The 288,358-nt window shown below is 43.0% G+C and overlaps 2 protein-coding genes and 3 long non-coding RNA genes across 8 annotated transcripts; 2 read left to right on the top strand and 3 right to left on the bottom strand.

The window, feature by feature from the left end:
* Positions 1-45,863: 45,863 nt before the first annotated feature.
* Positions 45,864-198,905, top strand: FGD5 (FYVE, RhoGEF and PH domain containing 5). Of its 2 annotated transcripts, none has more exons than XM_045022692.1 (21): positions 45,864-46,058; positions 61,203-64,215; positions 111,142-111,271; positions 128,789-128,847; positions 128,962-128,992; positions 143,507-143,658; positions 145,721-145,877; positions 153,190-153,274; positions 156,255-156,305; positions 158,537-158,595; positions 166,445-166,516; positions 168,108-168,176; positions 176,637-176,720; positions 177,825-177,904; positions 186,402-186,501; positions 187,916-188,053; positions 190,031-190,133; positions 191,367-191,497; positions 193,429-193,557; positions 195,679-195,827; positions 196,686-198,905. In XM_045022692.1, exons 1-21 carry the CDS (start codon positions 46,046-46,048, stop codon positions 196,720-196,722), a joined length of 4,842 nt encoding a protein of 1,613 aa, XP_044878627.1. In that variant the 5' UTR covers positions 45,864-46,045; the 3' UTR covers positions 196,723-198,905. The 2 variants fall into 2 exon arrangements, with proteins under 2 accessions (XP_044878627.1, XP_044878626.1); XM_045022691.1 differs by having other exon boundaries at positions 45,865-46,058; positions 153,187-153,274.
* On the bottom strand, positions 109,449-113,808 carry LOC123373658. The gene is made up of 3 exons (XR_006580805.1): positions 113,681-113,808; positions 112,818-112,970; positions 109,449-109,561 (listed from the first exon to the last, which is right to left on the bottom strand). It is a non-coding gene; the product is annotated as an uncharacterized LOC123373658 (long non-coding RNA).
* On the bottom strand, positions 116,375-128,865 carry LOC123373659. The gene is made up of 3 exons (XR_006580806.1): positions 128,813-128,865; positions 127,698-127,734; positions 116,375-116,509 (listed from the first exon to the last, which is right to left on the bottom strand). It is a non-coding gene; the product is annotated as an uncharacterized LOC123373659 (long non-coding RNA).
* On the bottom strand, positions 184,546-215,888 carry LOC123373656. The gene is made up of 4 exons (XR_006580804.1): positions 215,751-215,888; positions 214,499-214,619; positions 196,116-196,231; positions 184,546-186,409 (listed from the first exon to the last, which is right to left on the bottom strand). It is a non-coding gene; the product is annotated as an uncharacterized LOC123373656 (long non-coding RNA).
* NR2C2 (nuclear receptor subfamily 2 group C member 2) lies at positions 215,030-285,268 on the top strand. Of its 3 annotated transcripts, XM_045022693.1 has the most exons (17): positions 215,030-215,212; positions 225,486-225,569; positions 241,064-241,174; positions 245,524-245,724; positions 256,987-257,089; positions 258,576-258,755; positions 261,395-261,542; positions 263,304-263,397; positions 264,473-264,606; positions 266,178-266,355; positions 267,460-267,581; positions 268,071-268,210; positions 269,584-269,672; positions 271,582-271,600; positions 272,556-272,693; positions 274,896-275,001; positions 276,588-285,268. In XM_045022693.1, exons 2-17 carry the CDS (start codon positions 225,510-225,512, stop codon positions 276,760-276,762), a joined length of 1,998 nt encoding a protein of 665 aa, XP_044878628.1. In that variant the 5' UTR covers positions 215,030-215,212; positions 225,486-225,509; the 3' UTR covers positions 276,763-285,268. The 3 variants fall into 3 exon arrangements, 2 of the variants coding, with proteins under 2 accessions (XP_044878628.1, XP_044878629.1); XM_045022694.1 differs by lacking the exons at positions 269,584-269,672; positions 271,582-271,600; XR_006580803.1 differs by lacking the exons at positions 271,582-271,600; positions 276,588-285,268 and having other exon boundaries at positions 274,896-275,000.
* Positions 285,269-288,358: the final 3,090 nt, after the last annotated feature.

Below are 288,358 nucleotides of genomic sequence, written 5' to 3'. Positions count from 1 at the left end.
AGAGCTCCACTTCCACTATGCCAAGGCTCCAGCAGTGGGGCTCAGGCAGCGAATTAAAGGGCCCAGGGCTCTGGCCGCTGCTACTGCCCTGGGCCCTTTAAATTGCTGCCAGAGCCCCACTGCTGGAGCTGGTTGAGATTTAAAGGGCCCGGGGCAGTAGCAGCGGCCAGAGCCCTTTAAATCGCCACCCAAGCCCCACTGCCAGAGCCCTGGGGTAGCGGCGGCGGGGCTCCAGTGGTGATTTAAAGGGCCAGCTGCCACTACTGCAGCGGAACCCTGGGCCCTTTAAATCGCCACCAAACCCCCAGGTGTCCCGGGCATCTCCGCTGCCCAGGGACTCCAGCAGCGGGGTTCTGGTGGCAATTTAAAGGGCCCGGGGCTCCAGCTGCTTAAGCACATGGGACGGCATGGTGTAGCGGCTCTTGCCAGTACACAGTACCGGCTTACTTTCACCTCTGCTAACTAGAGAAAACATTGCTGGTATCCCCAACATTATTATAGTAGATAGCAATCCCAGCTGACTCCCCATCCTGATGTGTGTATGTATTATGGATGTGAGTCTACTGTAGCTGCACAGGACGTTTCTTCTGATATCCAGTAAATATCAACATCTAGAATACCTTTTAGGACACACAAATTTCTGCTATCAGTGGGTTTAGAGTGACACAGCTTAATTTGGCTGTGGACTTCCAGAAATAGAATTGCCACTGCTCAAAAAGACTGGATGGGAGCTGGAAATGCACATCGTTGCTGCTGAGACACACATGCATTCATCTTCCCTCGCTGACGCTTATAGCTTACTAATATACCCATGGCCTTGGCAGTCATGATAATGATGTGCAAGCCTGTAATTTGTGAGCATAACATACCATTGCACCCACTGGTTTATATACTGCATGGCCCTGACAGTCAAAAAAATGGGAGCACAGTTGCATGCTCAAAAGTGCACTCAAATTATGTGCAAGCAGCTGAGCCGTTGGCCATTGGCACGTGCAGTGACCATGCTTCGGCTTTTCTGCACATGCAATTTTGAAAATCTGGGCCTGTTCTTTTTTTAATGGTTGAGAACTATACGTGGCATAGTGAGTTAACACAATACTTTGCCCTTCTATAGCATTGCTATCCAAGACTTCCAAGGCACTTTGCAAACCTTCTTAAGCCTTACAGTCCCTTTGTGAGACTGGTGGTGTTATTCCCATTTTACAGATGAGTAAACTGAGGCAGAGAGCCGGTTTCATAGTCAGACAGGAAATCAGTGGCAAAGCTAGAATAGAACCTACCTCTTCTGATTTCTAACCCGGTGTTTTAACCAGTAATCCCTGCGCATCTCGAGAGCTGTGCTCCTGGTGTAGATCTCAAATGACAATAATTGGTCTACATTTGTCACATCACAAAACCACCATATTTTCTGAGACAGTCTGAAGTCTCTGTTCAGGAGAAGCCCTAGTGCTGTAGGTCAGAATGGAGTTACACTCACAAAGCTGGGTGTGGGGTTGATTTGGGCGGGAAGGCTGCGGTGCAGGTCAGAGTTGAGGTGCCTTGGCAGAATGAAGGGCAGGGTATTTTCACAGCTCAGCTCCGTTCCATGCTATTAATCCCTCATTTTTGTTAATATGAAAATGACAGATTCAGGGACAAACCCCAAAGTCCTTGTTCAGGCAAAACTCACACAAGCCCAAACTCTGATTGGTGCCGAGCACCATCAAGTCGCTGAGAATTACAAATCTCTTGCGTTGGCCCATTGGCTTGAAGGGGAGTTTTGCCTGGGTGAGGCCCTCAGCATGTGGCCTTTAGAAAGTGTTCTCAGGAGTAAGTGCTGGGGTGAGGGACATAACTGCCGGCATGTCCGCGGGTATGTTGTGCTGAGAGGATTGGGAACAGATGCAGGGAAGATTAAAGGCAATAAGGTCCAAAAGAGGGGGTGTTGGGGTATTTAATACAAGCAATAAGGATTTCCTTGCTGGTAACGGACAGTGCAGGGTTGCCTGTAAATTAAACAACGGCGGCTGGAGTGTGCTCATGTGGGTTCAGATGGGAGATACGATAATAGGTGTGGCAGCTTGCCAATGCCAGGGATTTACAGCAGAGTGCTGTTGAATAAACTATGCTTTACTGGGAGATTATTACACTGCCCCAGCACTTGATGGCTGTGTGGTATTTCAACCTGGCAATAGACCCCAGTGTCTGGAGCCTTATTTGATTGAACAACTTACTCTGTGCCTTTGTAATCACCTTAGTGCCTGGGCTAGCCTAAAACAATGGTACTCTGGAGTGTAGTTCACTTCCGCAGCTGCCTGTTCAATCACCTGTGCAGGGACCATTCTTAGCAAAGGTATCTGGGCATTTGGACCTTCGTTAATGGTGTTGCTGCTCTGTAATTATTGTGATAGGCTACTCCATGTGGTGAGACCCCAGCACAGGGCATCTGGGAGATAGATTCACTAGCGCGCTGTGTTCGTGGCCCGGCGTCCCATAGATGGCGGCCCCCCAAAGTACGTTAAATCTGTTTATTAAGCAAACAATCCATATGGTAACTGAATTTCAATTTGTTGGCCTTGCTAATGCAGGACGGCTTACTGATAGGGCCCAAATGTGGCTGGTTTATATACTTGATCTAATCAGGCTCCCCCTTTCTGTTCCTCCTTGTCATTTTAAGCTTTCAGGTGCCCTGTAGAAAATTGGCCTAGTGCCGGAAAAGCACCTGTACTCTCTCTCCCGCCTCTCTCTGGCCGACTTTGCCTTTCTGTAACAGACTAGGACCGCTGGTCGTGAAAGGGAATTCACCAATCACAGGTAACTGTGCTCAGCAGTCTTTGGTCACTGCCCTGAGCACTTCTTATGATGGAGGTGCCTGAACCAAATCCCTAAATCTTAATGACCACAGACTTCTTCAGCTTTGGCTCTGAACTTTGTAGCTCGTTTCTATACTGGGCTAAAACATGGCCTCCTCAGCCCTCCGCTAGGTATTAGCCTGATGCACACAGGCCAATGAGCTGCTGTTTGATAGCTATCCTAGTAACCTGCTATCGGTACTGTCTGTAAAGAAAAACTCATGAAGTGTCTGCTTATCAGGCAATCTATATCTCTGACAGCTTAGGCCAGGGTGGTATATGACTTGTCATGAAGGAGGCAATGACAGACACACAGAAATCTATCTCCCCAAAGATAACCACCGGCAAAGCTAGCAACTAGAGAGGCACGTAGGAGCAAGAGTCACACTTTTTGCCTGTGTGGGAGCAACAGCATCTGAGTACCTGGCGTTGTGTCAAGGTGACATTTAAGTTGCCATTCAGAGATAAACCCACTGGTTGTCACCTGGGGAACCCTTTCTCCTTAGACAAAGAGCAGAGGCCTCCCCTTTCATTCCTTGAAAAAGGGCAGAAAGCATTTTGTTGCTTGCATGGTTAAAAGGAATTTGATGTCATATCTGGGGGAGGGGAAGCAATGGCTGTATTTTTAATTCGCAGGTCCTTGGATGTCAATAATATCCACAATGGGAAACTAGAAGACAGAGCATTTGCCTTTCAGGGCCTTTAAATCATCACATTTAATTTTACCATGGTATTTGCAGCATTCCCGGTGCTTAGAATGGGGATGCCAGAAGAAATGTCAAGACTGCCACTAGTAATTGTCAAGCTCTTAATAGTGCTCGGTGTAGCTATGCTGCGTTGATGATATAAATAAGAAAAGGCTAAGATACAACTGTGTTACCAGTGGAGCTCCCTATTTTAGCAACAGGGATAAATTCAGCCCTGGTGTAAGCAGATGGAACTAATACGAATTCTTTCACTTTGGCGCCCAGTGGAAATGCAGATGGCTTGTTCTACCCCACTGCCTTCACAATGCAATAATTGATCCTTTGTGGTTGCTAATATGCTTTAATAATAACCTTTCTTATCCCTCTTTTTGTGAAGGAAACTTCCCTGAGGATCACTAGCACAGTTTATTTGAGCATAGAGAACTAATGGGGTAAAAGCTAGTGATGTGGAAGCTTAATGGTTTCCAAAGGATTCAAATGTGTCCTGTTAAGTGTCCATAGAATGACTTTGTTTTGCAAAAAGAACAAAAAGTACTTGTGGCACCTTAGCGACTAACACATTTATTTGGGCATAAGCTTTCGTGGGCCAAAACCCACTTCAGCGGATGCATGAAATGGAAAATACAGTAGGAAGATATATATACACAGAGAACATGAAAAAAATGGGTGTTGGCACACCAACTATAATCAATTAAGGAGAAAAAAAACTTTTGTAGTGACAATCAGGATGGCCCATTTCAAACAGTTGACAAGAAGGTGTGAGTAACAATAGGGGAACAATTAGCATGGGGAAATAGTTTTTACTTTGTGTAATGACCCATCCACTCCCAGTCTCTATTCAAGGCTAATTTAATTTAAACTCACTTCTTCAGATGAGAGCTGCTAACAGCACAAGAAATGCATCTACCAAACGTGGCACTGTAATAAAATCCCTAAACTATTGTTAAGGCCAGGTGATAGTTTGCGTACTCTTTTCATTTCGACTTCTTGGAGTCTTCACTAGAGCTGGGCAAACAATTGTTTTTTTAGTTCGCTGGCAGTTATGAAAAAAAATCAGTTTGGCTTAAATGAAACATTTGCTTTTGAGCAGAGCTAGCTTCACAAGCTACAACAAGAGGAGATGCCCACACACACACCCCTTTAAACCCTGTGGCCAGGGCACGCATTTGCAATATGGGAGACCTGAGTTCAAATCCCCTCTCTGGTGCAGGGGTCTCTGCCCTACCCACCAGGGTATAGAGTGTTCTGGGGTGAGGCACTCTCATTCTATCCACTTTGCTGACCTGCTAGTGGAGCTAAAGGATCATTTAACCTAATCTGAACCAGAGATTCTGAGTTGCATAGAAAGTTTAGGGTGGAGAGAGCCACCTATCTACCAAAATGCATCCTCGTGCTCTTAGCAGATAATCCTACCTATATCAGTACAGTATACTCTGATATACTGTGGGAAGTCTAGCAAATCGCCATTTTCTTAAGCACCTTTGCACTAACTGCTTCTGCTACTCCTTGGACAGATTGTTCCAGACTCCTGTAACCCTCTGAAAGTAAAAGGTCTTCCTGACTTCTAGCCTAAACCTTCTCCTCCTTAAGTTTCCAGTCATGACCGCGTGTGATGCTCTCTCTCTGAAAGCTGACAAAGTCTTTTCCTAAATCCTTATATAACCTCTGATGGTATTTACTGCTGTATGGCTTTATTATATCTCTCCTCCCTGTCTTCAAAAACTGTGTTACATTGGAGTCAATACCCACAGTCAATACCGGCCGGCTAAGCAGCAGTTCTGCAGAAAAGAACCTAGGGATTATGGTGGATGAGAAACTGGATATGAGTCAGCAGTGTGCCTTTGTTGCCAAGAAGACTAACGGCATATTGGGCTGTATTAGTAGGAACATTGCCAGCAGATTGAGGGAAGTGATTATTCCCCTCTATTCGGCGCTGGTGAGGCCACACCTAGAGTATTGCATCCAGTTTTGGTCCCTCCACTACAGAAGGAATGTGGACAAATTGGAGAAAGTCCAGCAGAGGGCAACAAAAATGATTAGGGGGCTGGAGCACATGACTTACGAGGAGAGGCTGAGGGAACTGGGGTTATTTAGTCTGCAGAAGAGAAGAGTGAGGCGGGATTTGATAGCTATCTTCAACTACCTGAAGGGGGGTTCCAAAGAGCATTGAGCTAGGCTGTTCTCAGTAGTGGCAGATGACAGAACAAGAAGCAATGGTCTCAAGTTGCAGTGAGGGAGATCTAGGTTGGATATTAGGAAACACTATTTCACTAGGAGATGGTGAAGCACTTAAATGGGTTACCGAGGGAGGTGGTGGAATCTCCATCCTTAGAAGTTTTTAAGGCCCGGCTTGACAAAGTCCTGGCTGGGATGATTTAAGTTGGGGTTGGTCCTGCTTTGAGCAGGGGGTTGGACTAGATGACCTACTGAGGTCTTTTCCAACCCTAATATTCTATGAAGCTTGGGAGAACCCACATTCACTGCTCTTTTCCTTCCACCTCATTGCTTCCGGGAGAGAGGGGCATGTAGTAGGACCATGGGGCCTCCCGTAGGGAGCCACAGAGGCAAGGTACACCCCTTCCCTCAGCTACTGAGGGTTAAGACAGTTAGGCCATATCTACACTACTGCAGCTGTGCCATTGCAGGACTGTAATACAGATGCTTCCTACATGAATGGAAGAGGTTTTTCCTCAATGTAGTTAATCCATCTTTCCAAGAGCCAATAGCTAGGTCAACAAAAATTCTTCCATCAGCTTAGCTGCATCTACAGTGGGGGTTAGGTTGACTTAACTACATCACACAGGGACCAAATTTTTTACAGCCTAGAGCACTGTTGTTAGGTCAATCTAATTTGTAGGTGTAGACCAACAATAACATGCCTGACTTGCTCATCAATGAAGATGCAATCACTAATGAAAAGGAGGTTCAACAATCATCTTTACCATCTTCACTTAAACACCTTCTCCCTCAGTAACATTCCTCAATATAAGGTCCCAGTGGAAGAGGGCAGCAATCCATTTTGTGTACAGCAAGGCAGGAGGCATCATTGAGCCAAGGTGCTAGCTGCTTCTATTGTTAATATGACAATGATGAGCATGTCATATTAGCAGCAAAGAAGAATACAAGCTCCCTACCCTAAGGAGTTTACAGTCTAAATTAAACCTCTAACTTAACAAGTAATAATATCCAACATAGGCAGAGAAGGAGCAAAGAGTAAAAAGGAAGATGGAATACTGCCCCAAGGAGAGATCAAGGACATTAGATCATCTGAGTTGCTTTGTTTAATATATTATGTGTTCATCACTTCAAGAAAAACCCAGGAGTGCAGGATTGGAGATCAACCCAGGAGTAGAATACTGCCCAGAAGATATACCTTTGGAGGATGGACTGCGGACAATTTAGTATATAGTCCTCGGTGGGCTGTGATCTAACCCAATGTGGATATATCATCAGTTCTAAAACTTTGGGAATCCACTAGACACCAAATGATCCCCATTCCCCAGAAGTATCTTTAAATGTCCAGAGTGAAATTCAACTCAAACTCAAATGGATGGCTTGTTTTCGGTCACTTAAGACAGTATTGGTTTTCTTCTTTTTAAGACAGAGGTATTATCATAGAGTGTAGGGCCTGAATTTTCACTTCTCTTAGAATAGTCTGTTATGATCTGATAGAGTGTCCTCCAGGTCGGAGAGAGAGAGAGAGAGAGAGAGAGAGAGTGTGCCATATAAAATCAGCTATTTCAGATCGTGTGTGTGTACACCATATAAAATCAGCTATATCAGCGACACCACAAGAACATTGTCTATTTTCTTAAACTTCTGAGTGTAAGCATTTTTGCTTTAGAACCTCTGGGCTGTATGGCCAACTGCTGAGGTTTTGGTTGGTTGGTTTTTATGTAGGGATGTAAGACTGAAAACCTGCTCCCAATGCCCCAATCTCTGACCTTCTGATGAAATAGATCAGTTCAGATATTTTACAATCTATCCTTTTATCCAAGTAAAGCATTCACTTTGCACTCATTACCATAGTGTCTAAGTCCCTTAAATGCATTGTATAAAATCCTTTATATACGCTAATATAGTTTCCTCCTTAATCTCCCATTCGTAAGCACCTGGAAACTAATGCAAAGGATTCTGAGAGACAGCATGCATTCGAATTTGAGGCTGTGAAATGAAAAAAGAAGAGGAAACTTATTTAGATTCAGGGCTGTGATGTCAATTTCATCCTCTTCCTTACTCTGTTTGAATAAAATACAGTGTGTATTATATTCGTTTTTAAAAGTCATTGGCTCTCTCCGTAAAACTCTTTTTGCTCTGTAATTGTAATGATGCGCTTCCACTGTTGGCTTGCTAAGGTCCGTAAAGATAACCAGTAAAACAGCTGCTTTGCCCAGGACTTGATTTACTTAGCTCCAAGAAGCCAGTTTGTGAGGCTGAAAATTTAGCAGAATTCCATTCAGGTGCTAGTCTGAATAAATTGCTCCAATCACCGAAGACAGGGATGCCAAGGAATTCCCAACAGCACAATGACACATACACACTCTTCTGGCACCTGAAAGCAAAAGCTTGCTCCTGGATAGACGCTAGTTGCATTGGCAGGGCAACAACATGCCTCCATCTCAATTTCACAAGACACTGCTGATTACAAACACAGATTTTCTCATTCCAGACAGTCGCCTGCTAATTTTAGTGTCCCCAAAATTGTGGCCATCATGAAGGCAACGTTGGGAGACCCCTGTTGCCTCACCACAAAAATGTACTCCACGTTTCCTCAGAGTTCTCTTACTCCAAGGGGGCTGTAATAGCTCGTAAAGCTTCCAGCTGCAGTTATTAGCTCCTGCTAACATTATATTGGGCATGAGTAATCCACAATTAAATCTGAGGCGCAAAATCCACTGATCATTCACCTCCAGGAGGTTGCACGATATTTGACTGGCAACAGCTCAGTGTGGAAAGCAATTTCAATTTAATGGGAACTAATTATATGGGAGAAAAATCAATTTCCACAAAGTCTTGTGTGTGTGTGTGTGTGTGTGTGGATGTATTTCAAATCTTTGCAGCTCCTCCCATCTTCTAGTCTTCTCAGTAGGAAACACTTTTGTAATGAGCTGCTCCTTTTCCAGCTGCACACTCTGATAATACACAGGGGGAAGTGGCAAGGATAAGATACCAGTATCTAGAGGAAGCGCAGTCAAGTGGCAAGGTAGGGGAAGTGGTGGAGGCAGAAGGGTAACTGGACCACGGAGAAAGGCCTTGAGCAGAAAGAGAGAGGCCTTGAAGGACAGAAGGGGACTTACAGGAGAGGCATTGAGTAGCGAGAGAAGCCAAACTGCATTAGAGACGGGAAAGAGGCTCAGAGCCAGAGGGTAGCAGGAAAAGAGGGACGTTACCACCTGCAGAGATGGAGAGAAAGGTCCAGCTGGAACGTATCAGACCCATTTTTGCTAAGATAGGGTCTATGGGCCCGATCTGCAGCTGGAGTAAATCAGCATCTTTCCATTGATGTTAATGCCACCGCCAGTTGAGGATCTGATCCTATATATTTGCTTTGAGATTTTTTTGCTTTTCATTCCATATCATGTTGATTATTCTCCTATATTTAATAAGAAAGAAATACTTGGTGCTGCACTGGGGAATTTCCAGTTGCAGTCAGAGTTTTGGGGACTACTTAAAGTAATTCAGACTGAAGAAATAATGTCTCCTCCCTCCCCTCTACACACACACACACACACACACACACACAGCTGTAGGTTAATGCAGTCCACACTTTATGACACTGGATGTCCAACATTTGAAACTCACCAGATTCCCAACGGCAGCACTTGACTTGAGTTGTGTCTGAGTGTTCCTGTAGATTGGAGATCCATCTGAGGTGCAAAATCTGGATCTGGATTTTGAATACCTCCCAGTTCAGGAGTGTTTGGATCCAGGTTTTTGGTTCAGCCCATTATAGAGAGAAGAGCCTCCTGCACAATTCAAATCCAGATCTCAGATCAGATTCCAAAACTCCCTTCTTTCAGGTGCATTCAGGCCCAGGGTCTAGGTTTGGGGCCATCTCTCTGGAAGATTAGATAGAGATTATAAATACAATCCTCCTATTTACTTTCATATTGGCTAAGGATTTCTACTGGGGAGCAGAGAGGAGGAAAGGAAACTTTTCAAAAGTTTTCTCAGAATGTTTTCCCCCTTTTCTGACCAGATCTGATTTGCCCAGACTTATATTCTCTTCAATAGATGGCTAGGAATTGCTACTTTTGCAGCAAGAAACTCCTGCATTTCATCTGCTGTGTTGTCACCTTGCACATACAGGAAGATGACAGCTCTTTAGAACATGGTGCCCATCCTTTTGGTCTTAGATTATTCACACACAGAATGTGTGGCATTCAGTGGCAAATGATTTCCCATTTCTCTTCCCTAGTTTCTGGAAAGCATCTCTTCTTCATCAAAAATTAGACCTGTGTTGCCAGACAGCAGCTTTCTTCTCATGGTACAGCATGCCTTCAATTCCAGCAAATCCCCGCTCACTAGGCTGATGATGGTCTCCTGGAGTCACCCCTGGCAATGGTATCAGGCCATTGTGCTGTTGTATTGCTAATTGATACATAATACATGTACCATGTCTCACATGGGGGCACTTTCACGCAATGTTTTTTTTCACCGTGTTGTTTCCATTTATTGTAGCTCTGGAGAAGAGCTAAGCCATAAAAATTGGAAACAGGCCCAAGCTACAAACCTCAAATCCAAAGTGTGAAGATGTTTGGATTCAGGTGTCGGTTTGTGCCCATCTCTAATAGAAACACGATGTCTTTCGAACAGTAGCAGTGTGCATACTTCAATAGCTGTGCATACAAATGAAATCCTAAGTGACTGTCCACCTGATTAGCATATATGCTAAGTGATCTGCAAGTTCAGAGAATGGATCACAACCATATCTGTGGCCTTACACCCATACACACCCACAAAGCCCTATGGAAAAACCTGCACCCTAATAATAAACACTTTGCATTTCTACAACTTCTTTATATCTGAGAAGCTCTAAGCATTTTATTAATGTTTATTAAGCAAGCCTCAACACCTCTCTTATATACATATTATCTCTGTTGTAAAAATGGCTCCGCAGCCCAGAGAGATTAAGTTACTTGCTTGAAGTCACACAAGTCAGTGGCAGAACTGGGATTGGACCCAGTCCCAACCTCCAGCCACGAGGCCACATTTCCTCCTAGAAGGTTAGGAATTAACCATTTTCAGAAGTCCTCTGAACTGCAGTGGCTGCTGCCGGTACTAACCTGCTAGCCAGGTCTTAACTCTGCAGCATTAGTAGCACCTGCTCCTAGTCAGTGAGAGAGAAAGGACTCGGCTTCCAGAAATAGCAGGCCACCCTGACAGCACCAGAGCAATTCAAGCAAGAGAAGTTAAGCCCCCAATGTCCAATGGAACAGACAGCACAGGAGGAAGGGATAGAGGAAGGCAGGAGGAAGGAGTGAGAATGCCACCCACCTGCCTCAACATGTGGAAAACTTGAGGGAACCAGTGGTGATTGCAATAGCCTAGTAGGAAGTGGGAGGTGAGCATTCAGTTAGTTGAAGCCCCAATTTTCCACCGAAAAACAGTTTAAATGGGAAATTTTCAACTGACCCTACTAGACATAGATGGACTAGTGGTCTGGTAACTGCTATAATCCTCTGTTTCTCTGTGGAACATCAAACCCACAAAGTGGCAAAATTCACTCTCTCTTGCACCCACCCTCAAGACAATTCCATGAAAAGCCAGCAGCAAAAAGTGGCTGAATAACTACTCTCTAGATCTGCCTCTGAGAGCCAGGCACCTGCTCTCCGTGTGTTGGAGGAGAAAGATACATACCCACCAGCCTCCTGCGGAAAAGAGGAAACTGCAAAAAAAGGTTACCAGACAAGAAGAATGATACCCATACCCATCCTGTATGATACTGTGCATCCTACTGACTTTTAGTGGGGAGTGAAAGTACTCTGGACCTTGCCGACCTAGAAGACCGAAAGACCCCAGCAACTAATGGGTTTTTACAAATTGACGACGTCTCTTATCTCGTAGTCTGGCTTTGTGACATGATTATAAAAAGAAAAATCTGGCTTACACCCTCATTTTCCCCTGCCCTAAATGCTTCCATTGTTTGCAGAAACCTCTAAAGAGGAGTGTATTTGAAGAGTGAATTCCCTCTCCTCACTAAACTGTGTGAAGCACAAGCCTTCCTACAATGGATCATCCTTGCTACAAGTCCTACAAGTACCACAACAGCAAGCTCTCGACTTAGCCAAGAAACACGAAATGCTTTTAACAGAACAGTCAGGAAGCTGGTGAGCGACCCAAACACCGTTGCTGGGAAAAATACATTCCAGACCTTCACACATCTGGATTTTGCAGCTGACAAGGTCACCTTGTATGCAGGGATGCTGGCAAGATGCTTCGGAAGTGCACTGCTATCTTTAAAAGGTCAAGCTGCACGCAGCGTGGTCAAATCAAAATAGAAAATGCAAATGGAGAGAACTGTAGCAAACGGGAACATTTAATTGTTTCTGCTTCTGCACAGCTCCTATATTTAGACCTTCTTGCCAAGGTGTTGAGTGGAAAAGACGGTTTTTGAATCTTAGTTGTAAACATTCATCTCACTTATGAGCTTTTTTTATTCTGTTTTAAAAACTGTTCCACAAAAACACGACTGACTTCTTACACAGTGCATGCAAACGAGTGTACGCACGCGCGCACACACACACACAATCAAAACACAGCCATTTTTATTCTAGTTGAAATTCATTTTCTTTTTCTTTTTCAAGCTATTTTTGTAGCGTTTTTTGCCCCTACAAACATTGTTCTGCTAAACAGAAGATTATTACTCTATGTATTTCTCAGAAGTAATCGCAGTAGCATTTGGGTGTCACTTGCAAGTCCCATTAACTCAGCATCCTTCAAGACCAGACCCTTAACTCGCAAACGGAACTCAATGAGAGCTTGCATGGGTTGGCAGATGGTATCACCTTGGTGTTAGCAGAGCAACTGACTCTAATACAATAACCAACGTATTAGACAATCCATTGACCAATACAGTTTAATTCAATGAACTGAGGTCGACTATGTGACACTCAAAATTATTCAATGATAGAAGCACTGAGCTGAAAGGGGATGCAAGAGCAGACCCGGGGACCAATTAATTCCTGGTGTAACTTCACTGAAGCCACTGGAGTTACACCAGGGATGAATGTGTCCTATTAGATCAGATGAGCCAACTATTGCTTTGGCTGAGGGTCACCTGGTGAGTCAGTCAGACCCTCAGGGTAGCAAAATGAATTTATCTTTACAATCATTCTATTGTGTTTCAGTAATGAGATGGGAGGTTTATGGGGGACTTCTGCAAAGAGCAGGGTTGATATTATTACCCGATGCAGCAATGTCAATTACTCTTGAATCCACAGACCTTAAGGCAGGTGCCATGGCCCTTCTTTTATCACAGGAACACTGGTAGCGTTACATGGTACTGGGAATGGTGCAGCAAATCTCTCCTTGTCTCTCGAGCTTAATGCAGAAGGTGATCAGAGTCAGAGCCATTTGTGTAAATGTCCCCACTCCCTGCCTGTTTTTCTGCACTGCCCCTTAGTCACAGAATCCATTCCGCATTATGATCCACCTACAACCACCGTCTCCATACTCCTCCTTCTGCAATGCCCACAAGAATGAGGCAATACCAGTGACGACCTTAATAAAACATCCAAGTCAATGCTGCCTCTGAGCTTCCCCTCGCCTCCTGTCTGCTCTGTGTCTGTCTTGTGTAGACTGTAAACTCTGTGGGGCAGGCGCTGTCTGTTTTTCATGTGCGCTGTAGTGCTGAGCACATTGAGGGTGCTTAACAAATACTAGTAGAAACTCCAGCTAAGAGCTCCTTAATGCACAGACCATGTCTACTAGTGTGTTTGTAAAATGTCCAGGTGGGATCCTGATTAGGGCTTTTGAGTGCTAAAGGTCACTGAGTATTTTGGCAGGAGGCACCTTTATAGTACTGATTAGTGTTAGTATGGATTGCGCTGTCCTGGGTTTCTTGTACACATAACAATACTGCTTTTTAAACTGTTTGTAACAGAGTAGATTATTTGTTCTATTAATCTAGATTATGCATAGGAGATTAGGGATTTAGGTATCATGAGGATGAGACAGACAGACATTTTCCTTGACAGATGATAATCCTTGAAAATGAAATCTCCATTCTGTGTTTAGCTGATTAAAGAAAATTAAGAAAAGGGCTAATTATTATCAATAGATTAAGTAAATTCCCGCTGATCCTATCTGCCCATCAAGCCATCACCGACTGGCTGATTTCTTACAGGCCTGTGGCAGAGGTGGGTCTTGTGGAAGGCTATAAAGGAGAAGGAAGTGTGGATCGGTTCAGGGATGGCATTCCATGTAAGGAGGAGGAGGAGGAGATGTGGAGCTATTTGCAGGGGAAGCTGAAGGGCAGATGAGGCTTGCAGGCAGGTGGAGTCAAAGAAGCAGAGGAGCCTATGTGGTAACAGACAAGCAGAGCTGTGAAGGATCATGAAAGTGAGGACCCGAAGGTTGAATTGGGTGCGATGAAATGGGGAAATATGGAGGAATTCAAAGGGCGCGGGGTCGTTTGGCCCCAATGGCAAGCAAGGAAGATGATTATCAACTGTGTTTTGTATGGAATGGAGAAGGGGTGATGCGTGTGTCAGGGAATCTGGAAAGGAAGATGTTACAGAAATCAAGAAAGAAGGTGTTGAGGGTCTGGAGAAGAATTTTGGAAAGGAGAGGACAGATCTTAGAAAAGTCACAGAGGCAGAAGTTATTCTGTATAGTCAAATTATCAGTTCCCCTGTAGCATTTACAGATTTCCCAGGATCTTGTTTACACTTTTAATTTCTATTTGATGGCGTTATTGTCAAAGCGCTTTCGAAAGCCGTGTAAATTTAGTAGCAGGAAAAAAGTTTGTTGAGTGTAGAATCCACCCCTGTTGCTCCAAAACAATCAGAGACAGGAAAAAGTAATCAAAGGGGAGTTTAATGAGTTATAGAGCCATTGTTTACTGGGGAGGGCTGAAAGACTGAAGCCCAAGCCTGCAGGACCTCCATGACCCTGCACTGCCTCTTGGTGGCAAAATATTTGCTTGAAATTACGTCAAAACAACACAATGTGTATGTCTGAAGGCCAAGAGGAAAAAAATGTTGAGAAAAATAGTGGAAATTCCCTAAGTCTCTGAATGTACTGGAGGCTGCTCTTGAAAAACAAGGAGGTAAACAGCAGCTGTATTTACATGTTAAGCTTACAGTAGGCAGTTTCTTTCTCAACAAATGTGAAGGTGCAGGCTTTATCTGACTAGCACCTCTAAAAATATTTCTAAACCTTTGTTCCACTCACCTATTAGCAAACCTAACCCACTTTGGGTGTCAACAGAGGGAGAGAGAGAGAGAGAGAGAGAGAGAGTGTGTGTCTGTGTGTGTGTTCTGAATCAGGAAGTAAAGAAAAACACTGGTAGTAATCCAGACTCTGTCATGTATGCAATAGTTCCAGCTGGGAGCTTGCCCACAACCTCCTTTGATCTGGAAAGCCTTGGTTCCCTCTACAGTAGCTCAAGCAGGACATTTTGGGGTTCGGCTGCTTTGTTAGTGACACAAGCCACCCCGAGACAAGACACATACTCAAAGTGGAAGCGTCAGTCGGTCTAGATGAAGTTCTTGTGGAGAGGTTCTGAGAATAGGAAATTCATTTTCTTAGGAAATAAATGTATAAAGGGTTTTTTTTTTGGCTCTTTTGTTCAATACCACAGCAATTCCCTCTGAGGCATACAAGCAGTTACCGTTAAATGGTAATATTTACCCAAAGGAGAAACGGGAAAATTGCCATGATGGAATAGCGCAAAGGTTCATTTGATCAAGAATCATGTGTCTTTCAATGGAGACTGCCAGATGCTTTTGGGTAAGATATATCAACGCCAACAGCACCCCATGATGCATTTCATTTTGGATGTAAGGATTTCTTCCTGAACCCCCATGTCATGATAAGTCTATGTCCAGAAGAATGAAGATTCAGTTATCTTTGCCAGAAGCACTGCAGATGCTATGTCTAGTCCTTAAACTTACTAACATATTTGCCTCAATAATTCCCTGCAGCAGTGAGTTCCACACATTAATAATACATTCCCTATTAATTCCATGTTCTCCTATGGGAAATCCAGTGAGAGGCACATGGTCTGAGGAGTAATAACATTGGTTGTTTTGTTGTCACTAATACAAACTTAATTACATGCTAGAGTTAGTTAGAAATAAGCTTGAGACAGGAGGTTGAGAACTCTCTGTGAGCTCTCTCTCAAAGCCATTCCACCCTGCATTTGAAGGCAAAGACTAAATATTATATTTGTGCTGTGTGTGTTAAAGGGCCTGATCCTGGATCTTCATAAAGAACTATCATAGAAGTAAGTGGGAGTTCTTCACACTGAGGGCTAGACAGACTGAGCTTCTTGCCTTTATTGCAGACCGCAGGACCTACCATACAAATGCAGACCATTGTTCTATCCTGTCCCGTATCCCGCCTACAGAGTGGCCAGTGCCTGATGAAAGCTGAATCTACTACCCACAGTTGCACAATTGTGCAAAGCTTTATCAAGGGGGGAGGGGAGAAGCAATTCTTTGCACATTTGATCACTTATGCCCTGAAGCATGTGGGCTGTTATCCTTCGTGTTCCAAGCTGTATCTAGCTTCCTTTCCTTAGTTCTATGTAGCCAGATGTCTCTATCATGCTTCCTTATATCTGGTCCTTCTGGAAATCCTTTTTGACAAATGGTGCAACTAGCAACTCAACAGGAGAGCTGCTTTTAATATTCTGCTGAACTGCTCAAACTGCATGAGAGCCTCCCTCTACAGTGAGCACGGTTGCATTTTTAATACAATATATTGATTTTATAAAAAAAAATTGAGCTGGGATTCTGCTGGCGGTGCATCTCAGTGGCTGGAATTCTCGTTTGCAACAAATGATTCTAGAAATCCTTTTGGATCAAAATTCAGACAGGGAAAGGAAAAAAGAACAATGGATTTATTGGGACACAACAAATAAATAGACCTGCTGCCTCTGCTGCCATCCCAGCGTGATCGTGGTTTGCTTCGTGGGTTCGCTAAGAAGGCATGTTATAAGGACCCATTGCATTTGCCCAACATCATAACCAATAGGCAGGTTTACAGGGGTTGCTCTCTGCAGAATTAGACCAGTGTATGGTGCAAAGCTGATGCAATGATCAGTTAATGGCGTAGCAAATGAGAATCAATGAAAAGAAAGGTGCCAGAGTGAGAGAAAAGTCAATGGGGACAAAGATAACAAAGATGTTAAAATGTTCACGGAGGAAATGCCCTGTTTAAACCACAGTAGACCTGCTAATAAAGAAGCTAGCTCAGAGAACTATTAAAGACTCAGTGAGCTGAGCGGGCTAGTGATTGCACTAGCAGCATGAGAGCAGATGGATTATGGCATAAAATCATAGAATTACAGGGTTCGAAGGTACCACAAGCGTCAGCTAGTCTAACCCCCTGCCAGGATAGGCAGGATTTGTTGTGTCTAAACCATCCAAGACAGATGGAAAACCTTCTGAAAACCTTTAAAAAGTTCAAAAAGTGGAAGTCAAATCCTAGTGAGGTAAATGGAAAGGCGCATAAACACTGCCAAATTAAGTGTAAAAATGTAATAAGAAAAGCCAAAGAGGAGTTTGAAGAACAGCTAGCCAAAAACTCAAAAGGTAATAACAAAATGTTTTTTAAGTACATCAGAAGCAGGAAGCCTGCTAAAGAACCAGTGGGGCCCCTGGACGATCGAGATACAAAAGGAACACTTAAAGACGATAAAATCATTGCGAAGAAACTAAATGGATTCTTTGCTTCAGTCTTCACGGCTGAGGATGTTAGGTAGATTCCCAAACCTGAGCCGTCCTTTGTAGGTGAGAAATCTAAGGAATTGTCACAGATTGAAGTGTCACTAGAGGAGGTTTTGGAATTAATTGATAAACTTAACAGTAACAAGTCACCGGGACCAGATGGCATTCACCCAAGAGTTCTGAAAGAACTTAAATGTGAAATTGCAGAACTATTAACCTATGGTTTGTAACCTGTCCTTTAAATTGGCTTCTCTACCCAATGACTGGAAGATAGCTAATGTAACGCCAATATTTAAAAAGGCTCTAGAGATGATCCCAGCAATTACAGACCGGTAAGTCTAACGTCGGTACCGGGTAAATTAGTTGAAACAATAGTAAAGAATAAAATTGTCAGACACATAGAAGAACATAACTTGTTGGGCAAAAGTCAACATGGTTTCTGTAAACAGAAATCATGTCTTACTAATCTATTAGAGTTCTTTGAAGGGGTCAACAAAAATGTGGACAAGGGGGATCCAGTGGACATAGTGTACTTAGATTTCCAGAAAGCCTTTGACAAGGTCCCTCACCAAAGGCTCTTATGTAAATTAAGTTGTCATGGGATAAGAGGGAAGATCCTTTCATGGACTGAGAACTGGTTAAAAGACAGGGAACAAAGAGTAAGGGTAGGAATAAATGGTAAATTCTCAGAATGGAGAGGGGTAACTAGTGGTATTCCCCAAGGGTCAGTCCTAGGACCAATCCTATTCAACTTATTCATAAATGATCTGGAGAAAGGGGTAAAAAGTGAGGTGGCAAAGTTTGCAGATGATACTAAACTGATCAAGACAATTAAGACCAAAGCAGATTGTGAAGAATTTCAAAAAGATCTCACAAAACTAAGTGATTGGGCAACAAAATGGCAAATGAAATTCAATGTGTATAAATGTAAAGTAATGCACACTGGAAAAAATAACCCCAACTATACATACAATATGATGGGGGCTAATTTAGCTACAACTAATCAGGAAAGAGATCTTGGAGTCATCGTGGATAGTTTTCTGAAGACGTCCATGCAGTGTGCAACGGCAGTCAAAAAAGCAAACAGGATGTTAGGAATCATTAAAAAAGGGATAGAGAATAAGATGGAGAATATCTTATTGCCCTTGTATAAATCCATGGTACACCCACATCTTGAATACTGCATACAGATGTGGTCTCCTCATCTCAAAAAAGATATACTGGCACTAGAAAAAGTTCAGTAAAGGGCAATTAAAATGATTAGGGGTTTGGAACGGGTCCCATATGAGGAGAGATTAAAGAGGCTAGGACTTTTCAGCTTGGAAAAGAGGAGACTAAGGGGGGATATGATAGAGGTATATAAAATCATGAGTGGTGTGGAGAAAGTGAATAAGGAAAAGTTATTTACTTGTTCCCATAATATAAGAACTAGGGGCCACCAAATGAAATTAATGGGCAGCAGGTTTAAAACAAATGAAAGGAAGTTCTTCACACAGCGCATAGTCAATCTGTGGAACTCCTTGCCTGAGGAGGTTGTGAAGGCTAGGACTATAATAGGGTTTAAAAGAGAACTAGATAAATTCATGGTGGTTAAGTCCATAAATGGCTATTAGCCAGGATGGGTAAGAATGGTGTCCCTAGCCTCTGTTTGTCAGAGGGTGGAGATGGACGGCAGGAGAGAGATCACTTGATCATTGCCTGTTAGGTTCCAGGGCCACCAGGAGGGTGGGGGGTGGGGGGGGGTGGTGGCAAGTGGGTCAGTTTGCCCCAGGCCCTGCAGGGGCCCCCACGAGAATACAGTATTCTATAGTATTGCAACTTTTTTTAATGGAAGGGGCCTCCGAAATTGCTTTGCCCCAGGCCCCCTGAATCCTCTGGGCGGCCCTGTTAAGTTCACTCCCTCTGGGGTACCTGGCATTGGCCACTGTCGGTAGACAGGATACTGGGCTGGATGGACCTTTGGTCTGACCCAGTATGGCTGTTCTTATGTTCTTTTGAAAACCTCCAGTGAAGGAGCTTCCACAACCTCCCTAAGCCATCTGTTCCATTGTCCTACTGTTCTTACCATTAGAATTTTTTTTCTGAGACCTAATCTAAATCTGCTATGCTATAGTTTGAACCCACTGCCTCTTGCCCTGCCCTGTGTGGCAAGAGAGAACAACTTTTCTCCATCTTTTTTATGGCAGCCTTTCAAGTATTTGAAGACCGCTATCAAGTTCCCCCTTAATCTCCTCTTTTCCAAACTAAACATACCCAGTTCCTTCAGCCTTTGCCCATGTGGCTTGCATTCCATCCCCATGATCAGCTTCAGCTTGTGCATTCTTACCGTAAGTATAGCAGTGAAAAAAATAATATTTTGCTTGCCCCTCAAATTAATTTTCTCACCCCAAATCCTACTCATGTTCAATATGGCATGGCTTGACTTCCATGGAGCTATGCTAATTTATCCTATCTGAGCATATCATCCCACATCTATATTGATGGTTCCAATTATTCCATTTTCAATGGTGATACCTGTGCATGGATTTATGATGTCAACACCTGGACTGAGACCACCAAACTGTTAGCAAAGATTAAACTTTTGCTCACTGCTGACACAAGTAGTGGCCTAGAAGTGAAGTGCTTCCTACCTCCTGATCCCTCCAGTTTCCTTGCAAATGTAAATTCTTCCAGTAACCATCAAGGAAGAAATCCTTCCTTTGGCATATAAAACTCCAGCTGGCTTTATTTTACTAACAACCTCTAAACACTGTAGTTATTGCAATAAATAAAGAGTCAGCTGAAAGAGATATATCTTCATAGTGTCCATTAACGGCAATAGGGATGAAAGCCAGCAGCTCAAGTGGAGAAGGGAGGAGATGCATGCTTGTTGTTATAGACTATGTGAATTATGGGACCTGGGAATTGCATTTGCCACAACATTTGCAATGTTAACTCTAACTTATCAGCTCTAAATGTTATTATCCCCATTGATCTTTTACACCTTTCAGGACTCCAAACTGGCCCAGATCTTTTTATTTAGCCATATTAGTAGCTATATTACTCATAAACTAGCTTTCATGGATCACTACAATGGTACATTATTCCTGGTTTGCCTGTATGAAACCTATATTTTGCTATATAATATAATAGGACCATTTGCTGGAGTACCTCATCATAAATGGGCATGGCATTTCCAGGCAAATGTATGGTCATGTCACACTCACACCCTGTAATCCCATCAGCAAGGGTATTTGCATGAGAACAAGGGTGCAGACGTAGGGTCCAAGTTTAACAGACTATTTAGTGATGGAACACACCTGCAAGATCAGGAACATACATTTTCAAAAGCCTCCTTTTCTGGAAGCCCATTTTGAGACATTTGGACCTGCTGAACTTTCACAGCCTCTCTGACCTTAGCTAGAATATCACACGCTCAGCCCCGCCGAAAATTGAGCACGAGGGGTCTCAAGCTGGACTCCACGAAATGAAAGCACCCATAATCAGTGATTGTATTTGAAACTTCACATAGGCGATCTATAATACATACACATATGGCCCTGAGTCTCTATTACCTTACACCAGTGCAAAGTGCATGTAAAATACTACCATTCTGAGCTGAGAACTCTATAACACTAGTGTAAATAACTACAACAGGTACAGGACAATGGAGAATCAGCCCCATATAGCTGTATACATATATAAGTAACCCACACATCTATTACCTACAAATATGTACCTATATACTGTAATGTTTTTGATTACTACTTAAGCTATTAAAAGTTTACCTAAATATATACAGCATGTGCAGTGTAAACCAGCTGATGTTACTATGAAACTCTTAACTCTTGTATTGCTGATGTTTTGGGTCTGTCTAGTTCTGCTCGCAATTCTGCCAATTAAAATCCAGGCTAATTCCAACGAAGCCTGTGGATTTACTCCAGATATACACTGGTGCGAATGAAAGCAGAAGCTGGGAATTTTTGTTTAAATATGTAAAGTTAAGTCTCATGAACACGGGGCTTTTTTTGCATTTACAAGTCATCACAAGCACTCATATGGTTGTCAGTACGGAAAGTGCCGGCATATTGCAAAATATTGACAAATGAGATGCAGGTCATAAAGGTAATTTCTAGGTTAGAAGGGGAGAGGGGGTGTTTGTTTTTTGTTGGTTTTTTTTTTAAGCTCTCAGAAAAAATAGCTGTAATTTCCTTTCTTAGTGAAGGAAAACATGTTTTGCCTTGTCTTATGTCTGTAAGCAAAATTGGATTGGGGAATCCAAGGTAACAGGCACGATTACCCCCTACACTTTCATAGTTGCTCTTTTAGAATTCGGGTGTAAAAATGAGGAAGTAAAAGGCTCAGACCGACTGCAAAACTGTTTTCCTGTTTTCCTTTGCGAGTCCGTCTGTAGAAATATTTATAAGTTGTTGGGAAAACACCAAAAAAACGAAAAAGTCAAAAACAAAAGTGCCCCCTTTCTCTGAAAAACAGAGGATGTTTGAAATATTTGCGATGAAAACATGTTTTTCAGTTGCTGGTTTTTCTGTTTCTTGCCCATTAGAAGTGGCTGAACTCACCTCGCCTGCCTCTCGACTGTTTTCCCCAGGCTGAAATATTATTAACCCCACAATAGATTAGTTTGTTCTGACCAGACACGATCTTCACCCTGGAGGTATGTCTACAGCGCAGTTCAGCTCGGGTAGACGTAGCTGAGCTAGCATTGCTAAAGACATCAGTGTAGATGTGGTGGTGTGGGCTTCAGTGGAAGCTGCACAGGCATGCTGGGAATCCTGAGTACATACTCATGTTGCTAGCCCTGGCGGAAGTGAAGCCTGTGTGGCCGCATATACACTGCTATTTGTAGCCATACTATAGCAGGTAAAGATAACACAGGCATGAGAGAGATGGTGCCTGGGAGCAGCCGCAGCCATGGACCAGGTAAGTATTGTACAAACACAGAGCAGTCATACCATAGATGTTAAGAATCCCTTTGATGCCTGTAGCAGGGTGGACCCCTGCTCCTGCCCTGAGGGGTTTAAAAACGGCCTGGCAGGGCTTGAGAGCTGCTGCTCTCAAGCTGGGCTGATTGGGGAAGTGGCTGCAGTTGGACCACACCCCCATCAGGCCACAGCTGGCCCCTATAAAAGGCCAGGGAAGCCAGAAGCTCAGAGAGTCTCTCTCTGCCTTCAGAGAGAGAAGGGCCTGGCTGCAGGGAACTAGACCGGGTACCTGAGTGGAGCAGGGCTGGGGAAAGGCTGAGGAGCTGGAGAGCTCCAGCCTGGAAAGCCCCAGGCTGTGGCCTAGCATTGGGCTAGCAGGTACTTGGGGTTGCAGAGGGCAGCCCAGGGGTAGGCCAAGGCAGCAGGTCCAAACCCTCCTTGCCGGTGATGAGTAGGCTGATACTGCAGTCTGCCCCAGAGTGTGGGGCTAGACAATGACTGGCAGTAGCCATACACTGAGGCAAGGTGGGGATAGAGGGTGGGGGTTCCCTGGGGAGGGGAGACCCTGAGAGAAAGGGGTTACTGCCAGGGGGCAACACCCCATGTAAGAGGGCACCAGGTCCAGGGAGGGACACGGGGCCCAGAGGACAGGCGGATCACCGGCCTGCAGAGGGTGCTCCAGGGCTGGAACGAGCTAATTCCCGGAGTCACCAGCAGGAGGCGCTGCAGGGGTGAGTCCGACCCGTTTACAATGCCCCTGGATGGCCCACCCAGATCTTGGGTCTAGGTGTGCAACAGTACACGTGCATGCCCCATAAAGCCAGTGGACAAGCAGTGCAAGGGGGCCAGCTGAAGCCTCCAAAGCCTCCCTCTGCATGAGCTGGCCAGCACAGCTGAGAAGGCAGATGGAGTGCTATAATTCCCTGTTGCCCGAGGCCAGCAGCAAATTATTAGACGCACACTCCCAGAGCAAGGGGAAAGCAAGACATGAATGGTTCCTCAGAGGTGTCTTTCTCGGCCACGCTGCCTTATAAGGAGGGGTGCAGTTTACTCATCACCCCTTGACCAGGGTTGTGCCAGGCATGATCTAGCCCATGGTAAAAAGCCATCCAAGAGATTTTATTAATTTATGCATTCACTTATTACATGCCCATCCCATTATGCGGGGACAAACATAGCAGCTGATAAAACAAAACACTACACAAAATGGACACTAAATGAAACTGTTCCCCACCAACTGATATTAACACACACACACAGGTGGCCATCATTGAATGGCTGTATCTTGCACCACGCTCTAAAAGTTGCTGAACTGAAGACTTCATAGTCTGCCAGAGGGAATGAACGCCAGAGCTAATAGCCATGTTTCTGTTATGAGAGCATCCTGCTGTCCAGTCCCAAAAGTCCTGTCCCTGAAACAGATCACAGCTTCTATGCTGGGGCAAAGAGAGATGAGCCAGGAGAGAATTATAACGGCTTGCTTTTAAGGAAGTGGAAAAGAAGGCTAAGGGCCAGATTCATTTAGGATACTTCAGATCTATTCGGATGTGATTAAGTTAGGAGTCTCGGTCTAAATAATAAACAGTAGGTAACATGACTACTTCGTCCGGGGCTGGACTTATGGAAAACCTGGGTCAAAGTCAGAGGTGATGTGTATGTGGGGATAAATGAGTCCAAAGGATATTTATCATTTATATGCCGGGAGGGGAGGGTAATCAGAAAAAAACAATTAGCAAAGGGGTGTGAGATGGCATAAGGTACAATAAACCCCACACATACACACTGCAACGTATACCTATTTCCAGCTCCTCACCATGTAAATTACATATACTCAGACTCCCTTAAAACTACTTGCACTCACACGCCAATCCGCCCCCATGTGGGGACCATTAGGCACTCTGGACGGTGCTAGCCAATCTGTGAGTGGAGCCAGCAAGAACTGCGGAGATCTCAGTATCTTTCAGGTTTTACTTTTATATAAATAAAACTAATTATGATGTCCGGCTTTGAACATTCTGTTGCGGCATGAGCAAAGCAACCTGACAGTCCATGAGAATCAGAGAGCAAAACTGGCTAAGAACTGACTGAACGAAACCAACTACTTTATTTTCAGCAACGAAGCATAGAGCAAAAAAAAAAAAAAGAACACTCAGCACTAATGCAGAAAATATATTTTAGAACATTTTCCCATTTATAATAATCTCAGGGGTTATGACGTAAAGGGAAAACATATCTGGATTTAACCTGAGCTGGCCAAATTCTGTGTTCAAAGACATATGTAGACACTTCCAGTGATTTTATTAATGTCAATGAAAGCTTGATTTGCATATCCAAGGAAAGAATCTGAACCAATGTGTTTTAACAAAGGACTGAGAGTTTATAGGGCTATATAATTTCTGCCACAGTGGGGCTCGAACTTGACTGGGGCTTCTGAAGGGACCCGGATTATGAATATTAAATAATAATGATGATGATACAATAATTAATGAACAAAACAGATTTGTCTAAAATAAGAACCATCCCAAATCAAATTTTCTCTTGAGGTTTAATATGGCTGCATCTCAATGGTAGTTAAGCCATTCATTCATACTATTACAGCAAACTGAGGTCCACTTAGTTAGTCACAGCATTGTATACCATGTGCTGTATACCATGGGCATTCAGAGCTGTTGGATTAATAAAATTTAAAAAAAGGGTGAATATCAGCTCTTCCTTCTTCAAGAGCATAGCTCCTTAGTGACTGCCCTCACGGGGCTATGACACAGTAGCTTAGTTAAGACTCTCCTGAAAAGGGTGGTGTGTGCATACACACTAGACCGTTCATTACACTGTCCTGTCTACACAGATTCTAAAGTGCTTTTGGAATCCTTTAGACTAAGAAATACGGTGTACAGATGCAAAGTATAATTATTACCAGTGCTACATATGGATGAAATGCAACTTGATCCTACTCCAGAATAGCAATTTATAGGTGATTTCTTCAGAAACTCAACACCTGACCATCCTTTTTCAGGAGGCTGTTGTTTCTGACTTTGAAACCCTGGGTGTTCTGAGTATTTTCCTGTTAGTTTAAGAGGGCGGGGATTATCTTAAATTCCATCTCCTTTGTTTTCCTTCATAACCTGATGATCATTGAGACTATTCCCTGCTTCACTGCACGCTGTTGATCAGCAGCTTGGCTAATGGCAGCTTTCAGCATCTGGTGTGGTTTTTGTCTTGGAAAAGAGCGACACAAAGTAGGAGCCACTTTCCTATCATACCCCGCTGCCCAAGTAAGAGTCTTAAAAAAATGTGCTTTCTCCTCTGTCTCTCTTGGTTCACCTTATGCTGGGAAAGTTGTTTCTGACCCCAAAGAAAACAAACATTTTGAATGTTCCCTAAAGAGAGCTCAGTGTTACCCTCCAAACTGGACTTAAATTCTCCTTCCTGGTGCCCTGAAAAAGGAATTTGGAACAATGTTCTTTTCTTCTTTTCCCACTCCATTTCCTAAGTGTCCATTATGCTGAAATTGCAGCAGTTCTCAAGACTGTGTAGAGCACTTCACTATGGAACAGAGAAGGCCTCTTAGAAAATGTGGAGCACTTTCAGGGCTTAAATCTCCCAGGACTGCCATGCCCAGAATCCCAATGACTTCAGTAAAAAGATGTGTAGAGCACTGCAAGAGATAAAAAGAAACCAATGTATCTGCTTGCTGGAATTATCTGGAGATAATAGGCCAAATCCACTCCTTGTTTAGGCTGGCTCCTTCCTGCTATCTCCCTTTTGCTGAGCCACCAGTAAAACTTGGCAGAGGTGTTCAGGGAGGGGCATGGCTAATAAGGCCGGGACATGCACTGATTCAGTGCATCCCTTCAGCGCTCTCCTGCAGAGGAAACTGAAGCTATCCTGTGCTGGCATAACCCCAAGGGATGGCAGTGAAAACATTGCCTGCCTCAGGCTGAGCGAATTCCCCCTGGAAGTGAAAATCCTGATTTTTCTGAGGTGCGGACATTAACCAAAGCCCCCTGACTTCCAGGGGAGTTGGCAGGTACTCGGCAGTTCTGAAAATCAGCCCATAAAGGGTGAAGGTCAGAACACTCAAACACGCTGCTGCCACCAGGTAGCTCATACTGAGGGAGGAGACACCATCCCCATTATTAGACTCAATTAATTATATTAATGGGTATCTGAAAAGAGGAATAAAGAGAGCCCCAGAGCTGCACAAGCACATCAATAACAAGTTGGGTTGTCATATCCCCGCTTGTAAATTGAAACACTTCAGCAAATTAAATGGCCTCTAATAATGTTCCTTGATTTAATGGCATCCCCTTTTTTCCAGTTACATTTGGTGTGGAAACTCTGGCTCAAGATTAGAACAACAATAAATAATGGAACCCCAGCATGAATGGTGATAGTTTCTCTCCGAGTTTCTTCCACCACCACCCCGTATTCAAATCCCATAGGCTTGTTTCCCCACATTCGTCCACTGACTCACCTCTTCTTCTCCGGGATGGAAGGAGCAAGCCTGGGATGGAAAGAGTATGTGTGAGGAGCATGGTGGGTGGGTGGTTTCTCAAGCTGATCCTGAACTAATCATTGGCATTAGGGATGGGGAAAGGAACATGTGAGTTCATCTAGTTGCCCTCCCCACCAGCTGGCATTGGTACCACTGGCCTTTGCCTATTAGATCACTTGTACAGGAGAGTACTTATGCCACCAATCTACTTGACCATATTCTTTCACCTTGGCCTGAACCTGAGCAGCCTCAAGCAATTCCCTCATTGGGGCACCACACACATAAATGACACAACACATCACATCACCCTTAGCAGACAGACCACCCAACAACTAATGAGCTGACCTGGATTAAGCCATCTGAGCCCAGGAAGATAAATAACAACGCACATCACTGCGGCTGGCCTTTCAAGCCAATCAGAACATATTGGATCATTTTAATAACAGTTCGGCTTTGAAAGGCTGCAGCATTTTGGAAAAGCTTCTTGTGAAATGCTCAGAGAGGCACAATCATTCCGTATGGAACAAGCCCATCACGCTCTGCTCATGCTCCAGAGGAGGAGCTTATCAGAGGTGCAGAAAGCAAGGTTGGTTCTGTGCAGTAGGTTTCATGTCCTCTGTGTTGTTTACCCTGCAAACCCAGATCAATGCTCAGATGCTTTAATTAATGATCAATGCCCTAGAGCAATCTGAAAAAACTATCACAGAGTGCAGTGATGAGTGAGTCAACATTCTTGGAATGCCTCACGCCCTTCCTCAGAAGCGCACCCACTTGAAGTGCATTGGGCTGCATTGCAACACAGCAATATATTAACCCACATGCAACCAAGAAAGCACAGGGTTGGGTCTAAACACACTGGAATAAAAAACAAATGGTCTTGCTGATAAGGACAGGAGAACCATATAAGATTAAATAAGCAGATATGAATCATCAGCCAGAGCTCACAATAAAGCCAAAATTAATATTTTGGGGGTTCAGAATTGTGGAGCTAACTTTTCTTTTTTGTTTCATACTTCTGGGCCCTGGCAGGACTGGAAGCAGAGGATGGAAATACCATATGAAAGGCAGTTCTTGCAGTATTTCCAGCTCACTCTGAAATATGGGGTATAGATCTGTAATTGTTATGGCTCTCTTTTCCGAATACTGCTCTTTAAATTTCTAAGGAATAAGGCTGCCTGCGTGCTATGAGGCCCTCTATTTTAGACAAGTTTCATTTTCAAGATGGCTACTCTTATGGAATAAGTCACACTTACTGTGATAGAACAAATGTAATGTCTCTAGTTTTTCTTGTCTCATTGCTTTCCTTAATTTAAATTCAAAGTCATTCATACTAAAAGGAGATATTTCCTTCTGTGTATATGGAAGACATAACAGAAAGTACAGAAAATGTCATGAACACTGACCAGTTTGCATAAGTATCTGAGTTTTGGAGATAGGTTGGGAAAGATTTGTGGTTTTTCACTTGATAGTGAAGGTGAACAAAGAAGCAAACTTTAATTATGAATAAAGATTTAACACAACTGTTGTTTTACTTGTTGTCATACTTTGTCTGCCCGTGTTCCAGATTTATCTGATCTGTATGTCTTTAACGGAAATGGGTTTCACAGCTAAGTGCGTAAAATTTTCTATTCAAATTTGACTGTTTATATTAATCTGAAATTACCAAATTTAATCCATATCCAAATTTTGACCAAACTCTAATGGATATGATAGATGTAGATATAGTCTCAGACCCTGATCCTTCAAAGTCACATATGCTTATCTTTATGCGTGTGTATAAATTTTTGCAGGATTGGGGGCCTACAATTTTCAAAAGTTGCTAGTGATTTTTTTGACTGCCCAACTTAAGAGTTCTTAAAAGGGCCTGATTTTCTTAGGGCGGGTGCTCAAAGTCTGAAGTATCAGATATATTGAATTATATTGACAATATATAAATGTATAGTATACGGCCTAGACTGCGCAATAAATATTATGCCAACATCTTCACAGATTGTGACCATATTGCTATTTAACATCATATCTTGCCCATGAGGGTTGATGTACCGTATTATATAATTATGTTCCAGATATAGTCAGCACTTAGACACTAAGGTGAAAGGTGTCTTTAAAATGCTTCACATAGTTAACTAGGACAGTCATCCTCTAATTAGCCTCCAGCAAATTTAATGATGCAGCAAATTATATAGAAAAGGACATTGAGCTGTGATGATGAGGTAGAGACTACACTGTAAAGGCTCATTCCACCCTTCAGGGCAGGATTCTGGTTTAAATTATTACCTCCTACAGTATCCGTTATGGCACCCCAGTGGTTAATAGAAGTCCTCTTTGTCCAGCAGTTGCTAGGGAAACAGTTCCTGTACTTCAGGAAGCAGGGAGAGCAGTTTCCTGTTTTGAAGAAGGTTTAAGGACTGTTTTCCTCCAATCAGACAGCGGCTGCCTGAACAGGAAATGGAGAACACAGCTGCCAACTCCAGTTTGGGTTTTTTAACTGTTGTAATAGGCAAAGTTTACAACACCTACACCAAGCCTCATAAGATAAGCGGGTTACTGAGTTAAGGGAAGGATTTGCTGTGGAAGGAGGCCTGGTCTGAGAATGACACTGGATAAAGACCAAAACAAATCCAAATACTCCGAGGAAGTGGGCATTTAGTTTCCTCCATATACGTATCTCACACACGGTACATCACACCTAATGTATAGCCACAATAAATGTGCTACAGGGGCTAGCCGGAGTTTAAATAACTGCATCTGACTCAAAACAAGTGTAATTACCGACAGTGTAGTCACTTTCTCTCTAGTAAACGATTCATCGCTGAGAAGGACTTGTGTATGGTGAGGACTTGTGTGTGTCCATATGTGTCAAATGCAGGAAGCAAATCAATTACTCTAGACGCATTCCTTTCTCTGTAAGATCAAGTTAAGTGCACATTTGTTTACCTCAAAAATTAAAGTTCAGCTCCAGGCCCCACTGAAGTTCAAGATCCTGTTGATTTCAGTTGTAGCAAGATTCAGCTCTTACAACTCAGGGCCTGTTTTGCTTTCACTTATATCAGTTTTAGGAGTGATATACCTGAGTATTTGAATCCTGATATTCAAATTGTACTATTAAATGTATTAACCCTAATTTGGGATATTGCAGATTATGTACTATATGCATATTAAGACTTTTTAAACCGAACTTGCCCCTTTTGGATAATGTAAGCATTATGCCCAGATGTGCTCACCCATAGCTGAGTTTTGGAGTAAAGAACCCAATCTTACCCAATTACTGTGTTTGCAACTCATCAGTTACTTTAGTAAGTGCAGGTACAGTCAAGGACATGTCTGGTGACTCAGTTGTCAGCCCTTTTGTGCATGGTGAGTACTTTTTGCCAGTGTGGAAGTTTGCTAAGAAATTCAAAAGGGAAAAACCAGTTTTCTGAGAACTAATGCTTGCATCATTCTAGGCTTCCCTGAAGCACTAATTGTCTTTATATTTCAAACTTCCTTCGAAATCTATTGGCCTCCTAGGGTATGTCCATACAGCAATTAAACAACTGTGGTTGACGCACATCAGCTGATTTGGGCTCGCAGGGCTCAGGCAAAGAGGCTGTTTAATTGCAGCAGAGACATTCGGGCTCAGGGATCCACATGGGGGGAAGATACCAGCACTCAGGCTCCAGTCCAAACCCAAACATTTACACCACAATTTTACAGCCCTGCAACCCAAAGTTGGCTGACATGGGCTAGCCTCAGTTGTTTAATTGCTGTGCAGGTATACCCACACTGTTCACAACAATTATGATGACCAGTTACTCGTGAATAACAATGAAAACATGCTATTATGTGCAAACTCCCTTTTGCACATAATAGCATGTTTTCATTGTTATTCACGAGTAACTGGTCATCATAATTCTATTTACAAAAGAATTTTAAAAGCCTACAACAGATCAAAATAACTAACTGCCAAGTTGTGTGTGTGGAATCATCAAAGAAAATTCATCATCTTGTCATTGTAACCCTCATCTTCCTCTCTCCCTACCCACTTCCTTTCTGTACGTCTTCACTTGACTTTTCTTGTCTTTGTGTAGAATGATAATTCTTCAAGGCTGAGAATGTGACTTATTTGTCTGGTTGAGCTCCTAGCTCTCGTCTTGGGTAGAAGGAGAAGAGTATAAAACAGAGCAAAGACATTGAGTAAGCTGTCTATAATGAAAAGCATGTTGACTCACAGGGGAAAAGAGATGAATTTTGCATTCAAGAATGTATTGAGCATTTCACTGAGCTGAGGAACTAACCCTGTTACCTTAAGCAAAAGCAAGCCCAGAATATCTGATAAAACACAGCGGTAACTCAGGACTGTCTTTCTAAATAGTCTGTGGCATTCTGCACTGCAGAAAGTCAACGATCTCAGCTCACCACCCGAGTGACTTAGAATGGTTCTTTAGCAGGTATTTGCATTAATGTATTCCTTTCAGTAAAGTAAGGGATCAATCACCCTGATTTCAGTCAGGCCAAGTGTAACTAAGTGTCCGGCGAGCCTTAACTCTACCTACATACAAACAAAGTTCTGCTAATGAACCTCAGTCCTGAACTGCAACGTCCCACCTGGTATTTCAATCCTAGGTCACATGTGCATTCCTCCCAACACTCCTCAAATCTTAATACTGAGCATCCCTTGCTAATGGTCTCCTGGGTCCCCATGAAACTCTGCCAATGCTGCTCAGTCCTGATTTACAGCACTCCCTTCTATTCTGGTTTTGACCCTCTCATGAAAAGAAAGACTTTTGTGGAGTAGGGAAGAGGGCTGGAGAGGTTTACATCCTTTCCTCCCCCAGCCCCAATTCATATGATAACAAAAAAGAACAGTAGCAACTGCAGTGAAATAAGAAAAAATACAAAGGTAATGTCAGTATCAAGCCATATTAATCACTCCACACAAAACTGTTTTCCATTTGTCCACTGCTTTATGTTGGGAGAAAATTTAGGGAAAAAGAACCAAAGCCAAGAAGAAGAAGAAACAAGGGATAGGAAATGAGGGAAAGATGACACATCAAACATTGCAGGGCATACAAAATACCAGGAACACACGGAAGTTGTCATCATGCAGCAATGACATCAGCTTACAACTGTCTCTAGCATTGTCATAAAAACAAAGATATGTCCTGAAACACAAAGTCACCAGCTGTTGTGGCCTCAGGGAAATTACTATATGCAGCTGGTCAAAGTCACCCAAACTTTTAACATATGTTTTATTTCCAGTCATTCAGAATGCAAGTTATCGTTCATTTGTCTTATAGTAGTGCCTAGGGACTCCAGCTGAGATCAGGGCCCCATACAGACATAGAATATGAAGCAGACCTTTCCTCGAAGAATTTACCATTAAGTAGACAAGACAGACAAAGGGTTGGGTGCAGGGGAAGGGTTCTCACAGCAACTGATCAAAAGGTTTTTCTTTTTGCAGATCGTGTAACAGGATGTCTGCATAGGGAGGCCATGCCAGCTATTCCCAAATAGCCTTCTTCAAGCTCCATGGATGTAGATTTACTCCATAAGCTGATGAACTACACTAATATCATGAGCTGACATATCCAATATTTAGTCTTCTGGGTGATCTGTATGGTGGATGGGAAAATGAGAAAGTGTGTCAAGTTTTACATTCAGTAGGTGCCTATAGGACCCTGTGATTCGTGTATTATAAGCCATTTAGGAATGTGCAAGATGGAGAACACACCTGAATATTTTCTAACAGCCTCTTTTTAAGAGATGACATACTGACTTGTACAGTGAATAGCAACAGGCTTTCGGATTATCACTCTTTTGAGGAAAGAGTTCTTTAAACTGTTTCTGAACCCTGCATTATTCTTCTGTTTCAAAAAATCAGCTGTGAGTGAATTAACATGCTAGAATCAGATTCATCACAAAGGTTGATACAGGTTTAAACTCTCGTTTATTACAGTTTGAATACTACAGCAGCACCTCTAGGAGGTGCCATTAACATCCATGTCTCCCACTGGCACTTTATATGATATATTCTACCAATAAAATCAAATCTGAGTAATGTGGTTCCATAAAAAGTATGATCGCATTCGCCCAGGATGTATGAATGCCATTCAGAGCTGGCCAGAAAACAACAATTCTGTTTTGGAGCAGTTTTCAAGGTTTTAATTTTGCATTGGAATGAAAACAAAACCTTTCAAAAGATTTCCCAAATTGGAATTGCATTGAAATGTATGTTTTTGGATTGCAGAGATCAGGGTTTTGATTTGGGTCTCTCTCTTTTTCTCTGGAAATGACCAAAGAATCCACCGTGGACTTCAGAAACTGTCCCACTGAAATGGATACACATCTGCAAAATGTTTTGGCTTTGGCGAAAAAAGTTTCATCAAAAAATGTTCCAACCAGCTCCAGTGACATTTATTCAGCTTATTTTGAATTTATGAAATGCATCCATCAGTTATCCCTGAATAATTAAAATATCAAAGTGCAATATTAAATAAATTGATTGATACCAGACTAATGGATTCACCTCACAAATTAACCCATTTATATAACCCAATTACCCCTTTAAGGAAAAAACCTGAAAGATTAAATGCACCTTACAATGTACCCTAAAGATCAACAGACTCAGGCTTGTCAGGACACTGATGGAAGTAAATTTCAAAGTCAAGAGTTCCTCCCACTGATTACACCCAATGCCTAGATTTTCCAGTTGACGGATTGTTAATAAGAGTGCCCCCAGATGATCTCAAATAGTATGATGCATGACTGCACTTAAGACAAAGTTTCGCAGGCAGCCAAGACCTGATCCATGCAGAGATTTATAGAACAATGTTAGTTTCTTAAATTGCACCCAGAAGGAAGTAGGACATTCAGTGGTGTCTTTGGAGAACTTATTGTATTCTTAGTGCAGCTGCCACTGAGTTTATTTTGGCCTTTTCTGTGGCTGTTTACACCCTAACAGTGGAAGGGATGTTATTGGATGTAAGCCCCATCTCAAAAAAGATATATTGGAATTGGAAAAGGTTCAGAAAAGGGCAACAAAAATGATTAGGGGTATGGAACGACTTCCGTATGAGGAGCGATTAATAAGACTGGGACTTTTCAGCTTGGAAAAGAGATGGATAAGGGGAGATATGATTGAGGTCTATAAAATCATGACTGGTGTAGAGAAAGTAGATAAGGAAGAGCTGTTTACTACTTGAATTAACACAAAAACTAGGGGTCACCAAATGAAATTAATAAGCAGCAGGTTTAAAACAAATAAAAGGAAGTATTTCTTCACACAACACACAGTCAACCTGTGGAGCTCCTTGCCAGAGGATGTTGTGAAGGCCAAGACCATAACAGGGTTCAAAAAAGAACTAGATAGGTTCATGTAGGATAGGTCCATCAATGGCTATTAGCCAAGATGGACAGGGATGGTGTCCCTAGCTTCTGTTTGCCAGAAGCTGGGAATGGGCAACAGAGGATGAATCACTTGATGATTATCTGTTCTGTTCATTCCCGCTGGGGCACCTGGCACAGGCCACTGCCAGAAGACAGGATACTGGTCTGACCCAGTAGGGTCATTCTTATGTTCTTTAATGAAGTGCAAGCATCAGGGTGAAAGACTATGAAAAATGCCCAGAGGAGGCTGCTTATAATGAAGTAGACCTCGTCCTAAGTAACCCCATCTGTAATAGTACAGAGAAGCTTTAAAAATAGCAATTAGGATGCATAGTTAGTGTAGTATGATGGATGAAGGTCTTGGAACTTCATTAAGATGGCAAGAACAGTGGTAGTCTATGATAATGTGACAATGGTAGGAAATAAAAGAACTCCACACTGCTATAGAGTCCTGATCCAGCAGAGTACTTGAGCATGTGAGTAACCTTGCTGAAGTAAATAGGACTGCTCACATGTTTAAAATTAAGTATGTGCTCAACTGTTTGGCTGGTTTGAGCAATTTAAAGCTAGTCAGACTTACCAAAAGGACACTTAGATTACAGATTTTAGAGTAGCAGCCCTGTTAGTCTGTATCCGCAAAAAGAACAGGAGTACTTGTGGCACCTTAGAGACTAACATATTTATTTGAGCATAAGCTTTCGTGGATGAAGTGGGCTGTAGCCCAGGAAAGCTTATGCTCAAATAAATTTGTTAGTCTCTAAGGTGCCACAAGTATTCCTGTTTAGATTACAGAGTAGTTTAATAGAATTTTAGATTATTAAACTGAAAGTAATTATAAAAATCTCACTTAGTTTTCATTGTTACTTCATTTGTTTACCTTTTGCATTTCTTTGGCTTGGGCAATGAAAATGGATTAGTCAGTTTCACTTTTGTTTCTAGTCAATTTCACTCAGGTACTCATCCACTACCACAAGGCCAGAATGGTTGGATTGCAAATCTTGCAGGGGAATGTTTACTACTATTTTTCAAACACACACACACACACACACTCTCTCTCTCTCTCTCTCTTTTCGTTGTACTTTAAGGGGGGGAGTAAAGAAAAGGTTTTTGGTGGTTTTAAAAGCTTGTTTTGACCCACCATTGTTCCTTGAACGTGTTCACATTTTTTTCATAGATTCTAGGACTGGAAGGGACCTCGAGAGGTCATCGAGTCCACTCTCCTGCCCTTATGGCAGGACCATTTCAGTCCTTTTATTTTTAACAATAAAGGCTAATCCAGTTAATTCTATTCTGCATTTGCTTGTTGGTGTGGGGCCAAAAAAATAAACAAACACACAGACAAATGTAAGCAGTTTTATGGTTCTTATTTGCATTTAGCTATAAAGCTCTTAAATCTTTTCATTGTCTTTGGCATAGGTAATTATACCCTAGATTATCTTTTAAACTGACAATAAAAAGACTGTGGGTCTTTTGCTTGCTGCAACAGTTTCAGATCTTTTAAGGTGGAAACCCCTACATGGAGTATTTTTTCCCTTCCTGAATTGTAGCCTAACTTCCCATTGAATTGAGTTCTCTGATTCAAGAATTAGATTGAACTGATCAAAAATAAATTATTTGGTAAATTAGTAAATACAGAATTATCTATTAATGACAATTTTAACCCAGTATGAACCAACAGGGATCCAAGTTCAATAACAATTGGATTGATTGCTACCCAAGAGCCCAGTCTACGAGGTTCTGAGTGCTTTTTGTGAGATGCCCAGGGTTGTAGAGCTCTCACTGTAGTGCAGGGGTAAGCAACCTATGGCATGTGTGCCGAAGGTGGCACGTGAGCTGATTTTCAGTGGCATTCACACTGCCTGGGTCCTGGCCACCGGTCTGGGAGGCTCTGCATTTTAATTTAATTTTCAGTGAAGCTTCTTAAACATTTTTAAAACCTTATTTACTTTACATACAGCAATAGTTTAGTTATATATTATAGACATAGAAAGAGACCTTCTAAAAATGTTAAAATGTATTACTGGCACGCGAAACCTTAAATTAGAGTGAATAAATGAAGACTCGGCACACCACTTCTAAAAGGTTGCCGATCCCTGCTGTAGTGCATGGAAGTTGAGGACATTCAGCACCTTGTTTGAAGCGCTCAACATCTCCAAGGAGCAGCTCTCAAAGGCACTGTTAAATAAGGCCTATGTTCAGCAAAGCTCTAAGGCACGTGCCAGTTTAAGCATGGGAAGAGTCAAAGTTAAGCATATACTTAAGTGCTTTGCTGGATTGGAGTCAAAGTGCTGAGCACCTTCTGGAACTGAATCCCATAGGATTAAATGCAATTTAAACACATGGTTGACTGCAGAGAGATTTAAGGACTTGCTTAAGTGTTCCTCTGAATCAGTCCTAGAGCACTGAGCCTGATTTTCCTTTGCTTTGCATCTTTCGTAGTCATTTACATCGGTGCAACGCAAGGGTAAACCACTACCATTCTGATCTGGTAGCATTTTACACCCACTTTTCACTGGTGTAAAAAAACAACCATGGGGTGAGGGCATCAAAGTACCAGTCCTATTGCTTTTAAAGACTGTTTTCTGCCGAAAGCAAGAAAGTGGGAGAGAGGAGTTCCTTGTTCAGCATTAGAAGAAAGCAGCTCTTTCCGTTTTGCTTCATAATCGTCACACAGCATCTTCCCTCTTAACGTAAGTTAAATGAAAATATATGAGAGAAACTGACATATTAGTGAGATGGAACCTGGCTTTATATTATAAGTCTCATATTCTGCGCTCTACTCCTGCAAAAACAGGCAAACACACCTATTGTTTGAAGCGATCTGGACTATATGTTCATCTTTTCTTATATTAAAGAACAACATATATTTTTGTAACTTTTAAAATTATTTCTTCTCTCACAGTTATTTAGAATTAGCCCCCAAGAAGCTTGAAATTAATGTATTGATTCTTACTGGTTTCCAGGGGGTGCTGTACAGAATAGCAGAACAGATGTCTTAAGCTCCTGAGACATCTGCTAATATCCATTTTCATCCAGAGTCCAGGGCCCTGACCAATCCTCCTTGCAATAAAGGAATAGGTACCCCTAAAATCTCAGCAGGCAAAGGTTTGTCTAGTAGGAGCTCTACAAGTTGCCAAAAAACAAGGAGAACAGAGACCATCCACCCCCTGAGCAAGATGGCTGGCTGCTGAGGGCACTGTGTCTATGATGACCATGCTGTAAAAAGTTGCTGCAGACACAGTAGATATCAAGGCCACAAGACAACTGACGGTTACCTTGATTAACTCCTCTCTACAAGCACTGACAGATGGGTGAATGAAGCGGAAGGAAGAATATAATGGGAGGGAAGATCAGGTACAAGGGCTCTCAGTCTAGGTGCAGAGAAGCCTCACAAACTTAGCTTCTCTTAAATCTAAAGTAGCAGACCTTGAGGGAAGGTCTCGCCACAATAATTTGAGAATTATAGGAGCATGTGAAAGAACAAAGAAAGGCAACCCCCTACAATTAGTTCCTTTCAGAAGTGCTCAGTCTGCCAAATGATTTTAAATTTGATTTAGAAATAGCTCCTAGATCCCTGGCTCCTAACCCAGCCTCAAATGCCAAACCTTGTGCACAGATTGTCAATTTTTTAAGATTTACCGTAAAAGAAATAATAATGCTATAATGTTTATAATGCCACAAAATAAGATAATGATTTTTCAAGACTTTGCAAAAGATGTGGTTAAACAGAGATCAGCCTTTAAATGATCAAGGAAACTTGCCAAGCAGCAAGGGCTCAAATATTGTATAAAGTTTCCAGGTGAGGAAGTGCATCTGGTCCAAAAGCCTCAAGATGCAGAATGTTTTTTAAATAGCCTGTTCTTTAAATAGCTTGAGTACCTGTTCTGTTTCATCCCAAGTTTACTTCCCAGTTGTTATGTTTTCCCCACCTGCAATGATGAAGTTATCCAGTTACTGTTACTAACTTACTTACAGATTTAGGTTATCTCTGGTGCGCCAAGCTTATACTGTATAACTTTGGGGACATGCATTTATCAGTGAAATATGATGACCCTGAACCATAAGCCATATTAGCCTTAGAGACAGAAAAGGCGCTTGATAGAGTGGGCTGGAGGTATATGTTTCATACCCTACAAGAATTTGGATTTTGACTCATATTTAGCTCCTGATCCAACTGCTATATTCTCACTTATCCTTTTGCATTACAATCAACAATGTGACCTGGGATACCTCCATCCTCTTCTGGGCACCAGGCAAGGATACCTGTTGTCTCCATCACTTTTTGATTTGGCTCTAGAGCCCTGGCAATAGCTATACAGACTCATCCAGATATCTGAGGCATTCAACTTGGCTCCATGGCGTATGACCTGATGTTGTGTGCAGACACCCTTTTGTGCATGCACAAACCAGAAGCCACTATTCCAACTCTCCTATCACTAATTCAAAAATTCAGAGCAATACCTGGTTACAAAATACACTGGAAAAAAATTGGAACCATTGGCAATCTCCCTGTTGTCATGTAGTGGGGCTTTTTCTTAATGGAATTTCCATAGGACAAACTGACGCAAATAAGTTCCTAGGTATAAAAGTACCAAGAAACCTTAATAAACTAGTGAAGATAAACTCAGATCCTGTACTCTCTCAAATAACTAGCGATACAAATAGGTGGTATATATATACAAATACACACATATAATATCCTGCTGTCTTAATTTAAAAAATGTAACATTATCAGAGCCCTTCTGTGGGGCTCTGGTCAATGTCCACAACTATCACTTAAAAAACACCAGCTCCCTATAGTCAAGGGACTTCCAAAATTACTAATATGTTTTTATCATGCCACAAATGTCAAATTGGTCCCAGCATGCTAACACCCTTATTCCCACATGGGTGGAAATTGAATGGGTATTAATACATCCAGTTCTCCCTGTGGGTCTGCTTGGTTCCTATTTTTCTCCATCAGACTAAAAGAAGGTGCCTGCAGCAGTGATGGCTGCACAAAGTATCTGGGCTATCCTAGCGAAGAGGTACCAGTTTCATTCTCACCATCATGAAAAAGCACCTAACTGGAGTAACCCAGACTTGCAAATTGGGAAACAGCCTGATTTGGAAGAACTGACTGAGCAACAGCATCATGTGGCTTTCCCAATTAGTCAGCGATAAGGGCTTTGGGTCTTTTCTAACACTAAAGCCGTGGTTCTCAACCTATTTACCATTGCGGGCCGCATATGCAGCTCTCTGTGTGTTATGTGGGCTGCATCCACACAATAGACACAATACCTGTATGGCCCTGAGGGTGTCATATGGGCTGCAACTGTGTGCTGATGGGGCCACCGAACGTGGCCCGCAGGTTGAGAACCACTGCTCTAAAGCAATGATATGACCTTCCACCCTCAGTGGAGGGGCAGTACTTACAGCTCAAACACTTGCTAACGTTATCAGTTTGGTCCGGATGCCCTAGGATTGCCAGAGAGAAATTTGGAAATGCTTCATAACTTCACCAGGCCCGTGTCCACTGAGAAAGAGGAACTCCATTACTCTGGAGTTCTTTGTGAAAATGTGGGAAGGGGAGTTATCACAGCCCTTAAAAGAACTCCAGGGGCAGAGCATATTATGGAATGTTAAAAACACTTCTGCAGATCTCAGGCTACACCTAATACAGCAAAAGATTCTATTCAAAATGTAGTGGACACTACAGAGGTTGTGCGAGACAGGGGCCTCGGGCTCTGATGGTTGTTGGCACTGCAGGAAAGAAAAAGGAACCCTGATGCATATGCTGTGCGGGGCTGTCCAACAGTCAGACAGCTGTGGAAAGAGGTGGACACAGGGCTGAAAGTAGTGCTTGGCCTCAGACATAGGCAATGCGTGGGGGCAGGGGGGGTAATGTGGGGTCAAGTGCCCCCCCCCCCAGGTTGCTGCTCGGCCTGCCAGTGCGGTTGGAGGGAGAGGGGCTCTGTCATTCTCCTGTTGCACCTGCTCCCTGGCACCCTTGGCCCATCCCTGCCAGCAGGGCTTGCGCGGGGAGTAGAAGGAGTGGAACTAGTCACATCTTCCGCTGGCTGCTGTGGGTGGATGCTCTGTGCAGCAGGGAGACTGCCTGAGAGAACCAGGCTGCAGAGGTGGCAGTGGCGGCCGCCCCCTGCCTGGGCTCAGCTGCTGAGGACAGGGACCGTGCAAGCCGGAGTCCACTCTCCCCCCTGGCACATTTCTAGCTCACTCATCCCCTGTCCCCAGCAGCCAGGACCTGGCATGGAGCGGGCAACCCCTACCATCTCCCCAGCCAGGCTGTCTCAGGCAGATGCTGCGCTGCACAGAGCAGCGACCTGGAGCAGCGACCTTCAGCTGCATGAAAAGTGGCTCCGTTCCACTCCTTGCCCAGGCCCGGCTACCAGGGAGAGCAGCCGAGCATGCCGGGGCTGAGGCACAGGGGGAGAAGGACAGAGCCCTCCCTCCCCACAGCTGGTAACATTGGGTGGGGAGAGTGCAGCAGCCCCGGGCTGGGCACAGGGCAGGAGGTTGCTGGGCAAAGGAAACATGTGGGGCAGTCATGTGTCCTCCCCTTTAGATTGTGCCCCCTGAATATAGGGAGGCACGAGTCATCTATGGTCAGCAATCAAACCTCAGCTGAAAATTATATCCTAGGTTATGTACCTACCACACCAGGTTTACCCCACCACAAAGACTTTGGTGCTTGAAGGCCCCAATGATGCCCTGGTGCATGATGTTACAAAAATAGAGGGGTATGCGTATGCCCAGAAAAGAGCAGCAGTATTCAGACCTGTCTGCATTCTCAGCGGAAGAAAGAACAGCTTAGCAATGTAGAGAGCAATTACGTCATTCAAAGAGCTTTGGACCCTGTTTCTTGATACATTTGAATAAAGAATGCTGGGGTAGTTCAAATAAAGCCAAACTTCCACTCCACCTGACCTCTCTGCTTTTCCCTCCTCCCACCTTTCTAGTCCCCTGCTTCCTTTTGGTGCCTATTTGTGTATGGCTTTTATTGTTGTTGTTGTTGTTATCCTCACCCTAACATGCTGTGGCTGTGCAAAATGGCCTGATTTTGTATTATCCGGTCTTAGAGCTTTGACAAGTTGTAAAGTTGTGTAATTGCATAACTTCTTGGATATCCTGAGAAATGTGTGATATCTCGTAACATAGACAAGCTGTAAGTCATTTACCTTTTGGTATGTCATTATTTGTTTATGAAAAGTAATAAATTCATCACTTCCTCCCCCACCCCCAAAAAAACCAACAACAACTGTAGTCACTTTTAACCTGGACAGGATCTTTTCAAATTCTAAAAAACAGGGCTCTGTGGCTGGAGGACATATTTGCTGGCCCTCTTGAACCAACTGCAGAGTTAAAACCAATTGAAGAGACTCAGATGTATGTGAGAAATATCCACTCTGGTTCCACAAACAGAGAAGAAGGGGACAGTTCAATCACACAGTCCATGAACAGGCTGTGGAGATTTGGGACATAGATCTGTGAATTTTCCCGGCTTCTCTTTACCCTGTAGAAAACTGCAAATCATTATGGGTGAAGAGAACTTTGGACAAGCTGTGTTGGAGAAGCTTCTATGAGACCTGTCTAATATTTGTGACACCGATCGTTCTATTAACTTTCCAATATTGTTCAAATAAAACATCTGTCAAATATTTTTTCCATTATCTGTCTAGCTCAAGTTAGGACCTTTGCTGCTCAGAATTAGTTATGCACAGTATAACCACACCCAAGCTTGCTTCAGTGGACATCTCCTATAAAAACAGGATAAGAAAATCTCCATTTGTGTGTTACAATATGTAGAAACTGCCTGTTTCCCTTTGAACAAGTTCCCATTGCATGAATATTGGAAAAATAATAATGAGCACAGCTCTTAAATTTACTAAAAATATGCCAAATGAAATCTGATAACCAAGCTAATGACATGAATTCATCTGATTCAGAGTAAATCTGCTGCAAATCAGTTGGTTGACATTGCTCAATAGTAAGAAACTTTTTTTTAAAAGAGCTGATCAGGAAACAATTATTTTTCCCATGAAACATTTTGAGAAGAACACTTTCTTTCTTGTTTTCAGCAAAAAATGTCAGTCACTGAAAACCCAAAGAAATTTGGTGCTCGTTTTCCATTTTTTCCAACCAAAAACCACTTTTTCACAAAAGTTGATTTTTTTCATGAATATTGCTATTGAATCAAAAGGCCATTTTCCTTCAAAAATGTGTTTCAATTGACATTTTTCAAATCATTTCTGCTTTGAATACCTGATAACTACAGTCTCTGGGCCCTGGTCTACACTACAGAGTTAGGTCAAATTTAGCCGTGTTATGTCGATTTTAATATGAATTAATCCACACAACCAACCCCATTCCATCGACTTAAAGGGCTCTTAAAATCGACTTCTGTACTCCTCCCCAGTGAGGGGAGTAGTGCTAAAATCGACCTTTCTGGGTCGAATTTGGGGTAATGTGGACACAAATCGACGGTATTGGCCTCTGGGAGCTATCCCAGAGTGCTCCATTGTTACTGCTCTGGACAGCACTTTGAAATCCAATGCACTAACCAGGTACACAGGAAAAGTTCCGGGAACTTTTGAATTTCATTTCCTGTTTGGTCAGCGTGACAAACTCAGCAGCACTTTGCAGCACAGGTGACCATGCAGTCCCCCCAAAATCGTAGTGCGTAGAATGTTTCTACGCTCCCCCTATCATCTCCATCCCTGAGGTTATCGCAGATTAGAAGGTGAGAAAAACACACTCTTGATGACATGTTTTCCAGGCTCATGCAGTCCACCCGCACTGATAGGGCACAGCTTAATGCATGGAGGCATTCAGTGGAAGAGGCCAGGAAAGAATTAAGTGAGTGTGAAGAGCGGAGGCAGGACATGATGCTGAGGCTAATGGGGGAGCAAACAGACATGATGAAGCATCTGTTGGAGCTGCAGGAACAAGAGTACAGACCCCTGCTGCATCCACTGTATAGCCGCCTACCCTTCTCCCCATGTTCCATAGCCTCCTCACCCAGACGCCCAAGAACACATGGAGGGGAGGCTCTAGGCACCCAGCCACTCCACTCCAGAGGGTGGCCAAAGCAACTGAAGACTGTCATTCAAACAGTTTGATTTTTAGTGTGGCTACAATAAGCAACGTGGCCTTGTCCTTCCCTCCTCCCCCACCCCACCCGGGCTACCTTGTCCGTTATCTCATTTTTTTAAATTAATAAAGAAAGAATGCATGGTTTCAAAACAATAGTTACTTTATTTTGAAGGGGGAGGGTGGTTAGCTTACAGGGAATTAAAATCAACAAAGGGGATGGGTTTGCATCAAAGAGAAACACACACAACTGTCACACTGAAGCCTGGCCAGTCATGAAACTGGTTTTCAAAGCCTCACTGATCTGCAGCGCGCCTTGCTGTGCTCTTAATTTCTACTCCCAGTTTTCTCTTATGTAGGTTTATATTTAGCATTTTTCTGACATTTTTAGTTTCTTGCAAAAATGCCAGACATTCTGCTCTGTAACCCACCTGAGTGCTACTTGGAAAGCAAGTATTAAGTTTGCTCATTTTCAGGATCCATATTTTGCCCTAGATGATCAGACACTTTGGATTCACACAAACTGGTGGTTCTGGAAACATTTCTTAGATTGATTTGATTTGACTAAGTGGATTAGGGCCTGACCTGGCCAGATACCATAGTGATGAACGCAGTGCAGGACCAGATTATCCACAGTGGACAAGGAGCACTCAGCACAAGTCTAGTCCTAACTGTTTTGCTCCTGTTACCTGTACCGATTTGGAGTGAAATCTGTTTAATATCAGTCCCAAGGAAACAACAGTGAAGAATGCTTTGGAATGTCTTTGGTCTCTCTCTTTTCAGCTGTGTATTATAAACTGGCAGATAATAATGATGTTTGTTATTAGATGCTTTATAATAAAATAAACATGAAACAATGCTACATGAAAGAAAGCTGCTGTACACCATCAACTCACTGATAAACCACCTTTAGTGATACTACTTGTCTTCCGACATAAACCACCAAACACAAATAATCCTTTTGGTGCATAAAATATTTATGTCACTTGTAAGATATCCTGGGGCCAAGTATTCTGACCTTCTCACTTTCCAATCTTACACCGGAACAGTCTGCTGCTCAGTCAAATCAGGTTAGACCCAGCCATCTTTGGGACCAGACAGATTGCTCTGTGATGCACCAGTGCAGAGACCTGTAGGTGTGAATGGGGCACCTACCTGCACTCCGAACCCCTTGGCTCGTGGAGTTGCAGCCTATGATGATCCTACCGTGACAAGGGGGTCAAGAGCCCAGCGTTTCCTCTCTTAGCCCCATAAGTTCATAATAGTGAGTTTACCAAATTGGGGGCTGGGGGGGAATCTCTCACCTTTGTGGAATGGACATTTTCTAGCCTCACGGATTTATTTTTGAAATTCCTGAGGACAGTGGGGGACCACGCCAAGCTTTGAAGCTTTGGACTGAAGCTAGTAGCACATAAGAACCCCGGACCCAGCACTCGCTCGCACGAGTAATCCTTACTCTCCTGAGTAAAGACTGCAGGGTCGGGGCTCTATTTAGCAAAGTCTACTGCAAACCCCACAACTATTGAGCGCGGGGGGAGGAGGGGGGCAGACGGATTCGCGGCGTGTTCAGAGCCAGGTCACAGACACACGTTTGGTGGCAAGGAAGGAAGGAAGAAGAGGGAGAATCGCTGTCTCCCCCGTTATCCCTGCGCAGAAAAGGCTGATCACAGAGGCGAAGGCAGGGCTGGCTAAAAAGAGGGGGAGACCACGCAAACCTTTCCTTTAAAATGCCCTGGCGTCGGGGCAGGGGCTGCTCTAGCTTTTTGTGCGGGCAACTCCTCTCTGGTTTTCGCGCCCTGTCACTTGCCCCTTATCCACACACTCGCCCCGTGGCTACCGATCGTTTCACACAGACACTCCAGTGCCTTTGGTTCCGCTTGCGGGGACGTGCCGTGCGGGAACCGGGCTGAGGGCGCGACCCTCAGCCCGGCTGGGCAGAAATGCTCTGTTCTGGGCTCCAGGGGAGGTGGGTGAGCCGCCCTCTGCCCGCGGGGGTGGGGGGGAATTGCACATCCCGGGCTCGGCTTGGAAACAACCGGTGCTTTGCAAAGGCTCGTTCAATCCTGCGCACCCTGCGGCTGCAGGACCTGGGGAGGAAACGGCCCAGAGTGCCGGCTTCCCAGGCCTTTTAGCTCCATGCACAAACGTCCACATGCCTGATTTCTTTTCCAAACTCAGCCAGGGAGGAGAAGCTTCTCTCCCCCCCCCCCCCCGGCTTGTGCAAGCCCCATTCACACTCCCGGAGCGTATGCAAGATCCTGAACTCCGTGTGTGTGACATACAGGGGGTGGGAGACAGAACAGCTGCTGTCCCTTTAAATCTGTTTGTTTGGCATCCGTGCTTCCCCCCCCCCCCCCGCCTTGTTTCGCTGCAGCTTTCAATCCCTGAGCGAGCCAAAGGGCTTCCTCTGCAGGAAAGGAAGGGAAATGCCTGTGAGGAGGAGGCGGTGGCGAGCCCTGGCCAGTGCGCTGCGATCAGAGCGGGACCCGACCAGCTGCCTGCAGCCAGTCTGCCTTGCCAGGCTAAGCATGGGGCAGGGCGAAGGCTGCCAGCGGCAGTGATCCCCCCCCCCCGCACCCCAGCCAAAGAGGGCTCCGGCCACTGCTGACTGGTTATCCCCTCCCGTCTCAGCCCCACACCGGCCCCCGCCCCAGCTTCGGGGGTGAAGGAAGCGCGCCCGACCCAGGCGTGCCGGACCATGATCTGAGGGCGGGAGAGCTGAAAGTTGGGGGAGATGAGCAACGCAGGTGAGTGCCGGCTCCTGGGGGCCTGATGGGGCTTGGGAAGGGGGGGTCTGGGGCGGCAAAGGGCTCGCTCCTGGGGGGGGGGGAGGACCTGACCCACGCTGAGCGGGCGCGGTGTCTCCTCTCGCCAGCACAAGTTGCTCCGATGGGAGGTTATTGCCTCGCTAAAGTTGAGCGCAGCTCTTGTGTAACAGGGCTGCGCTCAGCGTGGCCGCAGGACAACCCAGGGGGAGCGCGCTGCGCCTCCCCCCTCCCCTCTCTCTTCTTTAGCCCTTCACCCCCATTTCCTTCGGGGGGGTGTTCGGCCCCTGGCGAAGCAGCAGCAGGGGCAAGGGGCTTGTGGCGGGGGGAGGCTGGGCACGCACTGGCTTCCACTCCGAAATAATGGCCCGGCCCTGGTCTGCTCAAGAGGCGGGTTATAAAGGGTGCCTTGGTCCAGTGAAACCAGTGCTGGGGGCAGCCGGGGGCGGTGGAGCGGTCCCTGCAGTGGGGCGCTGAGAGCCATTGAGCCGAACTGTAACCTGGATAGCGTGGAAAGCGCCTCCAGCCCGGGGGTGGGGCCGCTCCCCTAGGTGCGCTAGCAAAGTAGGTGGTTGGAAGGTGGCTTGGATTCATCACTCGCCGGGAGCTGCCTGGCACACACAGAGCGCTACACGCGCTGGCCGTTCGGGAAGGGTGGCGGGGTGATGTGAGAAACTCTTTGGCAGGCTGGAAAGTTGACACCTGGATGCTGGCGCCCTAAGGGCTGGTTTCGCTCCTGGCTGATTTGGTGGCAACTTGGAGATGCCCAATTTTTCTCCCCCGCCTTGCCCCGTTTGCTCCTCGGCGCGTAGCCGGGCTGGGAGAAGGGAGGAGCGGTGCTTTCGTGCGGTGTCTGTTGCCCAGGTCCTGTCTGACTGCGGTTTGTTTTGCGGTTGACTTTGTGACCAGATTTGCGGTTTGGAGTAACTGGGGGTGGGGGGTTCCTTTCTCTTCTCCCTCGGCGGCGAAGTGCTGGCTGTCGGGGGCCGGGGGGGCTGAGCGCATGTGACATAAACGAGACATTTTGAACCTGTAAGATCACAGCATCGTTTGCCACAAGCAGGGATTGCGCACCTAGAACGCACCTGATGCAAGCAAAGGACGCTCCTAACTGCGCGCCTCAGAGCAGGCAGATTTTAATCCCACCCGTCACGTATTGCAACACACGAGTTTCCGCCGGCTGTCTCTGGCCGTGTCTCCCCTCCGTTCTCCTGCCCTGAGTTCCCAAAAGCCAGGTCCTAAAGCGACCCTGCCCGGCAGCGGGCACAAGCATTGTCACAGGGGCCTCACTCTTTGCCCAGAGTTAGGGGACAGATTTCAGAATTGCTCGGCTCCCATGGAGAATGAAGAGGGCGGATTTTGAGACGTGCTCAGGACCTAGGAGCTCCCACTCAGAGCTGGGTGCCGGGTGCTGAGTAGAGCTGGCGAAAAGGGAAGTGTTTATGGTGAATATTTTGGAAAGACAACTTTTAAAAAAGTCAGAATTCCCCACATTTTTTGACAACACATATTTTTGTTATTGCGTTTTTCCCTCTATTGGTCTTTTTTTTTTCCCCTACTGGGAGAGGGGGCGGAGGAAAAATACTAACCCCCTAATTTTTAAAAATAAAAAATGTTTGGCTTTTCATTGAACGATAGGAATGTTTGGGGGGAGGGGAGTCAATGAAAACTTGCAATCAGCTCTAGTGCTGAGCTCTTTTGAAAATACAGTGCCACAGCCAGGGGGTTGGAGGAGACAGACAGGTCCCCTGCCCCAACCCCCAACTCTTCCATTTTGTTTCATTCCCTCAGATGATGAAGGCTATTCAGTGCCCTGCTTGAGATGAAGCATCATGGAGCCCAGAGGTTTTCCTGCCATAGTCACACTCACTTTCAGACCCACATGTGTTGGGAACTGTGACTCGGTGTTTACCAAACTAAAGGCTCCTTCGAGAGGTGGTGGGGTGTGTGTGTGGTGGTGTGTGTGTGGGAGGGGGAGGTTGCATTCTCTTTGCCCACTCAAAAAGTAACATTTTAATTCTTTTTTCCTAACCCTCCCTGGCCAGCTTGGACTCCTTTCTGCTTTGTGCCAGAGAAACTCATTCCAAGTTTAGCCATCTGGTGAAGAGTGGCTTCCTGGCATTGGTTTAAAAACTTCATCTTGACACAATTTAATACACAGGGACTCCAGCCTGATCCCAGTCTCAGAGCAATGTGCACTGTCAGCACTATCAGGCTTATTACTTTATCAGACCGTAAGTTTTATTAGCAATAATTGTTATTTGATCCACACCAACATGAAGAATGTATCCATCAGTGTGAAGCACAACTCTCCATTGAGTTCAGGGGAGAGTTTTGCTTATTAATTGATGCAAGTCCATGTGTTCCAATATATTATTTATATTACAGTAGCAATTAGTGGATTTAACCAAGATCAGAGTGCCATGGTGCTAGGCACTGTACTAGCATATTAGGACATACTCTATGCCTCCAAAGAATTGACAATCTTCATAGACAAGGGAGAAAGGAAATATGATTATCCCCATAGATGGGGAGCTGGGGCAGATCAAGATTAAGTGACTTGGTCACTTAAAAGAGAACTAGATAAATTCATGGAGGTTAAGTACATTAATGGCTATTAGCCAGGATGGGTCAGGAATGGTGTCCCTAGCCCCTGTTTGTCAGAGGGTGGAGATGGATGGAGAGAGATCACTTGATCATTACCTGTTAGGTTCACTCCCTCTGGGACACCTGGCATTGGTCACTGTGAGTAGACAGGATACTGGGCTGGATGGACCTTTGGTCTGACCCAGTATGGCCATTCTTATGTTCCTTTTCTTATGACTTGTTCAAGGTCACAGAGGAAGTCCATGGAAGTTCCAAAAATTGGAATCAGCTCGCCTCAGATCCAATCCAATCCTTAACCACAAGACCATCCTTCCTCTAATTATTCAGTGGCTTTGTGGGGGCTGAAATCATGCCACACAAAAGGAAAATTACAATTAACAAAATCAAAACACTTCCAGTTGTTAAAAAATGTAAACCACGTGGTATCATTTTAAAAATTCTTATCAAATATACTAAATGTGAAACCACTTTAAGAAAGCTGCAGGAAGCTACCAGCATACCTGCTCTTTAAACTGAAGCCATATCCTACTGCCATAGACTTTCATGAAACACTCCTATTGATTTCAATGGAACCTCAGCATGTGAAATGACAGGAGGGTATAAGCTCTCTATTTTTGCAGGCAGGGCTTCCTGTTGGGAAGTAGCTGTAAAATTGTAACTTTCGTTGAGACACCAGAGCCGTTTAGTTATTGGGATATTAAACTAATGGCATATATTAAGTTTTGATCATTTGGATGTTGTACGTATTTTTTTCCCCTAGATATCCAGTCTAAGCCCCCAGTCCTGCAAATATCTGCAGGTGTATAACTTTTCAACCCATTGAAGCAATGATACCACTCACGTGACTAAACTTCAATACATGATTAAGGACCAGAGCTTTTGGTATTTGAATGAATCATTTCCATTTAAAAGGAGGCTTTCCACTCAGTTTGGTACATGTGGACTTTAGGTTGTAGCTTTCCCCAGTAATGCTCCTCTGTAGGATGGTATATGACTGTATTATGTTTATGAATTGCGGCAATAAAGTTCTATAGTAAGAGAAAGTTGGAACCTATTGATTTGATATTCCAAAGTCATAAACCATTGATCCTATCTCAGAACAACGGAGTCCAATAACTGTGTTCGAATGCATTTTATCTTTGCAGAGTGGTACCTGCTCTGAAATCCTGGCTGCTAACATTCCAATTAAAAGACAAAACGACATGAGAGAATTATGGCATTTTTTTTGAAAATTCAGATCTGTCACTTAAATGGGTATTCAGGGGACCTTATTTTGAAAACAGTCAGGTAGGGCCTGATCTAAGCCCACTGATGTCTGCTGAATTCTGACAGGCCCTTAACGCACAGACTCTAATAAGTGAGAGTAAAAATTTTGAATGACTTAGGATCCTCAGTCCCACTGAAAATTTTACCTCTAGGCTCCTAAATCATTTAGGTTCTTTTGAAAATCCCATCCTATGTCACTTTCACTTATTTCAAATGGTTTGAAACACACAGTGAGGGACCCATATGTCATAAATATAGAACAACAAAAGATCTGCCGTCAGTGGTGTGAAATTAATGACATCTTGGAGTTATTTACCGTACATCCTAGAGTCCTGGTGATGCAGGGCCGCCCAGAGGAGGGGGCAAAGGGGGCAATTTGCCCCGGGCCCCGGGCTCCGCAGGGGCCCCCAAGAGAAGAGCGGAGGCTCCCGCCTCCGCCCCTCTCCTGGAGCCTCAGCGCATCAAGCGCCGAGTCTCCGCCGGGGCCCCTGAGCCCCGCCCCGAGCCGCATGGTCAGGGGGCGGGGCTGGGAGCTCCAACAGGGCCTGAGCCCCGCCCCGCTCAGAGCGGCGTGGGAGGGGGCGGAGCAGCTGCCTCCGCTCGGTGTGGAGCTCACAGCCCTGCCCCCTCACCACGCGGCTCTGAGCGGGACAGAGCTCAGGCCCCGCCGGAGACGCGCTCGGGTAAGAGGCTGGGGCTGGGGGTGGGGGGGGGAAGCGGGACCCGCCGCCGCAGCGCAGCCCGGTCTTCGGCGGCGGGGGGGCCCCTTCTGTTCCGGGATCCGCCGCCGAAGTGCCCCAAAGGCCCGTGGCGGGAGCCCCCCCCCTGCCACCGAATTACCGCCGAAGACCAGGCTGCGCTTCGGCGGCGGGTCCCGCTTCGGCAGCAATTCGGCGGCGGGGGGCTCCTGCCGCGGGTCTTCGGGGCACTTCGGCGGCGGGTCCCGGAACGGAAGGGCCCCCCGCCGCCGAAGACCCCGGGCCCCCGGAATCCTCTGGGCGGCCCTGTGGTGATGACAACTCCAGTGGTTTATAACACAAGTGGAGTCCCCTCAATGGAATTACACTTTCCTTGTAAATCACTCTAGCTCATCTAATTTCATCTCTGTAATGTATCAGAGCAGGTTCCACAGCATATGCTACATATTTATCTAAATTCTGAATGATGGTAAAATGGCTTATCTAGGAAGGCCTATTAAACACTGGTTTATTGGCGGGTTTGGGTAGCCTGCAAAATGATAATTGCCATTTTGGACCCAGCGCTTCAGTGTGAACATGAAATAAATGAAGTTTAGGACTCCACTCTCTGATTACTTTATACACCACATAGCACACAGCATTATTGGGTGGCGGGGGGGAGGGGGGTGGGGTTGACAACAGGCTGACCAGCTGAGAAGCTAACTCTGATTTTAGAACTTTAATCGTTTGCTGCCCTCTCCCCCCCCTCCGCCCTCGCCCCCGCCCCGTGCACAAATTCAGGATGACACTTTCTATGGAAACGTTATTCTGAATGAGAGCATCATTTTACCATACGCACATGGGACCAAATTCATTCCTGGTTTTGCTCCATTAAAGGCAAATGGAGGTAAGCCAGGGATGTTGTTAGCCCCTTAACACAGTCCATTATTGCCAGATACCTTTTCTTCAGTTGTGATCACAGCTGCATAACTGAGGAGCTTGGTCAATCCACAAGTAAATACAGGTCTGAGGAGCAAATTACAGTGGTTCAGTTGAGCATTTTGGCTGGGTTTGGTAACTCCAGAGGGAAGGAGAAGAACAGAGAAAGAATGTGTCCAGTGATTAGGAGACCCCCTGGTAGTTCTATGGCCAGCTGGAGAGTAGGAAAAGACACGTCCATTCTGCCTTTCATGCTAATAGATAGTACTCTGAGCTTTCCAAGCTAGAGGTTGGGACCCATCTATATTCCTATGTTTCATTCAGGTCCAGAATGTTATGATGTGAGAGATTCAAAGCATGGCCCAGTTTTCCATTGCTCCATCATAGTGTGTTCGGGGAGTGATTGACATAGCATTCCATTGCTCCATCCCCTGTGTTCGGGGAGTGATTGACATAGCATTCCATTGCTCCATCCCCTGTGTTCGGGGAGTGATTGACTATGCTCAGAATTCCACAGTGGGAATCCAGCAAAGAATGCTTTGACACTGTCAGCCCTCTCTTTGCATCCTTCTACTGGCTCAGCCTTCTCCAACACATCAAACAGGAGTTATTTGTTTTCATTTTCAAGACCCTCCATTGCCTATCCCACCCTACCTATCATCTCTCATTTACTGTTAAGATGTCAGCTCCCTCCTCTGATAGGCCGCTGATGCCTGGCTCCATCACTCACTTGTTAAATTTTCAAACAAGCACCTTTGTGCTTTTTCCCATGCTGGCCCTCACACTTGGGAGAAGCTCCCTGCAAACATCGTCAAAACTACCTCACTATCCTCCTACAGATCCCCCCTTCAAACTCTCCTTTTCCATGATGCCTACACAAACCGTGACAACAGTTAGACCACTAGTGAACTCATACCATCGCCTATCAAACTGAATATTGTACCACTGTTTCCTTGTACTCCCACATCTGTCTGCGTCTCTTGTCTCTTGTCTTAGATTTAGATTGTAAGCACTTTGGGGCACAGACTGCCTTTTTGGTCTGTGTTTGTGCAGCACCTGGGACAAATGGGATCCTGCTCCACACTCGGGGTCCTACATACTATGGTCATACAAATACATAAATACTAATAATAGTGCTGAGAGATAAGAGAGACTATTTCAGCAACATGAACATGCAGAGATTCTAAATTGCCTAGAAGGCTGGTCCTCGCACTGTTTCTTCATATCCTTCCCTGAATCCTCTGTATTCCTTACAGCAATTACAGTGTTTGGCTACATGAGATGAAAATGAGTTTGCTTTGGGTGATTCTGGCCCTTTCATTCATTTTATATTTGTGCTACTTATTCCCCGTCCCTCTGGGAAGGGATTTGTAAATGTGGAAGCTGCCCAGGTCACAAGCCTGATTTAATTCTTCGAAGAGATTACAGGTTTGGTTTATAAAGGTTACTGAAAAAAGAACAGGAGTTCTTGTGGCACCTTAGAGACTAACAAATTTATTTCAGCATGAGCTTTCGTGAGCTACAGCTCACTTCTTCGGAGGCACAGAATGGAACACACAGACAGGAGATATTTATACATACAGAGAACATGAAAAGGTGGAAGTATGCATACCAACAGGAAGAGTCTAATCAATTGAGATGAGCTATCATCAGCAGGAGAAAAAAAACTTAGACTTTTGTAAGGCATTTGACTCAGTACCACCTGACATTCTGATTAAAAAATTAGCACTATACAATATCACTAAAGCACACATGGAATGGATTAGGAACTGGCTCACTGACAGATCTCAAAGTAGTCATCAATGGGAAATCATCATTGAATGGCGATGTGTCTAGTGGGGTTCTGCAGGGATCAGTACGGCGCCTGATGCTATTCAACATTTTCATCCAGCAGAAAATATAAAATCATTGCTGATCAAATTTATGGATGACACAAAGTTTGGCAGAGTGGTAAATAACGATGAGGACAGGGACAGGGCTGTCAGACAGAGAGCTCTGAACCACTTGCTAAGCCAGGCCCATTCAAACAAAATGAGTTTTAATACAGCCAAGTGCAAAGCTCTACATCTAGGAACGATGAGCGCTGGCTGTACCTACATAATTGGGGACTGTGTCTTGGAAAGCAATGACTCTAAAAAGGATTTAAGTTTCACAGTGGACAAGCAACTCACCGTGAGCTCCCAAGTTCACTGCTGCGGGGAAGAGGGCTACTGAAATCCTTGGTTGTATAAATAGGGGAGTAATGAATAGGAGCATGGAGGTGATTTTGCCTCTGTGTGTGGCATTTGTGAGGCTGATCCTGGAATACTGTTCTGGTGTCCTCATTTCTGAAAAGCTGTTGAAAAATTAGAGAGCGCAGAAAAGATCCACAAAAATGATTCAACGATTGGAGAAAATGCCTTATAATGACATCTAGCAAAAAGGGGTTGAGGGGCGACCTGATTACAGTGTATAAGTATCTTCCTGGGGAGAAGCTACTCAGTACTAAAGAGCTATTTAATCTAATGGAAAAAGGCATAAAAAGAACCAATAGCCGGAAGGTGAAGCCAGACAAATTTAAGTTGGAAATCAGGCACCCATTTTTAATAGTGAGAGTGATTAACCACTGGAACAGAACACAAAGGGACATGGTGGAGACTTCATCGCTTGATGTCTTCATATCAAGACTGGATGCCTCTCTGGAAAGCATGCGTTAGTCAAACATACATTATTGGGCTTAATACGGAATAAGTGGGTAAAATTTAGCGGCCTGTGATATACAGGAGGTCAGACTAGATGTTCTAATGGTCCCTTCAGGCCTTAAACTTTGTGAATCAATGAACTATGCAGCTTGGTCTGTCTTCCTCTGTGCTAGCTGCCTCCCCAGTTTTGGGTTGTCTGAATATTTGCTCGTGATTGAATTTAGAATAATAGAATATCAGGGTTGGAAGGGACCTCAGGAGGTCATCTAGTCCAACCTCCTGCTCAAAGCAGGACCAATTCCCAACTAAATCATCCCAGCCAGGGCTTTGCCAAGCCTGACCTTAAAAACTTCTAAGGAAGGAGATTTCACCACCTCCCTAGGTAACCCATTCCAGTGCTTCACCACCCTCCTAGTGAAAAAGTTTTTCCTAATATCCAACCTAAACCTCCCGCACTGCAACTTGAGACCATTGCTCCTTGTTCTGTCAAGTTTATGCCAAAGAAACATCCAACATAAAAGGTGGAGCCGCTAAATGGGCTACACAGAGGTGCTTGAATTTCTGTGGTACACAAAAAGCCTTTTGGAATTCTAAAAAACTCCTGAACTGAATCCTAGCTACCAACAACCTGGACTGTTGCTAACAGCATCTTGAAGACTCATGGGTGCTTCACCCTTGTAGCCAAAACAGCACTGCAGACTACAGCTCAAGAACCATTGGCCTAGAACATATTTACAAACGTGCCTGCTTTGCTTGAAATATCAGCATTCAACTAGATGTTCAAACCAAGTCCACCAAGTCCCTGATGGCTTTACTTAAACCTTCAGTAAATATGAAACCATGTTCATTTTGACGAATGACCAGGTTTGGAGAATATTAGTAAATGGACATTTTGCAATGTTTCAGGTGATAACAGCTGCACCCTGAAGAGCACTTTCCTTCTCTTTTCTTGCCTTCAAGCTCCAGCACAAAAGATATCTAAAGGGACTCATGAGCAAATCTATGTATCATTAAAAGGACCTTTGAGATGATGGCAGTGTGGTTTGGATGCCATTACAGGATGGGTAATGAGCTGCCGTTCACTCCCTGATGACTCAGCTGGTGGTCAGGGATTGCCATTTAATTTGCATTGTGAAAGGGATGCAGCCCTGTTGGAATTCATGCTCACCAAGAGGAAGGTAGTCAAGGAGAGGAAGAAACAGTGGCTAACTAGGAAGCTTCAAACAATAAGGGGAGGAGAAGACTAAAAGAGCATCTGGTTCCAAATAGCTTCCCTTAGGCACAGGGTGTCTCTCTCTCCCAAACACAAAGATTCACAACTTGAAATAAACATGCATATGTATTACTTATAAACAAGCACATTTCTAACGGTGTGATGTTATTTTTGCCCTTTAATAAGTTATGTTAGAATCGTCTTAAGCGGCTCAGAGTCCAACGGAAGCAGAAACAAACATACCCAAAGTGGAATTGCCCTGATCATCAAAGGCTCATAGGGATCCATTGTGCTGGGACAGATTTGCTTTTATTTCATGATTTTTTAAAAAGAAAAGAAAAATAAACATTTGTACATAAAAAAAAGTAAACAAACAATTGCACAAACTCTGTGAAGGGCAAGAGCAACATGGTGAGCAGTTATAACAGAGAGAGGAAGCATCCTGAAGTGAACAAAGGCTGGCACAGTGGGAAAATTAGGCCACTGATCGCTAATTCATACCAGCAAATTACTGTGAACAAGGCTACAGACTGTACCAGTCATGCCACTGAAGGGCTCTTCTGGTAATCACTAAATCCACACCATTTTTTAAACAATTGAAGTTTGTGTATATGAAAATTATTTGAGAATAACTAAATACTCCTTAAATACTTTACATAAAATGATGCACATAGAGCTGGCAAAAATTTGGGAGTTTTGTATGTAATTCTAGAAATGCATCTCTTAAACATGCATGAGATGGATAGATAGAAAAATCCTGGTTCCCTGGCCAGATTCAGATACATTCTATGTCCCTTCATTTTCAGTTGGGTACAGTATTCTTTACTTCCTGTGCCGAAATGATACATGGAGTGGTTGCTTTGGTGGTGGTAAAATTATTTCATTCCAAAAAGTTTGTAAAGTGCTTTGGAGTGAACAGTGGTCTATAACATTTAAGACATTATTAGTCATACAACCTGATTAGTAGCAGCAGAAGATGGTGTGGAGAGGAAGAAAACAACGGTATTGGATGGAGACTGTGAGATTATATAACTTTCTCTTCTTACTGCACACCTGCTTTAAGCCTCTCTTATTTCCCCCCATACATTGGTATTTCTCTTCAAATCCACTGAGGCAAGATATCTCCTTCAATATGGGTGCTTTGTGCTTGGCCTGGAATGTCTAGCTCCTTCAAAACAACTGGCTACACAGTTGACTACCTTTGAGTCGCAGATATCTCAAATGAAAACTAAGGAGGTAGAGGACTGGAAGAAAGGTCTCAGGATCAGTTGAGAGGCAGAGAAGTTGTCTCTCTTGTTTTTTGAGCTGTTATCTCTCACTCTGCACCCAAGTCTCCAGCCCAGCTAATGATGGGGGAGCGATCAAGGTGAAGAGCGATTCCTCTGTCTTCTGATGGACCCTCAACATGCTGAGATTCTCCAGAGACCATCTGATTTGTGGAAAGAAAAAGTTCTTTTTTATTAATGGAATCACTGGTGTAGCAGATTCCTAAAGTGAATAAAATGATCATTGTTTAGCTGAAATAATCCAATCAGTAGATTTTTATATTTACAGACTCATTTAAAGATGCCAGTTGCAGAATGTGTTGATTGAATTCATTTCTGGAGCTTGAGGAGGTAAGCACCTGCAGAATGCTATACTCTGACTACTAAGCAGAGGAACATCTCTGATGCAGATACTGAAGACAAAGATGGAAATAACAGAAGCCCAACTCCCTTTGTCTTCAGAACAACTGTCTGATTTGGTATTAAGGAATCTTCATAGAGATTGGACACTGGAAGCTACAAATACTACACTAAATGTTTGATAAGGATGTGCTCATATTGTCATTTTACCTTTGAATATATGTAGCTCAGTTTTTTTGCTATGTGTGATATTTCTAGAGCTAGCATATATGTTATCTGGCCATTGTTATACATTTAGTTGCATTTTGTGGCATGTTAAAAGTACATCAAAATGCCAAAAATTGACAAGTGAAATTAGACTTTTTTTTCTTTCCTTCTTAGCATCCAGTAACTGTAATCTTCTTCCCTTATCGAGCTTGGTTTTAGTGGTCAGTGCCTTTGCAACTGGCTCAGCTGAAGCAAGGATAAGTCTGTTGAATGACCTCCTATAGTTGCCCATGCAGAATGCTGGGATTTCCTCATCTTCCTTTTACCGAACCATCAGAGACTTTGCCCCTTACATTTGCGTTTTCCCAATTAAAAGCCAATGTAAAGAGCTGCCAGAAGCCATTTGCATTGTATAACAAGTTTTATTAGTTCTACAAGATTCCGGATCTATGCTACATATTCCTGAGTGCCATCTACTGGCATTTTATCTATTAACTATTTACCTATATATCATTATAGAGCACTCCTGTAACATCCATCCAGTTCATCTTAAAGTAGCCAGAACTACTGGCAGTCTGGACCCTGCTGCTATACATGTGACTTCTAGATAGGATTTCTCCTCTATCTTCCTGATCAGGAGACATGTATCTGATGACTTCAGCAGCAGCAGTTTTGAATAATGTTTGAATAGGGTTTCCTCCTTGGGAAATGGGAAACTAGATAGGACAAATCATTAGAGAATGTACTGTAATAATTTTTCATTGGTTTCTGTGAGATTGGGATGGATGACCCAATGAACAAATTTATTCTAATTCTAATTTCTATGGGGCAAATTCTGAGATCCTTTGCTCAGTTTTAACTCAGTTCTTAAATCCCATTGGCTTCAAGATGTGGCTTTATGGTTCTGTGAAGATTGTTTTCTGAATATAACAAAGAATGCAAATCAACAGCATCAACCCGTATATTAGAAGCAATTGCAGCAAGGATAGGAATTTCAGAAAAACACCCCAGTCATGTCTCTGAAAATCCAATAAGCCAAGTATACCCTTTATCTAATAACAATGTTTACTTATGCATGTGTTTTAAGAAACAGAAACTTGGTTGCAGAAATTTGGGAGCAGTGCCATATAAAAATCTTACTTGTGAGCAAAACATTATTTTGTTGAATGGAGTTATCAGTGCATTCTGAGATAGTAATTCAAATGACTTTTGATTAAAAATGGAGCACCATGGAGGCTATGGGATAAGGAGCCTTTCCATTCTAGGCTGTTGGGTCAAATCCAGTCCAGGATGGTTGTGAGGTAAAGTTGTCACCATCTGTTGACTATTCAGTGGCACAGGTTGGGGTCTCAAGTCCAGTAGCAGTGGGCAGATATGTCTACATCACAGGCACGATGACCACCACCACATCTCGCACATATTGACCACCTGATTGGCAGTCAGAGGGGAGCAGTGTGAATGGGCACAGCACAGATGCTCTCCTCCCCTCTCCCTCATTGAGGTGGCTCCTCCATTACAGAAATGAGACATCTTGCCTGGGCTATATAGCAACTTCCACTAATGCTCTCCATGCTGAACCTGTTCCAGGGATGAGCAGGGCACCTGTAAATCTCTGGCTTGTGTTCCTGACATGTCCACATACAGGCATGAATGATGTATCTGCTGTTCATTAACAGACTAGATCCCCCATCCTTGAGTCACTTTATTCTGGTGCTTACCTAGATGACCAGCATAGTTAAACTCAAACCTAGAGTGCAAGAAACTGACATTTCAGAAGCCTGCAGTGTGTGTGATACCATGTAGAAAACTTCCCAAATCACATAGGTCTCTTTGATACAATTTGTGGCAAACTAACACTTTGTAGTCCACATAGGCCATTAACACTAATATAGAAAAAGTCTTGGTGAATCCAAAAAGTTGCAGGATAATATTTGACAATTTTAATATTGCAGTCCTGCAGTTTCGCTTCTTAATATCTTTGGGTTTGGTGGGAATCCCAATAGAAAGATTATTTTAATCAGGATAGTTTTCTTGGCTCTGATTAAGGTGTTTCAAAACAATGCTTTTAGCATTCTAAAAATCATCACCCAAAAATTGCATTTGGTAAAACGTCTTTTGTCACAAAATGTTGCACGTGTCCATGAAATGCTTGAGGTGCAGGGTATTACAAAACTGCAGTTCATTGCTAACTTGCTGGGCAGTTCCACAAGGGAAGGCAGCTTTAAGCTCTGGTGCTAGGAAAAGGAATCAGTGCAACTGCTAGTCACACTGGCCATGAACCCTGGCATGGTCAATGGCACCCATCTGGGGGCTCTGATACCCAAATTCAGAGCTCTCCCCCAAAAAAGACTGGGAGGTTGCAGATACCCTGAACTGCTCCAACCCCTCTTTGAATAAACTTTCTGTCACCAGGGAAACATGGGCATATGCTGAGATGAATACAGCCTAATAATGGGCTTTTAAAGTACCAATAGGACCTTAGTACTGTACACATTTCCCCCCCAGATAAGGAACTAGTAAATTAAAATGTTTGAGAAAGGTGATTGGATAGCTCATATGAATAGTGATGAGATATTGAGCCTTTCATCTCAACCTCACTGCTTCATGCCTTGCCCAGGTCATCTGATGGCTATTCTGTGGCCTGTGTGACGTGAACTGAGGGTCTCAGTCTAGTTTGTAGTGAATGAGTCTCTACATCACAAAACTCACCACAAATTGGCTCTCTTTTTGGCAGTATACCACCAGAGGGCTGAATGTACCTATAGGTGGATGGCCAGGCAAGCCCAGGTTGACATACTGGCGTCTATATTGGTGGGCTGGAAAAAGCTTGCAGTGTCCTATGGTCTTCTTCAGCTAAAACATGGTCTTCAGTTTCCAGGGCCATCCATGTTCAACTTTTATGAGCACCAAAATGTACTTTAAATAAAAGAGAATTGCTTACCAAGTGGGATCGTCATTTACATTGTTGTTGTGTCTTCTGAACAGTGAAGCAACTGAAGAAGTTATACATTTTGAAAACTGAACTTAAGTTGACACCAATTACCTCTCCTCATTTTAGGGTACAGGGATTCCATTCAGTGTGTTGTAGCTCAGCTACATAATTAATGTAAAGACTTAACCAAGCCTTCAGAAATTCTTTCACCCTGGGTGAATAAATTAGTTGACCAGCAAGTAACATATCATTCAGCTTTTCATTATCAGTCACCATAGTAAAGGTGGGAGAATAGATTTTGTGCTGGTAAACATTCATGTCAGTTTTACAAGTCTGAATTAACCATTTAAATTGCTGGCAGAACAAACTGAGCATTGGATTTTTTTTTTTGATTTTTTTTTTGCAGTCTACAATACAGATAAAAGCATTGCTACAAATTGCTTGCACTGCATTTTTATGGATTAAAACTAGAACTGGTCAAATTTTTTCTGTTGAAAGACTGTTTTATGATGGAACTGGGTGTTCCAATAAAGATTTGTAAGTGTCTTCTTTCCACTGACACTTTTGATTTTTAATTGAAAATCTGAACATCAAAAAACTGAAAACATTTGGTCAAAATCCCAACATTTCATTTTGGAAATATTGAAACATTTTTTCTACATTTCTGATTGAAATGAAAAATTTTGACATTCCTGTCTTGATAAGTTTCTGTTTGGCTCAGCCTAATATTAAACTGTGTCCTCCTGAGTGGCCGCAGTGCTTAATGGGAGTTGTAGTTCAGTGCTTCCTGCCACCATTTTCCTCTATGAACCAGCTACACTACAATTCTAGTCAAAATTACTATAAACAAATAAAGTTAATTGGGGTGGATTCTCTGGTGGCTTCACTGCCACTATGTTTCTATTAAACCAGCGAATAGATATTTGTTGAAACCAGGATGGCAAACTGCTAATATGGCTTTTCTTTGTTTCTTTTCCAGACTTCACAAAACCACCACTAGCACCAAAACCAAAGATTATCAGTCATCTTTCTTCCGTGGCTGTCTCCAAATTTCCTCCTTCATTGTCAAGGCCTGATATTATTCATAATCCAAACTCTATGTCTAGGGGTCCAAAACCACCCATTGCTCCCAAGCCAAAACTCTCAGCTGACACCGAGGGGAGATCCAGTGTTTATACCAACAATAACTTAAATAAAGTCACAAATGGAAAACTGATATGTCCCGATGGAGAGCTGTATGAAGGAAATCAGTGCAACATTGAGTGCTCGGAATCTGAGGCTGGTGATGAATACATCGTAGTTCCTGAAGCTCAGCTGACTGATAAAGACTGTGATGACTTTGAACATGCGCACGACCAGTGTTTAGAGTCATCTGCAGAGAATGAGGTCTTAGAAACTGCAGACGCATCAGGGGAGGAAGAGGATCATAGCATAGCTAATGACGAGGAGATCTGTAATCCAGAAATAACTGAAACCGAGGACAATGATTCTTCAGATGCTGTGGAACCAGACTCAGCTGGAGCAACAGAAATGAGAGACTGTGACAGGTCTGAAGCACTTAGTCAAGTGTCTTCAGGAGCCCTTGAAGTAGAAGATGTTGCTCCTAAGAATATGGATGAAGACGTGGACTGTGTAGATGACCCCAAAAACTATTTCAAAGGTGAGGCTGAGGAAACATTTAATAACCTCGATCTGGTAAAGGACAATAATGAGTATAACCTGGAAAACTGTAAGATTTTGAATGGAGATGAGGATTTGAAGGGCAATATCTGTGAAGACATTATTCTAACACATTTACCTGTAGATGATGAGCCAACACCAGAAGAGAATGATGAACTGCCACAAACTTTAGAAGATGAGTTATCAAACAATGACACAGAAGTGAGTCCACCAAACAATGGTGACCTGGATGATAATGCAGAGTTTGTATTAAGTACAGAAACGGAATTAGTAAATTATGGTTGTGCAAATCCTGATATAATTCCTGATGATGTTGATGAAGAAGAAACAGACATTGGGTTAGGACTGAAAGAAAATGAACCTGATGCAGAAGAGGATTTGGGAGGTTCTTTCAGTGAAGCTGCTGCTGAAGAAGAAAAAGTAAGTCCAGATAGTGACAAAGAAACAAATGTGGAAAGGGAAGACTATATAGATGATGGGTACCAAACCATTGAGATGAAGAGTGAGGAGGAAACATCAGAGACAACATGTGAGGCTAGAGAAGACTCTGAAAAAGAGGAAGAAGTGGTGAAAGCAGAGAATATAGATGATAGTTGTCAAATTGTTCCTTTTGAGAGTGAATACAATGAAGATGTCACTGAATCACCCCAAGAAAACTTAGATGAGAATTTGCAACTGGAAAGGACTTTTTTGAGTAAAGATAGCCAGCTCTCCAGCCCTCAAACTGTTAGTGAGCCAGAGCTGGAAGTGGAATCTAAACCAAATGTGTTTGTTGAAGATTGTGGTGACAATGAATGTGTCTTGGAAGAATCTGAATCAGATGAGCAAGTTCTTGAAGGCAATAAGGTCAGTCATAGTAGTTTTGAAGAAAGTTCCCCAAATCCACCTGAACAAGCATCGGTTGAGGATAAATACCATACAGCAGAAGATTTAGCTAGATGTAATCAAAGCAAATATAAAGCAGACTGTGCTAGCGAACATGAGTCTAGTGAGTATTTAGCAGTCCCTGAAGTGGTTGTTGTACCTGAGGAAGGAGAAACAACCAGTGATTCTCTAGATGATCCTTATGTGATGCCCTCAGAGAATGCAACCCCTCATGTTAGAGAAGTGGTGCCGACTGAATTAGAAGATATTCCATGTGATTACAGCATAAGAGAAGAACTAATTGTAGACACTGAAAACAACCTGCTATCCATTGATCGAAAAAGTATAGTCACTAGAACAAGGTCACTCTCTGGGAAAGTGCCTGGCTATGTGCCAGAAACTGTTCCAGAAGAAACTGGACCAGAAACGGAAGTACAGTCCTCAAATGATGACTCTCTGACTGAATATTTAACCAATAACGTACCGCTATTGGAAGGAAAACCAATGGAAGTCAATAGGGCCTTACCAGCCACGTCAAGACGCTTTATTTTATACCCACGGTCTTACTCGGTAGAAGGGAGAGATATACCAGTCTCTGTTTACAGAGAAACCGATGGCTCTACATTGGATGACAATAGAATAAAGAGAACAGAAGACAACCTCTTTTTGCCCTGTGTAATTGGTTCTTCAGGTAGCTTTTCACAGAGGAATCACCTTTCATCAAGTGGTGTGTCCACCCCATCCTCAGTTGTTGATATACCACCTCCTTTTGAACTAGCCTGTATCACCAAAAAGCCAATCACTAAAAGTTCCCCCTCACTTTTAATAGAGAACGAATCTCCTGATAAGTACACTAAGAAAAAGAAATCATCTTTTAAGAGGTTTCTCACCCTAAAATTCAAGAAGAAGACAGAAAATAAGGTCCATGTAGATGTTAATGTTTCCTCTTCAAGGTCCTCTTCAGAGTCTAGCTATCATGGGACTTCTAGGATTATGGAACTGGATAGAAGGAGCTTGAGTAGTTCACCTCAGCTAAAGTCCCATACTGGGAAGCTGCGAGCTTCTGAGTCTCCCTCTACTGTTCTTTTCTACAAGGATGGTAAAAGAAAAGGAATACCCAAAACCTTTAGTAGGAGTGTGTCGAGAGTGGAGTCCTTTGAGGATCGATCCAGACCTCCTTTCATGCCACTCCCCTTAACTAAACCTAGGTCTATTTCATTCCCTAATGCTGATACTTCTGACTATGAGAACATTCCAGCTGTGAGCTCTGATTATGAAAATATACAAATTCCTCCTCGAAGACCAACCAGAGCAGGAACTTTTACAGAATTTTTTGAAGATCCCAGTAGGGCATTATCTGCTGCTAATGAGAATGACGGCTATGTGGATATGAGCAGCTTCACAGCCTTTGAGAACAAGCAGCAAACCACAGACCAGGAAACAGAAAGGTACTGTAGTAAATTATTATGTAAGACCTGCTAGCCTTGACCAATCAAGACTTCCTCTGTTAGGTGTCATAGGCAGATCCTCCGTTTTGCTTGGCTTATTCTCCTTGTTCAGGCAATGCTTTCAAGAAAGAGTTTGGAAGAATACAAGATAAACCATTATCAGTGAAAAGAGACTAAATTAAGATGTATTGAAACTCTTTTTGTAAACACATATTAACAAACCCAGTGGAATTGGATGATCCAATTCTGGGTAGAGGACATAAGTCAAACAAAGTTCGTTTAAAAATAATCATTTTACTCTGGTGGATCTATTTTTTTATGAGCAATATTTCTGAGTTCTTGTTTGAATGGAATTTATTACAGATACAAACTATCTTAGTGGGTCCTGGAATCTCTGCTTTCATTTCATCATTCTTGCCAATTTCCATATGCAACATTGTGTACTTAATTTATCCTTCAAAGTACAGCAATTAAATATGGACCAAAAAATGCCAAGCAAACCAGGACCTAATCTGAACAGTTTATACATTTATTAAATTGCTTAAAAGTCTTTCATTATGGAGTTTTGGCAGCATCTGACTTCTGAATGAATTACATAAATGGTTTGTCTGAAACTGCATGTGTTGCATTTTGTGAATTTTGAGCTTTGCTGTAACTATTTGTTCTAGTGTGACTCTATTTGGGACCATCTGTCTTCTCCTTGATATTCCACCATAACCTCCCTATTAGCATTTTATAATCAAGCCAATGGGGTGAGACTAGCGTAAAGGAGAAGGGAATTTAATCCACTGGCTCCATTTAGAACAGGTAACAGGGAAAACAAAGGAAAAGCAACTGAATGACAAATCTGGGGTGAATGAAATGAGTCTTCCAACCGTGTTTTAAATGTACCTTTTGTTCTTTCCCCCCTGAGCTGTTTCACACTCATGTTTCACTTTTTCATGAAATGTGTATTTTCAAATCTCCTCCTCCCAAACATTTTGCATGGGGCAGGAATTCAAAATATTAACTGCTTGGGGAAGCTCACATTAGTCAGATCTCACTAATGAGCCGCTAGTCATTTTCCTTTCAGCAGCTCCATTTCCATTGACAAAACTGACATTTGCTTTGCAACTGGGCCATTTGTTTGTATCAGAGACATACCACCCATTTTGGGTTATTCTTTAAGGTAAAAATATCGAACTACGTAAATTGCTATGACTTAGACATATTTGTTTCCAGGGGAAAAGCCAATCAGAACTGGCTCAAGGAAGTCTCAAGGTCAAGGCTTGAACATGATATTTCATGTTGTTTTTTGTGTATGCTGTTTCTGCTGCTAGGGGAGAAATGAAAATTGGGCATTCCTAAATAGCCCCTTTCTCAGTAGAAGGCTGTTTGGGAAGCAGAGATGTGCATGTTGCTAACAAGTTTTTATTGAGCTTCATTCATGTATTCAGTGCTGTACAAAATGGAAAAAGACCATGCCCAAAATGGATTATCAAAATGGATAAACAATATAGTTCAGTTACACAATGCCCTGGGTTAGAACAGAATAGTCTAATCTCAAAACAGGGTAATTATACATATTGTGTGTGTGTGTGTGTGTATGTGTGTGTGTGTGTGTGTATGTGTGTGTGTATGTATATATAGTTAAAATGTTGCTTCTTAAAATGGACTTCAAGGGACCTAAACCTTAGAATATGGAATCATACGAGAAGTAACCCTGCCACAGAAAACCTCATGATGCTATTAACATAAAATTCCTGGCCTACTTTTATTATGATGCTTATTTCACTCATCTGAGACCCTGACTTCTTTGATACAGCACATATGTAACACATGTGGCACTTCCTGTCCTCACTATATTCACCTACATGGTGTTGGTAGCTAGCATCGGTCAGTATATTGGTGAAGGGCTACATATTTGATGAATGAACCAGTGCAAATCTCATTAAAGTTTCAATTAACAGAATTTGAAGAGTTTATAGAATTATAATGATCCGGAAACCACCACGTTCTGAATGTTTGTGATTGGGTGGGGGGCATTGAAACTGACGGATGAGAAGATTCACTTTTTAATTTTAATACGTAAAAGAAAAACCTTATGGAATAGATTTAAACCAATAATTTTTAATTAAATGCAATCAAATTTCTAGAAAGAGCTCAATAATGCAAGTCTGCTAGAAATACATCATATCTTACAATTACCATTGCGAGGCTAGTGCTTGCAATATTGTCCCCTGATGGGCAGTTACTGTAGATCCCCCAAATTTAGCTATGTGGTATTAATAATTCAAATCCGATTCAGAAATGCAACAATACAGATGGTCATTAGCACGCTGCGCTGTGGGGAAAAGAGTGAGTTAGCCGTATGTGGAATCAGCCTTTAGGCCCCTCAAACCCCCTTACCCATGAACCCTTCCTGATTTGGGCAGCCAAGAAATGTAAATTTCAGCTTTCACTTAGTTTTTAGAAAGGAAGAGTCCAGTCCTTTCCTTTTGTAGAGATGGCCTTGAAAATGTAAACGGATGTAAAACAACAGCTAGCATGGAAAGGAACATTCAGCTGGGCTCCGCATCTGCAGTAGGAAGCTGCTCTGGCCTAAGCATCCCCTTGCCACCTACACACACATTTTGGGCTAGATCACTGATGCTAATGGAGCTATGCCTATTTACAACTAGCTAAAGATATGGCCTGTTAAGGAAAACAAATTAATTACGTTTGGGGTGTATCCCAAAGAACCATTTCATTTGCCTTGCCCAGAGGGCACCATGTGGTGTGATAATGGTCGAAAAGAAACTGCTATTTTGGGGGAGGGAAACAGGCACAGCAAACACTTGTTTCATAGGCTGTCTCCAGTCACAAAACTTCAGGAGAAACAGAAGGGTGCCTTTGCCACAGTTTTTAGAGTGATGGCAGGAAAATGGGGCAGTTAAGCATCTGCCAGAACTGCATTTCCATCATAACCTTCCTGTTACCGGGGTTTATCACTTGACTCCAAGAAATTTGCTAGGCCCAAATAGTCCCTTCTGCTTCTCTGCTCAAACAGTTAGAGGGAAGCAAAAGGAAGATATCAGCAGCCCCATATAGTGTGCTTTCACCTGGGAGTTCAGACTTCCTGGGAGGAGATGAGCTGGGAAGACGCTGCTGTCCCTCCTGGGCATTGACCACCCAAAAGTCCACAGGGTTCCCATCCACAATGGTGATCCATTCTGCACACAGTGAGCCATAGTTAGAGGACTGGGGGTAGCCAGCAGCAGGGACTATATGGGACAGGAGTCCTGAGGTTGTGGTGCTAAGTGGTCCAAGGAATGGTGTGGAGACCCAGTGCCTCTGTGCAGATGGCCCAAGGCCCATGGCATTTCCCAGTAGGTCTCACGATATATATGAGGGTTTAGAAGGCGAAGCACCAATCCTCTGATGGGACAGTTTGGAACAAAGTCCAGGTTCCTTTCCACAGATGTCTTTATGGAAGGGGACAATCTGGTCATCCATTTGCTCAGCTAGTGGCACATTCCTCTCTCAGTGAACATATGTATCCCTCTCACATACATGGTGTGGGGAGCCCACAGAGTTTGAGCCTGGGAGTAAATCTATCTACAGGTCTTTAGGAGAAAGTTGGGGCCACAGGAAGGCTTACATGAATAAGGCAAGTGGGATTTGGCCTTTGATTTGACCGATCCAGACTGGGCATTTGTTCAGTGATCAGCGAGCAACGTGGCTGAGCTAAAACCTAAAACATTTAAACTGGATACAATATTTAACATTGCAAAGCACCAACAGCTCACGTGCAGTCACTGCCCAGTAAAGAAATTTCACATGGATTTTCCCCACAAATACTGACTGCACATACATGCTGTACTTGTGCCACAATAAGTACACACACAAGGGCTCTGTCAGCTCAAGTAGATCCAAAAATCTAAAATTTATAAAGTGCCAGATTCCAAAGTTCCATGCTAGGTAGGGCTGTTATGGTCTACCCGGCACTTAAATTACATTTAAAATAAACCAGATCTAACATTACATTTGAACAATTGGTTTTAACAGCTAAAAAGAACACACAGTTTTTAATTTCTTCCATACTTGTTCATTTCCATAGGAGATTCCCCTGACACACACACACTTTTTTTTTTATCTATACAGTGGATTTAGTGGTGGTGACAGGTACAGGACTGATAGCCCTGCAGAGTGAAGTCCTCTAGCAAGAGACATGAGGCACAATGGGCAGTAGAAATGCACACTTGCCCCACTCCACCTAGATAGGAATAGGGATCAACAATGGGGTGAGAAGGCACTTTAATCTCCAGAATATATTTATTCCTCTGCCTCCAGGATGAATCTACCGACAGAGGGTCTAACCAATTAGTGCCACTGGTGATGGTGGCTTTGTGGTACAGACACTTGCTGCTAGGAAGTGGACTGAAACCATCATCTCCATTTCATGTAGGTCACCAAGCAGCTATCAAATGGTACAAATGGTTAGTCACTTGCTGTCTGGGGGCAGATTCAAATCCGCAAGCTAGGGGTGATAGGCTCCAGATCTCATTGGTGAGGCCCCAAACCATCTAATCACTTTTTTCCCCTTTCCTTTTTGTAAGGAATACTAAAAAGGCTCAAAGAAAAGTCACACAAAAATATACTTAGAAGGTGAAATTCACTCCATTGAAGAGGGCCTGGTTAACAGCCTGTGCACCTTAAAATGCACTTAAAAGAGGGGAGATTAATCTAAGCCACGGAGGTGAATTTCACCCAACTAGCATTCAGAACCTAGTTTTGACCAATAATCGGGAAGCTGTATCCTCAGCACTCCGTGTTGTTCCTTGAAATTGCCAGCACATATGTCATATAAGAGAAAATCACTCTCACTTCGGAGACTGAGTGCGGTGTCCACATGCAGTATGCTAAGGCTAAAGTGCAGGTAGAGAGATAATACATGCAATGGATGGTCCAGTGTAAGTGATGTACATTTTGAAACAGCCAAACCAAGGAAAGGATGATCAGTGTTTGTGTATTGAAGTGGAGCAAGAAACCTACTGGAATTCTATAGATCATTTGCCTAATAATAAATACAGTGAATCACTATTGTTGATATAGCAGAGAGGTGCACAATATGTTAGTGTATGTAACACACTAGCTAGCTTGTAAACAGAATGTTCTTAGAAAACATTTCAAAGGGACACCGTTGAGACGGTCAGGTCAGAACTGTGCCATGCCAGATACTAGAGAGATGAGGGATAGATGTGCAGACTATGGGAGGCAGCCATGAAAGTAACTGGAATGGGCATCTCAATGCTTTTATTCACACTTTTACCATCAGCTCTTTATCTGATACATAGCCAGACCTCCAATTCAGCTCTTCTCTGCAATTATTGTTAATCAAATTTATTACGGCAGTGCCTCAGGGCCAGCCAAGAATGAGGCTCCACTGAGCTAGGCATTGTACATAAGAACAGCCATACTGGATCAGACCAAAGGTCCACCTAGCCCAGTATCCTGTATACCGATAGTGGCCAATGCCAGGTGCACCAGAGGGAATGAACGGAACAGGTAATCATCAAGTGATCCATCCCCTGTTGCCCGTACCCAGCTTCTGGCAAACAGAGACTAGGAACACCATCCCTGTCCATCCTGACTAATAGCCATTGATGAGCCTATCCTACATGAACTTATCTAGTTCTTTTTAAAACCCTGTTATAGTCTTGGCCTTCACAACAGCCATTGGCAAGATTGACTGTGTGTTGTGTGAACAAATACTTCCTTTTGTTTGTTTTAAACCTGCAATCTATTAATTTCATTTGGTGACCCCTAGTTCTTGTGTTATGTACAACCACAGTAGACAGTCCCTGCCCCCAAGAGCTTGTAACATAAATAAATAGACAAGACAGACACAGGCAGGGGGAAAAGGTAGAACTCACAAGCAGTGTGAACAATGTGGTAGCAGCAAATGTCATGTTAGTTACACAGGGTTGTGGGGATTGGATGGGTTACTTACAAAGATTTCAGCTAAAAGAGAAGGGAAGGGAGGTGAGAGGAGGGAAGCAGGGCAGAAGAGAATAAGTGGGGCAGATGTGGAGTGAACTCTCAACTCAGACTAGCCATATACTAAAAGTTAGACAAGTACATTGCCTAACTGGAGCCTCAATAAAGTCCACGTGCGGATGAGAATTTTGCCTGGTGATCAGAGGAGGAGGGTCCCGCAAGAGGAAACGTTCAATGTATGCCAGTACACACGTCCCTGTGAATGTGCAGCACCGGGCTACTGTAGGGTTGTTGAAATCCAGCAAAGAGCAGGCCACTTGCGTAAAGTGAGTAAAGTGGAGCCTAGACCCAGGGTCATTCTCTGGATTTTTTTTTTTAATTAATCAAATAAACCAGATTTACAGCTGTAATTTTGTTACTTTCTTCTCTTTCTTTTTTCATTAGCAACACATTTGAAACAAATTCATTTAATTTTTAAAATAGATCAAAGCCCCTTAACACAGATTTAATCCCCAAGCCTGATAGACTGATGCTTTTGAACACGTGCACTACGTCTATAATATGCATGCTCTTTCTTCATTACTGGCATCTGAAATTTTGTCTATTTGGCAGCCTAATGTTTGCACATTCAGGCTGTCGGTCAAGTAAATGTAGCTCCAACAGTGGCCCATAAACAGCTTGCTTCCCTAGAAAAAGGGATGAAAGCTGTTTACAGGAGTGAGGTCTGTTTTACTGCTTTTGTGAACAGACACAGTACAGTTGAACTTCTTCCAAGAATATAACACAACTGGAAAAGGTTTCCATGGAGTGTATTTTGGATATGTTGGAAATCTCCTCTTTATGATTTGTAGGTTAAAGATCCCTCAGATTTAAACATTGTGGGAAAAAATCTGATCTTAGCATTGATCAAACAGCATTGATTTCAATGGAGTTTACATCAGCATCACAGAGATCAGAATCTGTCCCTGTTTCTTCAGAAAAAGGCTCTCTCTTCTGATTATAAACCAGAGCACGTTTTTTACTTGAAAAATATAGTTGCATTTTATTCTTTAAAAAGTTTTGTCTTTCAATAACATTTTAAGAACATAGGACTTCCCTCCACTCCTGTGCTTTCTGGCCAACCCGCTTATACTTGGGCCACCTCCTCCTCTGCTGCATTTGTTTTAACTGATTGGATCTGCAGTAGCAGGTGGATGGGTCTGTAGAAGCTGGCAGAAGCGAGTGGGGCGGGAAGCAGAGTGGTTACACACTGCAAAGCCGCAGATATTCCATCTGTTGTGGGTTTAGCTGTGCTGCTCCCCAAACTTACTGGCTGCCCAGTGTAGCCCTAGAAGTCACTGACTTCAGAGGCGATGGCTCTAAGCAAGTTGTTGTTATTAAAGGTGAATGTGGCGAGGAAGTCAAAAGCTCTCTACTACAGAGGCAATTGTTAATAATTGAGGCAGGTTGTTTCTCACGGGGGACAGAGAAGGGGGAATGGCTTGCAACCACAGATTTGTTGTCTTAAAAGCTTAATTATGCTGCTCCTTCCTTGAGCATACAGGGTAAAGATGTTAATCAAATAGGGTTAGGGGGGATTTTTGCCCATGGTTCAGTTCCAGGAGCAGAGGTTACCTGTTAGCGTTAAGTGAGCGTATCTTGGGTTCTCCTTACTGTTGCCCTGCGCATGAATATCCCACATCCACACGGTCTTTCTTTTCTTATTACAAGATGCAAACACAGAGTCCCTGCCCAGAAGCATTGACAGCATAAACAGACAATATAGACAAAGGAGAGGAGGAGGAGAAAGAGAGGAGCAGTGATCTGACCAAGGCTACACACAGCTGGTCCAGGGCCCAGCTGGGACTTGAACCCCAGCCTCTGTATTTTAAAATGGAATTAGTGCTGGTGACAGGTGCAGGATTGGTAGCCCTGGAGAATGAAGCCCTGAGCTGTAGAACAAGGGCATGTGAACTATCTACTAGACCACACTGCCTCCTCTCAGGTATGCATTTGCCGGATACTGCTATTGTCTTGGATGTAATGCACAAATTCATTTTAAGGACAAACTCCTGGATCCCAACACCAAGCCACGTGTCTGGGCTATTTCATAGAGGATCTCCGCAGGGGTGGGAAAGAAAAAAGCATTTCCCTTCTATGACAGCAGCACAGCTGATGTCCAGCCACCACTACTGCCAGATGATCCCACACCAAGGGAAGAATAGCTAGTGGATCTATACAGCTGTGCATTCAGTGGCACCAGCCACCCTTACCCCCACTGCAACCCTGTGTGGTGTGGTGCAGTGCAAGAATTCTCCAGAGAACAGTGCTCTGTGGTACACAAAGAGTGTGGACTACTCAAGGCTAGCCTGGCTCCTGTCACCAGTTTTCTGCAACAGTTTCACCGAGCAAGGGCTCTCTGTGGCTGAGGAGGAGGGGCAGGATCTGACCAAACAGAAATGATCACTAGTTGCTAATGTATTTGCTGCCCACAGAGGATCAAGCCAGCGTAGGCTCCTCAGTAAATTAGTAGCAGATGGACTAAGCAGGTAATGCAATTGTCTACCATTTGAAGGAGGCTTGTATGTGATTAGCAGAAGGAGAAAGTCCCATCAGCCACAGGTGGCTCAAAGGATCAATTCTGACTGAACAAAAAGGGTGTGGCTGGGCAACATGCTGCTGTTTCCTGCCTCATACTTAGATTATTTGTTCTGTAGTTGTACAGCACCTAGCACAGTGTGGTCCTGGGTCTATGACTAGGGTTCCTAGGTGCTAGAGCAATACAAATAACTACTACTACTACATGGGAGAACTGAGCTGGAGCATCACTTGGGGCTTCTATTTCCTGGACTAACAGAGAACAAGCAATCAGTTTGGTTGAAACATGATCTCTGTCTCTGAAGGTGAAAACTGCCCCAGCATGGACTGGGCAGATAATGGAAGGACAGAAACTCTGATCTTAAAGGGAACCGCCTGCCTTTTTTGTGACTGTGGTTCACAACTCTGGTGAGAGCAAAAAGGGCAGTAGTGGCAAATGAGAGGAGTAATATCAGAGCTACATAGGGAGAAGTCAAAGTTCCAGCTCAAAGGGCTGGGCCTGCTACACACTCAGGAGCCCAGGGCCAATCTTCCAGCAAAGAGAGAGAACTAGAGCTTGGGATTTGTGTTTGTGAGTCACTTCCCCAGGAAGAGTCAGCTCAGATAGAGCAGCTGGTTTCCAGGGTGGTCTCAGGTTTTCCAGCTGCGCAGGCTGAAGCACAAGGGAGCCAAGAGACTTGCTAAAGTTACATGAGGAAGCAGTGAGCCCAGCTAGAGTTTAAAGAAGGTTTGGTTGGGTTTTGCCTTCCTTATTTTCCTCTGGGCATTCTCTTCTGATTGGGGGGGGGGGGGGGGGGGGGGGGACACTTGATGCACCCTCAGCTCATGCTCACCCCATCTCCTCTCTTCACCACCATTTAAAATGTGAACAGAGAAATTAAGCAGCCATTTTTGGAGAAAAGTCTCCCATATTGTCCTCCCTTCTTTCTCAAGAGCAGCATTACTAGTAGGAAATTCTACCTATAAATAAATAAGTATAAGCTAAGCCTATTTCTCTGCCTCTAGTCATCTGCTGTACCATCAAGCTAGCTACTTTGTGTCCATGAAGTGCTGAGAGAGAGCTTCCCAAGATGGAGGATGGTTTTTTATAGGGGAAGCCCTGCCCATGGGTAGGGACTATGTTAATTAGGGAGTGGATTGCTTCTGAGAGGAATGGAGCTGGGATGCCCTAAGGAAGTTCCAGCCCTTAAAGCAAAGTAGCTCCTCAGGCTCTGCAGAAGGTTAGGCAAGGGAGAAACAAGGCATATTAGGTTGCTCTAAGCTGTTTTTAAAAATATATATGGAGCTTTTCCTGCATTCTTGCTTTCTGTGATTTTTATAGCATGCTGCACCTGTAGCACTGTGCTGTGGATATTCCAGTACCACACAGCCCAATGGGCTATTTTACGTTTGTCCAGCAGAGAAACCACCACCTCCAACAGGCTACAGGAAGACATTTTTAGTAGCTACTTTGTGAGGTGGCTGTGCAGCTCCTCAGTGGGTCAGCCAGGCTGTCCTTGTGCTGATCTTGGGATGATGGTTGTGCTCAAATCTCCCCCTTTCTGTGCTTCATTGAGACTTCTCCAGGGACAGTGCTCACATTACCTTCTGGGATGCTTTGGAGCAGGATGCTCCATACTGACAAGAGCCCAAGGGCTGCTCATGTATAATGCAGGGCATGCAAGGATCAATTTGGTGAAAGGAAGGCTAGTTAGAAGGGCAGGGTGCTACTCTAGGAGTTAGGAGACTTCTGGTTAATCCCTACCATATTACTGGCTCCCTCTGTGACCTTAGGCAAGTTTCTTAGTCTGTCTGTGCTGCACTTCCCAGTTGTAAAATGGTGAGAATGTTTCCGTAGCTCTCAGGGGTGCTGTCAGGCTAAATAAATTACAGTTTGGGAGGTGCCCAGATGCTAGGGTGATAGAAGACCAGTATCCTAGACAGGCTTATTTCAGGTGCGATGTGGATAGTCTTATAGTTGGGACTCCAGGGGTCTGTGTTCAATTTCTGCCTCTACTCCAAACTTCCTATGTGACCCTAGACAAGTCATGAGATCTCTCTGTGCCTCAATTTCCCTTCTGTAAAACCTCCATTAAGATGGTGGGGATGGGACAAGTTCATTAGTGTTTGTGAGGTGCTCAGATACTAAGCTGATAGGGGTGCTATATATACCTAGATAGATGCAAGGGTGATTCCTACTGAAGACACTTTTGTGCCATTCATATGGGACCCTTGCTATTTTGGAGGCCCAAATAATACAAAATATGGACAGGAAAACCAACCTGGACCTTGCAAACCTGTTAGGACCTCAAGATGCAAATATCACCAAAGTTGGGCCTGTTGGGGGTCTGGGAATGGAAGAAAGCTCTGTAAACAGAGACTATAGCTTAGTGTACTTCAAGGAAGGGAAGCAGGGTTTGGTGTTAGGTCCAGAGTGGGGTGGAGAAAGAGGCAGATTTCAATTTGGAGTCAGTGGAGGGAGAGGACGCAAAACAATGCAAGAAGGAAACCTCAGAAGATTTAGATCAGCTGTTGAACTTTTGGGGATTCATCCGAACCAAACTTTTTGAGGTTCACCCATTGCAATCCAGGTTCCCAGTGCTTTACGCTGACCATCAGACCACACACAGCCTCCTATTTAAACCCCTGACAATAGATATGGTCAGCTCAGAAATGAGTCACATTTTTCCTTCAATTTACTTTAAAGTTGTTTGAAATGCCACTGGGAGTTAGAAGGTGATGGCATTAACACAGGATTTCCAGCTGCTCAGCGTGAAGAGCAGTCTGCATGGAGAGAGAATCCTTCCATACTCCGAGATGGGCAAAAATTGTGCCTCTGCCTTGTATTGGATGTAAAAAAATAGAGGGAACATTGCTATGTAGTGTAGATACTTTGCAAATACAAACTATGTATGGTCCTGGAGGTGAAATTTGTACCTACCCAATGTGATGAAGTGTCTTTGATTATATCATCAAAAAGAACCCCTTTCGGGGTGTTACTTCTCAAAACATGATGCCCTTTAAGATGTTATAAATTATTCTTTGCATAGGCCAGGAGACCACAAGTGGGAAATGCAAAACCCAGAGCCAGGTGAATTTGAGGCAACTATTTGGATGCAATAGCAGGTGAGCTTTGCAGATGAAATGCAACACTGGCATATTGCATTGTAATGCTTTAAAGGTGTAAAATCCAGCACAAGTCCCACATACCACTTAAGTCTTCATTTGAGCCCTTAAGTGCTCATTAGCCCTTCAGAGAGCACCTTGAGCTTATCTATAAATGTACAATTTAATAGAAGGCACATTGGATTTATGTAAGCTGATTTCTTAGTGAGTGAAGCTTTGTTGTCTGGTACTTCTACTTGTGGGTAACCCTGGTTCCTCATCCCTCACAGTACATGCTCCCAGCAATCTGATAAATTGTAACACATTCTAATTCGATATCATTTTTCTTATAAATTGGACATGTTTCAGAGAGTGACTTTGTAATCAAAATCAGAGTGCTGAAGGGTGTCCACCACATACTTGGGCCCTTCATTTGGGGGTTTTATTTTAATTTTTCACTGGAATTTATCAGGGTTTATTACTCCAATAACAAAAACAGGTGAAAATTAGTGGAAAAAACTATTAATATGTTTTCTGGGTAAATATTGAGGTTTATTTTTTTGGATGACAGGACAAGGGGGAAAACTACTCAGTAGATTCATGCTTTGATGAATGGAATTCAGTGTGGTTTGTTGCAGAATTAAAACAGAACTCAAAGCACAATGTCACCTCAGAGTTTAAGAAAACAATAAAATCTCTAATCCCCAAACAAAACTTTTCATTTGAAAAACAGTTTATTGTTGTTGACTTAGAACTATTAGCCTGTAAATATTTATATTTAATAATTGGGCCATACCATTTGCAGAGCATACTCTCAACTTCATCCTTTTCTTCTGTTTTGGACTTTTTAGAAAACTTTTGAATACTTCCTTGTGTTCTGAAACGTATTCTGCTACAGATTTTCGTTTTCTTCCTGTAATGGGGTTCGCTCACCACTGTGGTGCCTCCTTCTGGCTGTCTTGAGAATTAGCTGTGCATGTGAGTGCGCCCTCTTTCGGTGGTGCCTCATCACCATCACTCCTGCTCTAGGACCCACGTGTCTCCAAGGACTGCAGCATCCTCTTCAGCGACACAGTCCTCCAGCCATACCACACACTGTGCTCCTCCCTTCCGGGGGACCTGCTGTCTGCTGTTCAACCACTTCCCTTAGTGGCAACTGCAGCAAATTGTCCAGCCACTTCCTCATGGCCCCTGCATCCTCTTTGCCCTCACCTCAGGGCCTCAGCCTGCAAACCCCAGCAGCCAGCCAGGAGCTGTCTCTCACTCCCCTGGTCCCTGCTAGCAGCACTGCTCTGTCCAGCGTGCTGGCAGTTCTCTCAGCCCTCCAGAGACACAGCCCTTCCTCCCTGGGCTCCCAGCAGAGAACTACCCTCCTCTGCCCTGCAGCTCCCTTTTTATATGGGCCTACTTGGCCCTGACTGGCTGCTCCCTTCAGCCCTTCTCTGATTGGCTGCCTCCTGCACAGCCTCCCTAGGGCTCTATTAATCCCTTAGAGCCCAGTGTGAGGCAGGCACCCCATCACACTTCCCATTTTAGTGTGTCAGATCTTTAAACTGTTATCTGCTAAGAGCTTGAAATGTGTACATGGTGGGGGTGAGATTCCTCAGTACATTCAGATGCGCACGCATTTCTGAGTTTGCATGCACGCCTGTTTGTTTGTTGTGTGTATCTTCTAGACTAATACATAGCCTTACTTCAACAGGCAGCTTTGCATCTACACACAGACTAATGTATTATCGTAATACATATATCTCATGCAATGTATTATATTTTCCTAATAAAACAAGTTATCTTTTATATATTTGAATGATACAAAAGTAGGGTGAAAATCAGAAAAAAAATGAATAATTCTTTTTGTAAAACCTAGGTCTTGTTTGATAAAAGTTGGTTTAAACTGAAAACAAAGGGGCTTGCACATGCTGTATCACCCGGAGCATGGATATAAGAACCCATATGCCATTTATTCCACAAGGTACAATTCTTAATGTCTTGGACGTAATGTTTCTGATTACGGTGACCAGCACATTACTCCTTTATTTGGCACATGCCAGATTTCCTTGAACTAATCTGTTCGCGATCATATGGGACAAACGTCAACCCTCCATCAATTTCAAGGAGTTAAACCAGGGTTGAACTGGGCCTCTTGTCCATAACAACAGATTTACCTTGGATGGTGATTATAGGACATAGGATGAAGTCAGTGAGGCGTAATGGTACTCAACACCGTGTGGAAGGAGCTCAGCTTCAAATAGAGGCAGGGAGATGAGGTGTAAGAGACTGGCCAGTGCATGTACAGATTTCAAATTACCAGGTCCATCCTTGTGGCAGAGTATCCAGGCATGTGTTATCTCCCACACACACCCTGGTTGAGTTTTATATTTATATTTGAGATTTATAGAGTGAGAGATTGGTATCACAATTCTGAGGCCGTTCCAGAATCCTCTTTCCTTCGCTGCTAAATAATACAGTGTATATATACCATAGTATTAAAAATGCAATTGCTTTTTTGTTGTTGTTACAAATCTAATCCAATAGTTTATGGCTTGTTGTTCACTCCGACAAAGTTATTTATAGCTGATAGTACACTTTTAATTATCCTGCAAGAACTCTGCTTTCATGGGACCCATGGGGGTTTAATGTAAAGCGGCCTTAATATTGGCTTTTCAGTGGCACACAACAATTAATTTTATCTTAATGGACTAATTAGAGTTAATGGATGGGAGAAGGTATTTAAGAGGCACTGTCTTTTTTGCCAGGACCCCCTTTTAAAGAGCTAATAAAAGGACCCTTTCACTTGAGTAATTGGTTGGCTTAATTAGATGGTATCTCTTCAAAGGCCTAAAGTAAGCAGACTGAGACCTATCAGCAGTGAACACCTTTCTGTGCCGTCACGCATATGCTAAACCTACTTCACCTTTGGTTTATGGGTAGCACACGGGGGTTCTTCTGGCTTATCCTTTGCCTCAAAGGGAGCATAATAGGCTACCAGTACCTGCCAGGCTGTTAATTTTTAGATCTTTATTTCTCTGGCAGTCTTCATCCATCTGCTCAACCATTCCTTCTTACCCCTCTGATAATAAAGGCTTCTTCATTTATTCTTCATCTTGCTGAGGGATTTGAACCCATCCATTGAACACAGTTAGCCAGTTTGGGACAGCAAATCATGTCTTAGCCCACTGCATCTCCCTGCCAAATTCACCTTGACTGACTGACTGACCTTCTGACCTCCCCACCCAGACTATCACTCCAGCTTCTGGAATGGAACTTGAATTCCATGAAATTAAAGCAAAGCTCTGAGTCAGAAGAGGACAGAAATTTCTTCCGCCTCAGCTAATTTTACTTTAGAAGCAATGGGTTGTAAATAGTATGACACCTCCTAAGGGCCAGATCTTGTAGACCTTACATGGGTAAAACTCCAATTGAAACCAACAGGAATGATGCCTGAGTAAGTACTATAGGATTGGCCACTATAAAATCTTTCCGATAAACTTGAACCCCAAATGCTTCACAGACTTAAATAATACAAGACAGTGTATGGCAGTGATGTAAAGAAATTACAGGGTGAATTAACTCAGGCCAATGATTGAAAATGAGATAGACACATAATGAGACAAGGGAAGAAAAAGACATTTTAAGCTGACAGCTAAAAAGGGGGCTGGAGGACTGATGAGGTGAAGTGTTAGCAACGCTAGCCTGGGATTTCTGTGAATATTACGTAAGGTTGGGAGACTTAGGAAATGCATATAGTGCCTTCAGAACTAACTGTGCAACCACTTCACTGTCCAGATTTCTTGCTTTCAGACATTACAGCAGATAATTGGAGGCCCAATTTCCTACACCACACATGTTAGCAAATCTGACTTCCAGAGACTGGAGGTCTAAGGGAAAGATGAGGGGATAGGAGGAAGTGTTCAGAGTCACACAGCTTCTTGTAGAGTCCCAGATGTTAAGCATTCACTTTGCTTCTCTGCTTTGGAGAATTTTTCAGCTCCTCCACTATTACAGAGAAGGTTACTGCAATACAGGGAAATTAATGTTACTACGTGTTGCCCCCTAGTCTTCGGGAGATATAAGCCAGAGAGTAAGACCCCAATTATCTGCATTCATGTACTTGCAGAAGAGACCACTGAGCAGCTTCAACATTCCAGAAGCTCAATTTATTTTCATGGTAGCTGAGTCATTAAGTCTTAAATCTGCCATGTGCTTTCATATCCAAAGGGAATCCCTGCCAGAAGGACATCCATGAAGATAACAGCTTTCTGACTAGGGCCAGCAGTTTACTCCATTCCAATGTCCTCCCCTCCCTCTGACGCTTGATAGGAAAGGCTGCCACACCTTCCCCTTCTTCTGATATGGACACACTCACATCACATGCAGGTAAAGTGGCCTAATAACACTGAAGCATAGGACCCATGTCATGTTTTCAGTTTTTGGAGGAGCTAGTTGCAGACAGGTGCAAGGGAAATGGATGGCAATCTCATGAAAATCTCTACATTTTCTTGAGCTCATTTTCCCACCATGATGGAGTTTAGAAACCGCTATTATATATGGATATCAGAATAAGACAGTTAATAAACAATGAAAGCATTCTCCTGCCTCATGCCCAAATATCAGGGCAACAGCATGATGGGCTGAGAACGACCTGGGGACTCACATTTGCTTGTGCTGCCCTGCAATCTAAACCTTCTAAGGTGCTCTCTTGGTAACAAAAGGACATTGCCATTCATAGCATGGAGTTTTCAAAAGCACTCAGCATTGGCCTAACTTTGCTCCCATTGAATGCAATGGTAAAACTCCCCATTGATTTCAATGGGAGCAGAGTTAGGCCTTGCTGAATGCTTACAAAAGCACCACTCACAAAGCGCAATAGACTTTCAGTCAAGAACAAGCAAGATTGTGTAACCTGTACAGATCTTTTTTCATTGACAATGCAAACAGCTGGAAGGTCCATGCTGTGGGCTATGGTAGACGCACTGCTTAATCTCTCACTCCAGTCGCAAACAGTTTTGGGGGGTTTTTTAACCAGGGAAATACTTCTGTGATCTTTACAGGTTTCTATGTGAGCCCACCACGGTACATTTTCCTCTCCCTGTTCCACCTGTTCCCAAGCTGGCTGCACTCAGTTAATAAAGTAGCTGATCCTGTTAAGTCCATACTGCTCCGGGGAATGACAGTTCCTCTTCCATCTTAGAGTCCTCCAGAGCAGAATGGAGCTGATTATGTTGAACTTGTGGTGAGTGTTTTTCATGGAAAGTATGGAATAGAAAACTGGCAATAAAACCAAAATAAAATGTAAAGAGTCTTGTTCCAAGTTTTAGTTACTAAGTTATGGTGCCAAAAGTAAACAAAGGAAGATTAATCGTTTGGCTAAAAAAGGAAAGAAAGGGAGGAAAAGAATAATCAGGGCCATGCTCACAGTCCCAGATCTACAATATGTGCCATGTTATCAGTGAATTACTTTGTGTGATATGTTCTGTCTTCTTCCTAGTGAATCTAGAGCACAGAGTCAGAAAAACAGGGAGAAGCCTTTGTTATAGTCAGAAAAGGGACCACACAAATGAATCCAGATGAAAAAAGAATGAGCTAGATGCTTATTCCAAGTAAAGTAAAATTGGTGTTGCATTATTGACTTAAATAGCACTACGCCATTTTATACCACCTGAAGATCTGACCTGATATTTCTAATTGTCAGCCGCGCTAATTCAGCGTAGAACCTGCAAACTGAAGCTGGTCTGAACAGTTCTGACTATATGAAATTTTGACAATGGTAAATGTTGCTCAGAGTTGGATTGGTTTCGATATGTGATTCTCAGATGCTATAGCCTGGTGGTTGGTGTACTAGCCTGGTTCAAGTACCTGCTCTACTATGTCAGAGGATGAAAAACTCTGTTCTAAATCAGACAGACCAGGGCCTGGGTCTCCCATATCCCAGGGCAGTGCCCTACCCGCCAAGCTATACACACCCCTCTCCTCAAATCAAGAAGCTTAGGTTTCAGTCCAAACATAGCCATTTTGACACAATCCCGTTTTCATGAAAACATTAAGGTTTTGGACAAAACCAAATTTTGAAACCTAGAAAGTTCCGGCAAAATGGAATTGCCATCCTCTGGCCAGCTCTACTGAACCACATTGGGTTCTTTCTGCCACTTATATTATCACTAGTAACAAAGATTCTGCAATCAGAATTTACCATTCTGCTGGTTATGCAAGAAGCAGAATAGAATGCAGCTTCCTCTCCCATCGCAGCATTGATTCTGCAGTGCTTACGGAAGTTAAATCTTACGCTGTCAACAAAGGAGGTATGTAACTGCGTACACATGGGGTTGCAGATCTGTTGAGTGAGAAAGTACATTTCTTAGACACTAACTTGAATGACCGGGGCCTTGGAGTTTTTTATCGTTGGCGGCATTCAGGAGCTAAGACAGAGCTTGAAATGATTGTGTTAAAACAATTATCTTTCTCTTTTTTTTTCTGTTAACCTCTTCATGTGAATTTAAGGTGATATGGGGACTTCTTTTTACCCAGAGAAATGTATGGGCACCAGGTGTATAAGTATCCCCAATTCAGCCCCAACAATAAGCCTCAACTCAAACATAAGAGGACCACAGCTAGGTGATAGAGGGTAGTTCCATCTCCGTGGCCTTTTGGCCTCTCTACTGAGGCCTGGTTTACCCCTAAAATTTAGGTTGGGCTAGCTGTGTCACTCAGGGGTGTGGAAAATTCACACCATGTGAGACAGAGTAAAATGGACCAAAACCCTGGTGTAGACACTGCTAGTCGGCAGAAGAATTCTTCCATTGACCTAGCTACTGCTTCTTGAAGGAGTGGATTTACCGCAGAGAAGAAATAAAAACCTTCCATTGCTGTAGCAAAAGTCTGCACTACAGTGGTATAGCTGTAGTGCTTGTAGTATAGACATACCCTGAGACTGCCAAGAAGGGGACCAATTAGACCCAACTGTGCTGATGAGTTTTGTGGTATAAACACTGAATCCCTAGGAACTATGCCGAGGAGCCACCAATTCCTTTAAAATAGGTCAACAAGCACCCATCAAATGATAGTAACTCGCAGTCAGTTTTCCTTTTTGTAGGGTTTCCTTCCTCTCTTCCAAGATTTTACAGGATCCACGCCATCATTGTCAGGTGACATTTTGTCAGTGCAACAGGCCACAAGCTGCAGCAGTACCTCTCAAGGCATGACACTTAATTGTGGGATACCTCATTGCCCCATTGTAACATGTTACAGAGAGTCCCTGAGAGTCCTGAGTATCTCAGGAGAGATTCTCAGAGAAGTAAGAGAATATCCAGGCTTTGCATGAGATGAAATGTCTCTGATGAAAAGTCAAGAGAATGGGATGATAACCCTCCCCCCAGTGTGCTACAGGACTAAAGAGAAACAACAGGATGTTTGAGGGAGAGTCTGGAATGCATATTCCACAGATGACGGTGGTATTACCTGAGCCATGGCTAAGACGTGTGGGTGGATTCTTTTGGAGGAGGGACTGAAGGAAAGTAGAAAAGAAAGTCTTTGGAATATGGGAGGAAGCTTGTTAGGTAAGGAGTGATTTACTGGGAATTCGTTGAGTGGTCTCGGATGAAAGATGCCTCTATTTGTGGTGTGTTTCATTTCAACAAATGATTAAACAGATTGTTTCTGATCTCCCACGATTTTGCTTCCCAGCTTCACCCCATGTGATCTGGTACGGAGCTGGGACAAGCTCTTTCTCTTGCTAGCTGGAGCTACGCCTTTGTCTGTTTGTAGCCTTTCTGCCAGTGTCTTCAGCATTGCGGTTTGTGCCTGACTACATATACACAAAGATATTCTTGAATTGGGCAGCATTTTTCTTTTTTCAGGCATCTACTTTATGTGTAGGACTAATTGGTATCTGTGAAGAGCAGAGATGGCTGGACTACTGATTATACTGGTATGCTTCCATCCCCGGAGAAAGAGAAAACAAATAATTCACTACAATGCTCCCATAGGGTTTAGGGATAACTGTTATCAATCAGTGTAGAGTATTGCTGTAGAGAATCACAAAACAGAATTATAGCAGGGTATACTTGGACACTTTCCGAACCTGTGATGAGATTAGACAGCTTCAGTGCTTTTATCCAGGCTCTCACAGATTGCATCTTCCAGGGCAAAATTCACCTTTCTGATTCACCCTGTGGATCTGAGCTGAGGATTCCACACTTGTCAGTTTGCAGAGCTCTCAGTAAAGTCAGTGGACGTACCACTCACAAAATGATGGCAGAATACATTGCAGAGGCAGGTATGGTCACTCAAAGATGAGAATTTTGCCCCCTGGCAGGTCAAACAATAAATACTGAGTTAAACCAAAATTAATCGGCATCCAGAGCATTTGGTTACATAAGCAGAATCAAGTTTAAGAAATAGAAGAACTATTGCTAGCTCTTGTCTTTTGTTTTCCTGCCTAAAGTGGTTATAACTGGGCCATGGCTTCTGGCCATGTAACTACACAGGCTCCATGAACTGACACTTCTGATGTTGCTTGTATTGCTGGATCAGTTGTTTGTGGGTTGGAAAGGAGTGATATGTGGTGTGGTAGAGCACTGCTGATCTCTTTCTTGGAGTTACTGTATTTACAATTCTCCTTAGATTTGTTTTTCTGTCCCAATAGCACTTCTTATTGCAGCAGGTTCTGTTTTATACCTCTGCTTATTTCCCCTCTGATCTTGTTCCTTTATAATGCAAGTATTTTTGTCTTTGAAACCTGTTGCTGTAAGCCCTTGGAAGGCTGCCACAAATTATCTATCTGTCTATCTATCTAGACATTTATACTAGCTCATCACTATAACATATACATTTGATGAGAGCTTTGGTCTCCATCTTAAGAAATGACCAGGCAGATTCCTGGTATTTCATCCTAACATAAATATGTCCATTAAGTTTTGTCTGTGTCTCCCATTCTTCCCTCCTTCAACACTTTGTGTCAACATTCCAGTTCTGGACCTGGGCAATAAAGATACAAGATTCAATGATTGTGTGTATGAGCAGCATCACATGTATTAGAACTGTCCATCATCTGCGTGTCATGAAAAGTTCTCAGTTCCATATCCCTACAGCAGCTGATGATATCAAACAATCACCTAAAATTAAGCAGTTAGTATTTTCCAGAAGTGCCCACTCTGCTGTAAATGTTTTTAAGTGTCCTTATTTGTTGCATGGGAACCACAGAATCCTAGCCTCAGGACTTAGTAGTTAAGTGGAGGGGACACTGAATTTAAATATTCCATCTTCAAATGTCACATGTAGATCTGGGCCTGAACCAAAACCCATGATACAGGAGTTGAAATCAGCATCTGAATGTTGCAGCTTATGTCTATCTCTAATAGCTACAGCATTTTAAAACGGGCATTTGGGGTCTGCTAATAATTTGGGACCTTAAACCCTTTGTTTAGTTAGGTTCTCTGAAGCCCATGGAAGCCCATGTGAGTTTTACTGTTGGTTTCAATGGAAGCAGAAGGGGGTACCCTTCACACTCACACAAAGCCTGGGTGGTAGCTGCCTATTACTAGATTTCCTTCCTGCAGCATTCTTGTTGCTTTTGCCTTTTAGGTCCAATTTGACTCTTCATCAGAGTCACATTCCTCTTGAACACCTCACCCAAATTTCACTTCTTCCTCATGGTTCTGAAGGTGATTGTTTACCACTCTCCAAAACATACCGGAAGTCATTGATTTCTGCCTGGTTACTAAAAGGTTAACCCTTTGATGACTGGAATTGGATCTTCCAGGTGTAATACAACAATACGAAATGCACTGTGGGAGATCCCCACCAGCTAACTCCGAAGCTTAATAATTTTGAGAGGCACTCCCCATCTTCTCTCCCTTAGGGATAGCCCTTGAACCTTAGACATTGATGTTGTTACTGCACTGAAGAAAATACCCTTAACCAGCCTAACAGAGAGGTTGTCTCCACTCTAGAAGTGGTAAAAACAGACTATGGGTTTCTCCATATATGTGGCACTGTATTGCTTTTGAAATTCCAAGTTCTGTTCTCCATTGTCTTTCCCTCTCTGCACATATCCAGCTGTTGGCCTATTTTGTGCATGGATGAAAGTGAACTGAAATCAATAATGCTGTAAATGTTTAGAGGTCATGCTCTGATTTGGGCTTACTTACATGCAGGTTGCTTGTAATGCCAGTTCTAAGCAGGTTGATTCTTTTGAGGAATCTTCATATTCACTTGCACTTGCTGACTCAGCCTTTGTGAAAATTCTGGCAGTGCATCGTTTTCCCTTGATATACCCGGCAACCTTTCCTGATTTGAAAAAGATCATTCCTAGGTTACAGAACTCTTGAAAAAAGATGAAATATGGAAATTCATCATCTGCTATGGAAAGATCTCTGACTCTATTATCATAAACACTTGAGGAGCACTAAATTTTATCCTCTCTCCTGGCATTATTCCCAACAGTTGTAGAAATTCAAGAACTCATCTCACTGTAAAATTCTGCCCTCCTTCTTCAGCCAACTCTGTTGCCATCTCAGGCCTGTTGAGTTAGATGCCAAACATTTAGGGCTGTCTATTAATAAAGAGATTATTAAAAATGTTGACTACAGCAAGCGGTTCTTGAACCTGGTACAGTGTGTTGTTTGCATCCCATTGAGTCTGTTTCTAAGATGGCATCTTTCTTTTTTAGATTTCACTCTTCTTAACTCTAGGGGAATTGTGCCAAATTGTGTTTTCTGTGAGGACTATAATGTGTTGCCTTGCTCCATTCCCCTGTTTAATGATCAGATTTACCTAATCTGTTAAACTGGGTTCCTCATATCAAACTCCAGAGTAGATGAATCAATGCAGGGCATATCAAGGCCTACAGTTTTAGAACTGCATGTGCAAAGATACATGTGCAATTGCCATATTGTTTACACCGAAAGCCACCCAGAGAACAGAGCTTTGGAAAGTAACACTTGATCCATGTATCTCCCACAAGGCTAAATTCTCTTTCCAACCCACAGGGCATTGGTGCATTGTACATTCTTTGAGAATCAATTGCATGCATGGAGCAAGACAGCAGAATATCTGACTCAAGATCTATTGTGTGAATTTACTCTCCAAGCACTGAGCAGTTCAAGCAAACTCCACTGCATGCCATTATTATGTCTCCACTCTGTCTAGCCTCATAGCCTTGTGAAACTTCCTCAGGATGACATGATTTTAATGTGCTCTAAGATGCTTTACTGCATTTTTCTTTAACTTGCGATTCTATGGGCAACAGCAGTAGATAAATTTTCCATTGTTTGACGCTCTTGTCCTCCATGCGTATTTGTACAGAAAGCATCATGCCAACTGTCTGCTCGAAAGGAACTCAGAGCGCCCATAACTCAAGACAACCGCCCAGCAAGAAATGACGAGATTAGCAAACACACATGCTAAATACTTCCAGATACATTTCTGCATCCCTGATTGACTACAGGAATGTTATCGTTAATCCACAAAACATTTAAATAAACATGGCTTTGCCACATCAGGATAGGGCCATGGGGGATGAATCCTACTTACCTTGGAATAAATGGCAGTTTTGTTACTGGCTTCACTGGAACAGGACTGTGCCCCCAAGTTAAACAGCCAGTACAGTTTTATGTTAGATACTGTAGTATCTGAGCACTTCACAATACCCCTGTGAAGCAGGGCATTGCTATTATCCCCACAGGGAATTGAGGCAAAGAGGGGCTAAGTATCTTGCCCAAGGTCACACAGGATTTTGGTGGTGGAACAGGGACTTGAACTCAAGTCCTTGGCTAGTACCCTAACCATTGGGCCATCCTTCCTCTCAAACATAAATATCCACTGAATGACAGGATGATGGCCAGATCTCCCAAAGGTGTAAATAACCCTCTTCTTTTTTCATATAATATTATGCACTACTTTCTTTGCTGCGTAGCACTGTCAGGGTTTCTGGGAGAAATGATTGACAGAAGGATATGACCAGAGACAGAGGGGGACCATATTCTGTGCTCAATTCACTAGTGTAAAGACCATAGAGTTACTCCAGATTTACATCAGTGTATCAGAGACCAGAGTATGACCCAGGGTGGTCATCTGACAGAGAAGAAAGGGAAGAAAATGCCATATGATTTCATTGTCGGTGGCAGTTGTACTTGAGTTGAAGGTACAGGATCAATTCAGGCATGTCCTTCTGAATAGTGGGCATTTTCCCTATTTTCCTCTAGTTCTCTCTAGATGAGATAAGAGGAATATTCAGACATGATACAGATAAATGGCCCATACTGTCTGAAGAAGGCAGAGGGGTTTCACATTAACAAAATGGAGATTCCTATTGTTACTAGCTTGTAAGATCTTCATTTTACTTAACGCTACCTAAGACTTCCGAGTGGTACCAGTGGGTTTGTGCCTCAGCATTGTTCATGGTTAACTACTGGAGCTGTTCAAGTGTGAGACCCATCCACAAAGAAGGGGAGGAGAGAAAAGAGAGAATTGACAAAGTATAAATAGTTGTGCTGATCCTTTAGAAGAGGCTTTGCCAACTGTGTCCCTTGCTATTTTCTTTTGATAGAAAAAGCTCTTTATATGGAAAGCTAACAATTTAATGAAAGCAAAAGCTCTGCAATTGCTAACACTCAATGTAAATAATGCAAGCTGAGGAGTCTATAAAGGGCACAGCAGATTTTAATAACCTATTATGTATTATCAGCCTCCCATTGTACCTTCTGGCACAGCAGGGCTTTGGGTGTGGTGCATCCTAACGTCAGCCATTGCTAGTTCATTGCCAGGTCATCTCTAGGGAGGAAGTGTTCCCTGTTTACAGGAAATGCAGGACAAGGGCCTGTGAGCCAGGCTGAGCTGCAGGCAGAGGTCTGAGGCGGCTGAAAACCTTGTCAAAGTGCGTGGTGGAACCGTGGGTGTGTGCAGCTTGTCAGCGTCCCAAGGACGCTGTGTTTGTTTTCCAAAATTCCCTAAATTTTACTGGTACTTTTGTTTTTCTCAGAAGCTTTAGGTTTCCCCTCCTTAACTCGGGGAGTTGGGGTGTGTGTGTCTCTTTTTAAATCAAGATCCAGATCCTGATCATGTGCCAAGCCCAATAAATAGGTTTAGTACAGGGGTTCCTGCTGAGAACAGGCTTCTCCTCACAGGCCTCTGCAGCCATTGGAGCCTCAGGGCTACAGTAACTTTAGCAGCTGATGTGCACCCCCTTTCTGTTACTTGTGGGGCTCTGGGTGGTGAATTCACACAGTCAGAGATCCAACAACTATGCCCTTATCTCTCCTCTACTCCCATATCCCCTACAGGCTGGAGTAGAAGCAACACACAAATATGGAATGCAGACCTCCCCTGAGTGCTCCTTGCATCCTGCCCTACCTCAGAGAGTGGGAAACTGCCCAGCTGGCAGCATGTACACCTGGGATCGGTATGGGGGTAGGGGAGGAGAAGGGGAAAAATTTACCTCAAAGTAGGTCACATGGGAGCCTAGGCTTTGCCATATCTGATCAGACAATTCATCTATCAAATCTTGTATTGCTCCACATCAGGACTAAAAAAAACCCAAACAAAAATGAAATGTACCTAATGCACAATTTTGTGCTCTGGGAGAAACAATTCCTTCCTGACCCCTGCAGGCACAGACTTAATGCCCTGAAGCATGAACTTTGATTATCCTCTCATTACCTTGGCTTTCACAGCTGCAGATATTATTAGCAATCATAAAATTATTTTGGCATCCTTCAGAACCCAGCTGCAATATTTGTCCTGATGATCTGCCTTAGCAGTGGGTTGGCTGGTGGAATTCATGCTACATTAATAATTATTTCCTTTGGTTGGCCTTTAATGTCCTCAGATAATGAATCATTGGGGTTTTTTTCCCAGAAAATGTTCCAAACTAATTTAAAAATTGGGTCAAAAAGAGAAAAGAAATATGCAGTTTTTCTAAAACAAGGAAATTCCATGGCTATTAATTTCTGTCAATTATCACTGGTACATTAAGTTGGTATCTATTTAAGATATTACAAAAGGGGAAGTCACTGTCTGAAAAAGATGGAATCTGATATATTAATTGCTGGTCACAGGCCTTTAAAAATAAGGCAGTGGATCTGCATTTACAACAAGAGCTGAATTTAGTCCTTGTTCTCTTTGAATTTGTTGATAAAGAGCTAACTGAAAATTTCCCACCGGCTTTAATGAGATCTGGGCTCACAACGTTTTATTTGTGTTGGCCCTTATAGGTATAGGTGAGGGAGCTGGAGTTTATTCTGATGCATTGTCAGCTACATTCTGACGGGAGAATCTTGTGATGGAGGATGTAAAAAGGGCACAGCTGGGTTCTCCAACCCCAAGGAGAGTTTGTAGCAATGGCAGCTAGAACAACTTCCTTTTGACTAGTGAATCAAACACATTTGATTTAAAACCGATGCCTCAAAGCCATTCTTGGTACAACTCTATTGACTTCAGTGAAGCTGCATATATAGACAAAACATATATTAGATGAAGAAACATTATATTCCCTGATGACAGCAGAGAATATACAGTGGTAGCCATTAAAAATCAACATTTAGCAAAAGATACCTCACACAGAGCACAGTTACTTCCTATTCTAAGTACAGTGGAAATGTGAGTATCATATATATATTGATAATTGGTGGCCAATAGCGACTTTTTAAAGGCAATTGTACTGTAGAAATGGCTCAATGGATGTGCTTGCTTGCGTTCCTTGTTTCTTACATAACCAGATTCTGCCCTGATTTACACTTTTCCAAGCCCCTGTGAAGCCAGTTGTAATGCAAAGGAAATAAATCAGTGGATTATTTGGCCCTTTAAGTATTTTGATGATGGTGGGAATAATTAAATTGCATCATCCACTCTGCAGTTTGCTGTGAATACAAAAAGAGGGGGAGGGGGAATGGGGAATGGGAGAGAGAGACTCTCTTGAAAATGTTGTTTGTGGTCTTTTGGGGGTGGAGGTTGTTGTTATTTATTTATTTATATATATATTTTAGGCATTCCTGTTAATAAACAAATGAAGACATTTCTCTCTTTTTTTTCTGTCCTGGAAATGCCAACTGACTTTGGGGTTTGTTTTGTTTTTTTGTAATTAATTGAATACTGCCACAATATTAAAAACCAGGCATACGTTTTAGATCATGTTTCTGGGAAAAGTTACAGGCGGTATCCTTTGGCTGACCTCTGAACGTTGTTAGCTAGCGGTGTCCTTTTCACTGTATATAAGTCATAACAACAAGTTATGAGTTTGGTCCAAGTGTGAATGAAACAGAGATTCCTTAAGTGCTACACCTTTTTGTACCCGTAAGAAGGCATCCTAATCCACCTTCCAAAAGAACTGATTCAGTTACAGGAAGCCACCTTAACTTAGCTGATGTTGGTGTGTAACGTTCCTACATGTTCTTTGATTAGGAATACGGCATCAACAATCCATATCTGTTTCTCCAGACACAGCATTCTATAACACTTGTAAGGCAACTTCCAAGGGTCCAAATTTTAGAAACAGAAAACCGGGGCCCATCTGTCTCTGTGAGGTAGGTGCAAGAATGAGGGAGGGGTTTGGCAGCTGGAATGTGAGCAGTTCAGCTGTCTTTTTGGACTTCATCCTCTGGCCAGGCCATGCCCCTCTGGTCCTGCAGACTGGAGGCATGGGACCAGAATGTGTAGACTCTATGGATCTCGTACAGCCACAGAATTGTCCCATTGTTTTGTTCCCCTGTGCAGAGTTCATGCAGGAAGGGTCCCCAAGGCCAAAATGACAAAATATATAGATCCTGCGGAAACGATCACTAGATCCACCTTACGCAGCTTCCTGGAGGTGCCAGATCACCTCTATTCACCTCGGGAAGATACTGAATCAGTCCTTACCTCCCGCCTGGCCAGACAATTTCTTTCACAGTTAGGCTATCAGTGCACATTCCGCCGCAAGAGATAAATGCCTTGTAAATGTCTTCTGGTGTTTTGAGGTCATGCGCCTATGCACAGCCTGTAGATATTATTTCTTATGAAACTGTGGTGTTGGAGTTTGCAGTACATTGACTGCGCTGAGCATCCTTTAACAGCCAACATTTAGATAACATAGGCTAATAGGTCTTTTCCATCTTGGTAGCCAGCTGCCTTCCAGGCTTCTAAGGAGCCATCTGATGGAGAGGTGCATGCTTCAAATGTATCATAAAGCATAACTGAGAGCCCAAGGGGGACATTAATGCAGACACCTTATCAGACAGGCATGTTACCCCAGGAGCATCTGAGGAGCAAGAACCATGAAGCGGAAGGCAAACAAGATGAACTCTCTTTCCTATCTGATCAGACATGTCATTGCTGTAAAAACTCATTTAAAGCAAATCACAGTGTGCCAATCCTGAGAGGTGCTGAGCACCCTCAAATCCCCCTGACACCAATGGGAGCTGCACCCCTCAGGTTTTGGCCTATGTTTCCTTTTCCATTTTATCTTTGAGACAGCTGGTGATTCCAGAGCAAGACATTTGGGAAGCTGCTTTCCATCCCCAGTATCATGCATGTACGTGGCTAGACAGGTGTGCAGTTAGCCATGTGTGTGTGCAGTTGTGGATTTGCATGCACACTTCCAGTGCGTGAACACAAATGTGTGGCCTCCTTGGGCACTGAAATGTGGGCCCCTCATTACTGAAGTCCTCTTTGATTCCCTTCTTCCCTCTCAAAGCCCCCAGTCAAATTCATATTTCTCTCTAGTGTTGGGTGAATTAAAAAAATAAGTTTAAAAAAATCATTTGCTCATCGATGGGGCGAAAGTCTGCAAGCAAGTTATTTGATGAACCATATTTGGCCATCCATAGAAATGCTTGAACAACAAAAATATTTCTTTGGGAATCGTTTATTTGGGGATCATTTGTTTTGTCTATTTGTGACCACCATTCAACCAGCTCTTCCCTCTGCTGCGTATACCAGTGCTCACTGCATTTTCCTGTCCACTTAGTGCATGTGTTCAGATACCTCTGCCAACCTGGTGTACAGACACTGAGCACACACTATGCAGAGTCCACACTTGGCCCCTTCTGGGGTTTCACTTTAGTAACACAATAATCAATAATATAATGATCAGCTCAGGCCTTCTCCTGCTCCTATGGTTCCCCTCTTGCTTGGGATTGCTGAGGCCACATATTAGATCCTTTCTCCCTTGAGAGTTACTCCTCTCTCCCTTATATCTAATGAGCAAGTTACTTTAACCCTTGCCCAGCAGCATCAATAGCTGCTAATGGCGTAAGGTATTTCAGGCAAACACTGCCAGCCTGTTACGCTGCAGGTGTACAAGTTCTTTTATCCTGGATGTATCAACTCTTCAGCTACTTATGATGTAAGTGCTGCTGAACAAAATGACTTTTGTTGCAAAGCCTCCTTTTGTACTGATTCAGTCAGTTTAAGGTTAGCCTGTCCCAGTAGGCCCATTGCTTCCTCTGTTGTACTGGCTAACTCTTGGAATGATTACAGGCAATTGCTGGAGGAGCCGCAGATAATGTGTCTGCAATCTGCTCTCATTCAGCCATATCATTGCTACAAGCAAGAGAATTAGTTGGGGATTACAGTCTCTGTTGAGATATTGTCAGCCAAGGAACTTTTGTCCACCCACTTTTATTAGCATCTTTTGCTGCATTCAAGTTGATTGCTTACATTAAGTTTTACTTTGCAGTAATTTTAATGATCTAAAGAAGAGTATCATTTAGCTGACTTAAGAAATGCACATCGCCTTTTACAGAGGCTTTGAACATTTATGACTCTATAATGGTTAATTTTATAGAAAATCTTAGCCTCATTTCAGGGATAGTTTACGATAATAACTTCGGGGAGGGCACATTTTACATGCTGAAAGCATGTGCTTTTTAAGTTGACCTAAGTACCAGAGTCCATTTGAACACAATGTGAGAAAGGTAACACAACTAGAGTAGCAGATGAACATTAGTATCTTAATAGATAGCAGTCTCATCATGCAAATTCCTGATGGCTTTAGAGGTGCTGGGTTTTGAGCTGAAATAACAGGGAAAGTGAAGATACATTTCCTATTGTAGCATATTTTCCCCTCCAATCCCACTAAAGGGACATTTATTTTGCAGGAGGCTGGCAAACAAACACGAACCCCATTGCTGTTCTTTTTGTCTGCACTGCAGCACAACCAAAGAGCTGGTTGCTTTCTAGAAAGAGATCCAAGTTCGCCCAGCTGTGTATGCCCCAATTGGAGTAATCTGACGCTGATCATCTGCAAGGGTCAGGAAGGATTTTTTCCCCATCACATATAATATTGGCCAGGTGCATTATGCGGGATTTTTGCCTCCCTCTGAAATACTGGGCCTTTTTTAGAGATAAGATTCTGGATGTGATGGACTTAAGGGCTGATCTAGTGTGGCAAGCCCTATATCCCTATGCTGTGGGGTGTTAGGGAAGGAAGCATCAAGATCTTTTCTTAACGAGGTCCAAAGGAACACCAGATGGCAGCTGAGATGAGAAATACCCTAGCAAAGATAGTTCAAACTACAGCATTTAGTTGGGGCAGCTGCTACTAGATCTGAATAGGCTGCTTGGCAAAAGATTGTAGCTAATAACAAGTTGCTAATCAGCTCTTAGGCAGAGGTACTGTCCATCTTGATCGAGATTCAAGGCAAAAGACAAAAGAAATAGGAAGCTGCTGGGGATAATGTGTAACTATTGTGGTGCCCCACTTTACTGAGCGCTTCTTAATTCAAAGCACTGAGACTGGACAGTGAGGTGCATAACTATGAGCTTTATTGATCATGGCTGCATCACTTGGGTATTCATGCTGCACTTGACTCACCAAACTCCTGTCTAAGCATGTCCTGGGCTCACTGTGAAACCTGGCATGGATTCCCTGGCAGTGTGGGGGGAAGGAGACGCCGGGGCGGGGGTCTCATCTTCAATGGTTCCAAAGACCCAGTCAGGGTCTATTATCTACTATTATCTTTTCAAAATAATTTCTAAACAGATTTGGTATTGAAATATCAAGAGTAGCACCAGTTCCCTTATCAGCAGAGATTCAAACCCCCTTGCAATAGAAAATAAAGGCCAGGTTGCTTTTAAAATCTTCAGAGTGCCTATTGAATACTCAGCCTTACCCAGTCTTCCTAATGACACTGACCTTTGCAGAAGATGTTTGGCCAAGAAGAGATTAAAAGGGAGCTATCTCATGGGACCCACTCAAGGGGTTCAGTGAGAGAATCTCACAGTAAACTCAGCATTGATGCTTTTCAAGCAGAGTTGCAGCCTTCACTGGTCACTGTTCCAAGGGTGGAAGCAAGTGGAAATACATAAGCATGCATGAGCCGAAATACCTTTGGAGCTCTGGGCCAGAGCACTTTATTAAAAAAAATTGGATGCACAATTCCACATGAAAAATGCACTTGTGATTTCATGCCCAGGCCATGAGTGCAATTGCCAAGACTGTGTGTGAAAAGTAGGTGCATGTTAATCATGACTGTTTGGCTACTCAGTTACCCCATTCGCACACATAATATAAAGTTAGTTGCATGCACAAATAGAGCATGTAATTGCTCCAACATTTTATATATACTGTTGCATGCCTCATTGCTTTAATAAACTATTCAGGCCCATTGAATAAAATTGGGGTGGATGATCTGAGATGCTGAGAACATTTGAAGTGTGTGGTTTTATGGGCTACACTCCCTGACAGAGGAAAAGTCTGCTCACTAGATGGGTTCTCCTGAGGTCCCACAGTTCAAATGGAGCACATGGTACCAGAGAAACTCCCGCTGAAGTAAAAGGAATGATCATTTCTCAGATTCAGCATCTCAAGGAATTCTTTCTTAAGCTGCTTTTTAAAAAATCTCACATAGCATGGAGGAATCCCATTTCTCTTGGCCAGATGTGCAGAAGAGATTGTCTGCAGGGATATAGAACACAAGCTACTAGAGTGAGCGCATTCCAACCCAGGTCCATTTCTTAATAGTTTGAAGCAGGCCTATTGCAGATCCCAGCTTCCCAGATTGGTGGATATCAGAGAGTGAAGCCCTATATTGTGGTGCAGAGAAACCAGCATGCAGGGGCGGCCCTAGACTAGCTGCCAGCAAGTGGCGCCCTAGGTGAACCATGCAATCGGCGCCCCCAAACCCCAAGGACAGATCTAGGCTCAGGTTTTTGGTAAACTGGGAAACATTTTGCCCCTTTTTTCCTTTTAATGTTTTTAAGCTTTTTTTTTTTTAAACAGAGGCTTAATTATTCAGTTTGTCCATCCATCTGTCCAACCAATGTTTGTTTGTTTTTTACAATTTGATTTTTTTCCTCAAATTTAGCACCCCATTTAACTTGGCACCTTAGGCGACCGCCTAGTTCGCCTATATGGATGGGCAACCCCTGCCAGCATGAGAACCAAAACAAAAGGACCAAAGTGCGCAGCAGCCTGCAGTATGTTCTCAGAGATGATAGAATAAACATGTGCTCTTTCCATGCAGTTATTTAGAGCCAACATGTGAGTGGACTGGAAAGAAAATTATCACTGGAGAGTAAATGTTAATCAGCTTTGATTCTGGACTGCAACCTTTCCAATGTTGCCAGACGACAGTAACAAAACATGTATTTAAGAAAAGTGGAGAGCCATTTGGATCCCAAAAAAAGGAGTTTACTCCATGCCCAGGGTCAGCTGAGTAGTTGGATGGATTTAACTTGAGCAGCTGCAACAGCCAGCTAGTTCTGTGTGAGTCCCAGGGCTTCCAGAGGCAAAGAGAAAAGTTCAAGGATGAGTTTTTCAGTGTCATCTGAGGGAGTTGAAATTCAATGGGAGTTGGGTGCCCCAGGCACCTTTGAAAATCCCAGCCACAAATTGGACGTTACCCATGAAACTGAAGTTAATGCAAATGTGTGCTGAAGATGCAGCATTGCAATCTACTGCTCATGGCTCTTTTTCCTATTTACCTGTAATTAAAATAACACTTTCTTGTAATTGAACAAACCATGAGACTTCCAAAGCATAGTATGGGAGCGGGGGCTGATGTGAAAGTAAAAAGGCAGGCCCAAGTCAGTCAATGATGAGGTCATTAGTAGGACAGAACAGTGTAGATCACAAACCCTGGCCTCTCCTCAACATGATTATTCTCCTATTTGGCAATCAAGATGGTCTGTGCTCCTCATTACATAATAATTCCTTACACTTGTACAGCACACGTCATCCTAGATCTCAAAGTTCCTTCTAACGGTGGGCAAGTATTATTATCCTCTGAATACCTAAGAGAGGTTAATTGACTTGCCCAAGATCACACAGTGAGTCAGTGTCAGGGATGGGATTAGAATTTAGCTGTCAAATTCCCTGCTGGCGTAACTGCACTGAACTCAGTGGAGTTATGCCATAATAGAATTCAGCCCTAGCTCTCTTGATTTCCTTGCTCAATTCACTAGCCCATCGCTCCCCTTCATTCATTTCTTTCCTGGGTAATAATAGTGTCTTACCTGTAATTCTGGAGGATCTTAACATACTTTAGAAACTCATATGCAAGAAACACACACACCTCTCTGAAATGTAGCCACTTCTTGAATATGACAATTTTTTTTATCTCCAGTTTTCTTCACCCCTTTAGCAAGACCCAGTAGCCATCAGAATTTTTTTGAGTTTTTGGTGTGTGTGTGTGCGTGTGTGTGTGTGTGAATGTAATGATGATGGAAGGTGCTGAATTGACAGTCCTGGACAATTAAGTCCTTCATTTAGCTATAGAGCAGGTATAGCCTGGTCAGCTGCTAAACTTCCCACACACACTTGACAGCACCATATATGAGTGAGAAGTGATTTCATTCTCCATGGTCCATTCCATCCTTGGCCTCTCTCCAGAGACTATCAGCAAGGGGCCAATTAGCGCCAGTTGTTATATGTACACCTGCCCTTTAGGAAATGGACTGAGATCCACTAACCCATTTCACACAGCTGAGTGTTTTTGTCCTGGGCTGGATTTGAATGGCACTTTAGAGGTGAAAGGCTCAAGGAACCTTAATTTGTTAGGCTGCAGAGCTTTACCATAGCTTACTGTTGGGGTCCCTGGAACAAATTCTGGTCATAGTTTGTCCATGAATGACTACTGTCACCAATATTCTACACCAAAATCCTTGACAAACACCTGGAAATGAAAATGTCAACAGGCCCAAACCAAGATCCCCACTGCAATAGAACTGCAATGAAGTTGGCTGTGATTGTTTTCCAAAGCCCTAGAGTTAGAGATGAGATTGTGTGTCATGATCACTGGAAAAAATCTCATGAATACAGACTGACTCACTTGTCTTGATTGAGCATGCTTATTTTTCCATGCTCAAATATCCAGATTGAGAAGATTCCCATAGCAGCAGAAATTTAACAAAATTCAAGGCAACTTACATAGCAGCTTATCACGTGCCAAATCATGGCCAGGTGATTGTCAAAAGATATACATGAGATAAATGACTGACTGACTGTTCACATCTGAAAGGTCTAAGCACTGAGGGGAACGTTCTGCCCTGCAATAAAGCTACTCTGCACACTCCTTGACACAAAAACTGCCTTACACCTGGTGGATCTGGCCCTAAAAAGGCTCTTTCTTTCACAGGGGGATCTTCACATGGTGGAGCTGCCACACTGGATCTTAAATCACCCCTGCAGCTGGCACAGGCAGCATGACCATGGGAAAGGGTGTGTGGGTTGGGCATCCCTGCACCCTGGTGATTATCCACCAGCGGAACAGCCCCATGGGCTCTTAGACAATCAGCACAATTTGTAGCACCCCACAGGCTGCTCTAAGCAGCCCCAGGCAAATGGACCCAGTGCAGAGACACCAAGAATGAGGGAGTGGAAGGATGACAAAGACACATTTGCACAACACATCCCTTGCCTAGTGTTCTCTCAGCTGCAGCTCAGGATCCACGCGCCAGGAGGGAGAAATGTTTAGCATAGCATAAGAACATGGGAGCATAACTAGGGATAACGGTATGTAGTTAAGCAAAGGAAAATGGATGCTGAATGTCAGGAAAAACATTCTGACACTGAGATCTATTAGACTATGGAATAGTTTCCCTAAATTGATGGAAGATGCCCCAGGACCTCAGTCATATTGGTCAGGAGAAGGTGCTGGAGAATATATTGTAAGGAACAATCCTGCATTGGTTCTGGAGCTAGACAAGAGGACCTACTAATTTCATAACAGTGCAATCCACTATCATCCCTTTAAAAATAAACCAGTGCTGCTGGAATGAAGTGCTCCTGTAAATGAGGTCCCGTGCCACAGGAAGGCAATATTGCAAGGTTTGCTAGTGTACTAGCCTTTAATAGCCTCATTCATAATGATTACCACAGTAATATACTCCGGCATTCTTACCAAATTATAATGTGCTCTTACATGAGCATAATGTAGTCATTTATCTTTGGGAGAGAGCGGGAAACTTAATTCTGCGTCTGCTGGGACAAACAATTACAAATTGCAGAAAGGCAGTTTCAGAGAGGCGGGAGAGAGAAACAGGCTAAGCTGTCCATAAGCCTCCCAATCTATTCCTCTATCTGCTTCGCTGGTGCTTTGGCTTGTGCTGAGCTAGCAGCTCAGATCCATGGCAGGCCACACTGCAGCCTCTTTGCCACTTCACAGCTCATCTCTTTTGTGAGTTTTTAATAAAGAAAGATACAGGGCCACGTAAATATCATCTGCAAGTTAACAAGACAATCTCCCATAGGTTGCTCTCTGGCTTCACAGCTGTCATCATGCTATTAGGTACCCTTCTTTGGGAGCAGGTAGAACTGTCTCCCTATACAGCCAAGCATTCTTGTAAGCTGTATTCTGTTTCAATCATTCACCTATGAGAGAAGGGGACCATGACCCTGGAATTTCACTGTTGGGATGTAGGAGAGCTGGTCTAAAAAATGCCAATTGTTTTTCACTGGAAATATCAAAATGTTTTCATTTTTTAAAAATGTTCCTGCAAATTGTTTGGTTTTTGCTGAAAAACCATAACCAAGAATGTTTAGGTTTTCAAAACCTGTTGTTAGCTAAAAAAAAAGTTTTACTGAAAATTTAAAATTTTCATTTTATTTTGGGGTTTTCATTAAAACCCCAGAATATGTCAGCCATAAGGGACATTTTCCATAGACATTTTTATTTTGATGGAAAAGCCATTTCTCATCAGAAATGTTTCAAACAATCAGCTCTCCGTTGAAGAAAGGAGGCACACCCATCTCTTTACAAGTGAAGCTGGGTGAAATAATAGAATCAAATATGCTCCAAATCTGCTGGTGAACTTTGGGAACTAATGAAATACCGTAGATGGGGTACATTTTTCTTCTCTGATCTGAACTTCTGATCTCTATACCTTTGATGGAACTTCTGCCTTCTGTATGGACTAGAAAAGAGAATTTTGCCCCACCCATTTCAGAGGTAGACTTTCACCACCCCTTGGGTAGCCCCAGGAAGCAGTCTGCCTCACATATACCCACTGAGTCACTATTCCTCCCCCCCTTCCTTTGCTCCAGGTAGTGCTAATTTTCCTCTGGGCTATATCAGCAGAGAATGACAACATTCAAACAAGGGAGGTGAGGCTAAGGTTCTACCCTTTCCCCACACTCTCCGGATCCACCTATTCCAGGATAGGAGTAAGTGGGTGTGGGGCAACTGGTTACTCCAACATGGATGCAGCTGATAGCCTGCATGGGGACATAAAGGGGTTTTACTCTCCGTTACTCCCTGCATGGACATGTGGGGCAAGTCTAAGTATCTATCCCTTAAATCACCGAACAGAACATTTCAGAACAATCCACCAGTCCGCAATGTATTTTAAATGCATTTCTAATGAGCATGGAAACCTCATTGCAGGCAGTCCTCTAATGGGAGTTTTTGCCTAAAGAAAGTTTCCAGGATCAGGCCCCCATATCTAGGGAGAGGGGCACAGAATGAAAAGGAAATTCTGTCGGCTTTAGCAGTTGAGATTGGCATTTTTGTTACTGAAACTGCATTTCAGCTGTGCCTTCCCTCCAAGGCTTCACAAATTGCTCTCCTTTCCCAATGGCTGCACTGTTCTCCTCCGTTGAATTCTTCTGACTTCTGCTCTGTGTTCCAGCGTTTCCTCTGGATGCTCATTCTCCCCGCGCTGCAGTGTTGAGTCCTCATGCTTAGCCCAGAGTTTGGGGGATGGGGGAGAAGCCAACAAAGCAATAAGTGGAATGGTCTTGAGTTTGCAGCACTGCTTGCCTCCCAGGATGGCTATAAAAGCAATCGTTCTGGAGTTACTCTCTGAATGAAGCAGTTGCACAACCAGAGTAGCTGGCAGAGTCCTTGGGCAAGTTTGCAGTTGACATAGTTCTGTCTCCTTTAGCATAAAGAGAGCTCTGCAGAGTTAACCAGGCTTTGCACATTGAGTCTGAGAATCAAAAGATCCCACTGATACTCAAACATCTTCTGTCCTAGTTAGGTAAAGCTAAAGTAATGAGCTACTTACAAGTGATAATAAATGGTCTGTTTGGGATGAAAAAATGAGATGGAATCAGAGTTCAAGGTTGAGCATGTTCCTTTCTAATTTGGACAGAGATTGAGACGTGATCTGCTCAGCTCCTGCTTGTCAGGGAACACCCTATATCAGCATCCCGTGGTTCTCTGCACATGGGACAAGAGCAGTGGGATGAGTTGTAGAGAACCACGTCCATCCTTCTTTGGTTGGAGCAAGGGTCATTATTATGCAGGACCTGTGGAGCGGGAAGGCGTAGATGGCAAGGGTGTGCAGTCAATGAGACCAGGTTTGGGGTTTGCATATTTGGGTTCCAAGTTATCTGAACCACCTACATTCAGGGGGAAGGAGGGGAGTTGTCAGGTGAAGGGTCCAGTTACGCCCAATCTCAGTAATGGTTTGGGGTTTCAAAAGCAGAATGAAAATGAGGCGTGATTCCAACCTGGGCTTCTTTTTATCTGGATCATTGAAGTTCAAGGGGCTGGAGCAAAAAGTTCTAGTTTTACTCCCTCTAGTAAATGGGAGAAGAAAATGGAGGGACTCCAGAATGGCTCGCGTCCCCCCGCACTATACAGTGGAAAGGAGAAAGTTTGAGTTCTAAGACTCTTGTAGTGAATGTGAGGAAACGAGGGCAATAATACACATTCAATAAAAAGTGACAGGTACAGCTCCCGGCAGGTACAACTCCAGGGCTTGGATTGCAAACTCGAAACCATGAGCAGTAAATAGGATTAAAACATGATTAGCTTTCCCGTCCACATGGTCAATGGATGGATTTCCTAACAGGCTAAGCAAAATATCATCCATCATTATTTTAGGTCTAAATCCACAGATGTTTTGTCTGAATGAAGGAACAGTTAGTTTCTTTACCTTCTTTCCCGCACGGGCACATAATTCTATCAGTGGTAATAGACAGCAGTTAAGGATATGAAGCAGAATAAAAACATTTGCTACTAGAACTGTGTGAAAAGTTTATGGAAAAACTAGACATAATCCAAACTTGTCTAAAGATCAAGAGGGTTCAGATTTTTGGGGTTGGGGTGGGGGAGCAGTTTGGATTGGTTTGTTATATAAACATAGGACCAGCTGCTAAATTAATATCTAATCTGATTTTCCCCCAATTTTGTGGGGTTCTGAGATGCGGGGTTGATTGAATACCTTAAACTAGAGGAAATATAGAGGGCAGTTGTTGCCAGTCCAAAGCTCACTCTAAATTTACCCAGATCTAGGAACCTTTCGGCAAACTTGGAGCGGAGTTTCAAGCAAATTTGGAGTCAAATTTCAGGTGAATCCTAAGGATTTGAGGTTTTGGTGGTAAATGGCACGGAAGCTGATTTTTGCCTGGTACAAACTTAAATTCAGACAAACCCCTTTTGTCTGAGTTTATCTTTGGATCTTGCAGTCAAATGCATATGCAGCAAAACTGGGGAGACAATGTACACAAAATCTCTGTGAACCAAACCCATCTGAATTTCACACACTCTGGTCACCTCTGTCCCCAAACATACAGGACATCTGTGATTTTCCTAGGACCTATATCTTGCCAGCCTAGCACTCCGACAGCAGTCAGATAATCTGGAATACTACAGTTTAACATTGCAATGCAGCTCCTAAATGCGATGATATTGCACCTTCACAGTGTGACTTCATCAGTACATGACACCTTTGTACATCATCATGAAGCGACGGCGGGGGAGGGAAGGGCACCCTGGTGTATTTCATCTTGTTGATATAAACTTCATAAGAACTGCCACACTGGATTAGACCAATGGTCCATCTAATCCACTATCCTGTTTCCACCAGCGGCCAATACCGACTTACTCTAGAGTTAGGAAGATGAAAGAAACCCTGCAATTATAGGTTAGCAGTAGGCAGTTGTTGGGCTATCATGGCACAACAGCATCCTGAGCAATTTTTCCCTTGAGCATATATGAATATAAGACAATCCTTTGTGTGTGTGAAATGTATTTTAATTTCTAGACTCAGTGATCCAAGACATTACTATCATAACAAGTCATTGCTCTTTATTTTCCCATCAAGACTCTGGCGTGGCAGGTGAAGCAAGGTGGCTTTGCAACTTTGTTTATTTCTTTTATGGTTGCCCCCCGAGCAGTACCCAAGATCTACTAGGTAAACAGATAAGCTTGTCAGAAAGAGAGAATTCCTGATATCTCAAACCCATATACTTTCTGATCTCTGACATGGGACTAAGGGGGATTTTAGGAGCACTTATTTCTCTATTACTGGCCTATCGCCCCCTAGTTCATATCTGTAACAGGGTCGGACTCACCCCTGGGCTGCCCTCCCGTTGGTTGCTCTGGGGAATTAGCTCTGTTCCAGCGTTTGGAGCGCCCTCTGCAGGCTGGTGATCCACCTGTCTTCAGGCCCCCCGTGTCCCTCCCTGGACCCGGTGCCCTCTTACATGGGGTGCTGCCCCCTAGCAGTAACCCCTTTCTCTCTGGGTTTCCCCTGCCCAGGGAACCCTCACCCTCTATCCTCACCTTGCCTCAGTATTTGGCTACTGCCAGTCATTGTCTAGCCCCACACTCTGGGGCAGACTGCAGTATCAGCCTACTCATCACAGGCAAAGTTGGGTTTGGACCTGCTGCCCTGGCCTAGCCCTAGGTTGCCCCCTGCAACCCCCAGTACCTATTGGCCTACTGCTAGGCCACAGCCTGGGGCTTTCTAGGCTGGAGCTTCCCAGCTCCTCAGCCTTCCCCAGCCCTGCTTCACTCAGGTACCTGGTCTCTGTTTCCCAGCAGCTAGGCCCATCTCTCTCTATAGCCAGAGAGAAACTGTCTGGCCTCTGGCTTCCCTGCCTTCTTATAAGGCCCGGTTGCTCTGTTTGGGGCGTGGCCCCCAGCTGCAGCCACTTCCCCAATCAGCCCAGGCTAAAGGCTGTCTTCTCCTGCCAGAGCCCTATCCCAGGGCTGTTTTTAACCCCTTCAGGGCAGGAGCAGGGTCCACCCTGCTACAATATCCCTGAGCAGGCAAGAAAACTTAGCCCAGCTCCTCTGTCTTCTTCCACTGCCCTTTCTGAGAGTCTTTCTGCTTAAAATTCGTACACTGTAGAGAATAATAGCTTCTGAGGAGGAGAACATATTGCCCGCCATAAATAATCAGGGTCCAATATGAATGGTGGCAGAAGGGATACATTTGTAAGTGTGCAGTTTGTGTGCCCTGAATATCTATGGCAACAAAACCCATCTCTCATTCATATTTCTTTCCAGCCCCATTCAGAAGATAATGCCACTAAATCACTTGTCGTTTTAAAAATGCATGATGGAATTAATGAGATATTATTAAATTATTAATTGTTATTATAATCCTTTGGGAAGAAGCTTTAGGTTACCAGGTCTTTCCTCATCCCCAAGATCTTGGATAACATGTTATGGTAGATCCTAAATTAAATAATCTTTAATCTTTTAAACAGGCAAATTTCAAACCAAAACTGGCAGAAGGAGATAGAACAAAAAGGCTCTTGAATTCCTTCTGTTTAACTCATGGACGTTTATAATGAGAGAGGAGTGAACCAGTTCAGATAAAATATGACTCTTCAGCCAAACTCAAATGGCACATTTTTGGGTAGGGAAGGGAGGTAGCGGAAGAGAGAGGAGTTCTCTTAACTTTTCTTTTTATCACAATTCACCTTTGCCTGGCCTCAGAACTTTCTGCCCTCCTCCCCCCAGCCCAGGATCAGAAGTTGAAGTGCCAAAATATCAATCATCATCATGCATTGTCAGGACAACCATCCTCATAGTACATTGATACAACTTGCACAGCTTAGATTCTCATCAAAAATATTTCCCAAGTATATGGAACTAGTATCCCCATGACCTTATCTTGCCCTCAGTACTGTAATTATAAAGGGAGGAGGAAAATTTGTCCATAGAGTAAGTGTTGTCAGGAGAAAGATCTGGCAGTTAGTGAAAAGCTTGGAGAAAGATGTGGATATTTCAATACTTTCTGTATCATCAGCTTCAGGTAATTGACGCTGCACTGTAGTGAGTGCAAACTTTTGACTAGCACTCTAGCATAATTATCATCCTAGTTTATCGATGGTGCATTACGCAGAAAAGTAAATCTTAGACAGGTCAGGAAGTGAAGGATTCAGAACCTACAAAGATCCTGAAAGGAACCCTGCCTTACAGCATATTACATTCCAGTACCCAGTATTTTCCTTGATTCATGGCATCAGGAGTCCTGAAAGGCTGGAGGATCTAGCCAGAACAATACTGCATTTTCCAGGCATCTTCCTTATACATCATCATAGGACAAAGTTCATTATCTTTGTCCTTTCCATAGCTAATGAGGCAAAATAACTTAAGAGGCTCTAGTGGCCAAACTTCCTTCTCCTCTCACTTACAATCGTTTTCCATTGATTGCAGCAGGGTTACTCCCTCTGTACGCTGGTGTGAGTGAGATCAGACTTAAGCAGGCTTTGGCTTGAGCCATTTCTGTAGGTGATTGTGGCATGTTTTTATTTCTTATACTTAGTCTTCTGTCACTGTTCACCTGAAGACTGGCCAGCGGTGATGGCCAAGGATCAGAATGTGCGGCTCTATCAGAGGGCAGAGTCACCCAGCGGGCTAGAGAAGTGGGGGAATCCTTGTCTATTCACAAGGGTGGGAAGAGGAATTGAAAAATAAAAGCCTCACTCTTTTCACTAGTGACTCATGTGCCAACAATTAACAGAGGTTTTCAGCTACCTTGTGCTGTGATATCACACAAAAAGCCCACGCAGTCATTAGAGCAGTTATCACTTAGCACAAGTCATTCACCAACCAATGTGCTCTCTGCTTTTGGTAGTGTGTCCTGAGAATAAACAGATGTCATTACGCATCAAAGATGTGGATACTCTATTCCAAAACTGTATGTTATTTCAGGCTCTTTAATCAGCATGGCCAATTTTTAATTCCCAATAGTCAGTTCCTTGCCTAGGTACCCAGCTCAGTAGGGTATATCTCTCCACTGCAAAGAAGGCTTCCGTACATGGTGGCTCCATGGTCCCCTTTCCCTGTCCTTTCCCTATTGCAGGCAGAATTGCCAGGTGTCCAGTTTTCAACCAGAATGCCCGGTTGAAAAGGGACCCTGGAAGCTCTGGTCAGCACCGCCGACCAGGCCATTAAAAGTCCAGTCAGCGGTGTTGCAGGTCTAATCTATTGGGTTTCTGGGAAACGGGGCGGGCAAAGCCCGCCCCAAGCTAACGGAACCCCCCCCCAGCCTAAGGGGAGGTACCACAGGGCCTCAGAAACCCACTAATTGCGGGGGACACCTAATAAAAGAACAGGGACAGGAGTGCGGTCAAAGGGTCATAAGAAGGGAGCCTGACGGGGACACCGAGCAGAGAACCCCGGACAGCGCCCACTGCTCCTCGAAGGTGTCAAGGGAGCCAGCGGACGCCGCCCAGAGGAACTCCGCCCGGAGACGTGAATGGACTAAGGATCAGAATCAGGCCCCACAGTCGCAGGAGTCTCCATTGGCCAACCGCATCTCCCTGGTCACATAGATGGCCATTTTAGGCAGGCTGGTCCCTATGTGTCCTGGCATTGCACTACACCCCGGAAGCAGCCAGCAGCTCTGGCTCCTAGGTGGGGCAGGGGCACAGGGCTCCATGTGCTGTCCGCGCCCCGAGCACCGGCTCCGCACTCCCATTGGCTGGGAACTGTGGCCAATGGGAGCTGGGGGGTGGTGCCTGCAGGCAAGAGCAGCGTGTGGAGCCTCCTGTCCCTCCCATCCCCCCCCCCCCTCCCACACACACACCTAGGAACTGTACCACCTTCCAGGATGCAGCATGGAGCCAGGACAGGCAGGGAGCTGCCTTAGTCCCGCTGCATCGCTGACCGGGAGCCACCCGAGGTAAGCCCATGCCCCAACCCCCTGTCCCAGCCCTATCCCCCAGAATCCCAGAGCCCCCTCCTGCACCCCAAACCCTTCATCCCCGGGCCCACCCCAGAGCCCGCACCCCCAGTCAGAGCCATCACCCCCCACACCCCAACCCCCTGCCCCAGCCCAGAGCCCCCTCCTACACCCTGAACTCCTCATCCCCGGCCCCACCCCAGAGCCCGCACCCTCAGCCCAGTGCCCATACCGCCTCTCACATCCCAACCCCCTGCCTCAACCCACAGCCCCCCACCCCACATTCTGAATCCCTCGCCCCCCCCACAGCGTGGAGCCCCCTCCTGCACCCCAAACCCCTCATCTCCAGCTCCATCCCAGAGCCTGCACCCCCAGCTGGAGCCTTCACCCCCCCCACACACTCCAACTCCCTGCCCCAACCCGGAGCCCCCTCCTGCATCCTGAACCCCCCATTATTGGCCCCACCCCAGAGTCTGCACCCCCAGTTACAGCCCTCACCCCATCCTGCACCCCAACCCCCTGCTCCATCCCAGTGAAAGTGAGTGACAGAGGGGGAGAGCAAGCCCCCGAGGGAGGGGGAATGTAGTGAGCTGGGGCAGGGCTTTGGGGAAGGGGGCGGGGCCTTGGGGAAGGGGTGGGGCTAGGGTGTTCAGTTTTGTGAGATTAGAAAATTGGAAACTCTAATTGCAGACCTTCAGACTCCTCGTGTTGGTCAGTTGTCATGCCTGCATTCTCCACCAAACAGAGTCCACTCACCACTGGGCCTCCCCCTTGTGGCTGCATCTGGGGATTAGCTCTGCCTGGGCTGAGGCTTCATTCTGTTACTCGCTAGTGCTGCAGCCCCTCTTGCTGTCTAGGAGTCGCAGTGCTTCCTCTCCGAGGCCTGGCTTTCTGGCCAGGACACTATACAGTTTTCCCCTCCTGGAGTAACAAAGTCTCATCAGACCCGCTGTCTGGTACTACTCCACACAGTCTTCCCAGTCAAGACTGTGCCACTTCCACAATAGCTGGTAGGGAAACCTGGGCCTGCCCACCACTGTGTTCCAACCCAGGGACCTTACAATCAGCAGCCAAGGTCTGTACCATCTCAACCCATGCTGCCATTTCCATAGGCTTCTTCCTACTCTGCCCTCTGCTGGCTTTCTTCTCCAACACCCTTCTGGGTAACTCCTTCCCTCAATGTGTGGATCCCCAGGCATCTGCTCTGCCCCTGGGTTTCCTTCTTCACTCCTCCCTAGACCCAGAGAGTGACTGCAGACCTCCACTCTGTCCTCCTTCTGCTCTGACTTCCTGGCTTTATCAAGCCTCCAGCTACTCCTGCTCAGATGGGCTACATCTTCAAGTAGCGCTTGCCATCAAGCCTTAATCTCCCCCAAGGTGCAGCCTACCCAGCTAATTAGCCCTTCTGAGCCACCTTAACCCCTCCATTGTAGTGTGGGGTGAGCACCCCCTCATAGAGGACTTATGGCCATTAAGAACAGCTGGGCTTTCATAAGGATTTTGAAGGAAAAGAGAGAGGGCATGAGGTTTATATTGGGTTGGGAGGCTGAGGCATATGTAGGCGAGGGAGAAAGGAGTGGACAGAAAAGTCAAAGAGAGCAATGAGGAGAGAAGATCGGGGGGGGGGGTAGGGAGTAGGACAGGGTGTAGGATGAAATGAGGCAGAGCTGGTGGAGCAGAGTTAATACGTGAAAAGGAGAGACTTGTATTTAGGGCCTGATCCAAAGCCCGCTGAAGTCAATGGAAAGCCTGCCATTGATTTTAATGAGTTTTGGATCTGGGTATTAGGATGGGAGAAGAGTTTAAGACAATCAGAGATTCAAGAAGAGAGTTACGCCTCGAAGCCTGACTCAGCTTGAGGACAGACCATAGGTAACAGAACCAGAGGAGGATGGGACAGCAGTAGAAATACTAATAGAGTTTGTCTAGACACCCCTTTAAAATGATATGCTTTGGGAGCATCTGCCCCTAGCGTTCTGCTGCCAATGCCACCCACATACATCACTTTTAAAATAGCAACCTGTGACTCCACATTGTCAGACTCCCTGATGGATGAGAGGGTTAGTGAAGATAAGCTGGCCTTCGAGTTGTATATATTTCAGGCACTGGGAGTGAGGAAAGTAAAGTAATAACGCAATTACCATCAATAAAAGCTTGGAAGTGAGGGGTGGAGCTGATCCACAGAGGCTCCTTTGTTGTTGCAGCTAGGCAGGGTTTAGGAAGTGCAGTGATGCCGCCCACACTGAAAAACCACAGACACTAATAATAAACAAGGGAAGACAATGCTTAGGAGCAGAAGAGGCTCAATCTCTACCTACCACCATCCTCTTGCGGCAGAGTATGCAGAGCAGCTCCCTGAAGCCTCTCTCCCCTCTGAGCCATTGGAGCGATCTCCGCTGCAGTCCGGCAATGAGGATCTTGGAGGAGCTGTGGCAGGGCGGTCTAACTGTTTATAAATAAATGTAAAAATCAAACAGTTTCTCCTCAGCAGGGAGCTGCATTCCTGAATGAAAAATCAGGCCTGAATGAAAAAAGCCCATTGAGTCTCCTCAGTCATTCTCTTCAGCAGGTTTGGATTGGGCCCTCAGAGAATAAGGACTAAGGGCTAGATTCATACTCTACCTTTGGCAAAAAAACTTTTTCTGTGTCAGTGGGTGTCCAGTCACTGTAGTGCTGATTCATATTGAGGAGGGGCAGGTGATGTTTCCACCAGCCTTGGGGGATTATTCCTTGGGGGATTATACCTTGGTAGGACAGCTTTAGTTTCCGCTGGGAAATGCATAAAGCCCCCACCGTAGATACTCCGCAGGAGATCAGTGATTTCTCTGGCCATGGCTTCTCCCTAGCCTGTGCTCACCACATTTGGGGTTGTGGAGTTGGGGTTGTGCCCCATTTACCTTTACCCCAGTCCCAGTGAAATTGCAGCCTATATGTACTGTTGTAAACTCCCTTCGTAGTGGACTTTCTAGGTGAAATCCAGGGCAAATCCAGCACTTAGTCACACTAACTCACCCATGGCCACCTTCATAGTGCTCTGTGACTGGCATTCAGGCTCAAGATTCATCCACATTGGCAAAATTATTTGAGATCCTCAGGTGGAAGGTGCTATGAAATACAGAGATGAGCCAGAGCTGCGGGATCTGGATCTGGGTTCAGATTCCACTGAAACAATTCATAAATATTTAGATCTGAGGATTTGGTTTGAGCCCATTCCTAGCACTTTATCTATGGTTATTGGTGTTACTATTGTGCTGTTTTATTGATCTGAAGCAGGGGTCGGCAACCTTTCAGAAGTGGTGTGCCGAGTCTTCATTTATTCACTCTAATTTAAGGTTTCACGTGCCAGTCATACATGTTAACGTTTTTAGAAGGTCTCTTTCTATAAGTCTATAATATATAACTAAACTATTGTTGTATGTAAAGTAAATAAGGTTTTTAAAATGTTTAAGAAGCTCCATTTAAAATTAAATTAAAATGCAGAGCCCCTAGGACCGGTGGCCAGGACCCGGGCAGTGTGAGTGCCACTGAAAATCAGCTCACGTGCCGCCTTCGGCACTCGTACCAGAGGTTGCTTCCCCTGATCTGAAGTATCCCTAGAGAACCCAGCAGCACAGTATCTCAGCTCTATAATTAATTATCATTGTTAGTCATTATTATTTTATTATATTCATTTTGGGTAGTTAGATCTAGCAAAGGGTAAACCAGTTCGAATTGTGGCCCTAAAATATGAACCCGGTCAAACTTCTGTCCCAAGCTTGGACTGAACCAAAACACCAAACTTTTTGGGAGGTTTAAAGAGTTTTGTTAACTTTCCTCCTATTATGTTTCACATTCATGGCAGCCTATGAACTTACTATCAAAAAGCAGGAAGCTCCAGGAATCCTGCTTCCCAAGTTTAACAGACCTACAGGGTTTACCTGCCACTAGCTGTGTCTGGGCTGCCTATGGAATACTTATGTCTGAGTAACAGTGACGAGGAGTGCATGGTGAGAATGTGATGGGCTGATCTGTTCCTTTTGCTTACAGTGCCTATACCGAGCCTTACAAGGTGTGCCCTGTCTCTGTGGTACCCGTGGAGGACGTCACATCAGATGAGGAACAGAAGAGTTCAGAAGATGAGGAGAGTAGCCAGGGGGATCCCAGCCTCGTCCATAAAGTAAGAGATCTGGAACAATCTGGGGAATATAGGAAACACTCAAGGGGGAAGGGAAGAAAAACAAGGATGAAAACATCCTTGACTCTTGGATATGTTTACACAGCCCATGGCAGCGAGCCTCCCAGCCCAGGTCAAAAGACACGTGGTTGCGAGGCTCACGGTAGCACTCTAGAAATAGCTGTGTAGACAGTGCTTTGAAATTGCTGCTCAGGCTGGAGGTCAGGCTCTGACATCCACCTCCTCTCTAGGCTTCAGAGCCTGAGCTCTAGCCCATGCTGCAATGTCTCCACAGCTATTTTTAGCATGGTAGTGCAAGCCCCACAAGTCTGTCCACCTGGGCTGGGAGACACACTGGCGTGGGCTGTGTAGGTGTACCCTCAAGTAGCCATCTCTCCCCGCTCCGTGCTTACAGCTAGCCCAGGAATATCAGAGCTATGATCATTGCATTTCTTCAGAACTATGGTAAGGAGTTACTTCTGTTGAATATGGCAGAGCCCACAGACCTAAGAAGGGAAGCTGAGGCAACCAGCCAGCAGGCTCAGGTAGGTCCTTATCCAATGCCCACTAATGTCAATGGGAGACTTTCTATTGACATGAGTGGATATGGCACCAGATCCACAGATCTGGAGTCTCTTGGAGGTTGAGGGATGACACGTGTGATCCTTGCAATGAGATCTGATCTGAAAAGTTGTGAGCCTCTTTCTTAGTCCTGCACTCTGGGGATTGGAGGTGGGGAGAAATTGCTGACAGATGGCCAGAGAAGAGCCCATGCCATAGAACTTAATCTGCAGAAGGAAGAGAGGGGTCACAGCACTGAGCCCTCCACTTATGATGGAGAATTCCACCCTCCAGAATTTCAGGATTATGGAATTCTGCCTGTGGCCCTGCATACCCAGCTTTCCAGACTCCTCCCCAAAAACCTTGGGCCATTATTGGCTCATTGTGATTGATGGTGAATAGAATAAATTTCAACCCTCTGTTGTCCTTCCCTCAGAAAGTGATGGTATAGTTAAAGAATACTGACAGTGGATTGTATTTCCTACCCCCACCACTCCCGCCTCCTTTTGTTGTCTTCTCAAACAAATCTTCTGGGTGCCAAGGGAGCATTAGCTGCCCTGTCAAAACACAGCCTTGCAATGATGAAGTGCAGAAAAATTGTCCAACTACCCAATGAAGTGATGTCTTCTCCCTCTTGTAGCAAAATCTTCAGACAACACAGAGCAGTTGTAAAACATGAAAGAGTTCAGAAGCACAGTCGCTTGGGGAGTTGGCAGAGGTACACATGTCTGGATGCCAAAAATAGTACCATGGATTTGGAAATGAGCTAATCTTGCTAAAACAACTGTTTTGGGCTGGCCTAGCAGAGCTGAATTTGGATTTAAAAAAAAAAACTCCAACAACTGGAGTTGGTTGTTTTGGTTTATGGTTTCCCCCTCCCGAGGGAAAATTAGCCTGAATAAAGGCATGAAATCACCTAGCTGATAAGATCTTCTTGCTGTGTCCAGAACATGTGATTCTGACTGGTGTCTAGCTGGGATATACTTACTTCACTCTGATGAAATGTGGATTGTCAATCCCCAAGTATTATGATTTGCTTTGCACGCTTGATTTTTGCCTGTTCGTTGGAGATTTCCAAGGCTTCCAGTTTGGGGTGGGGGAGGTGTTGTTTTCTGTTGTTTCTTTTTTTAAGGCTCATTTTCTGAAGAAGAAGAAAAAAAAAGTCAGATTTGTACACAGGTTTCCTGGAATTGTTTGAACAGCTGGCCCCCTTTGAATCCCTGCTCTCCTGGGGATGAGCTCTGTGTGAGTACGAAGGAACCTTTAGGACTTGCCGGCACCTCCATTCTGCAAACAATTTAAATGATGGACAAAATGATACGTTTGGAGTGTTTTGGTGTATCCGTTTTATAAAAAAACCAAGGGCTTTGATTTCCACTGGGTTGCATAATTTTTACAGCAGTCTAACTCCATTGGACCGTGCTGGAATTGGACTGGCATAAAAATGATGTAAAGAAGTAGAAAAGCAAGCCTGTCTTCTCCAAGTTTTGTTTTGGTCAGGGTTCTATAAGTGCACCCTCAATCCAGAAACCCTTGGTAACATCACTTGGTGCTTTTGATTATTCAAGTTAAAGCTGATTTTGAGAATGTGCTCTTTTTGGTTAATTATGCACTTGAATCCCCTTCTTTAAATCTCTGGCAGATGGTATCAGGTTAGAAAACTCCCAGATGAGGATGCTGTAGTTTTTTTAACCTCTGTGATTCTACTTGGTTAAAACCACAAAAAGGGGTGCACGTCTCTTACATAACTGAGGGAGATTCTCTCTTTTTCCGCCCCCTACTTAGCTAATTTACAGGAGCTCTGGAATCATCCCCAATGTGCGTGCCTGCTACATATGCTTATTTACTTACATCCACCCAACTGGTAGGAAGGTGACACTTGACTTTTCTGTTGCAGACTCTGAAGGATAAACAATGGATTTTGGAGTCTTCTTTGCCTGCATAGAGGAGAGTATCAGAATTAGGGATGGCAATTGGCAAATCTGGGTTCCAGTTAGGTATAGGCATATACAGATTCAAGTGAAATAAGGGATCTTTTCATTTCCAAACCTTCACTCAGTACTAGAAAAACTTCCAAACCAAATCCATCCCACCCTTTGAACTTGATCCAGACCTAAAATTGGTGCTGGTTCTTTGTGCTACAATGAGATGAACTAACCGCATAGCTGTGAACTTTAGCGGTGCTCAGATCTGGATATGAACTTGCAGTTCAGACCCCACTAGCCCACAAACTCAAACTGCCCTCTCACTTTCTCTGAAATTCCTACAGGAACAGAAATAGAAACAAGAAGATGCCCTCAGAAGGGCTGCTTTTGTGAGATAACCAGTCCAGTGTTGTTCTCTAGAGATTCAGAGAAGGTTTGGAGAAGCACAAGCCTTTGGGCTTCTCCCATGCTAGCTGTGCTTTGAATGCCTCAGAGCATCCCAGAAAGCTTGAGGAGGATCCTGCACTTAGAAGGTCTGAACCACAGCCCAGGTTTAAATGTAACTACTCTTCCAGAGATAAGGCCTCAGACTTTAGTGTCAGGACTCTGGGAGTCCAAGCGGGAGTATTCAGCCAGATCACCCCTCCTAGCTGCCTCTTAAGACAAGCTGCCCTCCCTGACATGACCCCTGTCATAAACAGTTAGTTAAGGGTTAAGGTTTTTGTCTACCTGTAAAGGGTTAACAAGCAGTACCTGTGGACACCTGACCAGAGGACCAATGAGGGACAAGATTATTTTCAAATCTCTGTGGAGGGAAGCCTTTGTCTGTGAACAGCCCTGTGTGCTGGGACAAGGGAAATGAGATCCCAAGCTGTGTGCCTGGTGAAGGAGAATGTGTCTCTGGCTCTTCTGTGTCTGTGGAGCAGACAAAGGCTTCCCTCCACAGAGATTTGAAAATAATCTTGTCCCTCATTGGTCCTCTGGTCAGGTGTCCACAGGTACTGCTTGTTAACCCTTTACAGGTAGACAAAAACCTTAACCCTTAACTAACTGTTTATGACAACCCCATTCCCAGCTACACCTTTATCTCCTCAGCAATCTTCACCCGGAAACTGAAGTGACTCCAAGGACAATTCCTTTGCTAGGCCTGACACTTTGCCCATGAAGACAAGAGACTCTGTGTGACAGGGAGTCACTTCCACACTGGATCATGAAAAGAGCAAGTGAGAGGATGCTGTAGACTAGGGGTCACATTTTAAGCTTTAATAGCTGGTGGCGAATTGGAAGGGGTCGTGGGGTTCATTTGGAGAACTTCAAATCCTATGGAGTTTGCTGGATGGTTTCAGTTCCCTGGCCCCTGAAACACCTCCATCCTTCTTCTGCATTGTAGTGCCAGCATGTTGAGAGCTCTGTCAAGGACAAACAAAAGCCCAGTAAAAAAGAAGCACTTTTCAGAGGGTTCAATGGGGATGCACGCATCAATGCGTGCACCTCCAACACACCCACAACAATGCATGCACTCTCACTGCATCCACAAAACTCCAATATCAAGCAATATAAGGCTGTGAAGCAAAGATTGCGGGGTGTGAGCTTGTGGAGGATGTAGTGGAGATGCAGCCCCTGAACTGGGAGTTAACTTCTCCAGCCTCCTTTGTTGGGAAGCCAGGCCAAGGGAAATGTGACAGCTGCAAGGCATGAGGATGCCTCAGGCTGTTTTGTGATGTCTGGCTGCCTGACCCAGCCTGGGTGTTGCACATATCGAAAAAGGTGTTGGTCACAAGAAAAGGCAATGAGTTTAAAATAGCCCTAGTAGTCAATGGAAGGCATTTAGACTCAGACTGACAAGTTGCACCATTGCTGATAAGGAGCCAACCTTCCTATACAATGGCGGCTTTGGAAGGGTATAGTAGTAACAGGGTAAATATCAGCTCGCTAGGGAATATTGTATCAGCATCAGCTATTTCAGTGTTCCTGTTATACTCAAGGGTGGTATACAGTGAGTCCGACATTAAACCAGCACTCAGGGAAGAAGGGTCTGTTAATAAACGTGGCTGGGTGTTTGACATGAAGAATTGAAGGGATTCCCAGGAAAGATTCAATTAGCCTAGTTTGATACTGCAAAAATATGATTGTTTATAAAGCATCAGGATACAAATACCGAAGTGCTTTTATTGTAATACAAATAATAAGGCCATATTTTAAATGCAGAGAGAGCCACTTGCATCCACAACATGGATCTATCTGCCAATTAACCTCAATATAGGGAAAATAAAATAGTAAAGTTGATCACATTTAACTACTGCTTAGTGTTTCAGAATAAAAACGTAAAGTGATGCATGGAACTATGCACAGAGCAGTGCACAAATAGTCTGATCCTCCCCTCACACTGGGGGAAATCAAGAGGCACCCACTAGCCCTACAGCTGTGTACAAATGGTGTAAACGAGAATAGAATCAGGCTGTGCCTTATGGCCCTAGATGTCCCAAATCATTTTAGCGGCTCACCTAGGACAGGGTGCTGTTATATGTGGATCCAATGCTGGTCATGCTGGAGAAGTGGTCACAGGTAACTTACCTTTGTGTAATGCTAGTGGATACCTTGGCGTAGCAGAGGCTTAATAGAGGAGATTGGTAAATTATTTGATCCTGAGGGCAGCGTTGGAGATAAACTACCATAATCCTCTCTGAGGTGCCAGGAATGTACGGCAGCAGTGGGACAGGGAAGGCCATGAACCATCACAGTACACAGAGGCGACCTGTGTTGTGTGTAATGAAGGAAATATCAGGCTAGAATACAAAGGTTTTGCAAAGAGCAAGGCAGCAACCATCTCACTATTAACTGCATGGCAAATTGCCTTTGCTGTTCCTTATCTTTCCACTGGGTGGGGTCGGTTTCCAGGCTCCATCAATCACTCTGTTTTGCAAACCTTTAACTTTCATACACTGAGGGTACGTCTACACTACGGGACTATTCCGAATTTGCATAAACCGGTTTTGTAAAACAGATTTTATAAAATCGAGTGTGCGCGGCCACACTAAACACATTAAATCGGTGGTGTGCGTCCATGGTCCGAGGCTAGCGTCGATTTCTGGAGCGTTGCACTGTGGGTAGCTATCCCGTAGCTATCCCATAGTTCCCGCAGCCTCCCCCGCCCCTTGGCATTTCCGGGTTGAGATCCCAGTGCCTGATGGGGCAAAAATCATTTTCGCGGGTGGTTCTGGGTACAGCCTCACCCCTCCCTCCCTCCCTGACAGCGGCAGACAACCGTTTCGCGCCTTTTTTGCTTGGTGAACCGTGCAGACGCCATAGCACAGCAAGCATGGACCCTGCTCAGCTCCATACCGCAATCGTGGATGTTTTAAACACCTCGCGCACTCTCGTGCAGTATATGCTGAACCAGGACCTTCGAACCGAGGCGAGTAAGAGGCGGATACGGCAGCGCGGCGATGACAGTGATGAGGACGTGGACACAGAATTATCTCAAACCGCGGGCCCCGGCGCTTTGGAGATCCTGATGGTAATGGGGCAGATTCTATCCATTGAACGCCGATTTTGGGCCCGGGAAACAAGCACTGACTGGTGGGACCGCATTGTGTTGCAGGTGTGGGACGATTCCCAGTGGCTGCGAAACTTTCGCATGCGTAAGGGCACTTTCATGGAACTTTGTGACTTGCTTGCCCCTGCCCTGAAACGCCATAATACCAAGATGAGAGCAGCCCTCACAGTAGAGAAGCGAGTGGCGATAGCCCTGTGGAAGCTTGCAACGCCAGACAGCTACCGGTCAGTCGGGAATCAATTTGGAGTTGGAAAATCTACTGTGGGGGCTGCTGTGATGCAAGTAGCCAAAGCAATCACTAAGCTGCTGCTACGAAAGGTTGTGACTCTGGGAAACGTGCAGGCCATAGTGGATGGCTTTGCTGCAATGGGATTCCCTAACTGTGGGGGGGCGATAGATGGAACCCATATCCCTATCTTGGCACCGCAGCACCAGGGCACCCAGTACGTAAACCGGAAGGGGTACTTTTCAATGGTGCTGCAAGCACTGGTGGATCACAAGGGACGTTTCACAAACATCCACGCGGGATGGCCAGGGAGGGTTCATGACGCTCGCGTATTCAGAAGCACTACTCTGTTTAAACGGCTGCAACAAGGGACTTACTTCCCAGACCAGAAAATAACAGTTGGGGATGTTGAAATGCCTGTCGTTATCCTGGGGGACCCAGCCTACCCCTTGATGCCATGGCTCATGAAGCCATACACAGGCAGCCTGGACAGTGGTCAGGATCTGTTCAATTACAGGCTGAGCAAGTGCAGAATGGTGGTGGAATGTGCATTTGGCCGTTTAAAGGCGCGCTGGCGCACATTACTGACTCGCTCAGACCTCAGCCAAACCAATGTCCCCTATGTTATTGCTGCTTGCTGTATTCTCCACAATCTCTGTGAGAGTAAGGGGGAGACCTTTATGGCGGGGTGGGAGGCTGAGGCAAATCACCTGGCCGCTGATTACGCGCAGCCAGACACCAGGGAGATTAGAAGAGCACACCAGGAAGCGGTGCGCATCAGAGAAGCTTTGAAAACGAGCTTCATCAATGGCCAGGGTACAGTGTGACTGCTGTGTTTGTTGATGAACACCCAACCCCCTTGATTGACTCAGTCCCTGTAAGCAACTCCCCCTCCCCCTTCGAGTACAGCTTACTTATGCAAATAAAGTCACTCATTTAAAAAGCATGAATTCTTTATTGATTCATTATAAAAAGAGGGAGAGAAGTAAGGGTGTGCTTTGGGAGGAGGAAAGGAGGGATGGAGAAGGCCATTAAAAAAATAAAATTCAGAGTAACGACATCCTTCTGGTTGGGCTGTCCACGGGGGTGGAGTGGGCGGGTGCACGGAGCCTCCCCCCACGCGTTCTTACACGTCTGGGTGAGGAGGCTAAGGAACATGGTGAGGGGGGAGGGTGGTTATACAGGGGCTGCAGCGGCACTCTGTGATCCTGCTGCCGTTCCTGAAGCTCCACAAGACGCCGGAGCATGTCAGTTTGATCACGCAGCAGCCCCAGAGTTGCATCCCGCCACCGCTGATCTTCCTGCCGCCACCGCTGATTTTCCTGCCGGTCTTCCTGCCGCCACCTCTCATCTCGGTTGTCCCTCCTGTCCTCACGTTCATCCCTCCTGTCCTCACGTTCACTGGCCTCTTTCCTGTAATTTGAAACCACGTCCTTCCACTCATTCAGATGAGCTCTTTCATTGCGTGTAACTTCCATAATATCCGAGAACATCTCATCTCGCGTCTTCTTTTTCCTCCGCCTTATCTGTGCTAGCCTTTGGGATGGAGGAGGGACGCTTGAAATATTTGCAGCTGCATGAGGGAGATAAATATTTAGAAAGATACATTTTACAGAACAATGGTTATACTCTTTCACAGTGAAAAGCACTATTCACCTTACATAGCACATGTGATTTCCCTACAAGGTCGCATTTTTCATCTTAATAGTGCCTGCTTGCAACTCTTGGGTTACAGATCTCAGACACAGGTCCAGGCATCAGGATTCAGCTTGCATGCGGCCATGGTAAGCCACTGTCTCAGTGATTTACCCCTCCCCCCCCAACGCATGGCTAATACCACGCTAGCTCCCTGCTAATCAACAACCTTCCCCCTCCCCCCCACCCACTGCTTGTCCGGTAGCTTGGGGAAGATCGCCTCGCCGGTGACCAAACAGAAAAGATCATCGGCATTTCACTCCTCCCCTCCCCCCGCTTCGCTACGTGCAGGAAAGTGTTTTTTTTAAGCTGCTGCATTCCACGAACCCAGTAGAAAAATGGCCACCCCCCCTTACTTAAATTCCTGATTTCTAACCAGGTTATCCTGAACGATATCACTTTGCTGAGGATAACAGAACAAGATAAAGAGCGCATGCTTCTTGAATGCCAGCAGTCACCGGGACCATACGCCGCTATGCTTTGCCACGCAATGATACCTGATTACTTGCTACATGCATGGCATGGTAAAGTGTCCTACCATGGTGGGCGGAACAAGGATGCTTTGCCCAGAAACCTTCTGCAAAGGCTTCTGGAGTACCTACAGGAGCGCTTCATCGAGATGTCCCTGGAGGATTTCCTCTCAATCCCCGGACATGTTAACAAACTTTTCTAAGTAACTATACTGTCTGCGAATGCGTCCCAAGTCCTCAGGGCAAATCAATCATTAAAAAAGGCTTGCTTAAAAAACACTGTTTGCTATTTGCAAAGGTACACTCACCAGAGCTCCCTTCCATGGCGTCATTCTCTGGAATAGTTGCTTGTGAGGGCTGGGAGCAGGGTAATTCCGTCAGGGTGATAAAAAGCTCCTGGCTGCTGGGGGTCACGGAGTGCTGTGTGCTCTCTGCGAGGTCTTCCTCCTCTTCTTCATCTTCATCTTCCCCGTCTGACATGGCAGAGATTACAACCCCCACCTCGGAATCCACGGTCAGGGGTGGGGTACTTGTGGCGCAGCCCCCTAAAATTGCATGCAGCTCAGCATAGAAGCGGCATGTTTTTCGACCTGCCCCGGACCTTCCGTTTGCTTCTTTGGTTTTCTGGTAGGCTTGTCTGAGCTCCTTAACTTTCACTCTGCACTGCACGGAGTCCCTGCTGTGGCCTTTATCCGTCATAGACTTAGAAATTCTTTCAAATACTTTTTCATTTCGTCTTTTGGAACGCAGTTCTGTTAGCACTGAATCCTCTCCCCATATAGCGATCAGATCCATTACCTCCCGAGCGGTCCATGCTGGGGCTCTTTTTCGATTCTCAGGAGACTGCATTGTTAACTGTGCTGATGAGCTGTGCGTGGTCACCTGTGATGATGAGCTCTCCACGCTGGGGAAGCAGGAAATGAATTTCAAAAGTTCGCGGGGCTTTTCCTGTCTACCTGGCCAGTGCATCCGAGTTGAGAATGCTGTCCAGAGCGGTCAGTGGTGCACTGTGGGATAGCTCCCGGAGGCCAATACCGTCGATTGCGGCCACACTAACCCTATTCCGATATGTTAATACCGATATTAGCGCTACTCCTCTCGTCGGGCAGGAGTACAGAAACCGATTTAAAGAGCCATTAAAATCGATATAAGGTGCCTCCTAGTGTGGACGGTTGTGGCGTTAAATCGGTTTTAGGCTCCTAAAACCGATTTAAACGCCTAGTGTAGACCAGGCCTGAAACACACACACCCCACACAAAACCCAAACATAAGCTGTACTTGGGAGCAATGGATTTATGCCCCGTAAGGAAGCGACAAATTTAGACAGCTCTTAATGGGCCATTTTTGGCCTTTTGTAATTGAACAGATTCTCCAGGACAGGTTGCACTTGAGCCCTGAGAGCAAGCCATTGGAAGACGACTCTCCTGGGTTCCATCTCCAACTGTGTCACTATTTCATTATGCAGCCTCAAACAAGGCCCCGCTATTTCGGTGCCTCCGTTTATCTATCTATAAAATTATTAATAAGAATAAACCTCCATTACAGCAGTGTTGTGAGGGTTATTTAATATTTATAAATTACTTTAAAGTCCTCTGATCATTATGACAGCAGCATTGTGCTAGGTGCTGTACAGACACACAGTCCCTGCAGCAAAGAGTTTATAATCTAAAGCAGTTAGACAGACAAATGGTAGGAGGGGAAGCAGAGGGACAAAGCGACTTGGCTAGAGATACACAGCCGGCCGGTGGCACAGTTAAGAATGAAACCTAGCTTTCCTGACTCCCAGTCCAGTGCCTTATGCACTACGCCATGCTGCCTCTGACAAAGCATTCTTATTACTCCTCTGTTTCTTGGAGCACTGAGAACTGGTGAACAAAGTGCTAATACTTCAAGCTACTTGGATCTCTCTATTCTTGTGTCATGTATGAAATGTGTGATCAGATGTCCACCTCCATGCTATGCAGTGGCACTTGGGCAAGTGACATGTTAAGCATGCAGACGAGTGGTAGGCAATGGTATTGACAGGTCCAATAGCTGTCCTAGGCTTGGTATTGCCCAGCACAGGTGCAGAGTACATAAATACAGTCAAATATGATGCCTCAGTGAGTTTACGGCTTTGTCTCTTCCATGCCACTGCTGTCTAACTGGAGCAGTGAAGCCTAACAGGATGCTTAAGTGCTGTATTAGCATGCTGAGAATGGTACCTTCGCCTCCCTTTCTCCTCAGACATGCTCATACTCTGCTCATCCCGGTCTCACCATCACTCTTTTTTTAGCCTGAACCCTTGATATTAAGGAAGTAGATGCAGAAGGGACATGAGACCCAAGACTGCTCAATGCAGAGCACTAAGCCTAGCATTGAACCTCAGCTAGGCTCACACAATGACCTCTGCTCACCCCTGCGCACGAGTGCCACAGTCTTGTGCTCCCTGCTTGTGCACTCCATGTAGATCTAGACCTTAGTCTGCAAAAGTGAAAGAACTGGTTGGCCACCATTGAGCTGATCTCTAGACCTTTTCCACAACACTGGTAACCTTTGGTTTGGCCCATTCCTAGTTTGTCTGTTTTGTAAGCAGGCAGCTGAGACTCTCCTAACAATAACTGTCTCCTCAGAAACAGGACTTTAATCGTCAAGTCTAGTTTACGACTACCTGGAAAGAGGTTATCCTGCAGGAAAACAGGGAGCATGGGCACTGGAAAGCAAAGACCCTACCACCCCCATCAAGAGTAACACAATGGGATGGGAGGATGTGATCAATGTGCCTTGTGCATATTAACACCCGGTGAAAGTGCAGCTCTGTTGTGAAGCATTCATGGGCTCCTGATGTGTATGGGCTTTTGATAGCCTGCAATGCTGAGCACCAGCCACTGGCCTTCGTTTCCTCATTATTCATCATGTTATTCAGCTCCCTGGCAGACAATGAAATAATATCAATAATACATGTCTATTCAATCAAAGGCAGAAAATTGCTGGTTTTAGCCAGGCTGTCTGTGACTTTTCCTGTCTTTATCTGTGTGATGCCACCTGAGCACACATTGTCTCAAACAAATTGCACTCTGAGAGCAACGAAAGGGAAAATAACAATGTGGAGAATGTCAGGAGAGGACACAGTTAGGGTTGCCAATTTTGGCTGGACGTATTCCTGGAGCTTTCATCACATGGACTCCCAGACAATCCTGGAGGGTTGGCAACCCTCGTTGGAGTCTCCAGTCTCAGCAGGCAAGGTCTGCCTCTCCAGCACTCTTGCCACCCTCCTCTTACTGGTCTACTGAAGGCCATTAGAGCTTTGATGTGGAGTCCTACACAAATTGTGAATCATGCTGTTTGCTAGAGTTTGCTTAGAGACAGAAACTGACCTTGGGCAAGTCACATAGCATCTCTGACCTTAGTTGTCCCATCTGTTGGGGGGATTGTAAGGCATAGTTCATTAATCTTTGTAAAAGCAGTTTGAGATCCTTGATGAAAGCAGCTATGTATGGTATGTGTTGTTATTTTTATTTGAGGTAATAAATATAGTAATTGTGTTAGAGTATTAACATTAAAAGCATTAACACTTGACAGTCAATTCCTGAGGAAAAAAGTTGATTTTAGTTTTCTTAATATTGTAATGAATCAGGGTTTGTGTGTGTGTTTGTGTGGCCATGCGTGTGCACACATCACTGCCCTCTTCAGGATGGAATCAGAATTGCTGAATTGTGTGTCATAAAACCTATACTGCTAACAGCTGAGAGGCGAGTTCTCATTGGTTCAAGGCCTATGCTTTTGGAGCGGGATGGAATCTGAATTCTGTATATTTTGTCGCTGTGAAGTTCTGGGTGGCCACGATATATAGCCTAGTTACAAATGTGTTGTTCTAGGTGGCCATGGTTTTGTTATAGTACAATATCTATTTTTCTTTTCTTTCTCTTTGTTTTTCATTTAATCCTTTTTATTATTTCATTTTATCTTGTTCCCATTTCATATTGTGAGACCTTGATTCTCAGTCAGGAGGACATTCCTCTGGAGCTGCTTTGTGACCCAGATCAGGGCACTGGGGTGCCATGAATTGAAAAGGGGTCATGTGGAGAATATCCAGGTCATCAGCATTCCCCTGTGACCAGACCATGCTGCTGTAATCCTTGAGAGCTTGGAGACTGAGATGAGAAATGCAAGGAGGTGGAGGAGTTCTTAGAACAAGGCACTGAAGCACTAATAGAGCAGGGAGATCGGATAGAGATACACCAGAGCTAGCTGCTTTCTGGGTCGAGTAGTCCTTTTCCTGTCCAGCAAGACCTTCAATCTTTAAGAAATAATCCACTGATGTGGCTTCAGACTTTTCTAAATGAAGGACAGTGACTAGGCTGAGCAAACTCAACATTCCCAAGTCTGGTACAGTGAGCTGTCAGTTACACAAAGCTCTGTGTCTTACGGAAGTCAATGGGAGTTCTGTATGCAAAAGGCTTGCAAAATCAGGGCCATTCGAGTTTTAGGTTCCCATCCTGCTTCCATTGACTGCTCTGGCAGAAGACTGGGCCCTAAGTTTCAGGTTGCTATCCCACCATGCACAGTGTGTAACCAATTAATCTGCTGATTCTTTATCCTAATACAGAGTCTGTGTGTGTTAATTAGATGCTTCTGGTAATTTGAGGCACCACATCTGCCCCTTCTGTCTATTTCGCCATCTATGAACAGGACTATGTTATGTCAAGTGACTTGCGATCAGCTGTTAGTATCCATATATGATAGTTAAAGCGCAGTGTTTGATATGCAAACTAGAGACTGCCATTGAATGAGGAATATTGTGGCCAACTATTTGGGTACAGTTTTGGAAGAGTCACAAAAGTATATTCTTTGGGTAGGTGTTGGATATCAGTTTTGTCTAGGACAGGGGTAGGCAACCTATGGCACGGGTGCCGAAGGCGGCACGCAAGCTGATTTTCAGTGGCACTCACACTGCCTGGGTCCTGGCCACTGGTCTGGGGGGGCTCTGCATTTTAATTTAATTTTAAATGAAGCTTCTTAAACATCTTTAAAACCTTATTTACTTTACATACAACAATAGTTTAGTTATATATGATAGACATAGAAAGAGACCTTCTAAAAATGTTAAAATGTATTACTGGCACGTGAAACCTTAAATCAGAGTGAATAAATGAAGACTCGGCACACCACTTCTGAAAGGTTGCCGACCCCTGGTCTAGGAAAATGTGCAAGACAGCTTGATGATTAGATTTCCTGCTTTGCACTCTCTTTCAAGAGATAGTTCAAATCCAGAGAGTCTGGTTTTATTCCCGTAGGCCAATGGGAGTTGGAAGCCACATGGAAATCACATGCTTAACAAACAGGGCACTACATGGCCCTCCCCAGACCAATAAGGGTTCATAGTATTTAAAGATGGAAAAGGCCTTTAGAGTAGTTTGTCTAGTCAGTGCTCCCCAGCGTATTCTCCAGTGCTCTGTTCAGTCCAGTTTTAAATAACCTACCAATGAGGCTTCCACCATACCCCTCAAGAGACCATTACCCAAAGTCAGAGATCTCACTGTCAGGAAGTTATACCTGATATCCTGATAGAGGAGCAGCTTCATTATCAAATGAAAACTCCATTGACTGTTGAGGACAGGCAATCTGAGGAACCATTTTGCTTGTATATAGCATATATTTTAGATTGTGGGGCAGATGAGGCTAATAAGGACAACAAGACTCAGATCTCTTCCATCTGCTGAGTACACACAAACAGCAGAGATTGGAGTACACAGCTACTGAAGCAGCAGCCTGGGGAGGAAGCGTACAGAAGTGCTTACTGCTGGGCTGAAGAGTACACACTAAAGATCACTACAAATGGGGTAGCTCAGTCATGTTTTAATAATCACTTAGGCTTTGTTTTAGAAAGTTGATAGTTGAGGGACCCGCACCCCCTACCTCCCGCTATTCCCAGAAGTCCGTCTCCGGACACTGTCGTCAGTCTCAGAGTTCATTTCCTGGTTAAGCAAACAGTAATTAAATAACACAAGACGGGCAACGCCTAGAGACACTGTCTCCAAACTCGCCCTAGACTGGTCATGTGACACCAGGGGTCCCAGTGTTTTGTCTCTCGAGTAGGACATATTAATCACAAGTAGAATTACAGACTGCGACAATCTGTATACATAAAAGGCGAGGGGGCCCACACCAATGGTGAAATATACTTCACTTCTTGGTCAAGCCTATCAACAGAGGACGTGCAAACTGGCCAGTATTAGGTTTGGTAATCCAGAAATAAAATTCCCATTCAATTGATTTATATCTGCAAGTTAAAAGGGCAAGGAAGAAAAAGAGCCCAGAATATCCTGATGCTGACCAGCGACATGTGGTAGCTCCTGGGTGCCAACACTAGTGGGTGCCATGTATTGTCACTGGTGACAAAAAGAGAGAGAAACAGGGTAACCCTTTAGGAATGATTGTAAAGTGTAAACACAAATATATAGTGTAGTACAAGGAGCTTACTACAAATAGTGGAATGAAATTAACAAAGGGAAAAGATGACTTTCAGGAAAAAAAAGCTTATACTAGATCTGTTCAACTGTAGTAGAACAGTCTCCCAAAGAAAAATGGGGGAAACACCACTCTTTGGACCATTTAAACAAGAATCAACAAAGCACTAGGTAACATACCGTAGGCAACAATCTTGTATTGGCAGAGAGATGGATTAGATGACTGAATCTAACAAATGATTAGATCACTAATTTCTTTGAGTCTCTAAATCTTCCACTTGGCTCCCCGTCAAATTACAGTGAAACAGATTAAAGATGGAAAAGACAGGTTATTTCCTTCTCTTCTGAAGTCTCATTCACCTCACACAGTGGTTCATATCCTTTTCTATGTAGCAACCCTCCCAGACCTGGTCATAATCTTCCCCACTCTGGGATCACCACCCCCAGGTTGAGAACCCATGACCTAACAGAATGGGGTTCCTGATTACTTTCCTGGTGGAAAGTCATTCCTTCCCTTCACTCATTTGTACAGTAAAAAGAGATTTATTTGCAGCGTGTTTTGAATAACCCTCTGTTGCTCTGTTATAGACAGTTTTAGGACTCATTTGTTGCTGCTGAACATTTTTATATTAAAGGGGCACTGACAATATAAAATGCACTACTTTAAAAAAAAAATCCTTACTTGTGTAGGGAACAGCACCTTAAAACTGAAAGAATTTTAAAAATGTAACTTTGCTTTTCATTACTTATTCCAATTATTTTCTTTTTGTGACTTATTAATGATGGGCATGGAAACAAGATTGGTTGGTTTCATTTCAGTCAATTTTGCATCTGGGTTTTCATGGTCCAGCTATCATGCTGCTGGATTTCAGTTTCCAGCACTTCCAGGGAATGCTTAAATCTTCCCTAAGCTGTTTTCAACCTTTCTTATTTCCAGTCTGAGTGGAAGCAGGAAGGAGCAGAAACACTGGGTAAAAAAAACCTGATGTCACAAGATTACTTGTCCAGAGATGCAAAAGGCTTGGGGAATTTGGGGAATTACTGTTCAGATTTCTGTTACTAATGTTTAAACACTGGAGATGAACTGCCAAGCTTGAATGTGCCCTAAACTTTAGCAAAGGTTGATGGAGTTTGAATCTGGGATTTTGGTCCGGGGCCCTACAAATTCTCTTCATTGAGGGGCTGAATTAAATGATTTCACCATGATCCCTACAACCCAAGCAATTCTCATCCAGAATCGGTGGTGATGAAGGACACCATTTCAGGCTGCCACCTGAATTACAATAACCAGCTTAGTGCACGACAGCTCAGCATCTCCCACCTTCTAAAGGAGGCTCTTTAAGCAATGGATTAATGACACACCTGGTCTCTTTAAACAATACACTTGATGCTGGCTCCTTCTTGTTAAGAATAAACGGCATGTTGTATGGCCTCTTGTTCATTGAAAGTTGCTTCTTTGCTTTATTATCCCTGCTGTATAAGTCAAACTTACTTTAGTATAAGATTTCTTTCTCAATAAAGGTTTCAACGCTTTGTCCATTTCTTACCTTGGTAAAGAGGCTCACTCTGTAATATGATAACAACCTGTTAAAAAGAGGGACCTGCTGATTAGATCACTATATAATGTTTCTCTAAACAAAAACTCATTCTTGTAATGATTAGCATTTTGTCTCTGATATTTATATGGCAATGATTTGTAAACCTGTTAAAATGTCCTAAATAAATAAATAGACTAAATAAGTAAATAGATTAAAAACAAATGATTCATGAAACCAGAGCAAAGCAGCATAATTAGCCTCTTGAGCCTTGAAGAACCACTGCCATTGCTTCTTTGGCAGGTTTCTGTGTCCTCTGAGATCTCTGCTGATTTAAATGCATACCACTGTGATCTCAAAATGACGTTATTTGCTTTAATACTGCACTGTTTGCTTTCAGGATATAGGTACCACAGTTTAATTTCATCAAATCTGCTTAGCACACAATAAAGCCCTTTGAACTTGTTTGCTTCTGTAGGTTGCACTGCAGTGGGAACAGTTTGGAATATAACTATTTAAAAAACAAAAAACTTTTCCTTGCACATGATTGGCCTGAAGAAACTGGATGAGCTTTGCCTCCTACAGTCATGAAATTACCCTTCTGTCTTTCTTTCTGATGAATTTTTGCCCATTGAAATCAATGGGAAATTTCTCTCTGACTTCAGTAAGGTCAGGAGTCAGTCCATAGCCACCAAAACAACTTCTTGAATCTTGAGAGCATGACCCCATTTCAGGCTGTATATTTTTTATTTATTTATTTGTATTAGGGTAGCAGAGCTGCAGTTGTGGATCAGGACCCCATTCTGCTAGGCAGTGTACAAACTCAGACTGGAAAGCCTCAAGGATTGAAGTCTGTTTAAGCATTGGCCTGCTAAACCCAGCGTTGTGAGTTCAATCCTTGAGGGGGCTATTTAGGGATCTGGGGCAAAAATCTGTCTGGGGATTAGCCCTGCTTTGAGCAGGGGGTTAGACTAGATGACCTCCTGAGGTCCCTTCCAACCCTGTAATTCCGATTCAAGGATCATGTAGATTGAGGGCATTCTCTGGCCCTTTCTGTTTTGGGATGGGAGATTTCTTAACACCTGTGGTTTCCTTTTCAACAGAAAGAAGGACAGTCCAGAGCTTACCTCATCGCCCAGGAGCTGGTGTCTTCGGAGAAAGTGTGAGTTCACTGTTAAAATCTGGCTGTTATCTTGCAAATGAAGCTGCACATTCCACCCCGATTCATTCAGCGCTAGCTTGATGGCAATTAATATAATTCTGTCTCTTTCTGCAGATATGTGGAGATGCTCCGGCTGTTACATGTGGTAAGTAAATCATTTTAATTGTTGAAATCTAATTGCCCTCTTACTTAGCTGTAATTTAGGAGACAGAAAAAGCATTGAAGAGACTGAGGTGAATTCTATTAGGAGTGGCTTACAGTGGGGAGGTGCTCGCTGAGGCATTGCAAAGAAATCTGTCTTCTGATAAACTACTCTTTCTGTGCGTGCCAAATGTCTGGAGTTTCTCATCCATAAGAAAGAACTATGGGCAACAAACCTCACCAGGCTTTTATTTGTGGAGAGTATTTTTCTTTAGAGAATAACATTTCATAGGTAGAAGAGAGAAGGAGAGTGAGTCAGAGAAGGAGATTGTGATTGAGATAGAGAGATAAGAATTCTATCTTAGAGGAAAGAAATGTAGGTGAAGACGACTTTCAGAGGGTCCATGCGAACTAGCTTTTGGTTCTTGTTTGAGTGGATTCATTTTGCTCCCATTAAAGTTGTGTTTTTTGTTTGGGGTACAGACAATCATGCCATGGCCAGGGCTAGGCCCCCACCAAGCCGGAGACAGCTAATGGAGAGCAGGCAGGGTAGGCAGTGCTTGAGGTTTGCTCACAGAATCATAGAAATTAGGGATAGAAAAGACCTAATAAATCATCCTGTTCATCTCCTGGCCAAAGCAGGCCTGTTTCCTAGGTCCTCTGATGTTTCGACAATACTGGTTCTAAGTGTCCCAATCCACATTGCTTCCCTAGAGACTGTGCCACAGCTTACTAGATCTCATTCCAAAGTCTTGCATGGCTGTGTTTGGGAGGCAGGAGGAGAGAGCAAATGAACAGAGTTTACCCGCCACTGCTGAGGAATAAACTCTGTGACAATGCAAAAGATAGCACTGGGGTGTCCTTGGAAAATTTCCCAATCTTTAACAGTGGGGAGCGTCTTTCACAAAGAACAAAATAAGGAAAATAGGAAGTCAACAGAGCATTTCTGCTTCCTCCTTGTGCCTCTCTCGGGCCAGTTGCCAAGGCTGAAAAGCCTGCCCAAGCTTGGGCAGCAGTCTCCAGTATGATGAACACCTTGCAGACAATTGCTTTTTAGAAAACAAACTGGAGATTGCTGAGCCTGCAAACTGGTAGCCAGTCATTACAAGAGACTTCACCAGTTAGTGGAGTCTCTCATCCATTGGACAAGTTGGTAAAAACAGCATCTGCTGCCAATTTTGTCTACACGGGCACTCGCAGCAGTACTAACCCCAGTTCAGCCAAACTGGTGCTAGCACATTTTTTTACAGAATTCCCTACCTAGGCATGGCTAGTGGGTGTGTAGCCTCCATGTTACTGCAGCTGAGACTTGCATGAGGAGCTTCATGAGCTGGAGGGAACAATTCTGTGAGGTAAGCCAAAGGGGAGCTTCCCACTGGCTAAACTGGCTGGAGGCATGCTAAAGTTCATCTCAACAAAAGCTAAATAGCACCAAATCTTACAGGGTGTTTGATTCTAGGGTGATGTGCAAGTTATAAGAGCATTTACTGCCTGGGAAAACCATTTGGAAAAAACAGGAAATGTCTTTTTTGCTCTCACTTCCAAGCTGACAGCTATATCCAGGGGACGGGGCTTTTGTTTTATGCCTGTGCTTAGAAGGTTTTAGCTTAGAAACATTTGTGTGAAAGAGTGCACGCCGCTCCATTCCAGCTGGAAAGAATCCTAAACTGTTGGTAATCCATAATAGAAAGAACTCCCATAAAAATTACAGCTCGTGGGCTAGTTACTGGAAAACTCAGCTTTGACACTAATTTTATCTACTTAGTGCCACAAAGTTGGCTTGAAGGTACAAGTGAATGAAAACAAAGAGGGCTTTCCTGGTCTGACCCCAAAATGTAAACCACTCACTGCTATCCCTTGGGGGAAGGAGTATAGTTTCCACACAGCCAATGTGTATTGCAGAAACTGGGTAGCATTAGCTGTAGGTTTATTAGCCAATATTGAAATGCTGTTTTAAGACAGGAGGGAAATCAGCCTAGTTTTCATGATGATTAAAACATATGGCTTAAATCAGCCAGTTAGCCTCATTAGAGCGGGGAAAGGATACCTGTGATAGCTATGTTATTATGCTGGGTGATTCTCTGTGTTCTTGTTAGTCATCAATTTCATGCGGAACAGTTGGTGTTTTGCTTTGGTTGTAAGTGTTTGGGTCTGTAACTCAATGTTTCACTAAATGATCTTCAACTAGGGATTTCATTCTCTTCCTTGCCATTCATTCATTCACTCCTGGAGGAAGAAGCATTGTTGTTTCCCTTTGTGCTTTATTATATTAATTTTTAAAAATTTAGGGAAATAAAGGAAGAATTTTAAATTTAAAAGGAGAGTTGGAGCCATGCCAGTCCCTTGCGTTTGAACACCTCAAACTCTGAAGGACTCCAGATCCATATTTCACAGCTCTTTCTCCCTACACCCTTTCAATTTCCTTGATGAGCCAAACCTCAGGATCCAAACAACCTCAAACTTTGTTCTTGAACCTTGCAGCTGGGGTTCATCTGTGGGGTGCTGAGAAGCTTCTGCTTCAAGTGGGTTTATTTTGTTAGCCGTATTTCATTTTAATATTATTATACACACAAAACCAAAGTTACTCATGTCAAAAGAACGTTAAGGTTGCAAAGCCAGGCACTCAAAAGTTAATATTGGCTGTGCACTCCTCCCCTAACCAGTTTCTACACTTCCATGTTGTTCATCCCAGTCAGACACCATTTTTAAGATAAGGTTCCACCTTCACAACTTTAGTTAGGTCATGTTTCTGTGCTGGAAATATGCCCCTCCATCTTCCCAGAAATATACAGTTGCTGAAAGAGCACAAAACTCTGGAGGACTGTTGTCCATAGAAATAATCAGCATGTTTGTTTTTTCAGATTAATCTTGATTGTTTCTATTCGTTAACTATCCCACTTCTTGTGAAGAGACAAGGTGTAAATGGTTCCTTGGAAATAACATCATGAGAAGGATGAATTCATCAGAAAACTGGAGAGGGGAGATTCTTTCACCTCTTGGTCACTGGTTCAAATCCACCTCAGGTTAGCAGGGATGGAAATCCTTGTGAAATGAGTTTGGTGGTCTCATTCACATCCTTAGTGCACAGGTGCCTACATCACAAGCAAACTTCATCACATGTGGCAGCAACTGGTACCCTTGCTGGCTACCGCAGCACAGTGTCACTCAAAAATAGCCAGGCAGTTGATATACTGTGACAGCTGCTTGTTATACTAAACATGATCATGTCATTATGACCGTGTCTTCTCCCACTGCCATTCATTTGTTGTATCCAATTATTGCCTCTCAGCATATGCTGAAATTGTAAGCTCTTTGGAGGTGGGACTGTCTTCTTTATTGCATGTGTGTGCTGTCCTGAGACCAATGGGCTCTTGACCCCAGATTGGAGCTTTGAGATGCTATTGTAATACAAATAAATAATAATAATTAATAAAGATGTTGCTTTGTGCATTTGCATAGTATTGGGGATGCCGCTATAAGTACAAAATATGACTTCTCTTTGCACCCCAGGTTGGTGTAAGTACCACATTGCATAACTGAAGCTGGCACAAATACCCCGTTGTGCACAAATGTCCCAAGAAAAGCAGTCACTCCTTATCCACAACAAAAGTGGCATTGAGGGTGCCCCTGAGGAAAACTGAGCTTGGACAAACTATTATTTTTGTTTTATTACCATCTCTCTCAACAAAACCTTTTGAAAGTACTATTTTTAATGTCTCGTCTTCTTTTACAAATCCACATCTCAATAATGAAGACTGAAAACTAAACCACACCCTGACTGGTTTTGGGGGGGAGCGAGGAATTCTTTTCTTAAGACTGCAGCAGGAGCTGCATTTTCCATCTCATTTGCAGCCTCGTCCGGAGCAGCTATTTGTTCAGCATAACAGAATCTGTTTGGCCTTTCAGCAGAGACTTTAATAGTTTGATTGATTGCCAAAATGATGACATTTCCATACACCCACTCTGCTATTGAGCTGAAAGAGTGGAAACATTGTGTTAACTCAGAAATTCTGTATCAGTTGGCATGGTAGTTGTGATAAAAATCTGGAGAGTTAGATGTTATTTGCCCTACTCTAAGGTAATGCAGTTCTCTGGGGTATGTTCTTTACAGGACTCAGACCAGGTGAACAAATCAGGCAGTCTGGACCTTGCATTCCAAAGATTCCCCCAAACTCTTGGTAATGGGGCTATCTTTCCCAGCATCTGATTTGGCTTCCTCACCCATTCCAGGGTTGCTTCTCCTGCATTTTTCATTTTTTTTTAATTTAGGCCATAATTAGCCTCAATCCATTCTTCGTTCCAATGTGTGTGCATAATTCCCATTGAAATTATTATCACTTATGTCTTCAAGTCAAGGAGTGAATGAAATTAGCCCAAGAGATTGGTCTGCACTGAAAAACCGACACCCTAAATTCCCCAAAGTTTAAGGAGATCTGATCTTCTATTCTGGTTCAGGTTCTTTTCATAAAGATGGGTCGGAACTTCTACGCTCATATTAAGATCCAAATATGAGTTTCATCAACATTCAAGGTGGTTTGGGTATTCTGTTGCAATTTGGCCTCACCTCTAATTTTAACATGTGGCTAAGGTTTGCTAAAGGCATCCCTCCATCTTACACAAAGAATTTCTCCCTGGGTAGCAAAGAGTTGCACAGAATGGAGCAGTTTGCACAAAGGGCAGTGTACTAATAGATGCAAACTATGCCAGGCTCTGCACAAGCTGGGAACCCAAACTTGGGCTGGACTCCATAGCTTCTCCAAGGCTAGTAATAGAGAAGTAACACTGAGGAAACAACTGAGCGCAAAAATATATCAATATGCTCTAGCTGTTTACTTGAAAATGTAGCAAACCTGAGTTTTCAAGGTCTAAATATGACTTACCTTCAAAGTTTGCTGTGCTGATTGAGTTTAATTTCCAGAACTCCTCTGAGGTAGCACTATCTCACCAACGTTCTTTCATGCACAAGAAAATAAGCAGCTCCCGATTTAATTCCTTGATACAAACAGAGCTGTGACTATACGTTATCAAATACAGTGCACAGTGCACTACATCTATTCAGTACTATTTAGATGGACATCATGTAAAGACCTAGACAGGCATGCTAGATAACATAGCATGCAATCTTCTCTCTACTCTCAGCACACTTCTATGTTGGGACCAACGTTTACAGAAAAGTAACATTTTTGGCCCTAACACCTTGATAGACCAATGATATCTTAATCACTACTTAAATGGAAAAGGTTGGAAGAGATCACCCGGTGAGTGAGTGGCTGAGGCATATTTTTGTTTCTGCTGTGGATTCCTTGGATACTGTTCAAAGTTTGGTTGGACCAATCAAGTGATTATTTTCCTAATGAAATGCTTTAGTGAATGGGGAAGCCTGGCTAAAGGACGAGCTTGTTTGGCTGTTACACTGTCTGAAATGCTTGACAAAAGCCTAAAGACAAATTGTGTCAGAGAACAACAGCCCATCCTCAATTTCATTAGGCTGAATTTATTTTCCTTATTTATTTATTCATTGTTCTCTTCATCTGCAGTGGGAAAATAACTTTGCATGGGCTAGAGTAATTTTACAGTGGGAACCCTGAGCCAAAATGGCTGTCAGACCATTTTGTACATCTCTTAAAAGGAAAAAAAAAAATCACGCTTGGCATTGGGTCAAGTTCCTTGTAACAAGCCCTATTGATACAGTATTCAAAACGTGCACACTACAGTCTGCCAGTTCTTAAACTCATTTGCAGTGTTTTGGATTAATTTGTGTGTGTGTGTGCATGCTGAGGTCAGGGTCCCTGACCTAGATTGTACCTAGCAATAGCAGGATAAGAGACTAATTGTGTCTGCCGCGATAGTTAGAATTTCCTGCCGTTCATCTGGCATTGTTTCTGCTGTGCTCAGTAATGAGAAATTTGGGACGATCACTGTTCAGTGTAGTGCGTAGACCACTCACTCTGCCACCGTAGAAGTGCCACTTTTTAATTAGAGGTGCCACTTCCCCTTTCAAGACCAGGAGAGAGGTTGAAGGTGATAATGAGGAGGCCCCAAAGAGCAACACGCAAGGCAAACATGGCTCACAAAATACTAAAAGGCAGCCCATGGCTGAAATCAAAGACTACAGGTCCCCCTAGCATATAATGCTGGGACAGTCAAAGAAGACTGGAGCATTGCATCCTGGGACATGTAGTCTCTATGGGCCACTCCACCATATTAGAGGAGAGGGTGGCTTTAGAAGTATGCAAATTGTTATGTTCAATGAAGACTTTGATTGTACAAAGATTAGGGCTCCCCTATAATTATACTCCCCCACCATCCCTCATACCTCCCCAATGGGCTGACACTACTGGCCTCCCAGTATTGGTATATATCATATAGATTATCAGTTTGTTTTTTTAGATAATGAAAACTCTACATAGACACACAAGGCAATTTCCATTAATATGTAGGTCTTTATTGACTGAAAAGTGTAGAACTGGACAGGAGTTTTGCTGGGATCAGGATAAACACTCTATGTAGGCAGAATAGAATTACGCAAGTAGGAACATAGCCAGCACCTGAGGGTTAACTATTCTGATAGAAAGAGCCATGGAATCTGTAATGGCCACAGGTGGTCAGGACCTCATTTTCAAGCCTCATCTGCCACATGCCACCCCTTGCAGAGTGTCCCTTAACATTGTGCTGGATATTGGTTCAAAGTAAAGAGGGGGCTCAAACCTGAACACCAGATCTGAACACCCCAGATTGTTGGGGTGTTTGAAATCCAAACACACTTCTGGCTCTGGATGAGAATTTTAACTAGAGCTGGTATTCACTTCAATGTTTACTCCGAGAGAGGAGTGCCACATACTGATATACCCGCACCACTTACTATGAACATTCATCTCACTGTCTATGTCTACGCAGCAATTAAACACCTGCAGCTGGCCTGTGTCAGCTGACTTGGGCTTGCCGGGCTTAGGCTGCGGGGCTGTAAAATTGTAGTGTAGATGTTTGGGCTTGGGCTGCAGTCCAAGCTCTGGGACCCAGCAAGTGGGCAGGGTCCCAAAGCCCAGGCTCCAGCCTGAGCCCAACAGTCTACCCAGCAATTTTATAGCCCCGCAGCCTGAGCCCTGTGAGCCCATGTCAGCTGACACAGGCCAGCCACAGGTGTTTAATTGCTGCATAGACATAGCTTTAGTCTCTCTGTGCTCCATGACTTTCGCAAGATCCCACTTATATGAAGTGTATGTTTCCAGTGGTGATTGAGGCTCAGAGATGCTGTTGGGTGCTTTCCCTAGGCAAATATATCATGAAAAGTAGCTGTGGGCACAAATGAAAAAGCAAAACATTTTCTTTGCTTTCATGATAGTTGTGAGCATCGTTGTGCCTCCTTTTCCTCAACTTCCAAATCTATACAACTTAGTTTTCTAGGGCTTCCAGCTGTCAGGTGGTCCAGAGACATTTATACCGGACACATCACCGGACACCGCCAATACCACACCGAGTAACCGAGACCGCCAACTAGGGAAATAACCCACTTCCTTCCCCAATGGACCAAGGGATGCACCCCACCCATGTACTTATTCGCTACACTGATACTGACTTGGACTCCTTATTCATCCCATGGGTGGCGTACCCAAGCCCACTTATCCACTGACACTTAAAAAAAAAACTTGCACCCCAATCTGGGTCTATGCCGGTTATGCGATATGTATGTATCTTTTCATCCTTGCAAACGATATCTGTAACCCCCCCTAACCCAAGCCTGACCCCAGATGTACAGTACCTTCCCTCTCAACCTGTGTGTATTTCATTTCAAACATTCACTTTAATAACATTTTTAAATCTGAGCAATGCTGGGGGTAATAACACTAGAACAGCTTTTACAATGTAGTGTAGTACTGTGTGCCCACGTATCAGAGTGCAAGATTGAGTCCTTTTGGGGATCGGTTGCTATGAGCAGAGCCTGAAATGGATTGATTTTGGTTCATGCCTCTATTTTAGGAAATTTTGATCCATCAGGAAATTATATGGACTCAATGTTTGGTATCTTCTGTGTTTGGCTGGGTTGTTCAGATGATGAATTTGGAGACCTTCAGGTGCCATAATGGATTGGAGTTGGACTGCACAAGCACTTTACCTTTGATTAATGGCTTCCCAGGAACTCAGCACTTCCAGCAATGGCATAATTTTTTGGAAATGGATGTTTCTAGCTATTACTATTATATTTCAAGATTTGGTACTAATCATTGTAAGGCTGGCTATCTGGGCAATTGGAATTCAATAATTTCTCAGAGTTAATTATAATCACAAGTCTGGGCAATTAATGATTAATTAAATTTGCTGAGATTGAGTGGAAAAGAGGTGCTAGTTTTTTTCATTCCTTTATGGTATAAAATGGGCAGTTATTTGTTCTGTGGATGTTCATTTGGAATGGGTGGCAACTCTGTAACATTCTAATTAGTTACTTAAGCAGATTCGGGATATGCTTGCTACAGCTGCTAAGCTTCTCTTTTCTAAACCCTGAATTAATTGCAATGACTGAGGAGCTTCAAAATGATTAGTAGATTCATTTCAATTAGGAGAGGCACCTAGAAGGGGAATTGGTTGCTACAAAGAATAGGAGAAAAGAATATGAAAGTCTTCCACCTCTGTATCTTTAGTGTCTGAAATTTAACCAGCTGGGCATGTTTAAATGAGGAAAACTTGGACCTGTAATGAGATAACAATGATGGAAGGATCAGTGGTGGATTAATGTAGATGTGGCACAGACTTGACAACTAGAACTGGACAATTTTTTAAATTTTGATGGAAAAATGCAATTAAATTCTTTATGAAAATTTTCATGAGACTTGCATCTTGCTCGGGGCCAGCCACAGAGTTGGTCAAAACATTTCAAAATTCAAAAATATAGGTGGAAATGTTCATGATTTTTGGTCCTCTTTTTTTTTACCAGCTGTAGTGACGCAGTGGTAAAAACACCTGCCCCCGTCTACACTACAGCTTCTATTGTTTGTCCGCAAGAGGAGAATTACCGATCCAAATGTTCCCAGTGTAGATACAGCTTCTGAGCACTGTTTGGTGGTTTAAATTAAATGAGTCCCATTCTGGTTCCCAGTGAACTAGCATGTTCACCATGCCTGGCACTAATTAACTGTTGCAAAAGAGAAGCCAAAGAATGATTGGACCATATTCACTCTTACCGATAGTCAGTTCTTCCGGGTAAGATGGAGGATTACATTAGGCCATAGGACTGGAAAGGACCTCCTGGATCATTGAATTCAGTCCCCCGCTATCAGAGGCAACCCCATCATATAATTCTGTTCATAAGCTTATCAAGCTGCATCTTAAAATTAGTTAAGTTGTTTGCTCCCACTGCGCCTATTGGGAGACTGTTCCAGAACCTCACTCCTCAGAGGGTTAGAAACCTTCAACTAATCTCCAGCCTAAATTTATTCATGGCCACTTTATACCCATTTCTTCTTGTGCCAGTGTTGTCCTTTTGCTCAGAATAGCTTTTTTCCCCAGCTCTGTCTCTGTCCATGCTGTGCCTGTTCTGCAGATAGAGAGAGCAGTTCAGATCCCGGTACTGTTAACCTAGCAACTTTCACCAGCACTAAAATCACACCTACATAGCCCTCAGCTGGGGTAAATCCAGATAGCACACTGAAGTCAATGGAGCTACCGTGATTTACATGAGCTGAAGGGCTGGCCATCACAGTTATTGGAGATGGGGCCAAGGTAAAATTTGGATCCACATTGGAACAGCCTCAGAATTTGTGGGTGTTTGTACCTGGAGGTTACGAGGTTTCATGGAGGTTTGTACTTCCACTGGAAAGGGAATGGAAAAAAAAAAGATAATTTTTCAATCCCTAAAAGTTTGACATGTTGGGAGGCTACTAGATCATGTCTACTAGATCTAGTGGGAAAAGATTCTTAGCATCTCCAAACTGATTTACTCATCCTTGTTCAGGGCTGGATGGAAGAAGCAGTGCATCGTTGAATGAGATATATGACCGTAGTGGTTTCTTTTTATTGAGCCCTTGCTTCCTTTCTCAGCACATTCAACCACACTACATACGGTGCGGCAGGAGGCCAGGAAATTGTCTCTGAGTGGAAAAAACTTGCTGCCATTTCTATTAAATCACCCAGCAGAATCACCTTCCCATGGAGTGTTAAAACAGCTGCATTTTTTTTCGTCTGATGAATGAGCTTATTTGGGCAGACAGTGTATGTTTTTAATATATCATTTTTTTAAAAAGGGGAATGTTGTTTTTAATAATAACTTGCGGTTTGCACAGTAGCGTATGAAGAAATACATTCACAGCATGGGTTCACCCGGACCATTAGGATACCTGACTCTGTCTGTCTCAAGCCAGATTGTTCAGACTAAAGCAGAATTCAGCCTGTTTGAACCTACTGGAATAGTGACTCCTGATACTCTTTGGTCTTTTGGCTAAAGCCCTGCATTAGGAGACCGCAGACTTGGGTTCTATTCTGAGCTCTACCATGACTTGTGTAATACACTTCTCGATATTAACTGATAGGGCTTTAATTCTATCAATGGGGTTGTGCTTACTTGATCCTTGGTCTCCTCATGTGCAGTGTCAACAGAACCGTCACTGGAATACTTCATGATTTAAAAGGTTCCTCCTGCTTATTCTATATGTCACTGTCAGGATAGAGTGGAGCAGAGTCTTCATATCAGGTACAAACATCCACCCTGAGCTAGATTTAGCAGCTAAATCCCAGTTTAAGTATATTTTTAAGAGCAAATTTGAAAACAAATAGTTCCCTGGGCACAGATATCCACATCACAAAAAAACACCAACCCCCTTTGGCTCTGATTGGCAACTGCATTCAGCAGAGAAACTAAGTGGACCATGGAGGCTGAGCTCCCCTCTTGTCTCTAGAGGTGGTTGCTATGGTCAGATGAGAGGCACATTCATGAGGCAGTGTGGGGGGAAGCTAGCTCTGCTGATACCTATTCTGTAGACACTGAGTTTCAGTGACTGGGGCAACCGATCTGGTGTCTCATGATTCTAAGCTTCCCTTGGATCTCTCACATTGCAGTATTTCCTTGTGTGTTATATGCATGTTAAAATATGTGAAATAGACCCCAACCCCACCTGGTAGGTGACAGCACATCATCAAGGCCTACATAGACACATACACACAGAGAGTAAAATATTTCTACAGATGAAAACAATGCTGGAATGGGAGCAGGAGAGAAGGTGTAGATCATGAGCATCGTAATAAAAGAAACAGGCTATCCTGTGGTCAATTACATCTTTTTCCAGGATCTGCTTATCTGACTGACCAGGTTATGTCCTTCCTGGTGCTGTCTTCAGACTCATGCAAGGATCTTTACCTTTAGCGAGAGCTAATGTAGCTCCCCCTTGCTATATGGTCTCTCAGATAAGGACAGATCATCTTTTTTATGAAACAGGAAGTTTTATAATCTCCACATCTGCCACTGCTGCTCTGTAAGTAGTCATTGGGAGCTTTCAAACCCTCCAATTAATAGGCCTCGGTTTCAAGCTTGCTTTGCAATTAATTGTGCTCCCTCTTTCTCTTTCTTTCCCTTTTTCTCTCCTCCCACCCACTTCTGCAATAAAACCCCAGACACTTCCTGGTTTATTGGGATGCAAAGGAAGGACTGGGAAAAGTTCTGTATGACTTTTTAAGTGATTCCGTATGGCTCTCCAGCACCTGCTCTAATCACGAGCTGGAATGTGCTTCCAGTTTCCCAAATGCTGATTTATTTTCGTAGACTACGTGGGATCCAGTTATTTCACCTATAAAGATCCCATTGGTGGAAAACAGGAAATTTGACCACAAGAGCCCTACTTGGTCCAGACTAAGGAACACCCAGCTGCCTGGCTCAGACTCATCTCCTAACATCCGTTTCAGGGGAATAAAAAGGAGAATTTGTATCCATTAACAGTTCTGCATGATGCTCTCCAGGCATATTTATGGATTGGCTAATATCCTCTCTGTTCAGTCCAATAATGCTTTGTTGTTGTAGTGATACTGAAGAATTAGGTGCTGGAGTGTTATGTGTCACAGCAATACCTCTAGTTTTGTTCTTTAGAATTGTCTTGAGCTACGATTGCTACTCTCTAATAATCTGTGCTACTATGTAAGAGACCTGATGTCTAACCCCACTGCTGACACAACAGTAGCACTAGTTTAGGGTAAAGATTCACCCCACTCAACAAGAAACTATTAACCTTTCTACTACAGAACATGATTTTGCTGCTATGCATTCTTATAAGGACACACTAGTCCAATGGAATACCAGCATTTTAGTTCAGAAAGCTCGTAACTGGATAGATTATCAGCTCTGAAGCCATTAAAATGGCTTCTGAAGGGCGTTCCATACAGTTGACCTTGAGCAAAAGAGATAATACACTACATTTTTCCCTGATGTTCCTCATTTCCACTGAATCTAGTGGATGCATTTAATCAAATACAACCACCTTTCATTTATATAGTACTTTGCATAACAATGTCCTTCCAAAACTATATGTACACAAAATGGAATTACTTTCCCACCATGGAAAGGCAGTCACCCAGCAAAACATCCAGCTCCTCAGGAGTGGTAGAGTAGAATATTATGTTTGTGAGACTTCAGGCTGAAAAAAAATGGTGGCTTCAAAGTGATATTAAAGTAAAGAAAAATTGGGGGAAGCATTAGGGATCTTTAATGGTCCCATGAGAAAATTAGTCACTTCATTAAAGCCTTGCCCCAGATGTATCCCTTGTGTAATTACATCAGTCTATAGTTACAGTAGAATGATTTTGGACTACTATATTTTCTGTGATTTCTCATACCTTGTTTAGCAGGGCTTCAGAAAATAATGATGTTTAGGTGCTTTATCTGCAGTTTCAGCAGTTTTGGTGATTTACCTCCTATTTTTAGTCTCACATAAATTCTCTGGAAATGGACCCTCTAATATGCCCAATGCATTGCCCTGATATATGTGCAGTTAGATTTTGGGAATGCGAAAGAGATGAATAGATATCAACAAATTTCTGAATTAAAGAAGAAAGCAAAGAACATTGGGAATTCGATTTACAATACCAACAAAGAGATAAGAATTACTGTGTCCAAGACTTTTTTGAAGTTTTCCCTGGAAAACTCCCTAGTAAAGGGTTTTCTTTTATTTTCTCATCCCTCTTAAAATCCTGCTACCCATGTTACCTGTCCTGATGAGCTGCATGTAAATTGTATTCTTGTGAATGTAACGTATGGAATCCCCCACCTTTCTTGAAAAATAAGAGCTCCCAGTACAATATGTTTCTTTCACCTAATTCATTCTTTTATCTCTTTTCATGTCATGACGGTATTTCAGGAATATATGTATTTTCTATCATGACGTTTGTATTAACTAGACTAGAATATGATCAAGCACCCTGATGTCAGTGTTAATTGGGAAGAGTGGGATGCCATAATGATACTGTAGTAATAGGTACTATCATGATGCTGTAGTATTATATTTTCTTCATTTTCTAAACAGACTCTGACCTGGACATATTTTAAAGTCAATTTCTGTATGAAAGTTCTAACTGATTTTGTGCCATATTTTGCAAGAATATGTTTGTTAGCACCACTGTTTTGACCATCTTCTAATCTGCAAACCTACTGTAAAGTTCCCCTGCTGTTTCAGTTGGATGTGTGATTCTTCACTTCCAGTGCTAAACTATTGGATGATTTTGTAGTATGCTGTTAAACAGCTGTCACATACCACACTAGAATGGCTGCTTTTGACTTCTGGAGAAATTATTCCTATGTGCATATAGTATTTAAACCACATTGAAATTAAAGGTATTTTCTAAATATATTATCATTATTTATTATTATTATTTATTGAAAAGTGGGTCTCAGTTATAGTGGATAGTTAAAGTGGATTTCATATAGGAAATGATTGATACTGTAGCTTAATTTATATCTCCACCATCCTTCCATCAGTAAATTAGGAATTGGATTCAGTGTTGGCAATTCTTTCAATTTTTATGACAAGCCTTGCAATATTTGATCTTTTCCATAAACTCATGGACTCATGGGGTTATACAAGACTCGCATCTTTTTTTTTCTTTCTCTTTTTTAAAAAGGAAGTTTCTAGCTGACAAATTCTTGAAAATGTAACTCCACTGCAACCTAAAGGCTCAAAACCCAGAAAGCAAAAAGTACCCAAATTAATTTTTTTAAATAATCTGATGGGATTGGGGGGAGGCGGAGCTATCTTTTTTTTTATTATTATTTTAAATGTTTTGGGTAATCAATATGTGGACTTTAACCTGAAATTTACAGTAACCATGAAACTAATGGGTGAAAGAAAATGCATCCTATGTTCTCCTTCCTCTTTTGCCCATGATATGCTAGTATTTATTTATGATGCATCTTGAAATTCCCATAAAGTTTTCTGACTGTTTGTAAATTAATTTTGGAATTTAAAGGAAAAATAGTAATGGTTTAAGTGCCATAAAGAACCTCTGATCTGTTGCCTTAGCTGCTGTGTAACAGGTGATGTATTCACAGGATTTCCATGAAGCAGTCTTGAAAGTGCTGGGGGATGAGGATGAAAATGAGAGGGAGGAGGTGAAGCTCAAGCAGGGCTTGAGTGAGATCCCTGAAATCTACAGACTACACCAGGAGATACTGGGAGAGCTGGAGGAAAGAGTCCTCAATTGGTAAGTGACAATTTAATGGCCTCATCTCATCCTCAATCTATTCCTTTATTCCAAGAACCACTGGCAACAGGGTTAAGATTCCAACAGAAGAAAGAAAAGATGCTAAACACCTTTAACAGGGTTTGTGCATAGGTTGAGGGAGGTAAATTTACAGGGACACCGTAAGGTTGGGAGACTGCATTTTCTTGTCTATGCCATGTTTCTGTATTGTTATTTTACCTCCCAAAAATACAAACGTCTCAGTGCTCCTGCGCTACCCTACAATGATAAACCATTGTATACAGCCCCATAAATCAGTGTGTGTGCAGCCCATCTCACGTGAACTGTCATTTGCTATCTGTTTGTACATTGTCTAGCCCATTGGGGCCCCAATCTGGTTGAGTCCCTTAGCTGATTGTCACAAAGCAGTCTAATGTGTGTGAATCATGAGTCAAAAACTCAAATACCAGGAAGGGGGAACAGGCAGAGAAAAACCCTCAGAGGCATTAAGAAATATAGGATTTTTTTTTTAATTTTAGATCTCATAGAAATTGGAATAAGTTAGAACAATTCCCATGGCAACTTCCTAATATTATAGCTCCCAGTCAAAGGAAACCCACTCAGAGTTTGAACAAGCCTTTGCTGGGCTGAGTTTCAGGCTAAACACTATCTTTCAGGGCTGCTGAGGGTCTCTGCCTAAACCAAACTGTCCTAGCTGGACTAAATCTTACCAGGATAAAGCATGTCTCTGTCTTGCCTAGACAAAGGCTATCAGTGCTAGAGCAAATCTTTTATGCTGGGTAGGCCCCTGTCTGAGCCATGCTTCCAAATTAAAATGTATCAACTAGCTGGGACAAGCTTCTGACTAAGTCAGGCTAGCTTCAGTCCCAAACTGACTAAATCTATGAAATCCACGGAAGGCATCTATCTAAGCCAAACTCCCAGGCTAATCTGACTCTTTCAGAAGCTGGGGCAAGCTTTATAGCTCCTTAACCCCACCCCCACTGAACTCCAGCCAATCAGCAGTCACTTTCAGTGACAGACCACTCTATCCCAGGGCTTCCACAAAATAGATTATCCATAAATAATAGTAACAAGCCTGTATGCACAGTGCAGGCAGCACTCCTGAGCAGCTCTACAATAACAAATCAGAGTGCACAACAGAGGAAAAGTTAAGGGGATATCATATGTGGGTTTCCATCTTCCAAGGGAATTGTTGTAAACAACAGTGAGGTTGAAAACAATTCTGTAAATGGTTATGCTAAGTATGCTATTAAGAAATGTGGGTTCCCGCTCCCTTTAGCTGCTGTAGATGTTCCAGGGACCTAAAATAAATGTGCAGTGAAAATCTGAAAATGTGCACTGGCGTTAGACTTTGAATACTAAACAGGCCCTTGAATCCCCAGTACCCCTCCCCACATCTGGCAGTGCGTCCTCTGTTACTCCCAGGGCTGCTGGCCAGTCCCTCTGCTGTATTCTCAATCATCCTGAAATTAACGAGGCCGCTGTTTAAAACCACAATCTCTGTTACCCTGACGTCTCCTTGGCCACTGCTCATTAGCAGCCCTGTACCCTCCGTTACTGCCATTTTTGGCTGGCTCTCTCTCCTGTAGATAATTCACCTTCAGTAAATAATTACATTGTGTGCCCAGATGAGGAACTGTAACATGGGTAAGAAGAGGGAGCTGTGAGTGAAGGGGATCTGAGGATGGAGTTATTCTCCCACTAACACCAGCACTCGGAGCAAAGGTTCTTGTTCACCCTGGTGGATTTGGAAAGCTTGCTTGGAGAAATGTGAGCTATGTGAGCCCATTCTGCCCAGCATGTACATATATAGCTGTGGTAGGTAGGGTTACAGAAAGGGGACTGGCCCCAGACAAGGCCCATTCTTCCACAGCCCATTCCATTGCCCAGCACTTCGGTGCAGTGTTGTCCATTTCCTGACAGTTAAACCCTTGCCTTAACTGAGATCTCCTAATGGCATTAGCAGGTATGGGGCTGATGAATAGAATTTGTGTAACCAGAATGAAGTGGGGCATTTTTTGTTACTTATTGGCTTGTTCTTCTCTTTCTGTGGCTTTAGGGAGGAACACCAGAAAGTGGCCGATGTTTTTCTCTCAAGAGAATCAAGGTTCAATCACCACACAGCATATATTATGCAGTTTGATAGGAATTTGGCTTTGCTAGATGAAACCTGCCTTAAATCTTCCCAGCTGGCCACTGTCATCCGGGAGTTTGAGGTAAGGCCCCTCTCACTTCTCTACTTGCATTAATTTATGGTTGCACTGCATTGCTTTCTCAAAGATATTCCTGTCTGCAACTTCACCAGCCTTCAGACAGGGTGTGGAAGAAGAATCTTAATGATCACTTGCAGAACACGCTCTGGAGAGACACATGGAGTGAAGTGTGTGTGTGTGGATTTGCATGTGTATATGTGCATGGATATGTGAATACGTTTGCTCATGTGTGTATTGGGGGAATCCATCTCAGCCCTCTTTTTCTCTCCCCTTTCATTAATTGGCATATTTAAAGCCCTTTGAAGCTGTATAAATGTTATAATATATAATTGTATAATAAGATGTACATTATCATCATCATCCCTTCTCTTCTCCGCCCCTCCATTTCTCTTCTCCTCCTCCTTCTCTTTAAAACTCTTTAAAACTCCTTCTCATTACATTTTTAAAAACCTCTTACTGCTCCTTCTGCTGCTACCCCTACTTATCTGTCTGTCCTGCTGCCCTATGAAGCCAGCATGCCTCCATAATAACCAATAGGGCGTGCCATGGCAGGGAAGCAATAATAGGAAAAAAGGCATGCAAAAAATCCACTGACAAGACCAGAGAAATGTGGGAGTCAAAACTTCTAAGCTCTCTTCCCATCCCTGCCACCAACTCACTATGTGGTCTTCCGTGAGTCAAGTAACCTCTCTGACCTTGTCCTGGTGGGCAAAAAGTGTTCTTCAATTATGTTTAGCTCAGCTGGCTTCACACACCTAACATACTGTGATGATAATCGTGGCATAAGAACTTATACAGAACAGATTGAAAAGACCGCCAAGACGCAGGCTAGTGCCTCTGAAGCCATAATGGCTGGCCACAGTTTAGACTAGCTACAACATAGCCAGCTGATGTGTTAGCCTGTGTCTTGATGGGGCTTTTCAATCAAGTTAAGCTAACCTGACTAAGTTAATACAATTGAAAAGGATGCCCTTTTTTGCCCATCAATATAAGGCCTCTCTCTCGCTCTCATTTCCGCCATCTGTAAAAAAGGGAATAAACAACATTTAGCTGATAGGGAGGCTGTGAGGATAAATAGGCTCTGATATTTTAAAGGTTATTTAGAATATCAGTTCCATGAGGTATGGATCATGTCTTCCTCTGCAGCATGTCTGACATTTGAAAGTCAACATTTGCCAACAGATACCTTATGGTTACTGATGTAATTTCCTGTTCTAAGCAGAGGAGAGGGCTGGAATCTCACACTCCACTAGGCAGAAACTTGGCAAATGCAGGCTTTTTATTGACAACCACTGTGCTCCTTATCATGCTCAGCCAACCTACCCTGCACCTTCTTGTCTTCCTGACACAAACTGAGGGCCAAATCCTGCTTACAAAGAAGCCAGTGGGGCTGCTCCTATGAGTGAGATAAGCAGGATTTGAACAGAAGGCTCATCCAGAAAAAAGGGGTAACATTCAGACCCTTCGTATCTCATTCTTAGAAATGGGAGCACCTACGATTTATTACCCTTCTAGCTCATCAACTTGGAGCTTAGGGCCCCATGTTGATTCTGCTGCAGGCTTGGCTCCCCTTGACTTTAATGCTCGGGGTTGAGTGTGCTACACATCCAGGGGCGGCTCTAGGTATTTTGCCGCCCCAAGCACGGCAGGCAGGCTGCCTTCGGCGGCTTGCCTGCGGGAGCTCCCCGGTCCCGCGGATTCGGCGGCAGCCTGCGGGAGGTCCGCCGAAGCTGCGGGACCAGCGGACCCTCTGCAGGTAAGCCACCGAAGGAAACCTGCCTGCCGCCCTCGCGGCGACCGGCAGAGCGCCCCCTGTGGCTTGGCGTGCTGGTGCCTGGAGCCGCCCCTGCACACATCACCCAAGAGTTGGTCAGCACTTTGCAGGATTGGGCCCTTAATCCTCTTCATGTTGTCAAGGGCAGTGGTTCTCAAACTTTTATTTTCGCGGACCACTTACAAATTGCTGATGGTCTCAGTGGACCACTTAATGATCTTTCCAAATGCTGTTTGTACTGTTAGCTAACTATTGTAAAGCGCTTTGGATAAAAGCGCTATATAAAAAAAACTTAATAAACTTTTTTTGTTCTACAAATAAAAGTACACAACTCATATTTTAATATCAGTAGTCTTACATTTCTAATGCCATAGATACGCCCTCTCTCCCCCCGCCACGGCAGCCCCTGAGCTGGGGCTGGGAAGGAGGGGGGGTCTTTCCCCCGCCACCGCAGACCCTGAGCTGGGGCTGGGAAGGAGGGGGGGGGTCTTTCCCCCACCACAGCAGCCACAGAGCTGCGGCTGGTAAGGAGGGCCATCTCTCCCCGGCAGCCACAGCCCTGGAGCTGGGGAAAGTCACCTCTTTCTCTGGCTGCCACAGCCCTGCACATCCCAAATTCCCCCCACCCCTTCTTCTCAGCCCACTGCCTCCTCCAACCTACCCCCTATTCCCACCACCTCACCTTACACCTTCTCCAGGGTCCAGGCACCTAATCAGTTGAGCTACGCCTGCACGGCTCCACTAATTAGGTGGGTGGTCCGCCATTCTCTCGTGTGTGGCCACCCAGGTGCGCACCTTGGAGGGAACTATCTGCAGACCACCTGAATGGTGCTCGCGGACCACTGGTGGTCCACAGACTACAGTTTGAGAACCTCTGGTTTAGGGCATTAATCAGTTCAATTGTTTCCTTCTCAAACTGTCTTTGGAGTTTTCCAAATGATTCTGACTGTCACCTTTGCCATCCACTCAATGCCTCTGGAGGCAGAGGCAGAGCAATCATAGCGGTGCACCTTGGCCCCTGGTACACAGCAAAGGATAAGGGCTCCGGTGTTAATGCTTTTCAGCAGTGTGTTGCTTTGAAGTTCAGCTACAATCAGAGTTAATAGGATTTTGATTTGAGTCATAAATCCAAGCTCAGGAGCGTACTGTGCTTTTGCTATCCTGGGGCTTCTGTTCACTCACAACTGTGTAAAGAGAGGAGTAAATAATCATAAAATTAATTGTGCATTTAAAAAAGAAAGGAAGAAAGGTGAGGGGTTTTTTCCCCCCTGATTTTTAAGCTGGCACAGCTGTTTGTCATTTTCACCGCTTTAGGTGCTAAAGGACCAATTTTTCAAAAAACAGGATTGGGGTGGCAATTGCAAAATAGGTGCAGAAATATTTGCACCTCTGTGGTGGGTTTTAAGAGTGAAATTACATGGGAGGGAGTGGGTGATCTTATTTCTGTAGTTCTAGCCAGAACCAAGGCAGCCCAAGTTATCCCAAGCCATTAAATAGTCCTTCAATGCCAGATGATCCTTATGTATCAGAGGGGTAGCTGTGTTAGTCTGGATCTGTAAAAGCAGCAAAGAGTCCTGTGGCACCTTGTAGACTAACAGACGTATTGGAGCATGAGCTTTCATGGGTGAATACCTACTTCGTCGGATGCATGTAGATCAGGGGTAGGCAACCTATGGCATGCGTGCCAAAGGCGGCACATGAGCTGATTTTCAATGGCACTCACACTGCCTAGGTTCTGGCCACTGGTCCAGGGGGCTCTGCATTTTAATTTAATTTTAAATGAAGCTTGTTAAACGTTTAAAAAACCTTATTTACTTTACATACAACAATAGTTTAGTTATATATTAGACTTATAGAAAGAGACCTTCTAAAAACGTTCAAATGTATTACTGGCACGTGAAACCTTAAATTAGAGTGAATAAATGAAGGCTCGGCACACCACTTCTGAAAGGTTGCCGACCCCTGATGTAGATGATCCTTATGAACCTTTAGAGTTGGCCTAGATACATCAGTGAACTTGACTAGGTTTCCTTGGTTGAAAGATTGCTGGGCCATTAATGTTGATTTTCAGTAAGTCTTGGTGCACTGGGGAAGTTCCAGAAGACTGTGGAAAAAGCTAATGTTGTGCCAATTTTTAAAAAGGGTAAATGGAATAACCTGGGTAATTATGAGCCTGCCAGTCTGACATAGATCCCAGGCAAGATGATGGAGCAGCTGATATGTAACTCGGTTAATAAAGAATTAAAGGAGAGTAATGTAATGAATGCAAATTAACATGGGTTTATAGAAAATAGATCCTGTCAAAGTAACTTATCTTTTTTGATGAGATTACAAGTTTGGTGGCTAAAGGTAATAGTGTTGACGTAATAGACTTCTGTAAAGCATTTGATTCAGTAGCGCAACGTTTTGAGTAAAATAACTAGAACAATATAAAATGAGCATGGCACACATTAAGTGGATTAAAATCTGGCTAACTGATTGGTCTCAAAATGTAACTGTAAAAGGGGAATCATCATCGAGCGGGGGTGTTTCCAGTGGGATCCCTCAGAGGTCGGTTCTTGGTCTTATGCTTTTTAACATTTTTATCAATGACCTGGAAGAAAACATAAAATCCTCGCTGATAAAGTTTGCAGATGACACAAAAATTAGGAGAGTAGTAAATAATGAAGAGGACAGGTCACTGATTCAGAGGATAAACTGGGCACAAGCGAACAATGTGTGTTTTAATACAACTAAATGTAAACGTATTCAACTAAAAACAAAGAATGCAGACCATATTTACAGAATGGGGGACTCTAGCCTGGGAAGCAGAGACTCTGAGAAAGATTTGGGGGCATGGTGAGTAATTGGCGTAATATGAGCTCCCAGTGGCCAAAAGAGCCATTGCAATCCTAGGAAACATAAACAGGGAAATCTCAAGTTGGAGCACAGAGGTTATTTTACCTGTTTGGCACTGGTGCAACTGCTGCTGGAATACTCCGTCCAGGTCTGGTGCCCACAATTCAAGAAGCATGCTGATAAATTGGAGAGGGTTCAGAGAAGAGCCACACCAATGACTAAAGGATTAGAAAACATATCTTACAGTGATAGACTCAAAGAGCTCAATCTGTTTAGCTTAACAAAGAGAAGGTTAAGGGATGACTTGATTATAGTCTGTAAATATCTACATGGGGAAGAAATATTTAATAATGGGCTCTTCAATCTAACAGAAAAAGGTACAATGTGATTGAATAGCTGGAAGTAGAAGTTAGACCAATTCAGACTGGAAATAAGGTGAAAATTTTTGACAATGAGTGTAATTAGCTGTTGGAACAATTTGCCAAGGGTCGTGGAGGATTTTCCATCACGGACCATTTTAAAATCAAGATTGGATGGTTTTCCTAAAAGATCTGCTCTAGGAATTCTTTTGGGAAAGTTCTAGGGCCTGTGTTATATAGGAGCGCAGACTAGATGATCACAGTGGTCCCTTCTAGCCTTGGAATCTATGAATCTGTGACATTTATTGCTCAATTTATATACTCCCTCGGCTAAATCAGTCTGTATTTGTCCATCTCAGTCACTGTCTTGGTGTAATTATCCACTGGTAATAATAGCAGCTGCCATTATTTCAGTGAACAACATGCTCCCCTTTTGCTGATAGACTGAATGATTCTTAATTGCAGACAAAAATCATGCCTTAAAGGTTGATAGGATTGGCCACCCAGAGGGCAATGTGCTGATCCTTTCCCATGTCTCCCCACAGTTAAGGGAAGGAAGGGTTGATCCCTCATCTGTACAGGTCCATTCATCTAACTTGCTATAGCATGGGATGATGGGCAGAGCTAGTGGACTGAACACACCACTAGGTGCCAAGAACACAAGAGTTCTCATCCTGTTTTTCCCACCGGGTCAGTGTGTAACCTTGGGCAAGTCATGTAATAACCTGATTGCATTTCAGTTTCTGAAGATGCTAATAATTACCTCCTTCAGAGAGGTGTTGTGAGGGTCTGCTAAGTTACTGTTTACACAGCATTTTGAATATATAAGACTCTCATAAAGTGCCCACCATCTGTGGCACCCTCTGGCATCAGGCAGCAGCACAACCAGTGTGCTAGCCTCAGTTTCCCCTTGAATGGTCCCAGAAATAGTCCAAGCTGTCTTTCTGAGTATAAATAGCCCTTGCTGGGTTAATTTATTACAAAAGAAAGCCCCATGCATATAAGCTATAACAAGCCAGGTCCCCAACAATCCACCAACATACAGCCCTGGCATTTCTTCCCATGCTCAAGCTCTCTGCAGCTCCAGCATCTCTCACCACAAAGTGAGAGCCCTCACCCCAGCCTCCAGCCCTCTCTGATCCTCCAGATTCAGCTCTCTGGCTCACACAGCTAGCAGGCATCTCCCTCCGCTGCTCTCTGCCTTCAGTCCCCTATGGCCTTCTCTGCCTCAGGAACTCTCTGTTGCTACCTGGCAATTCCTTCCTCTTGCCAGTGAGGGCCTGTGGCGATTTCTGATTGCTGCAGGTTTCCCCAAGCAACTCTCTACTGCTCCTTCTGTCTATCCTCTGTGCTCAGGGAGTTCCCACCTGCCCCTTCCTATCTTCCTTCAGGGACCTCCTCCCTCTAGAGCCCAGCTGCCCTCTTTTAAGCCTATCTGGGGGGGGGTCAGGTGCACTGGCCTCTTAAAGGGCCAGTGTCACCCTGTGACAACAAAGACATTAAAGTGTCATCTCTATCTCTCCATCTACACCACCGTATTTCCAGAGTGCTCATCGCTAGCAGCTAAATATAGCAATAACATAAAGCATCATTGCAGTCTGAAACCAGACCTTCTTTGATTAGATCATATTCCTATCACTATTAACAGTGTCCCCCTTCCTCTCTTTCCAAGTCGCTGCTAGAGCTGTGCAAACGTTGAACAATGAAAGCTGAAGCCATATGCAACTCAGCTAGTTTTGGGAGTTGGACATGGAAATCAAACCAACTGAGGGATTGTTGGGGTTTGTTTTGTTTTGTGTTTTGTTGGAGGACCGTGCAAGGTGTTTGGAGGATCAGCTTCCCTAATTTAGTCTCATTGGGGTATTTTGCTGTATTTGGCCCACGCAAGCCTGATTCTTAACGTGAAACCCAATGGACATAAAATCTGAAAAATGGCAAAAAGGCCTATGGGAACCCAGCAAGCGTCATGCTGATTTGGTTGCTTTGGCTCCTTGGATATCATTCTAAAATCTCTCTTCTGACCTTAGCTTCTGCGTGGTTCTCTGCCTCTCTTTTTCTTATTTCCTCCACGTTGGCCTGAACTATTTTGTGATATTGAATATGAATGGTGCTATCAAATGCTAAATTTTCCTGTATTGGCTCTTTATAGAGATGAAGATTCAGATCTAAGCTCCGATATGTATGCAGCTAGGCGGATAAATGGGAAACAGCTCAGTAGCACTTGTGTATGTAGTCGCCATGGCAGAATCTCCAGGGGGTGCATTAGGCATATAAGGTTATAATCCAGGAATCAGACTACAGAGCACTGACTGTTGTGTTTTTCCCCTTCTCTTGAGGACAGCAGAATCCTGGCGGCAGCCCCTTGAATGTGAAACACCAGTTTTTGAAAGTGGTGCAGCGCATATTCCAGTACCGCGTGCTACTCACAGGTCAGCAAGATTAAAGCACTTCTAAACTTGCTATAGCAGAGACCCATCTTTCCTGCACTGTGCTGGGGCCATATGTAGATGGCAGGCCAGGGTTGGGGAGGAGAGAATCCGGTCAGAACAACGGGCTGGAATCCAAATGTGTGATCTAGCTCTGGCGAATGATTGAATTGCATACTGGACAGGCCACTGGGGGTTAATGACAGCTATGGACATAGTGAAGGGAGAAAGACCCCTGTTTAGTGAGATCATGCTGAAGTATAACTATAGGATTGGAGTGTGCAAAGTCAGACTCTTGTAAGCCTCATTTTCCTGGACTTACCCATATTGGTATCCATGGGCAGGGAAGGAAGAGTGCCCAGACACTTGTTGTCAGCACATATGTTTGATTTTACTTATGATGCCATTCATAGCTTAGCCCATACCTGGATCACTTAAAGCTAGAGATGATCCTGAGCCAACACCTCTGAACTCTGGAAAAACTCCAGTCTAAACTTTGCCACACCACAAAATCTCTCTTTATGCTCCCCCCTATCCCTGACATGTGTCACACACTCTGTGGAATGCTCTTTTTCTCCTCAAGAATGTCCCCTGAGGTTCTGGCTCCTTGTGGCTGCTCCTTCTCATCCTGCCCACTGCAAATCCACTCCAGCCAAAGCTGTAGTTTGTCGGAGGAGCAGCCGTTTCAACAGGGATAGGACCCAGCAACATGTCATGAACACTCAGTGCACTGGATTAGGATATTGAGGCTCGCTACAAGGGAACAGCAGTGAATTGGTTAGGGAGGGATGTTACAGCACAGCACAGCAGAAGTGGGGGCAGGTCAGTGCATCAGATGGAATCACAGGAAACCAGAGATCATTAGATGTAAAGATAAAGAACCATATTGGGTATACGTATGTGTGTGGGTGGGGAAAGATGGGAGATGACCTAAGTATGGGACAGTGAGAAGGAAGCAGCAAACCCCTCCCATACTCAACAGCTGATAAAAGGAAGAGCATATTAGAGGGGACTCCTATAAATGCAGCAGAACAAAGGGATTGTCTGAAATTTTATTCACAGCACAGATTAGCAGCAGTTTCATCTTGCTCCAAACACATTGATCAAAGATGCAACTCATTTTTCACAGCTGTTTCTGCTTTTTTAGTAACAGTGACTCAAGTGAGCACTACATACCAGTAGGAGGATATTTTGGACTGACTTGCTTCCCTCTCTGGGTATATCTATACCAGGCGATGGAGCCTTTCAAGGAACAACAGTTCTATGTGACATTTAGCTGTCATGCTTTGTCCTTATAGAGGTTACGTGCATCCATACAGCAACACTGTTCTGATAGAATGGATTTGGTGTGTCCACACACACAGTGCCCCTTACCACCACAGTATATTCTGGGACTTCAGGTGCACTATGGGAGCCAGCACTATTGCTGAGAGTTTTAGGGCGGTTACCAAACACGAGGAACTTCATTGTCAGACAAAGTTAGGAGAAGCAGTGCAGCTGCAATGCTTGTGGATTCCCATTCACAGTCAGGAGATAGTATTGTAGATAGCACTGGTACACCCAGACATGAGATAGTCTTTGTTCCGGGCATTGCAGCCACCTGGTATAACCAATGCTTGTAAATCACCTAGGATGGCTGTTGCATGCAGATACAAGGTATTGTATAGGCATTGCAAGACATTCTAAACAATGGGTGGCTGCAGCAGTTCATCTAGGTTTAGAGAAGTCCATGGATGCTAGCAGATGCCCTCAGATGATAGGACAGGCAGGGTTTGCTAAGGTACAGTCATTCAATTTCTCTGCACAGTGTGAAAAATAAAATACACCGGCTCTTATGTTCACAACTAGCTGTTTCTACCCAGATAAGGAAAGGTATTTAATCTCAACACTGGTTGCCAGTTACTGTGCTACAGCCAAAAGGAGTTGCCCACATTAGTTAAATGTCTCTAGCCAAGTGCAGAGCATGCAGCTGGGAAAGGGAAACCTAAATACGGCATGCCAACACCGCACATTACCTCCCAGCCAGACTAGGCTTTGAAAGGCACAATAGCAGACTCCTCTTAACCTTGCAGAATCCAGATGAGAGACCAGTACAGTTAAGAGGTATGGGAGGACCTGGAAGAAGTGAACTCACATGAGTGGGGGAGACTGAGGACGGGGGCGTTCCATGATCCATGTTGCACTTTGGGATATAGACCTGATTCTCAAATGTGACATTTGGGGGCTTGCATTAATCAAAGAGCTAATTTAAAAGAGTAAATATTTTCAGGATTGGGATTTAATAAATAAAAGCACCCAGATACTGCAGTGATGAGGGTCACATAAGGAACTAGAGAGAGAGAGAAATACCCTGACTCTCATGAGTAGCCCTACCGAAGCCAATGGAACTGTTTGAGTGAGTAAAGGTTTGCAAGATTGGCCTCTAAGTAAGATTCCTATTATATATAGTTTACAGAATTTATTTTCAAATTTTAATTTAGCTCCTGTGATCATTACTTAAATTCTATATGTCCAAAACACTGGAACATTGAGAAATATTGAATTGTACTATGTCCCTTTTCCTATTAATATAGGAAAAACAGTAATTCTATCTAGTACCATGCATTCAAATGTGAAAATAGAAAACGTTCATCAGAAGACCATTTATTAATCAAACTGTGTCACACTCAGCAGCTTCTCTTGGCTGAGAAATATTTTAGTTAGTTCCAGTTCGTGAGGTTTTACACCTGACATTCTTTGCTTTGAATCTCAGATTTGAATGAGCCCAAAATATCAAAACAAAACTCGGTTTAAAAAAAAAGCCAGGTTTAATTTTGGAAGGAAATTAAATCTGTCCAGACCTCCCTTTGTTTCCCATATAGGTGATTTTATAAAAGAGTAAAGGGTTATGGGGTATTACAGTTGTGTGTTTCAACTAGTCAAACCAAACTCTTTAATTATCTGGGAATTTACTGGATGTTCTATATCTGATTGTTTCCTACAGATTACTTGAATAACCTTTGTCCTGACTCTGCAGAGTATGAAGACACACAAGGTAATTTCAAATGGGTAGAAGAGAAACTTTTATTTAGTATTATAAATAACTAGCAGTGAGATCTGTCCCAGGAATGAGTGAATGAAGCCCAGACTGCGATGGCATAGGTCTGATCTGAGGTCTCACTGCTAATTTAGGGGAGATTGCCTCTCCAGTATAAACTCTTTGAGCAGAGACCATATATTTTTGGGTTTGTACAGGGCCAAGTATATTAATTATTAATACAATTTATTGCATGACCCTCAACTCCCAATGGTATCAGAGCAGTCTGTGTCTGACCAGTCATACATTCAGAATGACCAAATCTGCTAAAAAAAATCTGAAACTTCTGGATAAAAAATTAAGCGGTTTGATTTTTCTAATAGGAGAAAATATTGGCCAGAGTGATGCTGTGTTCATTAGTATAGAGTGATCTCAGGTTGCACGGGTTTGACTGTTCTCTTAGTGTAAATCAGGAGTAACTCCACTGGAGGGAATGGAGTTTATGGCAGTGTATAAATGGTGTAAGTAAGATCAAACTCAGGCACAATGAATGTGAAAGGCACAATGTAAAGCTGCATTCTGTCCTGTTTCCGTATTTCATGTGGAATGGCCTGAGGCAGGGTCTTCTCACTGAAATGGAAGTTAAATTCAAATTCAGCTGCCGGTCGGTCGTTTCTGCTCAGCATCAGAGGCCTATGGTCACATTAACACGGAAACTTGACCCACCTCCTAATACTGTGAGGAAGAAGGAGGAGGCAACCTTTCAAAGCAGGTTTGAGGTCACGTGCAGGGCAAGTAAGAGGGAAGTCAGACTGCTGTTGTCTGCCTCCTACCTTGCCTTCTCAGCCTGTGAATAAATAAAAGCAAGCATGAGCCACAGAACTGGGATCCAATCCCAGATTTCAAAAATTCATGAAGTTCTGAATTGTTTGGGCTCAGCACATTGTGCTAGCCAGAGAATTTTAATCCTGATCTGGATTTGGTTGATTAAGGATTGGTTCATATCCAGCTCTAGAACGAGAGCAGAGCACAGTTTCTGACAGTCCCTTGCTATTTCACAAGCACATGCAGTAAAGATCTGGAGGTTAAGATTTGGGGAATTCCTATAGCTCCAGCATGCAGAGCCTACAGAAAGAGAACTGAGTGCACACACAAGCCTAGCTCAAACTTTTTGGTTCATTCCCAGAGCTCAGCCACCAGCTAAATCCTAATCCAGTCTTGGCATACCCATGCTGGGTATGATACCTCTGAAGCAAAATGGGATGGCTCATGTGTTTATTTGCATGCCATTACCCAGAATGAACTTGCAGCTCACCATTGTTTTACACTGGTGCTGATGCTGCACAGGTCTGGAATCAGCAAGAAGGCTTGGTCTATACACCTCTACCTCGATATAACGCTGTCCTTGGGAGCCAAAAAATCTTACCACGTTACAGGTGAAACCGTGTTATATTGAACTTGCTTTGATCCACTGGAGTGTGCCCTCCCCCCACCCCCTGAGCGCTGCTTTACCGCGTTATATCCAAATTTGTGTTATATCGGGTGGCGTTATATCGAAGTAGTGGTGTACTTGTTCCTTGAGCTCTGACCAGCACACATACACTTCAGAGACAACATATCAAAATCAGCTTGTTCAAAATAAAGAACCAATGAGGTGCTCAGCACCTATCATGATAGGGCCTTCTATTTGCTTTGGAATAATCTTTGTGGGCTACTCCCATTGAAGTCAGTATGAGGTCACAGGGGGATCAAGGCTAATGTTATATTAATCAAGCAAATACTGTTCTCAGCACATCCAGTGTGAACCTGGAGTAAATCAGTTGAAATGAATTGGGTTACTCTTAACTGACCCTATATATAACTGAAAGCAGAACTTGGCCCACCATTTAAAGCACTAGCCATAAGCTAAAGATAAACTGTCATGCTTACAAAAAAACTGCTACTGGAAGATATGTCACAAGATGATTTGGTGAAATTCCAAAGCACCTAAAGATGGTCCCATGAGCTTTCTTGTTCGGGGCAAGCTTGACTCATGGTATTATAGCAAGAGGGAGACAAAGGGAAGGAAAGAGGGGACCCGATGTGGAAAGCAAGTAGGACTGTTTGGGATCCTAGTTATTAAGGGCAGCTTGCCCCAGAAGGTGCCAATGCATTTCTTTAAAAGATATATTTATAAAAAGGTGGGATATAGGTTGCTTTTTCTAACCTTTCATGTGCTTTGTGCCTTTCTGTGTTGCTTCACCCCTCAGCTGCCTTACTCATTGTCTCTGCAATTACGGACCGAGCCAACGACAGCATGCAGCAAGGGGTGAGTTGTGATTTGATGATTGGTACTGTCTTCTCTGTGAGTTTGCTGAGGAGTATGTGGCACCCCACTGTACTATCCCAGAAACCCAGATCCCTTTAGCCGAGGGTAAGTACTCCATGGTATGCTCCAGATCTAGGTTCCATGAGTTAAATTCTGCTCTTGTTTATACTGGAGTAAATCTAGAGTAACTCCACTGACTTCAGTATAGTTTGCACAATTAGTCAGTGCACAATTCAACCCAAAGTTTTTGTTTTCTCCTTGGCTGTGGGTGTGTTAATATTGTACACTGAGGAATGAGTGAGTGGGACACTGGAAATTTCATGGACTCTACTTCCAATCTGGGATGTATATAGGTATGTAACCTTAGTTGAAGATATCATTGGTCTGATCTTGCTCCTACGGATGTTAACCCTGATTCTGAACTCACTAAGGGTATGTCTACACAGCAAGAGCTGTGCATGGGCTAACCTACCAGCGCTAGCTTCGACCAGCCAGCATAGGTAACAATAGCAGTGAAGACAGCACAGTGTGGGCTTCAGTGCAGGTAGTAGAAGCTTGGCATGGACCCTGGGTATGGATTTGGCTCGCTAGCCAGATCTGAAGCCTGTGTTGTGCTGTCTTTACTGCTATTGTTACCTGAGCTAGCTGGTTACCCCATGTACAGCTTTTACTGTGTAGACATACCCTTACGTGGGTTTTACGCTTTTACTAGTGTATAATTCCATTGACTTCAGAGGAGTTACTCCTGATTTACTCTCATGTAGACCACAATCCAGTACAGTTGGACAAGATTTTCAAATATAGGATTAGGTGTCTAAATACAGATTTAGATATCTTAAATGATCTGATCTTCAAAAGTGCGGAGCACTCAGCAGCCCCCATTGAGGTCAGTGTGGGTTACTAGCACCCTGTGGCTGGAGATTAGAGCCCCAGGATGTTAGTGAAGATAGTCTGCAGATAACTGTTCTAGCCATTTGTTCACAGAGAGCAAAATCCTGTTTCCATTTAAGTCAATAGGAGTTTTGCTATTTACATTAGTAAGAAGCAATATCAAGTTCAGAATACAGGAGGTACTGAGCTTGATTCTGACCTTACATATATTGGTTTTATAACAATGGAACAAGTTCCACTCGAGTTATTGGTAATTAGTACTTTCCCATTGGTTCCAGTGGAGTCCCACTGTGGTTCTCTATACTGCATTACACCAGCCATTTTTATCTTATATAATTTTATCTGGGGCTAAATGCTATCCGTGGATGCATGTTCTGAGTTAAATGCTATCCCTGGATGCATGTTCTGTGTTCTCAATCCCATTGACTTTAGCTAAAGCACAAGAGACAGAATTTAACCCAAAGAGACAGCTAAGAGCACCACAGTTTTCTACAGTGCCTTGAAACATTGCCTTAGAAATACCTTCAAAAAACAACATAAAATATTAATATTATTTATGAAGCATATGCTCCTCCTCTCACCAAGGCACTCTGGTCTCTACACTGACCATTCAAATATTATTATTTATTATTATTTTATTATAAATAATATGTAGATTTTAAGGCCAGTGACCATTCTGACCTTCTGTATACCTTGTGACTGAAATGAAGCATTTCTTTTAGGAAGCCTCTAATCTGAATGTTAAGACTTCAAGTGACAGGGAATGTATCATATCTATGGTCTTACCAAATTCACAGCCATGAAAAACACATCACGGACTGTGAAATTAGGTCTCCTCCTGTGAAATATGGTCTTTTGTGCGCTTTTACACTATACTGTACAGATTTCACCAGGAGACCAGTGTTTCTCAAACTGGGGGTCCTGACTCAAAAGGGAGTTGCCGGGGGTTGCGGTATTGCCACCCTTACTTCGGTGTTGCCTTCAGAGCTGGGCGGCCGGAAAGCGGCAGCTGTTGGCCAGGTGCCCAGCTCTGAAGGCAGTGCCCCGCCAGCAGCCGCACAGAAGTAAGGGTGGCAATACGATACCATGGCATCTTTACTCCTGCGCTGCTGTCTTCAGAGCTGGGTGTCTGGAGAGTGGCAGCTGCTGACTGAGAGTCTAGCTCTGCAGGCAGCAGCGCAGAAGTAAGAGTGGCAATATCATACCATGCCAGCCTTACTTCTGTGCTGCTGCTCCTGCTGCTGGCGGTGGCTCTGCCTTCAGAGCTGGGCTCCCGGCCAGCAGCCAGTGCTCTCCAGCTGCCCAGCAGCAGCTCAGAAATAAGGGTAGAAGCAGTACCGCAACCCTCCCCACACACAATAATCTTGTGACCCCACCCCCCATAACTCCTTTATGGGTCAGGATCCCTACAATTACAACACTGTGAAATTTCAGATTTCAATAGCTGAAATCATGAAATTTACCATTTTTAAAATCCTGTGGCCATGAAATTGACCAAAATGGACCGTGAATTTGGTAGGGCCCTAATCATATCCCTGGGGAAGCTGTTCCAATGCATATTTACCCTCCCTGTAAAACACATTTTATGTCCCATTTGAACTTCACTGACTTCCAGCCTTGGGATCTTGTTATGCCTTTGTCTGCTAGACACAGAACCCATTAGTACCAGATTCCTTTTCCCTGAGCAGGTAATTATATACTGAAATCAAATCACCTCTTACCCTTCTCTTCAGTAAGCTAAATAATAATAATGATGACCATGATGACAATCATTCATACTTCATAAAACGCACAATCCAAAAGATGAGCAAAATAGACAAACATCGCAGCATCAATATGGAAAGGAAGAGGAGAATGATGTGAATTAAAGTATCAAACAAATGCTTTTGAGAAAGGGTTTATTTTCAGACATGATTTTAAAGCTGACAAAATGGATGGATTTAGGCAGAAGCTATGGGGCATGAGATCCACCCCTTTGGGGCTGCCGCAGCAACGTACTTGTCACCTGCTGGCCTAGGGATTCTCTAGGTGCTCTGCCAGCATGAGGAATGAGAGCCTTTGGTAAGAATTGTCCTTCATCTTTTCAAAATGAAACCTTCATGTTTTGTTCAGAGGAAAAGTGGAAGCAGCTGTTTGCAGCAGATGAGTTCTTGGAGCCAAGAATGTTAACTTTTCCTCACATCTGGCAAGCTCTCATGCTCAGGTTTAAAAGTCGTGTCTCTGATATGTGCACCAAGGCCATAAACACAGCCAGCATTGTCGCCAGCTGTTTTACGGCACAGATTTCAGTGACACTTTCCTCACGGATCGAGACCAATACATTTTTGCTCTGCCACAACTTTTAATGTTTGTACAGCAGAGGGATAGGCAGCAGGTAAAACTGTTCCTATGTTTCCGAAGGGGAAAAGCTGCCTTAGCAGAGCCGCTGTGAGCAGTGCTAGGGGAAAAAACTGAGACTCTAATCCAGCTCCCCCTGAAGCCAGTATTAAAACCTCTGTAGCATTCCAGAGGATCAGAACTGGTCTGAACATTTTTTTGCCATATGCCCTGAGCAGGTTTCTCTGTTCATGCAGAGATGGACTCCAGCCATGAGAATTGGATAAGTAGTTTTAGGATCTAGGGTTTTGGTTTGCCCTGATTACCAGTACCACAGATAGAGGCCATTTGCAAAATTCTGATCTGATTCTGAACATCCCAAAGTTCGGGGATGTTTGGATATGTGATGTTTGGTGTGAGTCCATTTCCACTCCTTTGTTTTAAAGTTTATTCCTCCTTCTTTGCCATCTATCTGGGAACAAATCTCTGTTATCCCCTAGTTCAGAGGTGGGCAAACTACGGCCTGCGGGCCACATCCGGCCCGCGGGACCCTCCTGCCCGGCCCCTGAGCTCCTGGCCCACAAGGCTCACCCACGGCCCCTCCCCTGATGTTCCCCCTCCCCTGCAGCCTCAGCTCACTCCGCCACCAGCGCAATGCTCTGGGTGGTGGGGCTGGGAGCTCCTGGGGCAGCGCAGCTGCAGAGCCCGGCCTGACCTGGTCTCTGTGCTGCACGGTGGTGACGACATAGCTGGCTCCAGCCGGGCGGTGCAGCTGTAGTGCCACCAGCCACCAGTGCTGCAGGCAGCATCGTAAGGGGGCAGGGAGCAGGGGGGGTTGGATAGAGGGCAGCGGAGTTCGGGGGGATGATCAGGGGGCAGGGGTGTGGATGGGGTCGGGGAGGTCAGAGGGTGGGGACCAGGGGTTGAATGGGGGCAGGGGTCTCGGGGGGCAGTCAGGAATGAGGGGGGGGGTTGGATGGGCTGATGAGGGGCAGTCAGGGGCCGGGGTTCCCGGGGCAGTCAGGGGACAGGGAGAAGGGGTGGTTGGATGGGGCAGGGGTCCTGGGGTGGGGGGGGGCATCAGAGAACAGCGGGGGTTGGATGGGGCAGGAGTCCCAGGGGGTGGATAGTGGGTGGGGACCAGGCCACGACCCCCTCCCCTAACCAACCCTCCATACAATTTCCAAAACCCAATGTGGCCCTCAGGCCAAAAAGTTTGCCTGCCCCTGCCTTAGTACAACAGTGTCACACATTTGGCCCAATTAGTGTATGTAGGTGACCTCCATGACACAATCAAATTCTGCAGAAGCTACACCTTCATCTGAAAAATAGCACCAGAAAGGTGAACTCTTCCATACTTTGAAGCATAGATTCAGTTCCTAGGCAACTGGCTCTCTAATGCCACCACTCCCCCACTTCCTCCCCTGGAGGGCACAGCAGAGAATCTGGGTCATAGTTTGCACAGCATCTGGAGATTCTTTGGGCTTTACAGAAGTGGTTGGCTGTATAATTTTTGCTGATTAAGAGTTTATTTCAGAACCATTTCCTCTAAACTTCCATATTGACTTTTGCACTTTATTTTTATCATATTATTATCGCAATAATATCATAGTGTTAAAGCAGTGACCTGGAAGAGATTAAACACAATGTCCTCCTTCCTCAACCTCTGTAAATGCACTTCATTTTCTTGAGGGGCAGGTTTCATGAGAGTCAAATTGCTGGTCTTGGAAGCTGTATTCCCGCTATCGTAACCCACTCATATACAAGCACACACAAATCCGCAGCTCCTTCTTCTCTTTCATAGATTATCAATGCAAAGCAGTTAGCAGCTGACTCTAATTACGGAACAGACTCAACAGAGTCATTCAGAATACAGTATTAATAACTTGACATGTACCTGGATGAATTCCTAGACTATAATTTAGACTTGGGATAGGAGGGAGAGTCCTGTTGGTACTAACACATCATACTACACTTCCAAATCTGACAGGAGCATTGAATTACAGCCTATGTTTTCTATGGAACAGCAAGAATTAATTTATTAGCATTTTCTTTAACGGTAACAATACTCTAGCAACTTTTATCCCAGGATTTCAGAACACTTTACAAATATTAATTAGCCCCACAGCACTCATGTGAGGTACGAAAATATTTGCATTTTACACATGCACAAACAGAAGCTCAAAGTAGACCACTGTCACACAGTATTAGAGGAACCTACTGCTCTAAGAAACATTCACTACTCTGAGCTAAGAAAGGGCTGTATTACCCTTTAAACCTCTACAGTTTATTACAGGCAGCACAGTCCTCATTTTTAGACACTTGTCCTGAATGTATCCCAGTGAGGTCCCATTGCCACTGCTGGGCAGCTTCTTTTGGTCTCCAACTGCAATAGAGATCAGAAGAAATCCTAACTAAATTGCCTGAGTTTGTCATCCAGATCCCTTGGTATCCAGAATATCAACCATACCATTTACCAAATAAAAAGGGACTGGGGAGGGTGGAGTGTCACCCTATAACAGAGAGGAGACCTGAGATGCTGATAGAGACTCTTTATCAAAGTTGTCAAAGTAATGACAATACACCTCTACCCCGATATAACGCTGTCCTCGGGAGCCAAAAAATCTTACCGCGTTATAGGTGAAACTGCGTTATATTGAACTTGCTTTGATCCACCGGAGCGCACAGCCCTGCCCCTCTGGAGCATTGCTTTACCGTGTTATACCTGAATTTGTGTTATATCGGGTTGCGTTATATCGGGGTAGAGGTGTAATTTAAAACCTCTTCCCTTCCCCCAGCATAAATAGGTGCCTTCTGATTGATATTGTTCCTTTAATGGGAGCATTGTTTTGGTTAGATTCATTTTACATACCATGCTGGGTGCTAAGTTGACACAACTTGCTGGCACTCATTTATTGTGCCTGTGCTGCTCAGGCCAGGTAAGCAGTTAACAGTATCAGACTTTGGTAATGAGATTCCTGATCTTTGCAAGGCTTTTGAAAGGAAGGACTGTGCTCACTAGTTAACCTTTCAGACCCCTGGTACAAATCTATTAATCCTGAATGTAAAACCCCAGATAATCCTAGCAAGGTTCTAAAGTATAAAGACGTGCTTTCAATTACCCTTGTCACCTCAGCGAGAGCAGCTATTTGGTAAAAGGAGACAGCAATGTGTGGGCCATTAGGGGGTGTATTTATGGGGGAGGGGAGCAACATACTTTGCCTCCAGCTCCTCACTTCCTGGATCGGGGAGGAAGAATGTCACTACAGAGCCTAATGAATCTATGGACTATAAAGTGGATAGAAAGCTGGCTAGATTGTCGGGCTCAATGGGTAGTGATCAATGGCTCGATGTCTAGTTGGCAGCTGGTATCAAGCAGAGTGCCCCAGGGGTCCTGGGGCTGGTTTTGTTCAACATCTTCATTAATTAACTGGATGATGGGATGGATTGCACCCTCAGCAAGTTCACAGATGACACTAAGCTGGGGAGAGAGATAGATACACTGGAGGGTAGGGATAGGGTCCAGAGTGACCTAGACAAATTAGAGGATTGGGCCAAAAGAAATCTGATGAGGTTCATCAAGACAAGTGCAGAGTCCTGCACTTAGGACAGAAGATTCCCATGCACTGCTACAGGTTGGGGACCAACTGGCTAAACGGCAGTTCTGCAGAAAAGGACCTGGGGATTACAGTGGATGAGAAGCTGGATATGAGTCAACAGTGTGCCCTTGCTGCCAAGAAGGCTAACGGCATATTGGGCTGCATTAGTAGGAGCATTGCCAGCAGATCGAGGAAAGTGATTATTCCCTTGTATTTGGCACTGGTGAGGCCACATCTGGAGTATTATGTCCAGTTTTGGGCCCCCCACTACAGAAAGGATGTGGACAAATTGGAGACAGTCCAAGAGAGGGCAACAAAAATGATTAGGGGTTGGGGCACATGACTTATGAGGAGAGGCTGAGGGAACTGGGCTTATTTAGTCTGCAGAAGGGAATAGTGAGAAGGGATTTGATAGCAGCCTTCAACTACCCAAAGGGGGGTTCCAGAGAGGATGGAGCTCGGCTATTCTCAGTGGTGGCAGATGACAGAACAAAGAGCAATGGTCTCAAGTTGCAGTGGGGGAGGTCTAGGTTGGATATTAGGAAAAAACTATTTCACTAGGAGGGTGGTGAAGCACTGAAATAGGTTACCTAGGGAAGTGGTGGACTCTCCATTCTTAGAAGTTTTTAAGGCCCAGCTTGACAAAGCCCTGGCTGGGGTTAGTTCTGCTTGGAACAGGGGGTTGGACTATATGACCTCCTGAGGTCTCTTCCAGCCCTAATCTTCTATGATTCTATGATCCGTAATGGGCACTGTGTGGGGATAGGAAGCAGCAAGTAGGAGTATCATGGACAGACAGATGTATAGCAACCCAACCATAGGTGGGGAAGCAGCTCGATAAAGCCCCACAAAACTGTTAGGCCCCAGTAGGTCAATCTGGTCCTAATATCACATTTGGCCCAACCTTGTCTGGGTGTCTCTGCTTTGACTCCAAACTGCTTAATGTCAATGTTATCTCTTGGTGGGGAGTGAGGGGAGGGTACGTCTGCTTGTCTAAAGAACAATCACCATCCCACCTCCTAAACTCTCTTTCTCTCCCTCAGGAAAACTTGCAGAAGCTGGTACACATTGAGCACAGTGTCAGGGGGCAAAGCAACCTCCTCCAGCCAGGAAGGGTGAGTGCTGCAGACGGACCTCCTCTGATAAGGACATTGTTTTCCACCAGCTTTATTTCTGTCTGGGTGGATGGCGAGATTTCAGCCCTCATGTCTACAGGTGTTGTTTACTGGGCCATTCCGATAAGAGTTGAAGCCCTGGTTTATGTAAAAGGCCTTCACTCTGCCAGCACTGAGACAGACATGCCAAGTGTCTCTTGTTAGGAGTGACAGAGCAGCCCCTATTTTCTAAGCAAAGGAGCAATCAGTTTCCCACTGTAGCTGTCCCCAAAGCTCACCGGTACAGTGTATTTCATTAGAGTCGCTATCATTTTCCCCATAATGTCCATGTTTAAAGTTCTCAAGTGCTGGCAAGTACAGACTGTCGGCCTCGGAGCTTTGCAGTTGTATTTGGCTGGGTGAAGAGCTTGGAATGAGGGGAAATGACTTGTTTTCATTATTGTTATTCTTCTCATTCCCCAGAGGTATTTTTCAAGTAATATATAATTTATAAGTGATACAGAAATAGAAGTGTCTGTATCACATACAGACACACACACACTGTACCTAAGTATCTCTTCACTAGCTTTGCCTTGTCTTCCACATCAGATTCAAGTTGCTTGTCCTCACTTTTAAGCCTGCACAGTTCAGCTTCCCTCCCCGTATCCCTCAGCTTAATCTTCCTTTCTTGAGCCCTACAAACATGAAACTTCCCTTCAGTATAACAACATCTTAAAACAAAAACTTTATGTAACTCTCAAAATGTTCACACTACTAACCTAAGGAACCGCAGAATCTCACCATTGCAGACCTCATCTACCTTTTCCTCTACCATGCTAGGTAATGTTTTAACTTGGGGCCTGATTTTTACCATCCCTAACGCATGAGATTTGCAGGATTTGGCCGTTCTGTAAATTATTCTGGAAGGGCACACTAGGTCAGATTCTGATCTCATTTACAGCAGTGTAAATCTATATTAATTCCATTGACTTCAACGGAGTTACTCTAGATCTACTCTCGAGTTACTGAGATCAGAATCTAGTCCATTGTCTTGACTGGTGTGAGAAGGGCCATATGTATCTGTGGTGCTGCATAAATAATAATAATTATATAAGGAGAGAGAGAGAGAGAGAGACTATATGTCTATGTGTGTGTTTGCATATATGCTGTGATTCTAATACTCTTGCAGCCCATGTTCACCTGGTGTTTGTTGGTTCATTCTCATTGTAGGGGATATTTAAAAGGTGAATGTCCTTTTCTCGGAGTCCGTTAAATGTTGACTCCACTACCCTTGACAGAGTCATTTCTGTATAAACACAGCGGATAGTGGGGAAGCGAAGTAAGCAAGAAACTGCCCTGTCTCTGACAAATGTATAGTACTGATATGAAAATAATGGTAAAAAGTTGCAACACTGACACTTGGCTGACCCAGGACAGATAAGACTGATCTGAATAATGAATAGACCTTATTATCATGAGGAGGATCAGGCTAGAGAGACAGGAGTGTTAGAATCTCTTCCAGTAAAGGCAAAAGCATTTAATTCCCTCCGTTCACTTTGAGGGTGTTCGGTGTTCACAATAATGATACTGACGCCCCTGTTTCTTCCCTCAGGAGTTTCTGAAAGAGGGAACACTGATGAAAGTGTCTGGGAAAAACAAGCATCCTCGGCATTTGTTCTTGGTAAGGATATTTCATTGGTTTGTTGCCTTTCTCGTATCATATCATGGGTTTCCATAACTACTAACGAGACTGAATATGGCCCTGAACTACAGCTGAGCTTGTGCATATTGGGGCTGCCAGGTAATTTAAATAGCACTGGTGACGTAACGTATTGGCATGTGTCAATGAGTGAGATGTTGACTTCTAGGATGTAATTTTCAGAAGGGTTCAGCACCTACAACTGGCACCAGAATTTCAGAAGAGCTCAGCATAATGAAAGTGGCTCTGACTTTGGGTTAACAATTAATTCAGTTTCTCCTCAGGTTGAATCTCCCAATCTTCCAGCCTGGTTTGGTTGCTCCAGTGATTTGACCTTCCAGCTAAGCCATTAAAGAAAAGAGTTCACCCTTTTCAGGGTATTCAAGTCCAAAACACACACACACACGAGTCTTCCACCCCCAGTCCCAAGCTGGGCACAGCCCCTCCGGCCTGAGGGTCGGTCAGGAGGAACTTCAGACACTCTTCAACCTACGCTTTGGGCTTTGCTCTCACCCCTCAGTCCCTCCTGGGCTCCTCTGAGACCCTCCCTGCTCTCTACCAAGCAGTGACTCTCAGGCCTTCCTACTTAGAGTCTCCCTTTTCTCCACAAATTTCTGTCTTATCTCCACACCAGAAGGCCAGACTTAGCTACATGATCTGTCTGCACCATGACTGCTCTTTTTCTCCACCATGGAAGGTGAGCTAAGGGTGTCATAGGTGGAGCTGGACCCATCTCCCCTTAAAGGGCCAATCACCCTGTGAAAGGCTGGGTGCTGAAAACCAGACTCTAATTGGGGGAACTAAGAACTTGAAAATCCACCCCTGAGCTCTTTTGGAAATTTGGTCCCTCGTGTCTGACCAACAGGGAGGATAAGGAAGCCACTACTAGCAAGAGCTTAAAAAAATTATTTTGGCTCAAGAAGTAGAGCCTTGTTTTTGGAGCTCAAGGATGTGAGTTCTAGTCCCAGTTCTCCATTTGTGCATGAGTGTATGGTATCTAGTTATTATATCTGTTGTCTGTGGCACATTCTTTCTTCTGGAAACATAGCATCTCTGCACATTTGGCTAGAGGAACTGCTGCCCCAACATCTTTTCTAATGTGTTTTTTGTTGTGGTGGTTTTTTTAACATTAATGATTTTCCTTTGTATTAGGTAGTATTGGCTAATGGCTAGAGCAGAGATCTGGGGATCAAGACTTCTGGGTTCTATTCTCAGCTCTGCAGCTAGTTCACTCCATAACTATAGGCAAATAATTTTGCCTTTCTGCATCTGGTTTAACCCCTGTATACCCTGGGGATAATGATACTTGCTTGCTTTCTAAGGGCTTGTGATGCTTAATTTATTGATGACTGAAAAGTTCTTGAGATCCTCAAAGGAAATGTGCCATAGAAATACTGAGTAGTGTTATTACAATACTGTGTTGCAAAATTTAATTTAAAGTCATGGGATAAATGCTTAAAATACTGTATTTTCTGCAGATTTTCTAAATCTTGAACAGGGAAATTTACACTGGGGCAAATATTAAAATAAGAGAATACTTATACCAAAGTCACATACTTTGCCATGGATTCTTCATATTTCCTCTTCTGATTATTATTTCATAGTTATGTGAAAAAACTTCCTTGCTCACTGCTCAGCTTCTCTGCCTGCTTCATCATGAGAGGCTTGATTGATTTTGTGTGGGACACCATGCTGCCCTTATGCTTCTTTGATGGCCTCATTGATTTCTGCAAAACTCAAACTTTTATGTATTGGAAGTAATGGGTCTAGCCAAAATCTTCATGATGTGATATCACTGCAGTGCTCTTTTATTGAATCTTCCTGGACAATCTGAAACAATAGCACTACTGCCTGTGGCAAAATTGCCATTGATTTCAACTGGACCAAGATTAGGCCTTAAGAAAGTGACCCATCCAGCTCTATGGTGGTTAACTCTGAAACCTACTGATGCCAGTGTGAATGTTGATATTGTTAATTGTTTTGCTGCTGATTATTTTAGCAGAAATAGCTAACTGTTTTGGTGCTGTGTGTGGATTTTGGAATTGTGGACAGAATTTGAGCAGACTGCCATGATGTTCATATGGTCATAATTCCACCATCAGAATCTGTGGCTATTACTATTATGGCTGAACTACAGGACCAAACAGGAGGAGCAGGAATCAGAGAGAGAGAAAATCTAGTTTAAGTAATAAACAGGGATAGGAGAGTAATTTAAACTCATGGGGAAAGGTAAGCTGAGCCAAGTTTCAAATAAGATATACTTGAAAGCTTATTCCTCAGCTTGAAAGTCACAGAGGCAGAAAATACTACCAACATGAACGAAGCACTGAAATAAGTGTAAATTTATTATTAGGGGGCTTTGTGGTGGCAACTACCAGTTGAGGAACAATATCACGCTTCATCTAAAAATTCTGCTGCTCAAAGCTGGGTGTCAGCTGCAGACAGTGAAATAATCCCTTGGCAGATGGAGATATTACATTGTGTAGCCCAGTGGTTCTCAACCTGTGGCCCATGGGCCACTTGCAGCCCAGTCAGCACATAGCTGCGGCCCATGTGACATACTCAGGGCCACACAGGTAATATATATACGGTGTGACTGCAGCCCATATAACACATAGAGAGCTGCATATGCAGCCCACGATGGTAAATAGGTTGAGAACCACTGTTGTAGCCCATGAAAAAGGGGGAAATGATTGCAAAATAAAATAACTCTCATGTTAAACTCTGAATGTGTTTGCATTATCTCCCTGTCCCCAGTAATACTGCAGAATCTGTCAGTCACTCAGGGAGTGTGCTTATTGGACTATTTGTCCTGTTAAACCAGCAAGGAGACTGCTGCACAGCTCTGGCACTTATCTAATTCTTCATATATAGCACATCTCCTATATGAGCCCTGAACCCATACCGTACATCTCTGCCAGTGCAAGCAATCCTGGCCTGCAGCACCCCATCCAACCACCAGCACTGGACATGTATCCATATTACACTTGGCTCTGCCAATGCACTTCATCCTTGACCTGCAGGACCTTGCAATAGCAGTCCTGAGGCCTTAACTGTACTAGAAAAAATAATTTAATACTCTCCCAAAGGAGGGGAAAGCCTAGATTTTAAAATCATCATTCATTCAAAACCCTGACAAAACTTCTAAGGGTGATATCCTAATCCTATTGAAGTTGCTGGCAAAACTCCAGGGGGACCAGGATTTGGCCTGACATGTTTTGCAAAACGTAATTTTCAGATCCTTTGCGGATTTTTTATGGGCCCTAATGTGTCAATTGCTATGCCAAAAAGTGCATTAAAATGGGATACGTGTGATTGGGTTTTGCTTTGATTTTGTTTGGGTGAAATAAGTAAATGTGTCTGAATAGACCTAAAAAAAAAAAAAAATCGGAAGAAAGGATTGGATTTCAGAAGTGCTCAGGAGAGGCCTAATTCTGCTCCCATTGACATCAAGTTAGGCCAAAGCGAGGGACGGCTCCAGGCACCAACCCAGCAAGCAGCTGCTTGGGGTGGCCAACAGTGAGGGGCGGCACGTCCGGGTCTTTGGCGGTGGGTCCCTCACTCCCTCTCAGAGCAAAGGACCAGCCACTGAATTGCAGCCGAAGACTGAAGCGGTGGTGGTAGAGCTGCAGATTGTGATCACGGCTTTTTTTTTTTTTTTCCTTTTTGCTGCTTGGGGCAGCAAAAACCCTGGAGCTGGCCCTGGCCAAAGCTGAGTGCTTTGGAGAACCTCTCCCAGAAAGCACATGCTGGAGCAAAAGCCTGAGAAGGGATTTTATCCCCCAATTTACCCTAGAAATAAATCAAACTCAAGTTGTGGTTAGAACATGCTGTTAAAATGGTGAGTGTATGTGTGCCATGCCTCATGTGTTTCAAACCACGCTTTGTGTAAGTCTTGGTGTTGTGTGTATTTGTGTTCACATGTGGGGCATAGGTCTGTAATGTGTGGTTCTGTGTGTGTGTATAAGCAAGTGTGTGGCATGTACATGCATGTATTTTATGCAGGTGTGTAAACCTGCGTAAGTTGATGAATGTCTGTTGTGTGTATTGCGAGGCTACTGAGCTGGCTGTCTTGTGTAGGCCGATGGTATTGTTGAATCTGGTGTTTCCTGGCAGGATGTTTGGTGTGTTTTGCTGGGCGCCTGTTTCCTGAGTCCAGTCTCTGTTTACACGGATGTTGGAGCCTCTTTGCAGAGAGCACAGAATGGGTCGCTGAAGCTGGCAGGCCTCCTAATCACCCCCCGACTACAGGACTCTTCAACTCAGACACTATCTCTTATCTCACGTTTCCAAGAATTTCTCTACAAAAGCTGCTTGTGTTGGATGTGAGGCGGGGGAAGCTGCCATTGACTGGGAGATTTTGTTCAACACTCCAGACAACCAGGCTGGAGTTTAGCAGGATTCTGAGAAGTGAGCCTGCACCCTTGAAGTTAATAAGAGTTTTATCATTGACTGAATTGGGAGCAGTATAGGGCTCTTAGAGAACAAACTTAGGACAATCAAATGTGTGGCAGAAGTTTCTGGAGAATAAATGCACTGGATGTAGTTAGTATTAGGGGTGGGTGAACTTGTCAGGCCTAATTTTGAATCATAGGTTTGGAAATTCAATCTGAACTCAAATGTTATTCGTTTCACATCACACTTAGAAGGGACTGTGATGAAAGGAACCGAGGGAGAAGAGTTAGAGCAGGGAATGTATTTGTGGAGTGTGTGTATGTATTGAGGGGCACAGAATAGAAATACTGGTTCCATCAATATCTCCTGTGCAGTTCAAGAACCACAGACATTTAAATCCCTCAGTGATCTCTAGCACTGACTTTCGTTAATCTCACATCCCTACAATACAGTATGTATTGCCATGCAAACCTCCATGACAGTTGCATTCACTGTGGACTTCCTGATCCCAAACTGGTGCCCAACTGACTAGTAACTATCCAAGGCAGCCAATTTGCACAGGACTCTCTTTTTTTTCTGGAAGTTTTTGTCCTTGTGGTCTGGCACTGCAGTATTGAGGCTAGCTCTCCTTCAGCTTATATAGTTACTTCTGTTCATCCCAAGTCTTGAGAACAACCTATTCCACCAATATGCAGTTGTCGTCAGGACCCAAAACCTGTGCTCCACCTGGTGACTATCACCCTCGGGTACTGCATGAAGTTGGCTATGCTGGAGCAGATGGTGCCTCACTATTATAAAAAACACTCCATCAGCTGCTATTCTTGGTCTCTGGCTCATCACAGGCACTGCCAGAAGGGCCTCCACCTCCTTGCCTCAGACGCCCAACAACTGGTTTTCAAAATTTCAGTAGAAATCAAGTCAATAGGAGTTTTACCATTCACATAAGTGGAAGCAATATAGGGCCCATAGAGGAAAAATACTGTAAAATCCTTAGGACAATCAAACAGATGGCTGGAGTTTCTGGAAACCAAGCAAGGAGTGAGAGCTGAGCACATTCATTCTGGCCGACATTTTGAGAAAAGGCCTAGGAAATGGAGTCAGCAGCCAGGATTTTCCAAGGGATTGGAGCAGTTTGATCTCCGCTACCACAATTCCCCTGGGATTCCTGAAGGCTGCCAGAAAGTCTTTCATTACCTTTCAGAAGCCACTACTTCGAGAAGCTGTGCAGGGATAGGTACCCAATGGGCAGTGCAACTGCAATGGTGTAGAAAAGCGTACATGGGACAAAAGGCAAAGCTACAATTGAAATACCCCGGCTACTATGGACCACTGGACTGCTGGTACTAAGACTAGTACTAGCCAACCAATTCATTTACCCGCAATTCAATTCTCTAGTGTAGACAGCCAGGGAAAGCAGCAGGCAGGGCAGCGCCTCTGTGCCTCTTTTACATAGCATCCCTCTCCTGGCAAACAATGAAATGTTCATCCTAATTTCATTGCAAGGAGTCATTGCTAGTGGGATCTTATAAGAGATTGGAGCCACATTTCTCCTCTGTGCAGCATGGCAAAACAGAAGGAAAAACAAACTCCACCTCCAGTGGGCAATTACAAAACAAAGCCATCATCAATGATTAATAAAATCTTGGGATACTAATCAGAGCTGCCATGGCAACAGTATGCACTTGGGCTTTTTTTAAAATATTTTTTTATAAATAAAATAAACAGGGTTTGCAGCTAATGAGGCACAGCAGTGCATGCTAGGAAGATCCTATGTTTTTTATGAGATTTTTGTGTTTGTGTGATTTAGTGCCCTTCATTCGCTGCCTTTTCTGTGGTTTGGAATCACCCCGAAGTATGTGGCACTGTTAACTGGCAAAGGAGGAGACTGCTTTCTTCTGGAATCCAGTAACCTTTGAAAATTCAAGGGATGCTTTCATCCCCCAACTCTCTGGCAGAATCTCCAGGTGGAGGTGAAAGTAAACAGAAGAGAATCGAGGTCATTTTCAGATGATAATAAAAAAAACAAGTGTTTCTTTCTTTTTTTAGCAATTGCTGCCATCCCAGCTGATACTAACTTCAATTAAAAAGCTCATCCCTCCAGTGAGATCAAGCAAACAATAGTTTATTCCAGTTGCTTTTCAATGAACAGTTTGATACGTTTACCTCCCTTAACCTCTCTGATCCCCAATTTCCAATAGGCTGTGATGAATTCCTCTCTGTAGCTAGCACAGCCCCGGTTAAACTGAGAATCATAATATGATCAGTACAGTCCAGATGTCACTGCACTGATTAGATTAATGTTAGCACAGATGGTAATTTATGAAGCAATAAGTAAATGGTATAAAAACTCCATGACAAGCCATTTGTCACCCAGTTCTATGGAAATTCTATTGTTATACCATTAGAGGAGTAAACACTTCACTTCAGAACAGAGAGACTACAGCTTGAGACTTTTCTTCCTTCTCAGAGTTATAGTTTCAATGTAATAATAATACTTTTCGTCTGAGGATCTCAAAGAGCTTTACAAATACTAATGAATTAAGCCTCATCACTGGGATGTAGGCACCCCATTTTAAAGATGGGTAACTGAGGCACAGACTTGCCCAAAGTCAGACAGTGGCAACACCAAGAACAGAATCCACAGGTGAACTCCTGACCTCTTTGAAGTCAACGGGATCTTTGCCATTGACTTCAGTGTAGCCAGGATTTCACCCTACGAGTCCTAACTCCAAGTCTCCCTTCTCTAGCCACTAGAAACTGTTCTGTCTCTGCAAGAAAGCTAACCACGACCTTCTAAGAAAACATTCAGAGGGTCCCAAAGGTTCCATTTTTTCAGGCAAGGGCATTGGTGGAAGCAGAGGAGGACAGAAAAACATTTAGGGCCCAGCAAAGGAAATGACTAGGTGGCAGCTCAACTTCTCGTGATGTCCAGTGCCAATGACATCCTCGTGATCAGGAAGGGGGTCAGCAGGGTTCAAATCTAGATCCATTGAGCCCGGCAGAGTTACACCAGGGATGAATTTGTCCCTTTTTGTATGAAGCTATTTTATAAACCAACAAGTTCCAGGCAGGAAGATGGGACTTTAAGTAGCAGATGGATTTTTCTCATAAATGGAAAAGAGCTCTCTCAGCCCTTTGGTGTATATCAGATGCAGCACAAGCACTCAGTGATATGGTGGTCTGTTGAAGATAATGCTTGTAGGGTTAAGTCAGACCACAGTAGGGCCTTGGAAAATATCACAGTAGGGTTCCTGGCAGCTTCCCCAAGATCACTGCAACTTACACCCACATTTCACTGTTTTCACTGAAGGGCCGCAGAGAATGGAAGACCATCTGATTCTGTGGGGTCTGTACATGCCAAGGCCCAGCCCTAATCACATTTCATTGGCATTTTCATTGGGGAGATAATGCAAGGTTGTTCACAGCTCAGTGTAAAGGATAACATTTTCAATACTAGGGGATGGCATCTCCATTGCCTTTCCCGAGCCAAGGGGGACCGGATGTCCTGATTTTATAGGGACAGTCCTGATTTTTGGAGCTTTTTCTTATATAGGCACCTATTATCCCTCCAATTTTTCACACTTGCTGTCTGGTCACCCTACCCGAGCCTCTTGCACCCAGTCTCTCAAGATTCCTCTGATGGTGGATGCCAAAGTTTCTCCAAGTTCTGAGTACTAATGTGTATGTGCAATGGCAAGAGCTCCAGAGCCACAGGTTCGAAAGGAGTTAGCCGGGATGTGTATGTGCTGAGATGGTGCATTTAGACCATCTGTAGCCTTTCCCTTAACACAAACAGCCATTCCACCTACACTGAGCACTTAGTAATTAACAACAGTCGAAATGTGCCTGAACCAAAAGCTAAACACTCTGGAGCTTTGTAGAAGTTTGGATCTGGATCTGAATTTCGTGGCTCATCCCTGTCTTTAATAACAATTCATGCAATTCGTTAAGTGACTGCTGGCTCTGGGCATCCCTCCCACCCAAGAATAATGGTTAGGCTTGCAAGACATATTGCAAATTATTGATTTTGCCTTTCTCTTCACATAGATGAATGATATTCTGCTGTACACGTATCCCCAGAAGGATGGCAAATACCGACTGAAGAACACCTTGGCTGTGTCCGGCATGAGGGTAATGCTTAGTTCAGACGACGACCTGGCATTAAAGTTTATTTGGGGCTTATTGGCTGCCTTGTTAATGCTTTGCCAGTTTATGTCTCCTTTCCAGATGACTGAAAGGAAAAAGGGCATTTTATCTAATGAGTCCCTTGCGTGTTCCAGGAATTAAAGAGGAAAATATGAAGTACACAAATAAAAGAATATCTAAAAGGTTGCAGATTAGCATGACTGCCTCATTTGGGCTGGTGATGAATAAAGCAAACCAAACGCAAAGTTACTATCTGATCATGACTTTTCACAGAAGCTAAAGAGGGAAAAGACATCCCATCTAGTCCTTTTCCCTCTCCCTGTTCCCTACAAGATACTAACCAGGGTTTTAGCACCTCCTAAAAATTCACACTCACGTCATTCCCTTCTCCGGGAGCTTTCACGTCCATCCCCTTCAGCCTATGGGGCAGACCACCCTGCTAGACCAAGGCTGAAGTGATTAGTTGGAGATTCCCTGTGTTTTCTGTGTTCCACCTGGCATGTTGGAGGCTGAGTTTGGAATCAGGCTGGAGAGCTGGGGGTTGGGTGTGGGTTCTGTACTTGAGATGGAATGAGATCAGGATGTTCACCTAGGGAGCAGTTGTGAGAAGATGCCACAGCTGAGAGGAAAGAAGGCTCAGACTGGGGACCTGTCAGGGGTAACAGGACACCAGACCTGAACACCCACTAAGTTTGGGTTTATTTAAATCTAAATCTGAACACAAATTTTGTCCCCTATCTTTATAATGGGCCAAACACAAACTCTGGCTATACCTGTCTCTATATCCAAGACATCACCATAGTATCTATACATGGAACACACCCCAAATTGGCAATAATATGGACCAAAAATCCCACCAGGATCAGCGCAACTGACCCTGCACCCCACTGTCACATTGTGCTGGGCTGCCCACTACCTTGTCCCCACTAGCCTCTTAGCAACTGAGAACATCATGAGTACTAGACTTTGATGGTTAACACTCAAACTATTGGAGTTTCACAGATCCCTGTGCATCAAGAGTTTTACCATGTGCTGACCATAGATGGTTTAAATCACTCTGTCCTTCATTTACGTGTCATTTGTTTCTAGGTCAGCCGCCCAGTGACAGAAAAAGCCCAAAACGTCCTGAAGATTGAATACGCTGAACACTGCCTGACCCTGTCAGCAAGGTATTCTCTCATACCAGCCATGGCAGAGGGTGTTTATTTTAGCTATATCTCTAGACCAGTCCAACCACTGTCCAAGACTTAATTGGTGTCCCACTTTTTTAAACTCCATTTCAATCTATACAATTGTGACAGATAATGGCCAAGTGCTTGATTATAAAGAGGGCATTCATTTCAGTGTAAGGCTCATAAGACACAACTAATTCAACACTTATAATGAGTAAAAAGCTGGGACTCAGCACTTGATAAGATTTTGAGCAGAGTAGAAAATCCATTTCTAATAAGTCTGAGCCTTCTTCCTTGATCTTTTACAACTTTTTCCCTGTCACACTGAGAATCCAGCTTTGTCTACTTCCCCTTTATAATTTTACTTGTCAGTTCACATCACTGGGGTTACCCAAGGGCTAATGAAAAATAGTAATTAGCTAATTCCACGCCATAGATTTAAAGGCATTTAAAGGTACTTAAATGACAGTTAAAACAGAAATTAAACTTTACTGACGATGTAATGAGGTCTTTTTGTTAAAAGGAATTTTCCTAATGAGTTTGGACAAAGTTGGTACGGATCACAGTCAGGGAGGGCATTCTCTGTCTTGTGATCACATGCTGACAGCAGCGAGAATTTGTACATTAATTTCTGAGCAGGAGGAGAGAGTATACCATGTTCTTCTTGGTTTTAATTCCAAAGGTGTCAACAAGAGAGACAACAACAAAAAAGGGGCAGTGTATGATTTTCAGATACATTGTTTAAAATTAAAATAATTTAGTCTCGGTGACAGTTGATCACGCTGATGCGGTTATCAAAGTTTTGAGAACTGAAGTTCCCATCTCAAGTCTCCACCTACAGTATGGGTGGAAGCACAGCAGGCTTCCCCGAATGGCATGCACACTGGAACCAACCTAATAGACTGGGAGGGTGATTTCTTTTCAACACACTTTGAAATCTAAATCCTTCTCTTATAAGGAACATATGTCATCTGCGCCCAATGCTCAGAACTCTGCCAAAGCCCTTGAATTTAGTATCTTTTCACACTAAGAAATAAGATGTCTGGTACTTTTATTATCAGTATTGGATGCCCATCCAGTGCCCCTTAGGGTCCAAAGGGTGCATCTGCACTACCCACTGTCAGTTTAAAAAAAAGCAGGAGGTATATGGATTTGTTTTGGCTGGAACAGTAAATAACTAGACACCTACTGCCTTAGTGTAGAGAAGTTCTAATGCAAATGAAGTCCATGTGTCAAGGCAGAGATTTACTTTGGAGCATACTGAGAGCTGTGCCTGGAATTAGGGTTGCCAGGTGTTCGGTTTTCGACTGGAACGTCCAGTCAAAAAGGGACCCTGGTGGCTCCGGTCAGCACTGCTGACCAGGCCGTTAAAAGTCCAGTCGGTGGCACAGTGGGGCTAAGGCAGGTTCCCCACCTGCTGTGGCTCTGCGCAGTTCCCAGAAGCAGCAGCATGTCCCCCCTCCAGCTACCTGGCTGCGCCTCCACATAGCCCAGAGCATCCTCCTATGCCCCAACCCCTCATCTCCAGACCCACCCCAGAGCCCGCACCCCCAGCCAGAGCCCTCACACACCCCCACATCGCAACCCACTGCCTGAGCCCAGAACCCCCTCCCACCCTCTGAACCACTAGCCCTAGCCCGGAGCCCCCTCCTGATCCCCAAGCCCTTCGTCCCTGGCCCCACCAGGGATGGGGGACACGTTGCTGCTTTCAGGAGCTGCCTCAGATAAGCGCTGCCCGGATCCTGCACCCCTGACCTCCTCCCATGCCCCAACCCCCTGCCCCAGCCCTGATCCCCCTCTTGCCCTCAGAACCCTTCAGTCCCAGTCCAGAGCATCCTCCTACACCCCAAACCTCTTATCTCCAGCCCCAACCCAGAGCCTGCACCCCAAGCCGGAGCCCTCACCCCCCCCCACCCACACCCCAATCCCCTGCCCCAGCCCTGATTCCCTCCCACCCTCTGAACCCCTCATCCCCAGCCCCACCCCAGAGCCTGCACCCCCAGCCAGAGCCCTCACCCCCCCCCACATCCCAAACCACTGCCTGAGCCGGAGCCCCCTCCCACCCTCTGAACCCCTCAGCCCCAGCCCCACCCCAGAGCCTGCACCCCCAGCCGGAGCCCTCATCTCCTCCTGCATGCCAACCCACTGCCTCAGCCCAGAGCCCCCTTCTGCACACTGAACCCCTCATTTCTGGCCCCATCCCAGAGCCTCTACCCCCTGAGCCAGCCCAGGGAAAATGAGCAAGTGAGTGAGGGTGGGGAGAGTGAGCGACGGGCAGGAGGGGAATGGAGTGAGTGGGGACAGGGCCTTGGAGAATGGGTGGGGCAAGGGTGTTTGGTTTTGTGTGAGTAGAAAGTTGGCAACCGTGGCCTGGATTCTCCATTGTTCTTTTTGTGCTGACTTGCAGTTGGTGCTCTTGTAAAGGCTGAGCCAGTGACTCCAGTGAGAGTCATGTGTGAAATTAGGGCTTGAAGCGGAGAGGCTGCCCTTTGGGTACTAGAGGTAGATAGTGCTCTTTCACAGGGGTCAGTCACAAGTACAAGGAGCATCTCCCTCCTTGTGCTGTTCACTGAAGGGCCAACCATAAGTGAAGTCCCTGCTAACACACCCTAGGGCAGAGGTGGGCAAACTACGGCCTGCGGGACCGTTCTGCCCGGCCCCTGAGCTCCTGGCCTGAGAGGCCAGCCCCCGGCCCCTCCCCCACTGTGCCCCCTCCTCTGCAGCCTCAGCTCACTCACTCCTCCACCAGTGCAATGCTCTGGGGGGCGGGGCATGAGCTCCTGGGGCAGCGCAGCTGCAGAGCCCGGCCTGACCCGGTGCTCTGTGCTGCACGGCTGGCTCCAGCCGGGCGGCACGGCTGCCTGTCCTGGTGCAGCCATGCCACCAGTGCTCCAGGCAGCACTGTAAGGGGGCAGGGAATGATGGAGGGGGGTTGGTTAGAGGACAGGGGGGTGGTCAGGGGACAGGGGGGTGGATAGGGACGAGGGTTCTGGGGGCAGTCAGGGGACAGGGCGAAGGGGTGGTTGGATGGGGCAGGGGTCCCGGGGGGGCAGTCAGGAAGGGGGGGTTGGATGGGGCGGCGGGGAGCAGTTAGGGGTGGGGTTCCGGGGGTGGTCAGGGGACAGACAGGAGGGGTGGAAGGGGATAGGGTCCCGGGGGGCCATCAGGGGCCGAGAAGCAGGGGGGGTCAGGTAGGGGGCAGGGGCCAGGCCACGCCCGGCTGTTTGGGGAGGCACAGCCTCCCCTAACCGGCCCTCCATACAATTTCTGAAACCCGATGCGTCCCTCAGGCCAAAAAGTTTGCCCGCCCCTGCCCTAGGGCACAAGTGACCTCTAGGCGGCAGAGAGGGGGCCTGGCTATTGCCCCACTTCCTCTCTACTCTGGCTGACAGAACTGACCACAGATCGGAGAACATGCTACACTCTCCTAAGAGATGGCACCACGGGTGCACTCCACAGGGCACTAGGGAATGCCAGGAGGCTTTGGGCCTCCCTGAGGTAACATGACTTCCATTGTTTCTGGGTTGATACAAGCCGCTGACAAGGGCCAATTATCAGCTGCCAGCCCTTAAGGCCTTTGCACTTGGATGAGGCAAGAAATAGACATAGAGGAACAGAGAACATGGCATAAGCAGCAAAGACCAAGACCACAGAAAAGGCACTAAAATGATGATAAGCAGGACCTGTGGTTCTGGTCCATACAGCACTGCTGTATGAAAAGATGGCGGTGGCAAGCACTTGCATCTACCACTGAAAATGTCCCACCCAGAGAGCATAATTCTTTGGCTTACAGGGAGCAGGTGATGGTACTGAGCATGCAGCCCTTGCAGAGAAGAGATGGATGCTGCTATACCTTTACACACATTTCAGAATCCCTTCTTCAGACACAATCGTAAGCAGGTGGTACCCATATGAAACCTAAATAAGGTTATGTCTACACTGCCGTTTGGGGGGAAGGCATTGCAGCACATGTGGACATATCCATGCTAGCTTTAATCTAGCTAGCTCACGTACTGATAGCAATGAAGCAGCTGTACAAGCCCACCCAGTACTCATTCAAGCAGCTAGCCTGTGCGGTCACGGCTTCACGACTATTGGCGCTCATGAATGCTACAATCACACTTCCAATTGCAGTGTAGACACACCCTAAGAAAGCCAAGTGAGAATGCAGTCACAGTACAACGATACAGAAAGGCTGCAGTGGCATTACAATCAGTGACAGAATCCTATTCCAGACCAAGTCAAGTTTTTACTAACAGTGACTTAGCCATAGGCCAATATACAGAAAACAAAAGTATATTCAAATAAAACTGAAAATTAAATCCATAATTATAAAATACAAAAATACATGTAAATATAGATTTTAAAATACATAAACCAATAAACCATACATAATCACTGTGCCATTTTCCTTATTTTAGCGGCTGACCATGCAAATAGGGCAATCTCTTGGATCACAGGTACTATGTCTGTTCCTAATAAATACTCTGTTTTCTGAGAGACCATAGAAAAAGGCATCTGGGCTAAAAACACAGAAAGCCCTTTTGACCTCAAGTGGCAAAATAATTACAGTGTAATAAATAGTGGGGTAGGTCGTTCACCTGCCCTGAGCCACATGGACAAAGGCAGTGGCTTTCTCAGTGCCAGCATATCAACCTTCTAGGAAAACTGTCTGCATGGATTGAAAATGGAGAGCTGCAAAGGCCCTCCTTAACATGTTATTACAACAAACTATCTAAATATCTGGCATACCCTTTTTAACAAGGGGGACGAAGGTGATGTTTTTGACATAGAAACAACCGCCATATCCATTTGCTTGCTAATATCCTCTATTTAATTACACATTAATTTCACATTTTTAAATTTATATCAAATCATTTCCAAATCTGAGAAACCTAAAAAATGCAAATAATATTGAATAGACTCTAATCAAGGAAATTACATGAGAAAGCCCTACTGAGCTGTTTCTCTAAGCTTAACCTTGACAAACACTGTGGATGCATGCTGAATGCAAAGCCAAAAGTTAATATTACTGTACTGCACTTTGGACAGACTAGAATTCATGCCTGTCCTGCTCTAAGAAGAGCAACTGGAGTATTATTTGAAAGACCAAGAATCTTCATGAAAAATTAGTTTTGAATCACTTCCAATCCCACGGGATCGTTCCATCCCCATATTTTCATACCAAACAAATTTGAATGCATACCTTGCCTATTCCAGGCCAGTTTCTCTGCTGCACAGGTATCCCCTGCAGTCAGTGACAGTGTAGTGACATTTGACCTTCTGTTTTCTGTTAGACTAAGCTTACAGTAAGAGTAAATGTGTCACCTTGGCTAGACCCCCAAAATCTTTTCCGATGCCTAGTGTGACAATACTGAAGTTGGAGGGTTGTGCACTCTGAGCTGTTCACAGCCTCCAAAACTTCAGCAAAAATCCCTTTGATCCTTCATACAACCAGTGAGCTAGTTAATTGGGATCAGGTCAGTGCCAATTGACATAATTCATTTTACAAGCCAGCAGCCATGTGTTATCCTCACACTTAGACACTATAACAGTCTGTGATTATTGCCTAGAGATGTTTAATGGAGTGAAGAGTAGGTGGTAAGGGCCTGTTGGAGATTAGGCTTTTATTGACAGATCATCCCTAATCAGCTGTCCTTGCCAAAATGACTTTAATTCACACCATTAAGTCAGCCATGCTTTTATTATTTTTAAAGCCAGGTCTTGAACCTCAAATGGTTAGAATTTTATGGCAAATGAGAGGTTGATAGAGGGAGGGGGAAATTTTCACCCACAACACTTTTTGATGAAGAATGCATTTTAAGCAACCTCAAAGTGTTTTGCAAATTTGTGTCAATTTCACCAAATTGATTGTTTAAAAAAATTGAAATGTTTTGATTTTTTTGTGCTTTGAAATGACTTTTCATTTTTAAATTTCCTTTCGTATTAAATTTTAAATGCAAACACCTCACAAATTGGTCAAATTGAAACAAAATGTTTTAATGTTGTTGAAATAAAACGTTTTGTTTGACCCAATACAAATGTTTTAGGGACTTTTCAAAATTGCCAAGGAACTGACAAATCCATGATTTACCCAGCTCAGGAGGTTAACCCTATGTTGGTGCCACTTCCACTGACCTTTTGGAGACTGGGGACATAACTACAGCCTTGTGAGTCTTCATTTGGCTAGTACAGTCGTTCTCAAATTTGTTTGTGTGCCCCTTCTTTATATCTGTAGTTGTTTATGCCCCTTCCTCCCACCCGCTACACAAGTACATATAACACTGTCCAGCTCTGAAGGCGCAACGGCGGCAATGTGAAAAGTGGTATTTGTCAATATCACTGTTCACAGACTCAGCGCCCCATTGCCACCTTTACCTCTGTGCTGCTGCTGCCACCCCGGGGCTGACAACCGAAACCCTGCCACCACTTCCAGGTGAGAGACTGAGAGAGAGGGGAGGAAGGAGAGCCTGAGCCCAGGCTGCCTCCCAGTGAAGGATTGGGAGGAGGGAAGGCAGCCCAAACTCAGGTAGCAGGGCTCCAGCTGTCCCCTTTATCCTCTCCCTCCACCTCCTGGGTGTGCACGGCCCTTCTCCCCAAGCCCCAGCCACTGGAGGCTGACAGCTGGAGCTCTTTAAAAAAAAAAAAAAAGGCACCCAGCTCACGCCTCCCTTGACACATTTCCGCGCCTCCATAGTTTGAGAACCTCTGAGCTCATAGGTTGGGAATTCTAGGCATCTTAGGCTTAATATGCTTTCCATTCAAACCAGTCATATTTCCCATAAAAACTGCACTGGCAGTGAAATTTTGGGGGGAAGGCAGCGGAGTTGGCTTTCACTAGTGGAAGGGACTGAATAGTCCTGTAAGTGTTGGCAATGAGGTGATGTACAGTATTGCAATTCTTTGTCATGCAGCAGCTAATTCAAGACCAGTGTGCATTATACACCTGTCCCAGACCCTCTTTGTTCCAACAGGGTCGTTAAGTTTTACAGAGGCTGGTGTTTTTCACAGATGAGTGCTTGCTCACGGGGTGCAGGGACTCTAAACCAGGGGTCATTGATCAACTCATGTGCTTCCATGGTTGTTTGAGTTTGTTTAAGATTATAAAAGACAAATTGTTCTCAGATGTCTTGTTCGTTGGCCTTCTTGGACACAGTCAGAGGAAATCACAGCTCAGCAGCAGCTGGCATTAATGCCACTACTAATTTTAAAGGGATCCCCAGTGGGAAGAGCGCTTAGCTTTAATGTAAATGCCTGGTACAGCTTGTGGAGGACAGACTGCTCTGACCCAAGTTCACACTTGGAATTTACACCTGACGTAACTGGAAGGTGGCGCCATTTGCAATGGAGAATGAAGTACAGCATTCCCTTGCCTGAACCTGCATGGAACTGTTGGCTTCCCTGTTGGCTTTTGGAAATTAATTTGATGTTTATAGAATTTAGAAAGAGTGGTCCAAACTGGGAAGTCATAGTACAGACAAGATTCAGGAAGGGGTCCACACACACAGCTGCTACATAGCCTGGCACAGTGGTATTCTTCCCTGCACACACTGGTATACCGGTGAACCTCAGTCAAGTCACTACTCCTATCTCAGCTTGAGATGGTGAGCAACTTTGAGTCCCTGCAGGAAAACTAACTGACACAGGGAAAGTGACTAAATGGGGATTCTGTGTATGCAAGACAACACACATTAAGCTCCAAGTTTCATTTCTGGAATCAGCAGAATCTCAGTTCAGGACCTGGGAGATTGGCAGGAGAGCTGGATGGCGGATAAATGCACTACCAGCTTGTTTTGATGGTGCAAGGGTGACATCTAGTGGCCACTTTAAAGAATCACAGGATTGCATTCTGGTAGTTTCTCCAATCCAGGGGAATGCAAAATTTCTCTAACAAAATGTCACATTGGCATCTTGCCAGTATCTTCAGGGCAGTATCTAATTTGCCTGAAATGGAATAAACTGAAACCAGTCTCATTTTTAATATAGATATGTCCCAACATGCAATTCTCCCTCTTTACCTAAGCAGCTAACACAGAGGTGACAAGTATCAACATGAAATACTTTACCTTGATCTGAGCAACCCAAGCAGAGGTTACATGCCCTGGAATGCAGTTCTCTTGCTTTCTGAGTGGCAAGCACAGAGATGAAAGAAGCATTGAATGCTGCCACATGTGGTTTAGGTTGGAATCTCCATATTACAATAAGAGTGGCCTTGAGCCACATTGGAAAATCCGTGGGCCGGATATGGCCAGACTGCATTTTAGCCATCCCAGTCATGTTCATAATGTGTCAAGCATAGGTATCATCAATCCAATCATAAATATCAGAAGTCCAACATTTAATTTTGTTCTTGGCCAAAGAATTAATAATTCAACATGTTGATGGGAGAAGCAAAATGTCAGTAGATTGGAGCCTTCTCCCTTGATCCAGAAGCCTCTTGATTCAGTCACTGCAGTTCATGGCATTGATTGTGTTGCTGTATTTCATTCCACAGTTCATGCTCTGAAAGGGACGAGTGGTATAGCTGCATCAGCAGAACCATTCCAGATGACTACAAAGCTCAAAATGCATCTACCTTTCACAACAGTATTGAGGTAAGAATGAGTCCTGGTATTGCCTAAGAGGATGCAAAGCCATCTAAAGAGTTAAAAAAGGGAAAAGGAAAAAGTTCCTAATGGCAGAGTATTCTGATTATTTTTATATAAATCACCATGCTAGGGCTAAATGACAAAGGTCACCACAGTACTTGTGTTTAATATTCAGCCTGCTGTGGCCGCTACTGGAATTTTAAACATGTTGCAATTCCAATTCATACTGTGGGTTTCATTTAAGTCAGTGGGAGTTTTGCTGGAGTAACACTAATCAGATTTAGCCCTGTATGGCTACCATCCTAGATGTTATCAAAAAATAAGTGTATGCCTTGCAGATGACTGTAAGAAAGCAATACTAGCCATCAGAAATGTTTTTGTCACAATTATATCACAAAGGATCATTAATTCACCACCACTAAAGCCCGCAGCAAAAGGGCCTGACTGAGACCTAACAATCAGTTTATACTGGTGCAACTCCATTGACTTCAATAGAGTTATTCCTGTCTATACCAGCATAAGAGGAGAATCAGATCCAAAAGAGTTTTGCTAAGGCTGAATTCTCTTTTCCTTCTTCCTGCATGAGTCTAATTCTCTCCATACCAAACCTATCTGGGTGGGGTAACAGACTTGTGCAAATATGGGTAAACAGCAAAGGAGTTTGAGTGCCGAACGGTAATAAAAAACGTGGGCCAGATTTGGATCCCATTCATTCAGAGTAACTCCACTGTCTTCCGTGGAGATCTGGGTCCAAATCATGGTCTGAGTTACAAGTGAAAGGAGTTTGGTGACTTCTAAACAGTCCCTGCCACTGGTCATAAAACCATCCCAAAAGATAATGGCCTGCACAATAGTCAATGTAGCCTTCATTCTGAGGTTGATATATTGAGTGCCAGGCAGCTTATGGTGGGGATGAGGGATTTTTTGATTGAGACCTAAAAACCATCTACTCTTCCTGGATATTAAACTGTCCATGAGTCTTGTAATAAGAATATGAGTATGCCTAGGTGGTCTCAGCCAAAATTGCACATAGATGCTAGATGTTCAACTAATGTAAACCAGTACAGCTCCATTGACTTCAGTGGATCTGAACCAATTTACACCAGCTGCAGATGTGGGCTCTGCTGATATATCATATGCTGTGTAGTAGTTGTGATCACCTTCCACCCCAGAATTGGCTGCATCTCAGTGCTGCTGCGTGTAGAGTTTGTGGAACACTTTGGGATCCTTCAGAATGAAAGTGGAGCCCAGGACTGGAATAACAGGGATTGTGTGCCAAGAACGAGGTGGATTGGCAGAAATGGGGGTGGGGAAAGGCAAGCGCAGTTCAGCAGATATTGCTGCAGGTAAGGTGGGAATTGCATTAGCAGAACTGGGTATGCTCTGGAAATCTGGATATTTCTTCACTTTTTGTTTTAAGCTAAGGGAAAGGCTGGGAATATCCTTGGGTGAGAGGCCTCCAACCTTGGTACCTGTGTCCCATGTCATGATGTGCATGAACTGCGGCTCTGATTTTACCCTCACTCTGAGACGCCATCATTGCCATGCATGTGGGAAGGTAAGTGTCACAAATTCAGCTTCACTCAGACTCATCAACAGTAGGGAAAGCCTTTGGGACAAGTTCTCCTCTTCATTACACTAGCTGCAACTGCACTGACTTCAGCACAGTTGCACCTGCATACAGAGAAGAGAATCTGACTCCTCACAAAGACTGCCAGTAGAGCTTTGCAAATGAGAATTAAGCATTCAGATTGTTAGGGCTGGTCTACACTGAGCGGGGTCGATGTAAGATACGCAACTTCAGCTACAGGAATAGCCTAGCTGAAGTCGATGTATCTTATTTCGACTTACCTCTCGTCCTCATGGCGCAGGATCGACAGCCGTGGCTCCCCCATCGACTCCACTTCCGCCGCTCGCCCTGGTAGAGTTCCAGAGTCAATGGGAGCACATTTGGGGATTGATATATCGCATCTAGACAAGACACTATATATCGATCCCCGATAGATCGATCGCTACCCGCCAATCTGGCGGGTAGTCTGGACATACCCTTAGTGACTTTGGTTGGAACAATATTAAGATTCTGCTGAGTGGCAAACTAATCCTAAAGACTAGGTACTCAACCAAATGAAAGGGTCATGGGACATACATTGCTGAACAGAGCTTTCAAATGGGACATGCGGGTAGCACTGGGGCAATGCAGCAATCAGACTACAGTTTTCCAGTTGCTGAGTTATATTTTAGATATGGAAAGCTCCAAAGCTTTGGGAATGTAGATGCACAAAGCTCCTAGTCTCTATGGTCATTGTTCTTAAATCACTTCACAAGTGAGTGATACATGGGAATTGCCAGACTGGATCAGACCAGTGGTCCATCTAATCCAGTATCCCGTCTCTGACAGTGGCCAGCACCAGCTACTTCAGAGGAAAGTACAAGAAACTGCAGTGGCTCTTATTTGATAATCTGCCCCCAGAGATCATTTCTTCCTAACCCCCATTAGTTAGTGGTTGGTTGATGCCCTGAAACATGCGGGTTTATATCCCTTTCAGTGTTCTTGGTTCTTGTGTTAATTCTTTCTGTTATAATTCTGGATAGCCACAATCCTATTCTGAATCCAGTTTAGCTCTTAGCCTCAGTGATAGTTTCTGGCATTGAACTTCACAGGCTACTATGCCTTGTAAGAAAAAGCATTTCTTTTTATCAGTTTTAAATTTGCCATCTTTCAATTTCAGTTAATGTTCCACTATGTCAGTTTTAATCTGGATTTTAATTTTAAATTCCTGTCCCACTAAAAATCTAATCCTAGTTCAATGATCCTTCAGTTTCACAAGCAAAATACTTCTCTGCCTCTGCCAGCCGAGTGGTAGTATGACATGCCAATCCACTTCTGAAAACGAAGCTATTAACAGCATGATCAACTCCAGTTTAATGGTACCATGGCCAGCATGAATTTTTATATCAGGGAATGTGTCATCCCCATGGAGACAACCATAAGACTATTGTACAATTATGCTTATTAATTTTTATATTATTGTAGCAGCTAGGACACCCAGTCATGGACTAGGTCCCCACTGTGCTAAGCGCCGTGTAAACATAGAACAAAAAGACAATCCCTGTCCCAAAGAACTTACACTCTAGGTATAAGACAAGGCACAACAGATGAATATTGACAAACCGGCAGTGGAGTATACATTGGTCGGCATGATAGAGGGTGGTCTTGCCACACCAGCAGCCTAACCATTGTCAAGCTTTTTGTAGACATCATGCTAAAGGAGAATTTTAAGGTGAGAACTGAAGGAGAACAATGAAGTGGCAATTAAATGTATTGGGCTAAATTTTGCTCTGAGTTACAATGATAGAAATCTAGAGTAATTATGATTAAGTCAGGGGAGTAATCCTTATTCATACTGGTCTAGCCAAGAGCCAAATTTGGCCCATTCTGCCTCTTCCCCTGCCAACCAGCCCACAGAATCTGTTTGGTAATGTACACTGGTATGGGGAAATGTACGTATATACATATCTATTCTTTCTGTGGCAGATTGTATGTCGAAATTGTTCAAGAAATAAACATCCCCTGACGTACCTCAAAGACCGACTAGCAAAAGTCTGTGACGGCTGCTACTCAGAACTGAGAAAAAGAGGTGAGTCCTCTTCATTCCTTGATGAGTTGAATGAAAATGCTAACTGCATATGAAGAGAGAAGGTTCTGCTTCATTACAGGGAATTTCTCCTTCAGACATAGATATGAGCTGTATTAAGAGTGATACAAATGCAAGCTCTGGGGAAATAGCAGGTTGCATGGTGGCTGAGAAGCTTTTAGTGAGCTGGAACCTCAAATTCTTCCTGTGACTTCTTGATGCACTAGAATAATAAGCAATAATACTTGGTACGATCTTGCTGTTTACAGCTAACAGCACTTCCCTGTAATTTCCAGTGAAGCGCTAATGAAAGCAAAGCAATGGCTTAAAAACAAAGAAGCTATCGACAACTATCTGCCTCAGTGCAAGGAGTTAGCATTTCCCATTGTGCAGGGCTAAGGTCAAATGTATGGACAACTTATAGGCAAGAGCCTTTTTGTTAAGGGCTTAGGCACTAGGGACAGGTGCAATTTAGTTTTTTCTTCTTGGTTAAAGAGATCCACACATCAGTTTTAACAGCATAGCAGACATGCACTGTTATTGCTTAGTGAAGGAAGATGTGCTCTGACCCTGTCAGAGTGGACTGAGCCACATGACAACTCAAGGCTGTACTGACTCAGGGCTGTGTTCCATTCAGATTTTCCAGGTGACATGTATTGACACAGGTGAGACTCAGAAGGATTGTAACTCAGGTGATGGCACTGACTGGTACAATAGTGTCTTCGTTGATAGGGCTATAGGGTTTCTTGATAGAGTATGTCCCGGAGATGGAATAAATTGTCTCCTGTTCTCAGAACACAGTGGAGAGACATTCAGGCTTGAAAGAACATCACCAAAATGAAACTATTGGTGGCCCAGGAAGCAATCAGAATAAGTAGAATGCACAGATGGCAGACACAAATGATCAATGCTCTTGAAAGGTCATTAAGTGTGAGAACACAACATAACACAATTATTTTCCTGATTATCTTCCATACAAGCTGTATGTATTTGTAGGGGATGCTTCCACCATGCAATGCCATAAAGTTCATTGAACAGTAATTCTGCTAACCACACTTAACCTGGGAGTTTGATAGAAAATAGCTAAAGGAAGATTAAGCAACTATAGGTTAGGCATTGCATTTTCTTATCCCTATTTGCATTAGCCTGGATAACATCTACTGTTGTAGACTTAACCTAAGGCTTTGCACCAGTTAATCCATTCTTTCCCACTTCCTATTTCTCCTAATATTGTAGAGCGGCCAGTAAGTGTGAGCTTCCCTCCAACTTCATCCAGGTTTTCAGGCAGTGCCTTCTCCTCCGTCTTCCACAATATTCACTACTCATCCTTCAAGAAACAAAAGAAGATCCCTTCTGCTCTTATGGAGGTAGGACCAACGCTGCCTGAGAAAAGGCAAGGAACTAGCCTGAGAGGACTGTGTGTTGGCACTGCTGTAGCTTTCAATCTCATTGTTTAGAATTTGTTCGATATGCTGCAGGATCAGCCCACTGTCTAGATCCTCTGTATCATGAGATTACATTTTACTCAGTGTAATAGGGCAAAATACAAAACACTTCAAGATCGGATGCTATCACTATAGTTTCTGCATCCTATTAGGACCAAGTCAGCTGAGCATTTAACCTTCATTTTCCCAATAATTTAAATTAAATCTTAACATCTACATCAACCCCAGAAGGTCTAATAACAAGCTCAGGGGAAGCATCAGAGTGATGGGTTACAGAAGTCACTAGTTTGAATACAGGAGTTTAGTATTGACCAGAAGTCACTGCCATCCAGCAGTTGTTCTGTGGCCTTACTACAATCCTTATTTCCAATGTGGCCCCATGGATTTCAATCGAACTAACTACGTTCGAATCCAGTCAGCGTGAGTTGTGGGCGGGGGAGGTAAAAGCTAGCCCTTTCAAAGCAATTGGTGAATGCAACTGTTTAATTGTGTTGCCTGTAACTCACCCTAGCCTATCTGAAATAAATGGATGAAATCCTGACCCTACTGAAGTTAATGGGAAAACTCCCATTGACTTCAGTGGGGCCCTGATTTCACCCAAATATATTATTTTCCCTTCTGGAACTAAGCATCAGATTCAAAATCTGACTACATTAATATCCTCTGACTATCCATGCTGTCTACCCACCTAAACATGTAGGGCCCAATCCGGGGAATTTAACTTCAGTTAACTGATTTCAGTGAGATCATGATCTGGACCTTGTGCTGTGCATGTAGTTAACTTCTATGAAAGGAAGGTACTCTCATAGGACTCTCTTAACTTTGTGATGAATTGAAACAGGGATAAATGTACAAACACAGTATGTAAAACATTCATGGAAGATACTGCATAAACCAATGACCAAGTTAGAGAAGTAACATTTCAGCTCCATTTATTTATGAAAAATGGAGATTGCCTCTTTAACCACAAGGTGGCAGCACACATTTATTAAAATGAAGCTTTCTATAACAATCTTGATCCCAAAGCCATTCCCAGTTGACTTACACGGGATATGGTGGACTTTCTCATGCTCCACCCTGCTACAGAACAATATTATAAATACAGTTAATTCCCCTATTGTGTCTTTGTTATCAAAGGCTGATTTTCAAGTCACTTCCCCTAGTTGACGCTTTGCTTTTATTCAGCTGTCAGCATTATTATAATTAATCATGTATACACCTTGTTGCAGTTCTATAGCACCTTTCACCCACCAATCTCAAAAATCTTTACAAACACTAATGAATTAAGCTTCATCGCTTCTTCCCTTCCTCCAGGGTGGTAATCATTTAATAATACTGAGGAAAGGAGTATTCACAGATGAATCTGAGTATTAGAGAGGTGGCCCACCCCAGTGCACACCACAAATCCATTGTCAAGCCAACAGAACCCATATCCCTTCTGCTTTAGCCATAACACTATCCTTCCCTCTGGAAACATGCACCCTTGAATATATAAAAACAAGGCAAGAAAAAGGGGACAAATTCAATTTCTCTAGGGCACCAGTTTAAAGCAAATGGCTTCAATGAGTTGGCTTCCAGAATAACTTAATTGGCTTCTTTAGTGTCAGTGAGAACAGTATTTGGCCTAAGATAAATACTGCAATGTTCTTATGCAGAATAGCATTCTTGTGTTTACATTACTCTCAGATTCATGCCATCTCACTTTTTTTGATTCACTCCTTGATTATATTCTTAAGGAAACAGGAATATCTATGTAGTTTTTTTTAAAAATGGGCCTTGTTTATGGCATGCTTGCTGCTTTGGAGGGGAAAAAGCATTTGATGTCATGGATCCCTTGATTATCCCCTATACAGGTGGCAGCTTCAGGAGAGGGATCATCTATCAGTGGCTATCTCAGCAGGTGTAAGAGAGGCAAAAGGCACTGGAAGAAGCTCTGGTTTGTTATCAAAGGCAAAGTCCTCTACACCTACACGGCAAGTGAGGTACTGCCTGCCCTGATGTGACAGAATTTCCCACTCCTTACATGTGACAAATGCAATTTGAGGGGTGTACTTACAAGTTCTTGTGTAGTCGTTCTTTTCAGAAATAGCTTGTGTTGATGCAGTGGCATAATATCACCTCAATATGTTATGTTGCCCCAGGCCTGGAATCCCAGCCCCACCCCTGGATGGCCTGCTTTCCAAATTCCTTAGCCTCAGTACATTCGTTACATTTCATGCTGATTATAAATGCTCAGTTACAAGAGGCCTGGTTTAATCTGTCAGGAACCTATTGCAGATCAAAATATAAAGACTTAAAATCCTCTTTGACTTTTCTCTGGTGCAGTACCTATATGTTTTGAGATAGTAGCTGAGAACTGTTACATAAATAAGAGCTCTTTCTAAAGAAAGGAAGTCCCAAACTTTGCCCAATCAAAGTTCAAAAGGGCAACTTTCCGGGAACTAGTGAACTGCCCCAATTTCACCGGGGTAGACTGGATATGCCCATGGGATTAGACTGCAGCTATGAACTTCAATATGGAGATGCAGCTGGTGAAGAATAGAGGGGGGAGTATGCCATGCTCCATATTGATCTGAGCAGCCTCTGCAGGCCCCTCCTCCCTGTGAAAAGGAAGGGTGGCCACCAGCTGCACCTCCATTGTAGAAAAAGAAGATGCAAGGGTGATCTGACTGATGGGCTTTATAACTGAAAGCCCTGAAACAGAGCCACTTTTGCAGAATGAAAGATACAGAGCTCAGACCACAAGCAACTGTAATACTACTACTTGGCATTTTAAATCTTCAAAGCACTTTGCAAACATTAACTATTTAAACTTATCATACCTGAGAGGTAGGGAAGTATTATCATCACCTATAAATAGATGACGCTGAGATATGAAGAGGTTGCATTACTTGACCAAGGTCACAAACCAAGTCAGGGCAGATCAAGGACTAGAACTACAGTAATGTTGACCCCCATTCTTCTGTTTTATCTGTTAGCCTAGATTTCCTCTAGGGTTAAAATAAAATATCTTGAGCTTGATTTTCAGAGCTGCAGGCAACATACAGCTCCCACTGACTTCAGCTGGAGCTGTCTGAGCTTAGCTCATCAGAAAAATCAGGCCCGGAGAACGAAGTCCTGCCTCTCATGGGGTGGACAACTCCACTAAACTTAAAGAGTTGCACGTGGTGTTAGTGATAACCCCTCTTGAGATGTGAAAGAGCAGTGGGTACCTAACTGCATTGTATGCTTCACCTTGGTAATATCTTAAACAGATAAACTAAACTAATCTAAAAAGACAAAGACCAAAACCCCAACATTACCGTAATAGAGGTATAGGGACCAAAATTGCAGCCATCAGTAACAGTTAAACTGCAATTCAATTAAGGCTTATTGTTTTTCTTTATTCCACTTGTACAGTGAACTCCAGATCTGGCAAGTGAAATTCATGGATGTTTCTTGGGAGTAAATTAACAACGAATTGCATTACCAGCTCATAAATTGTAAAGTGGTGTCATTAGAAGCAAGCATGCTGTGTGAGACCGTGAAAATGAGTCTGTTAAAAAACTGCTGGGGCTGTGGAGGGAGGGGAAGTCGGATGCCACCAAACACAGGTGACACTCAGTAAATAATGGCTTAGGGGACGGGTAGTAAAATATAGGATCTTTCATCTCTATACCCTTGATACAAACCTAGCCAAAAGAGAATAGTAACCAGATATTGTTCCCATCAGATCTTCCGTGGCCTATAGATTCATGAACTAAGTCTGATCCACATAAGCCACTAGTACTAAATTGGAACCTCCTGTTAGTAGTCTAAAGAGGGCTGAATGGATATGGATAATTCAATCTCAGCAGGGGTTCTCTGAGTTCAGGGTTTTGGCAGAGCAATGTGTGAGAGATGCTTGCACTGCTGCTGCCAAGGCTGCACCTAGTAACTAAACAACAATTCTCTAGGATTTTCAATCCAGCACTAGATTATTCATTTCTAATACTATTATTGCAGAAGCTCCTGGTAGCCCTATCAGGCACTGTAGATACTGGGAAGACATCCCTTGCCCCAGACTGCAGCCCATTCTGAAGTGCTCCTTCTAAAGTTTGTTTCCCCCTCCACATTGATTTTAGGATAAGGTCGCCACAGAGAGTCTGCCTTTGCTGGGTTTCACAGTTGCCCCAGAAAAGGAAGATGGAAGCACGGATGCAGTTTTCCATCTTTACCACAAGCAAACCTTGTTTTATAGCTTCCGCACGGAGGATAACAATTCAGCACAGAGGTACTGCGCGTGGAATTGCAATTACATACTAATCCATGAATGAGTATAATGTAAGCAGTACTCTTCACTCTAACATGCCTCTTCCCATTTCCTTTCCTTTTGAATGCACCTCAGCTACAGATAAAACTGATAACACATGCATCCGACGAAGTGGGTATTCACCCACAAAAGCTCATACTCCAAAACGTCTGTTAGTCTGTAAGGTGCCACAGGACTCTTTGCTGCTTTTACAGATAAAACTGAAGCATCTTTGGATATGCTAATAAGAGCCAATTATAATACAATTACCTGATGCTTTAATGCCATCCAGGCAGAAATTACTCCATCTTGGCAAGACGGAGATTTCACTTCTTTGTATAGGTGCAACCGCAGAAGCTCAGATTCATAGATCCACATGTAGCAATCTGTCAGATGTGATTATAAGGATAGCCATATTAATCCAGTGTATTTGACTCAAATTTGATCTTTAATGAACATTTTCTATACTTCACATGCTTTATTACTATTGCTGCACAATAAAGCCATGGAACTAATGATAAAATGATGATGCTTTAAAATATACAGGCAGGAGAGTGGGTGGTTATGGAGGTTTGTTTCTCTTCCCCCAATTTGCATGGTCTCATCTCTCTCAACACCCACTCTCAGACAGTCCAAGATTACACAGTAGGTCAGTGGCAAAGCTGAGAATGAAATCTAGGAGTCCTGGCTCTCAGGACCCTGTTCTAATCACCAATCTAAATTTCCTCTTTAGACGCAGCTATTATATGCAATACAGTCTTCTCTGGGCCCTGTGTTTTTAATATGCATTGGCTTGATCCACAAAATAAAATCTGGCTCCTCTAATTTTTTCTTTTTCAGGTGGATTGAAGCCATGGAAGAAGCAACCATATTATAGCAGTAATCAATCAAGAGGACTTGGAATAAACTCTCAGATTTCTCTACATTCCCATCAGCCCATTTCTGTTTCAAGAAGCTGAGTAGTGTATTTCAAACACTCTGGCTATACACACACTGGATATGACTGTTTCCAGATTGCTATCTTTCTTTTGCTTCCTTCATTTTAAATCCACTTTTTTTGGCAAGTTGAAAACTTTAAAATAGAGAATATTCATAGTCCTCTTTGTCTGTGCGAGTTCAACCTGCGCTATAACTCACTCCCATAATCCCACAGTAAATTAAGTTTTAACATCAAGACAAGAAGTAGATACAAATTATTTCTGAACTCACATGGAAGTACTGGCTGACTGTAAGTAACAGGCTCAGTTTTATTTACCCTAGAGAACTATCAACTTTCATTTTGTTGGTTTTGGTGTCTATCATGAAATAAGAAACAATGCAGTAAACCATAGATTCTCATTTAAAGCACTTTATTGTTTTATTGTATTACAGCTTCATTTTTTTCAGTGTTTCCAAGGAATTTTGTGGACTGATTTACCACCAGTCCATTAACAAGTGCCAGCATGAAGTCATGCACTGCATACATTAAATTGCTTCCACAGACAATGAACAAATACATGCAATGCACTACGTATGGTCTGCCAGTACTCTAATGGCTAGGATCCAGGGTGATTACTTACCAATTTATAATTTTTCATAAATCACTGTATAATTTATTTAAGTTTCATTTCTTACCACTACAGTACTTTAAAATGCACTGCGGTAGCTCTCCAAACCCACATGCTGAATACCGTTTTCCCCTGTAGATTGTATCTGACTGAAATCCAAAGGATATTTTAATTTATTGTAAGCCTTAAGACAGTTTTCATTTGACACCAGTCGACTTATTAGTGTTAATTATTTAAATATTTGATAGAATCTTTTTATTTTAAAAAGCCATGTTGTTACTGCTTTGATAACTTATGATAAATGTCATCAAAAATTTAATTCCTGTTACCAGCATATAGTAATAGATATGCTGGCTGGCTGAAAAACACTTGTCCGAACATGGTCTGTCAAAGTGCTTTGGAATTCCTGTGGCTAAATGCTACTGTGCAGATCCCCAGGTGCTGTACATCAACATAGCTCCACTGAAGTCAATGGAGCTATGCTGATTTACACCAGCTGAGGATTTAGCCCTATAGGTTAAGGGTTTTTTTTTTAAATATAAAGAGAAAAAAGCAATGTTATAAATATTGTAATAAAATGATTTAATGTCATACACTTCTCCTAATACTAGACTGAGGAATAGAATGGCAGTTATGGTTAAAGTAGATCTTTGTATAAAATACAACAATCAAAGATTTACTTACATTAAAATATGTTTTCAGGGGAAAATGTTTTTTATTACTAGCATTTTTTATATTTTTCTTCTGTAATTTGCATCAAAACCTGAATTTCTGGTTCAAATGGTGACTGGTTAGAATTGTCCATATTTTTTAAAAGTTTACAAAATGTATTCAGGTGAAACTAAATAGTCAGTTCCGTTCACCATTTGAAAAAATAATTACAAGTTTAAAAAATCAAATATGGACCTAATCTATCAGTGCAATGCAGTGGTGTAGTTTTGTTGATACATCTCAGTCTCTGATACTCTGTTGCATAAAGCACAGTCATATGCAAAGAGGAATTAATTATAAAAAGAATAAAGCTTTTGTATTATCTTATAAGTGGGTAAACTCCAATGTTAACTCTGTACATTTTGTGTTACAACTATGGCCTTGCTTCCATTAGACTGTAAATGTTTTCTTTTGTTTTAATTTTTTTCCCTTTAAAAATCATTTGTTGGATTTGCACTGACAAAAACAAAGAATGTTAAATACAAAATATAACAAATTTAAATCACTAACCAAGGTTTCAAACAAAACTGTGCTACAAATAACAGTATTATGAACATTTAGGTGCTGACATTTAGGCCCAGATCCTCAAAAGATATTTAGGCACCTAACTCTCCCACTGAAATCAATGGAAATTAGGCCCCTAACTACCTTAAACGATCTGGGCCTTGGTGACTTGTATGAAGTTTTCAGTAACTGACAGGAAATGAATACATGAAAATATTTTGTTGTAAAAAAAATACAGTGCTATTAAACTTCTTGTTTTAAGTAATGTGGAAAAATTAAAAAGCAACATACAATTCCACTTTCACTGGTTTTTCCTTTACATTTTTATTAATTAGTACATTATTATTTTCTTCCTATTTCCACCTTAGCATTTCATACACTCCTATGGTATTAACTAGCACTTACTTTGAGGCTGTTGTGTCCAAATCTCTAAAAATGGGAATCTCCAATACCACCAATTTTGAAAAGGAAAGAATGAAGGATGGGTCCAATAGTTAGGATGTTAGTTAGGACTAGGGTGACCAGATATCCCGATTTTATAGGGACAGTCCCGATAATTGGGGCTTTTTCTTATATAGAGGCCTATCAGCCCCCCCGCCCCGATTTTTTACACTTGCTATCTGGTCACCCTAGTTAGGACATGAGAGAACTGGGTTCAAGTCCCTGCTTTGCCATAGACTTCCTATGTGACCTTGGGCAAGTCACATTAGACTCTGACTACATTTTCCATCTGTAAAATGAGGATTACAGCACTTCCCTACCTCACAGGTAGGGTGCTACCAAATCCATGGCTGTGAAAAATGTACCCTGGACTGCAAAATCAAATCTCCCCCATGAAATCTAGCTATTGTAGGGAAGTAGGAGGGGACGGGTTTGGGGTACCCCAGCCAGGGGCTCCTACCATGCACTGGGCTCTAATTACTAGTCCTAGTGGGTCTGGTAAGGGATGGGACTTCCTCTTTCCCTGCACAACCACTCACAGGGGGGGGGAGGGGATATCTGACCCACCTCTGAGTACCTTCCCTGGCTGCAGGAAGCTCCATGGCTGCTGCCTTCAAAGGCCCAGCTCTGAAAGCAGCGCAGAAGTGAGGGTGTCAATCCCACGACCCTCCTACAATGGCTTTAAAATCCCCTTTTGGGTTGAGACCCCCCCAGTTAAAACACTGTGAAATTTCAGATGTAAACATCAAACTGTGAAACTATTTTTAAAATCCCATTACCATGAAATTGAGCAAAATGGACCATGAATTTGGTAGGACTTTACTCATAGGGGTGTTGAGGATAAACACATTAAAGATTGTGAAGTGTTCTCATACTATCATAATAGGGAGCCTATAAGTACCTATGATAGGATAGCTCAGCTCCAGGACAGTAGTGGTGCTGGGGAACTGGGGAAAAAGGCTACCACCAGAGCCTAATTTTTCAAAAATAATGATTTTGGGTGCCTGAATGGAGACACCTTAATAGGTCCTACTTTTCAAAAGGCAGGTGCTCTACACTTTCTAAAACTAATCATCTTCAGAGCAGAGTGTTATTTCTAAGGTAGCCTGCATTCAGTGCAGTCAGACCGGCTGCAAATTGTGAAGTTATCAGGGAATACATCCATCAGTTTTAAAGCATTATACTACTACTGACGAAATTATATGCATAGACAGTCATCAAAAGGCACATAGTATTTGTTTCTCTGATACGAGATCTTTCCTTTCCTGCAGATTACAGAGTAAATTGCTCTTAATCTTATTTCATGAATGCTAAGTGATTTGGCTCAAAGTCTGCACCTCAAATTTGAGTAATCCCTTCATTAGGAAGGGAAGAAATGGAATGGAAAATATTCATCTTTGTGTTCCTTTGCCCAACACAAACGTAACAGAAGTGACGGTTCAGTCTACCAAGGATGGAGTATTGCCATATATTCACATGCCTACGCTGGAATATAATGCTTGAATAAGGGCAATGGGAAAACAACATAAAAAGAAAGCAACAGCTCAAGACTTAAAATCTGGGGCTTTTATACATTTGACAGCTAACTTCAAAGCAGTTTCAGAAAGAAACCAGCACACACCTTTAAGTACATTTCAAAATCATTCAATCTACAAGGCTGAATTTTTGCTCACAGAGCCAGATCCCTGAATGATCCTGTGAAGGCATTTCCTTTAAAACTCCCAATGTCACCTGCATTCCAAAAAGACATGGTTGTAGCAAACTGAGACAATGTAGCACCAGTGTTAGGGTGGAGAGGGGTACATCAAGTCTGAAGTTGGTCGGAGAGGTCTTCAAGTAGAAAGAGATCTTGACATAATGCTGTAACCACGTTTCAGTCTATATTTCACAGGACTCTGTTCCCTCTAGAGGGAACCACCTCTCACCTATCACCAGCACTTTGGGCATGGATGTAAAAGACCATTTTAGTACAGACAGACAAAAAGGAAGGGGAAGATTTCATTCAATTTCAGTCTAACTCTTTAACCCTATTGAACCGAGTCAAATACACACTTATACAGCAGGCAGAAATGACCTTAATTTGAGTTAAACCAGTAATCCAGACTGGGATTAGTGTTGGTAAATCCCCTTTACAAAAGGTGCATCATCTCAGAACAGAGGCATTTAAAACCTTGGTTTGGCCTCTGCTGCCTCTATGCCCCTCTAAGTTACATACATCTCAGTTATGTCCCTCCTGATTTCCTTGTGGATAATAACTGTCTCCACTTTGTTATAATCTCTATCACCAGTTATTCTCTTTTGTACCTTTTCAAATGTTGCTATTATAGTTCTTGTAATAAGGCACCCAAAACTGTGCCCAATACATCAGACACTTTGTCAGTGGCATAGTGACCTGATGTCATTCCAGTGATTTATGCCAATGTTCTGTTTGCTTTGTTAACTGCTGAAAGACATTTTAACTGCTATAACAAGCAGTCTTTTTATCTACATCTTGCAGTATGTGCCCACATAAAACTTTTTTTAAAATCCTCTTCAGCTTTTTCCATGCCAAATTATATAAGACACTTGTGCATCTAGCTCAGCACTTTTTCTTGGTGCTTTGAAGCCATTCTCCTTCCTCTTGGCACTAACACTGTTGATATGTAAATATCTGTAAATAAGTACACCTTCTCATAAATCCCTTCTCTTAGATCATTATTGGCTACCACTCCCCAGGACTCATGCTATGCCATATATATTAACATTGGGCTAGATTCAGATAGCTTTGCTTAAGGTGAACAGCACTACTCCACAAGCAGTCCCATTTGCATCCCTATTTAAAAAGAGCCCAAATGAAGAACAAATTATAGAGCTACGTGAATTGTATCACAGGAATACCACTAGTGTAACTGATTAAGAACAAAATGGCCTTAAGCCATTTGTGGACTGCTCCCGGACTGCTCCCAGCATCAGTGCAGCCCTGGGACAAATTACAACAGTTTCAGAGGCTGTTTAACTTACGGCAGACTCCCCACAGCTTTGCAGTCCAATCACCGATATGCCTGATCTGGTTCTGGCTTGCCTGTACAATGGGCTGTATGGGTAGGGGTACAGTAGAACTATGTACACTAAACATATGTTGCTCCTGCCCCAGGGATCCCCCTAGGGGCTACTACAGACCCCACAAACTGGGGCAGCATACAAAGAACTAGAATCTTGGGTGCATTTTAATGCTCATGAAAATGAAATGTCAAAGCACAGGGGGTTAAATCTGCCAGTGCAACTTGGGGTGCTTATCTGCAACACCAAATTATTAGAACAGTCCTCTTTTTAGCCCACTTCCAAACTGCATGTGGAATAGGGTAAAGAATGAGGTAATGTGAACAAATGTCATCTGGACTTTATACTGAGACTACTAAAATCTTCTTTCATTTGTGACTACCTTGATAGAACCAAGGCTCTGTACTCAGCCCAGGATCTAAAGGCAGTAGACCCTGAACTTCTAAACTCTCTATGTATGTAACTATATTCACATATAAAAACCATGGAACTACTCACATGAGTGAAGCTATTCTCATGTGTAAGTGCTGCAAGATCAAGCCCTTAATCTCAGCAATCTCTAGGAAACTACTGGGAATTTTTAAAAATACACATGAAACTGCAGGATGGGGTTCGTTTGGTGTGGTTGGGTGCTGGGAGGGGGAGTAAGGGATTCTGTAATATTTGACAGTTTATTTTAGTACAGCAGTCAAACGTGTTGGGTGTGATTTTGGGAGGAATAATTTAATTGCATACATCAAGCTTCTTTTTGCCCTGCATGCAGTTTACCTGAGCAGATTTTATGAGCTGCACCTCCTTCCTAAACAGTAATGGTCTGACAAGGTGTCTATTAATTCTCCACTGTAACCCTTATGAAATCTGTATCTTGCACTGAAAAACTAAGCCAATGTTAGTACTAACCTTTATGAAAAGGATGACAAAATACTCCATATTATGTTAGGCATCAAAATTCACACCAATTAATATGACTTTTCAGTGGACCATAATTAGAAGGGGTGTAAGAGTGTATATGGCATAACCTATATTAGCATAAAGGATCATAAGAAAGCAAGATTAAGAACTATACACAGAATGGTTCCTAAACGACAGGTGGGGAGGATACAATACTTACTGGTGGGAAGACAAGCCCCATTGATTGGGCATCATGTGAACCTTCTATGTACTATAACTAATTCACAGTAGAGCTGGTCAGAATTTTTTTTTAACAAAAGCCTATTTTGATTAAAAAGATGTTTTCGCAAAGCCAAAAAATTTCACGGAGACAAATTTTGACTATGTTTTCAATGATGTTTCTTAGGTCCAGGATGATGTTAAAGAGACCTGGATTTAAACACACACACACACACACACCCCAACCCTGACTTCTGACACAATTGTGTTTCATAAAAACTTAAGTTTTGTTTCCATCCCACTACAGAATGAAAACAAGTTTCAAGGCCTTAAAAGTGGTCATGAAAAGGAAGTGGTGTTTTCCAACCAGCTCTATTTGTAATATCACCACTTACGTTTTGCAAATGAGACTTAAAATCAGAGTTTGTAGCCCTGTTCATGTGTTGGTAAGTGAGTGTTGGAGCTATGCTCTGTGATGAAGATTGCTTTAGGACTTTTATTCATGGGATACATTTCTCCATTGTTTTCCTTTCACCTTTATGTCCTTTTCTCCCTCGTTAACATGCACAGAATGAAATGAAAATCAATTTTAAAAGGAATTATATGGACAGCTTAAATAAACTGATAACACTTTACACAGCCTTTTATCTTATTAGTTGAAGAGGGGCCAGATCAATCAGAAAATGCACTATTGTTGTAATCAAGTTGCTAACAGACAGTGCCCTCATAATATAAGAGCCACAGGAACTGGAAATAATTTGAACCCACACTGACACTCCCAACAGAATAAAAGTACTGCATTGTCTCAAATGAGTTTGTCATGCTGAGAGGTCATATGTGAAGGTGAGTGTTAGAGTACACTGAATGGACAGTGATTAAAAAGATGCACTGCTGGTGCTTTTGATTTACCATTTCTGTAGACAAAGGAATTTAGTTTCTAGGGATGATAATAGATCATTAACAAGCACTAAACGTATTACAAAAAAAAATCTTTCACGATACAAGAAATTATAACAAAAGGGAACAATTATTTCCACACTATTGCTTGTGGTATTTCACTTCAAAAATGCAGCTCACTGTAACATACTGACAAAGAGCAAAGATTTGTCTAGAAATAAGAACCTCACTCCCATGGCTAGCAAAGAAGATAGTAACAAGATCTACCGCCTCATCCAAAGCCTACTGAAGCCAATGGAGAGACTCTTCGGGTAGGTCTACACTGGAATTAAAAAAAACCTGCCTAGCATGACCGTGGCTTGCCGAGGTTAGCTAACTCAGGCTCACAGCCTTAAAAATTGCTGTGTAGACATTTGTGCTGTAGCTGCAGCCCAGGCTCTAGGACCCTCTCCCCTCACAGGTCCCGGAGCTCCGGCTGCAGCCCAACCTCTACACAGCAATTGTACAGCCCTGCAGCCCAAGCCCAACTTAGCTGACCCAGGCCAACCACGGATATATCGTTACTGGCTTCATTGAGAGTTGAGTCAGCGCCCTAGCATCATGTTCTCTTCCCAATAAGTTTATTTTTCCTTTGTTAAGAAAGCAGTTCTGAAACTGTTTAGGGTTTGCTTAATATGACTATTTAATATTTGGTTAAAAAAACAGAATTCAAATTAATATTGGATCAATTCTGTAGCAGATCTACAAGCTCCAGGAATACTGTCAGCTGTTATTCCTTGTAATGAGAAGTCTTTAGTCCATCAATATTGCCTTTTCTTTTCCCAAATATTCTTAGAAATCAAATCAGTTTAATAAAAATAGAATTGTCCAATTGTACTATGAGTTCCATAATCCAATATCTGATACAACTGCTCCTTCCTTTTCTTAAATTAGAGTGATAAAGATCCAGAAATTATGGGACTGAGACAGGAATTGCTGGGTGAAATTCTACCGTTTTATGCAGGAAGTCAGACTAGATCAGGGGTTCGCAAACTGGGGGTCAGGACCTCTCGGGGTCATGGAGGGGTTGCAAGCTGTCAGCCTCCACCCCAAACCCCACTTTGCTTCCAGCAATTATAATGGTGTTAAATACACAAAAAAGTGTTTTTTAAATGGGGGGGTCCACACTCAGAGGCTTGCTATGTGAAAGGGGTCACCAGTACAAAAGTTTGAGAACCAGTGGACTAGATGATTACAAAGGTGGCTTCTGTCCTTAATCTATAAATCTAGAAACCCCTTGTACTGTTGTGTTTATTTTTTATAGTGCCCACAAGTATAGTAGATGCGTCACAGAAGACATACAAAGACGTGGTCTCTCCCACAGAGCATCTATAATCTAAATAGAAGATGTGACACAATGAGATGATGACACATAGGGAAGGGATGAGGGGGAAAAAAGCATATAACAATAGTCCCACAAACACTTTATTTTTGCATATGCACACCTTGATAGTTCTTCAAAGTGTATATGTATACATACAGAGATATTAAAGATTAACCAAAATAGCATTATTGGCTCACTTCTTGTGTTTCTGATGACCTGTTGTTCCACACTGAGAACTGCCCCTTTAGCAGTATGAATTGAACACATGTAGGTATATCACAACATGTCAATCTGTTACATACTTTTTACTGTCAAAAACACTGATCTCAGATCTACAGAAAACACACACACAGAAGTTACAATCTTCTCCTAGTAAACAAAGTTTGTTTTAAGGTGCTAGCAGACAATCAAGATGGTAAATTAATTTGATCAAGTTATCCCAGCAACTGAAATACAAATTATTTAGAGCAATCCATGCAAATTATAGATAATCTAAAAAAAAAAAAAAAAAACCACAAGAATCTCTTTTTTCAAGTCTACTCAAATAGTATTATTGGTGTAATGAAGAGGGAAAAGCAATAAAGAAATTACTGAATAATTAGGATACTGGTGTATGTGTGTGTATATATGTGTATAGATATATACACACACACACACACACATATATATATAAAAAATAGCCAATGAATGCCTTTCATGAATCTATGCAAACTGAGAATGCTAGAGTTCTTATTGAACATAAGCATTCCCCAATCATTTGCAATACGTCAAGACAGGCTGATGCATTTTAATTAAATTTTAAATGAAGTTTCTTAAACATTTTAAAAACCCTATTTACTTTACATACAATAGTTTATATTATAGATTTATAGAAAGAGACCTTCTAAAAGCGTTAAAATGTATTAGTGGCACGCGAAACCTTAAATCAGAGTGAATAAATGAAGACTTGGCACACCACTTCTGAAAGGTTGCTGACCCCTGGTCTATAGAAAGGGTTGCCTAACACTTTTCATTATAACAGCCTGTTTTCAGTTACTTAGAGCTTTGCCCAACTTAAACCATTTAGGCTGAAATTTTCCATACTAAACATCTGCCTCATTCTAAAAACGTTTTTGTTTTTTGGAATTTAGGAAGTTTCACGAAAAATTGTTTAGCCTCTTTCTCAAAACGGTCTAAGGAAAACTCGTATTTTGCCATGTTAAATAATCATTACAACCACTTCATTGAGGGGACATTTTGGCATCAGGCATCAGAAATGAAAGGAAGGAGACTTTTTTCTGTGTGCTTAATGTTCCTCCTGCAGTGGAAAAAGAAAGCATCCTAACTCAAATGAAGAATGGTAAACACCATGGGCAGACAGTAGGACAAGCTAAAGGGTGTGTAGGCTGGAAGAATAATACAAATACAGGGGAAAACAAGAAAGAAGGGGAAAAACAGGGACAGAGGGCCTATAGCCACTAGACTAGAGCACGTTCCCCTTCAAGCTTCAAACAGAATCCAGAATTGTTAAGTCACAAAATTCCCCTGCTTTAAACAAACATCTTTGAAACCCACTAGCAAAATGTATGTGCCATCCACCTAGTGCCTTGCCCACTTAAAAGATAACAGCCTACCGCCACCATCATCAGTTACTCTGTTATTTCAATTGGTAGAAGTCTGTGCTGTGGTATTAAAGGTTCCAAATTTGCTGGTGACTTATACAGAGATTTATATGGTTCCACATAATACAGTTATTTTTTGCTTAACTATCTTGTTTTTTCAAAAAGTAACATTAAAAAACTACAGTAAAAGAATGTTATGGCTGCACAGTCAGGCACTCAGAAGTCAGGAAGTGCCTGCATTAAAGTCAACTGTAAAGCCATAATTCGCCTATGAAAATGCATTGTGATAAATCTTTCATTATATGATCACATACTACTTTTTCCACCTGACCCCTTGTCTCACTGAAGGCACACTTAGAAATTACCCATTCAATCATCACAGTAGTTTTCAACCTGTGGTCTGCAGACCCACACATGTTTAAGATTTCCAAAGGGGCCTGTACCTCCATTCAAAATTTTCTATGGGCCCACAAATGACAAAAAAGGTTGAAAAAAAGATCACTGAATTAGCACAATATATCCTGTGCACTGAATGAGAAAAAGGTCCTGTGGAAGAAATATTGAACAAAAGACTATCAGTAATACATATGCACGAGGGGACCAAATTAAGTTTGCAGTGCTGTATATCCCTCACTCCTGTGACACCTACTGTTGTGTAGTCAACATACCAATGGCCATTTTGAATTTTACAAAGAACTCCAAAAAAATTCCTACAAATATTGTTGACACACTAGGTGGTATGGCTAGTTTCAAAGCATTGAATGATATCTGCAATAAACTATTACATCACAAGTAACAAATTTTGGCTAAAAGTTGTTCCTTGTCATTGACTAACAGCCTGGAGATAATAATGGGTGTCACTTTACTTTTTACTTGAGATGTTATTGCAGCAGTACAGCAGGAGTATGAAGGAACAATAGGCAATAATGGAACACTATCAATGAGATTTATAAAATATAAAGCTTAGGACTGCATAGGACATTTGGCATAAAGTCAGCATGTTCTGAGGACAAATAATACATATACTGCAGCTGTATGAGTGTCTATTTGATTAATCTTTCTTAATTACTGACAAATTCTGCAGGGATTTTTTCATTAAACAATCTCTACCTGTAAGCATTCTATTGTATGATATGGCTATGATGTACCCTAAAGTAACTGAATTATCAGACTATCTATCTTTCTTCAACCATTAGGTCTTTAGAACTAGCTCAGCTACTGCTATCATCACTTTTCAATTACCTTTTTGTTTTTTAAATATACGGTAACACAAATTGTCTCAAGTAGCAAAAAGACAATGGAACTACCCTATAAAGTTTTTAATATACCACTGTGTCCAACAGAGACAAAACTCGGCTTGTAGTGAAATGTGCAATTCTACAGACGGTATCTCCAATTTCACAAGTTCTATTTGTTCAAGAGATTTAGCTCCATTCTGACAGATATTGTATTGTAACCACTGCTAGAATATTTTGTGCAAGACAACGTTAAATAGTTCCTATTCAGTTTTCTTTCAACTGACTGTCCAGAACACATTCTTTATTATAATGTCTTCCGACTTGTTTAGTATGGCATATAATTTTCCACAATAAGTTTATTACATATTCATTTCCAGTACCAGTCTCATAATATTTATCTGATAAACAGAAATGGTTTAAAGATGCGTTTTGGTCTTCTGTGCCCTCAAGTTGTATTAGTAATTCATTCAATTATTTACAAAATTCAAAGCTACATGAGAATTTGCTTTAACACATTAGCCCATTAGTCCAAGTTCAATATCCTGCCTCTGATAGTTGCCCTGACCTTCGGATTTAAAATTAAATAAAAAAGTTAATGAAATGCATGTATATTCAATAGTACAATGCAGTAAGATATGACCTATGGCCACTGTATTAGTTTAAACCCTGAAACATGGGATTTGATTAAACCTTTTTGTACCAAATACAATTATTAATTTACTTACTACAGGTCATAAAAATATTCAACTTTTAGGAAAAACATCTGCACTGTTTAAATATATGACCTCTGTTACCACAAGTGCACCTCTTAAACAGGCAATGCACTCAGCCACATCTGCAGGGGGAACCAACCTACTATCAGTGGTGTACAGATGCTCTATGGCAGTGGTTCTCAAGTAGGGGTATGTGTACCCGTGGGGGTACGCAGAGGTCTTCTAGGGAGCACATCAACTCATCTAGATATTTGCGTAGTTTTACAACAGGCTACATAAAAAGCACTAGCAAAGTCAGTACAAAACAAAATTTCAAGCAGACAGTGATTGTTTATACTGCTCTATATACTACTATACACTGAAATGGAAGTACAATGTTTATATTCCAATTGATTTATTTTATAATTATAAGGTAAAAATGAGAAAGTAAACAATTTTTCAGTAATAGTGTGCTGGGACACTTTTGTATTTTTGTGTCTGATTTTCTAAGCAAGTAGTGTTTAAAGTGAGGTGAAACTTGGGAGTATGCAAGACAAATCAGACTCCTGAAAGGGGTACAGTAGTCTGGAAAGGTTGAGAGCCCTTGCTGTATAGTCACTACACTGTGTGCATCATCCATACCTAGCTCATAGTGTTGTGACCCATTCAGGGCCATAATGGGGTAAGATAGCTAAATTAATATTTGTATCAGTATAGAAGAGTGACATCCTGTTCTCATATTATGGAAGATTTTTTTTTCCTTACATAAACAAAAAAGTTTCCATATCCCTTTAAGTCTCCTTAATGTAAACTATTTAGCAAAGCATCTCAAACTGATTAATGTGAATTAGCAAGATTCTACTGTTTCTTTTCATGTGATACTGACATTATCAAAGAATATTGTTCTTATACCTTAGTTACAATTTTTTTTTTTTGAAGAACAGAATTGTTTGTTGCATGTAAAGACTGAGGAGAAAATAACATTTGCTTAATATGTTGATTTGACAAATTTGTAAATAAAAAAGGAACGTCCCACTGTGACAAATATCCCTTAATTAATAAACTCGTAAGTAATAAGTAAGACTTTCACACACCTTAGAAGTTATTTAAGAAAGAATACAATGGTGGATAAAATTTTCAATACAGTAAATATCCTGAGATGGGGGTGTTTATAGCCCTGCTCGTGGACAAGAAAAAAAAAAGTTTAATAGCATGTCTGCTAAACTGTGATCAGACCCCCAACCGGTTAATAATTCAACAGAATATTAGAAATCCCACCCAACATTGATCTCCAATTTAATTGGTGGAGCAAGGAAAATATTTTTGTTAAATGCTTTGAAAAAAGCAATCTTTGCAGCAAAAACTCTATCTATCAATAAAATCTATAATTTATAGTTTGTAATGTTCATCACCTTGGAAACTGCCTCCCATTGAATAAAAGTCCATACTTAGTTGAATGACAAATACTGAAGTGAAACTTAACACCACAGACGAAACAATTTAACTCACTTTTACCAAAAGACAAAATGATTTGAGTCTTATTTTTCCTTTTCTATTGTTAGATAACAATAGCTAATAAAAAGGGTAACCAAACATTTGAATTTGCCATGGTTTACATGAAAAACAACAAGGTGTGTGTGGGTTTTAAGATACACTCATTAGAGTAAAGGCTACCTATTGTACCTTCCACTGCCTTAAGCGAGAGTTTTCCCCAAGTAAAAGCTGCAGTTATGAGTCTGAGGAGCATGGCTTTGGTGCACTGTTAAGCATAAAAGAACAGGCAGAAGGCTTAAAGGCAGTCAAACAAGAATCTTGTGGTTTTGGTATGTATGTTCTAGGGAGCAACCTTCCTAACTACAAGGCCAAGGTGCTGACAATATAGTAAAGCAGAACACTATTATTATTTCTGTATTACTGTAGACCTCAGGACCTCTGGTCATAGAATAGAACTCCCTTGTGCTAGGCAGTACAGAAACAGGAAAGCTGGGGGGGGGGGGGGGGGGAGAGAGAGACAGTCCCTGCACCAATTTAAGTATAGGCCAAGAGATAACATATTGATATATAAAGACCAAGGGGGAAGTAACAAGGAAACAATGAGACAGTAGTAGACAGCAACACAGTACAATACAGTAAAAGAAATCAACTTGAGCTAAATCGATAAGACACTCCAACCAAAATAAAAGTGTCCAACAGAGGGATTGCACCAATTTAACTTAATCAGTTTCTGAGCTAATGTATTAAAATGTGCGTAATTCTCTCATGTGACAGGCCTCTAATAAAGCTTTTCCATCATAACTAAAATACTTCAGACAATGAAAAATACCCTCTCCCCTCATTAAACCCTCTTCACCCCCAGAAAAGAGACAACCCAACTTGAAGCAGTTACAAAACATTTATAAAAATGCATTACATAAATACACTGACTAGTTTTTGAAGACTTTACTTTTATATGTGTATTCAGAGACTAGGTCTATACACAAGATGCCTTTCTGCTATGACAGCCAAGATTTGGTAAAGGGAGGAAAGAAGTGGATGAATAAAAATAGAGTAAACTGTTAATCCAGGAGTCTTACCTAGACACATGGTTCTAATGTGTTTTGAGGAGGTTTTGGAAGAAATTGATAAACTAAACAGTAATAAGTCACCAGGACCAGATGGTATTCACCCAAGAACTCTAAAGGAACTCAAATGTGAAATTGCAGGACTACTAACTGTCGTCAGTAACCTATCATTTAAATCAGCTTCTGTACCAAATGACTGGAGGATAGCTAATATGAAGCCAATTTTTTAAAAGGGCTCCAGAGGAGACCCTGGCAAACCTGACTTCAGTACCGGGCAAACTGGTTGAAAAATACAGTAAAGAACAAAATTGTCAGACACCTAGATGAACATAATTTGTTGGGGAATACTCAACATGCTGGGATGATTTAGTTGGGTTTGATCCTGCTTTGAGCAGAGGGTTGGACTAGATGACCTCCTGAGGTCCCTTCCAACCCTCAAATTCTATGATTCTATGATTTTTGTAAAGGGGAATCATGCCTCAGCAATCTACTAGAATTCTTTGAGGGGGTCAACAAGCATGTGGACAAGGGGGATCCAGTGGATATAGTGTACTTAGATTTTTAGAAAGCCTTTGACAAGGTCCCTCACCAAAGGCTTTTATGGAAAGTAAGCGGTCATGGGATAAGAGGGAAGGTACTCATGGATTGGTAGCTAGTTAAAATATAGGAAACAAAGGGTAGGAATAAATGGTCAGTTTTCAGAATGGAGAGAAGTAAATAGTGGTATCCCCCAGGGGTCTGTACTGGGACCAGTCCTGTGCATATTCATAAATGATCTGGAAAAAGGGGTAAACAGTGAGGTGGCAGAATTTGCAGATGATACAAAACTACTCAAGATACTTAAGTCCCAGGCAGACTGCGAAGAGCTACAAAAGGATGTCTCAAAACTGGGTGACTGGGCAACAAAATGGCAGATGAAATTCAATGTTGATAAATGCAAAGTAATGCACATTGGAAAACATAATCCCAACTATACATATAAAATGATGGGGTCTAAATTAGCTGTTACCACTCAAGAAAGAGATCTTGGAGTCATTGTGGATAGTTCTCTGAAAACATCACCTCAATGTGCAGAGGCAGTCAAAAAAGTGAACAGAATGTTGTGAATCATTAAGAAAGGGATAGATAAGACGACAGAAAATATATTCCCTCTATATAAATCAATGGCATGCCCACGTCTTAAATACTGCGTGCAGATGTGGTCGCCCCATCTCAAAAAAGATATATTAGACTTGGAAAAGGTTCAGAAAAGGGAAACAAAAATTATTTGGGATATGGAACAGCTGCCATTAGGAGAAATTAACAAGACTGGGACTTTTTATCTTAGAAAAGACACGACTAAGGGGGGATATGAAAGAGGTTTATAAAGTAAATGAGGAAATGTTTACTCCTCATAACACAAGAACTAAGGGCCACCAAATGAAATTAATAGGCAGCAAGTTTAAAACAAACAAAATAAAGTATTTCTTTACACAATGCACAGTCAACCTGTGGAACTCCTTGCCAGAGGATGTTGTGAAGGCCAAGACTATAACAGGGTTGAAAAAAAATAGGTAAATTCATGGAGGATAGGTCCATCAATGACTATTAGCCAGGATGGGCAAGGATGGTGTCCCTAGCCTCTGTTTGCCATAAGTTGGGAATGGGCGACAGGGCATGGATCACTTGATGATTACCTGTTCTGTTCATTCCCTCTGGAGCACCTGTCATTGGCCACTTTCAGAAGACAGGATACTGGGCTAGATGGACCTTTTGTCTGACCCAGTGCGGCCATCCTTATGTTAATCAAGAGTATTAGCCTCTCTTCACTGAAGTAAAAAACTACATGTGCCTTGTCTCCACTAAGATTTTAAAGAGATCTCTCACTATAAATTACACCTTTTCTGGCTGTGAAGACATACCTTTTTAAGGTTTCATGAGCAAACTATGCTGAGTAAAAGCACACAGCATCTCCCTCTTCAACTGTTTTCACTAGTAAAAAAAAAAAGTGTATTTTCCAATATAGAGCTCCTCATTGTAAAAGGCACACCTTTTTACTGGTGAAGACACAGCATGGAAGAACATCTACACAGTTAACTCATACTCATTTAGACATATGCTAACTAGTTAACGTTCATAGAATCATAGACTATCAGGGTTGTAAGGGACCTCAGGAGGTCATCTAGTCCAACCCCCTGCTCAAAGGAGGACCAATCCCCAGACAGATTTTTGCCCCAGATCCCTAAATGGCCCCCTCAAGGATTGAACTCACAACCCTGAGTTTAGCAGGCCAATGCGCAAACCACTGAGCTAATCCCCCCTCAAAGAACTGAATTCAAGGAGAGTCCTCAAGAAATGCCTTCTGAAGTTGTCTGGGGCTATCACAAGAGACAATGTTGCCAACAGGAGTCCAATAGCAGTGAAGCCATGACAGCACAGGTTTCAGTGCAGGCTAGCTGTTTCAGTAACTAGTACCAAGCATCCCTGGTAGGCTTACACTGTCTACACTGAAGACTGTGCTGCTGCAGCTTCACTGCTACTGGTATGCCTGTTAGGGATGGTCTACGCATAAAACGCTGCTGTGCTTCAGTGAAGACACTACCTACATAGACAGGAGGGGTTCTCCCATTGGCATAGGTAATTCACCTCCTCCCAGAGGCAGTAGCTAGGTCAATGGAAGACTTTTCCCATCGACCTAGCGCTGTCTACACTGGCGGTTAGTTCAAGTTTAACTGTGTCACTCACAGGTGTGGATTTTTCACACTCCTTACTGACACGGTTATACTGACCTAATTTCCTAGTGTAGACCAGGCCCCTAGACTAAAGGTATCTTGACTATGCCTACTCATGTTGCAGTCACACCTCTGATTGTTATGCAGACACCACAGGAAAGCTTTGGGACACATCCACATAGCCCACCTTAAGTTCACAGGCAACCAGTTATCTCGAAGTAGTAGAGTACACACAAACCTTATGGGTCAGGAGGTAAACCATGACTGCCCACAGTACCAGTCTGGGATAAAGGGTTTCTCCTCACAGCAAGGTGATAAGGGTGATCTTCACGTCTAGGACGTCTCCTCGGATGCTCTCCCTGCCACAACAGTAATTGGGGGAAATGAATGCATCTGCCCACCCCCAACCAAACAACAAATGGGGAGGGGGACACACGCAGCTTTCCACAGTCTGAGCCACCTCTCCAGCAGCACGAGTGCGCTGGAAGCACCGCATACCACACACTCCGCGCCGCTCCCTCCCCGTCTCCAGCAAGGCCGGGGAGAGGCGGCAGAAGGGGGGCGGGAAAGCGCCTATTCTGCCCCCGGGGCCGGCTGGAACGTTGGTGTGGGAACGTTCCATCCAGGCGCTCAGGTAGCCCCTCCCCGCCGCTGCCGTCCCCCGGCCCCGCCCCGCGAGGCGGCTGGAGGAGGGGGCTGTGGCCGGCGTGGGGCTGGGAAGAGGAAGCGGGGAAACGCTCCCAGGCGGCAGCAGCGGCGGGCGGGGTCACGAACTCTGACCTTTCACAGGGGCACGGCGCAAAACCAAAACAAACCCCCCCACTAACAAATAACACTACCCGAGCCCCCCACCTCCCCCCCGCCCTCTCGGGCCCGTCGCCCAGCACCGCTGCCCAACAGGCCCGGTTGGACCCGGGTCACCGTCGGGGCACGTTTGGCGCCAAAGCCTGAGGTAAACTGTTTTTTTCTAAATCAAAATGCCCCGCGCCGGCTGATCTTAACGGGGCCGGGCGGCGGGATCGCGGCCAGGCCAGGCCGCCCCTGGGGAAAAGAGCACGCGCGCTTTAAGCGGCTGGGGCCCGGCTTCGCAGGCACCCTGGTTCGGATTCCGGGTGTCGGTGGTAGCGGAGAGCCGGCCGTGCCCAGGTCTGGGTGGGCTCACAGGTGGCTCCCTGAAAGGGTCTCTGGGAGCAGCTGGGCCGATCGAGTCGGAGTCCGCTCCGGAGCCGCTCGGCGGAGTCGGGCCCGCCGAGGTTCCGAGCCGGTCCGGCGTTCGTGCGAGCAACTTGCTGTCCGGGCGGGCTGGGTGGCTGCGGGAGAAGGGGTCCGGCCGCGCTGTAGAGAAACCCCAGACACACACAGGGAAGATGGAGTCTGAGCGGGCGGAGGCGGCGGCTTGAACCCGACCCTTTTACCTTTGCCACCGGGAGGGCGGAGGGGAGGGGGCGGTGGGTACTTTGCATACGGGGCCGAGACCGCCGCCATCTTACTGGCCGCTCCCCCACAGCCGTGGCCGGGCCCTTCAGAGCGCGACAGAGAGCACACCGGAGGGGAGGGGGGGTCTAATGGCGGCGGCGCTGCCTGGGACTTGGCCGTCTGCCAGCACCGCCATCTTGTGTTTTTCCGCGTCCCTCGAGTGTTTTTCTTCTTAGACGGGAGGCGGGCCAAGTGGGCTAATTGGCACACCCGTTAGCCAATCCGCTCTTTGGGGCTGGGCAGTTTTGCCTCTAAAATGAGCCGATTGGTTGGGAGAGGAGGCGGGAAAGGGAGGCGTGGTTTCCGTGGGCATAGGGCGAAGACGCGCTCTAGACGGCTCAAGTGAGGGGGCGTGGGAAGGGCTGGGATTGCGGCGTCCAGCATTGGCCTGCGGGGTGCACGAGTATAGCGACCAACGGGAAGAGAGCTGCGCTCTGGTCCTGCCTAACTAGTATGCCCCTTCCCTGGGTCCAGCACTGCCCGTTATTTTCTTCCTGCCCTAAGTAGTGAAGTAGCTGGCTCCTGGAGTAACTGTGTTCCACTGCAGGCTTTCAACCTCGACTCCCCAGTCTAACTGAGGAGAACCGTGATGGTCTGTCCTGGATAGTTTGTGACCTGAACATCAGGTCTGTTGGGACCTACAAGTTCAGATCCCAGCACTGTTGGACTATGTGTCCTTCCTCCCTGAAATCACACAGCTTCACTTCCACCCAGAGGAATAAATGGAGTATTTCACCTGAGTGCTTTCTTCTGAGACTAAAGATTTGTTGCATTTTTCGTAGAACAAATTTTACACTAGGTTTTTGGTCAACCCTATGTCCTTTGCTGCGTAATTAGGTGGCTGCTTCTTCCACCTCTGTTGAGACAGCATTAGAGTGATGTACTTTTATGCACAGTATTTTGCAAAGTACCTTTGGATCTGTCACAATGAAGGGTGTCACAGATAGAAGGGGTAGGGAATGAGCTATTTATTCAATATACACACTTCTTGATGACTTGTTTTATTTAGCTGTTAATTTTTTTATAAAATACAAAAGGCACCAGGAATCTCCACTATATGATTAAAAAAACTAATAAGGAGAGGGGAGGCATGAGAGAGATTGCATCCCATGAAACACAAGCCCAGGGTGCCTTGAAGAATTTGTTGCTGAATGGGGTATCTGGTATTCGGGGTCTTTCATATTTGTTACAAAACTAAAAAAATGTGATGAGTACATATTAATATCTGTTCCTCCTGAGCTAAAGATGTTAAATGTCCTGGTGGAAATGGTTTGTAAACTTATATGTACACATTGAACAGCCTGGGAAAAAAATGGAGAACTAAAAGACAATTCTGAGAAATACAAATACTGTATGGTTTTAACAGAAAACCTGTCTTATTTTTGGCTTTGTTTTGTATTATGTCAAGTATTTTGTCATATTAACATGCAAAATCATTATTTGCACGTGCAACTTACCACATTATTATTCTTATTTTCTAAAACTAATGTATTTTGACATTTATGTCTTTCAACAATGACATTTATTAATTTGGTAGCATTTACTCCATAAGGATTTTTTTCTTTGTGTTGGATAAATGCATTTTTCTGATAGAATTTTGATACAGGTGGTCACATTTTTGGTGTCAATGTGCAAATTATTTTAAATATGACTAGCTTGTTCCCAGTAAAATAATACAGCACAATGTAGGGAGATGAGGCATTTATCCCCATTTAGCAAGTGCTGCTGATACAGTTCTCCAAGTATACTGTGGAAATTTTAGTGCATGGTAGCAGAATCCACATGACAATTTAGGGCGTGGCAGGTTAGTGCACTGTAGATTTATGCCTGTGCTTGCCATGCACAAGTCTTCTTGTAGACGGGTCCTAAGTATGGGTTCCAGAATTGGATGTAATGATGTTAAATAATTTACCCAAGGTCACACAATGCCAATGCCAGAGCCAGGATTATGATTTAGGAGTACCTAGTGTTCACATTCACGTTCAGTTTACTAGATAATGCTGCCTAGTTAAAAAAAAACAGTTTTCCAACTGCACATAATCTAGAGATTTTTTTTAAAGGAAAGCTTCAGCAAAATTGACATTCAAAAATCAATTATTTCTGAAAATCTGCAACTTTTGAGTAACTAGGTAACCACACGTTCACGTATTCTTGACTAGATGCAAGTACCATGCGTATGACTGTGTAAATACTTAGCTAACAATGTGTGTTCACGAATCAGGCATTTGTACTCATGCATTTGATAGACAACAATTTGTATGCATGCATATGGCTATGTAAACATTCACCGAGCCATGTCCATGCATGAGTCTGGGATTTGTACTAATGTACTTGCTAGACACCCATTTATGTATATGCAAATGATCACATAGCTGTAGGCAGTATAGTCTAGTGGTAGGTCTCTGAACTTGAACTCAGCAGATCTGGTTTCTATTCTTAGCTCTGCCATTGGCCTTCAGAGTGACCTTGGGCAAGTCACTTCACCTCTTGCTCTGTGCCTCTGTTTCCCCATCTATGAAATGGGGATAATACCATCCTTGTTTTGCTCTATATAAAAACTAGATATTATTACTTATTTATTACTGAAACTCAGTGTCTGCCAGAAAATAACATTTTCAGTGTGCTGACAAATCTGGTGTATCTTAAATCCTCTTTTTTCTGTGACGTTTTCTCTGATGGAAAACCCCATCCCATATATATCTTAACTTTTTTTTCTGACAAACCTTTAAAGTTTCTTTTATAAAAGAGTCTATGATGGATAGTTGTTCAAATTGATTGAAAAAGATCATAAGCTACGATTAACTTAACACCATGAAACATTAATAAATGTTCTGTTCAAGTCAGAAGATTTCCCTAAATTAATTATGTGAAAACAAATATCAGAACTAATGCCTTTCTAATACTTTTGTTTGAATTAACTATATCAAATGCTGCTGGACACTGTGCATATGTCAGCAGCAGATTTTCAATGGATTATCAAGCGGTAACATGTATATCTTACCAACCTAGTGGAACATGTTTCCAGATGTACTTAATTGTACAGATCGGCCTGAAACAAAACCTTGTATCTAAACTCTTATCTTCATAATTAGCTACACACAATCCCAGATGCAAATCTGAATTAAAATTTCCCCTAGTTTTGGAATGTACAGATTTAGTGTTCAGATTCTGTCCATTTTAGAGAAGGATTTGAGCTGCAAACTCTGAGCCACATCTGGTGTTTAGATACAGGGTCTTGAGTTAAGCCTCTCTCTGCTTAATATTTGATATGGAAGGAAAACATATAAACATGGATTTTAAATGTTCTTAGAAAAATCTTATGTCCTTGCAAGTTAAGATAAAGATGAACAAAACTGCAGCCTTCAACTAACATATAGATCCAGAGTGGTCAAAATAAAGATTATAGGATAATAAACAAAAGTCTGCATAGAGATTGACTGTGTTTAACATTATTGTTATTTATTAACAATTGCTTGAATTTTTCCATTTATTTATAGAAGTCAGTATCAGCACACACAATTTTTAAGTTTGATCTCATTTAGTATTATCTAAGACAGTTGTCCCAGTTAGACAGTTTTATATACTATCCAATGGATTGTGTTGTCTTTTCTAATTCAAAAGAAACCATAACCAGTGGTATAGTTCACTTGTATATAAGTTGAGAAGTTAAATTGCTCTGTGTTGAAAATAAATCAGTGTAATCCACACTGCATTCAATGATTCCAAACATGTTTTAAGACGTTCTGTAGCTATTGTAATGAGATAATATTTTGATGCCTGTCCCTTCTTTCTACTGATGACAGTATGATAATTGGAACAGGAAAAAGAGGGTCAGGCTTCAGTAGGACTTATTGCTTACTGTCTCATTGCTTCAGTTACGGCCCCATTTTCTCTCCCTTGTTAGAAAGATAGTTTAGCCCTCTGGCTAAGTCAAAAATACTTCACCCCTTCAGGATAATAAAAGTCCAAAGGCTTCATCTAGACTCTTCCTTGATTCAGAATCCTCCATGGATCTATCAGTCTTCTCTCCTCCCAAAGAATAACAACACCTTGCCCAACCTTTCTCTGGGTCTGAGCCCTCCTTCAATGGATTATGTATATTCTCTTTCCAGGATCTATCAGCAATGCTGCCTATTTGGTCTCTCAAAGGGTTATTCATGCTCTCCTTTTGCAAGCTCCAGCTTTGGGCCTAGATTGCCACAGTTCCTTTATTCCCCTCTCAAGATATGGCTTACTTTTTGACTGTTTTGCTAAAGCAATACTCCCTCCTAAGGGTCCCTTACTCATGTGTCTGGCTGTCTTTATAGGTCTTTTATTGGGCATTGTAACCACTTTTTTCAAAAACCCATCCCACGCTTTCCCAGGTCCTTCAACTGGAGAGACTCACAGCTCTTGCCCGTTTCCTAGTCTCTCTCTCCCTCTCTCAGAAGGGAGACTCACATTCTTTCCCTATTTGCTCCCTGTTCTGAGGAAAGGATTGCTTATACCTCATAACATTCCTTTCTGACATTCCTTACTGCAAGGCCTACCACTGCCATTGGCCTTGGAAATTACATCCCTTCTTCCCTCCCCCAAAATTCCCCTGCTTGGGCTGAAATTGGGAACAGGGCCCAATTTTAAAAAAGGCTCCAGAGGCAGAGCTGGTAATTACAGGCCAGTAAGCCTAATTTCAGTGCCAGGCAAATTGGTTGAAACTATAATAAAGAACAGAGTTATCAGATACATAGATGAACATAATTTATTGGGGAAGAGTCAACACAGCTGTTGTAAAGGAAAATCATGCATCACCAATCTATTAGAATTATTTGAAGGGGTCAACAAACATGTGGACAAGGGTTATCCAGTGGATATAGTATATTTGGACTTTCAGAAAGTCTTTGACAAGGTCTCTCATCAAAGACTCTTGATCAAAGTAAGCAGTCATGGGGTAAGAGGGAAGGTCTTCTCATGGATCCATAATTGGTTAAAGGATGGGAAACAAAGGGTAGAAATAAATGGCTAGTTTCACAATGAAGACAGGTAAATAGCAGGGTTCCCCAAGGAGCTGTACTGGGATCAGTGTTGTTCAACATATTGATAAATGATCTGGAAAAATAGGTGAACAGTGAGGTGGTGTAATTTGATTATATAAAATTACTCAAGATAGTTGAGTCCAAAGCTGAGTGTGAAGAGTTACAAAGGGATCTCACAAAAGTACGTGACTGGACAAGAAAATTGCAGATGAAATTCAATGTCAAGTGCAAAGTAATGGAAAACATAATCCCAAATATACATACAAAATGAGGGGGCCTAAATTAGCCATTACCACTGAAGAAAGAGGTCTTGGTATCATCGTAGATAGTTCTCTGAAAACATCTGCTCAGTGTGAAACAACAGGCAAAAAAAAGCAGAAACAGTATTAGAAAGGGATATTCAGTGGTTCTCAAACTTCTTTTTCATAGACCACTTGAAAATTGCTGAGGGTCTCGGCGGACCACTTAATGATCTTTCCAAATGTTGTTTGTACGGTTAGCTAACTGTTGTAAAGTGCTTTGGATAAAAGCGCTATATAAAAAAAAAACTTACTGTATATACTCGTTCATTAGCCCGTTTGTTTATAAGCCGAACCCCCAAGATGGTTAGGTAAAAATAGCAAAAACTGTATGACCCTTGGTGACGCAGTAGGGAGCGGGGCGGATTGACCTGGGAATGTCGTCTAGTTTTACTGGGACTGTCTGCATGGGATAGCAGTGGGTGACTTCACTTGAGGGACCATATCTGAGCCTGTAACCTGAGCCAGGAGGGGGGTTGGGCCAGTTGACACCTTTGCCCAGGAAACTGGACAAAGGCTGGTGGAGTGAGGGGGAGTGAGACTGCTGGAGGGAGGTTTTCAGTCTTGGGCTGGCTGGGGAATTGGAGGGAGCCCCAAGGTTGGGGTCTAAGCTCCCTACCCCCCAGAAGGACCTGACTAAGGGGTCCTGTTTATGCTTACAAGCTCTGGTTTGGACTGTGTTTCTGTCATCTAATAAACCACCGGTTCTGCTGTCTGGCTGAGAGTCATGGTGAATAGCAGGAAGCCGGGGTGCAGGGCCTTGTCTCCCCCAAACTCCGTGACACCCTTTCATAAGCTGATCTTGTATTCCAGGGGTTGGCAGACTTTGGGTCCTGGCCCATTAGGGTAAGCCTCTAGCAGGCCTGGACGTTTTGTTTACCTGCAGTGTCTGCAGGCATGGAGCTCCTCAGCTCCCAGTGGCTGCAGTTTGTTGTTCCCAGCCAATGGGAGCTGCGGGAAGTGAACTGCAGCCACAGGGAGCTGAGGGGCTCCATGCCTGCAGACGTTCCAGGTAAACAAAACGACAATGTATTAGATATTCAATTCAATGATTCCATAGAGTTTAAAATCATCAAATTTTGGTGTAGACCTGTTTATAAGCCGACGCCCCCTCTTTGATGCGTCACTTTTTTACCAAAAATATTCAGCGTATGAATGAGTAAACACGGTAATAATTAAAGTTTTTTTGTTCTACAAATAAAAGCACACAACTCATATTTTAATATCAGTAGTCTTACCTTTCTAATGCAATGGATGTGCCCTCTCTCCCCTGCCGTGGCAGCTCCCGAGCTGGAGCTGGGAAGGCGGGAGGTTTCTCCCTCGCCACAGCAGCCACAGAGCTGAGGCTGGGAAGGAGAGCCGCCTCTTCACAGTAGCCACAGTCCAATGGGAAAAGTCACCGCTTTCTCTGGCCTCCACAGCCCTGCACATCCCAAATTCCCCCCACCCCCTCTTCTCACCCCACTTCCCCCTCCCACCTACCCCCTATTCCCCCCAAGGCCACCACCTCACCTTACATGTGTGTCTTCTCCAGGGTACAGGCACCTAATTTGTGGAGCCATGCCTGCATGCACCTTAGAGGGAACTAGCTGTGGACCACCTGAATGGAACTCATGGACCACTGGTGGTCTGTGGACCACAGTTTGAGAACCTCTGGGATATATAATAAGATAGAAAATATCATAATGCCATTATATAAATCCACGGTACAACCATATCTTGAATACTGCATGCAGTTCCGGTCACTCCCTCTCAAAAAAAGTATATTAAAATTGGAAAGAGTACAGAGAGGGGTAACAAAAATGATTAGGGAGTATGGAACAGCTTCCATATGAGGAAAGATTGCAAAGACTGGGACTGTTCAGCTTAGAAAAGAGATGACTGAAGCGGGATATAATAGAGGTCTATTAAATCACAAATAGTGTGGAGAATGTGAGTTAGGAATAAGTGAATTCTAATATATATATTTTTTGAGATGGGATGACCAGAACTGCATGCAGTATTCATGGTATGGGTGTACCATGGATTTATATAGTAGCATTATGATATTTATTGTACAGTGCATAGCATAATGGGGTCCAACCTGGCTTAGGCTTTTTCTCACTACTGTAATATAAATATTAAATAATAATATACAACACAGTGGGAGTGAATTCAAAAATCCACAGGAACAGGAGAAGGTGGATCCCAAATCCTAAAATGTAAACTAAATTCTTGATGAGCAGGTCTTCAGCTGTGCAGTTTCATTTAATGCTTAACAGGAGATGCACAGATAAAGCTCTGAACACTGAAATGACTGTACTCTTACAAATCACTGGTAAAGAGGAGGAGACCATTTAAAGATGGCCCCATTGAAGTCAGTGGCAAAGCTCCCATAGACTTTAATAAGTCCATGATGCCACTTGGAATATGTTGAAAAGGACAAACTTTAGTCAGCTGTTTCAGCTGACCATTGATAGGCACTGCTCACCTGTCTTTAACAATGGCTAGCCAAAATGGTGCTGAACATAATTTATTCTTTTCTAAGCTTACTGCTGCACAATATTCAGCTGCTACTGTTGCAAACAACTGTCATCTAATTCATAGTATCAGCAGGTCCCAATGCCCTCATGCAAACACATTTTCCTTTGGCTACTAGACTTTTGCATATACTGCAAATACAATATTAACATAACCAGTTATAATTTGGTATGTTTAAGAGGTCTGTTTCTCTTTTCATCAGGAAGTTATTTAAATCCCTGCCCCAATCCCGCCATCTATTTACATCATAATATTGTATGCCTATTATATTAGCAAGCTCCACTGGTATATAATTCAGCATTTTATTTAACAACCTAAATCATAATAATGCTACAATAAAATGATGCAACAACAATTTATAATTCATAATGTAAATACTAACATGCAGTTACAGTAAGTTCTAGTGGTATCTTCTGTTGGGATAGTAATTGATTTGTCACCACTTTTCCACATAGAGGCTGGCATCTAGTTTGAGGAATTAAACTGATATAATAACCAGGAAGAGTCCATTGAAATTAAGGTCATGACTTTCTCTAAAAATGACTTAAGATGAAAAATCAGAAATGTTTATTTTCACATTCCTAGCTTCCCTGCTCTACCAGGGATTTTTACTACTCCTAGTCAATTTCATGCTTCACAAAGATGTGTTGTGATTGTCTGTGAAGACATGGTACAAAATATTACTAGAAAAGTGGAACATTTTTATTCGTCCTTAAATATCCATTTGCCATTCCTCCAGTTTCTTTAAAATCGATGTGCAAAACTTAAAGCTCAAGGTGAATATTTTGACCTTTTAAATGGTTATTTAGGTTAGGGTTTGCAACCATTTTAGTAGCAAATTGGGACTAAAAATGATTACAGACAAGTAGCGAGTCTGTTTAATATGGCTATTGCAAGAAAGAGAGGAGTTGATTATCTTAGCATTATCAAGCACGTTTTGCCAGAACATTGGCCAATGGCCATCATTGGCTTTCACTGGTACTTAACTTTCTAGGGCTGATCATGCAAAGTTTTTAATATAATCATTTTTAAATAGATTGTTTCAGTTGTTAACGTTTGCAGAGAGGGCACAAAAGACTCCTTAATTTGAAATAGGAATGGAGAAACCAAACCATATTAAGGACCATAGTTTTAAATTTTTCTGGACATATTTGTCTTCTGGTCATTAATCCCTTCTTTTTGTTTTACATCTTGTTTTTCTTTGTGGGTTTGTCAGAGAATTAACTTGCAGTTACATTCACCAGTCATAGGAAGTAACCCCTTTACAGAGTTTCCTTCTCACAGTTATAATGGTATCAGTATCATTGTAAAATATAACATAGAAGTTAAAGATTGAAAAGATGCATTAGATATTCTAAGCCATTTCCTTGCCAATGCAGGATTGTGACAAAAACACAGGTGATAATGGTAGTCTGGCAAAAGAGTTCAATAAGAATTTGCTCAAATACCTTCCTCTGGTAGCCACATCCTTGTCCAGCACAGCAAGACATAGAAGCTTTTCATTTTAAGTGTATTTTTTTCCTCACCTCACACTCTAGGAATTAATTAAAGCTTTTTTAAGAATTGTGAATTCCACAAATTGGACCAATAGTTGAAGTTCAAATTTGCCCTATGTCATTTTTCAAAATAGAGATCTCTTAATTGCCAGTTTTTAAATGGTGGAGTACAAATATTTTGTGGATTAATATTACAAGGTAAAATTATATTTTTTGCTTATGATTTTAGAAGATCTGGGTCTTGAAAACAGTATTCCCATATTTGCAGGGAATATGTGCACTGCTTTCTTATTTGTCAGATGTATTTGGCAGTGGTGTAAATTCATATAAAGCTGCACCACAGATTTAATTTTAATTAATAACAATGACAAAAAGTCTAATTTTCTTTGCCTGATGGAAGTTGCTGGCATCTTTCCAAACAGGTTCTCTAATGATCTTGCTTCACCATGGCAACCAATATGGAGGTGCTGGCTCAGCAGATAGTGGAGACACAGCAGGTGGCTGAGGTGAGTGGCAGATGATACTACAGTAGCTGGCACACTTGATTTTGAAAGAAAAAAATATATCAGTGTTTTCCATTGTTTACAGCTGATCAGAAATGAAGCAGAGGGTAATTATAGAACAGTAATTATTTTACATGAGAACATGTAAGAAATGTAGCCAATATTTGTTTCAGTCACATTACTTCATTCTAGTGGATTCCATATTAGATGTGTAAAACAAGAAATTCACCTGTGACCTACATTAAAATTTGGTTCTTTTGCCTATTTTATAATTCTCATAATTTGAAATAAAAGATATGAGAAAACCAATGCATGTGAGTGACATAGTTTAATAAATAAGGGTTTCTATTCTTTAGTTGATATGGCATTTAAATCTTGAACTATGTTTCAAGTACCACCTATAGTACATCGTGAATATGATGAACATGCAGTAGTGAGAATCTTGTGAATCATAGTTTGGATTTTTGTCCCAAGTATATATGTATAAAAGCACAAAAACGGTTTTAAGGTAACATTAATTAATGGCCTTACTTATGTTCACCATAACTTGGACAGTAGAAGGCTAAAATGTCTAAATCAGCTTCTCAGCACTGAAAATGCACTTTATTATGGAAATAGAAGATAACCTACATATTTCTTTTAGTTTGCTAATTTTAATCATGTCCTTAACTGTATAGGGTTTGTGGGTGTTTTGCTTGGCTTAATATTCTTGAGAGTTACTACAGCCTATCATATAATTACATAATTAAGGAATTTTGTAAATTATCTGTACTCAATAGTCTGTGACATCTCCATAATCAAGGCCATGTTAGAGATTTTAGTTCATAGATCTCTGACCCAGTGAACTGTAATTACACCTTGAAGATACTCAGTTTGGTGGACTAATGTGAGAGTTGCATGTCTGAGGTAAATCCACAGGCAAAAATACTTTCAGAAAAGGATTTGCAAATACATTTTTATATCCAATAACTTTGTTCTACAAAGAAATATTAATTTGTTCGTTTTAAAATATATTTTATGGCAACAGTGATTAAGCCACAATCTGGACTAAGGGCTGCAAAGTACAGTAGAATCACTTTTAAGGACTGTTTAAAGAACAAACTAAAATTTCACCTTAGAAACTGACAAATATAATTTTTGTTTTGTTTTATTTTGCTTTTTCAGGTGTTATACAAGCAAGTTTCACCCCAGAATTAATTTTGACAAACTAGTCCTAGAAGAGCCCCCCCAAAAAATGTGTAATGGAAAGACAGGCAAACCCTTAACTATTTTAGTATGAATGGTGATGCTATAATCACATCTAAGGCACATAAAATATGTGACATTTGTAATTCCTCGTGCAGGAAATGCACCGTGGTAACATAATGTGATGGTTGTATCTTGCCACTGGAGAGTTCGGTCCTTCCCAAGAGCATGTGAAGCTCTGTGATTTCTTCCTGGCCGGTGGGTAACTAGGGCTTCCTCTCTTTACACTATTCGATTCCTCCTTAAATTATGTGCTTGTCTGATGCATAACACCATGATATTTTTGTTCATGGAAAAAAATATTTATTAAAAAACAACATGGTCACAACATCTGTTAATTCTTAAGGAGACAACGTTGCTTTTAAATCTTGAGCCATCTTTGTTATAAAAGATTGGCTTACTGCTGTGTGTCCTTCTAAGTCAGATATATTTTTAGTCCAGTTTAATAAATGACTAATCTTTTTGAAATATATTAGATCTGTGTATTTGTATTCATAGTAGTTTCTTGGCAAGAAGGGAAATGATTAATTGGTTTGGGGTAGTGTAAAAATTTGGCATTGGCCTTAAAAAATGAGCGCTTTCTTCATAAGCCAGATATTTCATCAAGGAAAATTGAATTGGGCGAATGGAAATATAGCCATTAATCATATACTGAATCCTAAGATATGAATTTTAAGTGGTCAGTTATGAACAAGATAATTTAATTCAAATACTGGCATTTTTAGTTATATGTACAGTAATTCTTCAAACTGATTGCTGCCTATGTTGCACATGGGTTTACTGGGGACCTAGATGTCAAGCAGCAAACATTAGGCTGTCCTGTAAGGAAAGAGTTAGCAGTGCTGTGTTTTTCTCTCCTGTGCAGTAATTTGTCAGGTTTTATTGTCTCTCTGAATTATTGCTCCAACATGGCCATTAATGGCACTATATCCCAATACCGTTTGTATTTTGTGTACTCAGAATAAGTGAAAAACATGGAATCAGTTCTTGTTTTAAGAATGATTTTCTAAAGCAGCTCCTGTGATAGTTTCTTCTACTGAGTAGTTAAAAGTTCACTGCTTATCTTTTTTCCTTTCTTTCCTTATTGCTTGTTCCATTTCTCCAACTTTCTACTTCCAGCTGGATGCGATGGAATGACACTTCGTGTCAGTACTTACACCTTGAGGTGTTATTCAGTTGATTTTACTCAGAATTCATTAGCTTGGAGTACAGAGAACAGCTATGCCCAAGAAAGGAAATGTCAGCAGTTGTTTCACATTCTGAGCAGCTTTTGCAAAATGTCATTTACATTTTATCCTTCGTGTATAAACTACTACCACTACTTTTCTCAAAGTTTTATCTTGTACTCTGAGTATGCTATACACTAGTAGTGTCCAATTTGTAGCTGAGGGACCACTTGAGGCTTCAACTTCAGCCCTTGAGAGCAAGTCCGTTAAGAAGAAAATTTGTATGAAAGTGTGTTTTCTGAACTGTGCCCTGCAATTTTTAAATTGAAGTGTTTCAATCAGGCCTGTCACTCTGGACTGGAGGTAGAGGGCAGTGCCTCCCACCTCTTTCCCTGAAGTCTCAGGACCAGCTCTAATGGGAGCAAGGAGCACTATGAGCAGTTGCTGATATTGTCCCTTACCCTGTTCTAACTGCTCACTAGCTGTCCTTCTGCATCACAGTAGAGGGAGAACAAGGAGTAACGGTCTCAAGTTGCAGTGGGGGAGGTTTAGGTTGGCTATTAGGTAAAACTTTTTCACTAGGAGGGTGGTGAAGCACTGGAATGGGTTACCTAGGGAGGTGGTGGAATCTCCTTCCTTAGAGGTTTTTAAGGTCAGGCTTGACAAAGCCCTGGCTGGGATGATTTAGTTGGGAATTGGTCCTGCTTTGAGCCGGGGGTTGGACTAGATGACCTCCTGAGGTCTCTTCCAACCCTGATATTCTATGACTCTGTGATTCTATGAGGTCAGAGTAGCATTAGCTCCTCCTTTGCCTGCTTACCTGCCAAATTGTAAAATCTAAGATCTAATTTAAGCAGTAATGTTTTTGAATATAGAACTTTATAACTGTTCCAATTAAATATTTACTGTAAGCTGTACATTTTGCGAGAGTAAGTTTGTAAAATATTTTAAATTCCTATGGAACAGTTGGATATATTTAGTCTGGGTTTGCTGTAATTATTTCCTACTTTAACTTTTATAAGAATCTCTTTTGCACTAACATTGCTCATATCTAGAATATGACAAATTAAGAGAGATTGATCACTGTATTTAAGAAATACAATTACTTTTGATCTTTAGTGATGCTTATAAAGCAAATGCTCCTCTCCTTAAATCAGAAACGCTAAATGGTGTGATGAAATGGGACTGTCTTTAATGTTTCCTCTGAATACTGTGTGGGTGCCTCAGTTTCTGGCCGACACTCTGTCTCCTGGCAACTTATGGCCCAGGCCCTTCCCCCCTGCAAGGGGATGCTAAAGGTGTGGGAGAACAAAGAGGTCAGGTGACCTCCTGGCCTGGGAAAGGAACTCAGCAGAGAAGGAGGGGCTGGAGGGGGTTTCAGTTTAGAGCTGGCTGGGGATGGGAAGTGAGTGCAGACGGGGTTGTCTGGCTCGCTGGGCCCCAAAATGGACCCGGCTGAGGGGTCCCGTTCTCTGTACCTACACGCTCTGTTTTAGACCGTGTTCCTGTCATCTAATAAACCTCTGTTTTTACTGGCTGGCTAAGAGTCACGTCTGACTGCGAAGTGGGGGTGTGTGCAGGATCCTCTGGCTTCCCCAGGACCCCGCCAGGGCGGACTCACTGTGGGAAGCGCACGGAGGGGCATATGCTGAATGCTCCAAAGTCAGACCCAGGAAGGTGAAGCCACGTGAGCTTCTTGCCCTGAAGACAGTCTGCTCCAAGGGAGAGGAGGCTCCCCAAAGTCCTGACTGGCTTTGTGGGGAGCAGTTCCAAAGCATCACCTGGGGACTCCGTGACAACTGGCATGAGTAAAAATATCTGTAGCGATTTCTGTGAAAAAGCATGAACTCAAAAATCCATTAACTATATTGACTATTGATTTATTCTTTCAACATATTTCTCAAATAATGTTCTCATAATCAATGTAGTTGTTTGCCTTTGCAATGACCTGACTGGTAATAAACTATTGAAAAAAAGGATTGAAGGTTCAGTGTATAAATATGTGGAGTTATAACGTTGGAAAATGAACTTTCAGTCACAATTGCAAACTCAGATAAATATATATCTAAATATATCTCTATATGGCTACATGTACATAAAATTATGGGCAACTCACATTGGTGAATTAACATATGAAGTAGGTATGCAACTGTGCAACTATGAAGAAATCTTGTTACTTTCAAAGGATGTAACAGTCATGAAATGAATTTGGGCAATCTAGGTTTCTGTTTATGCAAATTTGAATACAAGTAACTAGTCCTTTTGTTGCTGACTGGTTTTTCTAGCAGTTTTCAAATATTTAAAGCGGTCAATTTTAGTTCCACATTCTAGTCATGATTACCTTATATGGACGTTCCTAATATGTAGTGGGAAGGGGACGGGGGAGAAAGATTAAAATCCTTTCTTTAGTATTTTACAGTTTGTATATTGCATGCAGATTTGGTTGTCCCATCTCAAAAAAGATACATTAGAATGGAAAAGATACAGAGAAGAGCAGCAAAAATTATTAGGGGTATGGAACAGCTTCCATATGAGGAGAGATGAAAAAGCCTGGGACTTTTCAGCTTGGAAAAGAGATTACTAAGAGGGGTATGATAGAGATCTATAAAATCTTGACTGCTGTGGAGAAAGTGATTATGGAAATATTTTTTACTGCTTCACATAACACATGAATTAGGGGTTACCCAATGAAATTAATAGGCAGCAGGTTTACAACAAACAAAAGAAAATACTTCTTCACACAACGCACAGTCTACCTGTGGAACTTGTTGCTAGGGGATGTTGTGAAGGCCAAAACAATAACAGGGTTTAAAAAAGAACTAGATAAGTTCATGGAGGATAGGTTCATCAATGGCTATTAGCTAGGATGGGCAGGAATGGAACACCATGCTCTGAGTGTCCCTAGACTCTGTTTGCCAGAAGCTGGGAATGGACAACAGGAGGATAGGTCACTTAATGATTGCCAGTTCTATTCATTCCCTCTGAAGCACCTGCCATCGGTCACTGTCGGAAGACAATATATATAGGGCTAGATGGACCATTGGTCTGACCCAATATGGCCATTCTTATGTACCCAATGAATTCAATTTATAGACTCAAACATTGAAATGGGGGGGAGAGAGGTACATAATTTAGTCCATCATCAGACCAGTGTAGGATTATGCCTTATTTGTAGGTTTAAATAGTGCATTGTGCAGTCTAGATTTAAATGACAAAGGTGACTTGGTAAATTAAATATTACTGATTGTGAAACAGTAATCTTGGGTATTACATATGAAAAATTAAGGTAGATGTTTGAGGTATTCTAAACATTATTTATGTTTGAACACATTTAATGCTTGTCTCTATTCAAATAAGTCCTGTATGATATATATACATTTGTTGTGGACAATAGATTGTAGGAGTATTTCTCATATTCCCAAACCATGACACTTTAAATCTCATCCTCCTTTTGTTTGTAAGGAAAGGAGGAATAATTGCCATACCCAGACATGTTTGTTAGTTTGAGGCTGAGGCTTCTGTTTATCTAAGTTCTCTCTACAGAGGCTAGAGTTGACATATTATCATGTCTTATAAAATCATGCATGGCTTGCTATTGTAGCTGTATATCAAAAAGAAAACCAACATACTGATTAATTCTGCTTAGAAAAATATTTCTAAGTTGTGCTCAATAAGCCTTTAACGAAATAAATTATGTACTTTTCTCACTATAACCTTCCTATTGTATTTTTTAGGCACCTGTCACCTAGGAATGCAAAAGACAAACATAGTTATGTAAAGAATTCACAGTTTCCAAGCAGTTTCCATTTTTTTTTTTCTGTGTTAAGTTTATGAAGGATGTTGTTGAGAGGGGAAGTCGGGTTTATCAAAAAGATGGGACTACAATTGTGATCTGAACACAGTTAGACTTGGTTGCACAGCTGGCATCCTGCTTTGAGGGCACTTTGTCCCTGATGCTGCATTTGACATTTCCGACCTTTTTACAAAGATCCAGAATGGTCTTTTCACGACAGTTATCTAAAGCTATTCCTCAGTGAGAAGAGAAAAATATTTTTTATCCCTATGGAGTTGGGTTGGATTCCAACTGGTGACCTGCAGTTGAAAGGCATCTGCCAGTCAGACATCATAAAACTATCTACACAACACTTCCCTTAGCAAGGTAGACACATTAAGGCCCAGTTCAACATGGTATTTAAGTATGCATCACACTTTAAGCACATGAGTATTACAATTGACTTCAGTAGAACTACTTGCTTGCATAAATTTAGGCATGTATTTAAATACCTTTCTGAATCTGGACATAGATTTGTTGACTAAATATTGCCGTTGGATCTGTGTTGCAAATATGCACCTATAATGAGTAAGAAGAAATTATTCTATAGATGTTGCCTATAATTTTTAACCTTTCCAAATTCATAATGTTACACAGTACATAAATTATATCTTCAGTATTTTCTCACTGTTGTGAAAAGGGCCTAATTTTAACAGTGAGCTCATTTCAATACTCAGGTTAGGAGTCCTTGAAGTTGAAATAAAATATTAGTTTTACTTAGTCAGGTAAGTCATGTAGTTGTTACATAAGCTTGTGTAATGGAAATTCACTGTAATGAAATTCATTGTCATAAAACTTTTCAAAGATTTCAGCTTCCCCCCACCCCCAAGTGTAGTTGATATTATGAGGGCAAAAAAAAAATTTCCTCCTTGCTGATATTTAAAAAATATACATTATTAATAGGGTGGTGTTGCATTAATTTGCCAGATTTCACTGTAGTCTGATCCAAATGTTTTGTCAGGGAATTAAAATAATGAATCATAACTTTCTCACATGCATCATGTATTTAATATATTAAGTCTAATATGTAATAAGACTGATTACATTACTACATGCGTGAGGGGCACATAGGAATTTAGAGAGGCCCATGCTCCTTTAAATACATTAGCTTAATGAACTGTAAAGATAAAGATGCTCCACGGGGAACATGGTGGTTTTCCTTTTCCATTTACTGATTTGAAAATAATTCAAGAGCAGGGCAAACTCTTTTCTCAGAGAATTCTCTTTTGCTGCCTTAAGGAGAGGTAGCAAGTTTGGGGACTGAGGAAGAGAAACAGGGGAGAAAGCTTTGTAACCTGGGTACATCTTCCCCCAGATGAAATTAATCGTATTATTAGACAAACTGCTTCAGCAGCTGGCAAAACAGCAGGAACACGTCGATTCTGCTTCCTTGGTTACAGGGAGTGATAGTACACTTGACCTTCAGAGGAGCAGGGTCACAGAGAGGGCATTTTTAAACAATTCTGTCTGGTTTCAGTGATTGGAATCTTCACTAATGGACCCTGGATGCAAATTCTGTGAATAGATTGTAATTGACCTCTGTATTCTTGTTGGATTGTTTTGGCCTGAGAGGTTTGCTGAGGAAAAATGTAAAAAAGCTGCAGGAAGGATTTGACACTGTAAGTACTAGAGTCTGTACAAAATATAGCTAGGGAGCGCCAGGAAGCAAACAATACAAAGGTTATTGAAGCAGATTTTCCATCTTCTTTTGAACTATGTATATTCAATAATTTTGCTTAAAGAAATCTATTTTTGAAAAGGCCTTTTATTTAGCAAATGGATTAATTTCAGAGCAAATGTTAGTTAAAATATTTAATGATTACTTTTAAATACTTATTGATTAAACATGTTTAAAATTGAGTATGTTGAAGTTTCTTACAACTTAAGGCCTGTTTTGTTTATTTTATCATCTACTGATAGACTTCTAATTAGTTGATAATTTTTCTTTTAAAATGACAAAAAATAGAAGTCCTTGATTTTTTTAAACTCATTTTCATTCTTTGCATAATAGATTATACCTACCGTACTTAAAGTTGGTGGATTAGATTTTTGCTTACAGTTTATACAGCTTCCATTGTGGCTGCTTTAAACATGTGGTACAAGTTCCACAGTGTGTGTGATGTCTATAAATTTGAATAGTGAATGCTAGTTATGATCTCACATCTTAAAAATAAACTTAATATCAAGCAAAACTGTTATTTGTCTCAAATAAATATTCACAGACCTTCTTTGTTGAGAATATTTTTGTCATATAAGCTGAATTCTACTTACAGCCAAATATGGTAGAAAAAACATTTTTGCGTAATAGCCATATGAAGAGAAGCTGGACAGTTTCTGATAGTAACATTACTTAAATCCATTCAAAAAAGTTATATATTTTTAGAGTTGTATTTTTTTTTCAATTAAATATTTAAAACTTGTATAGTTATAGCTAATTGGTTAGGGTGGTAATACAGCATTTTAGTGTTATACATTCTAATTCTTTGTATGTGTGTGATAATGGTTAGGGGAGAAACTAAGCTTTACTATAGGAAGCTGCTGGATCTTTTCTCAATCCTACAATTTGATTATTTCAGAAAAACTAACCTTTCGTGCTTCTGATTCTCTAGTACACATGCTGTTATGCTGTCAACCATTAACATTTCATTGAAATCAGTGGAATGGTAAGAGGTGTCTGGTATATTCCGTAGCACGGCAAGTGTGTTCTGTAGATGCACCTGAAATATTCAGCAGTTGAGGCATATAAAATGATCGTTATTTCATATGGCATCATATAGATGAGCCTTAAGAAGCTGTACATTAATAAGGACATAAAGAGAATCCTAAAATATAAGATACACATTCAGACAGCAATTAAGTAAACAAAATATGCAATATATCCTTTATTGATACAGCATACATTTTTTCAGCATAAGCTTTTGGGACCAAATAGTGTTTTGTTTTTCAGGTTAATCAATTTAGGTGCATAAATATTTTTCAGTTTCTGAAGAAAAATGAAAATGACACATCAGTACATCACTTATGCAATGGTTCTCAAAATGTGGTCCACCAGTGGTCTACAGAACTCTTATAGGTGGACACCTGGCTGATCATATTGTACTAGCTTTCTCCTTGTTGCCATCTGTTGAATTTTATTTAAAATAGTTAAAAATAATTCCCATAAATACTCACTAACGTTGCTTTTTCATATAAACAATCCCACAGGCAAATTATGTGTTGATGGTGAATAGGTGAGATGGTCTGCTGTGCATTATACAATACAGAACACAAAAACTGACCCTGCCCCAAAGAGTTTACAGGGGAGTTATACTCTAGTTCCTGTTTGCATAGTGACATTATTTCATGCATGCCTCTGCAAATCCCCATACATCAGGGCAAGAGTAGACTCCAGGTGCTTTTGTGGTCTAAGATAATTAAAATACTTCAAAAAAGATTAGCCTTCCACAGGTGAGGATGAAACAGCTAAAAGATCCTAACAACTAAAAAATAGATCTTTTAAAATGTGTGGATCTCAGTTACTGACTTGGCACGCAGGATAAGGAAATTACAGTTAAATTAGATCTTCCAGTAGCCTTCTGATACTAACAGTTAATTTTTTGTTGGTCAGACATCTTGTTTTCAGCTATAGGATATACTATATCTGCCAGTGATTGAGAGATCCTACTAATTGATTTCTCCTTCCTACAATTTTGTGCCATTGGAATCTATGTACACCTCTACCTCGATATAACGCTGTCCTCGGGAGCCAAAAGATCTTACCACGTTATAGGTGAAACTGCGTTATATCGAATTTGATTTGATCCGTCGGAGCGCGCAGCCCCTCCTCCCCCCCAGCGTTGCTTTACCGCTTTATATCCGAATTTGTGTTCTATTGGGTGGCGTTATAACAGGGTAGAGGTGTATGTATGTATGAAAGATAATTATATGAGGTACTGTCTTGCTGTTTCATGATTTAGTTTATTGGATTTGACTTCTACACTACACAGTATTACCTAGCACTACAAGCACGAAAGAGTGAAACTGCATGATTCAGTTAATAGTAATGTTTATTTTAACAGGTTTGTCTCTGAGATATTATACAGTAATGTCTGACTTGTGCCTTAATTCTTTTGTTTAAATCATAGAGTAGCTAAGCTAATTCTTTGTGTTAACCACAAAAAGTCACAGAAGGTTAAGACTTTCTATACACACTTAGTTTATGACTAGGTGCATAGTTAACTGTTCTCCAGCAATGCAAACTTTGATCAACAGGTACTTCTAGGATTGATTGGTAAAATTTGTAAGCTTGCTGCTTTTGGACCTGTCGTCATCACTTAAATTGAATAGATTCATATATTTCAGTTTGGAAAATCAATGGTTTTATCTCCAAATAAGATCATTCAGGGAGATAGTGAATCCAAGAACAAGTCCCAAAACTACAAAAATAGTGTTTAATTATTCTCTTGAAGATTTCCAGAAAAGACATTTCCACTCAGCATTGCTAATATGAAGCCGTTAGTATCAGTCATGCACTGTAAATACAGCATTACAGACTCTTACATCAGGACAGTATAAATGTGTGTTTAAAGACTGTTTAAGAAACCCCATAATTTATAGAATTTTATTAGAAGAAGAGACGGACTGACATATGATTCTGAGTTAATCAACAATTCAAAATCTATGTGATAATGTTTGTGACAGGTGTCATTTAATATCGGGATAGACTTAACTAGGAATCCCAAGCTTTTAATTAATTAAGATGAAAGAACAGCTATCAGAAGGGCAGAGTTGTGGCCAGTTGTACCTCATTGGTTTAAAATAAATAGATATGGCAGAAACTGGAATCTTCTGTAAGCCTTATTATTTAAGTTAAGTATGAGATACTTATTATGGTTGTCTATCTTGTCTATTTCTATGGCCCATATCACCTTAGTATCTGAGTTCCCTAACTGACTGTTTAATTTGTAGATTAAAGGGGATTTTTAAAAATAAATTGTCATTTTGTATCTGTAATAATAATTTACAGTATTAGTTATTCAAATTATGCCATGTATATAAAATATATTGTCAGTTTTTCTACAAAAAGATAAAATGAATCAATAACAATAATAATTACTCTCAAGAAAGCATGTGACTGAAAAAAGTAACCATGTTGCAGACTATTGACAGATTGTAATGACATCTCTGGAGCTACTGCATTCTGTTGTGTAAATATTTATTAACTAATTAAAATTATATTAATTTATCTTGAGAAGTTGTTACAATCTTTAATATGAAAGCAGTGGCCTCACATCTATATAAAATCTATATGTTAACGATATTTTAAGATTTTTTTTGTGAAAAATATTGTTGCACATTCATGATATGTGATTTTCTAATCATATTTTCACCGTTGTTTTAAATTTTCTGAGAATAGGCAAAGGCATTTGTCCACATCATGAATTATTGACCTGCAAAATTTAAATGTAAAATAGAGCCATTTTTAGTGAATGCAGCACAAATAAGTATATGTAATGTTTGTGCTGAAATTTTCTATAATTTGGAACTAGCTAAAGGAATTTTTGAAATTTTTTACTTAAAGTATTTTAACCTGAAATATTTTACACTAACTGTAAGCCAAGGGATTCAATCCTGCAAGCCATCCAAGTGTAGAATTCCCATTGATTTCATATGGCATCTTTTGTGTGGAAGGTTTGTAGGGCCAGGTCCTGAATTATATACAGTATATATAATAGATACACAATGGCTGTGAATGTTATTTGGGCTTAAACACAAATAGGCTTGAAAATGTTTCTACAGCATCTTCCAAATAGTGAGGAATTATATACTAGGCCCAGTTCATATTTAGATATAAATGAGCCAAGTAAGATTAAGTAAGGTGGTTCACTTCTTCGGATGCATAGAATGGAACACACAGACAGGAGATATTTATACATACAGAGAACATGGAACGGTGGAAGTATGCATACCAACAGGAAGAGTCTAATCAATTGAGATGAGCTATCATCAGCAGGAGAAAAAAAACTTTTGAAGTGATAATTGAGATGACCCATAGAAGGTGTGAGGAGAACTTAACATAGGGAAATAGATTCAATTAGTGTAATGACCCAACCATTCCCAGTCTCTGTTTAAACCTAAGTTAATTGTATCTAATTTGCATATTAATTCGAGTTCAGCAGTCTCTCTTTGGAGTCTGTTTTTGAAGTTTTTTTGTTGCAAAATTGCCACCTTCAAGTATGTCACTGAGTGGCTAGAGAGGTTGAAGTGTTCTCCCACTGGTTTTTGAATGTTATGATTCCTGATGTCAGATTTGTGTCATAACATTCAAAAACCAGTGGGAGAACTGGGTGCCACAAGTACTCCTGTTCTTTTTGCCGATACAGACTAACATGGCTGCTACTCTGAAACCTTTTATCTGTAAGTTGATTGTGACTGAAAGTCATTACCATCAGATAGCCTCTTAAGTGGTCTTTGTGAAATCCATTTGGAGGCCTTTGTCTGTTTCCTTGTTGAAAAGTGTCTACCTCAAATAACCAACAATCAAAATCAGTACTGATTGTTTCCTCTTGTTGGCAGTTGCATCAACAAGGGTGAAGATTAAATAGGACACGGAGACTGAACTTTCCTGTTGTGATGGTTCCTCTGAGTTGGGGTTTAATCACAATTGACCAAGTTGTACATGTGCAAATTTGCATTGCCTGTGCTGTATAAGTTGTGTGGACTAATAGAAGTCTTCAAGATTGTCAAGCCAACATCTTTCATTCACTCTTACTTCAGTTAAAGCCCTCACCCTCAAAACCTTCTATGGGACATTCTGCCACCAACATCCTAAATCCTACATATCCTTCTGAGGGTCACAAAATTCCTAGAGTCTGATTCCAGTATATCTAGAGTCTTCCAGGGATGGAGACAGCTGTACTTCCTAAGCATCCATGGGGCATCCTTCAGCCTCAAACAACTGTATTTAAAATCAATTTCTGCTCTGAAAATTAACTGTAAAAATAGCACTTGTTATGAAACTGATCTGCTTCCTGCATGTATCCAGAGTCAGATCTGCTTACTAACGTGACAAAATAGACTTATGCTGCATTTTACACCTGTTAGTCCTGCAGCAGGGCCAATGCAGACAGGTATTGTAGAGGGAGATGGTATCTGTTTGTTTTGCACACCAACAGAATTGTTAACTGAATTCCAATTGGAGGGTCAATTTTTACCCTCCGTTACATCTGTGAAACCCTCACTGAGGATAATAGTAATTAAATGTTTAACTAAGGAGATAAATTGGCTGCCTATTATTAATTTCTGGTGGTGATATGCAGGAAGGTAGGTCTAAGTCTGCAGCACCGATAATTAGTTTAAAAAACAACTTTTTACACTTGCATATTGAGCAAACAATAAAATTCAAACTTCACTAAACCATTTTTATAGAATTGCGTATCCAAACACTACTGTACTGTAAATAAATGTCTAAATAACACTCACTGCAGTTGAAAATTGCTCTCACAACAGCTTGGAAAATGAGGCTGCCACTTATTCCAAGGAGGCTACATAGTTTAACTAGATATTATGAGAGACTTTGGATTGACCACATAAGATCAGGAAAATAAAAGGGGTAAATGCCAGTTTGGGCAGATTCAAGGCAAATGGACTGCCCCAGAACATTCTCCTCCTTTACCCCTAAATACCTTTTTATTTAGGTCCAGGCTAAGAGTCAAGACACCTCCTGGCTCCCAAGAATATTTTGGAGCTACATAACAAAAGGTAGGATGGAGGAATGGAATCTGAGACAGAAAGGTCTTTCTTTTCCATCTCCAACACTGGAGAGGGTGGCTTTAAAAGCATGGTCTAGTGCAGTGGTTCTCAAACCTTTGTACCGGTTACCCCTTTCACATAGCAAGCCTCTGAGTGCAACCCCTCCCCCCCTTATAAATTAAAAACACTTTCAAATATATTTAACATCATTATAAATGCTGGATGCAAAGCAGGGTTTGGGGTGGAGGTTGACAGCTCGTGACCCCCCATGTAATAACCTTGTGACCCCCTGAGGGGTCCCGACCCCCAGTTTGAGAACCCCTGGTCTAGTGGATAGAGCACTCTGCAGGTCACTAACCTCTGTATGCCCAGCTTTTACCATCTGTAAAATAAAAGTAACAATACTTGCCTATCTCCAAAGGGTTAATGTAGGATCATAGCCAATACTTTCAAACTTGTTTGCCTAAAATTAAGCATCTAAATCCATATTCAGGCACCTAACTAAAAGCCTTAAATTTATTAGATGCTGAGCACTCAGCCATTCCCACTGAAATCAATGGGAGAGTCAGGCACTCAGGCCTCCAGAAAGTAGGCCACTTTTAGTTAGGAGGAGCCTGAGTATTGATTAAGGAGTCTAATTTTTGGCAAACAAGTCTGAAAATTTTGGACTTCATTGTTCATAAAACATTTTAAGATCCTCAGATGAAAGGTGATATATTAGTACAAAATATCATTACTAATATGTTGAAAAGCTTTATTTTAAAAAGAAGCAAAAAAAGATTTATCAAGTAAATAACTGGACGTTGAAAAAATATATGTTTTTTTCATTTCAGTAATAGTGACCACACTGTTTAAATTGTATTCCTCTTCTGAGAAGCGTGATCAAGTAATATTATACCTAGACTTGGGTAGATTAGATTTTTACTGGTAACTGTCGGTAAACATCAATTTCACACAGTACACATACAAACCGATGAAAAAAATTTCAATTGATATTAACAGAAACTTACTGATAGACAAAGTAAGAAAAATGCTGCTTGACAACTTAATAGTTTGATTTAAGGGTATTATTTTACATTGTATAACTTTTTGACTCTCAGCGTCTATTGTCATTAAATAATTTTCTGACCTGCCCATAATTTCCTGCAACTGTGAAAATGTAAATAGATAAAAATTGAAAAAATGCTTAATATCCATAATTTTGCACAACTGTGAAAATTAAAGTAGATAAAAGTAGAAAAATACTTAAAAATAAACATTGATAATCAAAATAATAAAAAATAAAAATTGAATTCTGCCAAGTCTAATTATACAGTGATTGTTCTGTAGTATAATAGATTCATTCTTTCCAACAAAAGCATACTCTGACAATTCAGTGGAAACAGATACTAGTGTGTTTTAGCTACTGAAACCTTTTCTGATAAGTCTAGAATCCATGATGAAGTTGTATAATGTTTAAGATAAAAAATATCCACTATGTTATAACAGTACATGAAGTGAAATTTCTATCTTGTTATTTACAGGTACAGACAGTTCAGACATCATTATCTGACTCTCCAGTGATGACCAGCCCCTCTCAACGCATCCAAATTATCTCTACAGACTCTTCTGTAGCTTCACCACAGCGCATTCAGGTAAAATCTTTAATTTAAATAACTCAGTCAGTGGGGCCCTTATTATGAAAGCAAACATCATTCAGTTATTGTCCAGTTCATAGCCATGTACAATATGTTTGAAAACTATAGTGAGCTCTTGTTTTTAATGTACCAGATATCACAGAGGTCCTTTCAGTGATTAGAATTCAAAATGACCTCTACAAAATTGAGAATTGGTATGCATTCAGCAAGATGAAATTCAATAAAGATCAAGTGCAAATTACTTCACTTAGGAAGGAACAGTCAAATGCACAATTACAAAATGGGGAACAACTAGGTATGTGATAATTCTGATGAAAAGGATCTGGAGGTTATAGTGGATCACACATTGAGTATAGTATCAGAGGGGTAGCCGTGTTAGTCTGGATCTGTAAAAGCAGCAGAGTCCTGTGGCACCTTATAGACTAACATGCATCCGACAAAGTGGGTATTCACCCACAAAAGCTCATGCTCCAATACGTCTGTTAGTCTATAAGGTGCCACAGGACTCTGCTGCTTTTACAGATTGAGTATAAGTCAACAATGTGATGCACTTGAGAAAAAGGCTAATATTCTGGGAAGTATTAACAAGAGTATTGTATGCAAGACATGGGAGGTAATTGTCCTGTTCTGCTCAGCATTGGTGATGCCTCAGCTGGAGTAACACGTCCAGTTCTAGGTGCTACATTTTAGAAAAGATGTGGAGAAATTGGGGACAGTCTAGAGGAGAGCGACAAAACTGATTAAAAAGTTTAGAAACCTGACCTGTTTGGAAACATTAAAAAAAACTGGCAATTATTTAGTCTTGAGAAAAGAAGACTATGGGGGGACCTGATAACAGACTTCAGATATGTTAAAGGCTGTTATAAAGAGTACTGTGATCAGTTGCTCTCCATGTCCACTGATGGAAGGCAAGAAATAATGGGTTTTATCTGCAGCAAAGGATATGTAAGTTAGATATTAGGAAAAACTTTCCAAGTAAAAGGGTAGTTAAGGTCTGAAATAGGCTTCCAAGAGAGGTTGTGGAATCCCCGGCTTTGGGAGTTTTTCAGAATAGGTTGAACAAACATTAGTCTAGGTCAGGGATGGTCTAGGTTTACTTGGTCCTGCCCCAGTGCAGAGGGTAGTACTTGATGACTTCTTAAAGTCCCTTCCAGCCCTACATTTATAGAATCTGTGATTGTCATTTGTAGATAGGCACTGAGAGTTGTCCTGTGGTGTGTGTATATATATATATTTTTTTTTTTACCTGCAGTTTTTGCCTATATATTCCCTCTAAATCTAGGAAAGGAAAATTCAGACAATTTATGCCTCTTCACTGTCTTAGGGTACAACTACACTACCCGCCGGATCTCCGGGTAGTGATTGATCTATCTGGGATCAATTTATCGCGTGTAGTGTAGATGCGATACAATCGATCCCCAATCACTCTGCCGTCGACTCTGGAATTCCACTGCGGCGAGAGGCGGAAGCGGAGTCAGTGGGGAGCGGCAGCGGTCAACTCGCCGCCGTCCTCACGGCCAGGTACATTGATCTAAGATACACCGACTTCAGAGCTGAAGTCGGTGTATCTTAGGTCGACTCTCCCCCCCAGTGTAGACCTAGCCTTACTCTCTAGATTCTATCACTATGGAAGGATTCTCCTTTGCAGACATTTCTGGTTAAGTAACAATAGCAAAAAACCATTTTTACCTAGCAGATCTACAATATCAGCATATATCTCACCACCTCATCATAAAATTTATATTTCCTCAACATGTATGACTGAAGAATACTAGGACATTCTGAAGTTCATAGTGCAGCTCCTCCCAGCATAGCTTTAGTTTTGGCCCACGTGGGCAGAACAATTAATCTTGTTCCTCATACCTCTACTGCTTCTAAAGGAACCACCAGTCCATGCTGAGGGAGAATACTGGAATGGGAAAAGAACAATTCCCATCTCTGTAAAAAAAATTTACAGGCAACATCATAGAGGTATCAGTCTTGACCCCATAGACAAGATTTCAGTGTGACTTCATGCTGCCAGCTAAGATTTTCAATATAAAACACTGTGATGGCCAGTAGCAATTCTGTGGAGCAGCAAGATAGCCCAGAGATCTTTTGCCTAGTGAGCTCCTTAATTATCATCATTGGCTGTTCCATATGCTTAGATTTTTTTTTAATGTTTATTCGATAAGGATTATGTGTTCTGAGCTACGAAACTTTATTTACACAAGTGGTCAGATTAGCATAGAAGCCTTAACTGTAAATTAACTACACACACACAAAATATTTTGAAATTCGTATTTATTTTTAACCAAAATAGAAGAAATCTCAGCTATAGTCATGAGGTGGAATGCTTTTCATTTTCTGTCTCTAGTATTGTGTGCACAACACAAAAAGACAAGCCTGAGCGCTTAAATTCATAACTCTGCTAGACACTAAAAATGATGGACTCAGAGACACTGGATTTATGGTTTATTACAACAATCTCTAGCCCACTAACCTCCTCTTTTTGTCCTATGGCTGCAGAGATGTTAACAGGCCACTCTACCTGTAATGGTCCCTTAGCATATTTTCTAACTACTTATGCTAAACAATCTGTTCTACCTTGCATTTAGCTGTGACACTCAGAGTACTTTCCCAGACCCAAAGAAGAGTTATGTTTGCTGAAAAACTTGTCTCTCTCACCAGCAAAAGTTGGTCCAATAAAAAGATATTACCTGACTCACCTTGCCTCTCTGTCTCTAGTATTGACCAGAAGAGGCTAGTTTCACAGTTTACTAATACGTTTCCCTTTTTCAGAATGGATGAGTTTGACCTCATAGAGTTTTCCAAAGTATTTTTACTTTCACTTTTAATTCTTTAAGTGAGGAAACTTTATGATGATATCAGATTAGACTTTCTGTGTAGGTGTACTGGATATGTGCTTGGTCATACATAGCCTTGTACAATGTTACATATTTTTCACTTAGGTGAACATAAGAACCTTGGGTCATTATATTTCATTGGTATTCATTTTATACTATCTGGATCACATAAGAACGGCCCTACTGGGTCAGACCAAAGGTCCATCTAGCCCAGTATCCTGTCTTCCGACAGTGGCCAGTGACAGGTGCCCCAGAGGGAATGAACAGAACAGATCATCATCAAGTGATCCGTCCCCTGTTGCTCATTCCCAGCTTCTGGCAAACAGGCCAGAGACACTGTTCCTGCCCATCCTGGCTAATAGCCATTGATGGACCTATCCTCCATGAATTTATCTAGTTCTTTTTTGAACCTTGTTATGGTCTTGACCTTCACAACATGCTCTGGCAAGGAGCTCCATAGGTTGACTGTACGTTGTTTGAAGAAATACTTCCTTTTATTTGTTTTAAACCTGCTGCCTATTAATTTAATTTGGTGACCCCTAGTTCTTGTGTTATGAGAAGTAGTAAATAACACTTCCTTATCTATTTTCTCTACATCAGTCACGATTTTATAGATCTCAATCAGATCTCCCCTTAGCCATCTCTTTTCCAAGCTGAAAAGTCCCAGTCTTATTAATTTGTCCTCATACGGAAGTCATTCCATACCTCTAATCATTTTTGTTACCCTTTTCTGAACCTTTTCCAAGTCCAATATATCTTTTTTGAGATGAGGTGACCACATCTGCACACAGTATTTATATGGATGGATTTATATGGAGGCAACATAATATTTTCTGTCCTATTATCTATCCCTTTCTTAATTATTCCCAGCATTCTGTTTGCTTTTTTGACTGCTGCTGCACATTGAGTGGATGTTTTCAGAGAACTATCCACAATGACGCCAAGATCTCTTTCTTGAGTGGTAACAGCTAATTTAGACCCCATCATTTTATATGTATAGTTGGGATTATGCTTTCCAATGTGCATTACTTTGCATTTATCAACATTAAATTTCATCTGCCATTTTGTTGCTCAGTCACCTACTTTTGAGAAATCCTTTTGTAGCTCTTTACAGTCTGCCCGGGTCTTAACTATCTTAAGTAATTTTGTATCATCTGCAAATTTTGTCACCTCACTGTTTACATATTAGAGAGATTCCTTCTTGACCTGTTTAATGTGATTTACCATAGTCCAGCTACTTCCTCACCTTTCATATCACCAATGCTTCCCATTCCACAAGAACCCTTCTCTGCAGAAGCACTATGTATACATAAAGGCCTGATTCCACTGCCTTGCACTTTGTGTCATCATTTACACTTATTTTGCACAAGTATAAATGACTATGTAAATTGCAAGGCAGTGAAGAGCCATTATCAGGTAATAAGATATAATTCTGAGATAGAACCAAAGATTTTAGAATGTTAAATCTTATATTATGAAATCCTTCAACATTTGTTGCAGATTGTGACAGATCAGCAAACAGGACAGAAAATCCAGATAGTTACAGCAGTGGACTCATCAGTGTCTCCGAAGCAACAGTTTATCTTGACCAGTCCAGATGGAACTGGAACAGGAAAGGTGATATTGGCAGCACCTGAAACATCTAATGCCAAGCAACTTATCTTTACTACCACTGACAACATTGTACCAGGCAGAATTCAGGTAAATACAATAATTAAAACAGGCTATCCTGCTTCAATTTTTGATTTAAATAGATTTAATTGTATGGTTTCAGAGTAGCAACCGTGTTAGTCTGTATCCGCAAAAAGAACAGGAGTACTTGTGGCACCTTAGAGACTTATGCTCAAATAAATGTGTTAGTCTCTAAGGTGCCACAAGTACTCCTGTTCTTTTTATTTAATTGTATAATAGCTCTAAACACCTAGAAATTTTGATAGTTTTCTAAAAGCTAAACTTTCTGTGTACATAATTTTGAAGCTGAAAACCTGTTTTGAATCATAATTTTATTTAGTGTCTGTATTTAATGGGATGATTTGGGCATTAAAATACAGACAGACCCTGTAACGGGTCGGACTCACCCCCGCGGCGCCTCCTGCTGGTGACTCCGGGAATTAGCTCAGTCCAGCGTTCGGAGCGCCCTCTGCAGGCCGGTGATCTGCCTGTCCTCTGGCCCGAGTCCCTCCCTGGACCCCGGTGCCCTTTCACATGGGGTGCTGCCCCAGCAGTAACCCCTTTTCTCTCTGGGTTTCCCCTGCCTTTGGAACCCCCCACCCTACTATCCCCACTTCGCCTCAGTAGTGGCTACTGCCAGTCATTGTCTAGCCCCACACTCTGGGGCAGACTGCAGTATCAGCCTACTCATCACAGGCAAAGGGGTTTGGACCTGCTGCCTTGGCCTAGCCCTAGTTTGCCCCCTGCAACACCCAGTACCTTTTGCCCTATGGTAGGCTGCAGCCTGGGGCTTTCCAGGCTGGAGCTCCCCAGCTCCTTAGCCTGTCCCCAGCCCTGCTTCACCCTAGGTACCTTGTTTAGCTACTAAGCAGCCAGGCCCTTCTCTCTCTGAAGGCAGAGAGAGACTGTCTGGCTCCTGTCTTCCCTGCCTTCTTATAAGGCCCTGTTCCTCAGTTTGGGGCATGGCCCCCAGCTGCAGCCACTTCCCTAATCAGCTCAGCCTTGAGAGCCACCGCTCTCAAGCCCTGTCAGGCCACTTTTTAAACCCCTTCTCAGCAGGAGCAGGATCCACCCTGCTACAGGGACCTCTCTGTGTCCCTGGGCTGCCCTGCTGGCTGGGGTGCCCCCCCTTCTCTGGCTGCCTTGCTGGCTGGAGCTCCTTCACCCTTCCTGGGCTGCTGCTGCTGGCTGGAGTGCTTCTTCCCAGGACTGCTGCTCCTGCTACAACTGCTGCTGAGCGGGTGAGTGAGGAGTGGGGGGGCCTTGCTGGCCAGCCCCCACTCCCCCACCTCTGGAGGGAGAAGCCAGGACCCCACCACCACCACCACTACAGCTGCCACCTGAGGGGGTCCTTCCTGCCTGGCCACCAGGGCTGCTGGAGGAGGAGAGGCTGCTGCTACTGCTGCTGGAGCTGTGTTTGTCCTGGGGAGCTGCTGGAGCCTGGAGGAGGAGGGAGAAGAGGACTGAAAAGACCACCGGCTGCTGGGGAGCGCACAGAACACCGAAGACCACTGTGGAGGGGGCTCCCAAAGACTGAGTAACCCTTTAACTGTGCTCTAGTGGTGGGGGTTTAGACTGTGTTTGTGGGGACACAGGGGGTGTGGTGTGGAGCCTGCCCCCTGGTCCATCTGTGTCCCCCCCCTACCCCCACCACCACCGCTGCCCCCTCCACCACCCCCGCAGGCTGCTTACCATCTGCCTCTGCTCCTGCCTCTGGGACCCAGCTGCTCGCCTGGCTTGCCACGCCCTATTGCCACCATTTGGGCTTCCAGCAGCAGCCAGCCAGCCATTGACTTTGCACAAGTGCTTGTGGGTGCACGCACCCCCCCTTCCCCGGACTGACCCCTTCCCCTCAGCAACAGGCCCCCTAGCTTTGCCCCTTGTTGCCTGCCCCATTTGCCCCTCGTAGCCTCCCTGCCCCACCCCACCCCGCTTCAGTTTGTTTGCCTGCCCCGCCCACCTCCCTTTGCAGCTTTGTTTGTCCTGCCCCAGCCCTGAAGCCAGCCCCTCGGTCCCTCTGCCCCACTCCCAGCCTGGTTGCTACCTTCCCTCCGCGGCCCCTCACCCTGATTAGCCCCTCCCCTCGTGCGCCCATAGCTCTATCAGTGCGCTTGTGCCTCTCCCCTGTTTAAGTTGCCCCTCTTGCACTGCACCCCCCCATTGCTCTTGTTTCCCCCTCCCCTCCCCTAGTGCAGCTAGAGGAGCCGGAATTCGATCCTGTGTTGGTACCTGACACCCCCCCCCCCCCGAGTCCTTGGTAGTCCCCCTATCTGCCCCACCCGTTTTGGCACCCTCCTCCCCTGCCCACAGCCTAGCAGGGAGGAGTGGTTGACCTGTCCTTCCCCCCCCCGCCCCTTTCTCCGGTGTTCTCCCTCCCTCCCTACTCAGCATGGCGGGAGACGCGGTGGGTTGGACCCCTGGGACAACGCCTGTCCCCCCTCCCCCACCTGCTCCCCCCGAAAACCCCCCAGTCTCGACCTCAACCGCCGCTGCCGGACCTCCTGCCACCGCTACCGCTGAGGCGCCGGCAGCGGCGACCGATGGGGTGCCCTCTGCTGCTGCCACGTCCCTCGCCCCTTCCGCCTCTGGGGGAGCCCCCCCAGCCGGCGGAAAGGGCCAGGGCAAAAAGAAGGGAAAGGGCCCCGCTAGGAAGACAAAGCCCTCCATGGCGGAGCCTGCCACCGCGGCCCTGCCACCGGCCGCGGCGTCCCTCCCCGCTGTCCCCTCCACCAGCTCTGCGGGTGCCCCTCCCTTGGCCCCCAGAGCGTACGCCCAGGTGGCGGCGGCCCCCCCGCCTGCCGCTACGTCATCTCCCCCGACCGCCGCCTCCGCTACCATCTACAGCGGCCGGGGCCCCTTCCCCACCTTGACCCGGAAGCACGGCGTCCGTTGCCTCCTGGTGCCCGCCTCGCCCCACGTGGAGACCTACGTGCGGGCGTTGGCGAGGGTGGTGGGGCCCACGGCCATCGTGGCGGCCTCCAAAATGTACGGCAAGGCGGTCTTCTTCCTTGCCTCGGAGGCCGCCGCCCAGGAGGCGGTGGAGAAGGGCCTGGCGGTGGGGGGCGTGTTTGTCCCCCTGGAGCCGCTGGAGGACCTGGGGGTCCGTGTGGTCCTGACCTCCGTCCCTCCCTTCCTGCCTAATGTCGCCCTGTTGCCCGCCCTCTCTACTCTGGGGAAGCCCATCTCCGTGGTGAGCCCTCTCCCCTTGGGCTGCAAAGACCCCGCCCTCCGTCACGTCCTCTCGTTCCGCCGGCAGGTGCAGCTTCAACTGCCGCCGGCGGCGCGTGGCGGAGAGGCGCTCGAGGGGTCTTTCCTGGTCCCCTATCAGGGGGCCCAGTACCGGGTGCACTACTCCACGGGGGAGGCCCGGTGTTACCTCTGCCAGGCGACGGGGCACGTTCGGAGGGACTGCCCCTTGGCCCGGCACGGGGGAGCGTCCGGGACCCCCGAGCCCCGGCAGAGCGCTGGCCCTGTCATCGCCGGCGCCCCCGGCCGCCCGGTGCCCAGAGCCGCCCCTCCTCCTCCTCAGCCCATCACTGCTCCCGCTCGGGCCTCAGGGGGCCGTCCTCCCGTGCGCCCAGACGAGCGGGAGAGCCCCGCCTCTGCTGCCTGCACTCTGGCGGGGCCTGTGGAGGAGGGTGCGGCAGGGGTACTGCCGGGCGTGGGAGAGGGCTCTCCCCAGGGGGACTCTTCCCTCTCTCCTGCTGTCCCCCCAGTGCCTCTCCGAGCCCCTGAACTGGCATCCTTGCCCCCCGACCCAACCCCTGTCGACCGGCCCAACGATGATGCCATGGAGGGCTGGACCCGGGTAGAGGGTAAGCGGGGCAAGCGGAAGGCTCGAGCTCCGCCCGTGCCACCTGAGGCGGAAGCCCCCCGTAAGACCAGAAAGGGGGCCGCAGACACGGAGCCTTCCGCCGTGCCCCAGGGGTTGACCCATCTGCCGATGACGGCTAGGGCAGACGTGGCAGCACCGGAAGGTACCACCATCCCTCCTCCGCGGTCCCTCCTTGCGGAGGCCTCCGATGATGCCCCTCCTGTTCCCTTGCCCCCCGCAATACCCGAGGTGAGCGTCGCCTCAGGTGCGAGTGGGGAGGACCCCGGGGTGGTGGGAGGTGAGCTCCCCTCCATCTTCGCGGAGATCGAGGCCCTGGGTCTGACCCCGGTCACCCCGGGGGAGGACGACCCTCTGCCCACGGGCCTCGACTTAGCCGACCTCACCCCAGCTTCCCCTTCCCCGTGCTCCACCGACCCTCCCGCTGCGTCCGCTCCCGCCTCTGAGGGTCCCCTGGACCCCTCAGCCTGCCCGGCTGCAGACGGCACCCTGCTGCTGGCTGCCGAGCCTGCTGTGGCAACGGCCGGTGCCTCGTGGCAGGGAGATGGGCTACCGGGGGTGTCCCTCGGTGGTGCGGAGCAATCGGGTTCCTTCCCGGGTGGGGGCCCCTCTGAGGGTTCTGCATCTCTCTGCGCCGAGGCTGCTCTACCTGCCATTGAGCCTGAGCCCGGTGTCACTGGGGACCCCCTCCCTACCCCTCCAACTCCCGTACCTGGCCGCGAGGAGCCACTTACCGATGGTTCAGCTCCTGCGGCCCAGGGTTCCGTCTCTCTCCCTCCCCCCACCCCTGCTCCTGACCCCAGCCCTGCCCCCTCCACCTCCCATGATGTCATTGCGGCCCCTGGGGCTGTCTCCTTCCCTTTCCCAGAGGATAACTCCCAGGGAGCGGCCTTTGAATTTCACAGTCCCGACCCACTCGGGGCTGTACTCTTCCCTCCGCCGCCCCCCACTGAGCCAGGGCCCGCCCCTTGCTTGCCCGTCCCGGTGGGCCACGGGGCTGTGCCAGAGGTCCCACCGGTGGACCCCCGGAGGCCAGTGACCCCGCCCCCCCATACGCTGCGGGAGGAGTTGCAGGAGTTCCTGGAGGACGTCCGGGGCTCCCGCAACAAGATCCCGCTTGCTCTCCAGCGCTGGGGGGACTTTCACAAGATCCTCCTGGCCACGAGGGCCCTCATGGGGGAGGGAAAGAGGACCGGGAAGCAGGGTGCCGCGGCTTACCATCGGGTGCGCAAATTCCGTGACTCCTTGCTCACCTTCGGGATGGGCCACGGTTTGTTGCGCGGCCCAACGGGGGCCGTGAGCGCCCCTGCCGACGAGGATCCCCCCCAGCCTTCCTCATGGCACTCGTCACCTTTGCCACACTGAACACCCGGGGCTGTAGGGTGGGCTTCCGCAGGAGCCAGGTGCTCTCCTTCCTTCGGGAGGGGGGGTACTCTGTGGTTTTCCTGCAGGAGACCCACACGGATCCGGCCGCCGAAGCTAGCTGGCGGCTGGAGTGGGGGGACGAGGTCTACTTCAGCCATCTCACAACCCGTCGGGCTGGAGTGGCTACCCTGTTCTCCCCCGACCTACGGCCTGAGGTGCTGGGGGTCGCCGAGGCTGTGCCGGGCCGCCTGCTGCACCTCCGGGTCCGCATGGAGGGGCTCGTGGTCAACCTCGTCAATGTCTATGCCCCGACATTGCCCCCGGAGCGGCTGCAGTTCTATCAGCAGGCGTCCGCCTTCCTTGGCTCCTTGGATCCTCGTGAGTGCCTGGTCCTGGGCGGGGACTTCAACACCGTCCTAGAGGAGCGGGACCGCTCGGGGACCGAGCAGAGCCCAGCCGCCGCGGACGTCCTCCGGGAGATTGTCACCCATCACTCCCTGGTAGACGTCTGGCGCGACCACCACCCGGACGATGCCTCCACGTTCACCTATGTCCGGGTGGAAGCCCATCGGTCGTGCCGCTCCCGGTTGGACCGCATCTATTTGTCACGGTTCCATCTATCACGGGCCCAGTCCTCCAGCGTCCGGCCGGCCCCTTTTTCGGACCACCACCTCGCCACCGTGACGGCCTCTCTCTGTGCGGAGAGGCCGGGGCCGGCCTATTGGCACTTTAACAACAGCTTGCTGGAGGATGAGGGCTTCGTAGCGTCCTTCCGGGAGTTCTGGCTGGCCTGGCGAGGGCAGCGGCATGCCTTTCCCTCGGCGCGGCGGTGGTGGGATGTGGGGAAGGTGCGCGCCCGGCTCTTCTGCCGTGACTACACCCGGGGCGCCAGCCGACGGAGGGATGCGGCGATAGGGCAGTTGGAGCGGGAGGTCTTAGAGCTGGAGAGGCGTCTGGCCGCCAGCCCCGAGGATCCATCCCTTTGCGGGGCGTGCCAGGAGAAGCGGGAGGAGCTCCAGGTCCTCGAAGGCTATCGGGCCCGGGGCGCCTTTGTTCGATCCCGCATCCGCCTCCTTCGGGAGATGGATCGCGGCTCCCGCTTCTTCTACGCCCTGGAGAAAAGGAGGGGGGCCAAGAAGCACGTCACCTGCCTTCTGGCGGAGGACGGCTCCCCCCTCACGGATCCGGCGGAGATGTGCGAGAGGGCCCGGACCTTCTACGCGCGCCTTTTCTCCCCAGATCCGACCGATCCTGCCGCTTGCAGAGTGCTCTGGGACGGGCTCCCGACGGTCAGCGCGGGCGACCGAGACCGGCTAGAGCTGCCTCTCACTCTGGCCGAGTTCTCGGAAGCCCTCCGTCGCATGCCCACCAACAAGTCTCCGGGCATGGACGGGCTGACCGTGGAGTTCTACCGCGTGTTCTGGGACGTCCTCGGCCCGGACCTGGTCAGCGTCTGGGCCGAGTCCTTGCGGAGCGGGGTCCTCCCTCTCTCGTGCAGGCGAGCCGTGCTCGCCTTACTGCCGAAGAAGGGGGACCTCCGCGACTTACGGAATTGGCGTCCCGTCTCGCTCCTCAGCACGGACTACAAGATCGTAGCCAAGGCCATCTCGCTGCGGCTGGGGGCCGTGCTGGCGGACGTGATCCACCCAGACCAGACCTACACCGTCCCGGGCCGTAGCATCTTCGACAACCTGTATCTGGTCCGGGATCTCTTGGAGCTTGGGTGCAGGGATGGTCTGTCGTTCGCCCTCCTGTCCCTGGATCAGGAGAAGGCGTTCGACAGGGTGGACCACGGGTATCTCCTGGGCACTCTGCAGGCGTTAGGCTTCGGGTCCCAGTTTGTGGGTTTTCTCCAGGTGCTGTACGCTTCCGCAGAGTGTCTGGTCAGGCTCAACTGGACCCTGACCGAGCCGGTCAGCTTCGGGCGGGGAGTGCGGCAGGGGTGCCCCCTCTCGGGCCAGCTGTACGCCCTGGCAATCGAGCCCTTCCTCTGTCTCCTCCGCAGGAGGTTGACGGGGTTGGTGCTTCGGGAGCCGGAGCTGCGGCTGGTCCTGTCGGCGTACGCCGACGATGTGCTCCTCGTGGTCCAGGACCCGGGCGACTTGGCGCGGGTGGAGGCCTGCCAGGCTGTGTACTCGGCAGCCTCCTCCGCCCGGGTCAACTGGGTCAAGAGCTCTGGCCTGGTGGTCGGGGACGGGTGGCAGGCGAGCTCCCTCCCAACCGCGCTTCAGGCCATCCGGTGGAGCGCGGGTCCACTGCTCTATCTCGGCGTTTACCTTTCTGCCACGCATCCCTCTCCGCCGGAGAACTGGCAAGGTTTGCAGGGCAGGGTGGCGGAGCGGCTCCGGAAATGGACAGGACTCCTCCGGTGCCTTTCCCTCCGAGGGAGAGCACTGGTGCTCAATCAACTGGTCCTGTCCATGCTCTGGTACCGGCTCAACACCCTGGTCCCGGCCCCGGGGTTCCTGACCGAACTCCGGACGGTGGTTCTGGAGTTCTTTTGGCCAGGACTGCACTGGGTCCCTGCAGGGGTGCTCCACCTGCCCCTGGAGGAGGGAGGGCAGGGCCTGAAGTGCCTGCGCACTCAGGTCCACGTCTTCCGCCTCCAGGCACTGCAGAGGCTCCTTTATGGTGTGGGTAGTCCGGCATGGAGAGCTCTGGCACATGCCTTCCTACGCCGCTTCCGAGGGCTCCGATACGACCGGCAGCTCCTTTATCTCAACCCGAGGGGCCTTCCGCAAGACCTCTCCGGGCTGCCGGTCTTCTACCAGGACCTCCTCCGGACCTGGAAGCTGTTCTCTGCGACCAGGTCCGTGGCGGCCACCGAAGGGGCAGATCTCCTCGCGGAGCCCCTGCTACACAACCCCCAGCTCCGTGTGCAGGTGGCGGAGTCCCCCGCGGTGCGCCAGAGGTTGGTCCTGGCGGAAGCTACCAGGGTTGGAGACCTCCTGGACTACGACCGGGGAGACTGGCTGGATCCCCCGACGCTCGCTCGGCGTATGGGGCTCTCCAGACCTTGTACTCCCCGGCTCGTACTACAGGAGGTGAAGGCCGCTTTGCCGCCCGCTGCTCGGGCCTACCTCGACCGGGTCCTGCGTGAGGGCACGCCCCGCCCACCCCCCACCCCGAGCCCTCCAGACCTTTTCATCGGGCCCCTGCCCCGTGGACCCGACCGACCCCCCCGCCCCTTCTCCGCCAGCCGGCTGCACGATCTGCAACCGGTCCGTTTCCAAACCGCGCCAAGGAAGCAGCTCTACGCGCTCGTGCTCCACACCCTTCACTTCCTCACCCTCGTGTCCCGCCCCGACACCAAGTGGCGGGACCTCCTGCCACCTCTGGAGGGTGAGGAGCCCCGGTGGGCCAGCCTGTACTCCACCCTGGTCCCGAGGCCCGTCGGGGATATCAGTTGGCGGCTCCTCCACGGGGCCGTGAGTACGGGCGTGTACTTGGCGCGGTTTACCCCTGTCCCAGACACCTGCCCCTTCTGCGGCGTGAGGGAGACCCTGGCGCACATTTACATAGAGTGCGCCAGGCTGCAGCCCCTCTACCGGCTCCTCACTAATCTCCTATTGCGTTTCTGGCTGCACTTTTCCCCACACCTCCTTCTCCATGCACTCCCTATCCGTGGCCCCACGAAGTCGCGGGACCTCCTGGTCAACCTCCTCCTCGCCCTGGCAAAAATGGCCATCTATGCGACCAGGGAGAGGCGGTTGGCCAATGGAGACTCCTGCGACTGTGGGGCTTGTTTCCGATCCTTAGTCCGCTCACGTCTCCGGGCGGAGTTCCTCTGGGCGGCGTCCGCTGGCTCCCTTGACGCCTTCGAGGAGCAGTGGGCGCTGTCCGGGGTTCTCTGCTCGGTGTCACCGTCAGGCTCCCTTCTTATGACCCTTTGACCGCACTCCTGTCCCTGTTCTTTTATTAGTTGTCCCCCGCAATTAGTGGGTTTCTGAGGCTCTGTGGCACCTCCCCTTAGGCTGGGGGGGGTTCCGTTAGCATGGGGCGGGCTCGCCCGCCCCATTTCCTGGAAACCCAATAGATACAGACCTATAAAAGAAACAAAAATAATCATGTTATATTCAGCACAAAAACAATGGAAACATTGTACGAAAATAAACAACAATTCCTAGGAATTAACATGAACTGTAAGTGAATATTTAAAGATGAGACCTTGTTTCTTTCCAGTACTACAATGGTCTGCAACATATTATAATACACTGATTCTATGCCCCAGTTAATAAAAGCCAATAAAAGCAAGCACTGTGCTAGTATAACCTGAGTCCTGTATGTGGTTGGAAGTTTAATTTTTTAAATTAATAAACATAATTAATTTAAAGCTGTTTTTTAAAAGTTTTTTAAAAACTTTGTCAGTGAGTTTAATTTTGTCAGGATTAACTTCCTTGTTGATACCATGAAAAAATTATGAGTTTATTGGGTTATACTCCCCCACTTCCCTCCTTCCACTCTCTCTTCCTTTCCCCTCTCTTCCCTTTTCTTCTCTTTTAGGTTTAATCCTGCCTCTGATTTATTGGTATGCAAAGGGTTAAGGATGGACTATTTTCATCCTGTATTTTGAACTGAACAGAATTTTATATTATTGCATTATTTAACTTCCTTTCATATAGCACTTTGTCTTGCCAAGCATTCTTGTTTGTATGTTCGCATCATTGAATGATATCCACAAAGTTCTAAAACAGTGGTGGGCAACCTGTGGCCTGTGGGCTGCACACGGCCCGTTGGGGTAATCCATTGGCAGGCCATGAGACAGTTTGTTTACATTGACCATCCGCAGGCACAGCCACCCGCAGCTCCCAGTGACCATGGTTCACCATTCTTGGCCAATGGGAGCTGCGAGAAGTAGCCCAAGCCACAGGGACATGCTGGCTGCCGTTTCCCGCAGCTCCCATTGGCTGAGAACGGCAAACCGTGGTTACTGGGAGCTGCGGGCAGCTGTGCCTGCGGACGGTCAATGTAAACAAACTGTCTCACCTCCTGCCAGCGGATTACCATGACGGGCCACTTGCCTTGGCCACCACTGCTCTAAAAGGAGTGTGAATGAAATAGAGCTAATATGAGGTGCACAAAACATTGTGGGCCAGGTCTTCAGCTGCTGTAAACCAACATAGCTCCATTGAAGTCAATAAAGCAGTGCCGATTTATGCCAACTGACGATCTGGCCCTCTGTTTTCATAGGAACTACAAAACTAGTGGATATACTTTGTTTATGGTGTCTAAAACGAGGAGTAATAACTTTAAAACAAAACTGGACAGGCTTATATTTTCAGAAGGCTGTGTTCCCTTTTGTGAGCAAAATTTGTGTCCACAAAATTTGTACCTTCTTTTTTTTTTGTACTTACACTTTATTGCAGGTATGAGTATTAGCAGTTAGATGTTTAGCTATCTGATTTACAACGCCAAGTGACCAGTTAGCTATCCAAATGATAATATTTGCTCCTGAGGTGAAGTGCATTGTCACACAGTGATCCACCTATGTGAATGGCATCAGAGGCTCAAATTCAGTGAAATGGGAGGAGCAGGAAAAAACCTCAGATATTATTTTAAAATATATAAATTCCTTTTTCTGATTTAGTTTAATCCACTTTGGAAGTTGATTAAGATAAACTGGAAAAAGGCACTCTTATTCCAGAATAAAAGTACCTTTATGGGGAAGTTATTCCAGTATAGCTATTACACTTAAATTTCTTTATTCTGCAATAACTTTTCTATGTAGACAAACCCCAGTCTTTGAAGGCTAATGCAGGTCTCTGCTTAAGATGAGCCCCAATCAGGAATAAATCTTTCAGTTCTGGATCAGGCCTCTGCCTAAGCTAAACTCCCAGACTGGACTCTGTCTTTCCAAACTGCAACAGGCCTCTGCCTAAACCAGGCTTCCAGACTAAATTTAGTGGCAGATTTTTAAAGGTATTTAGGTGCCTAATGGGATTTACAAAAGATTTACAACTTCTATTGCAAGTACTAACCTGCAAGAGTTAGCAATGCTTAGCCAATCAGTTGATCTGAATATGAAATCTCTTTAGAGCTTGATTTGATGTGATATATCAAAGCAACACCTTAACTGTTCTGGCATTTTGTTTTAGATTGTGACAGACTCTGCTTCAGTGGAACGTTTGTTGGGTAAAGCTGATGTCCAGCGACCACAAGTAGTAGAATATTGTGTTGTTTGTGGAGATAAAGCGTCAGGTAAGCAAATATACTCTTGTAACAGACATGTTACTAGTAAAGATGGAGCGACGATGTGTTTATGTATAGTGAGAATAGCAATTGAGACTCGGTCAAAAGAGGATGAATTTATAGTACAGAAATGTGTTGGCTATCACTGCCTATGGCTGGTATACTTGTGGTTTGAATATAATTGTGAACAAGTAAGTTAAATGACATGATACTTGACCTCAATTATGGCAAGCTGTGCTTGGTATCACACTAGTTAAACCCTCCTTGAACCAATACTAGTCTGAACTCCAATATTGGCAAGAAAACGTTCACTTTTGACCCGCTAGCAACAACACAATGTGAGGGGTGCAAGTGTCAGGGAGCCAGCTGCAGCATGGTCAGTGTCCTAGCAACACACTAGACACAGCTGATCCTAGTGGGGTAGGGGAGGGGGGAAGCTGCATGATTGATTGCGCTTCTTGATTGGTGCAGGGGAGTAGCTACCTATTATTTAACACAGCAACAGAGCTCGCTGGGTGCTCGACATGTTCCATGTCCACAGCTGCGCATGTTCCTGCTTCCTACCCAGCCTGCTCTTATGACTGCTTCAGCCCCTGCCTTTCTCCATCCTTGGCACCCCTGGCTTCCTGACCACATCTCTGGGTCACCCATTGGCTCTAGCATTCGGCTTTTGATTCCTGTCACTGACCATCAGCTCTGCTCTTAACTATGGCCTCAGTGAATCCTGTAATCCTGATCCTTGACTCCAGCTTGGCTCCAGTCTAACCTGCAGGTCTGGCTACCTCCATGGCTCCAAACATTAGGCCTGACCACACACTCCTGTCCCTGAGAGTAAGTTTGGGGTCCACTGCTCTTTCATTTCCTGGGCAAGCTTGAGCTGAGAGTACAGGGCAGGGAGTTTGCTCAACTGGTCAGTGAGCACTTTCCATCCATTCAACGCACTAAATGAGGTGGGGTCCTGTGAAAAAAGTAGTATGTGATCATGTAATTAAAGGCAGTATCATAATGCATACACAAAAGGGTCTGAATTAATGTCACCTAGACAACGTTTATTCTGGAATTTCCTATGTTTTGAGTGATTGACTTGCAATTCTAATGTTAATGTTGTTTTTGCATGTAATATCCTTTATATATTTTGTATCCATGCATGTGACTTCATTAGCAATTATGTAGCTACACTGATGGACTCCACGAGGAACCATTAGTCCTGGGCTGAAGTGGGTGTTGCTATTATGCATACTCTTCGCGAATGGTGGGAAATGGGCTGATCCTGGAGGATCTCCTGAAAGAAACGCAAAACAAAACTATGACATCAGACTAGAATAGTGCTTTCACCATCAGTGCCTGCAGATATGAGGAATAAACAGGAATATAAAACAAATCAAGGTGTGATTTGTCAATAGGCTCTTCCTGCTATAAATAAAATGTCGGTATTAAAAATATAAATCATTTCCTTGTGGTAACCGAGCTGCACATGCATTCCCTTTTCCTCTAGGTCGTCACTATGGTGCTGTCAGTTGCGAGGGATGCAAAGGTTTCTTTAAAAGGAGTGTAAGAAAGAATTTGACCTACAGTTGTCGTAGCAACCAGGACTGTATCATCAATAAACACCATCGGAATCGTTGCCAGTTTTGTAGGCTTAAGAAATGCCTAGAGATGGGCATGAAAATGGAATGTGAGTGTTCATTACCCAAATTGATACTTTGTCTACCAAGTAATAAATATGTAGATGATTGGTACAGTTAAATATATTTTCAGTTTTCTATCTCTGTCCATGTGAAACACCAAGTTCTAAGATATCTGCAATACTCTCTTGAATACAGATCAAGAAGTATCTTTGTTAGAGTTTTTGTCATCCCAAATGTCTGTTTCACATTTTTCTTTTCTAAACCTGTTATTTGGTTACTTTTGTAGAGGAAGTTCAAGCTACAGCGATGAATAACTTTGAAATCAAACTCTTATGTGTGATATTATATCACATCCCCTAAGAAGGGATATATAGAGCCTCACTTTTAGTGCATTTTACAAGTACAGTGTTTGTAATGGAGAATGACACTCCTATTTTCTGCCTGTGACACGTTTGTGTAGTTTCCTGTGGGTTGTAATGTTTTGGTCTAGTTTTGGTTGTTGGGGTTAGTGTGTGAATGTTGGGTGGTGTTGGTGGCTTGTGATATACAGGAGGTCAGACTAGATGATGTACTGGTCCCTTCTGAAACTCTCTGGCCTCATTTTAGAATAACTTCTTGTGTATGGATAGATTTGTTTTGCTGTCAGATTTGGGGTTTATTTCTCCTGTTATAGAATAATGTACCATAAATCGCAGATTTCCCATTAAATAAGGCATATTATGTTCTGTGAGATGAGGTGCAATGTTCTCTACCTTTGTGGCATACTATTGCGTAACACTGTACTTACCCCAAATTTGTTTTATTAAAAAAAAAGACATAAAGCTACATTTTATATTCATTGCAAATCTTATTCCAATACCTTCTTTACAAGTTTGGGATTATTTTATTATGAATATTATTTAACTCTAAAGTACCTGGAGTCAAAGGCTGTCATCAAAGAGTATACAATGCAGCTTAAGAGGGTTCTCTTGGTCCTGGGCTAGTTGTGTGCCAGTCTCCCCCTCCATGTACATTAGAACAATCTGAAAACTGCTCTGAATTTCTCTGCCTGCCAGTGGGCCTAAAGGGCTGTTACACCATCTGGGATCTCTGGGGCACAGAGAAGCACCAGCCACTGCCTTATCACTGGCAATGCCCTCTGTCACTGGCAATGCCAGACACTGGTGGCAGAGAAGCTATTATGCTAGCTATACACCATAACAGGATCCTTCTACCTTGGGATGGGCCTCCCATGGCCAGCTGTGCCAACTGTAGGGCTCTTTTGAGCTGGCAGTTTAAAACGTCCTAATGCCACTTTTAGTGGCAAACTGCAGATGCTGCTGCATTTCTAGGGGTTGATCCAGGGTCCATTACGATCAGTTGAAAAGACTCCCATTGATTTCAGTGGACACTGGATCAAGCTTCTGGTTAATAAGTGTGAATTATTTGCACTGGCAATCATTGATCTTAATCCAATGTTAATAAACAGTACAGCAAATCCTTTCTATACAAGGTACAGTATTTATATCATGTTCATAACCTAGTTTCTGGGCCTTATGATTGCTAACAAACATTAGGATAATTTTCTCTCCGTCCCCAGTCAGTGGGGAATTTTTTTTTTATTTCTAAATTTTATTTTTGTTAAGGTGGGAAGGCTAGGTGGAGGAAAGTTAGATTCATGAGTCCTTGAAGAAGAACTGCTTTATAGCTGATTGCTGTATGAATGTATGACTGGTACAATAATACTAGAGTAATGCTCTGTACTTATATAATGCTTTATATTTTATATTGTGCACTATCTGTATATATAGTGTTGTACAAACATTAACTAATTCTCACAACACCCTTGCGAAGAATATTAGTTTTAATATCCCAATTTTTGAGAAAATGTTTCAAGTGAGCACCATATAGTTAAATGACTTGCCCAAAGCCACACTGCAAATTAGTGGCAGGAGTTCCTGGCTGCCAGTCCCATGCATAGTCCACTCAACTATGATGACCCAATATTACAGGGGAATAATTTTCATTTTCTTTAAAATCACAACATTAATGTCGTTTTCTGATTCTTTTGCTTGAGAGTCATCCATATCCCTTTTAGAACCTTGAACAATAAGCCTTTTTCCCTACACTTTAAAACGGGGGGTATTTTTAATCCTGGAGAGATTTTTTTAGGAGCCCACTAGACCATCTTAACTGGCTAGATGTGTGCATTATCTTTAAATCATTTACAGCTCCACTGTGCCTAGACATTAAATGCTTTTCTGCCATATAGCAGTGCAAACATTTCCTCTTAGTCTGCCTACTATGAATTTTAGCATTGATTTTTTTAAATAAAATGTTCAAGAAATACCATTGGTCTACAATCTACATATTCCTTTCCTCAGAATCATAGTGTGAAAACATTTGTTCCTGAATGCTTAACTTGGTTAAATGCAATGCAGTAGCAAGCTCTCACCCCAATCCCACAAAACACTTAAGACTATGATTAGTCCCATTGATTTCTTATTTAATAAACATGTGATTAAGTGCATTGCAACACTGGGGCCTATGTCTCTTCAGTTATCATACTGAATTTCCAATATTGCATTGAACTGAAATGAACCAACACATTTCATGCAAACTGAAATCCTGCTTTAAGATTTTTCTTTACTTTAGTTTTTGGATTAATTATTTCCTTTCAAATCTGTATTTTTCTATTCTGATGAAGCGGTTCAGAGTGAAAGAAAGCCCTTTGATGTGCAACGGGAGAAACCAACCAACTGTGCAGCTTCAACTGAAAAAATCTATATCAGGAAAGACCTAAGAAGCCCTCTCATAGCAACACCAACATTTGTAGCAGATAAAGATGGTGCCCGGTAAGTTTTTAGGTGTAAAATGGGTCTGTTTAACATGCTGTTAGACTAGAGTCTTGTGGAGTCAGTTTTATAAACAATGGACTCCAGGGGGATGTAGGATCAGGCCCCAAAAGTATGGCCTCTTTTTAAATTCTAGAATGGAAGTTTCCTTCTTACATGATGGTGGTTATTCTTTGAGGGTTCAGATATCTCCAAACAAATGGGCATGGAAATACATTTGTATACAATAGTAATGAATACTATATATCCTAACATAGATAGAAAATAGCTATCTAGCTTAAAGGCTGTATTTTCAAAAGTAGACACAATTGTATGCACAATTTTTTCTGGTACAAGTTTTGTGTGTTCCAGATCACAATTAATATGTGCAGATAGTATTTGCAATAAGAATTGAGGCATTTAGGAGTCTGAATATTTGATGCACATATGCAATGACGTCAAAAAAAAATGCCATAGCAGTTTGGAAGGCTGGACTGGAAACTCCTTGAAAATTTGCTGCTAAATATTTGCATTTGTGTTTGATAAATACTGCGGTCAAACACATTTTGTTCTTTTATATTTTTTTTCTGTGGCACATGCAAGATATGTTCTCCTTCACAACTCTAATAACCACATTATAATCAATAGCTATTATTATTAATATATCATGTATTTGTTATTTATATAGAACCATACATTTCCATGACATAACACAGTTGAATAATGCATGACAAGTTCCTGCCTCAGGGAGTTTACCATTTCAATGCCAGGCCCTGAGATGATAAACTCCCTGAGGCCTGAATCTGTCATGCATTATTCATCTATATCAGGGATCGGCAACCTTTCAGAAGTGGTATGCCGAGTCTTTATTCATTCACTCTAATTTAAGGTTTCGCGTGCCATTAATACATTTTAAGGTTCTTAGAAGGTCTCTTTCTATAAGTCTATAATATATAACTAAACTATTGTTGTATGTAAAGTAAATAAAGTTTTTAAAATGTTTAAGAAGCTTCATTTAACATTAAATAAAATGCAGAGCCCTCCGGACCAGTGACCAGGACCCAGGCAGTGTGAGTGCCACTGAAAATCAGCTCACATGCCGCCTTCGGCACCCGTGCCATAGGTTGTCTACCCCTGATCTATATTGTGCCATGCAAACCTATCATGCTATATAAATAACAAATACATCATAATTATACTTATTGACTACAAAGCACTTCACAGATCAGGCCCTAAGTTAGGTATGGAAAAGGGAGAAAGAACATTAGACAAGAGGCATGGAAAGAGAAGGACAAAGTTTAAGTAAAATTGGGATATGTGGTTTTATGTAAACATTGTTCTTTCTTTACCTCACTTCTTCATCAGATGTGTCTTTGCCCTGTCTCACTTGGAATGCCATTTACTTGGGGCATGATCCTCTGGAAAGTTCCATGTAAATTTACATAGCTAATAATGGCTTACTGGTTGTAATAAAGAAGACGACACCTGCCAGCATGACAGAAGAAATCAAATCAAAAAACTAATGAGAGGAAAATCAGGTTGAGAAATCACCAGCACTTTAGCAAAAGAAAGAAAGGCATTCATTTGCAGTGGCAAAATCACCAACCCTCCAGTTAAAGTACAGTTTCTTCCAGGACACAAATTTTTGGAAATAGTTTTCAGCAGGACCAAATTCTGATGGATAAATTCTAAACATCACAAAATGGAAAGCCCAATAAGAGTAATCCTCATTATACTGCACTGAAATAGGTTCACTCTTAGATTCTTTATATGTCTGAACAGGTCAACAGGTCTTCTTGATCCAGGAATGCTTGTGAATATTCAGCAGCCATTGATACGGGATGATGGTACAGTCCTGCTAGCTACAGACTCCAAGGTAATATTCCTTTCATTTTATTAAAAATCTTACATTTTATTTACTAAATTATTTTGGGTATATTTTTAAAAAGAAATCTTTCTGACCCCTTTGCAGTCACAAAAGGTCCTTACCTCGGCCAAACGGTTGCTGTCCTACTGCAAAGGGGTAGAGGGCATTAGAAATTGGAGAGACCTCCACAGTGCCACAAGTGGAAAGGAGGGCGGGCCTAGTGGTTCTGTCTGTGGAGATTCACTACTGATTATTGTCCCCTGAGGAGGAAGATGGAGTGGGGAGGCTGCTGCAGGCAGCCCTGAGGTTGTTGTTGCCTTTCTGTAACATGTAGTTTGAGGTGATAATACCACTGTGTGCTGAAACAAATCCTATATTTTGAGAGAGATAGAATGGATGATCTAGAACAGTGGTTCTCAAACTAGGGCCGCCACTTGTTCAGGGAAAGCCCCTGGCGGACTGGCTGGTTTGTTTACCTGCCGCGTCCGCAGGTTCAGCTGATCGTGGCTCCCACTGGCTGCAGTTTGCCACTCCAGTCCAATAGGGGCTGCAGGAAGTGGTGCAGGCCGAGGGACGTGCTGGCCGCCCTTCCTGCAGCCCCCATTGGCCTGGAGCAGCAAACCGCAGCCAGTGGGAGCCGCAATCGGCTGAACCTGCGGAAACAGCAGGTAAACAAACCAGCCCAGCCCTCCAGGGGCTTTCCCTGAACAAGCGGTGGCCCTAGTTTGGGAACCACTGATCTAGAAGATCTTTTCCATCTTCAACATACCTGATTCAGGGGGACATACATTTTTTCCCCAGATATAATTATGCATGAATTTAGGTTGATAACCCTGTAGTTGATCCATCACAAAAAAACACACCATAAGTCAGGAGGGACGGTTTTGGAGAATTTAATGATCATCCTTACCCAAATGTCAACCACCGTCCCTCACTGTGGATATTCAGGAGGAAGTGAAACCTATGTGAGAACAGAAGAAGGAGATACAGAGAATTTAATAATTATGAAGTGATTACATTACATACAGCATTTCACCTAACTATATATAATTTTGATCCATTAATATGGTTTCTTTCTCTGTAGGCTGAGACAAGTCAGGGTGCTTTAGGAACACTGGCAAATGTTGTAACATCCCTTGCCAGCCTCAGTGAGTCAATTAATAATGGAGATACTTCTGAAATCCAACAAGAGGATCAATCTGCAAGCGAGATCACTCGGTATGAATTTACTTTGGCAGCTTATTTGGAAGGCGAACCCTATACTTTATAGGTTCATGCCACACTAGTAATGACCTTTTTAACTCACTGTATAATTTTGTTAATGGTCCATGTTTGGCTGCTGCTATTGACTTGAACTTCTGCTACTCTGAAGAACTCTTTTCATTCATTTTACTGTTATAGATGCTCTCCCCTATTTAGTAACAAATGCAGTATAATAAAGCAGGGCTGTATTTGATATTTAATAAGTTACAGAAAAAGATAACTGGTTTGTGACACAAAAATATCTTTTCTTCAAAAATGCTGAAAATCGGTAACAGTTTTGTGTTATTTCAGTTTTTTACTTTGAGTGTGCATGTTTGTTTAGTGTTTGTGAAAGTAAGGAAATAATAGCTACAGTGCTGTGTCAAGTATAGTACAGGCAGATGGTGTGCAAGCTTCTCCCACACAATTGTCATGAACTTCAGTCCTGGCCTTTAATGTCTCCAGATTTACTCTTAAATTTTCCCTAAGACAAGGCTGACATGTGATTTGTAATGTGGAAAAAATTGGGATTAGGTTGACATCAACAAACCTTGTCTTTTATGGCAATCCAAGGCAGAATTTGAAGCCCAGCTTTCCAAAGTTATCATCTCAATTTCTTGTTTATTTCAAAATCAGGAAACAGGGAAGTAAAATCTTGCAGCTCCATTTTTTTAATTGTTTTTTTCCCTAAAAAAATGGTAATATGTAATGCTAATGTATGAAAACAGGAAAAAGTTGGATTTTAAAGCAGTTCTATCCCATCTTTTCCATATAGGTTCCTAGGTTAAGATTTTTAAAAATAAAAGCTATCTTTAGACTCCTAAATAAGCTAACTGATTTTTAAAAGTGCAGAGCACCTGGGTGCTTCTGCTGATACCAACTTTATACTTTTTAAATCTGGTCCCAAGGAATAAATAGTTAATGTGTAAACAGATTGCTTGGAAAATAGTTGCATAACAGTATTATGAAATACCATAATTTGAATATGAGTATGAAATGGGCTCAATTCTCCTCAAAGTCTGAGCTCCGGTCATTATGGGAGTGGAGTTGTGGGGTAACCTCAAGGAGCTGGTTGCATTTTCCTGATTTTGCACTGGCCTAGCTGCAGTTTTAGTTAGAAAGAAGCCTAGGGACTGCTTAAATATATGCCATTCCCATAACATCCCCAAGAGACCTTATGCCAGTGGAGGATCTTTGTAATGAAGCCTCAAGGTAAGAAAGAGGAAGGTGGGTGAGCAGTGCAGGAGCCACCGTTACTAGAATAAGAAAGAGCAGCTGGTGCAGGGCTTATGCCAGGGGAGAATTCCCCTCTGCAAGGGAATTTTCCATCAGACATGTATGGCCAGAACCTACCTGGCCCCTTCACACTGCCTGAGCAGAGCAAAAGAACAGAGTGTATTGGAGAATCTGGCCCAGAATCTGTGCCAAAAAAGTTTCTGGCTTATCTTCTAGATGGAAGAACTTGTAGTGTTTGATTTGCCCTCTACTCCAAATTTGTTAATGGTTATAAGGAAATAAACTTGTATTGTTTCTTCATTTATTTGCAGGGCATTTGATACTTTAGCTAAAGCACTTAATACCACAGATGGCACAGTAGCTCAGAACTTGGCAGATGGGATGGATCCTACAGGAGGAGGGAATATTCACGTAATCAGCAGAGATCAGTCAACACCAATCATTGAAGTGGAAGGACCCCTGCTTACAGATACACATGTCACATTTAAGGTGGGTGCTTCGTCAAATATCTTTTCTCAAAGACATAACTTGGAATAATTTTAGTATTGTGTTTTTCTTTATCGTTGTATTTTGCCATAGTCAGTATTGTCTAGTATATTAGCTATTGTTGTTAAGGTCATAATAAAATATTTGCACATTTCCCTTGCACTCTGTATCCTGGAGCACTGCATATGCACTCTCCTTGGGACCTGTCAGTTGACAGTGGGATGATGTTTGTTTTAGATTTACATATAGTACTACTGTGAATCACTTGTAGTGTTAAATATAACAAATAATTTCAAATGTGTAATTCATATACATTGTTACTAAATATTTTGAACTCTCGATTTTGGTTGTTTGAGGCATCCTCACATCAAGGATGTTGAAATTTGGGCCATTTTTTAAGGATTACAACTATGTTCTTGATGGTCATTATTTGGCGAACTGTTGTTATGGAATTGCAGAAAGGATTGCACTTAGAAGCAGCTGTATCTTCAAGTGAATTTGAGCAAGCACATCTTTTAGATATATTGTATGGGAGAAACCAGTAAGGATGTTCCTTCTTGCTGGCAAAGTGCATTTCCTTTAAGCAGATAAAAATCATCAAGATAGTGAAATAAGCAATGTATAGGAAAGCTAATCTGTGTACTTCAAGTAAAATTGTGTTTTTTGCAAGTGTAGATTCATATGGCATGGCTTTCCCAGAATAATATAGATTTTAAATAAGTTGTAATTTTAAAGAATTGCACTTAGTTTAAGATCTGATTCTCATCCATTTTATAGTAATTGTGAAGCTAATGATGCTGCACGCAGTAATGAAAATTCAAGGATAAGTGTTGTTAAATTAATATTTAAGTACTTTTACAGTAACCATCCCATTTGGTTTCCCATACTATTCCTTTCACACCTCCCCATTCCCAGCCTGTTCTTCTTACCACTACTACTGAGTTATGTGCTGAAGTTTTACTAATCTAACTCCATTATAAATGGCAATTTTCAGCAAAAGTTTCTGAATGCAGATTGCATGTTTTTATTCAAGTTTATTTCATTCATAATAAACATTGATTTATGTCTGACCTGTACAGACTGTACTGTACTCTTATTTCCGTGCAGCTAACAATGCCTAGTCCAATGCCAGAATACCTTAATGTACATTACATCTGTGAGTCGGCATCACGACTGCTTTTCCTCTCAATGCACTGGGCTAGATCCATCCCTGCTTTTCAAGCACTTGGGTAAGTGAATATTTTTCTATTGAGTCATTATTTAAGTATTAAGCTGAACATTTTGCAACTGTGTTGATTTTTAAAAGATAAAGTTAATTAATTAGTTTATAATAAATTGTTTAAAATGTATAGAGACTATATAGCATTTTTCTACATTTTGAAGAATATGAAAAACAAGATGACTGATGATGATAATACTTGGCATTATAGTGGGTCATGAGGCTGTATTGTGAAATTGAGTCAAAAACAAGCAACTTATTTTTGGACATATAACTTGGCATAGATCGTTTCTCATAGCCAATGCATCCAGCCCCAAGCACTTTTGTTGCTGTTTTTTTCTAATTTCTGTTATTTGTCAATATCTGTGTGTTACTACGGTGACTAGAATATACTATCATTATAATTTATAACCATCATTTTACACGTCAGACCTATAGGATAATACCAACATGAGTTTAATACTTGCTAGAATTGTTTGTTTGATTTGTGTCTTTATAGACAGGACTGTAACACAAGCCTAGTTCGTGCCTGCTGGAATGAGCTATTTACCTTAGGCCTAGCACAATGTGCCCAGGTGATGAGCCTATCTACTATCCTAGCAGCTATCGTCAACCACCTGCAGAACAGCATACAGGAAGGTACGTGTTAGGTCATGCTAGGTATTAGGTACATGTTAGGCAGGCATGTGCTACTTTCAGCAGTAAAGAGTTAAAAACTTGTGTCTGTACATTTTTTTTTTACAAAGTATATTCCAAGGAGGAACAGGTATTGTTCCCCCTGAGATCCAAACACAGAAGGAAGGAACCCTCCATTATTCCTCAACAGGATGTATGAGTCAATCTTACCAACTTCACAAAGAGCTCTCCATAGTTCTAGGCTACATCTACACTACAGCCAGGATCCACGCTCTGAGATCGATCCACCGGTGGTCGATTTAGTGGGTCTAGTGAAGACAAGCCAAATCGACAGCAGATCACTCTCCAGTCAATCCCTGTACTCTACCCCAGCCGATCGACCGGACCGGAGAGTTTCTCCTGTCAACCCCCTGCAGTGTAGTCCCCGCAGTAACTCAACCTAAGATATGTCGACTCCAGCTACGTTATTCATGTAGGTGGAGTTGCATAGTATAGGTCGACTTACCGTGGTAGTGAAGACATAGCCCTAGAGATCAGTGCATGGGGTGGGGCCCAGACTAGAGGGGACACACACAATATCTCTCCTTCCTCTCTTTTATCCATCTGAGTGTCTACAAAAAAAGCTGATGCATCTCGAAGCTACATTAACTTTTCTGTGAACTGCTCTTATGGAGAGTTCCAAACAAAGCCCCCATTCGGGGTCCCTGGCAGTGCAGAGGCAGAACAGGAGTCCAGGAAGCTTAGAAGGGCACTAGAGTGTGCTGATACAGGGTTTTAGCATAGATGGTCTTCTGTGTCCAGCAGATTTCTCAAGATATGGGCTGAAATCCTGCCCACCCAACAGAAGAATTCAAAGGAAGCACTGTAGAGTGCACACCATAGAATTTTCCTCCCATCCTAGAATTTCATGTGGGCATTTTTCTTTGCTGGAGGTGATGAAACATTCTCTCTCTCACTCACACACACACACACACACACACACACACCCCAAGTTGTTTACAGTTACACTTTTGAAATAGTTGCTGACCATCACTGCACAATAATTACTGCAAGTATATCACACTATCAAAATATAAATATTTAATTCATGGCTGTGTCACAAAGTTATATAAAAAAGCTCAAAACAAACTGCCTCTTGCGTCATTAAGAAGATAGGTATCTTTTTTGATTCAGTGTTAACCTGCTAATTTTTATCTCTAGAATGGAGGATGATCTGGTACAATTGGCTTTTTTACAGGGAGGATTATGCAAATTAATATGATTGATATGGGTAACTTTTTCTTTTTTTATAAATGCGGGAAATTATTTTGTCTGTAGAAAAAAAAATCAGTAGTGACAGCCTGAAGTCTGCAAATACAATTTATCTTTACTTACAGAAGTAGAAGAACCAGACGTATATGTAGCCAGAAAATTACAGAATACTACATATGTCATGAAACTAGCAAGGATTAGTACCAGGATGAAGGTACAAAGATAAATACATTTTTAAAATCTACATAGACTGAGTAAATACCAAACCATGAAAACAGTTTAAATTTCCAGGTGACTGCAGAAAATAGTCACAGTTAAGGATAGGCAAACCTCAAATGATTTACCCTCATTAATAATCATAATTTTTCTTGGAAGGATTCTTCCATGGTGTGGAGCCTTTAGATACAATGGAACTGATGTAATTCCACTGTTAATGTGAGGGCAACACACAAAGGAGTCAGGATTCTGTGTGCTCTATATTAGATCCTAGCACATCATGGGGTTTTGAGGGGATGATGGAGAAGCAAAACCAAAGGATCTGTGACTGTGTTCACTGGACATTTTTTTTCCCTTCCCTCCCTCTCATCCATGAGGAGGATACAGGAGCTGCAAAGGTCAACTGCAGTTGCAGCTCTGAAGTAGCTGCTGTAAATTAGAGCAGCTCCTGAGGCTGTTCTAATATATTCCAGGAGCCACTCTTGCCACCAGCCAGTTCAGAGTCTAGGCAGTAAAACACTGTATTAAAGCCACCTTTGCCACTCCTCTCCCTGGGCTGTGCCTTCCATGGGTGCTTCTTGGAAGCTGAGCACAGAATCTGTCATATGATTTTTAAATTCTGTCAATTTAATTTCTTAATAATAAAATGACAGCCATAGCTTACAAACTGTCTACAGCAGCAGCTCTACTGCAGTGGTTCTCAAGCAGGGGTCCAGGGCCCCCTCGGGGGCCACGAGCAGGTTTCTGGGGGTCCTCCAAGCAGGGCCAGCATTAGACTCGCTGGGGCCCAGGGCAGAAAGCCTAAGCTCTATTGCATGGGGCTGAAGCCCAGGACCCTGAGCCCTGCCACCTGGGGCTGAAGCCAAAGCCTGAGCAACTTAGCTTTACCAGGGCCCTGTGCCATGGGGCCCCAGGCAATTGCCCTGCTTGCTACCCCACTACCACCGGCCCTGGCTTTTATATGCAGAAAATCAGTTGTTGTGGCACAGGTGGGCCATGAAGTTTTTATATCATGTTGTGGGGGCCTCAGAAAGAAAAAGGTTGAGAACCCTTGCTTTAGTGCACAGGGAGAGGGGCATGATGTGAAGAGGCCATGGAGGGGGGCTTGAATACCCTGCATTCCCTCAAGAGTGTGCCCTTCAGGTTTCCTCTGCATCTGAGAGTGGAGTGGGGCTTGAAGATGAAGGATTAGGTTACCGCCCTGCCAGGGGGTTGGAGGTTACAGCAGCTGCAGGAGCCATAAAATGGCATTACCATTCCATAGCCTGAGTGAAAAGAATTTCGTCGTCAGCCCTGACCCTTCCAGACCTCCTCAGTACCTAGCCTTGTTACTTGGGATTTGCACTGAGAAGAGGATTTGGCTCTATATAAGGTCATGTTATGTCACTCCAAGGTTCTGACGTAAGGGTATCAAGTTAAGTTTTTTACTATTCTTTAAAATGGTGAAGACAAAACACTAGAAATTTATCTAGGAAGATTGAGTATTGTAACCATTCTGGGAAAGTCTAGAATTCTAGCTGTTTTCCTTGTGTACTTTTTCCACTATTGTTTCCCATACATTTAAAAAATAAAAATGTGATAGCACCTGCATCACCCTGAATAATCACAATACAAGAATCAAAGTTTATCTATCTTAGACATTTTATTATATTTTCATTCTCATTTTCAAGACATTATGTAAAAATGTCTAGGTTTTTCTTTTCAATTTTTTTATTGTGGTTGCATAAAATATATACAGTAATCCTAAATTATATAAAAAATCAATTTTAGGACACACAGGGCTAAGCAAATCTATGCAGCCATTAGCAGTACAGATGATGGCAATAATACTTAAGTTATAATGATATGAAATATAAGTATTAGAAGTCATACATGGAGTAACGTTATTTTAATTTGTATTTTTTCAGCTGAAAAGTTTGATACGTGGTAGGTTTCTTGATCTGACTTAATTTGATGAAGTTAATTAATGGAAATCATGTGTCCAGATAGCTGTCTTAATATAATCTTATGTTTCTATCTGTCATATTTCTTTGACTGGTCTTCAGATATGCAGCCAGGGGAGGAGGAAAAGGAAAACTGTTTCTCATTTTCTTATCAAAGTAGGAGTCTTTTCTTCCCTTTTTAGCTAATGCTTCCTGAAACAAAGTGCCCCTCATATATCTCCTCTTAGGGCTCAACTAAAACTATGGAACTTCAGAAAATTCATAATTGGTATAGCACTTTTAAACATTTTTAAACAGAAAGGAGATGAAGCCAACACAAAGGACATGGTAATATGAAAGGCTGAGGGATCAACCTGTGTTACAGAGTTAATTCTACTCCACAAGAGGGGGAAAGGGTACATACTACAGTGAACAAACAGTTTATTTCTAAAGGAACAGATATGGAAAAAGGTGGCACGGTCATATTGCATTAGCCTTTCACTTCTGGACAGCCAGACTGACTCCCGATTGGGTCACAAGTTACAATAAGGTAATTCGATAGTCTGCACCTAATCTCTCACTTTTGTTCACCTCCTCAGAGCCCCAGTTTAATTTATAGCACCATTCAGCACATTCTGCTTCGGAGAGGCCCATCACTGGAATAACATGGGTGTTGCTGGTTAGGGTTTAGATATATTGGCAGACCTTTGTGGAAAAATATTGCATTATGTTTGCCAGTACTGGGCCTGACTCCAGTTTATTAGATCCTCAGTCCTCACTTCCATGAGTATTAATTCATGCACAATATATTTTTATATGGTTAAAAAAAGTTTATAGTACAATTCAGAAGGTTTAAAATTTCATTTGATCTATTCCTATAAAGGGGATGGGTGTTGGTTTTGTTAATTTTTCAAATGTATTTGAACTCTCTTAAGAGAGTGTGTAATGTCTGTTTGTAGATAAGCTTTCCGGAGACAGAATAAAGCAAGTCATGGAACACATCTGGAAACTTCAGGAGTTCTGTAACAGCATGGCCAAGCTTGATATTGATGGATATGAATATGCATACCTTAAAGCTATAGTCCTCTTTAGCCCTGGTAAGGCATTTGGCAACCATTATAATGACCTTCCCGTGTTTCTAACTGGAGTTCAGATGCTGAACTTATAAAATATTAATCTTTTGGCACCAGGAGATTTTAAAGAGAACCAAATATCCAGTGACGAAGAGACTGTTCTACTGAGTTGTTCATAAAATATCTCACAGCACCATAAGACTTTAGCATCAATAACCCCTTTTAAAAAATAACTTTTGGGGCACCAAATGTAATTGATTTAAGGCTCCAGAAATTCCACATATTTTATACGTACTTACATATATTTAAAGGCCAGATTCTCAGTCCCCCAGCCCTTTCCCAAGCTGCTTTGTGATACTCTGACAGCACAAAGCCTGAAAGCTGCTCTAATAGTGCAGCTGGAGATTATCTTGTGTAAGGGGATCCCTGAGTTGCATAAAGCTGTGCTATCAATTTCCAATCCCTCCTCTGTGGATGGATCATGTCAGGATTGGGAGTAGGCATGTGTGACAGATGACTGGGAATTTGTCACATTTCGTTTAATATGGAATATAATTAATGGTAAGAATGGTATGGGGAAATATATCCTCTGGCTATAATGTGAGTTGAAAGTCTACTATGGTTTAGATACATCCTCCAATAAACACAATATCCCTCGCCCCACCAATTTATTAATAAGGACAATGAGCATAAGAGCTGATAACTAAAAAATATACAATGGACATTGTGTATGAGATCTGAGGATTTCCTCAGAGAGGACACCTTTGTCGGGTATCCATAGGCATATCAAAGTACAAAGTTATGATCAGGCAGGGAAAGGGAAGTTAAACGTTCCCGGGACATTGAAAGGGTAGATAAGAAGTGCTGACAGGCTGAGTGAGAAGGAAGCTCTCTCTTAGAAATGTAGGGTGTTTACTTTTATTTCCACTGTAACTAATTCTAACTACCTCACTGAGTTTTACAAAGTATTCAGAGTAGGGATGTCATGCAAGCCTTTTCTTTTGCTTTAATATTTTCTCTATGTACTCCTAATAAATCTTGTTTAAATTAGATTAATTTACAGTCTTGGCCTATTGCTTTGGGGAATTTCTCACAGACTGTGCCTTGGGTTTTTCTGTAGTTAGATACTTAGCTCTTATCTATGAGCTTTTCATGAGCAGATCTCAAAGTTCTTTACAAGGAGGTAAGTTTCATTATCCCCATTTTACAGATGGGGAAATTGCGCCACAGGCAAGTGAAGTGACTTGCCCAAGGTCACCCAACAAGCTGTTGGCAGAGCAGAAATAGAACCCAGGTCTCTGAGTTCTAGTTCAGTCTCTGTCCACTTGGCCACACTGTAAGAGATGCTTCTAGCTGATGTGGGAGGAGAAAGACTCCAGGCATAAGCCTGCTCTAGTCCTTTTTAAGAGAGAACAAGAAGGAACATGACACTTGTGGCCCTATGAGCCTATCACTGAAGAAGTTTTTGCATAGCCACACATATGGCATTTTCTGCCCTTCTGATCATTTGACTGCTCAGTGAGGAGCTGAAAGCATCTGGAATTGTGACAACACAAACCGGTGGAGGTTTGGAAGTCAAAATCTTGAAAGCAAGAAATTGATTACTCTGCCTAGTGAGTTCAAACAGAGGGGGGAAACCCATTTGAAATGAGAAGGAGCAGAAACAAATGATTATGCCCTCAAAAGCTGTCCACTCTGTAGCCTGATTGGACCCATTGATAGCAGGTGTGCACTCAGAATTTATGTGCTTCCAGTTCTGTGGGCACAGCCAGCTGCAGAAGGAAAAGTGAATGCACTAATTCTAAAGCCAGGAATGAAATTTTAGCCAAATACACGTATTACAGGACCAACAGTGAGCAGAAAGTACAATTACAACATCAGCCTATATATTAATGAGCAATGTCTGTTCATATTACACACAACTCATAACAAAATCATATTAGTTAAGCATGTGTACATAAATGATAACATTATGCATTGTGTCTAATACATTAATTTGCAAATAATTCATTTAATAACATATATACTAATGTCTTTGAAAATAATGCACATAATCTCAGAATGATTTATTGAGATTTAATGAGGTACTCCTTACTGCAACTATCATATCAACCATGGTACCCAAGAGGAAGAGTTGAATGAAATTAAGTGGAAGATTCTTTGTAAGTACTCATATCTTATTTTATGATGAAACCATAGACATTTGGAAATGTTTTCTTTCTTTAGATCACCCTGGTCTGACAAGTTCAAGCCAAATAGAAAAATTCCAAGAGAAGGCACAGATGGAGTTGCAAGACTATGTCCAAAAAACCTATCCGGAAGATACTTATAGGTATTTATTTTTGATACCCTGAATAATTCCGTGAGCAATGGTTGCAGCATAAAGACATAAGAATGTTGTTAAATTTAGTTTTGTGGGGATTCAGATAAAAGACTGAGGCCCTCATTTGCACATTTATAAAAGCAGACAGGTTTAGTTTAAACAGGGCAAGGAGCAGGATTGACTGTCTGCAATTTTTTTAATTTTATAGAGACTGGTGTAGGTTTGTGGGAGGGAGTGTTGGAGGAGGTTATTATTTTTAAGTTAGAAGAGCCAAATAGTCTGAGACCATAAAAGGGCTGAACCAATTCCTGTCCTTTTAAAGTTTAACAGATTATGTATGGGAAATTTCATGCATCTGCAAACTACCAACATGAAAACCAAGATTTATATGGGGAATAGTAACTAAGCCCCTTAAGCTTGTAATTAGAAGAAATTGTACCTACCTATGTTTTTGTTTTTTTCCTCTATTTTTTAATTTCTGAGGACATTTGTCTGAAATGTTAGTTGCACAGCATTTCCTTTGTTTCCTAATTACTTTGGCTTTATCCCTGTGAAGTGAATTGCGCCACTGAAAAATAAAAATCTTCTCCCATGCAGTGATACTTCTTAATAAAGAATGAGGGAAGGGAAATTCATAAAGAGCCAAATTTCCCAAAGACTGGCCTCCATTTTTGTGAGGGCAGTTGACACCCTCCTGTTCACTTGTGGGTGAATTCAGAATACTTGCACTTCTAAATAATTGACTGCAGGCATAAATCAGGTAGAGGAAAGTATTCAAATTTATGGCTACAAAAAGGGATGCCAGACTTCAGTCCCTTTACAAATGTACCTGTGTTAGCAGAATTGGTTCTACACAGAATGTTTTCCACAGCTAGCCATGAACCATCAATAAGTCTCTCGTTTTATTACTAGAGGGCTCTGCTGTTATATACTTTAAATAATTTCATCAAGAAACTAATTTATTTTGATTTTTTTTTGGTCATGTGATCCTGCTATTTAAACACGGTAGATATGCTACAGAATTACTGTAAAGTAAAACTGCTTTTAAAATGTCAGTGGTGGTATAAGGTTAGCTTCTGTATATTTTAGTCACTGTCTGTGCACATTAACAAAACATGGGGTTTGGAATTAGCATAAGTGGGAGCAACAGACCCTTCAAAATTCCCCTTTCTTTTCAGATATTTCTGCTTCCTTTTTTATACATACTCATGCCTCTCTTGCTATCTGGTTTTTGATTAACAAGTTGCTAGGCAACTGAGAGTGATGCCATATAGATTATTTAAACTAATTAAGCATTTTGCTCTTAAAAATGTGAAAATGTCCTCATTACTCAGTATGAGACATTGTCTTTAGCCATAAAACACTGGGAATTTCAAAGACAGTAGACTTAAAGAACTGTGCATTTTTCATTTAATTTGCAAAGTGGAAGAATAAGCATAGACATTCTTTTCAGAAAAGCTAAAATAACATAAATTGCCTTTCTTCTCACTCATGAGTTTCTTTAATAATAAAAGCAGGCCCAGCTCTTTAGCAGCACAGTAGTTTAGATTTATTTGCATTATACCTTTTCATAATCTCCTGAACTTCTTTTCCAGGTTAGCCCGGATTCTAGTTCGCCTGCCAGCACTTAGACTGATGAGCTCTAGTATTACAGAGGAACTTTTTTTTACTGGCCTCATAGGAAATGTTCCTATTGACAGCATAATCCCATACATCCTCAAAATGGAAACAGCAGAGTATAATGGTCAAATAACTGGCACGTCTGCATAGTCGGAACAATGCATCTTGATGGATCAAAGTAATTTTAGTTAAACAAGTAACTACACAATTAAGAGAAATAAGTTGAAAAAAAATGACATTTTGGTATGTACAAATATTTCCAACATGTTACCTGTTTCCTACCAGACTGCTCCTTGACTATTTATTTCCAGTGACAAAGTATAAAAAGCTATTAAAACACCTCCAGCTAGGACCCTTTTCTGCCACAAGGAGTGTTTTGATGCCTTTCATTCAAAAGGCTGTAGATTACTGAATATACTTTTAACATGCTTTGTATTTAGAAATTATCAATGGGCAAAAATAGAGTTTTATAATGTCAGAGATTAGTATTAAAAATTGCTAAAAGAAGAACAGTATGTATATATTTAAATTTTTCCTTGGAATTAATATCTAATAATTACCAGGGTATAATGATGATAGCACTTTCTAAGCACTTCTTCTCAAAGCGATAATGTCATCAATATTTTACTTATGAGCATTGCAAATGGAAAATTGCATATGTTTTTGGTCAAAATGCTAGTAATTTCTGTGAAGGCTATAGGAGACAATCATTTATACTACAAAAAATTGCTATTAATAATGTTATGCATTTAATGGTAAAGTGGAAATTTAAAGCAAATTTCTACACTGTTAGCACTAAACTCTGCTAAATTAGTGAAAATGAGGTTTATTTGACATAATTATAATAACTATAGTATAATTAGCAGCATTAATAAATGCTACAGAAATTGCCCAAATTGGAAGGCAGAATACCAATTTCTTGCCATAGTAATAATGAAACTTTCAGATTCCTGAAAGTTTCAATTCCAGCCTGGCATAGATGTTTACACAGTCATGATAGATGTTATTCCAACAGGATGACTTTTGGTTGTGGGGGAAATCAATCATGGGGGAAAGCAGTCATTAACTGGCAGGGAAGCAATCCTTTCAGATAAAGTCATGCACTCCTAGGCTCTGTGTATACTTTTTATATTTCCAAATTCATTCCTTCTGTCTGCAGCCATAAATGACCCTCACCATCCTAGGAGCCAAAGGGGATGATTGTGACTTTGTTAGAGCCCATAATGCTGCTGTCAGCTAAGGGATAAGTGCAGAATATGAGATTCTCTTCCTTTCCCAGGGACTGAGCATCCTGTCTTTGCAGTGCTCCCAACCCCGTTCTGACCCAGTTCTAAATTGGAGTGTCAGCTGGGTTTTTTATATTCATTCATGTGCAGTTACAGTTAATGATGATTGTTTGGAGTTAGAATACTAACAATCTTTGTTTTTATCTTGGGTAGTAACCTATCAAGTTGTTTTATAGGATTCACCTGTTCCTGATAATATTGCATTTATTTTAGTATAATTTATTAATATTAACACTGAATATTTTAAACAATCAAAATTCATAAAAAAGCATTTTGTCAGAAGAGTTATAGCTGCATTAAGCTGATTCTTGCTTATTACATACATTCATTAATTACTTTAATGAATTTACATGGCAGTGTCATTTTCTACTTGTGTGTGATAAAAATATAAATAATGAATTCAGCACTTTTTTGTTTCTGGTATTGGCATTGATTTAGAAACATTCCAGCAGGCTAGGTTTTTGTCTCTAAAGGGTCTGAACTATAGCCAAAGGATTTTGAGCAACTCCTTGCTAATGTATTAGTAAGTCCTGTCTTGGTACAATTCACCCTTATTGTAAGGCTCTCATTTGTAACACTCATTCTGATAAGTGAGGCTATGTAATTTTAGCTCCTAGGTACATTAAACTCAAATAGCATCTCCATCTTTATAAAGTTCAGAAATCTTGGTTCTCAAGAAGAGTGGTATAGACAGAGTACAATGTAAAGGCAGACATCTGCAATACTGCAACATCTTCTTCCTAGGCTTTTATTATAGTAAATTAAGTTTGTCATTTCTTTAAAAGTGACAAGAGGCCCTATATTTTGAACGTCCTTAGGTCAACTGGAATGCAAACCTAAGCCTTACCATTATATTATAGTGTCACTAGTTATAGGGTTGTGTCAGCACTTCTGATATAAAACCCCTGTTTTAATGGTTTACTACCTGGCCTTAGAAATTAGTTGTGGCCTGAATTTTAACATACAAGGTACTTGCCTTGGAAACAGAATTTCAAAGAAAAGTTATGGCCATTTTTGTGCAAAAGTGAATGTTAAAGGTTTACTGTTTTGCTTGTTTATTTAAAAATATAGAGTGCACGTTGAACTGTTTTTTGGGGGGGGGAGCTAATGGCAAAAGATTAGCAGGTGATATTTAATCACTTGTATAGTAAAAATAATTAAAACAGTCAAGTAAGCATTTTAAAGGAGTGTGAAATATTCATAAACAAAAAGTATAGTAAACCACTGTAAATCAACATTTTTCCAAATTTTATTATAAACTTGAGACCGTTTTAATGAAAAATGTTGTTGGACATGTACATTTCTCAAGTAAAGGGTCTCATTTGCTGGTAAAGATGAGCCCAGGCTTGAGTAAAAATGGCTTCTCTGTTGAAAATGTGCAAAAAATTGTGTTTGTTTTTTCATTGTGAAAATAGCCATTTTGAAAAAGGAAACCCACATAAAACTAAGCTGTGGAGTAAAATCACATGAAACTGCTAACATTTATGCATAAAATTTCATAAATAAAAAATGATGAATTTTTGCACAGCTCTGTTAACATGTATAGAATGCATCCTACAAACATAGGACTATACTGTTCGTACCTTATTCTGCAAGTAGTTTCATGGACTTCAGGAAGACTTTATGTAGAGTAAAATGCTACTGAGTGTGAGTATGGGTATTGCAATCGAGCCCATACTTAGGATTTATTTTTTTAAAGTGTAAATGTACTTAATGGATAGAGTGAAGCAGTTCCATAATTACACTTTTATTTTAAAACCCTCAAATTACCACCTTTAAACTATGAAGACTCTGTTCGTGTAGCATCATTGACATGGTTTGTCAGAGCCGAGCTAACGTAGCTCCCATGTCATTAATAAAAAAGAATGTTTTCTATAATCATATGTTGTTTTGATTTTAACACAAACAGTTTAGATGGTAGAAATTTGGACAGCAGATGGTGGATCCCACAGTTTAGGAGATATTCAGGGTCTCAGCTAATTGAATACAAGTTATAGATAATAGGAAAAGTGTGGATAATAAGCTTCATGCTTCTTTTTCACATGCTGCTCAAGAGCTACCATTAACACTGAGCCAATGAATTGGTATGCTGGAGAGAGAGAGAGATGCTGTAAAAGAGGCACTTAAAATATTATTGTCCTATTTAAAATTATAGGCCAAACTCTATTGTGGTATGGCTTTTTTGCACCAAACCACTGAGGTCATCTAGCTGTGGAGCCATCTTAACTGGCTCCAGAAGGACCATCCTAATATAAGGCTGATCTACCGGAGGGATGGAGCTGATTTAGGGGTTCTTGTGCCATTCCAGCCACCTGTGACTGGGATAGCAAGGGAAAAAGGCATGTCTGGGGAAAATGGAGCATGTCCAAGTTGCTCCTGCATTATGCTAATCATTGGCTGTCTTTTCAGTTCCTTGTGGCCATTGCAACTCACGTGCTGTTTCAACATAGCACAGGGGGAATGGCCTGCACACAGCAGCTCCCAAGATCATAGGAGTGCAAAGGTGAGCTTTCCGTCATCTTTGCACACCACTGACCAACACTCTTCACAGTTAGGCTGCCACATAGGACCTGATTCCATATGTTCAAATAGTAATTTCCTTGCCTATGTTACTAATAATGCATGTGATTCTTAAAACTGAAAGCGTATTGCAAGTGTAAATTATTTTCTGCCATTTATTGGCTTGTTTGTGTACTCTTTCTATTTCTTAAGGATTGGACAATGAGAATAGACTAGTCTGGTTCACTTTGGTTTCTAGTCAATTGCGCTTTAAGTTTCTCCTCTCTAAGCACAAGACTGCACTTTTGTATTGTAAATATAGATTGGGAATATTTTTGTTTGTTTTTCTTTTGAAATAGCAACAACAGAATTATTGGAAATATTTGTGTTGGTCTTAAACTTGGTAAAAACTTACTTTTACAAACTTTTTCGCTCTGATGATTTCCCAATGTTGCAAAACCCATAAGGGTCCTAAGCTGCACAAGGGGCTAACCAACCCCTAGCATGTCCTTATTATGAGATGTTTTTTCTTTGGTAGAGGTTGTGTAATGCTGAAAACTGCACCCTTTTCATTGTCAGGTGTATCGAATGGGGTTGTTGAAATGATGTTAGGAAACACTGAACATTTTCAGAATATTCTCCCACCTCAACCTCTATATGGGAAGGAGTGGTAATTAGGATCTTTCCCTGACTGACTGACATTTTTAAGTAGGGAAGAATTTTAAAAGCACTACCTAGCTTAAAGAACTGACTGACAATGCCCCTGTGAATGGATTTCAGCCAGGAAGAGGGGGGCCTGTCTGTCTAAAGAGTCACCTATAGCAAGTGGAGATCAGAAAAGCCCTTCTGCAATAGCAAAAGAGATGGGGCACCCAATCCATATCAGACAATTCAGGAGTTAGCATTGGTATGTGTACACACACGCTTCAAGCAAACCTTTTAACACACTAGATTCTCAGAACTGTGCTGACATCACTGCCATTCTCACTTACATTTAAGGCACCACTGACATAAACAAGAAATTAACAGATATCATAGTTCCAATCATGGCCTCAGCTGCTCACTGCTGGTATTGTGGGATGTCTGCCCATACACAGGGAGACAGCTAAATACATGCCATAACAATACTGCCCCAAGGCTTAAAATGCAGATTTATCAGCAAGTATTTGCAGGTTCAAATCTCCCTATAGGTAAAGGATTTTCTTTTTAATTTTGTTTTATTTTCCTTAATTTGATTTGACATTTTTCTCTTTCAATCCTTATCTGGAAAATTTAAAAAAGGGTGTGTGGGTTTGTTTTTTCTTCCACCTCTCTTACCCTTGAAAAAGCAGAGAGATGGGAAGAAAAGCACCAAGTAGCCTCAGGTACATCTCTGAATTTAGTTCCAGGAGTGCACCAGACCCACCTGATAGCAGCAGCACTGCAGCTATCATGGTTGGCTCCCTGTGTAAGCATAGACTTACACAGCATAGCAGAGAACATCTGCGGTCACAATACATCTTTGTACACAGATAGAGCCAGCAAAAGAAGCTATGTTGGCTTCTACTTCATACAAAACGGGAGAGGGGGAAGGTCAGAGTTACCAGATACAGAAAGATAAACTGAGTAATAATAGAAATGTTACTTTCAAATTTGCAAGAGGGCCTTATAAAGATCGAGGAGTGAAAAATCAACAACTATTTTAAAAATTTGTTTGACATTCCCCCTTTAATTCTGAAATTGCTGTGTCAATTGAAAGGTGTCTTTTATAGGACTGTCAAGCCCCTTAGAAATAAGGCTACGTTTGTTTGTTTTTTTACTAAGGATGCCCTAATCCCCTTTTTAGCCTGTGTGATATAAACCCACCTTAATGGTTATCAGTATTAAATGTGAAATTATTTTGTAAACATTTAAAATGTTAGCCTTAATGAAGATGGAAGTTAAAATGGAATACACATACAAAATTTTTAAAAAGTCAAATATATTGGAATTGGAAAGCACTATTGCCTATAATTTCCTTATTGTAGGGCTCTCTATTTATTGTGAAATCTGTACTGTATTTATCATAGAAAATATCCATGTCAGTATATCACAGTGTTCCATATTTCCCAATGTCTAACTTACTATTTGGGTTATGTGAAGGCTTTGAAAATGGATTACTGTGATCTTTAAATTCATGATTTTCCTCCCCCATTTTTTTAATATAGTTTTTTAAAATATTTCTTTGTGCCTTCTACCATTGTATATTTCTGCATGTTTAGTAATAGAGCTCATTCATGTAGCTAATGCATATGTACATAGCTGTATGTATGTGTGTTTGAATGTATTCATATCTAGCTCTGTGTAATATATTATGTACAGTGTATATAAAGTGTGTATGTATATGTACATATATGTAGCCATGTATTCATACATTTTTATATGTTAAAAGAAAGTTTATGATTGGGTTGCTAATCAGGGCCTTCCTAATTTTAATTTCTTGGTCCAGACTTGGCCCTGCCGTAAGCAGGATCATCTCCCTTAACTTCAGTAGAGTTCTACCTGTTTCTAAACCAAGGCTGAATTTGACACTTTGTCCGCAGTGCTTTTTAAAAAAATCTGTCATTTGAGGTTTTCACGTTATTTTCTCAGCCTTTTCTGATGGCTGGTAGGAGCCATCCAATTGAGAGTTAGTAGAATCTACAATTCCCAAGGGAAAACATAAAATAAAAATAGTAAATATTCCCTTATATTCTTGATAGATGCAGTGGGGCTTTTTCTAGCCCTCTGAGAGAGGTCTATTTGTAAAGTTTTAAAGTGATTACTTTAAGTCTCCATTAGTGGCTAATTAGAAGAAAGGCTGCCATATATCTTTGAACTATACTCCCCAGAATAAAGTAAAAGGCAGAATGCAATGCATGGTGCAATAAATGTCATTTCTAAAATCTTCAACAACAAGACCATAACAGTCATGTCATACAGTTTAAGACCAGAAGGGATCATCAGATCATCTAGTCTGACCTACTGTATGTCACAGGCCAACAACATCATCCAGCACCCGCACACTAAATCCAACAACCGAAATTAGACCAAAGCATTACAGCCCACAGGAAACTAAACTATCGTGTATCATAGGCAAATAGGAGGGAGTAAGGTGCACAAGTGCCTGAGGCCCCTGCAGTGGCAGGGAAATGATTTAGTGAGATATACACAGATAATCCTGGCAAGCAATGTGCATCCGCATGCCACAGAAGGAGGCAAAGAAACCCAGAGGTCACTGCCAGTCTGTCCTGGGGGGAAATTCCTTCCTGATCCCACCTATGGCAATCAATTAGACCCCGAGCACCTGAGACAGAGATGATCAGTGCCTCCTCAGAGCCCTGACCCACCCTGCCCAATGTCCCATCTCCAGCCATGGCCATCCCGGATGCTTCAGAGGAAAGACATTAAAAAAGCCACCCAGAATACATTGTGGGACGGAATCCCCTCCTGGTCTCTGCAGGTGGGTAGCTGAAATCCTGAAGCATGAGATTTTAGGAACATGAGACATAAACTGGAAATGAGCTCCAGGGCTACTGAGTCCTGCCCCCTACCATCAGAAGCAACCCTGAAGCTGCACTCAACAATTTGTCCAGTTCTCTCTTAAAACCAATTAAGTTGTTTGCCCCCACAACTCATATTGGAAGGATGTTCCAGAGCCTCACCCCACTGATGGTTAGAAACTTTCTTCTAATTTCTAGCCCAAATTTGTTCAGGGCCAGTTTATGTCAATTTTTTCTAGTGCCAACATTGTTCATGAGCTTAAATAGGTCTTCACCGCCCACCCCCCTGCCAGAATTAACTGCCTTAATGTATTTATGGGAAGTAATCATATTCCAGTCTTTTCTCATAAGAGAGGCCCTCCATTCCTCTGATCATCCTAGTAGCTCTTCTCTGTAGCAGTTTGAACTTATAATTAATCATTTTTTAACCTGGGTGACCAGAATTGTACACAATATTCCAAAGGAGGCCTTACCAGTGCCTTGTACACTAGTATAAATACGTCTCTAGTTCTACTGGAAATGCTTCGCCTGATACATCCTAGGATTGCATTTGCCTTTTGCACAGCAATATCACATTGGTGGCTCACAGTCATCCTTTGATCAGCCCACACACTCATGTCTCACACTTCCTCTGTCGCTTACAACTGATGAGCTCTTAGCTTGTTGCAGAAATTCTTATCATTAGTTGTCCCTAAGTGCATGACATTGCATTTTGTATTATTGAATTTCATCCCATTTCTGTCACTCCAGTCCTCCAGGTCATCCGGATCTTCCTGTACAATATTCCGATCCTCCTCTGCATTGACAATGCCTCCCACCTTTGTGGTGTAAAATGTCCATTTTTTTAATAATCAGTATGCTAAATTATCCGATTATATGGAAATTTAAATTAGAGTAAGCCCCAGAATTAGACTACATTCCTCTACACTGTATTCCTTGTTTCTATCGCAGAAGGGCTGAGAGGAGTGTGCTGAAACAGTCCTCTCACATGCTCTATTTCTATAAAAATAGAGATCAGTGGAAACCAGACTGAAGAAAATGATCAGTCAGAGATAGGTAAGGGAACAAAATTGTCCATATGAGATTCAGTTTTTAATGTTTTCTTCAATAGTTTAAAAAATAAAACAACTTCAGTTAGCTATGCAAGTAACATCCAGTTATGGAAATTAAATGCTCAGAAAACTGAACAATTATATTATTACTGATAAAAACATGAGAAGCACTGAACTCTATCACAAAGAATTTCTGAAATTCATTTTGTTCTGAGGTTAATGTAATTATTTTTACACAAGACTTTTTATGTAAATCCAAGAAGCAGCAAAGAATCCTGTGGCACCTTATAGACTAACAGACGTTTTGCAGCATGAGCTTTCGTGGGTGAATACCCACTTCTTCAGATGCAAGATGTAAATCCAAGTTAGCTGAAAGGAAAATTAACAAGATCTAAAGACCTTTCAGTAACTTAAGTGGTTAAAATATTCTCCCTTAGAATAATTTTGTACATATCCTGGGCCCAAATCTTTGAGCACTCCATGTGCTCAACTCCCATTGCCATCTGAAGTCAAGGGGAACGCCTCACATGCGTAAGCTTTTGCAGGATCAGGGCCTTGGATGTAAAGTCTTTGCTGTGAAGAATACTAAGAATGTGTTCCTTTTTGCCATACTGTTTAATAAACATATGTAGACTTTGTTTCAAATATTGACTTTGTTAAACACCCATCTTTTTAACATTTCAAGCCCAATTTTTGAGGCCTTCTGCATGTAAAATGCCCATTTAAATCAATGGGAGAATTTCTTGCATAAGTTGGCCCTTCCTTTGGTGTCATGACAATCATATTGTTTGAATATTCTTGCTTTTCTGTTGCAAATAGAATGGCAACCTTAATGTCTTTAAAGGTTTGGGTTTTTTTTCAATAAAATGTTTTAAGGTTAAGAAATGGATTGGGGTGTTGATCAGCATTGCAGCCATTTCAAAGAATAATAATTAAACTGTGAATTTAAAAAATAATGCCCATATTCTAAGACTGAAGGGTTATGGAACTCACAAGTTTGAATTTTTTCTCTTTTGAAAGACAAAATGTGCTTAAATATAAATATGGATGAAATATGTTATGTACTATCTTGCAAGAACTACAAGATGTGAAATCAGCTTCCTGTAGTGTTTAGAGACAGCCAAATTCTGAGAAGCGCTGAGCAGCTTCAATTCCCATTGCAGGTGCTCTGCACCTCTCAGTAATTGGCTCATTGCACATAAAAATCTGTTCCTAGAAACATCTATTACTGCTAAGCAGGTACAGATCCATTTAAAGAGTTTGTTTTACAATTTAGATTTTAAAAAGGGGAATTAATAGATTTCAAGTTAGAGGTGGGACTATGCTTTAGAAAAGTATGTTATTTATAGAGCTTTTTTTTTTTTATCATCCATTAAATTAAGTTCAAGTTCTGGAATTTTTTCCTATAATCCTTCTGTTCTTTAAAATATATTGTAAGCCAGTGTTCAAACACTTTTATAACTGAAAAACTTTTTTATTTTTCATTGTATAATTGTACGTATTTGGCATACCTATGAGCTGTGAGCTCTTACAAAAATACCCCATCTGTTACAAAAGGAATTGTCTACTATAGTTCCTTGGGATATTTTTTGTAACCCTCTCTTCTTCATTGTTTAGAAAACTGTTGTTTATGCCATTACATTAATTTCAGGTTTAAAACCTGTTAAAGCTGTTGCTTTCTCACAGCTTCTTTGTGAAATCAGCTTTGTATATGTGATGGCATTTAAAAATAATAGCATGAGTTTTTTAATCTGAATTTTATATCTAATCAGTGTCTTCAGTCATGAAGAGAAATTTGCATTGTTGTGTTTGTATATAGAGTATTGCAGTGCATGAATTAGCTTATGCATTTTATTAAATGCTGTTTAAATGTGGCATTATATTGTTGTGGCTTAATACTACTACCTAAATGAGGTTTATACTATTAAAGTGAATTACAAACCTAAATGTATCTTTGATTTTTATAAATGCTATATTTTTTTCTTGAATCACAGGTGATCATTTCACATCCATGCCAAAATTTCAGTTTTACCTGCTTCCCTGTTGTCACGCTATCAGGAGTGGCTCACAACCATGAGTGATAACCGTAGGGCAGACACTCCAAACTGCTGGTATGTTTTATAATTAGATTTCACCAACCCAGTAACAAGTGTTAGCTCCTAGATCACTGTAACAGTCTTACCAGAGAGTCACAGACAGTCCCTTAGGCTCTCTAGTCTATCTTGCTACTCAGTGGTCACTTACACCAAAAATCACAAAATATTCAGGTTGCTTCCAGTCCCAAGAGACCAGTCACTTATCCCAGTTCAATTTGTGCCTTACATCTCACACCAAAGACAATGCCTGTAACCACACCCTGCAATAAACTAGCTAAAGGTTTATTAACTAGTTGAAAGAAATCAGAGAGTTATTTACAGGTTAAAGCAAGCCAGCATATATGCACAAATGAGTTTGTCTATGATTTGAAAGCTGACAGAGATGTAGTTATCTGTCAGCATTGAATGTCCTTTTAGGATTTAATCCGGGTCAACCCTAGGAATCTCTCCTTCTTATTTCTTAGCTCCAGCCCTTGTGAGAGTCCAAACAGCAAAGTGATGAAAAACCTTCATGTTAGTTATTATTCTTTTCCTCTTCCAGCATTCACACCAGTGAGATGATGCCTTCTACACATACTTCTCCATGGGTGGATGGGACAATCAACAAAGTTTTTGTCCTACAATGACCCACTTATATTTTGATAGTCCTCCTGGATGGGTGGCGGAAGCCACTCTTCTCATCTGAATTCATAAGTTCAGAGCGGACATTTTTACAATTATAAAACAAACTTTTATATTCATTTGTAGCATGGAATACAGACATTACAAGTAAGATTAATGGATGCGGCAACTTAGAAACATTTCATAGAGTCTAAACACTAAATATATTCTTATAAGACTAATACCTGTTTTGAACAAAACTAACACACAGGTGAGCTGGTCTGGTTTTTAGCTATGGGTTTGTCTGTTCTTAGCTAACACCTGTGGCCTTGGCCAGGCTGGCACTTATCTTACCAGCATCATGCCTGTCTTCAGAAAGAAACAATTTGGTAGTTTCTCCCTATTGGATAAAAGTATCCTTCTGGAGTGATCATTTAAACTAGTCTAATAAAAAGGCCAAAATCCTCTTCACCTTACTCATGTCTATGAGCAAGTTGAGCAAAATTTGACACTAAAGATATTCATCTTTCTGTGGCTTCTCAGAGTTCCCATCTGAAATCAGACGAGATTATTTATTGAGAGTTATATTTAACCTTAGGAACATAAGAATTGGCATTCTGGGTCAGACCAATGGTCCACCTAGCCCAGTATCATGTCTTCACACAGTGGCCAATGCCAGATGCTGCAGAGGGAATGAACAAAACAGAGCAGTT

This window comes from Mauremys mutica, chromosome 7 (assembly GCF_020497125.1).
Source record: "Mauremys mutica isolate MM-2020 ecotype Southern chromosome 7, ASM2049712v1, whole genome shotgun sequence".
Classification (NCBI taxonomy): Eukaryota; Metazoa; Chordata; order Testudines; family Geoemydidae; genus Mauremys; species Mauremys mutica.
The sequence above is the reverse complement of the archived record's forward strand: the minus strand, read 5'-3'. Positions and strand labels throughout refer to the sequence as shown.

Coding starts and splice junctions, on each gene's coding strand:
- FGD5 (XM_045022691.1), top strand. Junction 186,502..187,915: donor CCTTTCACAACAGTATTGAG/GTAAGAATGAGT, acceptor TTTTGTTTTAAG/CTAAGGGAAAGGCTGGGAAT. Junction 193,558..195,678: donor ACACCTACACGGCAAGTGAG/GTACTGCCTGCC, acceptor CATTGATTTTAG/GATAAGGTCGCCACAGAGAG.
- NR2C2 (XM_045022693.1), top strand. CDS start 225,510: ATGGCAACCAATATGGAGGTGCTGGCTCAGCAGATAGTGGAGACACAG. Junction 261,543..263,303: donor GCAGATAAAGATGGTGCCCG/GTAAGTTTTTAG, acceptor ATGTCTGAACAG/GTCAACAGGTCTTCTTGATC. Junction 263,398..264,472: donor TGCTAGCTACAGACTCCAAG/GTAATATTCCTT, acceptor CTTTCTCTGTAG/GCTGAGACAAGTCAGGGTGC.